The 287,647-nt window shown below is 43.3% G+C and overlaps 9 protein-coding genes across 17 annotated transcripts in view; 3 read left to right on the top strand and 6 right to left on the bottom strand.

The window, feature by feature from the left end:
- Positions 1-46,663: 46,663 nt before the first annotated feature.
- On the bottom strand, positions 46,664-74,872 carry CDH17 (cadherin 17). The gene is made up of 18 exons (XM_083747695.1): positions 74,738-74,872; positions 72,798-72,883; positions 66,704-66,805; positions 66,471-66,608; positions 65,168-65,306; positions 63,655-63,813; positions 62,298-62,497; positions 61,785-61,919; positions 59,854-60,007; positions 59,179-59,394; positions 57,792-57,868; positions 56,966-57,157; positions 55,706-55,950; positions 54,488-54,618; positions 53,116-53,346; positions 51,629-51,745; positions 51,423-51,539; positions 46,664-49,249 (listed from the first exon to the last, which is right to left on the bottom strand). The coding sequence occupies exons 2-18, from the start codon at positions 72,864-72,866 to the stop codon at positions 49,140-49,142; spliced, it is 2,532 nt and encodes an 843-aa protein (XP_083603821.1). The 5' UTR covers positions 72,867-72,883; positions 74,738-74,872; the 3' UTR covers positions 46,664-49,139.
- Positions 74,873-88,127: 13,255 nt separating this feature from the next.
- GEM (GTP binding protein overexpressed in skeletal muscle) lies at positions 88,128-110,017 on the bottom strand. 3 transcript variants are annotated; one of them, XM_083749519.1, is made up of 6 exons: positions 109,408-110,017; positions 105,100-105,334; positions 103,185-103,529; positions 96,412-96,488; positions 91,515-91,719; positions 88,128-89,651 (listed from the first exon to the last, which is right to left on the bottom strand). In XM_083749519.1, the coding sequence occupies exons 3-6, from the start codon at positions 103,513-103,515 to the stop codon at positions 89,374-89,376; spliced, it is 891 nt and encodes a 296-aa protein (XP_083605645.1). In that variant the 5' UTR covers positions 103,516-103,529; positions 105,100-105,334; positions 109,408-110,017; the 3' UTR covers positions 88,128-89,373. The 3 variants fall into 3 exon arrangements, with proteins under 3 accessions (XP_083605645.1, XP_083605644.1, XP_083605646.1); XM_083749518.1 differs by having other exon boundaries at positions 96,412-96,485; positions 109,408-109,496; XM_083749520.1 differs by lacking the exon at positions 96,412-96,488 and having other exon boundaries at positions 109,408-109,496.
- Positions 110,018-120,860: 10,843 nt separating this feature from the next.
- RAD54B (RAD54 homolog B) lies at positions 120,861-139,898 on the bottom strand. Its single transcript, XM_083747750.1, has 14 exons — positions 139,881-139,898; positions 139,205-139,396; positions 138,095-138,379; positions 136,548-136,710; positions 135,218-135,443; positions 132,390-132,597; positions 131,954-132,093; positions 128,986-129,276; positions 127,079-127,153; positions 126,576-126,751; positions 124,780-125,041; positions 123,016-123,082; positions 122,657-122,857; positions 120,861-121,290 (listed from the first exon to the last, which is right to left on the bottom strand). Exons 3-14 carry the CDS (start codon positions 138,324-138,326, stop codon positions 121,094-121,096), a joined length of 2,238 nt encoding a protein of 745 aa, XP_083603876.1. The 5' UTR covers positions 138,327-138,379; positions 139,205-139,396; positions 139,881-139,898; the 3' UTR covers positions 120,861-121,093.
- Positions 139,899-144,215: 4,317 nt separating this feature from the next.
- On the bottom strand, positions 144,216-159,034 carry FSBP (fibrinogen silencer binding protein). Its single transcript, XM_083748042.1, has 5 exons — positions 158,945-159,034; positions 157,907-158,045; positions 156,343-156,514; positions 152,153-152,587; positions 144,216-145,130 (listed from the first exon to the last, which is right to left on the bottom strand). Exons 4-5 carry the CDS (start codon positions 152,521-152,523, stop codon positions 144,602-144,604), a joined length of 900 nt encoding a protein of 299 aa, XP_083604168.1. The 5' UTR covers positions 152,524-152,587; positions 156,343-156,514; positions 157,907-158,045; positions 158,945-159,034; the 3' UTR covers positions 144,216-144,601.
- Positions 159,035-159,270: 236 nt separating this feature from the next.
- Positions 159,271-170,578, top strand: LOC310848662 (RING finger protein 151-like). 5 transcript variants are annotated; one of them, XM_083748063.1, is made up of 6 exons: positions 159,271-159,410; positions 164,256-164,483; positions 166,301-166,440; positions 167,099-167,261; positions 168,307-168,427; positions 169,510-170,578. In XM_083748063.1, exons 2-6 carry the CDS (start codon positions 164,278-164,280, stop codon positions 169,714-169,716), a joined length of 837 nt encoding a protein of 278 aa, XP_083604189.1. In that variant the 5' UTR covers positions 159,271-159,410; positions 164,256-164,277; the 3' UTR covers positions 169,717-170,578. The 5 variants fall into 5 exon arrangements, with proteins under 5 accessions (XP_083604189.1, XP_083604192.1, XP_083604190.1 ...); XM_083748066.1 differs by having other exon boundaries at positions 159,281-159,410; positions 164,259-164,483; XM_083748064.1 differs by lacking the exon at positions 159,271-159,410 and adding an exon at positions 160,093-160,237 and having other exon boundaries at positions 164,259-164,483.
- A 497-nt stretch (positions 170,579-171,075) lies between these two features.
- Positions 171,076-199,397, bottom strand: VIRMA (vir like m6A methyltransferase associated). Of its 2 annotated transcripts, none has more exons than XM_083747520.1 (24): positions 199,291-199,397; positions 196,210-196,325; positions 194,606-194,692; positions 194,273-194,321; positions 193,111-193,279; positions 192,699-192,821; positions 191,958-192,257; positions 189,223-190,372; positions 188,180-188,671; positions 186,841-186,995; positions 185,156-185,238; positions 184,067-184,160; positions 183,177-183,721; positions 182,457-182,692; positions 181,161-181,413; positions 179,583-179,800; positions 178,727-178,859; positions 178,002-178,154; positions 177,149-177,309; positions 176,123-176,219; positions 175,722-175,888; positions 173,498-173,829; positions 172,439-172,582; positions 171,076-171,432 (listed from the first exon to the last, which is right to left on the bottom strand). In XM_083747520.1, exons 1-24 carry the CDS (start codon positions 199,351-199,353, stop codon positions 171,275-171,277), a joined length of 5,478 nt encoding a protein of 1,825 aa, XP_083603646.1. In that variant the 5' UTR covers positions 199,354-199,397; the 3' UTR covers positions 171,076-171,274. The 2 variants fall into 2 exon arrangements, with proteins under 2 accessions (XP_083603646.1, XP_083603645.1); XM_083747519.1 differs by having other exon boundaries at positions 186,841-187,010; positions 199,291-199,392.
- Positions 199,398-205,280: 5,883 nt separating this feature from the next.
- ESRP1 (epithelial splicing regulatory protein 1) lies at positions 205,281-242,927 on the top strand. Of its 2 annotated transcripts, none has more exons than XM_083749792.1 (15): positions 205,281-205,796; positions 206,688-206,816; positions 210,552-210,665; positions 214,230-214,344; positions 220,009-220,107; positions 221,202-221,256; positions 222,083-222,193; positions 223,685-223,817; positions 223,907-223,949; positions 227,589-227,890; positions 230,034-230,252; positions 231,886-232,084; positions 237,943-238,111; positions 240,048-240,153; positions 241,679-242,927. In XM_083749792.1, exons 1-14 carry the CDS (start codon positions 205,665-205,667, stop codon positions 240,136-240,138), a joined length of 1,911 nt encoding a protein of 636 aa, XP_083605918.1. In that variant the 5' UTR covers positions 205,281-205,664; the 3' UTR covers positions 240,139-240,153; positions 241,679-242,927. The 2 variants fall into 2 exon arrangements, with proteins under 2 accessions (XP_083605918.1, XP_083605919.1); XM_083749793.1 differs by having other exon boundaries at positions 205,304-205,796; positions 231,886-232,072.
- A 14,804-nt stretch (positions 242,928-257,731) lies between these two features.
- On the bottom strand, positions 257,732-260,292 carry LOC310849365 (GSK-3-binding protein-like). The gene has a single exon (XM_083749517.1). The coding sequence runs from the start codon at positions 260,032-260,034 to the stop codon at positions 259,330-259,332; it is 705 nt and encodes a 234-aa protein (XP_083605643.1). The 5' UTR covers positions 260,035-260,292; the 3' UTR covers positions 257,732-259,329.
- A 15,662-nt stretch (positions 260,293-275,954) lies between these two features.
- The window catches only part of DPY19L4 (dpy-19 like 4), a 53,939-nt gene continuing 42,246 nt past the window's right edge, over positions 275,955-287,647 (top strand). The window contains exon 1 of the mRNA XM_083749788.1: positions 275,955-276,093. Coding sequence (XP_083605914.1) covers positions 275,970-276,093 — 124 coding nt within the window. The 5' untranslated portion in view covers positions 275,955-275,969. The remainder of the gene's footprint in view (positions 276,094-287,647) is intronic.

Below are 287,647 nucleotides of genomic sequence, written 5' to 3'. Positions count from 1 at the left end.
ATTAGCCAATCATGTGCAGCCCATTGTGTAAATAATGTATATAAAGCAGATACTTTGAGGGGACATTCATTCATTCCTCCTCACCACTATGAGCTGAATAAAGAGCATGAAATCACTTTGCGACTCTGAGTATATTTCAGGGAGCCTGGCCAGTCTTTTGTAATGATAAGGCTCACACCCTTATTCAAACACAGATTAAGACAGGATTTGTGAAGGAAGAGACAATGGGGAGGCTTTTCCATTTTGACCATGCAGAGAAACATTTGCTCAGTTTAGGAATCAAAATGGTTCCAGGTTGGCTTTCCTGTGCTGATCTATGTACGTGTGGCTATGAACGTTGCCATATATCTAAGACCATAAAATTCCTATCACAAAGCAAAGTTCTTAACCTGAAGCACTGTTTCTGGGTTAGCGGAGTCTGTAACCTGAAGTGTATGTAACCTGAAGCGTATGTAACCCAAGGGATGTAACCCCAGCATATGTAACCCAAGCATATGTAACCCAAGGTACCACTGTACATAAAAAAAAAGTCACCATATCCCCTCCAGCTAATGCAGAAGAAGCACTTGCTTATCTGGTGCTGGTTCATACTGTCCTGTGGTTTATGGTGGGTACAAACCCATAATCTGATAGTTGGTGACAAGTTGTACAGCTCACCTTTCTGCATTTCCTGACTGCGTTCTCCAGTGCTGTTTCTTTCAAAGCGCCCTCTCCGCAATTTGACAGAATGGAACCCTGCAGCTCGAAGTAGATTTTCCACATGGTGGACCCGTAAACCTTCAGCCTAAGCTAGGTGGGCTTCACACAGTGGTAAGGGATGATAGGTTCTGACAGTTGATGGATGATAGGTGCTAACCACTTTTTCAGATGCTGGGACTGGGCCCTCCATTCCCCCAGGCAGCAGGGATGAGGAACCATGTTGCTGGATCACAACTCTCATCTTCCCTGGCCATTGGCCATGCTGGCTGGGATTGATAGGAGTTGGCCTGCTACTGTCTGCATAGCCGCATCTCTTTAATAATTGAGATCTGGACCCACATCCCACTGACAAACGCCCCCTGTACCTGCCCCTTTGCCTTACCATCACAACCTGCTTGGTTGCCTGGAAAGCAACTACAAACAATGGTATGACAAAATTGGAGCAGCAGGTGATGCTGGCAGTAAAGGAGCTAGGCTTGCTGAGGGATCCCTTGTCCAAGGGCCCTGGAGCAGGCACTGTGAGTGACACACAGTTGACAGATGTTTTGAGCTTCTTCCCCCATCCCATCAGGGGCTCTTTTTCATGGATCCTGGCCGGGAGCTGACTGACACTTTCCTTTTTTTGTAGTTCCCTCACTCTTAACACCTCAGAATTGTCAGAGGCTCATCCCAGTCATTTCATAAAATTGCTCTGGCGGTTGTTTGTCTTTGGTCTTTTGTGGTCTGTGCCTTCGTATTTTTTTCCCCTGCACATCTACAGCATTCATGATTTAATTCAAACCCTGAATTAAATTTGCATCAGTCTTAAAATTGTGTCCATGCACAACCTTGCCAGTTCAGATGTAGGCAGTTACTGCCAATTATACAATTGCTCTTCTTTTTTAAAAAATAATATTCATGTGCTGTTTCTGGAAACAAGGATTTGGGACACAAATAAACTAACTACCCCCAGCTTGGTAACTCTGTTGCCTTAGAAAGTATAAAGGCTCCTTTGATCTACAATGATATGATGATCCTGGTGGAACAGATCACCAGTAACAAGCAATCTGCCTACAGTTTTCCAGTGAAGAACGAAGTTATTAATGAGCAGATGAAACCCAGAGATTAAAGCTGACACTTTGTATTTCCAGAAGAAGAGCTTTTATAACAAATACAGCAGAGTCTTGTGACACCGTAAAAACCAGCAAATTTATGGTGGCATAAACGTTTATGGGCTGCAGTCCACTTAAGCTGATTCACTAAGTGTTATCTTCAGTTGCACATAGGCATATGGCTTGGGAGATTGTAAAAAGTGAGTGAAATGAAATGCTGAAGGGTTTTGTGAGTTACCATTGTTAAGTACATAATTATCACTGTGTTTTTCTGTATTTTGTTTCCCTATGACCTCTTTTTCTTTTTACAGTTCCCCCCCATCCAACCATGTGTATATCTTTCTTCAACTCAGAATAACGCTTTGTGTGCCTGATGAAGTAGGATATAGTCCATGAAATCTTAAGGTAAATGTAAAGGGATCCCTGACCATTAGGTCCAATTGTGGCCAACTGGGGTCGCGGTGCTCATCTCGCTTTATTGGCCAAGGGAGCCGGCGTACAGCTTCCGGGTCATGTGACCAGCATGACAAAGCTGCTTCTGGCGAACCAGAGCAGCGCACGAAAACACCATTTCCCTTCCTGCCGGAGCAGTACCTATCTACTTACAGTTTGACGTGCTTTCGAACTGCTAGGTTGGCAGGAGCAGGGACTGAGCAATGGGAGCTCACCCCGTTGCGGGGATTCGAACTGCCGACCTTCTGATCGGCAAGTCCTAGGCTCTGTGGTTTAACCCACAGCGCCACCCACGTCCCTTTCCCATTAAATCTTAGACATACCGTAAAAAATTTGTTAGTCTTAAGGTGGTTTTTAAAAAAAGATATTGACATAAACCCAGATTCAGGGTGGGCCCATCCATTAGGCAAGCTGAGGCGACCATAGGATCTACAGGAGCTGCAAATCCAGCCTCTAAGGAATGCATCACCTGCTGCTGCTGCTGTCGTGGTGGCAGAAACATCTGTGTTGTGCTCCTTAGAGGCTGGATCTGCCATCTTCTCAGCAGACCCCTCCCCTGTGTCGCCTCTAAAGCAGCCTATTGGCAAAAACAAGGTGCTGCTGGTCTCCTCCCACCCTTGTTTGTGACGTAGACCTTCACTCACCCCTTCTTCCCTAGCCCAGAGGCAGCAGAGCCATTTCATGGTTCACCTCAGGTGCCAGAATGTATTGGGCTGGCCCTGCCCAGGTTCAAAGAAAGGCTATGCACATTTGGGACTAAAACACTTAGCAAAGTTCCTGCTGCTGAATAGACAGTCTGCTTGTTCAACTGGATGGTGGCTTCCCAGAAGTGGCATCTTTCAGGATGTAAACAGCATGCAAATCTGCAGCTCTAAGCATGGCACTTCTACGGCATACCTTCTATGGATGCTCTGTAGATATGTGAAAGGAGGACATTAAGGGTAAGAGCCCATAGCTCAGAGGTAGAACATCTGCTTTGTATGCAAAGGTCCCTGGTTCAGTTCCTGGCATGTCCCAGTAGGGTTGCTAGAGTCTCCTGCCCGACATTCTGGAGGCAATAATGCACAAGGTAGATGAATGGTCAGTATAAGGCAGATTTCTATGTTCTTAAAAGGGAAGACTGTATGTAGATCAGTGATAGACCAGATGCAAAAGCTCCTGAATTCAATCCCTGACATCTCTCCAGGCAGAGTGAAGAAAGACTCTTGCCTGAAATCCTGGAGGAGCACTGGGCCAGCTTTCCCCAATCTGGTGTCCTCCAGATGTGTTGGACAGCAGCTTTCATCAGCCTCAGCCAACATGGCCAATGGTCAAGGATGATAGTCCAAAACATGTGAAGGGCACCAGGTTGGTAGGTCCCAGCATTCCTGTATAACCTCAAAGGCCAGGTACAGAAAAGGTGATAGATATTTTACAGATTGATTTCATACACATACAGAGTCTGTGGGTATTAATTGTGGGATGGCTGCTCCACATGCATGCAGGTTTTCCTCCACAGTATCCACACAATATTGTGGGCACCAACACCATTTGATCTTGATTTACCTTTTCTGGGGGAAATCTGAGAAGTTTTTTTGTTTTACCAAAGACCCATCTGACAGTGTTGAGCCACCATCTGGAGGCTCCATATTTCAGCTTTAAAAGCATAACCCTTTTACCTGGTGGACACTTGATATTCAAGTTGGCTATCTTTCAGCAAACAACAAAATCAGAATAGCAAACAAACACCATGTCCTAGTAATTTTCCTGGGCAGTAAGTTTCCAGAATCTGGCAGAATGGACAATGGGTGTAGAATTTAGGGTATCTCAGCTTTACTAAAAGTAAGTTTTTAAAAATGCAGGTAACTTCTATAGAGTGTTTCAGCATTTGAGGGATGGAGTGTGTATATTTTCTGTGTCTATAGCCCAGCTTCATCAAGAATGCCTTCCAGTCATTTCCCCCTTACACATAAAAGCTTTATTTTGCTTGAAAGTTGTTCTTCCTATTCCTCCTGCAGTAACTTCAGTTTAGGACATCTGAGATTTATGCACAGGACCAGGACAAAAGGGTTAGAGCTAGTGTTCTTCAGTCAGTAGCAATTTGGTGTAATTAAGGTTTCCCTTCTAAATCAGTTTTGATTTAAGTTTTAGTCATTAGATTAAAAGGTGACCTCTCTTTCCCGGCACAGAGGCACAAACAAATATTTAATCCTGGCACTTATCTGACACAGGCAAGTTTTCATTATGTGAGAGAGTCTCCTTTTGGATCTGTGTGGCATATTAATATATATATTTGTTCATCAGAGACACAGAGCACGGAGCCTCTGCTTGCGCTGATGATGTCATTGGAGGCCAAGGTTTGTGATGAACATGGTGTAGATTAACAGTGCAAGTGAACCAGATGGTTAACAGGTCTTGTTGCTCCCAGTTAGGCAAGGCTATTGTGTAAGTATCTGGAGACCTCATGTACCCAAAGCAGCTGCCCTTGAAATAGCATAAATAAGGAATCTATGCAAAAACTGATGGCGTATCTAGTGCATATAAATTTTTCTATAAGTTTTGTAGGCCTTTAAAATGGCTGAGGAGACATAAACCACAAAACAACTGTCATTTTACCATTTTGCCAAGATTCAGCCCAAATCCTGCCTGTGATCCAGTAGTGGCACCAGAATAAATATTTGGGGTGGGAGTTGGGAGCCAAGAAGGGGCATGATTCATTTTTTTTGCATGGGGAGGAGGTAAATTTTGCTCCGCATGTTAGTGCTCTGAAAGTGAAATAACAAAATATGTCACATTTCACATCCCCATCCCTAAATATTTTATCCATATTTATTTAACAGTATTTCTAAACTGCTCAGTATTTTAAGCATTACTAAGTGGTGTACAACAGTATAAAACATAAAAAACACACTACAGTATAAGAAACAGAGATAAAATGTTGGCTTTGACGTCATTGGCTAAGTAAGCGTGCTGGGAAACACAGTAAACTGCCTTATATACTGAGCCTGACCATTGGTCTATCTAGCTTAGTCTTGTCTGCACTGATTGGCTAGCCAGGATTTCAGGAAGTGTGATGCTGTGAATTGAACCTGGAAGCTAATTTTGCCTGCAAAACAGATTCTCTCCCATTCAGCTATCCAAGTTCCCTGGCATCTCCAAGTGGGGCAGGAAATGTCCCCTGCCTGAAACCCTGGAGAGCGGCTGCCAGTCAGTGTAGGCAGTCTTGAGTTAGACAGCCATATTTTTGTTTGCAGTTTTGTTACAGTTTTAATTTCCTGCTGCTGGAAAAATTCCACTTCCCTCCTGATTAACAAATAAAAAACCTATTTCATTTGCCCTGCAGTAGCAGGCATGTAAACAGGCTTGTTGCTTCTCATTTCCTGTTGTCTTTGGCTGTTGTGTGACATTGTCAGTTGCTTGGAAGGGAGCCCATCTGCTTCCTTCCAGCTCCAAAGTTATATCCCCGCCCCCCAGCTCTGTTACCAACAAACAGAAGTGAGCCCCTGGGAAGCTCATGTATTTTGACTGATGATAATAAAAAAAAGGCACTCCAAGGATGTGGAAACTGCCTGTCAAGTCAACTCGCCACAGGGGTCTAGCAATGGCGGAACTGCTGCCGGGGTTCTTGTCTGGAAGAGGAGCTTGTCCCCGCACCCTCTGGCATTGAATAGGCTGTGCTCAGTCCAAAAAATATTTGATGTAATTACCGTATTTTTCGCTCCATAAGACACACTTTTTCCCTCCTAAAAAGTAAGGGGGGATGTGTGTGCGTCTTATGGAGCGAATGCAGGGGGGAGGCAGGGAGGAAAAGCTCCCAGAGCTGCACACAAGCTCCGAGCAGCTCTTGCGGGCTTTTCCACAGGAGGGAGAAGGGACTGACACGGCCAGTCAGTCCCTTCTCCCTCCTCTTAGAAAAGCCCGCAGGATGCACGCTCCTTAAAGGATGCGCGGCTCCTGTGGGCTTTTGCGGGAGAATTGCCATAGCCACGCGCAGCCTCTCCTGGCCAGAGAGGTGGCACGCGGCTAAAGAGGAAGCCAAGACAGCCAGCGGGATGGATCCCGCTCACTGTCTTGGCTTCTTTGCTCTTTGGGGCTGGGAGGGGGGAAACCTGGGCTTCATCCGGCAGCCCCGAGAAGCTCTGGGAGAAGCAGACAGGCTCCCCCCCTTGATTTCCCCCTCTAAATCTAGGTACGCCTTATGGTCCGGTGCGACTTATGGAGCGAAAAATACGGTATAAAGAAGGGCTCCCCTGAGCATGTACAATGTGCTCTTCCATCAGTGAACTCAACCATTTCACAATCTGGGATTAGATGATATGTGTTCATTAAGGCTAGAACCAGATTCACATTTAAAGCCCTACTAAGCCATGATGCTCACTGAGCAATTTGGGCTAATTACTATCTCTCAGGCCTACCTTTTCTCACAGGGTTGTTGTAAAGGTAAAATGGATATCCGTGCACACTGCCCAGAGCTCCTTGGAGGAATCCAGAGTATAAAAATAATACATGCATAAATCAGTTGGGGTTGGCTTCCATGGCACAGGAAATGAAGGTGGTGAGCTGTTGTAGCCTTGACTGGCTCTTCACAGCCCTCATCGAGATGCATAAAAGGAAAGGGGGATGCCAACCAATGGTGTCAGGACCAATGGGTCCTCTTGGCCTTGGCATTTGCACAGCCCTGTTGGCAGGGCGCTGATACTGGGCCTGCTGGCAAGCTCAAAGGACAGAACCTCTCCTTGACGTTCGTAATTCGAATACAGCACTTCACTGGGTGTGGTGTTCAGATGCAAAGGACTGCAAAAGGCTTTTTCACCTTTCATGGAGAACCAGTGTGGTGTAGTAGTTACAGCAATGGTTCTGAAACTTGTTTTCTCTGGGTCACACTTTCAGAATAAAAATTTGCTCATGCCACATGAAATGATTTATTGATAAGAAATACATTGGAAAGAAAAAATCAACAGCTCCTAGCAGTGCTTGATTTAGAACACAGAACACAACTGCTTTGTAATATAATCATGGGACCCCCAGAAAGCATAAAATAATGCAGCCACATACGAACATAAATCATAATATAATGATAAACAAGCCTCTTCCATATACAGTCACACCTTAGAAGTCAAATGCGAGTCAAACATTTTGGCCCCCGAACACCGCAAACACGGAAGTGAGTGTTCCGGTTTGCTAATATTCTTTGGAACCCGAATGTCTGACACAACTTCCGATTAGCTGCAGGAGCTTCCTGCAGCGAATTGGAAGCCGTGCCTTGGTTTTCAAACATTTTCAGAAGTCGAACGGATTTTTGGAACAGATTCCGTTCAACTTCCAACGTACAACTGTATAGCTTAAAGTATGTATACAAACTTAATGAGAGGGCCTCACTTGCTTTTGTCAAGTAATCTCATTTATTTTAGGTCTGAGTCAAACTCTCATCTCCTTATCAACACAAAGAAGCCTTTCTCTTTTCTGACCTTTCATATTTGTCAGAAGTGAAAATCCCTGTTGTGGAGAGCTGTAGAATACTGTAATAGCCAATGCCCTTGAAGAGAGGTGTGGGTACTCTTTCTGGTTGTATATCCAAAATAAATTATTTTCATACTATACTATGCTATGGTTTAAATGTTGCTTTGACTGTCCTTGAATATTCTCAGCTTATTTGTGATCCTCTCCTTCCACACCAGTATGACATGCCCACACCCTTTAAGAACCACTGGGTTAGAGTGGTGGACTAAGACCTGGGAGGCGATGGGTTCAAATCCCCACTCAGCCATGAAGCTCACCGGTTGATCTTGGGCCAGCCACTGTCTCTCAACCTAACCTACCTCACAGGAATGATGTGGGGTGGGGGTGGGGTGGTGAATGAGGTGGGGGGCAACCATGTGCCCCCACTTCCAGCTCTTCATCGAAAAACGTATTCTAGAAATGCAATAAAAAAAGCTAAAACTTAACAAGCTCTGAAAATAGCAGGGATTGGGAGAAAGTGCTTCTCTCCCTCTGAGGGGAAAATAATTGTACATTGCAGTACATACCAGAGAGGGCAAGTGGGTTCAGTGGCAGAAAGCAAACCCCTCAGAAGAAGCAAAACCCGTTTTGTGACCAGAGCGGAGCAAATGTGAGCCCTCAAGGTGACAACAATATAGGGAGCAAAACAAAAAGAGGCCAAACTTCTCTTAGCTGGCTGGCACGTTTGCAGGGCTCATTACGAAATGTCCACTATGTTGGTGGGAAAAACAATCTTTGCTACACAGTGTTATTGGGAAAACACCAGTGGTAATTACTTCCTGGGGAAATATTTCCTTCATTTTTACAATGCAAATCAATCTAGACTGGTGAATGTAGTCATCTACTGCTGATATATCTATCCAGGTTACCCTGAAGCAAACCCCTCTGGCAGAGACAATGGTCGTGGCTGCTTACTTGCCGAAGTTTTGCTCTGAGGAAGTAACCTAGCTTGATAGAGTCCTGTTCCATAAGGAACTATCAGCACTTTCGCACAAACTCTTCCAAATAAATAATGTCAACAGTTTATTCAGCACTCATCCTGCTTTCCTCCTACAAAGCCTCCAAAACTATGGGTCCCTCCTGACGATATCGCTTGCAATACGTTTTGCACCTGCAAATGTTTTAGGGAGGATGTACTGCTTTGTTTTCAATATGTGCACGCCCTGTAGAATTTTCACTCTGCTTTTATGATGATGATGATGAGCATTCATCCCAATTTGCTTGCAGGGCGTTTGTTAAGGGTTCTGAGAGTTGTTAAAGAGACTCCTTTTCCCCTCACAGAGCTACAGTCCCCAGAGTTCCCTGAGAAGAGGGACTGATTTTTAAACTACTCTGGAAATTGTAGCTCTGTGAGGGGAGAAGGGGTCTCATAACAACTCTCAGTGCCCTGAAGGAACTACAGTTCCCAGGATTCTCTGGGGGAAGCCACAATTATTTAAAGTGGTTTCATGCTGCTTTAAATGCATAGTGCAGATGGCGCCTTATGCACATTTAAAAAAGGTAAAGGTACCCCTGCCCGTACGGGCCAGTCTTGCCAGACTCTGGGGTTGTGCGCCCATCTCACTCAAGAGGCCAGGGGCCAGCGCTGTCCGGAGACACTTCCGGGTCACGTGGCCAGCGTGACATCGCTGCTCTGGCGAGCCAGAGCCGCACACGGAAACGCCGTTTACCTTCCCGCTGGTAAGCGGTCCCTATTTATCTACTTGTACCCGGAGGTGCTTTCGAACTGCTAGGTTGGCAGGCGCTGGGACCGAGCAGCGGGAGTGCACCCCGCCGCAGGGATTCGAACCACCGACCTTTCGATCGGCAAGTCCTAGGTGCTGAGGCTTTAACCCACAGCGCCACCTGCGTCCACAGCGCCACCTGCGTCCTGAGTAAATGCACATTTACTCAGAAGCAAATCCTGCTAAATTCAATGGGGTTTACTCCTGAGTGAGCATGCCTAAGAGTGCAGTTGTGCAGTGCAATGCTATGTATGTTTATTGGGAAGTAAATCCCACTTTGCTTAACAGGACTTAATTCCAGGTAACTGCGTGTGAAGGGCTGCAAAGCAAGTATTGAAATTTAGAGGGATTATGATGTATTTATACTAGGGCCTACTGCACAGAGGAAAGGGCGGTTAGACTTTAAAGGTTTTCTAACTGATCTCTGCTGGTCTCCTTCAGTGTTTATGCTGCAGCAACAAGAAGAGCCAAACACAGCTAATTTCATATTGATTTCTGGCCAATGTCAGCAAATGTGATAGGCAAAACAGTTAATTGAGTTGAAGAGGAAGACCAGGCAGGCAATATTATAATAATTGCCTTGCTTAATTTGCTGGTTTCTTCATTTCATTTTGATTCTTGATCAAAGCTGGTTCGGCTTTGATGCCCCCTTCTCCAATGTGCTTATTTCTGCTCATAAAACATCTGTTCTCCACATAATTAGAAAATTGAGATAATGTAAGGAAGAAAAACATCTTTAGAAAACAAAGGATTTAGCTGGTTTAAAAATAACAACAACTCAGGCAGCACAATGGCAATTTATTCATGTGCATTCTGATAAATACGAGTGGGATCTGCAACAGACTGTCACAGTGTTCGTAGTTTGAGCCAACCAGCCAGCCAAACCTTTTTCCACGATACGCCATTACATTACATTACATTCCACTCAGTGGCGTAGCGTGGGTTGTCAGCACCCGGGGCAAGGCAAGTAATTTGCGCCCCCTAACCCCTAACCTGCCGCCGCTGCCAGCTTCTTCTTGCTGCTGCTTGGGCTGGTCTGGTGTGGTTCTCTCCCGCGCTCAGCGCTACGCTGGGCGGCCGCTGCACTGTCCCTCCCCCAGATAGTCCCTCGCTCTCTCTCCGCACCGCACGCCTGGCACCCACCCCCTCCACAGTGGACGGCGACCCGGCGGCTCAGATCGGATTCGCACAGCCAGCACTGCAGTGAGAGAGAGTGAGCCAGGTAGGGGCAGAGAGCTGCGAGTGCGAGCGCCCCCCAGATGTTGTGCCCGGTGCGGCCGGGCCCCCCCTGCACCCCCACGCTACGCCACTGATTCCACTCCCCCTGCCCCCTTTTCCATGCTTCCTTGCCTCAAAACAGTCCACATTCCAGGACGACTGAGTACACTCAGTTCTACTGAATTGTGGGGAGTTTTTTGGGGGACAGGGCCCCTCCCTCCTTTGAATGGATAGCAGCATTCTGGCTATGTAAGGATCCACGCTTAGAGAATGTGTGTTTGCTGTAATTAAGAGCACTTCCAAACTGTCACTATTTTCAGGTGGAATTCAGGCAGGTATGGGCAAATTCAGGCTGCGTGATTACGTGTGATTGGGAGGCCTTGCACAACAAACCTGCTTCCCTGAAAGGCTGGACTTCTTGTGCTAAGGAAAGTAATGGGGAGATGCAGTGGAAAAGGTGGGGTGGTGCTTCCTTTGATGCAACATTATTTAGCATTCTAACCTCTCCGAAAACAAATCAGACTGGATGCTCATTAAAAAGTCCACCTCATCTAATCTCCTTGCAAACAAATCAGGATGCAGGCTCAGTGCACAGATCATCCTAAATAGGATGGTACCATTGAAAACAATACTGATTTCTTTATTCATTTTGCATATATGGCTCCCTCTGGTGGAAAAAAGTGGTTAGAGAAAGAGTATCAAGGGGGAAATGAGAGCATAATGTTGAGGGCCAGTTTAAACATGGATACTGACCACCACTTTGTGGTCTCTCGTCTCCACTATTCCTGCCAGAATTGTGTGGACGAAGCACTGACACTGAGAGAGCCAGTTTGTTCGCCATGTTTGCTGCAACTATGCAAGTGGCTTAAGCCTGTATTTCCTGCCAGAGGTTTCCACTCCAGCATAACATTCCTGCTGCTTCCCTGTTCATGAGGCACACAGAGCTCATCCCCCAGCCTGTAGCAGTGCCGCCATTTATCCCCTTTGTGCCATGAGGTTTCATATTTATTTTGGGGTGACTTCTTAAACTTCTTGCCTTTCGCTTTCATGACTAGATGCTAAAGCATATGCTTTGCAGGCAAAAGGTCCCCGGTTCTATCCTGCAGCAAAAGGTCCCCGGTTCTATCCTGCAGCAGTTCTATCCTGGGAGAGACACTTGTCTGAAATCCTGGATGGCAGAGCTGGCAATACTGTTATGAAGGTTGCACGCCAATCTCTGCCAAGCGATGCATGAACTTCTAGCGGGTTCCAAGCATTTTTCAGGGTTGTATTTCCATTGGGAAGATCAAGTCACAGCAGGAGCTAGTGTCTTTAAGAAATAGGTTTATTAACGCATACAGTGGTACCTCGGGTTAAGAACTTATTTCGTTCTGGAGGTCTGTTCTTAACCTGAAACTGTTCTTAACCTGAAGCACCACTTTAGCTAATGGGGCCTCCTGCTGCTGCTGCGCCGCCTCCACGAGATTTCTGTTCTCATCCTGAAGCAAAGTTCTTAACCCGAGGTACTATTTCTGGGTTAGTGGAGTCTGTAACCTGAAGCGTCTGTAACCCGAGGTACCACTGTATTTACACCTGGAAGTCTGTAATGGATAGGGTGCAGAACATTATACCCCAATAGTGTCTCTCATTGCCCCTCCCATAGCTCCAGCAAACTTGGGGCCAAAGCAGCAGTCAGTCATGGCTCCCGATCTCTCAGGGCAGCCTCCTCCAGCCAATGCCAAAATGGTGTTATGCCCACCCTTTCCAAACTGTGTTTATAAAATGCCACAATTTTTCCTTCAGACCATGTCACCACCCACTGCCCATCGGGAACTCCCCCTCTCAGCTTACATCCTAGACTGAACACTGAAATCCTAAACCTGGCGTTATACAAAACATCACAACTGAGTGCACACTAATGTTGGAAGAGACCTGTGCCGGATTTACATATAAGCTAAACAAACTATAGCTTAGGGCCCCACTCTCTTGTCCCGCCCCCAAATTTAAAGGGAAAAAAACCCTGATGTACATTTCCAAAATACAAGATAAAAAACAAATAAAATAAAACCTACATACAGCAACAGTATTTTGAGTTGTGTAGGCTCCTATGATGTAAGTAATGGAGCCTGCTAACCTGCTCCCTAAAATATCACGGATTTGCTCCTTTCTATATCTAGGGTGCCTACATTCTGCATGGACTGGTGGCATGGCAACATGTGCAAATGGCTTTAGATACCTATTAGGCCCATAAATTACCATATAGCATATATTCAACACAAAAAACAGCAACAATTTTTTTGTTGACAAAGGACTGCTGGACATATAAAGGGTCCCATTACCTTCAGTAACTTAGGGCCTCATCAAACCTAAATCCGGTCCTGGAAGAGACCCAATGCTAGAAGAAGCTGCATTTGCTAAAGAAGAGAGATTTCTGCTGCAGACGCTCAATGCAAAATAAAATGGAATCTGGTGATAAGACTGCAACGTTTTATATTCTTCCAGATAAATTGGTACCATCGGCGTAGGTGGCACCTGCCATTTGACAGCAGTTGAAAAGAGTAGGCGAGGGCAGCAAATTTCAAAGAGAGGCAATCTGGGGACATCGTCACACTTGTGTGTTCAATATGTTGCTTTATTTCATTAATGTCATGTTTTCCCCTATACTGGAAGTATGGAATGAAGCACACCTTGCTCTTGCGAACGGGTGTCTGGATACCATGTCACTGAAAAGCACACTTGTGGGTTCTTACTGAAGCAAACAGTGAAAACAAGCCCCCTAAGTGCATGTATGAACCACCTTCTTCCCCAGCAAGCCAGGAACATGAGTGAGGTGTCTCAGTGCCGCCTAGCAACATCACCATAGAAACAGACATGAGCAAATAAACCTGCCGGCTTTTTGGATTATTGCTCTCCTTGCATTGGCATGAATGTTATAAGACATGAATGATACAAGTGCCTAAAATAGTCATTCCAAATATTGTCAGTCTGTGGAGGAATGTGTTAATACATCAAACACCCTTTGTGTCAGATTATGTATTGACAATGTTTAAAGAGCGGAGGAGAAAGAGGTCTCTTGGCGGTTCCTCGCACAGCTCTAGAATTCGCTTGAGCATTTGGAGACTCCATGGAAACAACCCAGCCCTTAAATTTATTGTATTTAGGAGATAACATAAATCACAGGGTTAAAGGTGACCAAAAGTCCAGAGGTAGCATTATTATCAATTTATGACGGGGTGGAAGGTTGACAGGCTATGAAGGACTTGCTCACAAATTTATTGACAGCTGCACGAATTATTATAGCTAGGAAGTGGAAGGGGCAACCAGAATGTAAAATGGAAGAATGGTCTAAAGAGGTGTGAGGTACAGCAATTAATGATAAATTAACATGTGCCATTAAGGCAAGACAGAATATGCAGGAGAAATGATTTTGAGGAGATATGGAGGGTGTTTGTAAAATTTGTACTGTTAAAATGGAAAAGAGTCAAACTATCGCAAGAAGTGTTGAAATTTTGGGAGATTGGATAGTTACAATGGAATGGTCTTGGTGGTGGGGTGCACATTTTTATTCTTATTTATGATAATTACTTTGTGGGATTTTTTTTTAAAATGTATAAACTGTAAATAAATGTATAAGATATAAATAAAAGAATGAATAAAAAAGGGGGGACTATTGTATTTATTTATAACTTTATTTTGTATTAGGATGGTGAACTTGTGGCCTTCCAGATGATGCTGAATTGTAACTCCCATCACTCCTGATTTACTGTAGAAGGCAGAAAGCTAGGAATCACAAGTAGGCAGAGGCCTGTTGAGCCCAGGTCTCACTCGCCGGCTTCCCCTTGGCATCTGATTGACCACTGTGAGACAAGGATGCTGGACTAGATGAGCCTTTGGCCTGATCTACGGGGGGGGGGGGGCTCTTCAGGGCAGGACTTTGGGGCAGAGGTCCTTAAACCTACTTATCAAAATGAGCAAATGCAGCAGTACCAGATTAACCACATCTTGTTTGTTAGTGTTGTTTCTAACATTTCATTTCATCAACTGGTCCCAGGGTGGTAATCCAAAAGAAGCTGACTGAAAACTACATCTAATAGATCACAAAGCATTCTTAAAATACCTAAGGTCAACCAGCAACAGGAGACAAATTTGAACTGAGGTAGTTATGACAGTTCTCAAACATACAAATCCACACACACAAACCCATGGCCTTGGGCAAAGAGATGCAAGTGACAAGAAGTCAACAAGGTTGGTATTAGATGCCTCTCCATCTAGTTGGGTCGGTTTAGCCTGGAAAAGAGGAGACTGAGAAGCGATATGATAGCCATCTGCAAATCTCTGAAGGGCTGCCACACAGAAGATGCAGCAAGCTTGTTTTCTCCTGCTCCGGAGGCTAGGACCCGAATAATAATAATAATAATAATAATTTATTTATACCCCGCCCATCTGGCTGGGTTTCCCCCAGCCACTCTGGGCGGCTCCCAACACAATATTATGCATCAAACATTAAAAGCTTCCCTAAACCAATGGCTTCAAGTTACGCGAAAGTGAATTCCAATCAAACTTCAGGAAGAACTTTCTGACAGTAAGTGCTCTTCAACAGTGGAACGGGACTCCCTCTGAATGTGGTGGACTCGCCTTCCTTGGATGCATCACAGGGGGTTGGACTAGATGACCCTTGGGGTCCCTTCCAACTCTACAATTCTATGATTCTATTTATTATTCCCTTGTTAGGCATATTAATGTAAAGGTAGATTATTTGCAACTCCAAAATGTTTGTAGACCTTAAAGTTCATTTTCTTTCCAAATCCTCCTGTTTCTCACTCATCCAGTTTTCCATTTCCACCCTTCTGGATGTTCATAGCTTGTGACTCTCTGGATCAATTGATTTCTAGGACTGTATCATTGGAATAGCAGATTACAGTGGTACCTCGGGTTACATACGCTTCAGGTGACACACTCCGCTAACCCAGAAATATTACCTCGGGTGAAGAACTTTGCTTCAGGATGAGAACAGAAATTGTGCAGCAGCGGTGCAGCAGCAGGAGGAGGCCCTGTTAGCTAAAATGGTGGTTCAGATTAAGAACAGTTTCAGGTTAAGAACAGACCTCGAGAACGAATTAAGTTCTTAACCCGAGGTACCACTGTACTGTACTGTATAAACAACCATTTGTCATTTATTCAATAAGCCAGCAGGTGGAGCTGAACTTCCAGGTACCTAAGCTCAATAGACCAAGCCATCCCTTGCTTTGAAATGAGCTCTTGCACAAAGTAAAGAAAAGCGCAGGGATGCCAACGTCATTGGCAAAGAACAGTGAACGCTGATGTAAGGGCATTGGGTGACAGCACAAAGGGTAACTGTGGGATAGAGTGACTTTTTAATGTCTCAGGGTTTTATGTGCTGGGGTGGGAGTCATAACTGTTCATTAAAAAATAATAATTGTGGGAGGACAAAACCTATTTTAAAAACAACTAAACAGCCATGAATTACCAAGTGTTTGAACCCCCAAAACTCATTTTAACATTTAGCTTGAAGAAGAGTTTGGGTGAACACAAAAGCTGGCTCACTACTTGTGATTTAGCACTGATCATAATAAAGCTACTTCCTGCTTTTTTCTATTAAAAACAGATCAGCTAACTGCATTCTTCTTACAGATAGGTAGCCGTGTTGGTCTGCCATAGTCAAAACAAAAAAATTCCTTCCAGTAGCACCTTAAAGACCAACTAAGTCAGTTCTTGGTATGAGCTTTCGTGTGCATGCACACTTCTTCAGATACTTCTTTCGTGTGCATGCACACTTCTTCTTCTTGCATTCTTCTGTTTAATTCAGGCACATGAAAACTCGGCTCTCCAGATGTTTTGGGACTACAACTCCCATCATCCCTGACAACTGGTCCTGTTAGCTAGGGATGATGGGAGTTGCAGTCCCAAAACATCTGGAGGGCCAAGTTTGCCTATGCCTGGTGTAATTAGTTGCATATTGCAGCGAAATGCCTTTCCAAGGAACTCAGTGGTGTTAAACCAACAGACATTGTAGGTTGTTGGTTCATTTCCAGAATTCTTTCTTTGGGAGAAATGGCTGAATTATTCACAGACCGGTAGAAGAGGCAACATTTTCATCAAACCGCCAGCTTTTGGCTTTTTGGTCTAAAATAAGGGCCACACTTTAGCTGTTCCATTTTAGCAGGAGGCATGAAATAATCAAACATGTGCATGTGTGTTTTTAAATGCATATATTATGCGTTTACACAGGCTGGGAGACCATGAGGAGAGGTTTCCCCTATGTGTACACTACATCTGTTGTGAAATAATCCTACAAACAGCAACAACAAAAGCACCTTGAATCAGGAGCGGAAAAACAGGTAGAGGGCAGCATGTGACCAGCCAGAGAGAAGAAACTCAGCAGCTTTGCTGTTGAGAAGATGCAGGCGAGAGGCATAATCTGATCAGCAAACAATTTCATTTGAAGTGCAGAACAATTAATAATGAGTTTGTCGGTGGCAGGACGTTTATTTATACCAGATAGGATGGCCCATTGAGCTCTGTAAACATGATTAGTTCCTTTCAGCTTGCTATGTCGAGCAATTAATGACCTACTGAGCTGCATGCAGCCCACCAAGCATGTTTGGTGGCCTCCTAGAAGACCAGTCAACCAGTTTTTGCTTCTTGGAACTGTAAAGATGAGGTGGGCTCATCAAGCTACTGGCAGGCCACCCTCCCTGGCTGCTGGGCTACGTTTATCTTGGGGATCACAAGCGGTGTAGGCCTGTCACAAAGGAAAATAAAATAAAATATCACATAAGCCGGCAGAGGGCAAAAGCCAAACAAATGCATAAGCAGTATGACTAGTTCCACAGCGGTGGTTACAACTTCAGATGCTCTGTAATCAATCATGTTCTAAGGCCCGGAGACAGTTGTTTCGGAGAGCTGATGATGGTATAAAACAGGCTTCCTCCACAGTGTATACACACTCATCCCACGGTCATCAGGGTTTCACAGACGAAAACAAGGCCCTCCGTTTTCACAGCTCACTGCCAGCTCACACGAACACACAACTGTCCCACTATTATGCATTAACTAACACTTTTCTCTGCCCGCTGTTCACTCTATTTAGTCCACACTTGTGTTACCTACCCTTATTCACCGTAAATGCAAAGAAGGTGCCTGGGTTAGAGACACACTAGAAAAACAGCATCGTCCTATAAACCGTTAACCAGCTCAAAATAGGAACATTGGAAGCTGTCTTAAACTACGTCGGACCAGACACTGACTGGCAGCAGCTCTCCCCTGTGAAGAGACAGTTCTTTCCCAGCCCTTACTGGAGACCTTCTTTGTGCGTAGCATGAGATCTGCTGCTCAGTTATAGCTCCTCTATATTAAAACTCACAGCAGTATATGAAAGGACTGCCTGGCTACTAAATGGCATGTACTGTAAATGTTTATACGCATGCGCTGACGTATGTGTGTACTAGAGGCAAGATGTACCCACTTCTTCCTCCATCCAGATATTACTTCACGAGTCCCTTGTTTCAAAACACCTAGAAGCCCCTGGAAAGCGGCTCACAGTTAAAGAATGACAACCCCAGCAACACACAACGGCAGTATTTTAAAAGGAGTCTCCTTCTCCATCTAGAGATTTTAGGCCCAAGGTGGTTCACTTTACCAAATAATTTGAGTGCTGATCTGGTGCGATTGCTTTCAAACATAGCATGTTGTATTGCCTGCTTTGTCTCAATCACAATTTTTCTTTCTTCCTGGTTTTACTCTCCCTGCCGCTAGAAATTTGCTACTCTTCTTCAGTGGCGTAGCGTGGGGGGTGCAGGGGGGGCCGGCCGCACCGGGCGCAACATCTGGGGGTTAGGGTTAGGGGGCGCAAATCCACGGGTTAGGGGGCGCAAATTACTTGCCTTGCCCCCGGTGCTGACAACCCACGCTACACCACTGCTCTTCTTTTATATGGACCTTAACCTTGAATCTAATCAGAATTAAGTCCCTGAGTCTAACTTCAGTGAGACTCCCAGTAGAATGGTTGTTTGCCTGCAAGAGATACACATACTCATACCAGCTCTTTCTGCATGGCTTGTTCAAAGTGTTGCTTAGTTGCTGGCCTGGAATGTAGCCAATCTAAGCATTTTTCTGCAGTGTAAGAAAAATCAAAGAACTGCCTCTGCCCCAGAGATTAATTTGTTCCATTTTATCCTGGCCTGCCATCTGTCTGGAGCTGTTACCCTGTTTATGTTTGCCAAGCCTTCTTCCTGAATCTTTCCAAATTGAAAAATAATGATGGGGGGTTAGGGGGTCTTCTCTCTTTGTTCATTGATTAAGTCCATAGCAAAAAGTTATGAACAGAGAGTTGGATATATGGACTGGGGAAATGCTTGGTTCAAATCCAAACTTGGCCATGAAGCTCATTAGATAGCTTTGGAAAGTCACCAGGGTTGCTTCTATGGCAGCCCTTTTCTCTGGAATGGATATATTTTGCTCACTTTTCAAGGCATGTGCAGAGGATATTGTCCCATCATTGCAATTCGCCACTTTTTGGTTGGCCTGCACTGAGATGGAGACTATGAGGATATGATACACAAGACCCCCATTGAAGGAATGGCAAAAATGGGCAGTCAGCAAGCACAATTAATGATTGTACAATAGAATATGAACTAGAATATCTACTTGGCTTCTGCTGAGTGGACAAGGGAGGGGTGTTTACATTTCCTCTTTGTATGCTCTCATTTTGTGTTCACTTAATGTATATTATTGCAAAATCAATAAAAAATATTACAGTGGTACCTCGGGTTACAAACATCTGGGGTTACAAACACTTCGGGCAGATCCCACTAACCCGGAAGTTGTACCTTGGGTTAAAAACTTTACCTCAGGATGAGAACAGAAATCGTGTGGTGGCGGAAGGCCCCATTAGTTAAAGTGGTTAAGAACAGTTTCAGGTTAAGAACGGACCTCCAGAATGAATTAAGTTCATAACCAGAGGTACCACTGTATATTAAAAGAAAGAAAGAAAGAAAGAAAGAAAGAAAGAAAGAAAGAAAGAAAGAAAGAAAGAAAGAAAGATCAGATTCCTCTGGCCATGTGAACCCTGCAATCTAGGCTGAGAACAAAACGAAAACCAGCTGTATGCTGAGTGGCGATGAGACTCAGCCCTAAGACAGGGGAAAGGACTGCTTTGAAAGTAAACCCTCTTCTTCAAAGAATTTGTTGGCATCCACCATCGCACCCAGAGTGTTTGCGAAGTCCTGTCACAACATGTGTTTGGAGTTTTTCCCACTGCTTTTCTCCTTGGGGTCTAGCTTTGATTGGTGTATGCTTTATGTTTATAGCAGGGAAACTACCCTGAGTTAAAATAATAATAAATAATGATAACATTTTAAAAACCAGGAGAAAAGCGACTGGCTAAGGATTGCTAACTGGGGAACATGTCATCTCTTAGCAATGCAGCTTGCCTGAATGCATACTTGAGGGCTGTGGTGGTCCTTGCTGGTCTGTAATATATAGGTTTCGGTGTTTTATTGCAATGAGATCACTGCCTCCTAATACTTGAAACGTAAACTTCAGAATAATGAATAATGGCTGGCTTTTGTGTACTAAAGACAGGAACGCCACTGTCTTGGGGTGAAGTTTAAGAATGGAGCTCTGCAGAAACCCAACCCCAAGTGTTGAAAGAACATTTGGGGGCACACAGACTATCCCTGCCCCCATCCCTCATTACTGACATAAGCCAAGACCACTTCACGCTACCACCAGTGCCCACAACAGAAATGTTTATTTACTATCTGTGCATTTGCCCTGTTGTAAGTGAGGGCAGACTCTGTACGAGGAAATCAACCAAATCTGTTGCTTTGTTAAGGTAATATTTTGTAAGGTAGAAGAACAATAGCCAGAGCTGTGTGTGCAAGTTTGGCTGATGCTGGAAGCTGGAGACACAGAGGCTTATCTTGTTCTGTGCTGAACCCAAATCACTGGCTTTAATAATAATGATAATAATGATAATAATAATGATGATGATGATGATGATGATTATTATTTATTTATTATTTATACCCTGCCCATCTGGCTAGGTTTCCCCAGCCACTCTGGGAGGCTTCCAACAAAATATCAAAATACAATGGTCTGTTAAACATTAAAAGCTTCTCTAAACAGGGCTGCCTTCAGATGCCTTCCATGGACACCTAATGGGGAAGCAAGATCTATTGGAGTGTTGATGGTGTGAGGCTCTCCATCTTATGCTCAGGGTGTATATCCTCATAGGCGCCGACTCCATGGGGCCTGAGGGGGCCCGAGCCCAATAATCTAAGAAAATTACTGCCCCCCCAATAATCTAAGAAAATTATTACCGTAAATTTCGCTCTATAACACGCAGATTATTTTCTCCTAAAAAGTAAGGGGAAATGTCTGTGCGTGTTATTGAGTGAATGTGTGGTCCCTGGAGCTGACTCGCCGGAGCGCAGGAGCAAAAATAGGCAAAAATCAGGCAAAAATAAGATCGGGCGGGCGGGCAGAGGGAAGGCGGAAGCTGCTGCTTTCCTGCATTCTGCCTCAGGGTCTTACTGCCCACCCCCTTCTGTTGCTGCGTTTGCTCAAACTCAACAAAGAGCAGGGAATCCCCTGCCCTCTTGGCAAGCAGAGGGTTAAGGAAAGGATCGATTCCTTCCTTCTAATTCTTTCCTAGTCACACTGTGTGCAGGCTCCAGCCCACCACCTCCTCCTCTCCGTGCTCTAGGGATGCAGGTGGGAGAGAGAGAGAGAGGGCTGGCTTGGGGGGGGGGACTTTTGCCTTCCTTTCCTCCCCCCCACCCCGTTAAACTCCTCCCCTGCATTCTTAGCCAGCTGCTTCTCCGCACACCTCTCTTGTGCTTCTTGTCCCTTCTGTGTTTTTCCTTCCCTCCCCATTTAAAACGTGGTGACAAAGCACGGATCCACATGGATCCTCAGGATTTTTGCATTGGGTCACTCCAAATTCACCATCAGATCACATTACATGTCCATGGCTACATCTTGCACCAAAAAAATCACGCACCCACTGTTGCCTGGGGCTGCAATGGTGCAAAAACGTGGTTACAAAGCACGGATCCACATGGATCCTCAGGATTTTTGCATTGGGTCACCCCAAATTCACCATCAGATCACATAGCATGTTCATGGCTACATCTTGCACCAAAGAAATCACGCACCCACTGTTGCCTAGGGTCACAGTGGTGCAAAAACGTGGTTACAAAGCACGGATCCACATGGATCCTCAGGATTTTTGCATTGGGCTACTCCAAACTCACTGTCAGATATTAAAAATCTTTATAAAATAGAGAATTAAATACAGAATGTTAAATTTTCAGTTTCGAAATATTAGTACTAGTTTAGTATTGTATTTCTATATATTACTATAGTACTGTATTAGTTATTTTCAAATACTTAAATATTTTTAGGGTGTAAGACCCAATTAAAGCCCGTTATTTACATACAGTATTACAGTATTTACATACAGTATTAGGCATACTGTATTAACTTTATTAACTGTATTAAAGCATTAACTTTGAGATATTATTTTTATTTAATGAACCCTCAGCCTTATTCAAAGTAAGCTTAAATTAGCTATTTCACTTATTAATCAAAGTGCTATTACTGTGCGACAGCAATATTTTATGTTTTATTCTTTTAATGATAGTTTAGGATTTATTTAAATATCATTTCAGTCTTTTCAGAGCTATATATAGTCTATAAGCATAATTGTTACTGCAAATTAAATTAGCTTTTTACGAAAATACTGTGTGTGTTTATGTTTTGTTTCTTTTTTCAAAGCCAAAAAGTGTTTCAGGCTTGTCGAGTTTCCCGGAGTGTGGAGTTATAGAGAGTCAAGTTTTCGGGGTTCTAATGTTGATCATATGACTCTAAAATACTTTTTAAAAACTTTGAGACTCACTAATTTTCATCTAAAATTTAGAAAACTTCCCGGGGCAGGACCCCGGTATGGGCCCCCCCAATATTTTTTATAAGTTGGCGCCCCTGTATATCCTCCATATATTCTGAAGACACCGCAGTCTCCACTGACCTTAATTCCAAGGAAATTGAACCCTAGATATGTGCTGGAACACACACACACACGTCTCTTGCCACTCAGAGATTGGGGTACATGCAGAAATACTGATGTACACATGTAGAGCTCTTTTACGCCTGTAGATCCCTTTCTTACATCAGGTGAGGAAGTGGTTGGTGAGGAAGTGTTTCCATTGTGGGCTCTGGCAGCAGGGCAATGTGGTCTGAGAGTGCATTTCTGTTTGCATTTATTTACAGATATATAGGTTGATCATAGATGGAGGTGCATGGCTTAAACCAGGCGTAGGCAACCTAAGGCCTGTGGGACAGATGCAGCCCAAACGCCTTCTCAATCCGGCCCGCAGACGGTCCAGGAATCAGTGTGTTTTACATGAGTAGAAGGTGTCCTTTTATTTAAAATGCATCTCTGGGTTATTTGTGGGGCATAGGAATTCGTTCTTTTTTCCCTTCAGAATATAGTCCAGTCCACCACATGGTCTGAGGGACGGTGGACCGGCCCACGGCTGAAAAAGGTTGCTGACTCCTGTCTTAAACACTCCCAGCAGACAATCAACAAGGCAATGCTCCTAGATCTCTAGGGAAATAGCCAGTACTTTAAAATACTGCCCGATTGCAGAGTACAAAACCTCAGCTCTCTGTGTCTCTTCATCTCTCTCATGACTTTCTGTTGCTTTACACACAGACATTTGGATGGGCTTTTGGGGGGGGGGGTGAAGGCCTGCCTCAAACTCAGTGGGTGGCTCTTCCTGTTCAGAATATTTACCCATAAAGGAACCTGTCTCCAGAAGCAATGATTTTTATTATTATTTACTTATAATAAGTACTAGCAGGCAGCATCTGGGAGGCTGGCAAATTAGAGATCCCTACTCTTCCACAGAGCTATCCAACCAGGTCAGGATCCTTATCTTTTGTTCTTATTTATTAAATTTATACCCTGCCCTTCCTCTTGAAGGACCCATGGGGATCTCCCATTCCTCTCCACCTGCCATATATACATATCAGGGGCCATAGCTAGGGTTGCCATATTGTTGAGCTTTTTGGGGAAACCCTCCCCCCAGAATAGTGGAGCTGTTTCCGTTCAGTGGATAACAAATGCTTTACACCCACAAGGCTGAGTTTCAACCCCTGTGACATTCAGTTAAAGAACAGTAGGGCTCAGAATTGTGCTGTTGACTGTGTGTTCCTGGTAACACCAGCATCACTTGATGGAATAATGGTTTTTCATCTCTAACAGCTTTTAGAATGTTTTCAAGCATCATTATTTTCAGAAGGTTTTAACTCTTACTGAATGCTCTTGTCTTATTTTTAAATTGCTGGAGTCCTCCAAGTGGTGCAGTGGTGATAAAACTGCAAACATATTTATGGTTTCATAATTAGATGGGGGACTGGTGTTGAGATCTGAAGCTGTTAAGTTGTGGGTGAACATACCAGACGACACAGCGATTCTTCAAACAGTTTATTCATAGGCCAGGACAGAACTGAACTGAAGGGTTCAGTCAGCCTGCTTATATAGAGCTCCAATACAGCGTAACTGTAACAACTTTCTTAAACTATCTAATCACTGAACGTCACTTTCGATCCCTTATTTGCATAACTATCTACAGTATCCCCCTGCTGGCCCAGGGTGAGAACTTCAGTACATAACAGAAGTGGTTTGAACTAGATGACCATTGGGGTCCTTTCCAGCCCCACAATTCTATTGTTCTATGTTTGTTGCCCTAGGCTGCTTCAGGAAGAAGGATGGATATAAATTCAATAAATAATAATGGTAATATTATGAATGGGATTGATCAGTGGATTCCAGTATAAGCCAACTTCATAAAGTTACCAAAGGTTATTAAAGAAAGTTATCTTTCTTGCTTATGTATTATTCTTATTCTTATTAATTACCCATCCTTCCCTATAAGGTACCAGGACAGGTTACAACATGAAAACTGTTTAAAACTGTTTTAAACAACTTACAAGTGGACTGTCTTTGCAGACACAGAAACAATTAATTGTTATAAATAAATACATGTTTTAGCTCTGGTAAGAAGCATGCAGCCTCAGATGTCAGAGCCCCTAAGGCTGCAATTCCAAGCCCATGCACCTAGGGATAAACGCCACAGGATTCAATGGGGCTTACTTCTGTTCCAAGTAAACATGCTTAAGAGTGTGGCGTTAAGGAAGTAAAAGTACCCATATCTAATAGAAGCAGGAGATTTTTTGGCAAGGGAGGCATTGTTTAGACTCCACAGGATGCTGCGGGTTGTTTTTTTCAACTAGCTCATAACAGTTTTAAAGTGGACAAGCCACTAAATCAAAAGCGACTTACTTGCCAATGCCCTTTTAAGTAAGTGCCTTGGAGCTTGTTGCATGATGGACCTTCTGCCATTGGGTGTTATTATGAGAAATGATCAAATGCATAAACTCCGCGGAGCTGGGTTATTTGTTACCTTATAGTAAAATCTAGTTGGAAAATCCAGCCTTTCTTTTCCCAAGCCTGAAAGTTGCATTTATGAGCTGGTAGAGGCAGTGTGGCTCAGTGTTTAGAGCAGGGATGGGGAAAGCCTGCTATAGTAACAGCTGTAGACTCCCAATCTCTGGGGTCGGGGGGAGGCAGGAGATTGTTTGTTTGTTTGTTTGTTTGTTTGTTTGTTTGTTTGTTAAATTTGGGTACCAGCCTGCACCCATAGATCTCAGGGCAGTTCACAACATAAAATAATAAAATATTTTTTAAAAAAACACAAAATAAAAATAAGAACAAAGACAAACCAATAATCCTCCCTTCTGTAACACATTTAAAAGATAGATAGATGACAGACAGATAGATAGATGATAGATAGATAGATGATAAATAGATAATGATGATGAAGATAATAATAATTTTATTATTTATACCCTGCGCATCTTGCTGTGAAGATGAAAATGGGGAGAAGCATGTATGCCATCTTCAGCTCCTTGGAAGAAAGTTGGGGAGCAAATGTAATAATTAATCAAATAAATTACCTCTCTTCTGTATGTAGTCCCACCTGATGAGCATTCACGGAAACAGCACAAGATGCTTCTCAGAGTCATGTATGAAAATTTCATTAATTTTATTACACCCTTATATATTACACCCAGAGATACATTTTAAATAAAAGCACACATTATACTCATGTAAAAACACCAGGCAGGCCCCACAAATGACCCAGAGATGCATTTTAAATAAAAAGACATATTCTACTCATGTAAAAACACGCTGGTTCCTGGACCGTCCAAGGGCAGGATTTAGAAGGCAGTAGGGCCGGATCCGGCCCCCGGGCCTTAGTTTGCCTACCCATGGTCTAGCACCCGCCCCCACTGTGTCAACAAAACTGTTACCAAGTTGATGTTGTGTTTCCAGAACATGGAAGAAATATATTTGGTGAGCCTTTGTGAATAAACAAGAAGACTGTGAGGGCTTTGTTTGTTTTGCTTTGGGTTCAAGCAGGGAGAGAGGTCTATGCGCTTAAAGCTGTACTAGGGCGTGCAGATGTGTGTGTGCAAATTTAGAAAATATTTCTATAATTTAAATAGAAATAAAACACGTATCACCATATTGGGGGAAGACTGGGGCTGTTGTACACCCTGCCGTCAGGAGGGAAAGCCTTACATCTCACAAATAACCACAGTCTATGAAAGGCCATCAGAAAACTCTCTGTTACTAGTAAGAACTGCTTCTCTTGTAATCTCTTCAGAAGAATCAGTGCTTTCCTAACAAGACTTCTATGTGCCAGACAGATTCTAGGAATTTTACTATCATTAAAAGAAAGAGAATCCCCTCAGATACTGGCTTCTCCAAGCAATAACATATTTATCTTCAAAAAGATAATGTGATTTAAACACTAAATTTAGCCCATTACCCATAAAGTTGATATATTGCTGTCACAAAAGTTAATAATATGCCGACAAGTTTTCCTGTTGTAATAGAATGAGGAAGTGTTAGGGGTGGAGTGGGGAGCAGTTATCTTCCTCAGTCTAAAATTGACTGTAAATCTGTTGTCAAAAATATCATGGGGGGAAATGTGTTTTTTTTACCATTACAGGTAAAAGCCTAGCAACTTGTGATTTTAACTATTCTAATCTTCTTAGAGTAATCCCCAAAGTGTTCTGTTCATTGCATCCTTATCTGAAACATATTGCTCTGAGGTCAATGTTGGAATTACAACTGCATTCCAATGGTTCATATTTTCCATGGCAAGTTATTGCCTTCTGAGGCGAAATTGAAAGCCAGTGCAAGATTACAGAAATCATGCCGTCTTGCTTTTATGTATCAAGAGGTAGTTGGGTTTGGGTTTTGCATTTTTATTTTAGCTATCTTATTTTGTTGGTACAGCATTGATTAAATTTCCCTTTATAATTCCATTTTTGAGAGCGGCAAATTCTACCCATTTTAACATAAAGGGAGCATTGATTTATATGCTTGAGTTGGATTCAAATAACTAGCTGTGATCAAGGCTTTGGGAGCATAGTAAAAGGGTATTTTGATCTCCTCCCCAAACCTTTTCTCTTAACACAAACTGCTTTTATTTATGTGTTTTATTTTTGCATTTATTTATTACATTGCATATCAGAGCTGGTTCTTGTGTCCACAGACTGTTAGCTTATTACATATGACTGAGGTGAAGAGATGCTACCTAATTAAACCTGTCAGTGGAACATTGCAGTGGGCCAGGCCACATATTTGGCGAGCCCATGCGCTAACCCCCCAGCCTGGGAGCCAGCCCATAAATAACACGACAACAATGTATGGGATTAAAATAGGCCACAACCTTTTTGATTTCAGATGTAGGAAACCTTGGCTTAGCCATTGGATGGCATTCCTCTCAGCCTCATTTTGGTCTGAGGATATGCAGGGCAGACAGGTGTTGTGAGGAGACTGCAAAATGTGAATTTACACAGCAGGCCCCCCACTTCACCAATGTTGGGAGTTTGACCTTACGCCACCGCTCAGGGCCAGTGACTCAACCCTTTAACGGGCCCTGCAAACACCACCAAATAGGGGTGCATAATAATGCTACCCCCCCATTCTGAAGAGAAACTATAGGATACCATCCAACACCTAAAACCGCCAAAGTTGTGACAATTGCTACGGGGAAGGCAAAACCTGCAGAGCAGGGGAAACTCCTTCCCAGCTCTGGGAAACATCAACCATTATGTGACTATAGCAACGCCCGCGACCTAGGAAGGAAAGGTTAGCCTACAGGAAAACCACATTAAAGTTAGAGGGAGGGATGGTTGGTGACACTCCAAAGACTGACTGGAGAGAGGTCAGCTGGAGCCTGCCCTACCTGACCCTTGTTCCGCCCCCCCCCCAGCCAGCAGTCGATTGGCTAGCTGGGGAGGGGGCGGGGCAATGGCCAGCAAGCCAAAGGGGGTGTCATCCAGACTCGGGAAGCCCGCACCGGGTTGCAAACCCTGCCCACCGCTTCGATGGGTGAGTGGTAATTGGTAGCTGTCGTGTCTCCTGTGCACTAGCTGCCTGCAGGGGCAACATGGAAATAGAGTATAAATGTTAATTTCGTGCCAAGCCAAAACAAACCAACAAACCCTCAAGAGATTATTTCTGCTTTGGAAGGAGTTGGGTGGTTGGAGAACTAAATAAACCCAACAGAAAGAAGATAAAAGTATATTAAAAAGTAGTAGTATAAACTGAAAGGTCTAATGCTAAAAAGAAAAAAGAATGAGGGGAACAAACACTGGCTCAAAACTGCTTTTCAAAATGTCTCCAGTAATGAATCGTAGTCAGTTCTAGCAGAAAAATAAGCCAACATATATCCACTGCTTTTGCTCATGTGAATATGAAATACAGTGTTTACAGAGTGAAGCGAGAAGCTGCAAAATAACACATATTCAAAATATGATTGCAGTTGGATTTAGAATAATAAATATAATTAGTCTTGAAACATGGAGTATGGACAATGGTTTTAGCATCTGAGGAGTTTAATGGGTAGCATGACAGGATGCTTGCAACTCCTATAGAAGTCATTGCCTAGAATCTCAGGATTTAATGGGTTCTCATTCTGCACTTGGGTTCCAAAGCATATGAGTCTTATGCTGAAATTCACATGCTAAGTGTCGTGAGTTGTGGGGCTGGGGATAGGCTGAATGCCTCGGCCCCATTCTAATTCTTGAAATAGCCCAGCTAGCTTCTCCGTGAGGTGATGGGGCATTAAGGGGAACAAAGGAAGTGGATCTGTGCGAGACGGCAAATGGGTGTCTCTCCCTCAACTCGCAGGTAGTTAGAAAGACAAAAGGCCAGAATAAATAGTTATGTGAGCTAGATGCTGGAAGCAAAAGCTACAGGTTGGACAGGCAGAGAGAGAGACAGAGAGACACAGAGACAGAGAGACAGACAGAGAGAGAGAGAGAGAGAGAGAGAGAGAGAGAGAGAGAGAGAGAGAGAGAGCCATGCCTAATTTCTGCTGGCATCAAGGGTTGTGGCTATAGGAGAAGCAAGACCGTCTTGTTAATGCTGTGACCCCCTCCATTGCTGGCTCAGGTTGTCTATGTTTGTGTAAATAAGCCATATATCATAAAGACACCACAGTTGCCACTGTGTCTCATTCCAAAAGGAAACATGAACCCTGGGTGAGCGCCTGGAACCCCTGGAATCTTGCACCGGTCAGAGATTGGGGTGGCGTGCGACATAATTTTGGCAGCAACTGCCGATTTAGTAGATCAGTAGTAAGGTGGAAATGAGCACACACATTTCAAAGTCCATTTCAATTTCAGAATTCACTTCTGTTGTAGGTCTTTGTTTCGGATTAAACTGAAAAGAAACACTTTGTAGCCTGATCACCAGCTGCTCTGCTTTGCATGTAACAGAATCTCCTTGCTTAAGCAGCACACCCAATTATGCTTTATAGGATGGGAATAGGTCTATCCGAGAGGGCAAGTTATTCACCCATCGTATTGTTCATTGCCTTTGTCATGTCCCTAGATCCCTCCAGCTGTGGGGAGATCTCTAGTTCTGACTGCACATGGCGACTTGCAAATGTATTTGTACATATAAAGCATCAACACTTGCTTTTAATGATGCTTGGGTCTTTGCCAGTGTGCAATAAAAAAGTGGTTAGGGAGGACAACATGCCAAAGTGTTTGTGCCTTCAGCCTCAATTTAATGCCGCTGTCTACCAATGCTATGGTTTCCATCTAGGAATCCTGTCTCAACACTGGCGTGCATCTGGTGTTTTTAAGGTTTAATGTCAAATTAACTGGCCTGGTTGAAGCCAGACCCTTGCGGTCTCCAGGCAACAGTTCCAAAACAATGGTTAACAAGAGATTTCAGTGTGTGAAATTGTGTGCAGCAGAAGGCAAGATGCAACCAAAGACATGCTTTTATCTTCCCAGACCTGCCTCAGCAAGGTCATGCGTTCCTGTGCACCTTGAGAAACTTGTCTGCTCATCTTTTGAACTGCAGCTCATCGTACCACTCTGTGCTTTCTGTCTGCTGATTTATGCACAACCAGGCAGCTCTTGAGGGGCCTGACTTAACATACATCAAGGCCAGAATCAGAAGCCAAGACATTGTTGTCTTCTACTCCTCTCCCTACCCAGCACATGTTGTTTCCAAAGGGCCCAACAGCTTTCATCCAAAATAGTTCATAGGTGAGCACATAGGTGCCAACTCTATGGGTCCCTTCAGCTCCCAATAAAATATTAAGGGGGACAGCCCCCCCCCAATATTTTCTGTAAGTTGGGGCCTCCCTCCCTCCTTCTCTTGGGCAGCCACCTCCCTACCAACCTTGCACAGCCCTCTGTTCCCAGCTTTCCTCCCGGCTTTCAGTGCCATTTCTGAGCGTGCCTGAGCCAGGGCAGCTGGGGAGAGGCAAGTGGGCAGGCAGGCGGGTAGGAGAGGTGAATACGCAAGCAGGCGGGTATGGGCAGGAGGTGGGTGAGCGGGCAGAAACTTATTGCAGGTGGCGAGAGGCAAGTGGGTGGGGGGAAGGGGAAGGCCTGTGTCCAATTGCACACAGCAGAGGAAGGTGTGCTCTGCAGAATTGTGTGAAGGGGGGAGAAGGGGGAGGGGGGCAATATGTTGTTCCGAGTTGTTCCGAGTTGGCACCTATGGGTGAACAGCCTGTTCTGCTGCAGATTAGGGTTGCCATATTTCAAAAAGTGAAAATCTGGACAGAAAAGCTTTTCTTTTGACAAAGTGGTTGAGCTTTTCTTAGTTTCAGCGGTTTCCACTGTTTCCAATGGCCGAGACTGCTGGCTGTGTCCAGGAAAATTGAGGGGAAACTGGGAGCTGTGCAGAAGCATTTGCTGACAGAAAAGCCAACAGTGAACACAGACAAAAAAATAAGGGGCTCGTTGATATCACCTGTTGTAGGGAAAGTGACCCAGTGAGCTACCTTCTCCCAAGTCAGATTGTTTCCCCATCTAGCCCAATATCACCATCTCTGAATGGGAACAGGATATAAGAAGAGCCTGGTGACCCACCTAGTCCAGGCCAATGACCCACCTAGTCCAGCATCCTATTCTCACATTGGCTTGTGGGATGCCTGCAAACAGGGCCTGAGCACAAAAGCGCTCTTCCCTTGTGCCTTCCAGCAACTGGCATTCAGAATTATTAAAAGGTAAAGGTAAAGGTACCCCTGCCCATACAGGCCAGTCTTGACAGACTCTGGGGTTGTGCGCCCATCTCACTTAAGAGGCCAGGGGCCAGCGCTGTCCGGAGACACTTCCGGGTCACGTGGCCAGCGTGACAAAGCTGCATCTGGCGAGCCAGAGCCGCACACGGAAACACCGTTTACCTTCCCGCTGGTAAGCGGTCCCTATTTATCTACTTGCACCCGGAGGTGCTTTCGAACTGCTAGGTTGGCAGGCGCTGGGACCGAGCAGCGGGAGCGCACCCCGCCGCAGGGATTCGAACCGCCGACCTTTCAATCGGCAAGTCCTAGGCGCTGAGGCTTTAACCCACAGCGCCACCTGCGTCCCTCAGAATTATTACTGCCATACAAATATGGAGGCAGAGCATAGCCATCATGGGCAGCAGGGACTGATACCGCTAATCTCCATGAATTTGTCCATTTCTTAAAAACATCCAAGTTGGTGGCCATCGCCGCTTCCTGAGGGAACAAATTCCATAGTTGAACTAAGCAATGCCCCCCAGGATCTCAGGCAGAGGGTTGTATCCAGTGCTAGGCCTACTCAGAGTAGACCCATTGAAATGACCAGACCTGGCCACCTTGGGCCATTTTACACATTGTGGTGCTTACTCCAGAGCATTCCCACCACTGGTGTTTGAGGCCTAGAACACATGACATTAGTCACGATCCATAGATATCCAACAATACCTGGAGGGCCTCAAGCTTCTTATCCCTGTCCTAAGACTATATACACACTATGATTTGATACACATTCACAGCAAGTTCTTTCCCTCAAAGAATTCTGGGCACTGCGGTTTATTAAGTGTTGCTGGGAATTGTAACTCAGTGAGGGGTAAACTACCGTGCCCAGAATTCTTTGAGGGAACGAATGACCTTTGAGTGTGCTTTAAAGGTATATAAACACAGCAAGTCTTTCCTGCTGGAGAATGGGTTCAGATTTTGCCTACACAGCTTGCGAAAACCAGGTACAGAAACACATTACAGAAGAGCGGTAATGATATTTAACAGTGTAATAGAAAACTGGCTCCAAAGGTTTGAGTGCCAGGACTTTTGTTTGTGTTCTGGAGAGAGAGTTGTCTTTGAGCCTGGCTGTGGAACTCAGACAACTGTTCGCTCAGAAGGCACCAATCCTCCATGACAGTGCCAAAAGTGCTCCAAATCCAGCACTCCTTGCTCTCCTGAACTCTCAATTGTGCTTCTTAATTCCCTTTTATAGGGCCTGGCTGTCACGAGCCACTTGGCTCCCTTTTTCTTCATCCTACGTCTGCTTCCTCCACTGACCAACCTTATTTTGGTAGGCAAGCAAGAGGAAGAGTTTGCATGGGAGCACCCCCAGGTTCACTGACAAAACCATTGCCCAGACTCTTCTAGCTGCAGACAACCAAGAGCAAATGGGAAATTTGATATGAACATCCTTTAGAAATGCTGGCATTTATTCTAGTTTACGGCCTGGTTATCGTTCCCAGCTGTGACTTCTATGCCAGAAGTCGGGTTTCCAAAACAAGCAGCTCTGTCATTCGCACTTCATTAACAACCCACAGGACTGAATTTGCCTTCTGATAACTGTTTTCGTTGACGCAGGATGCTTCTCTTTCTCCCTCATCCCTACTTCCTCTCATAAAAGTTATTGGCTAATAACTGACGGAGGTAGCAAAATGTTGGATCATACAATTTCAGGCTGAAACTGGGGTGTCCTGTTTTTGAAGATGTTTGCCATGTAAAAAGCTCCCTTTATGGACTACGCTAGTTTATCAGGGAGATGGCTTTGCTAAATCTTTCCCCCAAAGAGCTAATTTACTAGCTGCAGGGAACTATCAATAATGACTATCATTATATTAACATGAGGAGCATTCAGGTGCATATCTCCTCTCCCACAGTCTGAAGTGCAGGAAAGTATTATTTTTATTTATGTTCTCTTCTTCTTCTCTTTGGTAATCACTCATAGCTGAGTAAGATTGTCTTCCATAAACACGGTTTTAACAATGAGTCCGTAAGTGACTGTGGAGGCCAATTCTGGATCCACACGTCCTTCCACAGTGGGGACAAGAAGCAAAGATCACCAGTGTTGAAGCAACGATTCTTCAACATCAGCTTTGTTGGACTGGTCATATTGTGTGGATGCCTGATTATCGTCTTCCAAACCAACTACTCTATTCCGAACTTAAAAATGGAAAGCGTAATGCCGGTGGTCAACAAAAGAGGTTTAAAGACTGTCTCAAGGCAATTTTTTAAAAAAATGTAGTATAAACACCAACAATTGGGAAACACTTGCCTGCGAGTGCTCCAATTGTGAGGAGCGTTCAAATACATGACACCTTTTCAGCTTAGAGTCTGAAGTGCTAGTTTACTAGATGCAGGGAATGGGTTTTTTGAATTAATTAAGAGGAGGAGAATTCAAATATATGACACCTTCCCAACATACGGTCTGGAGTGGTACAATCCAGCACTCAGCCGCCTCAGGGTATGGCATTACTTCATTGATATAGAGATCACTCCTAAATTAAGAATTGCCAAGCACGAAAAGCGGTAGAAAGTCTTCACTGAAGTCAGATGAGTATCTCATTTACACTTCTCACGATTTCACAGTGAAATCCTACAAGGACTTGGTGGGAAAATTATCTGTTAATGGTGGGAGTATTGAAGCATTTCCCTGTCTTCCCACCCAAATACCATTCTGACATTGTTTGTAGCCGGGGATTGAATGAGCAGAGCCAGTGATGCAGTTGCTTGTCACCTGAGGGTCACCCAGTCAGGGTAAAGGACAACATTTAGGGGGCAAAGTGCTGCATTATTCTCAGCCTTGCAATCTTTCTAATTCTGGAAAGAGCCCCTGGCTCAGTGGCAGAGCACTGGCTTTCCTCCAAGAAGCCCCCAGTTTCTATCCCATTTTGAATACCAGTTGGTGGAAACCACTGGAACGCAGAGTGCTTGGGTGCTGTTTCTGCGCTTCTCAAAGGCATCTGACTGGCCACTGTGAGAACAGGACGCTGGTCAGGGGTCAGCAAACTTTTTCATCAGGGGGCCGGTCCACTGTCCCTCAGACCTTGCGGGGGGGGGCGGACTATATTTTGAAAATAAAGAAATAAACGAATTCCTATGCCCCACAAATAGCTCAGAGATGCATTTTAAATAAAAGCACATATTCTACTCAGGTAAAAACACCAGGCAGGCCCCACAAATAACCCAGAGATGCATTTTAAATAAAGGGACACATTCTACTCAATTAATTAATTAAAAAAAAATATTATTTACAGTATTTATACCCCGCCCATCTGGCTGGGTTTCCCCAGCCACTCTGGGTGGCTTCCAACAGAATATTAAAATACAATAATCTATTAAACATTAAAAGCTTCCCTAAACAGGGCTGTCTTCAGAAGTCTTCAAAAAGTCTGGTAGTTGTTTTTCTCTTTGACATCTGGTGGGAGGGCGTTCCACAGGGTGGGTGCCACTACCGAGAAGGCCCTCTGCCTGGTTCCCTGTAACTTGGCTTCTCGCAGTGAGGGAACCGCCAGAAGGCCCTCGGCACTGGACCTCAGTGTCCGGGCAGAACGATGGGGATGGAGACGCTCCTTCAGGTATACTGGGCCGAGGCCATTTAGGGCTTTAAAGGTCAGCACCAACACTTTGAATTGTGCTCGGAAACGTACTGGGAGCCAGTGTAGGTCTTTCAAGACCGGTGTTATGTGACTGATTCCCAGACCATCCGCAGGCCGGATTTAGAAGGCGATTGGGCCGGATCTGGCCCCTGGGCCATAGTTTGCCTATCCATGGACTAGATGAACCATTTGCCTGATTCAGAAGACTTTTCTTATGCTCTTAATCCCAAACATCTCCAAGTGGGACTGGAAAAAACCCCCATCTGAAAACCTCCAGCCAATGGCCATGAGATGGACCCATGGTTTGACTTGGTACACACCCATTTCCTATATTGCTATCCTGGATAGAAACTTGAGCAGAGTGCAGCATCAGCTCATGTGATGTGATTTGCTCCTCCAAGCCAGTGAGCGCTCCTGAGCACTGTTGCATCGGGTGCTCTTCCTGAAGGGTGTTGTGTGAGGCAACAGAGGTGGCGTGGAGGCTGTCAATTCAGCACAGTGCAGGTGTGCCTCTACTAAGAAGCTAGGAGCATCCAGCTTGGCCACAGACCATGATATGAATAACTTGAGAGCCAGTGTGGTGTAGTGGTTAAGAGCGGTAGTCTCGTAATCTGGGGAACCGGGTTCGAGTCTCCGCTCCTCCACATGCAGCTGCTGGGTGACCTTGGGCCAGTCACACCTCTCTGAAGTCTCTCAGCCTCACTCACCTCACAGAGTGTTTGTTGTGGGGGAGGAAGGGAAAGGAGAATGTTAGCCGCTTTGAGACTCCTTAGGGTAGTGATAAAGCGGGATATCAAATCCAAACTCTTCTTCTTCTTCTTGTGCTGGACCAGGCTAGCCCATTAATAGCCATGTGTCTGCATGGTGCTGAGCCTTCATGTCTCCTCCGCCATCTAATCAGTGGTGGAGCAAGATGATTGGGCGCCTGGGGCTGTGTGCGTGCCCTGCACCCAGGGGTGGGGCCAGCCGCCCCATGGGGTGGGGCAAGCTAGGAAACGATGCTCTGTGGGGCCTCCAAGGAGTCTGCCTACTTCTCCCACTCAGTCACCCTACAGCTGAGGGGGAGGCGGCGGGTGAACCGTTTGGGGCAGCGCGGAGCCTGCGGGTGCCCAAGCCACCACGTCACTCCCAGGAGAGACACGTGGCTCGGGGGTGCTTCAGGCCCTGCAGTAAGTGCTGCCCAGCATTTTTTCACCCCCTCAGTGGTGACATCCACCCCCACCACACCCCCTTCCTCTGCCCCTGCACCTAATGACCCTCTTCCATTGGGGCATCGGCACACAATCTATATGTATAATGGTGCTCAACAACAGATGCCTCCACAAGACTGTCCCATGAGCCACTGCTGCCAGAGTGGCAGGGGGAAAAGTCACTATTAGTGAAAGATGAGCGGCTCTTTTCATGTGATTCACATTACACCCGTACTTGGGGTGCATTGAGGCAAGCAGCTCAAAGCATTCCCCAGCCACTTTGTTGAGATAGTCCTTAAAGGTGACAGCATGATATCAAGAACACATGTGACAGATGGAGACAGGATGTTGCTGCATCTACCCTGGAATCCCCTTTTATGTATCCCACAAAACATTATTAATTGCATGGGAGGAGGACAGATGATGCCCTGTCTTTTTATTGCCCGCTGCTAGATTCAGGCTGAAAACTTTACTGCTGACTCTTAATTATTTTGGTCTGGTTTGTTTTTTCCATTGGTTGGTTTGGGATGAATGCTTTATTATGTTGGTCATTAAGCGGTTTTTTTATTACGGCTTTGTGAGCGGCACGTGAACCCTCCTGTGAGCTACAAGATAGATCTAAAAATGGAATAAATGAATAGAATTCGTTCACATCAGGTCAGTGCAGCAATTCACACACCTCTGTGTAAGATCCAGAAATCTTTGGGGATGAGCTGTGACAAACACTCGGAGCCAGCCCAAGACATTATGCGGCAAAATGACTCCTCTCTCCAGTGCATCTTTAAAAGCCAGCCAGACCAGAAGCTGAACCTTACTTATACACTGGGGGGGCCGTGCATACTGTATTTTTCGCTCTATAGGATGCACTTTTCCCACTCCAAAAATTAAGGGGAAATGTGTGTGCGTCCTATGGAGCGAATGCAGGCACCTTGGCTTCAGCGAAAGCAATGCGAAGCCTCCGAAGCGCAGAGGGAGAGCTCCCCCCGCGCTCCGGAGGCTTCGCGTTGCTATCGCTGAAGCCAGGAGAGTCTGGTCTTTGCCAGCCCCACAAGCTCGGGGGGCAGTGGGAAGGCGCTGTCTTTAAGCTACTAGACTCCTTTATTTAAACATTTCTCCACAGGAATTCCATAACCAGCAAAGGTTCTACCTGTACTCCTCATGGCTTCTGTCCTTAAGCAAAACCCCCATATTTTGGAGTTTTCCTACTGGTACAATTCCCAGTAACTGGTTTGAAGGAAGGTTATAAAGGAATAAAACTAAGAGATCACTTTTGGTGGAAGTTTAGCTAGTTCGGAAACAACTACTGAAAAAAAGCAGACTTGGAAGTTGGAGGACATTTTTTCACATATCGTCTAAGAGGTTAGAACATGTCAATCTTTTTTGCTTTATAGAAAATTATGGTTTTGCAACTATCCATATTTTTGCATAGAGCTGACTAAAAATTTAATAAGGGATCCTTAGATTATCAGACATACAAATGCCTGCAGAATGTATATTCAAGTCACAGCACATTTATTTTATTAATCCACTTCCATTTATCATGATGGGGGAGGGGAACAAACATCACTAGCAAAATGTTAACAAAAATATGACAAAGTGCTAGTTATATAAGAGGCAAAAATGATTTCCAAAACCCTACACAGAATGTTTTTCTTTCCAAATTATAATTTACAGTCTGAATGGATTATATATCACAAAGAGATAGTATAATCCAGAGCAGGTCTGTTTCCCCCCTGCCAAATAAAAAGCTTTCAGTTGTGGCTGAAAAGGTCATTGGTCTAGAATTGTTGTTCATACTCTACAGAAATGTGCTGTTTCTCGTCTCTTACATAATCTCTGGAATGCTTGAAAACATATTAAAATGATAGCTATTGTCTGCTTTTAAGCACAGCAGAAAGAAATAAGACTGGACCATTTCTGTTCTTAAAAGAAATCTTTTTTTTTTTTTTTTTTTTTTAAATAATATTTATTAAAGTTTTCCAATTAATTACAAATTAATAAAACATCCAATTTCAAATCTTTTTCCAATTACATCCTTTCAGGACTTCCCCTTCCCTCCCCCCCTTGTATTCCAAATCTCTCAAATAAACAGATAATCTCAACAAGTTCTTCTCCTCAATTCAAACTTGTTATCCTTAACCCAAAAAAATTTTTTTTTTTTTTTTAATAAAAAAAAAAAATTATTTTCCATTCCCCTAAAATCGGCTTAGTCCCTCCACGAGTTCCCCACTTTAGAATACCATGTGGATGTATATAACCTAAATAAAACATAGTTTACGCCCTTTGGGTTCCACATTTCCCACCCCCCCTTTTCCCGGTTGCGTTCCCAATATTCCTCAATGTCCGATATTTCCACATCTCTCTAAGTCATAGTCCTTTGCCAGTCCTCTTTAATTTCGCATGTCCAATCATGAAAGGATTCTGTCTCAAAGAAAGGCCCATTTTTTCCATCCAGATTTTTATATCCAGGAGTGAAAATCTCCAAATTATAATCCTTAAGCTTGTCAAATCTGGATGTCCCAAATGTCCCCACTTTCGACTTAGTCCAATTCTTGTTGTTTTGTTGTTCTTATTGGCCACACTCCTCTTTCTATTTCTTTCTGTCCCTGTTTTCCTGCACAAATGTCCTAATTCCAAAAGTTAGTTCCTTTGCAGAGGCTTGTTGCTCAGAAACAAAACATTACGTCAAGTTCCTTTCATTCCACAACGGATGATTCCATTGTCTTCTTCGGTATACTGGCCTCTGTAGTCATAATAATGTTCCATTTCTGCAGTTTCCCAGGAGATAAAAAATTCTGTTCAAATTTCCAACTAAAACCACTTGTGATATCCCTCGGCTCCTCTAGGTGGATTGCAAAAACTGAGTTCTCTTCCAGATCACATCCATTAGCCCTAGTAACTTTGTAATCCTTATTTAAAGCAATTTGTATCCGATTTATAACAAATATAACCTGCAAAGTCCTTGTAACATAGTCTCTATCTTGTTTTTCTGCTTTGACAGCTCTTTGACAGCTGTCAAAACTTGCCTTTCTCCTCTCCAAACACCGTCATCGATCGCTCCCGGGGTTCCAGGGGGGGGGGTGTTTTTAAGTCCAAATTCTACTTTCCTCCTCCAGCTCAATCTCATATTCTTCACTCGTGAGGTTCCAAACTTGCCAAAATGATGTTATTCCGATCTTAGTTATCAAATCCTTTGTTTTGACCCTTCTACAATGGAGGGGGTGGCTGACTTCCTTTTTTGCGCCTCCCCCGCTCGCTCCGAAATTTTTAAAATTTTGTCCCTCTTTTTAGTCCAGATTCCAATTACTTACGGGTTGTTCTTTTAGGTCCAAATTTTCAAAGGAAAAAGCCAGCGCTCTCCGCCGGATGGCATGCGGCTTCGCACGGCAGGGATGGCAGAGGACTCAAAACACCACGCTTCTCCCCGGCACCCGATCCTTAGCCTTTAAAAAGGCTCCTTCACGAGTCGGGAGGGCGCTAACGGTGCCAGCCGAGTCTCCATGTCCACGGCCCCCGTGGCCGTGGTTTTTAAGGGTCCCCGCATCGCCGGTGCGGTAGGACCCAGCCCCTGCCGTGCAGGCTCCCTCCGGAGCTCGGAGGGAGTCCGCCATTCGGCGATGGCGCCGACCCGGAAGTGTTCTTAAAAGAAATCTTACTGGCAAAAAAAAAAAAAATGAAATAAAATGTTGACTTGGAAAGTAACAACAACCCTAGTTTATCCAAAATATTGAACTGAGGTCCCATAGAAATCAGTGAGGCAAGTTAGTCATGACACTTTGGTTTCAATGGGAACTAGGTTCAGCTAACTTCCTGTCTGCATCCAAGCCATATTCAGTATATGAAATCATTTGCATATTTTTGTCATTACCAGATATAAGTTGTGTTAGACCAAATGCTGACATTTCAAATTAGCTTGAAGACAGTTCATCTGTGGATGAAGAGGTATTTTTATGTGTGTTGAAATGTCAATGTTAGACAGGTGCCATCTCTGTTGTCTTTTTGTTGCCTCCTGAAGACAAGCCCAAGTTGAGATCTTTCCCAGTCTACATCAACACCGGAAATGTATTTAAGATGTTTTTATTGTTTCATTTGTTGTTTGCCACCCTGCACTCTCTTGAGAGAAAGGGCAGGATATATATGCTAGCCTTATTATTAAGAATAAACCCAGACCATTGGACGTCTTTTGGGCATTCTGTCAGAAGACGCCCTCAGAGATTGGGGTGGGATGTAGAGAGGAACTGATGTTTGAGGTACCACCTCATTCGTCCTCCCTCAAGTTTCCCCACATACTCTGGGACCACTCACGTAGGCCGACAAACAACACCTCAAACTGTATCTAGAAAGCAGCAGGAAGCCAGTGCAGATACGGAGGCATTTGTCCCCCTGACGTTCTGCCCTTTCAAAATGTTATATTGTACTGTTTGAACAGATGATATCCTCAGACTTTATATTCCAGTAAGAGGAAGTTTGCTTACCTCGTGGGTTTATTCATATTCTCCCCCCCCTTGGGTCATACAAGATCATTCTCATTAGCATTGTTCTGATCTCAGATAATTCTGGGAATGATCCCAAGTTTTAGCTTGCTGACAAAAATTTACCAGCTCCATTTAATATCCTAGAATGTGGGCATGCTGAGCACAAGTTCTGCTCACCAAAGATTTATATGTCAGACAAGGTAAGAGTCTTGCCAGGATGCTGTCAGGCAAAGTCCTTGAGAAAGATTTCCAAGTACCATGGGGGTGGGGTGCAAATCTGGGAAATACTTAACCACTGTCTTTATTGTGAACAGCAGAAGTGGGAAACCTCAGGTTGGGATGCTGTTGGACTCCAACTTCCATCTGCCTCAATTCATTGTTCTTCTGTAGGGCAGAGAAAGGCAGTATATTATTTAGGGAGAGTTAAAGGTGGTATGAGAGATCAGTAGTTTTCAAGCTGTGCTCTGAGTTGACCAGGGGTTCCTCAGCAACTCCTAAAGGGAGGAGTCATTTTGTCTGTTAGTCATGTTGCCAACTATCACTGCAGGTACAACTGCAGAAGTTCGCTCACCCTGTTTGGTGGGTGCTGTTGAGTACCCTCCCCCTTTTTTGCCACAATGCTTTCCCCACAAAAAACCCAGTGGCATAGCATTGGGAGGCTGCAGGGGTGGTTGCCTCCAGCACAAAATGGTTTGGGGTGCAACATTTCAACCCCCGATGCTACCTTAATACACCTGTGTGCTTCTGTTGCTGGGCTCTGTTGAAAACGGCTTCTCCATGTGAACCAGGAAGTGACCTCTCTGGATGGTGGAATGACTCTTCTCTTCTTATCTCTGCAGTTGCAATCTCCTGGGTGACACGGACACCATTAGGCAGTTGAATGTGCATGCATACTCCATCCATTTCCCAAGATGGTCTTGCTTCTCCCATAGCAACATTCTTGGATCAGACAGAAATGAAAAATTACTCTCTGACCGACCTGTTGGAAAGCTAGCATAGCTGCTGCACACCCCACCTGGTGAGCCATTTCTGGTGGCTACTGGCTATGATAGTTATGTCCCATCTATAGGGTCAGGGAAAGTATGCTTCTGAATACCACTTGCTGTGATTCACAATTGGGCAGAGTGCTGTTAAGCTTCAAAGCTTCCCACATGCCTCTGGTTGGCCACTGTGAGAGCAGGATGATGGACCAAATGGGGCACTGGCTTGATCCAGCAGGAATCTAATTTTGTTCTTAATTCTGGTCATGTTTCACTGTCACACATCATGTGGCATGTATCCTTTTGACTGGCACAGCACATTTTGATCTGTGTCCATTGCTGCTGCAGCTCCGGAGAGTGAATTTTCAGTTGCCAGGAAGACAGAAAGCTGGCAAGGATATGTCCCTTGCAAATATGTGTGCTGTTATAATAAAAGTTTCATGCAGGAAAGAGGGAAGGGGGAGTCAGTGAAAATGCCCTTCATCATTTTGCGTTGGTATTCACCAGCAATAACGATTATGAAGTCCAGAAGGTTTCTTTTATATTTCAGGGAGCACAAATGAATCACTGCTGTGCATCATCCAATTCAAAACTCTTCCTGTTTTATAAGTCCTGCGTTCATTTCCTTAAGTAAATCCAGCCAGAAACAGAATATATTCAATTAGCATTCAAACGATTTCTCATTGGCTCTTGTGAGGCTCCCTTTGATGTTCCAAGAGCGACATCCAAAAGCAAGAGAAAAACAGATGTAAAGATAGAAGCATGAAGCTGTTCAAAATGTTTTTTGATGCCCAAACTTGTAAGCTCATATTGCCCTAACCAGCTGGGCAGGATTGTCCTTTGCCCATGATGTCAGCTTGTAGAATAGTGCAACTGACCACATCTGAAACACGGCTGTTTAATATGTGCAGCAGCCTTATGCTGCAGCAGACTCCTGGTCCCTCTAGTCCAGGGGTCAGCAACCTTTTTCAGCCGTGGGCCAGTCCACCATCCCTCAGACCTTGTGGGGGGCCAGACTATATATTTTTTTGGGGGGTGAACAAATTCCTATGCCCCACAAATAACCCAGAGATGCATTTTTTTAAAAAAGGACACCTTCTACTCATATGAAAACATGCTGGTTCCTAGAACGTCTGCGGGCTGGATTGAGAAGGTGACTGGGCCGGATCCGGCCCCTGGGCCTTAGGTTGGTGACCCCTGCTCTAGTCTGCTACTCTGACTGCTGGTGATAGTCTAAGCTCTCAGGTCTGAGATCTTTTCCAGGGATGAGAATGATCACAGAGCCACAATTTTCAGTGTGCCATATGAAGAGGGCTTGATGATTAAGCCACTCTGAGAATTGTGGCCCCTGGGAGGGGAATAAGGACCGCCTAAGAACTCTCAGCATCCTTAACAAACTACAGCTCCCAGAATTCTTTGGGGGAAAGCAATGGCTTCTCACAACTGTGAGAACAGAATGCCTTTGGCCTGATCTAGCGGGACTTTTCTTATGTGAGAACCCAGCCCTAAATACTGAATGTGTCAGGGATTCCTCCCCACCAGCAAATTGCTAAGGATGCTAGCTGTATTTAAATGTCCTTGCAGCATTTGCCAAGCATTTGACAGTTTGTTTTAAAAAGCAACATTTCATCAGATTTTTGCAAGCAGAAGCGTTTACATTAGAAGAGATTTTGAAAAAGCAACAGTCTCCTGTTTCCTTTGGAGTTTACAGCTTTAGCCAAACTTTAGTTTCAAAAATGGAGCTAGATATATAAACAAAGCAATCCTTCTTATCTGAGGGTGGAATGACAGAGAAGATGGGGCCATGAACGTCCTTAATTCCTCCTTATACCTCTCTCCATGAAGGCTTTATTCACGTTTTGCAGTTTGGTTTGCACATCTCAGTGTCACACCATAAATATTAACCCCAAACACACTGACAGGTTATCAATAGAATACTAGTCAATTCCCTGTTAATAGGAACCAGTCAGCATTTTGAAAAATGCTTCAAGGTGCTTTTATCCATCCAGTTAGAGACCATGGTAATGGTTGTGGGTGGATGTGCCTCAGGATTCACCGACTTTATGAAATTAAAACACTGAACAGGTTAAACAATGTGGCATCTTCAATTAAGAAATAATGTAAAAAAGAAAGTAGGAGAAAGGAAGAGGAACAGTTAAAGGCAATAATAAGTTCAGAAATGCGTTAACAATAGAAACTTTAATGAAAGATTGCCAGAGAAACTGAGGGAAGTCAAAAATTGATGAATGTGAGAGTTAATATGAGTTGATTGTATAAAAATGTTTGGGAAATGAATAAAAAATTATTATAAAAAACAACAACAATGTGGCATCTTCAGGGGAAGACTTAGAATTGTAGCTCCGTAATATAGAGGACCGTTCCTTCTTAGGGTTTATGAGCACAGAACAGAAGCTCCTTCTTCTTGAAGTTATGGCTTCCTCACAGATTTCAAGGAAGCTGGGCTTAGACTTCATTACTGTTTCGAAGACTTTCTGTAGGCTGCCTGAACAGGAAAGGAGAGACAGAGAGTACATCAGGAGTTGCTAGGGATGAAACCAGGAACTTCGATATTTGTGTGCCTTGAGAGATGATTGATTAGAACCGCAGCTTGGCGCATCTTCTTAAGAGTGAAATTCTCTTGGTTTGTGGACTGGTCCTGCCACCAAGGCTAGCCACTGAACCTCCCCCTGACCCTCACCTGGGCAGAAAGAGCTATGTTTAAAGGCTTCCTATTAGGGTTGGGACCGTGGCTTAAACAAGGTATTCTTGACTCTGCTTTTTTCCTGTGACTCCAGTTGCAGACTCTCTGCAAAACCAAATAAACAAAAATCTTATAAATCTCTGAAAATCACAAAATATGCACTCTTGATGGATTCTCTTGAAAACATAGAACCAAATAAACATAAGTCTTATAAGTCTCTGAAAGTCTTTGTAGACTATGCAAGTCTCTGAAAGAAGCAATGATTTTCAGAGATTTATAAGATTTCTGTTTATTTGGTTTTGCATTGAGTGCATATTTCGTATATTTCATACTGTTAAATGTTCTGTATAGATTATATAAAGAGTTTATATTGACATCACATTGTTGTCCTTGGTCATCGTGTTGCCTTGGATATTACTAATAATTGTTTGCAATACAGGGGTTTAATTGTTTGGTTACTTATTATCTGCCTCAACCCTGGCAGACTGTTCCTACACAAGAACAGAAAGTGGGTTATTCTAGTCCAACCACATCACTTTCTGCAGGGAAGAATTCTAAGGGAATGTCTGGGGATTCTCCTTGAGCCAGCAATATTGCTGTTGTTTAATTTATATATTCCATCCTTGCCAAGTTGACTTTGAAGCAGTTTACAAGTATAAAGTCAATTATAGAAATACAGCCATACATAATTAAAATGCACAGTAAAACAATGTAATCAAACAGATAAAAAGAAAAATAGATATGGTAAAATAAAAGGAGTATTCTCTGTGTGCCTAAATCTAGGTTTAGAGCAAGTACTCTTTGGTGAGAGAGCCCCAAATCACAAAACATGGGAGTAAAATAAAGTGTTGCTTCCAAAATTCCCCACTTCTCTCTGCATAGAAAGGGAATACACATTTGGTAGGTTAAGAATGGTTTGGTTTCATGTGCTTTTCCATACAGCAGCAAGAAAAGACAGGCAGTATAACTTAAGTTCCAAAATGGTAAATGTTTTTAAATTATTTGTGTACAAACACAAAAATGGTTTGCTTAAGCCACGTGGTCTAAGCTTAGAGTATCCAGCTTAGACCTCCTTACTGGTAGGGTTCATATGGTGGAATTGAGAGAACAATAAGTTTGATAACCCTTCCTCCCAAGGTGAGGAGTGACCTAGCTAAGCCTGGCAGGACAGCTTACTCTATGGTCTTAACCCTTTCATGCATTAATTAGACTTAAGCATGTTGGTTATATGAGGCTGATTTATCCCACGGTCTAAACAGGCATGTCTTCAAGAGCCAGCAGAATGCCAGTACTGATGGGACTTGTCATATTTCAGCAGGGAGAGCATTCCACAACACTGGAAGCCCAACTCCATGTTACCATAAGCTGATAATAATCATTTGAGTATCAGGTAATCTCGGTGACAAGGATTGCTATAACTTGTTCACAAGGTTCAACCCATTCTGAAATGGGATAACCTATCATGTTTACTCAGAAGTAAGCCTATCTGTTTAACAGATAAATCTCAACTCCTAAATAAAAGTGAATAGCCCCAGTCTTGTAGCTTTCCAACTAGGCTTTAAATTTCCTAACTTTAATTTTCTCCCTTGTTTTAATTCTCTCTGAGACAACATTCTTTTGTGTCTCCTTTGGAGTCTGCAATTCTTTGATAATATTTATATGAATAAGGGACTTTCAGGCACTTGGAAAGAACTATGGGGTTTATTTAGGGGGTGGTTTGAGTATTTTCTGGTGTTGCTCATAATTGCTGACGTGAAACAATAATGACAGCTGTGGGAAATAAAAGATATCAGGCTAGACGCTAAGACGGATCTGGCAATGAGTACAGGACAGAAAGCAGATAATTTTGTTAAGCTCCGTCTGTGACCGTGAAAACAACCAACACCTCCTGAATGGTTTAAAAGCTAGCCGAGAGATGCATTGTCATGGACCGTGAATGGCTTGCTAAAAAGAAAGAAGGAGCTTTCAGAGAAAATTGCAAGAATGGAAGTACAGTCCTCTAGAGCAGTACTTCTCCAACTATCTGATGTAAGAACATAGGAAAAACCTTTTGGACCAGGTCAAAGGCCCATCTATTCTAGCATCCTGTTCTCACAGTGGACGATCAGATGCCTGTGGGAATCCAGCAAGCAGGATTCGAGCACAGAAGCACTCTCCCCTCCTGTGATGTGGTGGACAGGCATTTATTTTCTCCAAGTGCCAGGGACTGGTACCATATTCAGGCCTTGAAGCATCCCACCCAACCAGGGCTGTGCTGGGGTTGTTGTGGACCAGCAGCCAACGGCTCACAGATCAGCACCACTGATCTGTCCATGGGCCACCACTTTTAAGTAGCACTGCTCTAGAGCAGACTGGGCAACAAGCTGCCGCAAATAAAGAAGACTATGTTAACCAATAGCAAACATATTTTTATAAAACATATTTTATTGATTTACATGAGAAAACAACAACACAGAAACAGAAGGAAAGCTTTTGAGGATATCCAAAGCGAAGAAATTGGAGTCCAAGTGGCAGAATCCACTCCACAGTTCTAGAGCTCCAAGAAGACAGATGAAAGATGAAGACCTTGTATGTATATGTCCCATAACATATTACAAAACAATAACAATTATATATTTTCATCACATGTTCACCAATGGGGATGGAGGAGAAAGTTGGCTTTATTGTGAACCTACCAAATTTGCATTTACTGAAACATGATTTGATCTAAAGCACAGCTACCAGTCTAAGTTCACACTTCCCTAAATTTTGAGACACAGCCTCCAGCCAAACAATGCGTACAAAAATGTGTATGTTAGGGGAAAGTGGGCACGAATGTGCACATTTGTGACGATAGCATACAAAAATGCATTGTATTGGGCGGAATTGCATAGAGTATGTCTGCGGAAACAACTACTACAACAAACAAACGGTTGCAGAAATGTGCAAATTGAATTTGAAAAAAACCAGAATCTTAGAGAAACCAGAAGTGACAGTTTTGTCCGTCGTATTTGCCAAATACTTGAAATGATACTTTGTATTGTATAGACGATACTGTCAAATAATGCAGGTACAGTGGTACCTCAGGTTAAGTACTTAATTCGTTCCGGAGGTCCGTTCTTAACCTGATACTGTTCTTAACCTGAAGCACCACTTTAGCTAATGGGGCCTCCTGCTGCCGCTGCACGATTTCTGTTCTCATCCTGAAGCAAAGTTCTTAACCCGAGGTACTATTTCTGGGTTAGCGGAGTCTGTAACCTGAAGCGTATGTAACCTGAACCATATGTAACCTGAGGTACCACTGTATTTCTATTGTCAGGTTCTTCAGCTGGGGGAACAACTATCAGTTATTTCTGCCCTACTTCAGAGGAAAATTGGACATTTACAGTCCATTATTTTGATTAAGAACCTTTTTTAAAAAAAAAACCTCAGGCCCGTCTTAAGTTGTTTGTTCTTGCCATTAATGTTCTTAACAGCTGGAGAGCTGCCTTCTCTCAAATGCTCCTTCCCAGGTATTTCATCCAACATATGAACCTCAGGTCCAGATTTCTCTCCCAATAAAAGGACTAGAAACATATTTTTTACAAGAGAGACAGCAAGAGATTTCCCCAAAACCTGAACTCTGTACTGGGTCATAAAGAATGAATGAACAAATCAATCTGTTTCTGGTCCATGTCACTTTTGCATGTGTGACTTACAAATCTGGTCCATCCCAATTCTTCCATTTTGGTGCAAAGATTCTAATGTTTGTTTTATTTCAGGGCAAAGTGCATACATCTCTGCCCAACTTGTTCCATCTGCGTAAGGGTGGCATGATTATTAATAGGTCACTTTTATGGTCAACATTCCACATTCTATGAATAGCAGAGATGTACTGTACTTTACTAAACCAAATACACTCATCACCACCACCCCCGCCATTTTAGCTACAGCTATGCGTTCCGCCGCCTTACAAAGTTTCATGCGAAAGCGCCTGTATATGTTTACTTCAGATTTACGATGAAGACTAATTAGTAACAGGTTAATTTGTGCATAGTTTTAGTTCTAGAAGTCATACCTAAAAGCTCAAAAGATATGAATTGCAGGGGAATTGGAACAAAGATCCTGTGTTGACTTTGTGCTTAATAAAGGAACCTTACAAGGTTTTAAGAGTCATGGGACACATTCTCAGATGATTCCATCAGTGGGTCTGTTATGTTATAATATTGTCCTTGGCAAAAAGCTTGTAACTATGCTAAATATAGAAAATAGCTAAAATTACACAATTTTTTTTAAAAAAAACAACAACTCAGAAGCATAAATGTAGGCTCCAAGGGCATGTAGTTCTTCCTATACTGAGACAAGATTTCTTAGACTTAAACCTTCCTATCACACAGCCTTTTATTTAAGCACTAGCCTAGTAGCCATTTAACATACTCTTGCGTATGTGCATGCAATTTTGGGACTGTAGTTCACAGGGAGTGGATTTAACCCTTTTCCAAGCCATAGCCACATGAAAAATACACACACACACACACACACACACACACACACACACACACACACCAAGCTGTAATTATCCTGGGGGGAGCATCCACAAACATTCTCCATTCCCTATGTGCCATGCTCCTGTTCCTATTTACAGCTAATATTCAAATAATAATAAAAATGTACTCTAAACATTTAACACACTTTTTGCATCATAGTTAAGTCTTCTGGCACCAAAATGACCTGGGGGGCTCTGATAACCTCAGTATAGGTCTGTATTTCTGGATGAAAGGGGAAGAGGGGAAGAAAGGTAACAATTGTATTTTCGGATTAGTGGAAAATACGGAATTTATTAATGGGAGCAGATAATAACAACAAAACTAGTTAAAAAAACAAAACACCCCACAAAGGAATTGTTCTTTTTGGTAAAACAATTACGTCAAGTTCCGCAATTCAGATGGGCTCACAGCATTTGCTGTCTGGGCCTTTAGCTCATACTCCTTTTTGCGTTTCAGGTTGAGAAAGACGACCCCCAAAATGATACCTGAGGGAACAAAATGGGAAATGAGATATTTATCTCACACTTTAAGCAAAATTAGCTTTTGCAAACACTTTGCAGGCAAAACAGGCCCAGGTTTTTACAGTACAACCCAAAACATTTTTACTCTTAAGGCCCTCTGTGTTCAATGGGGCTTACTTCCTATTATGTGTGTTTAAAATAACAGCGAAGGGACGCGGGTGGTGCTGTGGGTTAAACCACAGAGCCTAGGACTTGCCGATCAGAAGGTCAGCGGCTCGAATCCCCACAATGGGGTGAACTCCCATTGCTCGGTCCCTGCTCCTGCCAACCTAGCAGTTCGAAAGCACGTCAAAGTGCAAGTAGATAAATGGGTACCGCTCCAGCAGGAAGGTAAACGGCATTTCCGTGCGCTGCACTGGTTCACCAGAATTGGCTTAGTCATGCTGGTCACATGACCCGGAAGTTGTATGCCAGCTCCCTCGGCCAATAAAGCGAGATGAACACCGCAACCCCAGAGTCGGCCACAACTGGACCTAATGGTCTGGGGTCCCTTTACCTAAAATAACAGCCCAACAATGTAATCTGATGAACACTTACAGCATCAGCAGTCAGCCATGTTTGGCACTGGACAAAGTACTCCAGATGCTCAGAAAAGTCCCTCGCCAACTCAACTTGCACATGCCACTACTCACTGCCCTCTCGGTCAGGTCTGCAGGTGATGTTAGTGGTGGGCAGGCAGCAGTGCCACTTTTCAATGGGAGCCAAGCTCGGTTGCTACCTGTCATATTAATTTATCCTAAATGCAATGCCCTGACTTATAGATCTAGAAAACCTATTGATCTATAACTCTATCTATAGAGCTCATAAGTCTGTAGGCCTAGGCACTGCATCGTCTATACATTGATAGCTCTATACTGCATGAATCAGTCTAGTTCACTTTCAAAGCCATTCAAGTTGGTGGGGCTTGCACCCTAGAGATGATGTGATAGAGCAATCCCCTGCCCACATCCTTAAAGAAAGATGGTCAATGGCGATGTCCTTCAATGTGAGAGAGTTGCAACTGTTCCTAGCCATGCAAAAGTGCATAGTTGGATCTACAATTATTCCATGGTGACTGTTTCTTCCTGGCACTAAGTTGTGTACTGCAGCCTTCATTTCCAAGCTAAGTTTGCACAAAATGTGATGGGAGGGAGTGTCTCATAGAGTTTGTCCCCCTTGCAGCAAAAGTTTTGCAAATTCAGCCTGCCTTATCCAATTCATGCTTTCGAATAGCATTTCCCTATGAATCCAAATAACTGTTTATTCAATTTGCTTCCAACAGTTGACGGCTTCCAAAAATCGCAAAGACCTGTGCTCTATATATATTGCTTTTATTTGCATGTTTGAAAGCCAAATCCCCTAGTCAGTCATCTTGGCTCCTTCAGTGTTTAAATTTATTTTCAAAATTCCCCCAAGGGTTTTGTTTTGTTTTGGAAAGTGGGGGAAAAAACCCCAAAACAGTCAAGTTGTTTAAGTTCTGTCAACTGCTGCTGTCCAGTCAAGTGCAATGAGGTCCAGCATCATCTGCTTTGTTCAGAATAAAAACAATTGAACTTGCAAACTTATGCAACATTCCGTACAAAAATGTATATATTTGGGGAAATAAGCACACAGGGGCTGATGAATATTCATGAGGGCTTTCGTTTAAAAAGAAATCATAAGCTTATGCAGAAATGTGGAGAGCTGAACTTAAAACTGGGAAAAAAGAGAAACTGAAATGGAGAATTTTGCCCATTCTTACTGGCAGCCCTACTCTCACCATTAAAGGTAAAGGGTAAAGAGACCCCTGACCATTAGGTCAATTCGTGGCCGACTCTGGGGTTGCGGTGCTCATCTTGCTTTATTGGCTGAGGGAGCCAGCGTACAGCTTCCAGGACATGTGGCCAGCCTGACTGAGCCACTTCTGGAGAACCAGAGCAGCGCACGGAAACGCCATTTACCTTCCTGCTGGAGCGGTACCTATGTATCTACTTGCACTTTGACGTGCTTTCGAACTGCTAGGTTGGCAGGAGCAGGGACCGAGCAATGGGAACTCACCCCGTCACGGGGATTCAAACCACCAACCTTCTGATCGGCAAGTCCTAGGCTCTGTGGTTTAACCCACAGCACCACCCGCGTCCCACTCTCACCATTAGGCCCATTTAAAACAGCCACTTACCAATGATTAGCAGTACTCCAGCCAGAATTCCAATTGCCATCCCAACTGTCGGAAGTGAAGGTCCGTCATCAATTGCCAGGAAGCATCTATTTTCCTCTGTACATTTGCACAGTCTCACTGTGGACAAAACCACAAATTCCCAGGCATTAAGAGAAAATAGCCAAAGGGGGGGAAAGCAAAGAGCATAGACACCACTTTCACTGTACCTTTCAGAGTAACAACTCCTTCCATAGGAGGCCTTCCGTTGTCATTGATTTTCAATGGTACGTAATAGTCTTTCTCTTCAAGCTTCATATTCCTTGGGGAAATGTAGGCAAGTAAGCCTGTAAATATAAACAGTGGATGGTAAATTTTTAACAGAAAAGCAAGATGATGGTGACAACAATAATAAGAGCAAGTGTAACCTGGAACAAAATGTTGCACTGTGGAGTGTGGCATTTCACCCAGCCAGCCAGCCATGCTCTTGTCAATAGTACTCCATTCCTCCTCCCACACAGTTTTACACACACACACACACACACACACACACACACACACACACACCAATTGTCAATCAGCATTCAGTATCCACTTAGGGCCATCAGTCCTCACTGGTCTGTTTCAGGAATCCTCACCCAACAAATCAGAGTCGTCCCCCTCCTCAATATTTTTTATACTTCCATAAACCTTAGGGTTCCCCTAAGCTCGCTCATATGTCTCTTTTGGGTACTGCCATTATGGCTACGTAAGCACCAGCGCTCAGAGAACTGAGAGTGCTATTTGTCTATCTGGTAATAAATAAGTAAAAAGGAAGACCTGTAAAATGGAATTCATGGGGGGGGGGGGAGCAATCCAAGCAAATGATTGGATACTCATTGTCCCGTTGATTTAAACGGCAAATGTAAGCATGTGTTTAACTCAATGGAAATCTATGGGACTTGGGCTGGGTCAAGCCTGTTTACCTGAATCTCAGCTGCAGCTGCAGATTCATGCTCTTTCCCAGAGTTTCACCCAAGTTTCCTTACCAGATAGCCTCTACATTTTATGTGACCTCTCATATGACATAAAAGCCACCTCTAGAAAACTAGCAGAATCTAGAGGAAGTTTAGTGCACACTCCCATGTTACTTGTTTCCCGGGGGGGGGGGATGTTTACAACCCCGTCAGCCCAGAAAATCATGGCAGTTTTGCATTGTGATATCACATGATGTTTAAAAATTTAGTACGGAATGGCAGTATACTGATCAAAAAGCCACAGTTCCATAAAGGAACATTAGATTCCATGATAGAAGTGGTAGCATTATAATCGAGAAAACTAAGACAAGAATCCTTGTGCCATGAATAAGAAATGCAACTGCATTTATCGTGTCTTCGCTGGGTCTGAGTCTCTACAATAGGCAGGAATCCATACCCAAATGCATAAATATTGAACAGTTTTAAAAATAACAGATAACCTGTGAAGCAGAGATGCAGTCCTGAGGCCTTCCAGATATTGTTGGACTCCAGCTCCCATAAGCCCCAGCTTGCATGGGCTAATGTTAGGGATGATGGGAGTTGGAGTTCAACAACCCCTGGAAGATCAGAGTTTCCCCATCTCTGAAAATATATACATCATTAACTCAGAGTCCCATAAAAAGGCTATAGAGCTCCTTCCTAAAATGGATAGCTCGGTTGCACTGGGGTTGCATTTGCCATGGAACTGATCAAAAACTTACCATCAGGTTTAGAAACATTCCAGTTTTGTATTGCATCTGCACCAACAAGGGAATAAGTGAATCTCTGAACATATGAACGTTCATCCGGATCGGAAACTTCGATTTTCGTTTTCTCGTTTCCTTGGAGAGGGTGGCAGAAGAACACAGCGTTCTTGTCTAGCCTCGGAGGGTTGTCGTTCACATCTTTCAGGTTCAGTCTCAGCTGTGCTGTGGAGCTTCGAGATACTTTAGCTGTGGAGTGGAACAGAGTCGCAGAATCATAGCATAGCAGAATCATAGCACTGTAGAGTTGGAAGGGACCCTGAGGATCATCTAGTCCAACCCCCTGCAATGCAGGAATATGCAGCTGGTCCATACAGGGATCGAACCTGCAACCTTGGCGTTATCAGCACCATGGTCTAACCAACTGAGCTATCCAATATTCCACACTGATGGGCAGAGGCTCTCCAAAGTTTCAGAGACTCTCTGCCACTGAGTGGGATGGGGTGTTCAGCATGCCAACATCTGTGAAATGCCAGCAGTGGCACTTGGGAGCATCATTTGCTACGTTCGTATGTGGACGCATGACTATAGTATGTGCCAGCCTCTCTGCATTTAAAATAATGATGAACAGATTGCTAGTTGATACAGAAGAAGAAGAAGAAGAAGAAGAAGAAGAAGAAGAAGAAGAAGAAGAAGAAGAAGAAGAAGAAGAAGAAGAAGAAAATAAGTGAGGGAGAGTTAGACTCCTCCATCTTCTCCATTCTATCCAACATATTTTCTTGAAGGCATGAAGCTTCTGCATTTGGGAATTATAAACACCTAAATGTCTAAATATAAACGGCCTCGGCCGAGGTCCAGCACTGAAGGCCTTGTGGCAATTCCCTCACTGTGAGAAGCAAAGTTACAGGGAACCAGGCAGAGGGCCTTCTCAGTAGTGGCGCCCGCCCTGTGGAATGCCCTCCCATCAGATGTCAAAGAGATAAACAACTACCTGACATTTATAAGACATCTGAAGGCAGCCCTGTTCAGGGAAGTTTTTAATGTGTGACATTTTAAGGGGAAACCCAGCCAGATGGGAGGTGTACAAATAAATCATCATTATCATCATCATCATCATCATCATCATCATCATCTGTCCAGGCTATGTATGTAGCCAACTGGCACCAACATCTGCCCTTTGTACCAGAGAGCTATAAGCTATCCTTTTAAAAATCCCAGAATGCTTAACGTAGCATCAGTCCAGGGAACTGTGTGACATTTTTAATGGTGGTGCCATTGCAAGGGGAGGGGCACCAATGTAGGATGGGCTTGCCAGGGAGGGGCACTTTGTCCTGGGTCACCTCTAATTTGGGAGTCATTTCCTTCCTTCCATTTTCTTTTTTTTCCTTACTTTGCTCAGTTGCGACTATTTGCACCGTGTAGGTTTGTTGAGTTTCCCGGTCCAGCGGGGCAGCTGTATATATTGTGCCATTGAGAGGGTCAATCCGCAGCCACTTCCTGGCATCACTTTTCAGGGCGTACCTTTGCAAGAAGAAGGCCAATATATAAGAACCCAGCTTATTCATAAAGCCTGATGTGCTTTCACTGATAGCTGGTTACAGATGCAGGAATGTCCTATCAAAACAGTTGCATGGACGCTATAGCGCTGTTGACTCATTCCCCCTCTCTGTAATGCAAAGAAAGGAAGGGGAACCACACCTAATGGTCACAACTTCCTGAGTGTATATAAGTGTATGTACCTAAGCAGTAATTGACATTAAAACAGTATCACTAAAACCAAAATACAACATAAAATCAGTAAAACAGTAGTATAAAAGCATATGAAAATAAAGACTGGGTTAAGCTCAAGGTGTTACTATTCATATATTCCACAGACCTCAACGTCCCAAATTCACAAATCATTACTATTTGTATATTAAGTCCTTAACAGCTTGGGGCTGGTTTACTTGTGGGATGGCCTTACCCAGTATGTGCCACCTAATACTTGTTTCTGCTCTTGTAAGAAATTGATCTTTTAGTGCAGCAGAAACTACACTTTATAGAACTGCTGACTGACATCAACTGGGAGCCTTCACCGCGCTATTTTCAGTATCGGCTTAAAACATTTTTGTTTAGGCAAGCCTATCTGGACATGTAAAATGTCAACATGAGTTTTAATTTCCTTTTTAGCTTACTGCTGATTTTAATTAACTTTTGAATGCCTTTAAAAACCTGTTTCTGTCTTTTGTTGATAATTTAAATGTAGCTTTTTTTGTAAACCACTTCAAGGTTTTATTACAATCCTGCAGGATATAAATTTTGTTAAATAAATGAAACAATACAGAAAAAAATTAAAAAATGTATTAAGGGAATTCAAACAGATCAAAGCAGAGTCTGATCTTATGGGTCAGGGAAAGCCTGGGCAAAAAGATACACAGTTACAAGCCCTGAGTGTCCATCTTCCAGAGAAATGTTTATCTTCTTTCCCCCTGAAATCCCCTCTCCTACACAACCTTTAAAGTTGCAGGAGTCCCGCTCTCTGTTGCAGCTGGCTACCTTAATTCAACAATATGATTAACGTAAAGTCTACTTGGACCATGATTACGTTTAGAGAGAAAATCATCTTTACCTTATTGAGTCACCCTCTGGATCAAAGGCAGTAGCTGTGGTCAAAAAAGTACCCACAGTAGCATTTTCAGGTATATCCACTGTATGAGTGGTTTTGAGAAAAACTGGTGCTTCTTCCACATTAATAACTATGACTCTCAAGTAAGCAACGGAGCTTAAATTGTACTGTACCCCAGTCACAAGAGGTTCAGGATTTGTGGCTTGGATTGTGAGGTTATACACATCAGTTGTTTCAAAATCAAGAGCCTAGGAAAGCAGGGAGAGAATAATAATAATAATAATAATAATAATAATAATAATAATAATAATAATAATAATTTATTATTTATAGCCCGCCCACCCACCCATCTGGCTGAGTTTCCCCAGCCACTCTGGGAGGCTTCCAATCAAGTGTTAAAAACCCAGTTGTATCAGGAATAGCTAGGTGAACAAATAATGGATCTTGGTCACATCCACATCCTATGTTTAAATCACATGCCTGCCCCCAAAGAACCTTGGGAAGTGTAGTTTGTTAAGGATGCTGGGTATTGCAGCTCTGTGATGGGTTGCCTACAGATCCCAGGAATCTTTGGGGGAAGCCCTGTGCTTTACATGCACTTCAAATGTATATTGCGGATGAGACCATAGACCTATGGAATGAGACCACTTGGAAAACTGTAGTGATCTCCACTCCCTGAAAATTTAGCAGTCTCTCATCATTGTAGTGCTTATTATTTTATTTTATTTTTAAAGAGAGAGTTGGGGGAGCAGCCAAGCACTCTTGAAAGTCACACCTCTGCCTTGAAAGCTGTCCTCTAATCCCTATGGCTGCTCTGTATGGTGGAAATTTAGCTCTGAACATCCTCAGAAGCATTATTACTAGTGTTGTACCAGTTTTTGACATGTGGTAAAGTAGGAATGGCCCTCCAACTATTGTAGGACTCCAGCTCCCATTGGCCCCAATTGGCATGGCCAAAGGTCAGGGTGATGGGAATTGTGGTCTTGCAACATTTGGAGAACAACAGGTTCATTCCTACCAATAGATTTTTAAAAAACTGGAAGTCAGGTACAAAACTCTGAGAAGAGCATTCCATGGTCTTGCTGACAGGATAGAGAAGGCCCAGCCCTTGGTCACAGCTTGCTTAATTTCCGTAGGTGGGGTAGCCAAGAAGAGTCTCCTCCAATTACCACAATGGATGGCCAAGTTCTTAAGCCCTCCTCACTTAAATGTTAAGCTTTCCTTACTCATGATCCATCAGGGAAAGAAACAAAATTTATTCACCTTATTAATTTGAACATATCCTCTGTTTGTTTTTGGATCTGTCACTATTATAAAAGTGTTGTTGGGGTCCCCCTTATTGATTGTGTACTCAATCTGAGAGCTTCCAGTGAAGGGTTCGTCAGCATCTGTGGCCTGGATTTCCCGTATTACTGTTCCCAATGGTATGTTTTCTGGAAGAGTCATAGAGCCATACTAAAGAGAAAAGAAACAACAACAATCAGAACAGATGAAGAGAAACTTCTTAATGATAGAAATAGCTTGACGAATGGAACCAGTTACACAGGTGGACAGTGGGCTCTCCCTCATCTACAAGGGTCACATCCAAACAACGCCTGGTTTAGGGCAGTGGGGATGGGTTCCCCCACATACAAGGTGCCGAACCAATGCAAAACTATGACGTAGTACATTTGACAACATGTGCATGGAAGGCAAGAGGGGAGAGGGTGCCAAATTATGTCCTCACTCTGGGCTCCGTATTACCACAATCCGCCCAACACTATGATTTTATATCTAACTGAAACTGCATACGCAAAAACCTGCTTCTACATCAATATCACATTTTCATTGTCAGGGGGCAATCATTTATTGGATCAAGGTGGAATCTACACAAACTTTGCAAATGCTTTTTAAAAAAAAAAGTTTTGAAAAATACATTGAATTGTGCATAGCTCATTGTTGCCCTCTAGTGTCACATTTGTATACTGCACTTTGCAACACATTTAAAACATGTTTTCTGCCTCCGTGTAGATGAGTCCCAAGATCCCTGATCGACTGACAGGCGTTTTCTAGCTACTACAAAAGCAAAACCAGTTAAAAGAACACTCACGTCCAATTTTTCAAAGATTGGAATCTGATCGTTGGTATCAATGACATTGATCCGTACGTTGCACAGCGTTTGGAATACTGTTGGCAAAAGAACAGGACAGGATCAGGCCGAAGGCTGCTCTATGTAGAACAAGGGTTCTCAAACATTTCAATTGACTACTTCAAGCACGCCTCCTCCGCTGTTAGAGACCAGCCAAACTATTCTTTGTGATCATCAGAGGAGACCCAACTAGCAATACTGCAGTCAGATGAATTGCCAGCTAGAAACCTCTCAGAGATGAGCTTTTCAAGCTGTAGCACTAAGCCTCTGGAACACCCTCCCCAAAGGCCTCATCAGTTGGTTGTTTTAAGAACATTTAAGAACTCATTTATGGATACTGGCCATGATGGCTATGGTCTGCCTCCATTGCTGGGGGCAGTAAACTTTTGAATACCAGTGGAGAGACTGCTGCTGTGTTCAGAATTCCCATGGGCATATGTCTGGCCACTGTGAAAACTGGGAGCTCGGCTGGATTGGCCATTGGCCTGATCCAGTAGGTCTTTTTCTTATATTTTCATCTACTCAGGCCTATTTTGATATTTAGGAAGATTATTCTATTACTCTATTCTGTTGCTAACTGTGTTATTTTAACGATGGGAACTTTCTGGGTTGTTGTTGCTGTTTTTCATCTTTACAATGGCAAATTCCATGTGAGGGATTATTAGGAAAGGAACTGAAAATAAAACTGTCAAAATGATAATGCCGTTTTATTGGTGATGTTTAAAAACCAATAAAAAATGTTAGAAGAAGAAGAAGAAGAAGAAGAAGAAGAAGAAGAAGAAGAAGAAGAAGAAGAAGAAGAAGTAGTCAGAGTGGAAATCTATGGGTGATGGACATACTGTTGGGGCCAGGTAGGATTTTTTTCCACTTGGCAAAGTGGCACCAACCATTTGGTTTTCGTCTACCTCATAGCAATCGTCACAGCTTTGTGAGGTTAGGCATTGGGTAAGCCTTTGTTTGGATGGAGGGGAGGTTGTAGCCTCCGCCTGCCCCTCCTCATTAAGGGTATCCTGTTAAAGGGATCGCAATGTATGTGTGTGGATTCTGTCTGATGCTCAGACATGGGCTAGGGCCATGCCACAACCCTAACAGGGACCCTTGGGGTTCCCCTATTTGATGTAAGTCATAGGACTCCCCCTATTGGTGGTTTACCCTTAGATGGAGTCCCTGCAGACAGGCGGGTGTCGAGATATAGCCTGGCTTCACCCAATGCCTAAGGCAAACTGCTCACAACTCTAACCCATAAAGCTGTGGCCTATTTGAACCCATAAACCAAAATGCTCATGTCTGTGTGTTTATTATCCATTAGGAGACCGTGGGTCGCAGGGCCTTGGCACGCAATACCAACCTGAATCTGTCACCTCCACCGTCAAAGAGTAGTTAGAGACTAGCTCCTTGTTTAAGGCAGAGGTAAGTAAATTGACCGTCCCAGTTCCACGTTCGATGCGAAACATATTATCAGAAGGCACTTTGGGGCTCTGATCCACAATGCTGTAGGATAGGCGGGAGTTTAAACTGTTTTCCTGGTCTCTGTCCGAAGCATGAAAAGTTCCTATGAAATTCCCTGGTGGCGGCAAAGAAAGTCAAAATTAGTCGAGCAACAAATAAACACAAGGCAGATGAAAACAAAACATGTTGTGGTGTGAGCCTGTGTCTACCCAGAAGTAAGCCCCATTGAGATCAGTTGGGTTAACTCCCAGCTAAAGGATGTGCAGGATTACAGACTTTGCAGTGCTTGTGAAAATATTTCAGGAACCAATCCCAAGCAATAGAAAGACATTATTTTAAATAATGTAGAACAAAGAGCCTGAAATGACCCCACTATTCTCGCAGCTACTAGTAATACAAGCCTGCAGGCAAGGGACTGATGCACCGTAAAATATATCAGAGGCACAACTGTCCAAATTCAAAATGATTGTACCTTTGCTCACATTTGATTGGCACCGTGATTAAGGTTGACACTGGTTTCAGCTATCTGATTTCCAAGGGAGCTGTCTGGTAAATTTTTGTCATGTTTCCTTACCTGAAGGTTCGTTGTCCTGAACTTCAAATATAGTCAAAGCTTTGTCACACACAGGGGGATTATCATTGATGTCTTCAACTGTGACGTTAATGGTCAGTGGATAGGATAGTGCTATGTCTTCTTCTTTATCTTTTGCAACCACGTAAAAGGAATACTAAAATGGGAATATTGTGATTAGGAATTGCAACAATGGTGAATGTTTATTTTAGTCCTGCAATGGGAGATATGTAGCTCTGGATGGAAGTGGGGGGGGGGGATTGGTTCCATTTGCATCTGAATGCAAATCGACCAAATTCGTACTTTCCAAATCAATATGTGAGTCCTTGAAAATTTGCGCTGCAGTTTTTCCATGCAAGAAAAAAAAGAGTACAGAAAAAGCACACATTAGGGGAAATTGTGCACAAAAAGGCACAACAGTGAAAATAATGTGCAGAATATTAGGAAATGTATTATAGAAATTGTCAGAGCTGCCCAAGGTCCCAGCTCACAAAGGACCAACGCCAGTTCGTTGTTATATACAAAAGTCTTTATTGAAGTTCAGTTTCGATTTCAAAGCCGCGGCGTGCAGCTCTACGTCTCAAACTCTAGACCGCTGAAGCTCTGTCTGAATCTCCTCCCCCCAGACACCAGTTTAAGACTCTAGCCTTGCTCCACCTCTTCCTTTGCTCTTTCCTCCTCTGGGTCCGCCTGTCCGCTGGGGTCTTGCCCTTTCTAGACTCTTCTGACGCTGAGTCCCCTGAGTCTTCCCCCCGCCTCCGGCGGGCTTTGGGACCTGGTTCCTAATCCAGGTTTTCTGCTGTCCCGTGCGCCTGTACATTCGAACTTGGCGCGCGCGCCCAGCCGGCAACCTTTCTCCTGACCGTTACACTGCTCCTGTCACTGCTTCCTCCTTCGGGGAGGCTAGCTGGACCTGACTTCCCCTCCATTCCCTCACTCTCCAATAGGGGCGTGGTCAGCCCTGACTCATCTTCTCTCCCTGCTGGAGGAAACGCTGGCCCTGATACATGGGACTCTTCCCCCCCACTACGCTCTGGTGGGGGAACTGGTCCTGATCTCCCGCTGCTGCTTTGGGAGTCCCCGCTGGCCCCTTGCTTCTGGTGCATCCCCCCTGGGACCCCCCTTGCCCTGGCCATCGGCGCCCCCCTCTGGGAATCTTCTGAATCGCTGGAGAAGCTCATGGAATCTCTCGTGCCACTGTCATACTCCCCTACGCTGCCCTCAGATTCTTCCCCTTCGCTCTCCATTTCCTCTCTCCCCTGTGCCTCTGCTCCTGAGCCCCTGACAGAAATGCATTAGGAGAAATTGCTTGCAAAAATTTGTATGTTAGTGGAAATGCATACAAAAATGTTTACACAATTTCATAGGTTTTTTTCTGTTAAAAAATGGCAAACTGGTGCAGAAATGGATCCAATTGAAATTAAGGTTAGGGGGGACATGAAGGAAACCAAAATCGTCAGATTCATCCATCCTAACCATTGGCCCTCCAGATGTTACTGGACTACAATTCCTATCATTGCTAACCATCAGCCGTGGTGGCCAGTGGCAGATCCACACCTTGGTTTCAGAGCACCCCCAGCTCACATGTAAAGCATATGAATTCCCCAAAAGTATCCTGGGAACTGTAGTTTCCTTCACATAGCTACAATTCCTAGTGCCCATAACAAACTACAGTTTGTTCTTGGGGGGGGGGGAGTCATGTGCTTTAAATGTGTGGCATGGATCTGCCCAGAGGTTATTTGGAGTTGGAGTACAAAAATAGGTGCATGTCTACCAATTCTCCACCCCTGATTCAGTGTGCAGTCAATGCAAACAAAACAAAAAAAGAAACCAGATCAACATTGGGAGTAGCAATAGTGGCATGCCTACAATCATTTACTGTAGCTTCCTCCATCTTTAAAAGTATATTGACAGCCCTTTCCCCAAATACTTACTGCATCTTTTACTTCTCTGTCTAGTGGTTCAGTTACATAGACAGTCCCGTTCTGGGCAACCATAAATGGGAGTTTAGTGGGAGGCGTTTCCTTTTGCCGGATTTCATATTTTGCACCTGGATCATTCCACTGCACCTATCAGTGCAGAAGAGTAAAACAGCAGGTTTAAATCCTCCATATATCGATGCCTAGCAACTGCGGTCCTCAGTTGGGCACTGTTGAGAGTCCGACGTGCCCCAAAGGGGTGCTTAGCTTGTACTAAAAACTGGGCTTTTAGTGTTGCAACTCCAGCCCTTTGGAATCAAGACATGTGCCTAGTATCATGATAGCTAGGTGCCTATTGGAGACATTTTTGTTTAAAAAGGTTTTCCCTGAGATGTGACCCAGTCTTTAATTGTACGTCTGTGGTAATGGTTTTGTGGATGAATGGAGCACGTAAACATGGGAAATTGAAAATCAGACTTTGGATGGTAGATTTGATTCCTGGGCTTGTTGGCGATTGCCATATCTTACCTGAGTAATTCTCATGGGGTGGGGCTCTGTAGAATTTTCCTTGAGCTTTACTAGTGGAGGAGACTTCCAGAGGTTTTCCAACACGGTGACAATCACGTCAGCATCGCTGGGGAAGGAATTCTCTGACTGCCCTGCCATATCTTTTACTCTCACAGCAATGGTATAATTGATCCCATCTGCTGGATTTAAATACTTAGCTCCTGGAAATCAAACATAGAATAAATGAAACAATTATTGAACTGGCACCAACGTTCTCTTGACAAAAACCCTCTGCAAATGTAACTTTGCAAAGGTTGCAAATAATGACATGCATTTTTCACCCAGAGAAAATTTCCCCTCCCTTCACTTGGCAGCAGTGCTTTTTTTCTTTAAAAATATGTTTAGGGGTACTCTCATTTTCCTACTCATATTGAAATACTGCCCCTCAATGAAGCCAAACTTAGATTCACAAAATGTTTCGGAGTATGCGTACCCCTGCACCCCCCCCCCCAAAAGCACTGCTTGGCAGCCTTAACCATGACTTTCTTTTTGGCAGCTCACACAAATGTCATAATCACATTACTACTGTTGACAGGTACTGAACCCATTACTCCTGGGGAAAACACAAGTATTTTGTAGTTCTGGTTAACATGTACATCAACAGCAGTTATCATAACGTCTCCTTTAGATATCTTTCTCTAGCTCTCCCTTTGCTTTCTAGCAAAACCATGATACTCATTCCTTGAAAACCATGGTTCACCTGTCACTAAAAATTCACATGCCTCCCCCTCTTTTCTTCTCTCTAGAATGAATTCCTCCCTCATGTCCTTCATTGGTGTATACAGACTTTACAGTGGTACCTCGGTTTAAGAAGTGTCCTGTTTACGAACGATTGGGTTTATGAACTCCACAAAACCAGAAGTAGTGTCCCGGTTTGCAAACTTTACCTTGGTCTAAGAACGGAATTCAAATAGTGGAAGGGCACTGGGGGTGGGAGGCCTCATTAGGGAAACTGCGCCTCAGTTTTAGAATGGTTTCGGTTTAAGAACTGACTTCTGGAATGTCTGGGGGTATATGTCTTGTTCTGGCTTCTACCTTCATCTCAGAGAACAAAACAACTAACAAAAGTAGGATAGGATCTGATCTCACATTCACTAAAATATATAGGGTGTTTTGCTATTGGTTTGTACTAGGCATTCACTCAGAAATTCAAGGCACATTTGCAAAGCTGCTTCTTCCCCACAAATCTAAGTAGTTCAGAAATTTGGGGGGGGGGGTTGGATGTGACCATCTTATATTATTAACAATGGTTGGCCCAATTTTTCAAGTCAGACTGCTTAGTTGTTTGGAACTTGGTTCTACAAGTAGACTTGCCTACCAGCAGCAGTTGTGGAAATTGCTCCAGTGACATTGTTAATCTGGAAAAGCATCGTTTGATGAGGGTCTGGGAAATGTTTGCTAATGCTGTAGCTCAGTTGCGCATGAGGAGTGGTGGGATCATCACGATCAGTAGCAGTGACGTATGTGAAGGGCTTCCCTGTTTGGGTGTAAAAAGAAAAATAAAGACATATCAAAAGGACAAACAGAAGGTATCATTCTCCACTGAAGACGAACCACTGACAGTAATCCACACTTTCCTAGTTTAAAGGAACCGGGCAATGTTTTCAGAACAATAAACAGCAAAATTCCTGGTTTATAAAATAGAAAGATCAATAGGTCTTCTTGGCATTCTAGCACACTAGGTAAAAATATGATCGTGACCTTTCACATTGGGATTTTTAACTTTCTGGAGTTATTTATTTAGAATTTATTATTTTATTTTCACAGCTTGGAACAAGCATATCTAACAATAAATAAACATATACCACGAACAAAGACCAAAGTGGCTGATCATTTATTCTGTTAAGAGAATGACAACAGACAATCTGGTATCCACATACCAGACAGGCACAATAATAACTTGAGTCCTTAATCATGTAGATCTCTCCATAGGTTTCTGTGAGTTCAAAGTGGCTTTCTCATTTGGTCTTCATGGCACACAAAACAAATAAATGGTTGCCATGCCGCATAAAAAGATAAAGGGTTTGATTTACCTCTGGCTGATTTTACTTGACAAGCAAATTACAAAACAAAAAACAAAAAACCCCACACCTTTCTGGGCTTCATGACTACTGTGCATTTACCCTCTTATTTTATGTCATTTGAATCTCTATTTTGTCAGCTTTTGTCCCAGCCGCGGTACCCAGAGGGCAGAGAAATGTGGAAGTGGGATGGTTTGGCCAGACTCAACCATAGCCACTTGAAAAGAAGTGGGATAATATACTACTCAGCCCACAATGAGCACAGCTTTCCAGATGAGGTACCAAACACACAACTGAAACACATATGCACGCAAACTGGAGAGTCACGAGATCAGGGATCCCTTGCAATTGTATGCTTAGTGATGGTGCAAGTTGTACAGTGGTACCTCTGGATGGCAACGGGATCCATTCCAGAGCCCTGTTCACATCCAGAAGTGAACGTAAACTGCGTCCGCGCGCCTGCGTGTCCACGGGTCATGATTCGCCGCTTCTGCACATGACGTCATTTTGACCGTCGGTGCATGTGCGAGCGGCGAAACCCGAAAGTAACATGCTCTGTTACTTCCAGGTCGCTGCAGCGCTCAACCCAAACTTCAACTCGAGGTATGACTATACTTGGGAAGTGGATAACCTCTTCTGTAACGAAAGAGTGGCTTTGGTATTGTCTATGAAATTTTTAGCTCCTCTGCTTTCCCCCCTTTCTTCACCTCGGACACAGCTTAACAATCACAGTTTTAAGTTAATCTTAATGTCATATTTGTCAATCATTACAAGCCCCAAATAATGTCAAGTAAATGTTGAAATAAATACCTGGGCGGGAGTTTTGTCTCACCGCTGCAAAGTACTCTCTCTGCGAAAATTGTGGAGGGTTGTCATTGACATCGATAACATTTATTGTGATAGAATATGGGCCTTTCATTCTCTGCCCATTTTCATCCAGACCTTCCACCTAATTTGAGGCAGAAAGAAGAGATATCAAAACAAGGTCATTCAATAAGTATATCTAACAAGATTTAGGTACCACTTCATTGTAACAAAACCTTTAAGCAGTTTACAGTAAGTCACAAAGTTTTGTCGTTCCATGTTTGAGTTGAATTAGCTAGGATGGAACTGCATGTTAGGAGTGATATGGAAATACCATTGTGGTTTTCCCTCCTCTGCTTCATATCATCCTTCTCTTGATAATGATCATTCATTAGGCGATGAAAGCTCATTTGGTCCAGGATCCAGGACTGAACCTAAATTGGAATGGGTCCAAATAATCAGTATACCCAGTACTATTTTTTTAGAAAAAGAGGTGCCAGAACTCACCATGAACGTCTCCCTTGTTCTCTTATAATGGCAATGGTGCCAACCTGAAAGGTGCCGGAACAGAGTTCCTATGAGTTCCAGTTGGAAAAAAGCCCTGAGTATACCCTAAGAGTCCAATAACGCCTGCAGCTGAGTCATAGGAGCCAATTCCTAGGGCCGAGCAGTTCATAAGCATGCCAGTGCAAGTAGATAAATAGGTACCACTGTAGCAGGAAGGTAAACAGCGTTTCCGTGTGTTCTGGTTTCCGTCACGGTGTTCCGTTGCACCAGAAACAGTTTAGTCATGCTGGCCACATGACCCAGAAAGTTGTCTGTGGACAAACACTGGCTCCCTCAGCCTGAAAGCGATATGAGCACCACAATCCCATAGTTGCCTTTGATTGGACTTAACCATCCATGGGTCCTTTACCTTTTACCTTTACCTATTGGTTCTAAGGGAAAGGGCCATAGGGCAGTGGTACAGTTTCTGTCTTGCGTGCAAAGGCTCCTAGCATTTCCAGGTAGGAGTGGGAAAGAATTCTGGTCTGAAACCCTGGAGAGCCACTGCCAGCCAGTGCAGTCAGTACTGGGTAAGATGGACCAGTGATGTAACTTGGTGTCTAAGGCAGCTTCCCATGTCCCTATGGTCATTGTGATGGGTTAGTATTTTTTGAGATGGATGTTGCTTTTATGACTGGTTTTTATTCATTTTTATAGCTGTACTTAGTTATAGTGCACTTGGAAGCCAACTTGAGAGGGCTTTGACTGGGAGTATTTAAATAAAATATTAGAAAGAAACAAAAATGTCACATCTTTCTTTTACCTGTAGCTTGTAGACGTTTCTGGTTTCCCAGTCCAGAGACCCATTAACATACAGAGACCAATCTTTCGGGTAAATAGATATTTTGCCGTCTGTCACACCAGTCAGTCTCAGCTTGACAGTCGGAGGTTGCAATGTAAACTAGTACATGAGGAAAAGAAACAAATCAGAACTCCAGTTTCCCATTCTCAAATATCAAACAGTTTTGAAAGTGAAGACTTTAGACATCCGTTTACCCGATAGATATAGGTGATTCCTGTCCTTCCCTCTTGAACAGAAAAAGTCTTGTCCTCCAGGGGCCCACTTATATGTGGGTCATCTGTACCTTGGCAAATGACCTGCAGGAAAAATGAGAAAGGGTCCCAGATTATTAATATTGTCCATATTAATTAATAAAACTTTGGTCCTCCTACCAGGGTGATATAATTGTAATTTTCTGTCATTGTTGTAGCAGTGGTGACACTGCATTGGCTGAAAAAGGAAATTTCTCCTTACAACATTTGATAGATACTGTGTGATACAATAATATAGATGAATAGATAGATATTTAGCAGTAACATAGCTTCTAAGTTTTTATTTGTGAAATTTGCAGAAGTCTAAGCAATCCAGAGATGCCCACAAGAGAATTTGACTTTCAGATTTTAGAGTTCGAAAATAATCAGATATAGAATGTGAATTGGTTCATTCCTTTGCAGTTCCCCACTAGAAAATGTGAATGGTGAAAATGGAAGATTTAGCATACTGTGAGTATTTGCAAACTTATTCATGCTGCTTAGAACAATGAAGCCTGTGTAAGTAAAGATGCAATCCTACACATACTTGAAAGTTGGTCCCACTGAGCTCATGAAATGCAAGTAGCTACCTTCCGGAGCCAAACATGCATTTCGTAATAAATGCATAGTTCTTATATGCTGTTTCCACAATAGGGTCAGGGTATATTGCCTTTTGTCATAAATGCTAGGGTGACTACAGAGCATTCATGGGTGGGTGGAATGACTCAAGTTCAACAGTCCATTAAAGTGTTGCATGTGCACATGTTGTTCGAAGGTTGATTCCCCACCTAGTATCTTGCAAGAGCTCCTGTAGAGATAATAGATGCTGTAAAGCAAAGCTTTTTCCAACGCATATGCTCTATTGCCCTTCTAAACTAAAGGCACATGGGACATTTCTTTCAGACTTTCATTTGACTGATTTGACTGCGAAGGCTAAGGTGGTCTTTTTTGCCAAAGACAAACATTTGGCATGGAGTCCATTTTCTAGTGATCCCTCACCTCCCACCCCTTAATATATTTTGCTTGTACATAGAACAGCCCACAACTAACACTGTGTTCTGAGGGAATTTTTGTTCTAGTTCCATTTTTTTTTTCTTCAAAGAATGAATACTTGAAAAGGAGTATCATTCTCTGTCCTTTAATCAACTGTTTTACCTTTTCTTCTTTGCCTTTATCCTTCATTATAAATACATATACAATCATCTGTTCTACAAGTTCTTACAGCTGGGGAACCTTTGTTTTAATTTCAGAGCAATCCAAAGTTGGGTAGAGCAGAGTGGCAGATACACTGCTGCTTCTCAAGCTCTGCTAGTTCACACCTGCCAGAGCAGAAGGTGAGGCATTTCTCTCTCACTACACCAACTCAGGCTTATGTGCTCCTGCCTCCTATTCCCCTTCCATCTCACCATCTCAAGCTCCAGCTTCTTCCTTCACTTCCTGGTTTGGCCAAACCATAGTTTACTATGATGCCCAGTTCTGATAAACTAGAGATTGCTTCTAAACCAGAACTGGAACCAATGATCTGAAATGATTTTCAGATTCTGTCTTAGAGACAACCTGTTGGTTGCTTGATTGGCAGGACTAAGTTACAGAATCAGAACATGTGAGGAGAAACGGGAATATGCATGCCCTTGATGGCCAAGCCATGGTTTAGCAATTATGCATGAATGCCTCTCCATTTTAAATTGTGTGCGTGCTCCTATCCTAATTTAGGTTCTCTAGTTTATCTGTTCCACTAGTTTACATTGTGCCAAAGGCCCCAATGATGTTCATAGCATTTCCTTTCTTCGAAATGGGTGAAAGGAATACACTGAGCTCTGTATAATTAAACAAGATCTTTTATTGAGTGCAGTGTTTATAGAGGTCTGCTTTATAGGGAAATATGTCTGTTTGGAAAGAGCAAAGTCCAATTCTCTAACCGAAATCCAGGGTTCAAAGTTTAGTTCTTATATCAGTGTATAGATCCTTCCCTGTCAATTAGAAATGTTTTATGTGAGCTGTAAAATGTTGGGCTGCCTGGTGAATCATTATTTAATGAAACAGTGCGGAGGGGCACTTCCTTCTATTTCCTCGTTCCATTTACTGTTTGGCAACTGTTCCAACGCCTGCATAAAATGGCTGCAAGCAAAGGACAGTTTCAACCGTCAGTAAAATCCCTGGCAAGAAATATTAAAAATGCAGCATGATGATTCATAGGATCTCACGTCAGGTCAGAGGCAGCAGCCATAGTACAAAAATCCATGGTTCCATGTCTACAGCAGAAGAGAAAGCAGATACATTTGTTTCCTTTAGAATATGCAGGAAGCGTGGGCCATCCTTATTGTTTGTTTGGGAGGGGACTGACCATTACTGCCACTGTGGTCTAAACCACTGAGCCTCTTGGTCTTGCCGATCAGAAGGTCGGCGGTTCAAATCCCTGCAACAGGGTGAGCTCCCATTGCTCTGTCCCAGCTCCTGCCAACCTAGGAGTTCAAAAGCATGCCAGTGCAAGTAGATAAATAGGTACCACTGTGGCGGGAAGATAAATGGCTTTTCCGTGCACTCTGGTTTCCATCCAGTGGTGTCCCGTTGCGCCAGAAGCGGTTTAGTCATTCTGGCCACATGACCCAGAAAGCTGTCTGAGGACAAACATCAGCTGCCTTGGCCTGACAGTGAGATGAGCGCCACAACCCCATAGTCGCCTTTGACTGGACTTAACCGTCCAGGGGTCCTTTACCCTTTACCCTTTATATGGCCAGGGCAAGCTATACCATTAGAGATAGCTGCCTCAGGCGGCAGTGCTGGGTGGGCAGGTGTTGAAGGACAGAGCTGTGTGTGCCAAATGGCTTGTGTTGTGTGGTCTAAGGTAGCTTGCTGCTCCCTACTGCCAATGAGAATACTGTTACAGGATAGCTATTAAAGCAAGATACCACTGCCAGTCTGATTGGCTTCTGGACATGGATTTGGGAAGGTGCAAAATTGGGCCACTCCTGCCTACGGCTTGTCTGATTTGCAGAGGCAGCAGACAATCCAGATCACCTGCCTGGGGAAAAGTGTACCCCGAATCAGACACACAAAAGTCATGGGGACTTCAAGGAGATGAATATGTAGTTTGTGGGCATAATGTAGTGTGGGTCACTGATACTGGACTGTGCTGCATATGTCTGATGACAACAAACCAGTTAATTTGGTGCTGAAAAACCAATTAGGTTAAATCCAATCATGCCATATATCAAGACAGAGGTGTGAGGAAGTGTTGTTAGGTGCGTGTTCCACAATATCATTATGAAATATATCTGCTTTTTAAAATGTAAGTGGACATTTGGTTCTCAGAGACAAACAGGTATTGTGCTATTGACAAGTGGGATGTGCAACAAATTTTTGCAGAGTGGAGTATTGCTGTTTAACCAGCCACACCCTTCTCAAAAATACTCCATTCCATTCCCACTCGCTTCCCCAGCAATATGTCAGCATTCCATGGCCACTGAGTCTGCTTCAGTCTTCATGGGGCTATTTTGGGGGTTTTCTTCCCAAGGATTTTTGTACTTCTGCCAACCTCAGGGTTCCCATAAGCTTGGTGATATATTATTCCTCTCTGGCTACATAAGGATCCACATTCCCCTCTGAACTTTAGAAATAGAGGGAACAATTTAACTTAATTTGATATATATTTTAAATATTGTTTCCATAGATATCCCGCTCAAGGATGACAACATACAGCTCAATTGTAAGGCAGCTTCTGGGCAGAGGGTTTAGTTGAGTGTCAACATGCTAAAGTATTGCTTCTAATACCTCTATCCCAAAGGCACACTGATTTCTAGTTGTCCTAACAGACTGCAATCCTATGCAAAGTTAATTGGAAGTCCCATTAAATAGAGTGTGGGACGCAGGTGGCGCTGTGGGTTAAAGCCTCAGCGCCTAGGACTTGCCGATCGAAAGGTCGGCGGTTCGAATCCCTGCGGCGGGGTGCGCTCCTGCTGCTCGGTCCCAGCGCCTGCCAACCTAGCAGTTCGAAAGCACCTCCAGGTGCAGGTAGATAAATAGGGACCGCTTACCAGCGGGAAGGTAAACGGCGTTTCCGTGTGCGGCTCTGGCTCGCCAGAGCAGCGATGTCACGCTGGCCACGTGACCCGGAAGTGTCTCCGGACAGCGCTGGCCTCTTGAGTGAGATGGGCGCACAACCCCAGAGTCTGTCAAGACTGGCCCGTATGGGCAGGGGTACCTTTACCTTTACTTAAACATCTGAGTAAACATGTGTAGGTTTGCTTCCTGTGGTGTGTCAAAAGCTAATTAAATCAAGGGTAAATCTCATTTGCAAATGAGTGGGCTCCCTCCCTCAACTGAGTTTTTAAAAGCCAGTGCCAGTGTTTTCGGGGTGGGGTGTTAGGATTGCAGTTGGGAGTTAGGGTTGCACTGGAGATAGTAAGCAGCAGGATGGAGGGAGAGTCAATAAATAAGTCAATAAATGGCTGAGGTCTGCTTAAGTCCAAGGCTGCTGTGACTATGGGAGAAGCAAGAACATCTTGGAGCCTCAGTGCTGTCAGCACCTCCATCATGGGCTCAGGTTTGATACATGTGTAAACAGTGCTTTTTTCTTTAAAAAAATGTTTAGGGGGACTCTCATTTTCCTACTCATATTGAAATACTGCCCCTCAATGAGGCCAAACTTAGGTTCACAAAATGTTTAGGGGTATGTGTACCCCTGCGTCCCCTCAGAAAAAAGCACTGTGTGTAAATAAACCACATATCAAGAAGACACCACAGTCTCTGCTGTGCCTCATTGTCCGAAAGGAAACAGACCCTGGGTGAATGCAGTTGAAACTCCTGGAATCTCACACTGCTATGCAGATTTGGATGGCCTGTAACAATATGTTATTCTCAGAAGTATATGCATTTTTATTCACACGTTCCCCTAAAATACAAATCTTAAAACTTTTCTTCTTCTTCTTGGGGAACTGCATTACAAATTCCAGAGGATGGCTGTCTTTTGGTTTGTGTTCTGTTTCAGGTAGTGAAAATTAGGTTGGTTTGTCTAAAAATGTAAAGTGAAACAAATTTCTCCCCCATCCCTAGGTGGGACTCAAGAAGCACATCCCAATTTTTTCTCTCCAAAAATTTAAAATGAAAGGTTTACAAATGGGTGATGCATTGCTCTGCTGTGTAGTCTTAATGTTGTTTACTGCTTTCTCCTGTGCTAGTATTGTATACCGTATTTTTTGCTCTATAAGACTCACTTTTTCCCTCCTAAAAAGTAAGGGGAAATGTGTGTGAGTCTTATGGAGCGAATGCAGGCTGCGCAGCTATCACAGAAGCCAGAATATTTTTTTTTTCTTGTTTTCCTCCTCCAAAAACTAGGTGTGTCTTATGGTCTGGTGCGTCTTATAGAGCGAAAAATACGGTAGTTAGGAACTGAACGGCTTCCAAATTTTCTTCTTGAACTTTAATTTTAAAAATGAAAGTATTTTTTTAAAAAAAAAGTTTCCCAAAATTGTGCAGGTGTGGGAATGGCATCACTTATTGCTAGGAATGGGGAAGATATTTGACTCCTTAATTCTCACTTCCTAAAGCAATGAACAAACCAGACAGCAATTATCTTTCAAAACTCACACTTCTCTAAATTTTGCGATGCAGTTCAGTTGTACAAAAATGTGTCTTTTAGGGGAAATACACATATTCATGAAAATTACAAAAAACGCATTGCATATGGAGAAATTGCTTGCGAAGATGTATATATTGCCCAAAGAAAGCATACAAAAACTTTACATTAGGAGAAAGTCACTCTATAATGCTGATAAATTTTCACAAGCGATTTCTCCACATTCATTAACTCAAACAAGAGACGATCCCTGTCTCCTATCTATCTGTTAACTGCTGTGGGAAAAGGACATTGATTTTCCTGGCATGATCCTATGGATTAGCGCAAATTAGAAAATGTATAAATAAATAAATTAACAAACAAAGCACACAACAAAAGACTCTTCCCATTGTGATCTCTGGACCTGCCATGGCTTATGGCCAGAATAATCTGTTTCTTCTCAAATAGTTATTTAGAGAGTTCCTATGGTGTTTCTTGACTTACCAGATGAAGTATGAGGAGACACCTAAAGTGATGTGGATATATTTTAAGCATCTTGGTGAGAACTTCCATTCCAATTATTCCAATTCCTATAAAACATTCACAGAAAAGATCTCGAGTAGCTGTTATGAGCAGGTTTAACTGTTCAGGCAAGCAAGTAACTCCATTCAACTGTACTACCAGTGGAAGGGGCTAATGGAGCGCTGGCCCACCAACCTCAGTTTCCCCTCAGCCAGCCCCACGTGCCTGTTTTGTTCCTTACAACCAATTCAGGGGCTGCCACTGCCTGTCAGCTTTCTCCTTAGTGTTGCCCCTGGTAGAACTCTGCAGGGAGGAGGACAGGAATAAAACCAGCCCCTCTGGCGCCATCTACTGTTGGCCTCCCTGCCTGTCACAATGGGCAGCAGCCACCACTGCGAGCCACCATGGGGCCTCCCCAGAGAGAAAAACCCTTTCCCACGAGGATATGATTCCCCTTTGTTCATTGGGAGGTAGTAGGTATCAGATTTTCTTTTTAGATAAAAGGAAAACTCAGACAAAGCAAATCACCAGTTAAGCAAGGGGAGTTGGCAGGAAGGTAGGACAAGCACAGTTTGCAACAAGTCCCTTCTTCTACCCCACATCAAGTAGATGGGTTGGATCCAAAGGTTCCCCTCTTCAGTGAGAAGGAGGCTTCCTCCACCCGAGGAAGCTCTTTGCACCGGAGGAAAAGAACCTTTGGACCTAAAAACAATATCCTGTCTTAACTGCCCTATAATGTAAGGGAGTGAGGTTTCTCTTGGTTCTTTATAACCAAAGAAGGATAGAAAATAGACTCCAAGAGGGACGAATCAAGGCACAAACTAAGGAACTCTTTCCCCCAGAAACAGTGAGGGCTTTCAAAGAGCAGGGAACCAAGGGAACACCCAGCAGGGATGCTATTGAGAGTGCAATAATAGGGGCTCACTACTGTTATCATACAGTCCACCGTCTGCACCCTTCCTCTAGGGAAGATGCTTAGGGCAAGCTCCCCTTTTCTCTCTCTAGTTCCCTCCAGTTCTGCCTGCAGAAATATGAAATATAGATTGTGTCACCTGACATGGACAGGGACATAAGAGCATAAGAAAAGCCCTGGTGGATAAGGGCAAAGGCCCATTTCATCCTGGTTCTCACAGTGTCCAGCCAAAGGAAGGCTGGAAGCAGGACCTGGGTGCAAGAGTGCTCTCCTCACTTGTGATTCCCAGCTAAAGTGGTACCTCGGGTTACATACACTTCAGGTTACAGATTCCGCTAACCCAGAAATAGTACCTCGGGTTAAGAACTTTGCTTCAGGATGAGAACAGAAATCATGCTCCGACAGCACGGCAGCAGCAGGAGGCCCCATTAGCTAAAGTGGTGCTTCAGGTTAAGAACAGTTTCAGGTTAAGAACAGACCTCCGGAACGAATTAAGTACTTAACCTGAGGTACTATTTCTGGGTTAGCGGAAAAAAAATTCCTTCCAGTAGCACCTTAAAGACCAACTAAGTTAGTTCTTGGTATGAGCTTTCGTGTGCATGCACACTTCTTCAGATACACACTGTGCATGCACACGAAAGCTCATACCAAGAACTAACTTAGTTGGTCTTTAAGGTGCTACTGGAAGGAATTTTTTTTGACTATGGCAGACCAACACAGCTACCTATCTGTAACTGGGTTAGCGGAGTCAGAGAAACACTGCCGCCAGCAGTGCAGGTATAAGAACATACCCATTGTGGCTAATAGCCACTGGTAGCCTCGTCCTCCACAAAAGAACTTTTGGATTTTGTAACAAACAAAAGAAACTCCTAACAGAGACTGGCTCTTAACAGCAAACAGCCCTCACAAGCAGCAGGGAAGCAAATTCTCACTGACAAGAACGATCAAAAGAATCTCGTACGGTATGAAAACCTCCCCAACAAATCTTGTTTAAAAGATCACCTCTTACCTGGTGCACAAAAACCTCGATCAGTTCTGAAGGGTATTTCCACACCTGCCCAAGATGGTGGTGCCTGCCTGTGTCTCTCAGAACCCTTGGCAGTTTCTAAGCCTCTCCGCAGGGTTTTGATCAAACATTAACTTCCTTCATTGACAAGTCCCGATCTTAAACGGAAAGGTGTGGCTTGAAATGGCAACCATGGTAAATAAAATGCAAAGGAGCAGTTTGGAGCAGAGCAAATCCCTCTTTCACACACTCAAACACACCTCCAAGTCACGTATCTTTCACCCCCTGAACTTTCATGTGACTTTCTTAGTTTTTATTGACTGAATCGTAGAACTGGTTGAAAAACATACTGAGAATGAGGTTGCTTCAATACATGTAATATTTGAGCAACAATTATCAAGAATGTAAAGAAAAGATAACCCTTCACAGTCCACAGTTACAATCATTATTTTGGTTATAATGGCTATCAGCCAAGCTCAAAAAAATCAGGAATTGGTGTACCATCATAACCTATCTATGATGCTAATCAGTTAATCAGTCACATCCAAACGATAACGATAACGATTGTCATTGTCCCATGCGGAACAATGAAATTGAAAAACTACATAAAACTACATAAAAACTACATAAAACTACCACAAAACTACATAAAACTACATAAAAACTACATAAAACATTTAAAAACCCTTAAAAACTCTAAAACCCCATTTTAAAATACACTATATTATAGAGACCCCTTATGCTGCGTTTAAAACCAGAATTGCATTTGCATAGAAACTGTTTCTCAGGCAGCTAGTCCTGACCTTTATAACCCTATACCTTCTTCCAGAAGGCAGAAGCTGAAAGAGATCATTTCCGGGGTGCGTATTATCCTGTGCTATCTCTGCCGCTTTCTTATGGCACCTGGCAGCATAGATTTGATCTAAGGTGGGGAGAGTGCACCCAATTATTCTCTCTGCAGTCTTTACAACTCTGAATAGCATTGTTTTTTCCCTGGCCGTGCAGCTCCCAAACCACACACACAGACCATATGTTAGTACGCTCTCCACAGTGCAATGGTAAAATCCCATCAACAGGTCCTTTGAGAGATTGTTTTTCCGGAGGATTCTCAGAAAATATAACCTCTCCTGTGCTCTCTTCACCAGGTCTTTGCTGTTCTCTGCCCAGGTTAGGTCCATAAACCATACAGTTAAAGAACTATTATATGAAATGTTCTAGGGTTTCTCCTGACTCCTCAGAGGTGATGGGGTGGGGGCACACAGGGGGAGGAGAAAGGGGTAAAAGCCCTGTTGTGCTGACTCCTGCTAGCATATCTATTTTGTTGAATCCGGTCCAATAGGTCTACTCTTGAGTAAAACTTAGCTGAGTACCATCCCACTCATTCAAAGCACTATTATACTCCTTTTAATAGTCATGGTTCCCTCCCCAAAGAATCCTGGGAACTTAATTTGTTGAGGGCAATGAAGCTTCAGTTCTCAGAATTCCCTGGGAAGAGGGATTGATTGACAAAACACTCTAGGAATTGTAGCTCTGTGAAGCGAAAAGGGGTCTCCTAACAACTATCAGTGCCCTTAACAAATTGCACTTCTCAGGATTTTGGACCACCAGCCAAAGTTGATGGAAGGCACTCTGTACAATGAAGGGTACCTGAGCCTCAAGCAACTTCCAAGCTATGTACCCGCTCCTTCAGAGGGAGTATAACCCCATCATGAGCAGGCAACCTCTCATCCATCTGTTCTAGGGAACCACCCACTAACAGTACCTCAGTTTTATCTGGATTTAGCTTCAGTTGGTTGGCTGTCATCCAGTCCATTACCCAGGAAAGACAACAGTCCAGCACACCCACTGCCTCACCTGCAGATGTAAAGGAGAAGTAGGGCTTGACAGCGTACTCCAGACCTCTGTATAACCCCACTTAGTAGTTTCTTGTAGATGTTAAACAGCATAGAGGATAAAATCAAACTCTGAGGAACCTCCACAGAGCCGAAAAAGACTCCCCAAGCATCAGCTTCTGGAAACATCCACCCAAGTAGGACTGGAACCACCAAAAGCGGTGCCATCCACCCCCAACCTAGACAGCCACTCCATAAGTATACCATGGTTGATGGCATCAAATGAGAGGTTGAGAAGAATTAACAGGGACACATTTCTTTTGTCTCTCTCCTGACAGAGGTCATCATACAGGGTGACCAAAGCAATTTCTGTGCCCAAACCGGGTGTAAACGCTGATTGAAATGGAACTAGAAAATTAGTTTCCTTGAGGAACACCTGGATCTGGTTTGCAATCACCCGCTCAAGAACCTTGCCCAAGAAGGAGAGATTAGCAGCTGGTCGGAAGTTACAAGCAGGAAGGGATCACCCCCTCTCACAAGGAAGCATTAATCACCTCCCTGGCCCAGCCAACTGTCCCCTCCCTCCTAGTTTTTATTAGCCAAGTTGGGCAAGGGTCCAGAGCACACGTTGCCGCCTTAACTGATCAAAGCACCTTGTCTGCATCATTGTCCCTTACTAACTGAAACTCATCCAACACAACAGGACTAAATAGTGCTCTGGACACCCCTTGAGACTTATCTGCTACTACAGTGGAGTCAAGATCCTAGTGGATATAAGCAGTTTTGTCCTCGAAATGCTTTGCAAACAAGTCATAGCAAGCTACCGTCGGTTCTACCAAATCCTTCAGGCCAGATTGAAAGAAGAGGCCCTGCGCTACCCAGAAAAGTTCTCCAATGGTTGCAATGGTGACAACAAAGTACAGTGGTACCTCAGGTTACATACACTTCAGGTTACAGACTCTGCTAACCCTGAAACAGTGCTTCAGGTTAAGAACTTTGCTTCAGGATAAGAACAGAAATCGCGCGTCGGCAGCAGCAGGAGGCCCCATTAGCTAAAGTGGTACCTCAGGTTAAGAAGAGTTTCAGGTTAAGAACGGACCTCCAGAACGAATTAAGTACTTAACCCGAGGTACAACTGTATGCCTTCTTTGCTGCCTTCACTGCCACTAGGTAGGCTCAGTCATGAGCTCTCACCAGTGTTTGATTGCATTCGACCGAATCTTTTCTCCACTCGCATTCCAGCTGTCTCCCAGCTTGTTTCATTGCCCTAGGCTCCTTTCCCCTCTTACCCTCTTAGATGTTCTGCTTTCTGTTCCACTGTTCAGACGCACGACAGTCTGAGCCTTGGAAAGCTTTGTATGCTTTTTAAGGCTCTGGTCGGCAGCTTGCGTGCTGAACTGAGCTCACACATAGAACTGAAAGAGGATGTGGGAAGGACCAATGCTCTTCCTCTGGCCTTTTACATGCATTTCAGGGCTCAGGTCAGCAGCTCAGGTTCCAATCATTGTATAAGAATGAATGCAGCTTGCAATTTTTTCTTTGGCTGGAATACACCCCTTTACACATTGCTGAGAAGCCCATAAGAAATATGTCCTCTAACATCATTCCCTTAGCACAGATACATTCCCTTTGGATCAGTGGAGGTGAGAGTTTTGGTGTGCAAATGGAGCTCTCTCACTTGAAAACCCTATTCATTTCATTCATTCATTCATTCATTTCAATGGACAAAACAGAGTTGAGTTAAAATTAGGGATGTACACAGCCCACCCAATCTGATTTGAGGCATGATCTAGTGCTTCAGAGCAAACCTGATCCTTCTCAGGATGATCTGGGACCAAACCAACCCAGATCTAGGCCCATAACTGAACTGGGGGCCTTGCACAGTATTTAATTGTGCTTTCAAACCTTAATTAAACATGCCGTGGAGGGAGACAGGAATGCATGCAGGCCAGCTTCCTTCCTGCATCTCCTCCCCACCCTCAGTTCTCATCACTTGAGTGTCTCCCTTCTTTGCCAGCCCTAGACTGCCACAGATGGACCCGAACTGAGCCCAGTTGATCTGGGGTTACCTCAGCCCACTCCAGCCAAACCTCGGGCTGAGCTGAATTGGCCCGATTTAGTTTTGGAGCTGGGATTCAGCTGGAACCAACAAACAGCCCTAGTACGCTACACATGGCTTCGTCTTCCCAAATCTGCTCCCTCTGTTAATGGTACAGCTTATATTTGCAAGGCTTCCATGTGTGCAGCAGAATGGATCCAAACAACTGGGTCCTATCACGGCCAGCCCTACCATCAGACACCTTGTCTTTCCTACAGCAAAAAAAATTAAGTTATTATTGTTCTGTGTTTACTGTGTGGAAGGTTGGAATATCTTTTTGCTTCAGGCACCAGAATAACTTGACTGGCTTTCTGAGGTAATATATACCAGCAATGGGGAACCCCTGCCACACCCCTGCCACAGACACACCCCTTGCCAGTCTGCCTTGCACCCTCTTTGCCTGGTTGCTGGAATATATCTTTGCTTCTCACTTCCTAGATGGAGGTAGAGAAGTGTTGGTTTGTGTGTGGAAATTAAGCTGCTGCACAAAGGGGAAAAAATCACATTTACCGCTCTGTCTACTTTTGCCTCAGGCACCACATACCACTGCCATCTGGCCCCCAGAAAGGAATATGGGACCAACCCAACCCCTGAAACAGCTCCCACCCCCGCTCTACAACTTGAACTGTGAGGGAATGGTTTGCTGCTCCACTTCAGGCTGTAATATGTCTTAGGCTGGCCTTGTATGAAGTTTCTCTCTCTCTGTGTGTGTGTGTGTGTGTGTGTGTGTGTGTGTGTGTGTGTCCCCACCGCCCAGGACGTACATGTGACTGAGGCAGGATGGGGGTAAGATCAAAGTGTCTCAAAAATATTTCAAAGTCCAGAAGCGACTGAAGTAGCTCTTAATGGAAGTAATTCAGCAGCAAAATGTCTCTCTCTGGCAGTTTCTTTGAGTGCAAATGATGAAAAGGAACCCAAGCCTTAAGATGTTTAATGCTTGAGTCAGTTTTTCCATATACTGTACAGCTTTCCTCCCTGCTTATAATTTCCTCCACCTACCCATTTCTTGAATATTGACGTCCCTTTCCCTCGTATTCTTGCCTCATCTGATATTCCATTATCCGCTAATTTCATTCATTAAGGCTCCTAGGATGACATCACAGCTGAGCCACCCTTTTACACAGAGCTTAAAAGATCTCCAAAACAGCAGCTTCTTTCTCCAAAATAAAAACCCAAAACAAAACAAAAATTTATTCATGTTCTTTCAGAACTATCTTGTAAAACTTACAAAGACAGCTTACAAAATTTGTTGATAGGGCAGGATCCTGGTGCTGCAAGAGCAGACTTGCACTACTGCAATGGAGCTTTCACTTTTCTTCCTCCACCAGAGGTGGGTTTATTGGGAGAAATTTACACTAAAACGCCAGTGAATTTTCATGAAGGATTTTTCTGTTTAAAATAATAATAATCACAAATTGATGCAGAAATGTGATGAACTGAATTTAAGACTGGGGAAATGAGAAATTGACAGAGCTGAAATAGCATAATTTTATCGCTCATGTTGACTCTAACTTGCCCTTTTTTTCTAAACGAAAAAGTCCCCAATGCTGCAATGTTTCTTCCTAAGGGAGTCACCCCCCCCACCCCTTGATTATTTTGGTTGCCCTTTTCCAACTGTACAATATCCTTTCTGAGGTAAGGTGACCAGAAATATAAATGTGATCACACACTGGGTTTGTTTCCAATAGTATTTGGATGCTTCGTATTCTGTAATATGGGCTTATAACTCTATTTATACCCAAGGCAGATCCTAATCCTGTCCTTTATCCTCTGCTCCTCAGCACCCAAACCAGCTACCCTTCTGCTTCTCCCTCCCAAACTCACCTGCCTCTTTCCTTCACACACTCCTGTCCTAACTCCACATCCAGCCCATCATTGCACGACCCCAACATCCCATCCCTCTCTCCCTTTCCCCCTTGCACTCACACCTTAGCTTACAGCTAGCAAACATCTCTCTACAAAACATTTACCGCATATCGCTTTTACAAGTCAGTTACACCACAGTCTCCAACTCTCTGCCTAACCAGCACCACAGGGTTGTTGTAAGAATAATATGAAAGGTTTGAGTGCCAGGTATGTCACCTTGAGCTCCTTGAAGGAAATGGGTGGGGTTTCAATGTATTCATTAATTAATTGTGTTTGGGTGTAAAATGTACTTTGGCTCTCGGTTTGAACTATTTTAACCTGTAAGAGAACAATTCAGCAGGGAGTGGGGAAACAAGTCGAATCTTGCAGAACTCCATGCCTTTTTCCCTTTTATACCTTGCTTGTAAGAGTTCGTGTTTTGAAATTCTGGGGTTGGATGCCAGTTGGCCCATCCTAAGGTAAACGTGGGAGGTGGCAAACGAGGCACTGAATTACTGAAAACCCCGGTTCATTCCAAAGTCATGTAGCAGCCAACCCACACACTGTATATAAAAGTCTATCCCAGTTGTTTAGATAGTGAGTGAGTCAGCAAAGGGCTAAGAGCCACCAGTCATAGGGAGTGTTTGGAGTCTCATACTTCGCTTTTCACTCAGTGGGTTACTGCCTCAGCCTGGACAGCCTATTGTGAGTATAACTGTCCATTTGGCATTTTCTGCACGTATGCTAAGTGCAGGATGCTTGCAGGCATCCCCCTCCCAGTATCTGTGCTGGAAAGACAAATATGGCTCGGGCAGGCCAATAGCTCAGTGATAGCACCCATTTTTTTTAAGCAAGAGGTTCCCGGCTCCTCCAGGTAGGACCAGAAAATATCCCTGCATGGAACCTTGGAGAGCCACTGAATTAGTATGAGCCCAAAGGCAGGCTTCCAATGTTCTTGGAGACAACTGCTTTGCTATTCAATGTAAACCAGTGTAAACTCATGCACGTTGGGGGAAAACAAAAAAAGATTTTCACAAAATATGTTAATGGTGACTGAACTGGTGGTGACTGACCAGGAATGAGACCTTGTGGTCATAGCTCAATGAAGATGTCGACCCATTGTGTGGTGGCTGTGAAAGTGGTAAATTCCATGTGAGGGATCATCAGTAAAGGAATCAAAAATGAAACTGCCAATATAATGAAATCACAGAATCACAGAGTTGGAAGGGGCCCTGAGGATCATCTAGTCCAACCCCCTGCAATGCAGGAATATGCAGCTGTCCCATACAGGGATCGAACCGGCAACCTTGACGTTATCAGCACTCTTACAAGCAAGTTATACTGCCGTTATGCAAATAAATGAAAAAGGCATGGGTTCTGCAAGATTACAAATCTATAGTACGGCTGCATTTGGAATACTGTACAGTGTATGGTTCTGGTTGTCACATCTGAGAAAGAATATTCTCTTCTCTGTTCCTGAAGTAGAGAAACGCACATGGCCTATCTTCCCTAAGGTATGAAGATAGCATGAGGAGAGGGCAAGTTCTTTATGAAAGCCATGATGCTGGCAGGGCAAACAAAGGTGTGTGTATTTATCCATATCCAGTTCTGTATGTTTGCTTATGACCTGATTTGCGCCATCAGGGCCAAACTAGACATTATTTTATTTTGTTTATTAAAGGTATAGCTGGCTCTTCCTCCTAAAGGTGTGCAGGGCAGAAAACACGCAAGCGAACAAACAGTTAAAAGATCTTCAAAGCAATTCCAATACAGCTGCAGGTTGGGAAAGATCTTTACCTTAAAAGGCTTGTAGGAAGAGGGAGGAATTCCGTAAGGGCCAAAAAAGAGTGGCTCCTGTCTAATCTTCAGTCGGAGGGCATTCCAAGGGGTGGGTGCCACAACACTAAAGGCACAATTCCTTTACTGAATGGAATGAAACTCCTGATGCAATAGTATCTTCAAGAGGTCCTCACCTACAGAGCACAGCAATCAGTTTGGTATTTAAGTGGGTGATGAGCACCTTAACCTGTGGTTTTATTTTATTACAGACATAGGTGTCAGGATGCTGTCAGCGACTCCCGGCTAGTTGCCCAGGAAAGAATAAAGTCAAGGAAAAGTTTATTACAGTCCTTTTTTATTTCAAACTTTACAGAGAGAGGCTATATAACCCAGCCTCTTGGATAATGGTGTTGTCCCAAGTGCAGCTCCACCCCTCCCACTTCCTCAATCCTCATCATCATCACCTCCTCCTCTATGGGTGCCACTAAGTTCTCTCTGTCTTGGAGCTCTTGGCTCTCCTACTTTTAAGGCTCGCCGGGTTCTGGGAGGCGGTGGGTCTGGAATGCTTTCTAATGACAATGTGTCAGCCAGCTGCTGCTCCAGCTCTGCCTGCTCCTTCTCTCCCATTATATCCCAACTTTCCCCCTCAACTGCCTCTGAGCTGTGACCTCCCACAAACCCCTGTTGTAAATCTATACTGTCTTCCCCTTCCTCCTCCCTGGAAGGGTCAGGATGGGGAGGTGGTCTCCACCACTCATCCTCCTCTGCCCAGCCCTTGACAATAAGGGGCAGAGTTCGAGTGGGTGGGACTGCAGTGTATGGGGCAGGGAGTGTTTACTACATCCCAGTGGCGACTTTGACAACAAATGCTCCCTCCCTCACAACTATAAGGCTTAGGGGGGGGGGGAAAGCTCCCATTGGTGCTAATAGGAGCTTTCTCGCCCAAACCATACCCTCCAACATCTTGAAGCCAAAACCCAGGACACCATATTGCCAGATGCCATCTTCGCAAGAGCACAGTGGCCATTTCAGTTGCTGTGATCACAATTTTGCGCCATGGGTTCCCCTCCCCCCATAAAAAGCACTTTTGGGGGGCACACCACACTTTGGGCAGGGAGGGAAAATCCCACCGTGAAATCACATGAGGTCACAGCAACCAAAATGTCTGCCGTTCTCTTGCAATAAACAACAAGGCGTCTCAGTTTTTCCGGGACACTTGCAGGGTATGCTAAAACCACAGAGTCTTTCCTGTAGGATGGCTTCCACAGACATTTCAGCTTTGCATTAAAGCGTGTGTGCCAATAAAAACGAAACAATGGTTTGTTTTCATTGGATTCAAAGGAATCCGTCTGGGAACGGAAGGAGATTTTTGCTCACAGAATGGCAGCTCCTTTTGTTCACAGTGACAGCCTCGGGTCACACCTGTTGCACCGAAGTGTGGGTGCACAAATAAGGAGCTGCGTGTACTTATCACACATTTCCCCCAGGCAGGGACTCAAGAACACAAATTAAAACAGCGCAGATATCCCAATGACCCAGGTCAATTGCTTCAAGTGTGGAGCTGATAACACCAAGGTTACAGGTTCAATCCCCGAATGGGATAGCTGCATATTCCTACATTGCAGGGGGTTGGACTAGATGGTCCTCAGGGTCCCTCCCAACTCTATGATTCTATGATCCCACCTGGAGGCACCCAGAATTTTTCGAATGGACTTTTAGGAGCATAAGTAGCTACTTTAAACTGCATCAGATCATCTGTCTATTGAGTTCAGCTTGTTGTTGTTGTTTAGTCGTTTAGTCGTGTCCGACTCTTTGTGACCCCATGGACCAGAGCACGCCAGGCACTCCTGTCTTCCACTGCTCAAACTCATGCTGGTTGCTTCAAGAACACTGTCCAACCATCCTGTCCTCTGTCGTCCCCTTCTCCTTGTGCCCTCAATCTTTCCCAACATTAGGGTCTTTTCCAAGGAGTCTTCTCTTCTCATGAGGTGGCCAAAGTATTGGAGCCTCAGCTTCACAATCTGTCATTCCAGTGAGCACTCAGGGCTGATTTCCTTAAGAATGGAGAGGTTTGATCTTCTTGTAGTCCATGGGACTCTCAAGAGTCTTTTCCAGCACCATAATTGAAAAAAGCATCAATTCTTCGGTGATCAGCCTTCTTTATGGTCCAGCTCTCACTTCCATACATCACTACTGGGAAAACCATAGCTTTAACTATACGGACCTTTGTTGGCAAGGTGATGTCTCTGCTTTTTAAGATGTAGTCTTTAAGATGCTCAGCTTAGTTTATACTAACTGGCTGTAGCTCTCCAGCGTGACATCCAGGTGACATCCCCAGCCCTACCTGCAGGTGCTGGAGGTTGAACCTGGGGGCCATCTACATGCAAAGCAGATGCTCTAATACTGAGCTGCAGCCCTTCCCAAAAATTAATATATTCTAACTATTCTTATTTCATGTTATTAGCCTAATGGACTGTAAGTCGCTTTGGGTTGCCTTGGGCAAGATATAGCATCTGACAAGTTTAATAGATAATAATCTCTTATCCAAACAGAGTTATTATGGCAGCTCTTCTTTTCACATGATCATGGGTTTCTATGCTCCTGTTTCCTGCCTTATACAGAGGCTGCATATATTTCAGTATCACTGCCGTCATCCAGTCAGGACTATGACTCACAGATTCCACAGCCACTGCCAGATCTCTATAGATGACATTGCAATTATCTTATTAGTTTCTGTCCCAGAAACTTGATGTTTATGTCTCTCGAAGCACATTAGGCTGAGTCACTGGATCATCTGACCCAAACCCAGTTCTGCTCCTTTCCTTTTCAAATCCATTGGCTGCTTAATAAATCTCTGATCTACTTCTCCAATCTCTTTGTAGAAAACCCTTCAGAAGGGTTAACTTCCCCTCCCCTCCCCCATGCTATCAGAACGATTCTTTAAGAAACAAGGCCAAACAGATACATGGCTGGGCTTTTGAACAAAACCTTAATGTTTAAGGAAAATTCTAAGATTGAGAGGATTTCCGTTGTCAATGGTTCTTCGGAAATGGACTGCAGCAACGGGTTTTAGAGAGAGACCAGCTGCAACAGGGATGGGGAAGCCTTTTTTCCAGCCTGAGAGGAACATTCCCTTCTGGGGAGGTTTATGGGGGCCACATGCAAGTGGTTGCCGGGCCAGAGGGCAGAGCAATGAATCTGATTTTTTATTTTTTTTTTGTACAGTAGGCTAAGTTCTACAAACCATACATCCTCCCTCTTCTATCCAGGCAAGCCAGAAGCCTATCAGAGTTCAAAGACACATTCCAGCCTGCCAGGGTTAGTGAGGAGTGTGGCCTGGTAAGAGTCCCACAGGCCATACAGAGAGGACTGGAAACTCTGTTTGACTGCTGGACCTGAAGTTCCCCATCCCTGAACTACAACCTAGACTTCGTACAGCCATTGTTTTTAGCATTGAAACAGCATTGAAACAACTTTAATTGCAATGGGGAGCCAGTGTGGTGTAGTGGTTAAGAGCGGTAGATTTGTAATCTGGTGAACCGGGTTCGCGTCTCTGCTCTTCCACATGCAGCTGTTGGGTGACCTTGGGCCAGTCACACTTCTGTGAAGTCTCTCAGCCTCACTCACCTCACAGAGGGTTTGTTGTGGGGGAGGAAGGGAAAGGAGAATGTTAGCCGCTCTGAGACTCCTTTGGGTAGTGATAAAGCGGGATATCAAATCCAAACAGTTCTTCTTCCTCCTCTTTTGCCCAAAAGGCAGCATATACATATTAAAATGAATAATAACCTTAAATAAATATATTATATTTTCTAATAATCCTCCGGAAAAACAATCTCTCAAAGGACCTGTTGATGGCATTTTACCATTGTACTGCTGAGAGTGTATTAACTTATGGCCTGTGTGCGTGGTTTGTGAGCTGCACGGTCAGGGGAAAAACAATGCTGTCCAGGGTTGTAAAGACTGCGGAGAGAATAATTGGGTACACTCTTCCCACCTTGGATCAAATCCAGGCTTCCAGGTGGCATAAGAAAGCTGCGGAGATAGCGCAGGACAGTGCGCACCCCGGAAATGATCTCTTTCAGCTTCTGCCTTCTGGAAGAAGGTACAGGGTTATAAGACTAGGACTAGTTACCTATCCAAATGCGATTTTAGTTTTAAATGCAGTGTAAGGAGTCTCTATGGGAGCATATTGTATTTAAAAATGGGGTATCAGAGTTTTTAGGGGGCTAACCAGGTTGAGATAGCTGGGATAGCAGGCTTGTTGGTTTTTGAATGTCTTTTGTAGGTTTTTTTCAATTTCATTGTTCTGTATGGGACAATGACAATAAAGATCATCGTATCATAAATAGAGCCACTCCTGCAAGGAGTTTTTCACCTCACCAAGGGCATTTCCAGTCTCTAAAGTGTGTTATTAGAAAAATGGCTCAGAGGGATGGCTGTAAGGAAAGTTCTGCAGCTCAGTGGTAGATCAACTGCATTGTGTGCAGAAGGTTGCAGCTTGAATCACCTGCATTTCCAGCTAGGGCTGAGACAGATTCGTATCTGAAATCCTGATGCCAAACAGTACTGGCTAGATGGACCAATGTCATCAGCATAGGACAGCTCTGTATATTCCCATACAAGAAGTAGTGGAAGGGCCTCTAAAACACTTCTTACCTGCAACCTGATCAATACTGGTCACCTCCTGCTCTACAGCAGTTTGGTGTGGCCTATGTTGAAAATACGGGTCTTCCCACAACCATCACACATCGCTCCTTCCTTAAGAGATCACCAGCACTTGGAAGTCAGTTATCACGAGCACTTTCTTAAAACTGTATTCCAAAGCAAAATATAAATGCTGCCTAGCAAAGCAAATCTCGATATCTCACAACCTCAATATTTACTCATTGATTAAGGTGCGAATTCAAGAGGCATGCTGTCATTTTCCTAAGGTTGATACGAGCACTGGTTTCTCTCAATGACTTCCCTATTTTGTAATGCTGCAAAACTTTATTGCCTCTGGATCCTGATGTAGCTTTGCTACATGGAGGTGGGGAGGAGAGTAAGCCCCAAAAGCAATAGGGAAAATAGACATGGCAGTGGCTGCACCGATCCAGTCTAGCATGCCTCTTAGCTGTGGGAAGTGAGTGGTGCTATGGTCTAAACCACTGAGCCTCTTGGGCTTGCCAATCAGAAGGTCGGAGGTTTGAATCCCCGCAATGCTGCTGCGTCCCAGCTCCTGCCAACCTAGCGGTTCGAAAGTACTTCCCAGTGGGAAGGTAAACAGTGTTTCCCTTTGGTCTGGTACTCATCACGGTGTTCCATTGTGCCAGAAGCGGTTTAGTCATGCTGTCTGTCTGAGGACAAACGCCGGTTCCCTCGACCTGAAAGCGAGATGAGTGTCACAACCCCATAGTCGCCCTTGACTGGACTTGACCATCCAGGGGTCCTTTACCTTTACCTTGCCTCCTAGCTGTGCTAGTAAGGGGAGTTTAAGGGGAAACAAAAAGTAACACATAAGTAATGGAAGCCAATTTCAGTCCCCAATAAAATGCAATTTTATAATGCATTTCCTAATATGCTCATGTTATTTTCACTAATATATACGTTTTTGCATGCCCCTTTCCCCATTGTTCCCTTTTTAAATGCATTTTTTTCCCATTGGGAAGCAGCAATGCAAAATCTGAAGTGTGACTTTTACAGAATATCTGTTTTTCAATTCATGCATTGATTTGTGAATGAGGCTGTTTCGCATCAAAATGTGAACCTATCTAATTTCTCTTCCCATTCTCACAAGTAACACCAAATCAGCAACTTTTCTTGTATGAGCTAAGCTTCGATCAAGTTTGAGATTTCTTGCTAGGTTCAAAGGCAGTGAAACCTTTTATTGATTTATTACAAGGCATGTAAATAGTCCAAAAGACATCATATAGAAAACAGTAATAAAATCGTTTTTCTTAAGAAATCACTTAATAAATACATTTCAACACTATGTCTCCCCCTTCCCTCCCACTCCTAACAGTTCACCCATTAAAAATAGTTGAAAGACAATAAATAGAAAGTTACAATGGCATAATACAAACGTGAGATTTCAGCACAAAATCTCTTTGTGGTTTATTAGAAAAGGAGATTTTCTTTCCCAAAACTTGGCATTTTGCACTTGATTTTATGTTTTACGTTTCCTACTTATTCTATCAATATAAACAATTTTGTGTTACAACACAACAGAAAGTTGTATTACAATTTTCTCCTATACCTATGTTTTTTAAGAGAATCAAATGGCTCCAGATGCATCAAGGAAACACTTCAACACTTATTATACAGTTACCGTGAAACCCTGCATGTGCCTACACAGTAGTAAGCCTCACTGAGCTTACTAGGACTTACACCTAGGTAAGTGGTTTTTAGGGCTACAGCCATTAGCAGTTAATATCGCCAATATTCTAACTACAAGTATCCATTTAGTGAAATTCACATTCATCTCCCATAGTGTTCTGTGGCAATGTAACCCACTGTAAATAATGCTCCCATTTAACCAAACACTAGAATATCTGACTGCAGTTGATATCTTTCTATTCATTGGGATAAATGATATCAAACCAACAAAGATTTTCAGCTGCGGGCACTTAAGAAAGTCAACTGGTTGATTAGGGAGAAGGCATATCTCGTGGGAACCCTTTTTCATTGGCTTACAGAATTAGTAAGAAAGAATAACAAAAAGATGGCATCCGTTTTATAAATGATGCTTTCCGATTTCTTATACTATTATTTAAAAGGCAACAAGGGAAACAGTTTTCTCCCCCCTTGGACACATCTCATTGTAAGTTTGGAATGTTATTGTTTATAAGACAAAAGTTCTGTCCCGCCCCAACACAAACACACTCACACACTTAAACTATAAACTGGAAAGTATAAATGGCATTTCTTCATCCTTGCATGCATTAGGCTGTCCTTATTGCTGGCACATTTCATCAGAATAATCACAACTGTGAGTCCAAGTCAGATTTGTGTTTCTTGTTGACCAATCTAATATAGATTGGTTTATTGTTCAGAAGAGAGCTGAAGAAGGTCCAGGAAAGAGAGTGCTCGGGATGATCCAATGTTCCTTAAAGGACAGAGAGATCGTGGCAAGACTTGGACTTAAGTTTGAAGGCCATGTTCTTGTTCTTCTTGGCTACGATTTTGCCCCAGAATCGCCTGGCTTTCTTGGGGATGCTCTCCCTCCGCTTCTGATATGCCAGCCTCCTTTCGTTCTTCTCTTTGCTGTCTCTCCTGAGCCGCACTTGACGCACAATGCCTTCAAACAGCTCCTTCACATTGTGCTGGACAGCCGCCGAGGTCTCAATGAACTTGCAGTCAAACACAACAGCACAGGCCCTGCCCTCTGCAAAACATTTGAAGGAGATTTGTCATTGTACTAGCTGGAGAGCTCAGGTGACTGCACATTATTTTAAACAATGGACAAAGAGCCAATGAGCTGGGGTAGATTCATAGAAACAAGAGCTGGTGTTGACAACAACCCAGAGTATCACCCACTCCAATCCTTTGCCTTAAGACGACGTATCATATACTGTATTTTTTGCTCTATAAGACTCACTTTTTCCCTCCTAAAAAGTAAGGAGAAATGTGTGTGCGTCTCATGGGGCGAATGCAGGCTGCGCAGCTATCCCAGAAGCCAGAACAGCAAAAGGGATTGCTGCTTTCACTGCGCAGTGATCCCTCTTGCTGTTCTGGCTTCCGAGATTCAGAATATTTTTTTCTTGTTTTCCTCCTCCAAAAACTTGGTGCGTCTTGTGGTCTGGTGCGTCTTATAGAGTGAAAAATACGGTAATCAGGGCTACATTGGTTGCTGTGCTAAAAGTTATCAAAGTTCTACCCCAGCATATTCACATTCTATGACAGGAAAAGCTGAATTCAGAGCCAAGCATAAATTATGCAAATATAGCAAATTTAAATATTTTTTCTTGTCCGCTTCCGCCATCCATGGTGGCTCTGAATTCCACCATCTAAATAATGGAACTCCTTTTCAGCCACCACACTTTGGGCTTCTGAGATTTCAAATTTTGCTAGAAATTTTGCTAGAGATTTGCCTTTTGCCTTTGAAGAAGAGAGCTGAATGAACAACAGAAAATCCCAGGCACCCAGCGTGTCTCCACCACTTTCGTGAAAGCTTCCAATCATGGGGATTCTACAACTGCCTTAGACAGCCCATTCCATGGCTAATTTTTGGTAATAATTATATTCCAACCCCTGCTTCAGTGTTTACTCATTGTCCAACCCCACGAGTATTTATGTTGTACCTATGAACAGGGCTTATCTTAATTCAGTTAGCCGCCATGAAATTTCCCCAAGAAACCTTTAGGGCAAGGATGGGGAACCTGTGGCCCTCCCGATGTTCCTAGACTACAACTCCCATTATCCTTGACTATGCTGGCTGGAGCTGATGGGCACTGGAGCCCATCAATATCTGAAGGGCCACAGGTTCCCATCCCTGCCTTATGGCTATAGGTTTTGTGAGACCGTTGACATTTGAGAAGATCCACACCATACCTTTAAAGCACCTCCAACACATGTGGAAAGCAGGTGACTTCCCCCAAAGCATCCTGAGAACTATCATGTCTTAAAAGGTAAAGGTACCCCTGACTGTTAGGTCCAGTCACGGACGACTCTGGGGTTGCAGCGCTCATCTTGCTCTACGGACTGAGGGAGCCGGCGTTTGTCCAGAGACAGCTTTCGGGTCATGTGGCCAGCATGACTAAGCTGCTTCTGGCGAACCAGAGCAGCACACGGAAACACCGTTTACCTTCCCGCCAGAGCGGTTCCTATTTATCTACTTGCATTTTGATGTGCTTTCGAACTGCTAGGTGGGCAGGAGCTAGGACCGAACAACGGGAGCTCACCCTGTCGCAGGGATTCGAACAGCTGACCTTCTGATCAGCAAGCCCTAGGCTCAGTGGTTTAGACCACAGCGCCACAGTACATGTCTTAAGGGTACTGCAAATTGTAGCTCTGTGGTTCCCAGGATCCATGGGGTTTTAAGTGTGTGCGTTGGGTGTGTTCTAAACATATGGTGTGGCTGTGCCCTTGTCCCATCTCCCATGCAGAACGAAATTTTACAAGGTTTCTCGGGAGAAATACACAGCTGAACATGTTGTCATTTGTAGCGTAGGCATATCTAATATTACAAACCCTCTGAGCAGGGTTAGTGTCAAAACAGCACTACCAATTGACATCTAGTAGCTCCTACCTGAAACAGAGACTTCCCGACACCTAACAAGATCACTTTTGTTGCCCACTAAAATAATGGGAATGTCTTCTGTCTGGCGTGCCCTGCGGAGCTGTATCCTGAGCTCAGATGCTCTCTCAAAGCTTGCACGATCCGTGATGGAATAGACAATCAAATATGCATCCCCAACCTGCATGCAGTGATCTTGGAGCCATCCGTTTTCACCCTGTTTAAATAAGTAAAATACAAAATTGTATTGCGGGTCAACAAATACTGGGTGTCTTAACTGGAAGACCTGTGTCTCTACAGGAAACAAACAAAATATTGACACCACATGCTTTCATTACTTTTGTTAGGTTGCTTAGGGTTACAGAATGAGTGCTGCATTATGTGATCATTGGTTAACTTGTGGCTGAAGCCTGTATCTAAATTCTGCGTTTGACCTTCAATATATGCTTTGAGAGATGGAGGAGGGATCCATTACAAATCATCAGACTGTCTCTTGCAGCATCAAGTGCCCAATTATGTCTAAGCTGCTCTCGCATTTGTCAATATACGATTGACTAATTAGATGCAAAATGAGATGCAAATCCTCCATATATTTATACACTGAATATGTATAAAAAAGTAAAATCCTCTGTGCTACTATATTGCTGCAGCATAAGTTTATAAGTATTAATACATAAGTATTTTATATGTTATATGCACTGTTGGGTGTGTTTATGTGCTGTTACTTTAGGAAACGTGGGGTGCATATAATATACATATGTGTAATGTGTGGAAATGCTTTGTATTTTCATAGGAACTGGTAAAAAAACCCCAATTTGCTTCCCTTTGAGATCAAGGAGAGAGAAGGGACCTAACAAAATGGAATATCAACATCAAGGCTTTTTTAAAAAAAATCAATTCTTGCTCCCTTTTCTCTGCTTCCAAACATACAGTAGCTGGATGTGTTTATGCAGAGATATAGCAAAAAACACTTTGCACCTCATGGGGAGACCAGATGCAAAGGAAGGCATGGCACCTGGGTTGGGTAGAAGGAGAAATTCAGAATGTACATCTTCTCTGCTATCTTCTTGGTTTATTGTATTTATTTATTATATTTATACTCTGCTCGTCTCTCAAAGCAGTTTACAAAGGTAATCCATCAAAAGATGCAACAGAAGTAAATGGGTGTCCATGGGGTACGTTTGCAAAAGGCCATTGCCCAGTGGTTGAGCTTCTGCCTTGCATGCAGAAAATCTCATGTGCAATCTCACACATCTCCAGGCAAGGCTAGTTAAGATGTTTGGTTGACCCCCTGGAGAGTCACTGCTAATACTGAGCTAAATAAATCAATGGTTATCATGTGGTTTATCATATGACTCAGTATAAAGCAGGTTCCGATGGTGTGTGTGTGTAGTAATGTGTGCTTTTTCTACACGATGAAAGAATAGTCACCAAATAGAACTGCATCAGTCAGGGCCTGAGAAACTGGTGCTGCCTGTTTATGGAGATTATGGGGAGAAGCATCATAGATTTTTGTTTTTTAATTTTTTATTAATTTAGCATGTTTTATCCACAGCTCATACCACCAACTTTTCAGCTGCTGATGGCTACATCTACCAATCATGGCTGGGTAGACCAATGATCCAACTAATTCAGTACAAATGTAGTTCCTACTTTGCTGACTCAAGATGCGCCATTTTAAAAATTAACATTGTCCCATTAACTTTCATTCCAGGATGTCATCAGGCCATTTATTTTCGTCCATAAACTTACTTGGAACTAGGCCTGATTACAACAGGGCTAAAATGTTTCAAAATGTTTTAAACGGTTCTAATTTTGGTTCCACTGTTTGGCTTTTGTCAGGTTGATGTTGATTAAATGTTTAGTTGCGGTTGGCGGTTATTTTAATTTGGATATAACTGTAAAATCTTTATTATTGCTATTATTGTTATTAAAACCTAGGTCATGAATCTTTCCTCGACCACTGGCACTATTTCCATAAGTGCACCGTTAACAACGCCTATTAAGTGTTAGGATATTTCCGTTCCACCTTAAAAGGGAGCAGGCTTGTGAGTCACAGAGTCTGCGTATTTCCTGTTCACAGGATGTTTATGTTTTTGCTATTGCTTTCGTTTTCTCTCTCTGCGCCAGAACACGCTAGCAGGCAGTCACGTTTGTTCTTTGTTCTGACCAACGCTGAATAAACATTCTAAATGATACCCTCCTGAGTGCAACTTTTGCTGAGTGAATTCCGCTGACAGAGTGCTGACAGAGTGTGCAATCTCTTTCTGAGGCTCAGTGTCGCTAATTGCTGATACTGCACGTCTACAGGAGATCGATGGACGTCCGGAGTCTGGCTGGAGGCAGTGATGGCCTTTATCTCCCTGGCAGTATCCCAACATTAAGTTCTAGCAATGCATGGCTGTCAGAAAAACGGTGCATTATATCTTCATTGAGATTTAAGACCCATTCAGAGAGGGCCTCTCCTCCTTCCAGAGGGAAGGTGTTGTGGACGGGAGACAATTCCTGCGTCACGCAGGGGGCGTTACGCCCTCTGCCCCACTCATATGGCTGGCGCGCCATGCCCCCGGTTGGGCACCCAATCGGGCGGCTTGGTGGGGGCGTGGTTTGCTGCTCAAGATGCAGCCGCACCAGCCATTTGCTCACCTTTTCTTTGCGAGTCACCCACCGACCACTCCCTTAGGGCTTAGGGCTTAGTTTTTCTCTTGACCTTGCTATGGACCTATGGTTGGTTGCCCAGGGGGCCTGGTAGGATTTTTTTCTAACTGGCAAATTGGCACCGGCCTTTTGGTTTTTTTCGCCTACCTCGTAGCAATCGTCACAGCTTTCTCGGTATTTAGCGGTTAGGCATTGGAATGTGTTGTTGGTGTGTGGAAGGGCAAGGTGTGGCCATCGCCTACCCCTTCAAATTTGGGTATTCCATTAAAGGAATCTGGCGGTCATGGATCCTGTCCGATGCCTGTGTGGCAGGGGCCATGGCACGACCCTCGGTGACATCAGGGGAGAGCTTATAGTTGTATTAGCAACAACAGCCTCCCCCTACTGGTGGTTAACCCCTCTTCAGACTCACCCCTCTCTGAATGGGTGGAGTCAAATCTTCCATGGTCCAATGCCTAATCCAATACCTTCTCATTTGCTGTAATCAATAAAGTTGTGGCCTTTTCTTGCCCATTAACCTTACATACTATGTCCACGTGTCTTTATTCCTCCATGGGTCCTCGAACCACAATCCTTAGATTTAAGTAAATTTAGGGCCAGTTCAGGCAACCATTAGGAATGTGCCAGCCCCTTAAAAAAACCCACAAGTGCTGGCTGATGGTGTGGAACTGCCACCCTGTGCAAGATTAGATCTTTGAAAGTCCAGATTTGCAGAAGTGGATGAAATATGTAACATTCAGTGGTGGTTAGTTCAAATGCCCACGAACAGTGGCCCCATGGAACTCAACCTTTAGTTGTTTATTAGTTATATACCATTTTTCTATTAAAACAGAAATAACCACACTGCAATAAAACAAATAAGAACAAAGTAATGCTCCACAAAATTGCAATATAATAAAAGAACAGTAAAATGTTGCTCAATTTAAAGAAAACAACCATAAAACAGAGGACAAGTGGGACCTATTCAATAGGTGTGCACTCGGTATGACTTACTTAGATATCAACGGTACTAAAATGTGATAAAGAACACATCATTAAATGCAGGTTACTGAAAGCTACCCTTAAACAACAATGTCAGTTTACTATTAAATATAAGAAGAGAGGGAGCCTGGCTAATCTCCCCAAGAGAACGTTCCATAGTCCTTATACCACCACCAAAAAGGCCCTGTCTCTTTTCCACCATCCGCCTGATCTCATATATGGATGGAACAGACTGATGGGACTCTGAGGCTGATCCCAAAGTCAGGCTAGGTTCACATGGGAGCACCAGGCAAATATGATTGATCCAGCCCACCAGCTGCTGTTATTCAGCCTTTCCCTGCACAAAGTAAGAGCTCATCTCAGAGACCTCTAATCATCACAAAGGCCCCTTGAAACTTTTTCAAGTTTTGCTTCTCAATATTGGAGAACATCTTGGCTGTGAGTCTTGGAAAACCTGCTCCCTGCCTTGCAGGCCTTTTCCTACCTGGCTGGGAGGGTGGGGCGCTGACTGACTCCAGCTACAAAAGCTGAGGCTGCTGAAGAGGCCAGAGATCATCTTTGCTGTCTCATAGTGCAGACGCAAGTCATTGAGCCTGAGCTGCCGCCTCCATTGGCAGGATTGGTAGCAACAGCAACACAGATGTTCTATGCTTATGAGAAAATTTAAGTTTCTTGATAATTTTATGTGCCTTATATCTGACTTCCTTTAGTAATGTTTTCTTTTGAAATGTTTCAAATAGGTTTGGGTTTTGTTTTTTGCTGTATTAAATGTTCATTCTGTAATTGACCTCCTTTGTAATGTTTTATTTTGAAATCTTTTAAGAGAATGTTTTAGTTTTAGATTAGATTTTAATTTTGAAATCTTTAAGATAATGTTTCAGTTTCCTGTTAATTATGCTGCTTTGAATATACACTTTATAGTTGACGTTCTTCTGTAATGTTTTATTCTGGATTGTGTTATTTGATGTTTTCATGTAGGCTGTAAATTGCTTTGAGATTTTTTCCTTAAAGAATTAAAGCAGTATAGAAATGATGATGATGTTGATAGTAATCATAATATATTCCCAAGCATAGCAGTTGTTGAATTTATAAGCTTAAAAATGAAATAAAGATAGAGAACAAACCTATTGAATATGATTCATCTCTTTGCCTTACAATTTAGCAATGCTTAACATTTGGATGTTTGTTTGTTTTTTATGATCCCTTAAAATCAAATTTCCAAAGCAATGTTTGAAAAATTCAGCATGGCAAAATGAATATTTCATCCTACCTTGTTCTCCCACATGTCAATTAGTATGATAGTTGCACTTTCACCATCTACCAGCAAGGTTCGTTCATAGGTATCTTCTAGAAGAAAAACAACACAGTGTCATTTTTTAAAAAAATGTTCTTGAAAGTTGGAGAGAAAGCTGTTGGAAATGTCATAGGCTGTTATAAAGAAGATTCCTATTTAGGATCTCCCAGCAATCCTACAACTGTATAAAACAAATTAAACTGGTGTAAGAGTGTGCAGGCTTTGGGGTTGCAGAGATCTCTTCATCAGACAAACCATACCTGTCCACACAACGTAATGGAAAGCATTCTCTGAAACTCAACAGTTGAGATATTTTTGAGCCAACATAATTTTGCTCTGACAACAAGTTATTATTTTGGATCTCCTGTGATTCTATTGCAATGATGAAAAATATATCAGGATTTGTTTGTTTCCATCTGGGAACCAAATTCAGCCTTCGTATAAGGTCAGATAAAAATCCATTGCTTTGCAGCTTCTGTGTGGATAGCAATCTATTAGGGGTGCTCTAGCAGTAGATTTCCTGCATCAGCAGGGATTTGGACTAGACCTTGAAGGTTTTTACCAAATCTGTGATTCTATTTATACCAACAATGCAGTACTGCTGACCAAAAATGTTTTTATTAACTTTGTTCCTTCTGCTGCATCTTCTAAGACTTGCAAATAGCTGTGTGTTGGGGGGGTGTATATAGTTCTTTCAGTTCTGATGCAAATCTTCCAACAATTTGTCATTGAAATAACAATTTCTGGCATAGATCTTATAGTTTCCATGAGCTACATGGACATAGAATTTCCTTGGTAGACATCATGAAGCTGGTAAGACAAACGATTACATTCACTCTTCTGAAGTTATCTTTATCCAAAGGAGAGTAATAAGAGCAGGAAGAAGACCCACTGGAAGAAATAAGCCAAATACTGAACGTTTGACCCCATGGGAGCTTCAGACAGACGCAAAGGCTCCAACTAGGCTTAGTAATGGAAAATATTTGTTTTCACTCAGTTTATGGGTGAACAGGCATTGCCGCTGCGAGCAGCTTTCGCCTGGGGCAAAAGTGTGTGGAAAGCAAAGGGACGCTGGCCTTTTTTTCCAAAAAGAGACAAGCAGTTCCCATGTAGGATGTTCAATCGGCAATAACTCTTCCTTACATTAGTGCTTCTTGCTAAATATGATGAATGTGCGAAAACGCCAGACACAGCAATGTATTTCCTGCAAGTTTCTTTCATCTGTGATCCATGTCCGACTATCTTTAGGGCAAGGATTATGTACTAAAGCCAACCTATAATTCAGAGAATTTTAGAGGCCCCAGGGTTGGTCTATAGAAGCTCCCCAGACAATATGATAAATTGATTCCCTGCCCCCATCTCTGCAATCTTAATTCCTTTTTCTTCGTGTGTTTTTTTTCCTTTCAAAAGTTGGAGCCCCATCTGCACTGTATATTTAAAATGGCATCAAAACAGCCATGGCTTCCCCAAAGAATCATGGGAACTGCAGTTTGCTAAGGGTGCTGATTCCAAGTCCCCTTAACAAACTACAGTTCCCAGGATACTTTGGGGGAAGTCGTGTATTTTAAATGCATGGTGTGTACGCAACCAGTGTTGGTACTCAATGGTCACTGAGCCTTCGACTGTTTTCATGTTCCCTTCACCCCCTAGGAGTCTATCACAATTCCCCCACCCCCCATTTTTGTCCACCTTCCTTCAAGCTGTTGATGAGACCCTCTTGAGTTTTGCTTATGTAAGCAACAGTAGTCTAGGAACATAGGAAGCTATCTTATACTGAGTCAGACCATATCAGTTGTGTGCCTTGTTTCTCAATTTGATCATTTTACATGATTTAGAATGTTTGGTGGTATTTTATGCATTGTGATTTGCTGGGGGTTTTTTAATTGAATATAGATTAGTAATTTTTTTATTGTGGTTGATAAGTGCAAACTGTTTCATTATTATTTGCCTGTGTTTGATTTTGCTGTTTGCTATTAGATTCTGACGGATTCTTGCATGTTTCTTTGTTTGATATAAGTTGCTTATTTTAAAGTTATTGTGACTTTTTATATTGGATCAGATTGTTACTATTAGCGGCTGGTGTTTTTATATGCATTGGAACCCACCTAGAGTGGCTGGGGTGGAGTATAAATAAATTTTAAAAATATTATTATTATATTATGGGTCCATCTTGCTCCATATGGCCTACACTGATGAGCAGTGGCTCTCTAGGGCTTCAGGGAAGAGTCCCTCCTAGGCCTAACTGGAGAGGCTGGGGATTGAACTTGTGACCTTCTGCATGGAAGGCAGATGCTCTACCACTGAGCTACTAGAGCCCTCTCCCACTGAAGACTGGAATTAGTATATATGAGGACAACAGAATGCACCCAGTAAATCCTTCACAATACCACCGCAACATGGAGAATCACCTTCAAGTAGAGGATCCTGGTGTTGTGTGTGTATCTCTCCATCTTCCCCTTCCAGTCTCCCCTCCTGCCTCATAGTAAACAAAAGCAGCCCAATGCCTATTAGCTCAAAGAATAACTAATATCCGAGGCTCTCCTTTTAATCACACAGTAAGACCTGCTGAGGAAAGCCTCTGGCAAAGAGCAACCAAGCTCTCTCACCATGGTGTGACTCGTACAAGAGGATTTCCAGCCTTTATCTCCTGTTAGCTTGTCAGTGAAAGCAGCAGCAAACCCTGCCAATGCTTCATGGGAACAATCCACTTGCTGGAGCCGATGTGTAATGTTCTCTTGTTTCTTTATTACGTATACAGTGGTACCTGTATACAGTGGTAGCTTCAGGTTACTGTTAGGTTGTGGGTGAACATATCAGACAACACAGCGATTCTTCAAACAGCTCTTGTTTATTCACAGGCCAGAACAGAACTGAACTGAAGGGTTCAGCCAGCCTGCTTATATAGAGCTCCACTACAACGCAACAGTAACCACTTTCTGTAACTATCCAATCACTGAACGTCACTTTCAATCCCTTATTTGCATATGTGGACCTGAGTGAAAACTATCTACAGTATCCCCCTGCTGGCTCAGGGTGAGAACTTCAGTACATAACAGTTACATACGCTTCAGGTTACAGACTCCGCTAACCCAGAAATATTACCTCAGGTTAAGAACTCTGCTTCAGGGTGAGAACAGAAATCGTGCAGCAGCAGGAGGCCCCATTAGCTAAAGTGGTGCTTCAGGTTAAGAACAGTTTCAGGTTAAGAACGGACCTCCGGAACAAATTAAGTACTTAACCCAAGGTACCACTGTATAAATATGATGCCACACAAGCCTTGTTGAAAGGCAGAATCTCAGTGGCAATTAACTGAAACAAGTCCAGCAGGCAAAATAAAATTATTTAAGCAAGTGTTTGGTCACTAATGGCTCATCTGCCTCTTGTAGATGGTGCAACAAATGTAAATTTCACCTTTGTGCAGTGGGCTACATTTTACACACACACACACACACACACACACACACACAGCCCCTTCTATCCTCCATCCAGAGAAGCAATAGAGAGGGCGTTGTTAAGAGTTCAGGGACCAATTCCAGCCAGGCAAAAATGCTCAAAGAGAGTGAGAAGAAGAGCCGGTTCAGAACGCATTTGTTGGTGGTGGGTGGCCTGAGGGCAAACAGAGAGGCTTGGAGAACCAGGTCTGAGGTTCCCCCACCACGCTCCTCTAAGAAAGGCAACAGCATCAGGTGAAATAAAGTAGAAGAGGGGAAAGGGAAAGAAAAGCCTGAAAGAAGCCTGAGGAGGTGAAGGGAAGGTGAGGAGAAGAGTGAGCAGAGAGGAAAAGACAGCAGGCAGACAAGTGGCAATAGAGAGGGATGTGAAAGAAGGCAATAGAAAGGAAAGTGGCCACGAAGCCCGTTAAGTTGTGGGTGAACATATCAGACAACACAGCGATTCTTCAAACAGCTCTTGTTTATTCACAGGCCAGAACAGAACTGAACTGAAGGGTTCAGCCAGCTTGCTTATCTAGAGCTCCACTACAATGTGTGATGGCCTGGGATTCCGATTCAGAGGCTGAACCAGAGGAATCCCAGCTTGCACAGGAGTCCCCGCCTCCAGGGCCGGCTGAACTGGGGCAAGGCCTAGATTCTGAGGAGCCTGCACCTGTGTCAGATCCTCAGGAGCAGGCACCAGGTGAAACCATTCTGGCCCCAGAGGTGCTTGAGGACTCAGTGTCTACAGGTGAGCCTCCTCCAGGGCCCAGTAACCCTTCGGCCTCTCCTGAACTGCAGAGGCTTAGGGCAGAGAGGCGAAGGGAACTGGTTGCTCCCAGGAGGAGTGCTTGCCTTAAGGCCAGGGGAGGCGGGGCTCCTGGGGGCCAGGACCGCCCCTGGCCTTAGAAGAAGATAAAGGTCAGTCAGCCCGGACCCAGGTTGTGGGAGCAACGTCGTCGTTGGCTTCAGACCTTCCAGTGTTCCTGTTCCCTGCCCGGCCTCCTGCTCCTGACCTTCCAGTGTTCCTGTTCCCTGCCCGGCCTCCTGCTTCTGACCTTCCAGCATTCCTGTTCCCGCCCGGCTCCCAGCTTCGGACCTTCCAGTGTTCCTGTTCCCTGCCCGGCCTCCTGCTTCTGACCTTCCAGTGTTCCTGTTCCCCGCCCGGCTCCCTGTTTCGGACCTCGCCTCTCATCTTGTGAACTCTGTCTACGGTAACGGTACCTTCCCCCCGGGACCAGCACACAATGCAACAGTAACCACTTTCTGTAACTATCCAATCACTGAACATCACTTTCAATCCCTTATTTGCATATGTGGACCTGAGTGAAAACTATCTACAGTATTCCCTTGCTGGCCCAGGGTGAGAATTTCAGTACATAACAAAGCCCACAGCGGCCACCCTGCCAAATGCTGCTGAGTAATAGAGAGACGATAAAAAGAAACTCCCTATGAGTTCCTAGCAATGCTATATCATTGCTCCCAAGTGCCTGCTACTACAAATATCATTACTACTAAATGCTCTTTGAATTCAACATTTTGGGATTAATCATGTGTGTTATTAGTACTGTCCAGGCATAATAAATGGTGGGACTCACCTAGCACCTGCCCCATCAGCAGAAGCCCTGTACAAGGACTGTTTGTTATTTGCCTCCACTCCTCCCCCTGTGATATTGGCTGGGGGGGCATTCAGAGAGCCCCCAGCACAATGTGCAGGAGGGAGGAGAGTGGGGAATCATTCCACGTAGCAAGCTGCGATGCTTGTGCAGATGAAACAACAACAACAACAACAACAACAACAATAATAATAATAATAATAATAATAATAATAATAATAATAATACGTTATTATTTATACCCCGCCCATCTGGCTGAGTTTCCCCAGCCACTCTGGGCGGCTCCCAATCGAGTGTTAAAAACAATACTGTACAGCATTAAATATTAAAAACGTCCCTAAACAGTGCCATGTTTAATTCCACCCCGAAGAGCAGTACTGTAGTCAAGTTTTGCAGGCCCGGTGAAAGTAATGAACATAACTAAGTTAGGTGTATTCATTTCAGTGGGTCTACTCTGAATAATATTTAGTTGAAAACCACTCAGAAAATAAAAATGTTTGAGTGGGCTCCATGTTGCAAGGTGGGAATGAAAGCTATAGGATTCCGTTGTTAGTCTCTTGAACTTCAAACTTCTCTTCATGCAACCTCTTTATTTTGCTAATTTTCTAACTCTGTTGTCATATCAGTAGGAATATTGCAATAGGATTGTTAATTTAGATCAAGACCAGTACTAATCCCGTAAAGCTACGTTTATTTTCTCATTTCCTCTTTCTACTTTATTTCTTGTCGGATCAACTGTGACTTATAGGAACTTTACTTCTGCCCTAAGAATACATTTCTTAAGCTTGTAGCTGTTGTGTTTCTGTATGTGACAATCCTACTTTGCATATCAGTCTAATCTGTAGCATGTAAACTATGTTAAAGTCAATGGTCACTTAAGTCAGTCTGGTTTGTAATTGAGAATATTTGAGAAGAAGGCACACACTGATTCGAAACAGGGAGCACTCGCACAACCAAAGGCCCAGTGATAAATGGACTCCAGAGCCACCACTATTGGGAGAAGCTGCCCTGAGTATCTTGTGGAAATGATAGGATTTTTTGTTTTAAAAATAAATAAATATGTGGAAGATTTGATTTCTGTTGTGGTGTAATAAACCCTATCTCCTTTCCTTTATGCAGACAGTGGGGAACCTCAGGAACAGGGGCCAATGAAGTCCTTCAAGTATCTCTATCTGGCCCTTCAAACTCTCCCTGCCCACCCCATCCCTCCAGGCCACCCCTCTCAAAACCTGCTTTGCATCTTCCATAGGTGTTTTCCCTGTCTCTTTGAATTCTGATAGTGGCTTGCTTCTTGCCTGGATGGTCGGACAGAGAGGGCTGTGTGCAAAAACCAGCCTACTACTGCATAAAAGTGTTCCTCCTCCCATTCTTGTCTCTGGTGCCCCACCCACCTGTCCCACTGCAGCCCATGGGAAGCTGCCCAAAAGCAGAAGCAGCCCTTCCATGGGGAAAAGGTTCCCCACTCTGCTTCATGTGCACTTGGCCAGATTTAAAGCACTGACAACAGAGAATCTCCTTCCACTATCTCCACCGTAATCTCCACCCTACATCACTGGGCACCCAACGTGCCAAAATCGTCTTGGAGGCTAAGAGCCAAGGGAATCACGGCCTCAATATTAGGAGCTCCAAGTTCTCAGAGCTAATCACCGCTTACACAAGAGGCTTTAAATAAACCTCCGCAGCGTGGAACGTAATGACTTACCTCCGAGCACCTCGCAGTCACTGTCCATGCTGTCGTGCACACCTGCAAAGATGTTGGCAATGGTTGTCTTGCCAACTCCTTGCTCCCCAATGAGTACCACTCGGTAGTAGGTGTTTCCTGACTCGGAGGAGATGACAGAGTCAGAAGACTCCGACGACCAGCTTCTTCGGTAATACTCTTCAGGGTTGACGGTGTACCTTTTGTGTCGGTTGCACTCATGGGGGTCTTTCTGGACCACCAGGTTTCTCCCGTCCGCTGGGATGCTCCAGCGTTGCTGCTGCGATTGTAAGGTGTTGCTGCTGTGACGCATTGTGACATTGTTCAGAGTCATGGCTTTTCCCAGCCCTGGTTAAAAAAGCAACAACAGTAAAATCACAAGTGTTATATGTACCGTTGAATTTCTGCGTACCATATCTCAACAGGTGAGTTCTCGAGATCTGCAAATATTTGACACCTGGAAGTGTCAATGGTGCTGCTAGGAGTGATGATAATAGGAAGCACCTCTTGAGATTATTTCTTAATCTGAGATCTTTTTGCTGTTTGCACATGACAACAGCACTCTCCCCCTTTGCAAACCTTGCACATTCATATGGACTAGCAGCAATCTAAAAAGTGGACATGTGGTCCATGTGTGATTGATGCTCTGACTCAGTGCATTGGTCACCTCTCATGGTACTACAGCATCTGGGGGGGGGCACCCAAAGCAACCAAGAAACTTGGTTTTACACCATACAAAAGAATGACTTCAGGGTATTTCTTCATAGATGTGTCAGAGGCTAGGGTGTTAGTTACATCATTGGGTCTCCCCCCTGCTTTGGTTTTCCTAAATACCTAAATTCCTTTTTTTCTGCCCCTTAAAGGGTCAGTTAGGAGGAGGAAACACTACAAATAAGTAACCATAGTTTACTGCCCAAGAAGTCCAGTCAAACTGGGGAGCCCCTAACTCATCTCTGGAGCAGTGAGCTGGGTGCTCTCCCCTTGTCTAAAGATGGCTTTTAATTACACTTTGCAGGAAGGACTGTTGAGTGTTGGTGGGCGGTACAATGCAGCGAGTTAATTCCTGATGGCCACTCTCATTTGCAGCTACCATTTTTAGGAAAGTTGCTTTGATGCTCACCAGCTCCCAACATGACAGCTAGTTAGACATTTTGCTTATTCAAGCTTATGCTTGAGTTTTCTCAGTTCACATCACTTCTCTCCAGCTAACAAACAGAGCACTTGCCCAAAAGGTTGTTGAAGGCCATTTCCAAAATTTAGATGCTGAAGCATTCACAAGTTCAACTCTTTTTCAAGCAATGCACTTGTTTTGCCATTCAGACAAGCTCCGTGAGAACTTCCTCAGGAGGCTTCCAAACAATTTAAAAACAGAAATATGCAGCAAAGAAGGAAACTCCACTCCATGACATTTCAGGTGCACACATTTTCATGCATTTTGCAGCAACCTGCAAAGCTATTATATCTGGCCTTGCCTGTTGTTTGGGTTGAGAGATGCAAAGGAATGCTGGTCAGAAAGAGAAACAGCATCCAATGCAAATTTAGACTATTCCTTTTCTCCCTTACTGACTAGTCACTTCAACTTTTTCAGCCAAAGATGATAGTGAACAGATATCAAGCTCATCTCTGTATATGTGACATATGAACACATTTACTACTATTCTGTGGCTCTAATTAACACTGTGCTCTCTAAAAAGGGATAGAATAAGACGCCTTTCCTTTCCTTTGATGCATTTAGAGCAGTCTCGTTGCAATGTGCAGCTAACTATGCTGTTACTTTAATAGTCTAACAAAGAAATAAAGTTTGGTCTGACGCAAATTCTGAACACTCTTTCAACTTGCACATTTTTGTCTATCTACTCACATGCCAGCAGTGCTAAAGCAATGCATTCGAATCAATGCTCATTAAAGTCAACACTACCTTGTTGCTGTTTTTACTCTCTGTTCCAACCACAGGCGTCTCCGTTAATCTCACTCCCTAGTTCTCAGGAGAGTGTTGAACACCGATCCACTCTCCCACTGGAAATCCTTCTTCTGTCCAAGGGCTGCCTCTCTAATTCTTTCTCAGCAAACCTGGTTTATATTAAGCCCATCTGATCAGAGACAGGGCTTTTCCGTGACGTCGTTGGCCTGTCCGCCCGACAGCCAGCCCCCAGCTGGACGGAAGCAGGCATGCAGGAGAGAGAGAGAAAGAGAGTTACTATTGCTAACAAAACAATTTATTTGCAGGCATACAGTCACTTATTCTGTATGTGCACATAATGCCGGTGGTGCAAGTACAGAACCTTTTTCACAAGAGCAAAGCAAAAAAAAGTGGGGGGAAGACATCCACAAGTTCCTTCTTGCTCTGCTCTAAAATGCTGGTGATACCACCGATTCTCAAAAATCACTTTGGACGCATTAACACAGGAATGTCGCAAATGTCTTAACTGACCTAAAGGCCATGCTAGACTGAAAATCACTCTTTTTCTACAATGTTATTTTAGTCTTTCCCCCTTAGATGAATAGAAGAATTCAACCTCCTCCTTCAACAAGAGAATAAATTTCACAGAATATCCCATTTTTTACCAGCATTGGTGCCTGCAAGTTACAAAGGAAAACGCTACCAAGGTGGCTTCCGGACAACCTGTTTAATAAGCATTCATCCTGATTTGTTTACACAAAGTTTGCACGGAGATTTGACAGTAGCGGCTCTTTATTTGGCCTGCATTCTGATTTGTTGACAGGTAGGCTATACAATGTAATGTCAGGCAGTTGTTATCCCAAACTTTCTAAAGCATTTCCCCATCACTTCCTTTATAGCAAAAAGTCCAATTTGGGGTGAGGGTGGGTGGGAGTGGGTCAGGTGGGCAAGAACACCCAACCAACTTTAATTCTACAACCTTCATTTGCTAGTATGTGTTTGTCACTATTTCTGGGTGGGAATCAATCTGGAAGGTCCTTAATTGAGGGTATATGTACACCAGGGGTTTAAACCATTCCCTGTTACTTTATGAGCATGGCTTGGGATCTCTAGTCAGGTATTCCTAGCACCCCCATCAAACTACAGTTCCCAGGATTCTTTGGGGGAAGCCATAATCTGACATGAAACTTATGTAACTTTGTCATGCCAATTTACTGAGAGAGTTAAAAGCAACTACGGCTGCAATGGAAGGACAGATCCCGAAGCTGAGGCTCCAATACTTTGGCCACCTCATGAGAAGAGAAGACTCCCTGGAAAAGGCCCTGATATTGGGAAAGATGGAGGGCACAAGGAGAAGGGGACGACAGAGGACGAGATGGTTGGACAGTGTTCTCGAAGATACCAGCATGAGTCTGACCAAACTGCGGGAGGCAGTGGAAGACAGAAGTGCCTGGCGTGCTCTGGTCCATGGGGTCACAAAGTGTTGGACACGACTAAATGACTAAACAACAACAACAAAGGCTGCAACACCTACTACCTGAATTGCAGGTAAACACCACCTGAGTGGGGCTTACTTCTGAGAACACATGCATAGGATTGCATTATTAAGCACCTAGCCCAAATGCCATTGGGGAGAAAAGACAGTGCATTCACCTGCCACCAGAGGATCAACTAAAGCAATTCAAATCACAAAGAACAGATGTGCTGGAGAAAAATGCTTGCAGACAGCAAGGAAAAGTTAAATCTGAACATCAGTTTCCTAGTTCCGTATCCCAAATGGTTTCCACAGCTGTATATTGGCAGGCACAACAAACAGGCCACAACTCTAGCACCCTGATTTTGAAATGTTCATTTGATTAAAATGGCATCATTTTACTTATTGCAAATATAGGTTTGCTGCAGACCCACTTGCTTTGTTTAAACAGCGCTGCTCATTTGCTTTCGAAAATCCCAGCTGATTTGTTTCTGCCGTGCTTAGAGACAGTGCTGAGATGGGATGTTACTGAAAGTACACTGGGTTCTTTGGCTGACTGTGCAGTCGGCGTCACTTCCAGCTTTGCAGGTGATTGGTTGCTCCATTGCCTGCAGACCACATGGCTGACTGGGTGGTTGGAATACCTTGATCTGGAGTTTGTGTTTCTTTGGCTATCGTTTAAGTGTACCCAGTTTCTAAGTCTTCAGAAGAAGTGCAGCCTGCCCTTTTCATCAGAAGAGCCGAGATGATCACGCATGTTGCATCTGTGCATTTAAAGCACTCTTATACTACTTTAGTTACAGATAGGTGGCCGTGTTGGTCTGCCATAGTCAAAACAAAATAAAAAAAATTCCTTCCAGTAGCACCTTAAAGACCAACTAAGTTAGTTCTTGGTATGAGCTTTTGTGTGCATGCACACTTCTTCAGATACACTGAAACAGAAGTCACCAGACCCTTCTATATAGTGAGAAGGTGGGGAGGGGTATTACTCAGAAGGGTGGTGGGAATGGGTGATTGGCAGATAGCTGTGATGAGCCTGTTATGAGCTATAAAACAGCGGCAAATATTTTCCCCGGAATAGATAGTAAACTGATGGGGTGATAGTTCCTAGGGATGTTTGGCTGGCCGCCTTTGAAAATCGGAACTATTGTAGCTTCTCTCCAGGAGTCGGGGATGTCTAGGGTGAAGAAGATAGCGGTGAATACAGGAGTCAGCTGTTCACTCCACCAAAGAGGATCAGTCAGGAAAAGGTCCAACAGGACGATGTCTGGGCCGGGGGCCTTATTCCTTCGCATGGACATTATGATGTTGAAGATGCGGGTTGAGGTAAAATTTACTGAGGAGGTGGAACTAGGAGAACAGGAACAGAGGTCCAACGGGGATTGAAGGTGATCTGTAAGATGATTTGGAGAAGCGAAACTGGCTGAATAATAGGCGATCCATTCGTCAGCGGAAATCAGGGTAGCTGAATTGAATGGTGCCGAAGGCCTAACTAAGCGCCAGAAGGAGCGGGAGTCATGCCTCTCTACAGCCGAACGAAGAGTGGACCAAGCCTCAAGGATGTGTTGCTGTTTTTTTCCAATGAATCGTGTTTCTGTATGTCCTTTTAATATCTAGAAGCTCTGCACAGGTTTGGGGGTCGTTGGAAAATTTGATGATTCTGACCATTTTCCTAATTCGCCTTCTTAGGACTTTACATTCCTTGTCAAACCAAGGTGATTCAGAGAAGAAGCGTTGGTGGGTAGGCGAGGTGGTGGGTATGTAAGTTGTTGAGAAAGCATCAATTAATTTCCGGTATTGGTCAGCGGGCAAAATTGAGTCAGAAAGAACTGCAGGCATATCAAATGATTTTTGTATGTCCAGGGCAAGAGAGGAGCTGAGGCTTCATGCTGCAACATTTTATTACAAGCCCCACTTGTAGAACACAAACGTTCTAAAGAATGGTTCCAGAATTTTGATTGCTGGCTGGCAGACTATTGGGTGCCTTTATTTAAAATGTCCATTGGTAGAATTATCAAAGACCTTGTTAGAATCCCACATATACATCATGAAATCCAGGAACCACTTTTCCCGAACAAGGGGTGAACACAGCCAGTACTTTAATGAAGGACGCGATCAATAAATGCCAGCAGCTCCAGCACTCTTGGCTTCGTTCCTACTCAGTTACGCCAAAGGAGCCAGGAATGAGTGGCACAGCAAAGAACAGCGAGAGCAACAATTGCACATAGCAAGAGACGCACACACAGCCCACTCTCTTGAGTAACAAGTCAAATGATCTCAGAAATGCATAGCGACAAAAGAAAGAAACAGAACCCAAGACTCGGGCCTCGTGAATAATAATAAAAATTCCCCTATAGAGTTCTCCTAGTGCCACCTCAGATGGGGAAACCAAAGGTTTTATAAGCTTATTAAAAATGATTTACAAGAGTAAAAGTTCATCTGGTATGTCAGCCTCCTGTCTGGCTCAGAGAGTGTGTAGTACAGTATTTTATCTTGCATAAGACAGAGGACACCGAAAGGGAGGTGGGCTGGCTGTGCTGAGCTGAGCTATCAATTCCACATGGCCAAGGTATTAATGTGTGAAGGAGACCAAAGGCATTGTTAAGCTTACTAACATAACCACCTGATATATTTTGCAATTTTTCTAAAGCAGAGGAGCTCAGAACTGATCTGATTTTGAGGCAAATCTCAAGCTTTAAGCTTTGGGCAATCTTGTTAGTTTAAAGCAAAAGTTGGAGAAGATAACATCACTCCCATAACGGCAAACGCTTTGGAAAAACTGCCTGATTCATTTTAAACGACTCTTGTCAAGATTACAAAAGTAAAAAAACAAAAACAAAAAACAAGCTTACCGCAGACATGGCCCAGAGAGGGTAATCTACCCTTGCAATCAAACTGGAGATAATGCCCTCAAAAACGCCACCACTTGTAGACCGACCCTGTTTCAGACAGGAAGGAAAATATTTGGTCTCCTAGTTACAACCACATGCCCATAACTTCTGACACCAGACTGCTACTATTCGTAACCCCAAACTATATTATTCTCTTCCTGCCAGATCACAAGTAGCTGTTTCCTGAGAGTCATTTTCTAAGCTGGAATTTTTTAAAGAAATACATCAATGAATATACCTAGTACATCTTCCAAGGAGCTCCCAGTGGCTTATAAAAGCTGCAGCTCCTGATAAGGATTTGCCTCTGCCAGTGAGCCCTGGCAATCGGAAATGGCACTGGTGTCTAGAAGCAACAATAGCCATGTTCCAAACAGAGCCAGACCACTGTGTTTAGCTCTTCTCATTTGAAAGTCATATCTTTCAAACTTCTCATTTCTTTTTTCCCTTCATTATTTAATATAGCAGCCTTCAAACTTATTCACTGCTATTATCACTATCTTCCTGTCCTATTCCTAGAGCAGCAAAGGTGGAGACTGTGATGTCTGTGTTCTCCTGAGCTTCAGCCTGGACTGAGGATTCTGATTCGATACACAATATCCAATCACGTAGCATTATCAGGATTTGGGCTATTGGCATTGGTTCCTAAGCTCTGAGTTACGATTTGAAGCTCGGGGTTTTAGGCAGCCAATCACGTTGAGAGTGGGAGTGGCCCAGACCTTCAGAAATGTATATAAGCAGCTGCTTTGCCCTGGTTGTCCTGTTCTCTGTTAGCTCAATAAAGTCTCTTGCTGTTAACGCTGTGTGTTGCTTTGTAGAGACCCACGTATACAGTGGTACCTCGGTTTAAGAACAGTCCTGTTTACAAACAATTCTGTTTACGAACTCTGCTAAACCGGAAGTAGTGTCCCGGTTTGCAAACTTTACCTCGGTCTAAGAATGGAATCCGAATGGTGGAAGGGCACTGATGGCGGGAGGCCTCATTAGGGACAGCGTGCCTTGATTTAAGGGCATTTTCAGTGGGGACGGTCCTGACAGCTGGGAAGAGGGGAATTATTATTTTTCTCCCCAGTTATGACTACACCCCCCACAGCTGTTTGGTTTGGGGGGGAAACTACCATATGTTTCAAGGCTAATTTCAGGGGTGGGGCATTAGAGAACACCCTGTGGGTATCAGAGAACAGTTCTGTAGGCACCCAGGCAGCTGTGGGCACTATTCTGGTGACCCATGCCTTAATAATGAAGCCATCACGAGATCAAAAGTTTATTGAGGACTGGGGAAAATTGGTGGATTATTGGGAAGGTATAAGTGATAGAGAAATAACGTTAGTGGCATTTAAAGAAGCTCTGTAAAAGTCGAAGAAATATTGCAAAAAAGAAAAACAGGATTAAAAGGTATATTAAAAGGCAATAGTGAATTTAAGAAATGTGTATATTTAAAAATTAAATTCGGATGATTATCAGAGAGGTTGAAGGAAGTCCAATGTGAAAAGTTTGTTAAAGCTGAGTGTGAAGTGTTATGTATTTTTATGTGGAAATTAATAAAAAAATATTATAAAAAAATAATAATAATGAAGCCATCACAACTGGCTTTTAAAGTCCTGCACACTGTAGCTTGAAAGAAGCCCACTATATACAGATATTTTATTCTTACTCAATTTTTATTTATTTTATTAGCATCACCTGCCAATATGTCTCTGCATACAAACTAGACTTAATAGTAATCCTTCTGGCTAGTGGCTGAAAAGAAACACCCAAGCTATTTATAATCAGGGACATCCCCAAGTAAGCTGAGAAAATACCTTGACCTAGATGAGCAATTGAGTAGTGGCTGTAATTAATGCCATAAAGCATTTCCACACAATCCAATCACCACGAGGAATTGGTGAACTTTGCACACAGCACAATGTACAGCATTTTTTTAAAAAAAAATATGCTTTGTAATTCTATTTAGTGATCAATTTTTATCTTATGTAAATTAATATACTGTTGTTCATCACTTGTGTGTTTTATATTGAGCAGTTTATACATTCTTTAAATAAAAAGTAAAAATTGTGCTTAGGATTGCGCTTTTACATAGATTTGATACACTGTATCTATTGTTTTTCACTGTAGATTTTTTTTAATTAAAAAACTAATTACATGCGCCTGTGCTTCCCAGTACATGTATTTTTAAAAGTTCAGCTTGTTTAAACAGTTTGCCGTGCACTCCATCACTGTCTGTTCCCTTTGAAAAAGCTGCTATGTCATTTGTGCATGATGTGAACAAGAAGAAAAAAGATACCGGTACATGTTACTGGGAAAGCTGAGTTGCCTCAAACACAAAACTATGATGCAGATTTACTTTAACCAATTGTAAAACAAACAAACAAAAACAGCATATACAAAGATTCCTATACAGGTACAGTTTTACTGTGAAGGGTCTTATTTCTGAAGAATTACTCTCGGTATTTGTAGATTCAGGTAGGTAGCCGTGTTCGTCTGACGCAGTCGAAAGAAATTAAAAAATTGTCCAGTAGCACCTTAGAGACCAACGAAGTTTGTTCTGGGTATAAGCTTTCGTGTGCATGCACACTTCTTCATGTACACTGAAACAGAAGTCACCAGACCCTTATACATAGTGGGAAGGTGGGGTGGGGTTTTTCTCAGAAAGAGATTGGGAGATTGACTCAATGGGTGTGGTAAAGTTTTTGCTTTTATTTTTTAACGTATAAAGGTATTTATATAGGTGAATGTAACGTTTACCTGTCTGTAAACTATTGCGAATTCCTGCTGAAAGCTGTGGAGGTACAGCAGGAAACACAGGGACAGAGGAAGGGGATGCAGTGGGGGCAAACTGACCAGTCTCTTTGCTGGGGGGGTGACATTTGGCGCACCACCCGTCCATGACTCCCAAGCCTACCCTGAGCCGTCAGGGGAAGAGGGGAGCTGTGCTGCTTTGCCAGCAGCAATCCCCCTTCCCCCTTCATTTTGACAGCTTGGGGCAGGATTGGGAGTCGCGGGCACACGGTGCGCCGAATGTCCGCCATGGGTGGCTTGCTCTGCCCCAAGCTGCAGGGCATGCGCACCACTCCAGGCACCCGAGCACCTATCATGCACCTGGGAGGGCACCCTCCGTGCCACGCACCCACACTGGGCAGCACGGGCATATGCCCTGCCACTGAGGAGAGACTCCTGAGGGAAGAGGTTGTGGACCTGGTGGAAGACTGCAAGCATAGTAGTCCTCGGTGCCTAGTTGAGGAGTGCTAACTGGGAAGAGGTGGTATAAAGAAGTTGGCTTTAGGTTTAAATAGAACTGAGGTTTGCGCTACCATCATTTCAAAGGGACAGGAACCCTATACAGTGGTACCTCGGGTTACAGATGCTTCAGGTTACAGACTCCGCTAACCCAGAAATAGTACCTCGGGTTAAGAACTTTGCTTCAGGATGAGAACAGAAATTGTGTAGCGGCAGCGGGTGGCCCCATTAGCTAAAGTGGTACCTCAGGTTAAGAACAGTTTCAGGTTAAGAACGGACCTCCAGAACGAATTAAGTTCTTAACCCGAGGTACCACTGTATAACAACTGTAACAAAGCAAAGTTAGCCATTTGGTTTATAAACCATACATATGAACACCACCGGGTTTTATATTAATAACTATTGTACATAAAATCTTGTTTTCACTTTTATTTTATATCCAATCTGGTGGAACGCTCTGTCACAAGAGACTAGGGCCCTGCGGGACCTGACATCGTTCCGCAGGGCCTGCAAGACAGAGCTGTTCCAACAGGCCTTTGGTCAGGGCGCAGCCTGACCCCCTCCTCTGGCAATCTGCACAGAATTTTGCTTAATGGTTGCCATCAATTTGATTTTAATTAATTTTATAATGAATGTTTTTAGAATGCTGAATTATTTTGATTGTTGTTAGCCACCCTGAGCCCAGCTTCGGCTGGGGAGGGCGGGATATAAATAAAAGTTGTTGTTGTTGTTGTTGTTATTTGGATCACTGTGCTATTTTAGCCAATTCTTAACCGTAGTTACTGTTCGATAAACTGAGGCAGACGATAAATTGTATTGAGATACATGGTGGTAATGGTAACAGCTTGACCCAGCCATACAGGAAGTTGCGCAAGGCACTCTTTTGAGGAAAATGCTTTAAGCACCCAATTTAAATTTTAGCTGGTCACTTTTTTAATGTAATTACAACTGTGAGGTATAAGCAGGCTTGCACTGTGCTTTAAATGGGTGGACACCTTTCCTCTTATTGCTTTAGCTCCCACCAGGCTCAAAAACTCCAAAGGAAGCAAAGGTATTTTGACAGCAGCAATTCACCTTCCTTTTCTGGAAGTGTATGGGGGAAATCCAGCTCCAGATTTACTGTAGCTACAGAATAGGGTCACTTTGGCTGCTATCTTGCAGGAGTGTTTATTTCACTAATCCTGTGAGCCGTAAATATTGGACGGTTGGCATCATAGGCTGGAAAAACAACATGAAACATGAGCCTTGATTTAAGATTTTAATGCTCCTCCTGAACCACTAACAATTTTGGGAAGATCCGATGTGTCCCTGAGCAGGCAACGCTGAATTGCAGGAGCTTCTTCTTTCTCCCACATTCTGCCCAGACAGCTTTGCCTACTTCTGCATGCTTAAACCCTCAAGAATGTAGGAATATATAAGAGCCCTGCTAGAACAAAGGTTTATCTAGTTCCCACAGTGGGCAGCAGAACTTCAGGGCAATCACTCTTTTTCGGTGTTGATCCCCATTGCAGGATGTTCAGTGGCAGACTATAATGGAGATTCCATATCGCTATCATGACTCATGACAAATAAAGGTAAAGGTAAAGGACCCCTGGCAGTTAAGTCCAGTTGCAGACGACTCTGGGGTTGCAGTGCTCATCTCGCTTTACAGGTTGAGGGAGTCAGCGTTTGTCCACAGACAGTTTTTCCGGGTCATGTGGCCAGCATGACTAAACTGCTTCTGGCGCAATGGAACACCAAAACCAGAGCAGCGCATGGAAACGCCATTCCCACTGGAGCAGTACCTATTTATCTACTTGCACTTTGACATGCTTTTGAACTGCTAGGTTGAAAGGGCAGGGACTGAGCATGAGCACCCCTGTGAGGATTCGTACTGCCAACCTTCTGATCGGCAAGCCCAAGAGGCTCAGTGGTTTAGACCACAGCGACACCCACGTCCTGACAAATAATCCCGACAAATAGTCATGACAAATAGCAAGTGGTAAATCTATCCTCAGTGACTATGTCTACTAATCCCCTTGCTTCTTCCAACAAAGCACTTTCCATATTCTTTATGTCATTGAAATTATACACAATATTGACCCAGAGCAGATTCCAATGTATAGTTAGCAGAGTAAAAACTTAAATATGTTGCAGGATTCCCAAAAAATAGACCAGAGGCATTTCATCTAGCAGAGCTTTACTGCAACTGAAGGCAAATGAGTATAATGGTCACAAATCCAATACATTCAGGATTGGTACTGTCCATAAGAAATCAAGTTGCAGCAGACTTAACTTCAACTTACAAACTTATAATGAGACTAAACCTTAACACTACATACAGAACACCAGAAAGAAAAAGAGACAGAAAGAGAGAGTGAGCCTAGGCTTCTTCCGGCCTCCAATATTATAGTCAGCATGATCTTGACTGAAAGAGATAACAGAACCAGTTTAAACCAGCTGTACTCAGCTTCTCTGAAGGAATAACCCAAACATCATGAAGTTTATTTCACGCAGAGAAACTTCCAGAACCCTCTTGAATTAATCAGAATAGGAAAGATCTCCTACACATCAGATCAATACTTTCTGTACTAAGAAATGCAAACTGACACTTTACTGAATATTCCAGCAGACTGAATACAGTTTTGCAGTTTTAACAACCCAAAGCAATGGCACACATAAAAGGTAAAGGTAAAGGTACCCCTGCCAGTACAGGCCAGTCGTGTCCGACTCTGGGGTTGTGCGCCCATCTCACTTAAGAGGCCGGGGGCCAGCGCTGTCCGAAGACACTTCCGGGTCACGTGGCCAGTGTGACAAGCTGCATCTGGCGAGCTTGTCCCACCACCACCACACATACCAATGCTATAAAGTGAATTATGCCAGGAGCGTACCCTGCAAGTGTTCCAGAAAAACTGGGACATTCCGTTTTTTATCGCAAGAGAACCATTTTGGTTGCCACTATTTCACAGCACAATTCCCCCTCCCAAAAAAGCACTTTTGTGGAATCTCACACGTGCTTTTGAAAGCTGTGCCTGGAAATAAAGCAAAATCACAGCAACCCAAGGGGCCACCATGCTCTTGCCGTAAAAAATGGGAAGATGACATCCAGGAAGCTGGCGTCCAAGATTTTGGCTTCAAAATGTTGGAGGGCATGCAGGAGTTAGTGGCTGGTCCATGGTCACCAGTGAGCTTTGTGGACAAATAGGATTTTAAGCGCACATCTGCCCACTCCTACTCTAAACATCTAACCATTACATCACACTAGGTCTCATACAGGTAAATTGGTGTTTAGGTGAAAGCACTATACACTGGCATTTTTATACTTATTTTATTGTGGAGTCTCAAAAGACAGCCCCAAGTGTGTTCTGCAATGGTAGCCAAGATTTCTGCTTGGAATTCCCCACATTGTACCGGCAGCCAGTAGAGAGCATCACAGCCTCATTTACTACCTAGCAAATGGGTTGTTTGGGGGGATACCTCTCAGGGAGTCAAATCTTTTGTTGGAAGCCACCCAGGGTGGCTGGGGAGATCCAGCCAGATGGGCGGGGTATAAATAATAAATTTTTTATTATTATTATTATTATTATTATTATTATTATTATTATTATTATTATTATTTTAATGAATGTACATATTGATTACATCTAGCAACACAGTCACACTAACCCTGCTTTTAAGAGCACAGGTGGGTTGAAAGGAAACATTATTCACCCAGATGCACTGCCATGACTGTTCTTCTTAAGCAGCAATATTAAGCAGCTTCCTGACTGGATATTACCAGCCATGTAGATGCCTTGGAATGAACTGACCATCTCTGGTGGTGGAAAAACACTCTTGTTACCAGACCCTCCAGTTCTTCCCAAAAGGGTGCATCCTTGGTCAATACCTTAACAGCAAACAGCAATGACATTATTTGCAATTACTTGCTTTGAAGCAAGTAAAATTGTGTTTATCTAGTGGTGACTATTGGTAAGCGAATGGTGCCTATGTACACAGTTTAGATTTAAGTATTCACAGTCTCTCTTCTCTCCATTAGAGAGGGAAGGTTTTCTAAACAAAAGTGAACTATTAATGCGCAAAGTTTCATGTTCCCAGCCTGCATGGAAATTATTAGAACTTAGATATAGCACGTAATTCCTCAGGCGCAATGGATATACAATTAGAAAAAGAGGTCTGAGGAAACAAATAGGTTTAGGAGAAACATTCTATTTGGAGAAACAGAGGTGGCCATATTGGGTGCCGTACTCTGTGTGTGTGTGTAATTTTATTAGAGGTTTTTTAACATATTAAGCAATAAAATCCAAACTCTTCTATAGAAAGATAATAAAAGGCAAAGTATCAAAAGAAATAATATAGAAAAAATATAATACACAATATTCATGATCCTCATAAAACACAATTATATATATAAATCTATAGCCCTTTATCACCATTTTATCTCAATCTCCCATCTGCATACTGAGAGCTGAATCTCTCCCATCTCCAACCTGGGAGGTCCACCCCATTCCTCAGCCTCACACCCGAAGAAAAACCACTCTGTCTCCCACACAGATGTTGGGTGCTGTAAACTCACAGCACCCAAAAACATGTGGCTGGGGTTTGCAGGCCTGAAAAAAAGTTTTTCCCCCAGGGGAAATCGCATTGCAAATTGCGCAAGTTCAGGGCACCCAAAATGGCTTTCATTTGGATATTCAGCAGCCGATTTCAAGATTAAAACACACAGTAGGAATCAGCTAGGAGCAGAGGAAGCTGCCTTATGCAAACTTTGATTGGTCCATCTAGCTCACTACTGACTACACTGACACTGATATCCTGGACATTACTGGAATTTCAAAGGCAGAAGCAATGTTCGGGGCAGAGATTTGTCCTGAAGATTCAGTATGTACAGTGGTACCTTGGTTCTCAAATGCCTTGGTACTCAAACAACTTGGAACCCAAATGCTGAAAACCCAGAAGTGTTCCAGTTTGCGAACATTTTTTCAGAAGCCAAACGTGCTCCATTTTGAATGTTATGCTTCTGATCTGAGTGTTACACTTCCGACCGAGTGCCACACTTCCGTTTTGAGTGTTGTCTGTCTGAGGTCTGTCTGTTTTTGCTATTTATTTTGCATTTTTGTTTTTGCTTCTCTTTTGCTTTTGTGACTGTGTGGAACCCAGTTCAGCTACTGATGGATTGATTGTGTGACTGCAGTACATTGTTTATTGCTTTCATTTTAGGGATCAATGGTCTCGTTAGATAGCAAAATCCATGTTAAATTGTTGCTTTAGGGGTTGTTTTTAAAAGTCTGGAACGGATTAATCCATTTTGCATTACTCTCTATGGGAAAGCGCACCTTGGTTTTGGAACGCTTTGGTTTTAGAACGGACTTACAGAACGGATTAAGTTTGAGAACCAAGGTACCACTGTAATCCGAGAAATCATGGGGTGTGGGTTTTTTTTGAGTTTTCGGATTTTTACTTCTTGAAATATGGCGGCCCTAACACTGACTGGGAGTGCCTTGCCAGTATTTCAGACATACCTAGAGATGCAGGATTGAACCTGTGTCATTCTGCATGCAAAGCTACCACTGAGCCACAGCCCTTCTCAAAAATTCAGAGGCATATTCATTGCATTAGAAAGGCAAGGCATGCTTTGATTTGCAGAACAATTCTAAAAATTAAATGGCCACCGAGGGGGCCTGGCAATTTTCAAATGGTCCAAGATGGGCGGAAGAGGTTGAGAACTTCTGAAGTAGACAATGCAGCGTTGAATATAAATTTAACTCCGAGTAAAACCTGGAAGGTTTTGTACTTCTGTTATGCAGTCTTCAGTAAGCCCATATGATATACTATGATCTTCTGCTGCCACCATCAGGTCACTTGGAAGGAAGCGGAATAAAACCGTTTCAGGTCTGGAAATGAATATACAAAAGGCACCTCAACTGACAGCAACCTCCTTTTACATATTGGCAATGCTGTGCCAAAATTATTTGACTGCACCATCCATGCATGTTTATTCATAAGTAAAATCCCACTGTGTTCAGTAGGGACTGATCTCAAGTAAGTATAGCTAGGGTTGCAGCTTCACTTTTAAGCATTTTCACAAAGAAATAGCTAAAACTGATATAAACTAGGCAGATTTAAATATCTGCACATGAAACACATCCCCATTTTTATCTTTTATGGCAGAACCATAGAATGGTAGAGATGGAAGGGACAATGAGGATCATCTACTTCAGCCTCCTGTAGTATAGGAATCTTTTGCCCAATGTTGGGCTTGAACCCACAAACCTGAGATTAAGAGTCTCATGCTGTACTGATTGAAGCAGTGATTCTTTCCAAGTGGACCCATTAGGTTTAGATTATATGTGCAGTGACTTGAGCATGTACTTTTAATGTTGTGGCACCAGTTCTCTGGAATTCTCATCCATTGGAAGAAGTTTGTTGAAAACATTTTTTTCCTCTGCAGTTTTTAATTCTTGTTTTTTTATTTCTTAATACTGCTTTTATCATCTGTTTTAAGTTTATGTTCTGTTTCTGTAGTCTATTGTTTATGCTAGTTTATTGTTCTTCTTTATAACATAGTTTAAAGACAAAAATGAATAAAAGCTAACGTGGTTGCACTGATATACATCTTTGTTTAAATAACAGCATATGACATACAACAATTACATAATAATAAAAATAGAACAACAAACGCTCAAATAATTTTTTCCAGATATATTAAAGTTGTGCCGAGCTGGTTTATTGTTCTCAAGATGCATTCTTACTTCGTTGTCAGGAAGAGTTGGTTTTTACTGGAGATTGTTGTCCACTTTGTGGAGAAAATTCCTCCAACAGCAGGCTATACATTTCAAAATAAATTAAGAAGTGTGCATGTGTGGAGTAATATGTCCTTTAATTTATAGTATTCATTCTGTTTGCATTTATAGGGCTTGCCGATCGAAAGGTCGGTGGTTCGAATCCCCGCTGCAGGGTGCGCTCCCGTTGCTCGGTCCCAGCGCCTGCCAACCTAGCAGTTCGAAAGCACCCCCGGGTGCAAGTAGATAAATAGGGACCGCTTACTGGCGGGAAGGTAAACGGCATTTCCGTGTGCAGCTCTGGCTCGCCAGAGCAGCGATGTCACGCTGGCCACGTGACCCGGAAGTGTCTTCGGACAGCGCTGGCCCCTGGCCTCTTGAGTGAGATGGGCACACAACCCCAGAGTCTGTCAAGACTGGCCCGTACGGGCAGGGGTACCTTTACCTTTACCTTATAGGATATAATTGAATAAAACCAAGAGGTTAGATAAACATGCACAGAATTATTGTTGGAAATTGGTCAGATGTTATATGAAATAATATGAAATTGGAATACAAAAGCTGTAGCAAGTGTTCTGGGCAGTTTTATGTTTCAACACAAACACTGCCTAGCATTTGGTGAAAACATTGCGCTTGGTAGATATGTCTGCTCACTGTATCAAAGTGATAGCACAGAACATCCTGGGATGGAAAATATTATTAGAGGATATTTTTCATCTTGCTGATGCGACGTACCTGAGGCCTCAGAAATTATGGCAGGTCCGTCTCATCCATCACTGTCTACTAACATAAGTGACTTGCCAAAGTCCTTCCCACCACTGCTTCTTACTGGGAATTGAACCTAAAACCTTCTGCATGCAAAGCAGAGGCTTTTCCACTGAGCTGTGGTCTTCTCCTTTAAACATTTCTTTAAAATACATGAAAGTCAGGGAAGAAGGTGGGATTTCAGCCGGCAGCCCCAAGGACACAAGCTGAGGGGAAATGATCATAACTAATAACTACACCCCAGGAGTGGGACCAATGAATGCAAATGGTAGATCATTTGATAGTAACTCACTAAGTGCTGTAGAAAAGCACACTTTAATAATATTTTTCCCCGCCCCCCCCAAAGTCCTCGCACAGCTGGTGTTATGTCATTTGTCAATAACTGCATCAAAGGGACTATCCAAAAGAGGCTCATGACATGTATAGAACATTCCTATGGTGATTCCATTAGTAATAAGTTATAAGAGAAGTATTTGCCCAAGTACATAAGAGTGTGCTCAGCCCTTGGAATACGCAACGGTAGCACAGCCTTGTGAAGACATGGAAACTGTGAGCAACAAATGAAGGCTTACTGCTACAGAAATAATAGCCATGATAATAGGAAGGTCTCTTCTACGTATGACATAAAGGAAACCCTTGGGCTGGGTTAGCTCCAAGTAAAATATTACAAAATAATTTTATTTATGACAAAAAATCAGAAAAAGTAATAGTAAACACGATGTCTTCCCCAACCATAATTTATTCTTAAATCTTTCCCCAATATAAACCTTATTACATGCTCTTTATAATTCCCCAACAATTCCATTAGTTTGCTTTGCTTGTAAAAGATAAGGCACAAACGTCCACTGTGACTAAGGGAGAAACTAATGTCCCTGTTTAGATGGCATCATTTAGTTGGTCATATTTTGGAAAACGAATGTAATGTTCTCTTTTATTCTTCTAAGAAAGGGATCGGGAAGATTTTCCTGATTCCCAGAATAGTGTTTCCATTGCATCAACTGTGACATAGAGAGAGGCTTTTTTGAGTCAGGTTTCACATTGCTTTGGCCAAGCTGGCAATCTTGTAGAGAAAGGTTTTCCGAGGGACCTGAAAGAAATGGCATTTTTAGAGATGCAGGGAAGAACATCAAATGCCAAATCTGTTATTTTTGACAAAGAACAGTATGAAAATTATGAAACGGATACAAGATCATGGGAACAAGTCCTTAATTTGTCCCTGTTTAAGCTGTTTAAGCATGTGTAGGTGTGTGTGTGACTGTGTGACTGAAAGGCCTATCTAGTCCAGCATCCTCATTCCCAAAGGGGTCAACCAGATTCTATGTAACTGGAAGCGCACAAGCAGTTCAAGAAAGCACTATTTGTCCTCTGCTTTTTCTCCTCAGCAAGTGGTAATTGAGAGGCATGTAGTCTCTGATCCTGGAGATAATACGTACACAGCCATCCTCACTAATAGCCAGTGATAACATTCTCCATGAATTTGTGTAAAGTGGTACCTCAGGTTAAGAACTTAATTCGTTCTGGAGGTCCGTTCTTAACCTGAAACTGTTCTTAACCTAAGGTACCACTTTAGCTAATGGGGCCTCCCACTGCCGCTGCACGATTTCTGTTCTCATCCTGAAGCAAAGTTCTTAACCGAAGTTAGCGGAGTCTGTAACCCGAGGTACCACTGTAATGCCCCTTTAAAAGATATCTAAGATAGTGGGTGTCACCAGATCTTGTGGCAGTGGATTTCGTAGGTTAACTCTGTACTGTGAGAAGAAGTCCTCCCTTTCATCTGTCCCCAATCTACCACCTATGATTATGATTCAACATGGGTCAAATTATTGCACAAAAGGCATAGTTTGGATCACAAACTGGGAAACTTGCACACCCACAATCTGCTGTTGGCCTGGATAGCTCAGTTGGTTAGAGCGTGGTGCTGATAACGCCAAGGTTGCAAGTTTGATCCCTGTATGGGAGAGCTGCAAAGCAGGGGATTGGGCTAGAATTCAGGCTTCCTCAATCTCGGCCCTCCAGATGTTTTTGTGACTACAATTCCCATCATCCCTGACCACTGGCCCTGCTAGCTAGGGATCATGGGAGTTGTAGGCCAAAAACATCTGGAGGGCCGAGGTTAAGGAAGCCTGGGGTAGATGATCCTCAGGGTCGCTTCAAATCCCACAATTCTATTAATCTATTCTGTTACAGCTCCCATCACCTCTAACTATTGGCGATTGGCCATGCTGGATGTTAGTCATCAGGAGGGCAAGAGCAGGTTCTCCATCCCTGATTTAGAGGTTCCACAAAGAGGCAATTTGTTATTCACATAAAAGCAATTACCACTGAAAGCTACCAATCCCTATTTTTGCAATTTATAAAGACATTAAGGGAATGCTGGGAACCAAATTGTATACCGAGTTGGAGAGGAGCCAGTGGCCAATGGAGAGGAGGAATGAAAGCAAAACAAAACTCACCTAGGTTACCTTCCTTTTCTGTACATTTACACTCCAGCAAATCGTGGGTAAGGCAGCTAGACTCTTCATGCAGGGTGAACAGATCTCTAAGCTCTTCAACAGAAAAACGGATGTGTTCGGATCCCTTGGAAAAGTCGACAACTGCCCCAGAGAGCCCTTGCTTACTGATCTGTCTCTGATAGATTTTCTCTTCTATTGTGCCTGCATTGAAAAAAGCAGAGACACTGGTTTTATATCTGGAAATGAGGGCCTGAAATAAAAGCCAACAGAAAATGCTGTATAATTCTTAAGAGCGGATACATCTAGAGATGTTTCCTGTGAACCAAACTCAAACAAGAGTTTGCAAATATGCGGCGGACCTGTAGTAAGCAGTCTGTAAATATGCACTGTATGTCTCTGCCCATCTCTCCAAACTCTGGCCATTGCCTAAAAGGGAAGGAGAAGGGAAATATGACTGAGCACACTATTCTGTATTATGTGGCTGGCAAGAGCATTTCACCTTATTTAAATTTACCCGCTTCTCTAACATTTGGTTGTCAGTTCTTTTTCGGACCCAAACTATCAGGTCCTGGAATTTATAAGGAAAACCAAGTGCAACATAATCCTATATATGTTTATTAAAATGTGGATTCCACCGGCCAAAACTACATGTGAAGGAGAACCATAACTGAGGCTGCCAACATCTCTTCCCTGTCTTATAAACAGCTGTGGGTGACGTGTATTTGGACTGAGACATGGCAGGAGGGGAGTGCAAGCCTGAACCTCCACCTGCCAATTGCGTAACAAAAATCAGCACCTCTCCCTATAGCCACTATTAGCTACGGAGAGGAAAACACACAGGCCTTCCACAGCTAATAGAAGCTTCTGGCATGAGGGATTATCAATCAGAGACTCAGCACAATGGTAAAGGGTTAAAATCCCATTCCCCGGCTCTGCAGTGCCACTCCAAATCAGGCCTCCCTGAGGCTGTGGCAGCACCAGTCACAGAACAACTCATATTAACTATGGCCTTAAGATGACTCCATTAAAACCAACAGAATGTGTATCATCAATTTCAAGAGCAAAGCATCCATTGGCCATGACCAACCAAACTGAATTGTCAAAACTACACAGGCTCCTCCCCGCTTTATTATGATTACAGCATCTCTATCATCCCTAACCCTTTCCCAACAAATTAAGGTAATGTACGACTCCACTGGGTGAAAGCCCGTTTCCTCCATACACATCTAATTTTAAAAGTAATTTAGTATTAAAAACAGCAGCCATCTCTACAATTTCTTTACCCTGTGTGTGTGTGTGTGTGTGTGTGTGTGTGCATAATGTGCAAAACAATGGTTAAGATCCAAAGAACAACTTTAGGTGTGCAAGGCCTTTGGCAAGCCCAGCGACTTTTTTTTAAAACTTCTTTGAGCAACAGGCCTCCATGTCAGATCACAAATTTTCTTTTTAACCTTCCTCGGTTTCAAGATCAGTGAGCTACATGAGGAACTAGTGCTTTTTTTGGGGGGAGGGGGTTTATTGGGTTACTGCTTTTGGTTTGATTTTATATGTTGTGGTCTTATCGTGAACCGCCCTGAGACCTCCAGGAATAGGGCAATGTATATGTTGAATAAATTAATAATAATAATTAATAATAATAATAATAATAATAATAATAATAATAATAATAATATAATGGCAATGGCTTACTTCAAAGCGTGGTTCAGACAACAAATGCAAGGGGAATTATTCAGCACTTTAGATATTTTAACCATCCTGCATAAATCAGTTATCGCATTTTCATTCCTTGCAGCTGAGCTCAAAATAATGAGACCCCTATGCAACTAGCTATTCTCAAAGTAACTACCATATAGCCCTCGGAAAGGAGAAGTTTGCCTATTTGAATTGGGCTTTGAGCATCCTGTTTGAAATTTCCTGTGAGAAAGTGAGTTAAACTTCTGCAATGGAAAATATTAATTCCACCTGCATCCATCTTTGGTAAGTATGCTCAGCAGCCCCAGGGCACAGGCCTGCATACAAAATGGTATCAATCTGAATGTTTCTTTGAACAAAAATGTGTGCCATTAAACAGCTGCTGCTAATGATGCCTGGTGTAAAAGGCTTTTCAGACATTCACAACAAACCTGAATATCCGTGGCTGGATTCCAATCGATATCATATAAGATTAAATGGGAGGCCCCAACAAGGTTCAGGCCCACGCCACCAGCCTTTGAACTCAGCAGGAAGATAAAAGATGGGCAGAATTTACTATTAAAACCATCAACGATCTGCTGTCTCTGGGAGACGGGAGTGTTGCCGTCAAGCCTTGCATAGGAATATCCATGGCGTTTGCACACCTCTTGCAATATGTTCAGGGTCTGTGTGTAATTGGATACCACCACGACTCTGTCAATCCAGAATACAGTAGATCTGTTACTGGCTAATACAGTTCCTTCATGTTCATTGCATTTAAATCTCCAAAACGTATATATCGTTAGCGTGTGTACCAAGGGCAGGGTACATAATTTGCATGCAAAAAGGTCCAGGGTTCAAATCCTTGGAACCTCTAGGTATAGAGTCGAGAAAGGCTCCTTTTAGCACAGAACAGGTCCAGGTAAGTGCCAGGCCACAAGCCACATGCGGTCTGCAGCACTTTTGGATCTGGCCTGCAGCATCCCCTCTTCAGCACTGCCCCCCCCCCCCAATAAAGTTTTCATTCACACAAATGAGAGATATTTTCTTAATTCCTGCCCGGGTTGCGGCAGGGTGAATTAGAGGTAAGCAGCTGGGAAGGGGAGGGTAACACTCCCCTGCAGTAACTAGTTTTTTAAAAAGGTCCCATACGCTATGTGAAAGAGGTTATTTTGTGGGGGGGGGCATCATAGCAGCTGAGGGCTGTAGACAATATTGAGCTAGATTGGACCAATCATCTGTCTCAATACTAGCCTGCTTCCCAGGCTACAGCTTTGCTAAAACTCAGTGAATGCCAGGTTATCAGATGAACAACATTATAGAGACCTAGCCTTCTTCCTTCAAAGAGCACAGGGTGACAAATAGCCATGGGGCAGAGGTTGAGCAAGAGTGTTTTAGCCAGATGCCACCTGCATGGTTCTAAGAAGTGCATTCAGGAGGGAGGGGGTTTGCCTTGTTTTTACTCCTGCCCATGCAAAATGGGCTCCACCTGGTATGCAGGCTGAGACCCTACCTGCCCGCGGACTGTCTCACCAGAGTGGTGCATGCTCTAGTTATCTCCCACTTGGACTACTGCAATGCGCTCTACGTGGGGCTACCTTTGAAGGTGACCCAGAAACTACAACTAATTCAGAATGCGGCAGCTAGACTGGTGACTGGAGGCGGCCACTGAGACCACATAACACTGGTCTTTCAAGACCTACATTGGCTCCCAGTAAGTTTCTGAGCACAATTCAAAGTGTTGGTGTCGACCTTTAAAGCCCTAAACAGCCTTGACCCAGTATACCTGAAGGAGCGTCTCCACGTCCATCGTTCTGCTCGGACACTGAGATCCAGCGCCGAGGGCCTTCTGGCAGTTCCCTTACTGCGAGAAGCAAAGTTACAGGGAACCAGGCAGAGGGCCTTCTCGGTAGTGGCGCCCGCCCTGTGGAACGCCCTCCCATCAGATGTCAGAGAGATAAACAACTACCTGACATTCAGAAGACATCAGAAGGCAGCCCTATTCAGGGAAGTTTTTAATGTGTGACATTTTAGTGTATTTTTGGTCTTTGTTGGAAGCCGCCCAGAGTGGCTGGGGAAACCCAGCCAGATGGGCAGGGTACAAATAAATTATTATTATTATTATTATAACATTGATTGTTAGGATCATCTGTTCTAGGTGTATGTCATCTGAGAGAAATCAGATTAAATCAAAAGATTCAACTACACTAAAAAAAAAAGAGAGAAGCTGACCAAACCAATTTCCTACCTTTCTGCAGGGCTCAGTTCCCGAATTGCTGCCAGCAACTGCGTCAGCACGTTTAACTTCCCCGAGTCAGTCTCAGAGAAATAGGTTGGGGTATGTTCTTGAGAAACAATATCAAGCAAAGCCTCATGGAGGTTCTGTTTCTCTTGTACATCACAACTGGGATCACATCCTTTGTCCTAGAAAAAGAACAGTTCATTAAAAGTTGGGTGGCTTTTATTGTTAACATGACATATTATTTTTAAAGCATCAAGCACCACACTTCAGACAAGTTTACTCTGGATCCTGGAAGGGTGCAGTTAATCACTAAAGCTGTTTTTTTTTTCCTTCAGGGACAAACAAAAGTTATTAAAGCCTTACAGCAAAACATTTCTGCTTCTTCCTTCTTCAGCTGCTCTGAAGTGAATAAAAGGATGCTGTAGCCAAAGTGGGTGTTATAAAGCATTGAGGACAGAATATCCCAAAATGTTGAACACGTAGATAATACTGCAAGTATTAATTCTTACTTTTCCTTTGACAGAGCTCCCACTCCATGCCAGCAGTTTAAATGACAACGCTTCTTTGTAGGATTGTGTGTGTTTCTAATTAAAGGCAAAAAGTTGCGTGGCTTGAAAAAACTCTTGTTAAAGCTCAGTAAGGTTTACAAGTCTAAACTATGCAATCAGCACCACTTAGCTCCATGGAGCTTACTCCCATGAAACTATATACAGGACTGCAATTATTCCAGTACTAATAAATTGGGTATCACGCTATGGACCGTGGCTTTTTTGCACACACACAGCATCATGATGGAACAAGAGAGCTGCCTGTAAAATTTACTATGACACATCCTGCCTCCGCCTGTGGGCCTGATCCACTATGTGCGTGTGTTGGGGAAGGCAGAGGAAATGACTACGTTGTGTGTGTGTGTGTGTGTGTGTGTGTGTGTGTGTGTGTGTGTACACACACACACACACACACACACACACACACACAAATATAGATAAATATAATGTATTTCCAAGCAGAAGGTTCAAAGTTGCCACTAAAGGAAATAAAGAAGCATCTTAGGCAGGGGATGCTTGGCAGGTCCTTGGCAGGAAAATCAGCATGGAAAAGATTCCATAAAGGTAGCATAATAGATTTGTAGGGATTTGGAAGGGACCTCGAGGGTCATCTAGTCCAACCCCCTGGAATGCAGGAACCTCAAGGAGATCATACATTTTTAAAAGATTGCCCTGAAGGAATCATGGCTGCTACTGGCAATATAATACAACAGAAGCAATAGGCATTGCTTTCTAAAAGGACAAGATAAAATACGCTGGCATCTCTTGACATCTTTTATTAACTAGTTTGAGAGGGAGTTGGGGAGACGGGATAAGAAAAGCCCAATTAATAATGAGTGCAGAAGCCAGCTAAGAGAATAAAGACTGTAAGAAATGGAACTGATAAAGGTTAGCATTTCATTTTCACACTTTCCAGGCTTGAGGTTTTTGAAGAAATCAAAAGGTCCGGCTACTTTCTGAAGTACATAATTTCTCAAGGGATTTTTGCTGATCTGCTGGTAGCAGCAGCAGCAGCAGCAGCAGCTGGCACTGCTGTAGTAAGTAACAAACAGGGCAGCCTCGAGGCAAAGGGAAAGGGAGACAAAGAAAATTCATTTGTCCTGTAACAGCAGCCAGAACATCTGAAGGGCTGGAAAAGAATTTGATCCTTGCCTCCAATGCCTTCAACTGCAGCTGCATCTGCCGCTGCTGATACTAACAACCCTCTAGAGCTGTTCCATGTGCTCAGGTGAGAAAGTAGAAACCGAGAGAAAAGGGGGGGCATATATCTGCAGCAGTATCTGGGAGGGAAGCATCTTTCCCAAAAGTGCCATGGGCAGGTCACTCCCAAAGGGTAAACATCAAAGGGCATTAGGGCTGTGTTAGAGGGAGTAATGATCTGAACCCCAGGTGAGAGATGGGGGTGGGGCTACAAGGGAAGCTCAGATAAAAGCTGGGAGGTGAACTGCCCGAAATAAGAGATGTGCCTGCCACACAATGTAGGCATGTAATTTGTTTCTTCCTCTCACTGCCCACTCAGATCTGTTGACTCTGCAAGCACCATAGTTATTCACAACTTTCAAGGTTTGCTCCTACTTCCAGATGGTTTGTTAGAAAGTATAGAAGCAGCACCTTTCTTAACAAGATTATCATGTTGCTGAATCAGGTTTTTTAGGTGAATTAATATAATTGGTAATAGTCTCACTGTATTTTTGTGATAAACACGTTTTGAATTACCGTAATTTGTGAATTTATTGATATGCTTATGTGGTTTTTGATACTTGCTGGTCTTTATGTTGACTGAAATGCTGTCCACTGTGTTTTTCTTGGCACCGATAATGTGAGATGCTTTGTAAACAATGTGTTTAAACAAAGCACAATATACAAACCTTTATTGCTTTGAAGAGAAGGCAGGGGTGGTTGCAAAGCTTTTTCAGAGCTCCAATGCATATTAAATGGGAGCTGTTTTCCAGACTACCCTGAAGGCAAGATCTAACAAACGGAGAGCTCAGTAGACTTCGATAGAGATCGAGCTGCAGTGCTGTTGGGCGGCAGAAAAGTATGCTCTCCAGTTTAGGAGGGAGGAATTTGTTTATGACATCTTGGGTTCTTCTCAGAATGAAGAGTCCAGTGAGGCGAGTCAGTTCTGCTGCTCTTCTCTCTCCCAGTTCAATTTCTTCCTAAGTAAATGAAAAGGACAGTCAATCTGGCTCATACAAGCAATCTCAGCTTAATAGTAATGGTCTATAGATATAGAGTGAAGGGACGCGAGTGGCGCTGTGGGTAAAACCTCAGCGCCTAGGGCTTGCCGATTGCATGGTCGGAGGTTCGAATCCCAGCGGCGGGGTGAGCCTCCGTCTTTCGGTCCCAGCTCCTGCCCACCTAGCAGTTCGAAAGCACCCCTAAGTGCAAGTAGATAAATAGGTACCGCTTTATAGTGGGAAGGTAAACGGCGTTTCCATGTGCTGCGCTGGTGCTGGCTCGCCAGAGCAGCTTCGTCACACTGGCCATGTGACCCGGAAGTGTCTCCGGACAGCGCTGGCCCCCGGCCTCTTAAGTGAGATGAGTGCACAACCCTAGAGTCGGACACGACTGGCCCGTACGGGCAGGGGTACCTTTATAGATATAGAGACCTGCAATGTTGTATTGAGGAGTGTTCCTCTTCGAGTCAGGCACACACGCCCCCCTCCAGGATACTCCATTCCATCCACCCCCTCCCCAGTCAGTCAGTACAGAACATGTGCAGTTCTGATACATCCCCCTACTGTGGGTGGGTGGTGACATCTTGGCTACACAAAGCAATGGCACCCACACCTGAATTTCAGAAATAGAGGGAATGATAAATCCAGTTCTCAAGTTCGCATACCACTCTACCTTGGCTAAGAAATGCAATCTGGAGCAGAGTTAATACAATATGGTTTCCGTGAGGAAGAAGCAGACTTAGCCACTGTTAACATACACCCCTTAACTTTCTCCTGCATAAGTTAATAGTTGTCATTTCACTCCTATAGGGAAGAGTAAAGTACTGTGCCTGAGGACAACTGTTGCAATGAACACCAAACTTGCCACCCAGCCCTGATACTGGGTGACTCATCCAATACCAGTAGGGATCCTCAAAATATGAGCATATTATGAGCATATGAAGTTCCTTTGTAACAGATGGGACCATTAGTCCAGCTACTACTGTATCGTTTATGGGGACTGGCTCTCTAGGATTTCAGGCAAGGATCTTTTCCTTTTTTTTTTTTTGCCTTTAATATTTTTTATTCTGAGTGAGGAAGTTGTAAAAAAATAAGAGAGGTTCTGTGAGGTCACCATCACTTCCACAGAGGACCCTAAGAAAAAGATACAACTTCACCTACTTGTTATCTTTAGGATTTGGGGGTGGGGGCGAGGGGAATACAGCAGCCATAACCTGTGTTTGAAAAAGTTTGGGATATGTATACGGAATTTAAAGCACATACCCCTAATGAATTCGGGGATGGTGTATATGCAGTTGACTATCCCCACCCAGAAGATCTAGAACCAGATCACTGTAGATTTCTCCCGATTCTCAATCCGGCTATAGAACTGCGTTTGGAAGCCCACCAAAAAGCGGAGGTTGGCTGCTCTTTTCACCCTCACCGCCACCCTCAAAGAACAGCCGCACACGAGTGCGGCCATTAAGATTTTCTTAATACAATAGAAAAAAAACAAACAAAATAACATATAACTTTACAATAGCCATATTTTCTTCGCTTCTTTGGACTTCCTCGCATCTCTCGTTCCTGCGTTCCAAGTTTATCAAACTTTACCCAGCAATTTATCACCTTGTTTCAATTCTTATTTTATAATTATCCAATATTGTGTCCCTAATTTTAGATATTTTTACCCAAACCTTAAAAGCTTAATTTTGACATAATATTTATCCAAAATTTATCTTTTCTTATATTTTCACTAATCTTCATATTCCTTTCAACTAACTTAATGGTGCCATATTGTTTATAATCTTACATCTTTCTTAACACTGATACAATTTACAATATTTTTGTAAATAGTCCTTAAATTTCTTCCAGTCCTCCTCCACAGCCTCTTCTCCCAGGTCTCGGATTCGGCCAGTCATTTCTGCTAGTTCCATATAGTCTATCAGTTGCATCTGCCATTCTTCCAGTGTGGGCAAATCTTGGGTTTTCCAGTGCTTAGCGACAAGTATCCTTGCTGCTGTTGTTGCATACATAAAAAATGTTCGGTCCTTCTTTAACACCCTCTGGCCGACGATGCCTAAAAGAAAGGCCTCTGGTTTCTTAGGGAAGGTATACTTAATACCTTTTTCAACTCATTATATATCATTTCCCAGAAAGCCTTAACTCTAGGGCAGGTCCACCAGAGGTGAAAGAACGTTCCTTCAGTTTCTTTACATTTCCAACATTTATCATCAGACAAATGGTATATCTTTTCCAACCCCTTTTGAACTAGAGACCTTCTGCATGCAAAACATGGGCTCTGCTTCTAGGTTATGGCCCCTTCCCACTCATCATGCCAAATATGTTGTGCCTCTGTATACTGATGTGCTCTGTGCACACCCCACTCAGCAAAAGTTATGAGCATTTTGCCAGTTTTCAATAGTATTCAGCAATGGAAGCCACTATAGGGAGCTAAGACCAAATGGAGCCATTTGTGTTGTACAATAAATTCTGAAAATCCTACTCAGGTTTTAGAAGTATGAACACATGTAACACTGCAAGGGTAAAGTTAAGTAATGCCTTTCTGTACAATCTCATCCAAAAGAACGGTTCATTCCTCATATTGACAAGAAGCACCAGGTGCCCCTTAATTTTAAATCACACTGTTCAATTCCAGATTTTGATGATAATGTACCTTTGTTGCTGAAGGCTCTCGGGATCTGAGAATAGGTTCCTCATATACTTTTTTGTATGTAGACAAAGGACCAAGTATTCCAGGATTTACATACTCTATTAATGCATAAAATTCTTGCAGATCATTTTGTACTGGAGTACCTTGGAAGAGAAAAGGAATGCATTTACACCTTCAGAAGGGCTGCCCCCCCCCCGCCCGAGCTGATTACGCTTTATTCATCTTTTGCATTACAATGTAAATTTATCTTTTTTACTGTATGGCAAACAGTGCTTCCAGCTACCGGGGTGTGATCTCAACATCTTGTTTGCACACAAATAACTCTTCATGTAGTATCCTGAGAAGTGTTCCCTCTCCAGCTACATTCATAAATGTGGCAAACACTTATTTTATCCCCATGCTAGTCCGTTTGGTGGCAACAGGATGATTAAGTACTCACCAGTCAGAATAATTCTCCTCTCACAAGACAGACTGGCAAGTGCAGTCGTCGTCTTAATAGCAGCATTTTTCAAGCGATGTCCCTCATCGCAAATGACAAGGCCAAACTGCGCCTTCTGTATTTGGTCCAGGGAGCGTAGAAACATCTCATAACTAATGATCAAGACTGAATAAAGTGGGGAATTGATGAACTCTTCTACTTTGTGATCCTGCATATCGTAGAGAGAATTATAATGCTTTGTGGGTCAGGCAAGTTGACAGTTTAAAGAAACAAAAACACCTGTGTGTTTACTTCCTCACACAGCGGTTAGTTAATCTGTGTATGTCACTGCCATAAGACATGGGCATAGTTGCTAGTTTAGATGGTTCTCAAAGGTGATTACTCCAATTCACACGGGAGAAAGCTATCCGTGGCCAATAGTCATGATGGCTGTACACTACCTGTTGGATGACAGGCACCATGCCCCTGAACACCAGCCACTGGGGAAGAAGAGCAAGAGAGGGCTATTGCTTTCATGTGGGAAGCCCTGCTAGATGAGGGCAGTGGTTTGTCAAGCCCAGCATCTTGTTTCTCACACTGACCATGATGTGGGCTTCTTATGCATGCATGTGCATATAAACATCCTAATTCACATGCACACTCTCCAATCAGAAAATGTTGCACCTTCTGTTAATTGCAAAGCAGAATAATGGCTCTGGTGAGGGGGAGGCACCCTAGTGTTCTGGGGGTTTTTGCCCTTTTTCATATCAATTGTTACATTTGTTCTAACAGCAGAGGAGAAAGGTGGAATGACAGATCACGGTAGGCCCATAACAGGAAATGCTATCCTCCTCCTGGCAATACTGATTGGAAAAAGAAAGAAAGAAAGAAAGAAAGAAAGAAAGAAAGAAAGAAAGCTCCTCATTATTCACAAATGGTGAGGTGCTTCTACTCAGTTGTGTTGCAAGTCCTTGGGTGGCTCCATTGACAACACCACACAGCATGTCAATGTAGAGTTGTAAAGTTACATCTAGATTTTATTGCCCCCCCCCCAATTGGGGAAGCAGCAAAAAGCAACACTCACAATGATTTTTCAACTGTTTTTTACAATAGGAATACAAATGCTAACAAGGCGCAGTGTAAACATTCTCAAACCAGCTAACAGGCTCCGCAAGAGTAAAAATAGAACTGAGGTCTATCCAAACACCAAGGAAAGTACCTAGCATTGTTACAGGGGACAGGTGAACATTGTTCCTGGTTCGCACATCATGTTAAACAATGGTTTAAAGAAATCTTAGTTAATAAGCCATGGCTTAGCGTTACATACTAACCCAGCAAAATGCCTTAACTATGCCTTGTTTGTGAAAACAAACCATGGTTTGTTGTTGCTTTACTGACCTTAACTATGGCTTAGTATTACATGTGAATGTAAGTACCTCCCTAATGATGGTTTGTGTGTTTTGTTTTGTTTTGCTGCCCTGCCCAAATTGCCCACCAGGTTACTGCAACTTTAAGCAAGAGAAGCCAATCTTAGCATTCAGCAACTCTCACTAGAAAATTTCCTGAAGTTCACGTTGCTGCTAACTCTGACTAATAACAGGATCCTTTTCCCCATCCAACTCTGCCTTTCCCCACCCCCATCCCTGCCCCACTTCAATTCACAGCTGCAGCTCAAGCTGGAGTTGAAAACTTAAAGGGAATTTCTTTGACATATCGCTTTGAGCTCTACCTACTTTATCCAAGTAGGTACAGCTCACAGTAGCAGCAACTTTATGCCTGAATAGCAAAGCACAGAAATAGAAGAGAGAATGCCAAGTAAGTGCCAAGTAAGTGGAAGGAATTCAAGAAAGGTTCTATTCCTGTTGATGATTACAAATGAAACAGATGAAAATACTTAAGTGTGCATTATTGAAAGCAGTCTTTTAACCATCCAGGAGCAGATGGGGAGGGGAGATGGGGGATGGCTCCAACACAGGTAAGGTTTAAAGGTAAAGGGATCCCTGAACATTAGGTCCAGTCGTGGCCGATTCTGGGGTTGCAGCGCTCATCTTGTTTTATTGGCTGAGGGAGCCAGCGTACAGCTTCCGGGTCATGTGGCCAGCATGACTAAGCCGCTTCTGCGAACCAGAGCAGCGCACGGAAACGCCGTTTACCTTCCCGCCGGAGCAGTACCTATTTATCTACTTGCACTTGGACGTGCTTTCAAACTGCTAGGTTGGCAGGAGCAGGGACCGAGCAATGGGAACTCACCCTGTCGCGGGGATTCAAACCCCCGACCTTCTGATCAGCAAGTTTACTGAGCTCAAATTTATGGTAATGGGTCAATTGTCAAGGACCCAGTGGGTAGACCAGAGGAGTGGAAGAAAAGGATTTCTAAAAAACACATGCTGCAAAGGAGTATGGGCATTTCTTTATTGGGAGAATGTAAGGAGAACACTGCAGGTTGATTAAAGTTGCTAAAGACTGCTAAGATTCCCACACCCTCGCTCTTGGAGCTGACCAATGGAAAGGGAAATGGTGACATGATGAGGCAATGATAGCAGCTGGGCACTGCAAAGCCTTAAGGGAAGTCAGGAAGAGGGGCAGCTCAGGGCGAGAAGTAGGCCGCGTGGAAAGAAGATAGTGTATGACAAAACAGTTAAAGCGTGGTGCTGATAATGCCAAGGTTGCAGGTTCAATCCCCACAAGGGACAGCTGCATATTCCTGCATTGCAGAGGGTTGGACTAGATGATCCGCAGGGTCCCTTCCAGCTCTAGGATTCTATCTGCAGAACATTCTTTGGCATTTTTCAATTAACAGTGGTTTAAGAATGGTTTAACATGATGTACAAACCAGACTATTATCTCACCTGATCCACTAAGAACACCTTGATTCTCTCACTTCCCAGCCATTTTTGAAATTCTTTCCCCCAGTTCTTCACCAGACTCCCAGGAGTGACTATCAGTGCCTGTTTTATTACAGGTTTGCATCCATATGGCCCTTGACGCAGGAGAGTCCAGAGGACTGAAATGCACTGCAGAGTTTTTCCTAAACCCATTTCATCTGCAAGAATGGCTCCAAATCTACAGCTTACTCTGAAAAAAGACAATTGCATGGTTGATACTTTATTCTTCTTCTTCTTTTAAAGCTTGGCAATTCTCTGCAAACCATTCTTAGGAAAATCCATATTGTTAAGCTATGCAAGTCCTTTTTTCTTTTTCACAAAAATATGTATTGAGGCCTGGCCTTAGATTTTTATTTCATTTACTTACTATTTGTATGTGTTGGTTCAGTCACACACTTTCAATAATATGACAATGCTGTTACAAGGTGCATATCAAATAATTCAATTTAGTGCAAAACCAGAAAGGGTAAAAACCCCACAAGGGTAAAAACATTAATATACAGAAAAGGCTACAAAAATGAATAACAAAATAACATTTATGTTTATTAGCTTATCTAGTATTTTTGCTTAGAATAAGTAAAAGTTTCTTCTAAGTTTCTGAGGCTGTTTTCTTATACAACCTGAATCAAATTTGTAGAAAGCTCCTAACTTTGGCAAAAGCTTTCTCAACTTACTCTGATAAGGGAATGAGATTGGAACAGTTTTACTGAATGAACAGGAATCAATATCCCAACTTTCTCCTTTCATTGTGGCCTTCTCCTTTGTTGTTATTCAGAAGTCCAATGAGGCTTACACTCAGGTAAGTGGGTATAGGATTGAAGTTTAAAATCCCTACTTCAAATTACAGAGTTTATATTAAGCAAATGGCATAGCAATTTCAACAATGAGCTTTCTCCCTAACTTCTCTGTTAATATGTAACGTGTCAAGTGTATCTCGAATGAGTGCCCTGCTTCTCTGAGGGTGGAATTTGCTAGGAGAGAATTGGTTGCATTATTCATTAATAGAAACCTCCTGCTGTAGCTGGTCCAAATGCAATTCAACCGAATTAACCACCAGGGCTATGCCATTTCCTACCACTACAGCATACCCAAGACATATAGGCCAATTCTCAATAAGCTTCGGAGATACCAGCCTGCCCCCCACCCCATACCAAAGTTCTAAAAAGACCGATGAAATCAGAAAGCAGAAAGAAAGTTTGCCCACCTGTGTGATTTACTGCAGATGACTGAAAGGCCATACTTCAGCTTTTGTTCACGCAATTTAAAAAGAAGTACAAAATGATTATCCTCTTACCTCATTCCCATCATACATTCATAAAGAAATGTGATCCCTTCCCGTTGGTGCGGTCGAAGATGGTTTACAATGTGGGGGTCCACAACAACATCCACCACAGGCAAGCCCAACTTGTTGAACAACCGCTGGTGATTTGGGGATGGGCGCAGCATAACTAAGCAATCTTAAATTTGAAGCACAGGAATCATGAAAGCAACATTACTGTTTATTCAGTAAAAGCTACTGGTTGGGGGAGAATCGACAGCTGGCAAACACAGTTATGTTTTTAATTATCAGATTAAGTAAAGCAGCAGAACAGCAAGTGATTGTCAATGTTACCTAAATAGATTTTACTCTTGTTTTGATTTAAATGCATGGTGTGGATATGCCCTCAAGGTATGAAGGAATATTTGACTAGCCACTGCTGCCTTCCCCAACCTGGTACCCACGAGCTGCTGTTGGACTCCAACTCCCATCAGCACCAGCCAGCAAGCCCAACAGTTAGCGCTGATGTGAGTTATAATGTTATAAGAATGTTAAAGTCATATATATATTATAAATGTTCATAAATGTACCAAGCAAGCACATACATAAACGTATAAACCACATATCTGAAACCCCACCGAAAAAAAGTCCTGAAATCATTTTGTCTCTCCCAAACGACCTCAAATATTTCTCTACAAGGTCAAAGGAAATGGGGAGCCTCCCTATTGTCTCTATGCTCACAAATCCTGTCTCAAGGGCACATTTAAGAAATGAATAGGGTGAGCCTGTGACCTGGATTCAGGAATTGAGTAGTTATCATAACAAAAGAGTGGTCAGGATACCCAGGTAATCCAATCAGGTAACCTGGCAGACAGGATAAAAACAATGCACTCAGACTTCTGTTGTAGGCCACCCCTTCTCTGATGTATGGATGATGTACTAGGGGGTGGTCTTGGGCTACACCCCTTCTCTGATGTATGATGTATGGAGGGGTGGTCTTGGGCTCCAGGGTGGGCAGTTCAAAAGTCTATATAAGGGCTTGAGCGCATGGTTCGGAGTCCCTCCTGTCTCTTGCATGTGACAGTGAGCACCCTGTTGCAATAGTTAATAAAGATCAGGCTTACTAGCTGCTTTGCTCCTCAATATTCTCTGGTTGGCCTCTGTTATTTTCTCCTACCAATAGAGAACCTACAAAAGGACTCTATATGGGCTCCTGGGTACCCCATAAAGGAAAAGGAGCAGTTTTTTCTTATAACAATAAGAAGAAACAATTGGAGGGCCCCTGGCTGGGAAAGGTTAGGCTGCTGCAGAAAAGAAAGCGTCCTCTCCAAATTAATCAGATGGGGGGGCATTAATTGCAGATTGCCCATTTAAATGTATTATTGCCTGTTACTAGCAACGCCTGCACATCTCATGTAGATTCGAAATTTATTTAAAAAAATATTCACCCCCAATATATTGGAGCAGAGGAGGCAAAAAAAAAAAAAAAACAGGGCCTAATCCTGCCAGTCTATTCAAATTCAGAAGAGGATAAAACAGAGGTTAAAAACAGATTAAAGCAGGTGAACCATAAAAATCCTCACTTGGTGCGCATGGATCATGACGTGGGTTATAGTTCTGGGAGCCTTTGGGAGGATTTCCTTCAGTGTTAGTTTTGGATACATTTTTGAAAGGGTTGCAGAATGGTTTTGCAGCAGCTTGCGAGACGTTCCAAATCTCCTCGGCAGTCTTCACACCAGACTGAAAACACTTGCCGCTTTTGAAGTCCTCTTCTGCAATTATGCCCATCACTTCAATTTCTTTGCCTCCAACCATCAGAGTCTGGCCTTGGTCAAAATTCTCCAGGTCTTTGACTTTGTATCCAGCACCTAAGAAAGGCCGCAAAATGTTTAGCTGAGATGAACAGAAAATTAAAATAATAGTAATAATAAAGCTGTCAGGTAAAAGTTAGACGAAGACTTTGGCCACATTAGGTTGGATCCAGAGTGCTCTGTCCATGAACGGAAAGGCTCCAAGATCCAATGGAGACTCCTTGCTGAAAGAAGGGAAGGAGAAGGCAAAACCAAAATGGCGGGGTGCATTAAACATGAGCCTTCAGGGGCCTTCAGACTGAGATTTGTCTGCTTATTTCAAATAAGAGGCAGGTCTCTGTCTCTGAAGCTCTTGGTCACATGCATCTTTTCCTAACTACCCTCTTCTCTCCCAGTTCTCTTCTCAGACTCCTCCCTGTCCTTCCCCACATTCCACTAGATCTTTTCCTAACTACCCTCTTCTCTCTCCCAGTTCTCTTCTCAGACTCCTCCCTGTCCTTCCCCACATTCCACCAGATCTTTCTCAAGCACCAATACTCATACACTAAGTCCCTCTGTTCCTTCTGACCTACTTCCTTCTCAAGCCCCTCTGCCTCTTTTACTCTTCATTTCCCAATCCCATGCACCTGCCTGGCCCTTCTCTCTTGGATCTGAGCCCATAACCAATAGCAAGCAGCCAGAGACAATTCTGGCTTCCCTACTTCTCTGTGACACAAGAACAGTTCAGCCAATCACCGACAAAGACTGCGCCACTGCCAAATTTCCTACTGCATTGTAATGCCAACCATACAAGCAAATGTTTTCATTTTATTCAAGCACACATTCCTTTGGGGGCAGTGCAAAACTTCTACACATCAGAGTTGCACTCTAATTTGGCATTACCTCTTCCAATGTCTCTGCCTTCTGTATCTTTCAGGGTCACCGACTTCCCTCTCACAATAAGAATGGCATCACCTTCCCACTTCTTGTGTTTTTTCTTGGAGGCCTTGCACCACACTACGCTGAAGTATTTTGTGAGGCAGCCAGGCTCCTCCTGGTGCCTCACTGTTGCTGTTGTCACTGGGCATGCTGGACCTGTAGAGGCGAAGACACACAAAAAAGGGGAAAGATAGGGAGAGTGCTTGTAACACGTCCCTCAGGCTGAGCCCAGGGAGGCAAATGAAATGACAGCTGTGAGTGCTAGCTCAGCTGTCAGTCTTTCCCTTTCTTCGTGCTTTTAGATGGGCTATATGCCTTTCTTTTTTTAAGAAAAAAAATTGAAACTTGCACACTAAATTTGAAATTCCCATAACTTCAAAAGAAAAGGGGAAAGGTTTACTAGAACCAATGCTGAGCCTATTTAAATATAACCCAGACAGGTCATTAATACCATCTAGTATCTCTTGTCCACATTGTAGCATAATTCTTTTTATTTTATTTTTTTTAAATGACCATACTGTATACTGAAAAATGCAATTCAAGCAATAAAATTTCAAGTACACTGGTTTCAGTGGGTCTACTCTGATAATAATCATGCTTTCTACAGTGAAGCAGAAACATGGTTTATTCTAGTACTCACTAGCTACATAATTTGAACATCCTTGCCTGTGTGGAATGTGTGGGATTACCTTGGAAGAAGTCAGAAAGATTATTCATTTTTTAAGCATTTTAATATGCTATGCAGAAGCAATTCCATATAGACAAGCCAAAGACATTCTTGGAAGGGGAAGGCATAATCTTTCCAAACCACATTACATAAACCCGATTTACATAAATGTAATTCATTCAATAATTTAAACAGGAAACTAATAGTAGCGACCAATTTTAATAAGGGTTATTCAAAGGTAGTCATGTGTATCTAAATATTCATGTTCTGCCCATCCTGTCTACCAACTTCCTTTAGTGTAAATTAAAAAAGCAAAATTTCTAGAATTTAGTAATCTGGAGTCTAACTAAGCACACAAATGTTCCTTGATTTCCTAAAATCCCATTAACCTTATCATTTTGCACTAAAGTAGTTAGTAAGATCCCTGAGCAAGTGCTATCCATATCAGTATATTTTTCTAACTCCAAAATATTTCAATATTTTTTTGCAGCACAGGGAAGGAAAGAAAGAATGGGATACTTGTGAACTTTATCTCTGGACTGCATCAGATATTTTATCCTATTCTAGTCCTGAGGTGCCACCCACAGAGCAAGGCAGGTTGATTGCTGCAGCACCATGGAGAGCTCCTAATGAACAACGTGCTTGACAAGGGTTGGAGGTGAGACTTTGCCTCCAAGTCCATCTTTCTGATCCTCCACCTCTTTTATTGGAGCACTAGAGGCTCTTAAAGGGACAGCCCTTTGAGCTGAAGATAGGCACTTCTCCTTTGCTCCAGGTGTCCCATGCACTGTCAGACTGGTGGGGTAGCATAGGAGACACTCAGTTTCTCAGGCCAGAACTAGCTGCCTGTGAGGGTCTCAGTTCTAGTTCTATGGCCCTGGTCCATGGGATCCAGTTTAGTGACTTCCTGCCAGTCAGCCTCATGATCAGTGAACCCCCTGATCCCAAACATGAGACCTGAGGCTCTGAAGCTAGGAATCTGGTCTAGCTTCTCAGACAGTGGCAGTATAGCCTTTGACTCGTTGTCCTGGTCACTGCCGGACTTCAGGATTATGACAAGTTTTGTGTTCCACTTACCTCTCTAGGCACACTGTGTTCCAGAGACAAATATTTACATTATTCAGGCAGCATAAAATGTTTTGAAAAAGTTGAAGTCCCTTGCTCTTACTTGATCTACCAGGCTTTTATTTTCTCCAGCCCTATCTTCCAGTTGGTCGAGACCCTTATAATGGTGGCAATTAAAATCAAACACAGTCTTTGATAAACTTGCTGAGAATATCTTTACTCTGCCTGACCCTTTCCTGATTTTCAATCCCTGTCCTCTCTTGCCTACTCATGAACCTCTGCTTTCACTTGAATGACTATTGAACAAACACTCAACATCAAAAAAGATTCCACCCACGCGACCTGTCAGCCTCTTCACCAGTTGTCCAGGCTTTCAACACAACCACTGTTGAGGATATGTGTAAAATAATGGATTTTGGAGGCAGGCTTCTGGAGATGCCATTACCATTCCTTCACTGTCATCTCTGGTCAGTCCAATTCCACAAACTATTTTGTTAAAAACCTCTTCAGAAATTGTTCTTGGGGAAAAGTGAACATTGGTACTTACTGTTGTCACTACCCACCTCTCCACTGGCAGGAGGTCAAACTTTTGATAGAGTACACATGGTGGGCAGGGCAACCCCCTCATCAGTTCAATTTGTGCTTAAGCAGGTAACCTTATAGCCAAAAAATAAACAGGTGAAGAAGAGAAGATGACCCTAGTATGAGCTAAAGAGTAAGAGGAGAACAGGGGTGGGGGAGAGACAAGTGGAGGAACAGAGCAAGTGTGGAAAGAGGAGCCAGGAAAAGCAAGCCAAAGAAGAACAAAGGGAAGTCCGGAACCATAGCTAGTCCAAGTAATATAAACACTGAAGCGCCTAATCAAATTCAACATGCTTTAAAGCATGTTATCAAACAGAAGGCAACCAAGCCAAGAGCAGGTCCAAGTAAAAGGACTGAGGGCCATAATTCCAGCCATGAATCTGAAAGTCTGGGGTTTCTGCTTCAAAGCTTGCCTGAAGTTCCATTTATACTTGCTTAATTGTCCTAGCAGCTAAGAGACAGCTGGAGCTCAGATGTTAAAACAATGAGGCTGAGTACGATCCAGGCAATGGATCCCTGCCCCTGCCTCTTCCCACACACCCTCCCCAAATTGGCTGCAGAGGGTTGAGGGAAACTCCAGAACAGATTTAGTGGGCACATCAGTGCTTTCTTCAGGGGGTACTCAAGAGTACGCAGTCCCAGCACTTCTTTTTTTGGTTGTTAATAAGTGTAGCACTTACTGTAACAACTTCATGGTAAGTATCGGCACTTATTTTTCTGGCGGAGGGGGGGGAGCACTGGGCACAGGGATACCAAGGGAGTGGGAAGAAAAATTCCTGTGCTCATTTTAATAATGCAGTGGTTGTGGTTATTTGTTCATTTATTATGTCAGCTATGTATATATTGCTTAACACCAGAGTTCTAAGCAATCAAGTTACAAAAGATAAAATCAGTTAAAATTAACCATAAAATCAGAAAATTTCTGATCTATAAAGATGTTAATTGCCATAAGTAAGGAGTGGTGAAACACAATAATCTTTTAAATAAATATTTGCACTCTAAAGGGTTTTGAAGTTTATGGGAGTAGGGGGATACATATTTTGTCACCAAGTAGCTAGACTTATATATGCTACTGATCAAGATTACGGCAACTTCTCCAAAATAGTTAATCAGTTAGGAGTTAATCACTCCTAAACTGTTTACAAGCTTTATTAAGGCCAATTTATTTCCAGGAATAAAGAGCTCATGAAAACAAAACAAAAAACCCAGAAACACAGATTGGGGGTGGCAGCAGGGAGACTGAGAGTATTCAAGCAATGCTCCCTAAGTGTAGGTAAAGAAGGATAAAGGATGAAAGGACTAAACCAAACAAGATTACGTGGAAGTAATCTCTTTCCCTGCCTCTTATTTTACAGGGCGATATCCTTTGCACATATCAGAAATAGAAGAAGCTTTATCTAGGTGGCGGAGGGCCCCCTGAAAGGAAGCCAAAATTCAAGAGTGTGTGTGTGCAGGAAACTGGTTCAACTGGAACTGTTAGGCAAGTAGAAGCTAGCAGCTTCAGAAACAGACAAATAATTAAATATTTCACACCTAAAACTCAGAAACATTTAAAAAAGCAGGGGAAGCTGCCTTCTATTGAGCTCTACCATTGGGCTATGGTACTTCTCCTTCAAAAGTCTACTCTCACTATTGTACTTTTATAATTACATTTTAATATGTTCTGGCCCAGTTTGCATGTCCTAAGTAAGGGCTTGTCCTTACCTTTCCTCCGCTCATTCCAGACACGTTCTGCAATTTAAAACTCAGTGTCTGAGCATCTTTCCCCTGCCCCCTGGAGCTTTCCCTGCAAAAACCTGCTCTTCAAAGCTCAGTCAGAGGAACCGTCAATACGTGGAAAACCCAAATTGATTTTTGCTCCAATTCAACTTTAAAGAGCAGGTTTCCATGAGGAAATCTTGGGGCAAAAACAAAACCCTAAAACCGCTTGGGCACAGAGCATTAAAGTGCAAACCTTTGATTGGAAGAGCAAGACAATAGGCAAGTATGGATAAGCCCTAAACCAGTGACAAGGAACTTTTGGTCTGCAAGCCTAATTAGGACTGCTAGGACTTCCCATTTGGCCCTTGTGGCTATTTTAGCTAAGCCATGCTCAACTGCCCTACGCTTGACATCTTATGTGACTCTGGAAGGGGAGGCAGGATAGGTAAAGATGCATCTGGGCCAAAAGGCTTTGCTGATCGACTATTAGAAGTACCGCAGTGCTGCAATAAACCATAGTTACCATGAATATTGTGCATGCTTCACTTCTCCTTTATACCCAAGTAGGAGCAACTAATTGTAATCCTTGGCGAAGAATTATTTGCGAACCTGGAGTCATAGCTTCTTTTGCTCAAAACAAACCACAGTAGGTAAGCCAAGAACAAAAGTTGCTTTAACAGTGTGGTGTGTCTGAAATGAAGATTCCTAGTTCAGATTTAACACTGATCCAGAGATCATGATTTGTTGCTTCTGTAGTCTAGAGGAGTGAAGGAGGAGCCCCCTGCAGAGCACACTCAAAAGTTACCTATGGCTTATTGTGATGTACGAATGGCACCATTATATCCATCCTTGTTCAGGTCAAATTAGAAAGGAATTGCTGGTGAGATATTTCCATGATAAATACTTCATTTGAACTACAGCCATTTCCACAAGTTTTATGAAAGGAGGAAACAAAGATAGTATTTTTCTCCATTTTGCATATGTTTATTGACTCACAGATAAATGAGTATTTCAAAGGACAGATAAGAACTGATTCACCAAAAAATGAAAAAGAATAAGATCAGCATATTTTACAACAGCTGTATAAGTTATCATTTGCTTTTGCTAACAGTCATGTGGTCATAAGATTTCAAATGGGGTTTTTTTTAGTCTTAGATCTGGTTCTACTTTAAATCAGAAAACCTGGGAAGACCAGTGAGAAATGGCTTTTTTTTTTGCAAATTTGCATGAGAAACAAAATGGAAAAACATGCATACCCCTACCCCCAAAACTTGGGTAAATACTTCTTTTCTAGATCAAAAAGAATTGTGAAATAACCCTGGTTTTTAAGCAGAATTGCTAAATATTCAAAGATTGTTGAATTCAGGAAGATCCCTACGTAGTCGTATCGCCTTTAACTTTTCTACTTTAATTTTTGCTCTCAATAGCTCTTCTTCCAGCTGCTGCCTTCTTTTCAAGCCATCCCTTTTTTCTTGGATATAGAGCCCAATTTTCCTTTGATTTTCCAAAATGATGTGGTGCTCTTCTTTCAGCATTTGCAACATCTGGGGATCATATCCCCCACATGCCGGTCTAAATCGTTCTCCAGTTTCAAGCCTGAAAAATTCATCTCTTCTGGGGATGGGAGATGGAGACAACATTCTTATATCCACAGAAGACAGGGAAGTTGAAGGAGATCTCTCCATTGCATGGACCAAATGTTCTTCATCTCTTTGCTCTAAGCTCTCCTGTGTTTGTAACTCTACAATCAACGATGCAGGTGGTTTGACATCTTCCTCATCTTCATCCAGCTCCAGTGTGATAGCAGCAGGTTGGTGCTCTATCATTGACTGTGGTGAGCTGGTAGTAGCAACTATTTTTTTATCCGGTGTAGCACTAAAAACAGAGAAATAATATTTTAATCATTAACAGAAAAGAAAAAGGATCTTCTTAGTCCACAAAAAAGGCAAAAACTCAACTTCTAAGGCAGCCTTCCCAACCTGGTGGCCTCTAGATGCTTTGGACTACAACTTTCATCAGCCCCAGCCAGCACATCTGGCAGCTACCAGGTTGGGAAGGCTGTCCTAAACCACTTGTGAATTAACATTTGATAAAAGACACTACCATTGTTCACATGTAGATTTGTCACTGAGAGGGGTACACATAGAGCATAAGGCTACCTGACTTTGTCATATGGTGAATAATAAAATCTAATTGAAAAAGTGAGGAAAGAAATACAGAGAAAAGGAGGAGTGTAGATTATTTTAAACATCAACATCATATTGACTGAATGAAAGGAGCAATAAAATCTCAAACCATTCCTGCCAGTATAGCTCTAAGGGCTTTGTATGGCTTCCTTTCCCGAGGGCCTGAATAATATTTTATCTCAAAGCATTTCTTTCTCCATCTATATTCCACACATCCTGCAGCATTCCTTATTCAAAGTAAGCATCTCAGCACTTGAGTTCTGGGGGTCACAAGTGCTACCTGGCTTTAATAGTCAGTGATTATTTGTGGCTACTCCAACTCTTCCCTTCTCAGGTTGTCTAGGGGGGTGGGGAGGGCAAGAGTAACCTGGTTACTTGGCACTGGGATGGGAAGCACTTGGAAGTGGTAAGAGAATTTCTAGCTGCTTCCAAATGTTCCCCAGTACAGTGCAAGGTAAGTGAATGATCCTGCCCTTCAGAGGACCTGTGAGGTGGGCTCGAGATCAGCTTCTCAGCTTACTCCAGATTAGGTGAAATCCTGAAAGAGCAACATTCTCTCACTTCCACCTTTCCAGAGGGCCTTGAAAGTATGAAGGAAGGTAAGGGAGAGACTACTGAAGATCATAGGATCATTGAACTGTGGAGCTGGAAGTGACCCCAAGGGTCATTTAGTCCAACCCTCTACAATGCAGGGATCTCAACTAAAGCATCTATGATAGCTGGCCATCCAACCTCTGCTTAAAAACCTCCAATAAAGGAGAGGACTTTCCTTTCCTTCTCCCTTCCACCAAATTACATATCTTCCCCTGCGCCCAAGTAGATCGTAGTATGGATTGGAGAGCCTAGCTTCACCAGAACCAGAGAGGATAGAAACTGTTGTGACTCAAGCCTGGGGATGGGGAATCTGTGAATGTCCACATGTTGTAGGACTCCCCTCCTTTATCAGACACAGCCAGCATGGCCAATGGTAAGGAAAGATGGGAGCTGTAGTCTAACATCTGGAGGCTTTCTGTCCATGCAAAAGTCCTTTAACAGGACAGCAAGCTGCTAAGCAGCTATAAAAGACATTGGACAGTCTGGTGAAGCACCAGGACCAACTTACCTATTTATCATTGTTTCTTAAATATTTCTAAAACATCTATGAAAAACAAGATACAATACAATACAGAGTAATGTTGGGGTGAACAGTCCGACCAAAATTCTGAAAGCTGGAAATATAATTTACTACATTGAGATGAAGATCGGGCTGGAAATCTGCATTAATATTCTCACAAAATGCCTTCAGTGTGTGCTAACTGGCTATCTTACAAAAACTGGCTTATATCAAAGATTCACATTTATATTATAAACTTAAGAAGAATGCAAGTTTTCATCTACTAGTGTGGGGAGACCTCTATTTCTTAATTAAGAGAGACAGTTACCATGGTGGAATTGGTATTCAGAATCCGTCAGGCATCTGTTTAGTATGAGTCAGTTATGTCAGTTTTAACAAAGCTTGGAATTGGTCATCAAATGCCAAATTAGATTCCTAACTCTGCACTGCCTCCAAACAAATCATATGCTGATCCACCCAGACTAAATCTGCTGTTACTAGTTTCATAAGGAAGTGACCGTCTTCAACAAGGTTATTGGGTAACAGCAGAATTCAATGGTGTGTTTCACTAGGGTGGCCCAACCCTATTTTATTAGTCAGCTACCTGCAGAGCATGGGTGTTCGGTCAAAACAGAGCATAGGTACTTGATTACTGTGCAAGTCCAGGGATGGAGCTGAAATCTGCTTTGGTAGGGGCAATGCAAGGAGTCTTAAGTATTAAAAGCATAAGAACCCTAGTAGTCCAGGACCAAAGGTCTATCTAAACCAGCATCCTCTTTCCCATAGTGGCAAACCAGGTACCTACAGGAAGCTCGCAAGAAGGATGTCAGCACAAGCATGCTAGTTCACAAACATGTGGCCTCTGATTCTGGGGCCATCATGACTAGTAGTCATTGACATCAATGTGTCTAGAGTTCTCTTTAAAGTCATCTAAGTTGGTGGCTGCTACCAAATCTTGTGCAAACCAATAAATTCCATAGTTTAATTATGCACTGTGTGAAGAAGTATTCTGTTTACTCTGTCTTGGATCTCCCACCTTCCAGTTCACTGGATGACCCCTCCCTAGTATTCAGAGAGAGAAGATTCTCCCTATCCACCTTCCCTACACCATGTGTAACTTTATATACCTCCTTAATGTCTCCCTTTTGCTAAACAAAATAGCTCCAAATACTGGAACCTTTCTTCATGGTAGATTTACTCTCCAAGGCCTGCATACTTATTTACCTTTTGGGAGAGAACCATTTGATACCCACTGTTTTTTTAAGGGGCTAACTGCATTTAACAGGCAGTTGGAAATTAGCCAGGAGCCAGGAGCGTTTTTGACTGGCCCAGGTCCAACTGCAGCCATGTGGAGATTCCTGGATGCAAGGTTGGCAACTGGGGAAAGCAAAATATCGCTTAGGAAAGGCTCTGGAGTATTTTCCTCAAAGCTTGAATTCATTTTATTCTGGATAGTTTTATTTGATGTTTTAATGTGTTGTAAACTGCTTTGAGACTTGCCATTTAAAATATAAATAAGAATAAAAATATAATTAATAAATATAATAAACCCCATTGCAAAAGATGGTGCCTGGACAGTCCATTGTGATGACCGTAACCTAAGTTTAAGGTGCCATTTGGCGATTAGATTATATATCTGAGTTTCTAACACTTGACTACTGGTAAACAAAGGCCTGATGCTGGACTATGCAAGAAAAACAGCTGGGCTGGGGTTTGAAAGACATTGCACCAGGAAGGTGCCTACCGCATTCCTCATCTGCCAGTTTAGGGCACCAAAGTGAATCCACCCCATGGCTTCCCTGGACCACAGGGTTCACATCATTAATAAACATGCATTATTAATAAACAGGCAGCAGAGAGCATTGTTAGCATTGTTGGCTGCCCACTCTCCACCTTAGAGCAGATTTATGCCACAAGGTGCCATAGGAAGGCACTGGACATAGTAAAAGATCCATCGCATCCTGGTCACTGTCTCTTCGAGCTCCTGCCGTCGGGACGGAGATACCGGACGATGATGACAAGAACGAGCCGTCTCAAGAACAGCTTCTTCTCCAGAGCGATCTCGGCCCTGAATGGGAAACCTGGACTTTGAAGTCATCTAATCTTCCTTGCTGTATTATATTATATTGTTTTAATTAGTGTTTTTATAGTTGTTTTGATTTTAAATGGAGTGCCCTATCTGGGTGGATGGAGCAGCCAAGTAATTTCGTTGTCCCTGAGAGGGGGCAATGACAATAAAGATATTATTATTATTATTATTATTTTGAAGCTCACGGGATGGAGATTAGGAGCACAGAAACAATGAACAAGTAAAGGTTTGCACACACCCTTTTGTCTTTCAGCCAAATCTTAGAGAGCACAAGGCCCAATACCTTTTGCCCCTTAAGCTAACTGGCCTCAAAAAGGCCGCCCTGGGCTTTCTAACTACTTGGCAAGAGGTAACAAAACAATTCTAATAAATTTTCAAACACCTTTCAATTGAATTAAGCTATAATGATTTATGGTAATTTTAACTGCAGTTCCGAATACACAAAATGAAAAGAAAAAAAAACCACAAAAGCACCGCTCAGGGTCATAACAGGCAACAGAGAATGGCAATGTCAGTCAAATGACACTGCATGATAGGCCAGCCCGTGGATATAGGAAAAATATGAGTCATTGGCTGCTTACGAACTGAACTCTTGTTATAAGCAATGTGAGCTTGGGGGGGGGGGTAAATATATTAATTGGTAATATTATGAATCTCCTTTTGCATGTGCCTCAAGGCAATTTACCAACAGCTCAAATTAGTTTTAAAAACAGTAAAAAGGAACACCTAAGGCTGCGACCTTTTCAACCTGCTGGAAAAAACAAAAAATGCTGCTTGTCAAAACAAAAAATGTCTTCCATTATTTCTGGAAAGTACAGGTAGTGGGTGGGCACCTCTGGTATCTCAATAGAGATACTTATTCCACAAAACAGTGGCGGCCGCACTGAAGGCCCTGCTTCAACTTACTGTGAAGCAGGCTTTTGATATTTGGGGGACTTTGAGAAGAAAGTCTCCTGTAGAACGCAGGGAGTTACCAGGTACATAAGGGTTATGAAGGTTTCGCAAGCAACCAGATCCTGAGCCGAATAGGGCTCTATAAGTTAGTACCAGAACACTGAACTTGGCTTGGTAGCAGACTAGCAACCAGTGAAAATGCAGTGGATAAGGTGTTAAATACTGGCAGTTGTTTGCTCTCACAAGCAACTGAGTTGCCACGTCCTACACTGGTTGAAGCCTCCAACACAACCTCAAATGTGCAGAGGACATTGCAGTACTCCAACCCTGAGGTTACCAATGCATGAGTGGTCATAGCTGTTAAAAGGTCCTCCTAGCCACTGAGGACACCTGCACCTCCAGTGACACCCTGGATGGCGCACCTGCTCCTTCAACGACTCCAGTTTCCTGGACTCACACACAGAGCCTCTATCATGCTATGATTTCAGACTCAGTTTATTACTCTCATCCAACCCACCACTTCATCCAGCCACTGGAGCATTTTAGAGAGATGAGGCAGAGCAGATTGTGTTTCTACTTCTCAATTGTGACTTTTGATTGGGAACTGGAAATTTGGAGCTATGCATCATTTTTATCTATCCCTGTTGGCCAACCCCATTCCATGACTCAATGGTCCTACGTATCAGGTTTCTGTTAATCAAATGGGAGGAAGAAATTAATGGTTTCCAGACAGCAGAGACTGACACGGAAACAATAGTCATGGGAAGCGGTGGAGAGATGAAGAGGCAGAACCTCGGTTGGTTGGGAGGATGGCCAATTTGGTCCAAAAATTCTCTCTTGAAAAAAAGGAATATATTATGTATAAAAAGGATTTAGAAAAGCTTTTCACTTAGATCCCAAACAACTACAGGGAAGTCAGTGTCATTCAGATTAATGAAACTTACTCCAACATAATATGGTCAGGATCAGGGGATTGTTTCTCCAACTGTAAGTGAACTGATGCTTTTGGAAAACATTTATTATTGAATAAAAAAACAACTCTTTCAGATTTCAATGGTCTTTAAGGTGCAAGCTATTAATGTTTTCAAAACATTTGTGTGCCACATTTGTGCTGCTCACACAACACCCAAAATGGCTTACAAGACAAAAATAAAATACAGCTAATTACAAATCCACCCATTTCCACTACTACAAAATTATTAAGCTACAAAAGAAACCTGCTGTATTGGCTAAGGGGTTAAGGGAAGAGTATATGACCACCCAAAAAGTGGCCCCATACTTCTGGCTTATGCTGACCATTTCAATCTACATCAGTATTGGGGAAATTATATACACACACCCTTCTAACATGCTATTACAGATTTATACATACAGTACTTAGATGGGAGTATGCCTGAGTGAACTCAACAGGGGCTTACTTCTGAGTAGAAAGATAAAGGATTGTGCTGTAAAAGTCCATTTTGATTACACCTTATTTACCCTAGGCAATACAGAATTATTTCACCAAAAGGCCCACCACCACGTTATTTTTACAGCATCTGCCATGGTGGGATTTAGACGACTGTTACCATTCAGAGCAACCAGAGGCAGTACAAATCAAGGACTGGCCAGTGTGCACAAACATGCCAGTTTTCCCGGAAACTCAGATTAACATATTTGTTTTGCACAGTAAGTGACATGAATTTAAATGGCTTGCCACAGGAGTAAGGAAGAGAGCTGCTCGACTCCCCCTGGTTTTTAAAATGTCTGCATCCAGGCACAGGACAAATCTGGTCTGAGAAGCTTTTGAGCAGCCGTGTTTTGCAAGTCAGTTGTAGAGGGGAGGGCGGCATAAGCAAAGGCCCTGCAAGAAACCTTGAAGACAGCCTGCCTGCTCTACGTCTCGCTCAAATCTAGAGAGGATCCGATTTGATTCTACACTAAAAGGCTGCTGGAAAATATGAAGACTTTTGTGTGACTGCAGTGTTCCGATCTGTCTGCGCACGACCCCTGTAAATGTGCTCCATACCCTCTTTTTTGCAGTTTATTTTGGAGCATTAATTTGCATACTGGCCTCCGAGAATGTGATTGTTTAAAACAATCCATCTGCATTGTTTAAAAAGGCATGGTAGCATGCGAAGTAAAATCATTTAAAAGGTCTAAATTCAGTCAAAATGTATTCCACCCTGAGAGATTAACATAATCCTTGACTGGGCACACTGTACTGAGAGAGGCTCCTTTGTTCTCCTGCTCGACTTTATGTAGATAGATATTATCCAAAACAGGCATCAGCTTCCGTATGCAGAGGCAAGTTGACCGCAGTACTACCTTAAATGTAGAACAGCCTTTTGCTTGGTCAGTGTTTGAATGCTATGCCTATTAAAAGGGGAGGGGTAAAAGTTGGAGCTCCTATTTCCCTTGGATTCTTTCTTAACCCTCACTTGCCAAGGGTCTGACAATAAGATCTTTTGAAATGCGGCTGGAAGTTGAACAGAAAAGTCAGTCACTGTTTAAAAATTAAAGAAGTAAAAAATAACAATAATCACAAGGTTCTAACTTTTCCCAAAGGCTAAGGCATGTAGCTCAAAAGGGGATGGCCAGAGAAGACAGGAGGCGCTATAGCGGCCATCCAGGCGCAATGTAAAAGTCAACTTACCATGGCAGATTGCTCCTCTCCCTCAAACACACGCTGGAAATCTGGGGGATCATCTCCACAACTTTCTTGGTCGGTTCAGAGATGTAGCTTTTATAATCAGAAAGGCTCTCTTTTTGCTGCAGTAGCTCCTGCTTGGCGTATTCCTTGAGCCTCTTGTACAAGGTGCGCAGGCCCTGCGCGGTGCGAGGAGGGCGGTCAGCTCCAATGGCATTGTAGTTATCGGCTATGATGTCCCAGCATTTGTTTTTCTCCACTATGACCGAGTGCTTGTTGGTGTGCTCTTCGAGAATCTTAACATACGGCTTGACAAGTTTCAGCAAATCGAGCTTTTCAGACAAGGTAAAATTCGAGGACCTGGCCTTCCCAACCATCGTTCTCTCCAGCTTGAAGAAGCAGTTCCTGAAACCACCACGCAGATCCAAGCTCTGCTCGGCTCTTTTTCACAAACAGAAAAAGATCAGGCTTAACTAGGCTTGTCTCATTTAGGCCCACGCCTACATGGGAGGGTTTATTAAAATTCCTTCAGCTTAAGCTGACGCAGGTTCAGGAAATCTGCTTAAGCCAAGCCTGACCTACATAAGGCTTCAGATTGAAGGAGACAAGGAGAAGCAGGAAAACACACACTTTTGTGTCAAGAGACCCATACATACACTGGATTGAAAACATAAAAGGTTTAAAGATTAGCACGTTACCCTGCTAAATATTACCCAATTCATCCTGAGTTAACAAGCTCACGCACATCTCTTTGAGCTGACAAGAAACTGAAACTGCACAGAGGATTGGATTTATTCATGCCCAAGAAAGCAACAACTTTTTTTTTTTTTTGGTCATTTATTGATTGTTAAGCCGAACCACCACAGCAAAAGGAGAAATGAAAACAACAAACAGGGGGATTTAGGAGCGGGCGTGTGTAGAGAGATCCCTAACAGAGCCCCTGATCACGGCTCCCTAGCTGCTGTTCTCTCTGGCAGTATTTGCATAATGCTAGTCCTGCTGTCAATCAGGAATTGCATATCGCCTAGCTAGTTAGGTTTCACTCAGGCTCAGGCTTCACAGTAAAGCTAAGCTTCCCCAGCACTTTGCAGCTTGCCTCGGCTTCCCACGCACGCACACACTTTTTAAAGAGGCAGTCGCTCAAAAGAAGGAGTGCCATGAACAAAAGAGCTGGGGGGGGGGGGAATGTTAACATCAAGTTCTTTTCATATTCTGCCACCCCTTGCAGCTGTGCCGTTCCGTAATCTACCCATCTCACAGCATCCATGGTCACGATTCAGCAGGGTTGTGGCTAAAAAATAGCTCTCGGGAGTCAAGTAATAAGCACAACATTCAATCAGGGTTCTGGATTCATTGTACTGTGTGGGCTTTTCATAACTTCCACCAAAAAGCTATTATTATGTTAAGAAACCCAACCATTGCAAAAATGGAAAACATCAATTTTTAACTATTGTTTGCCCAAATCACACAGGTATTCACACACAGTATTTTTTTCTCTCAGAAAATATATAGTACTGTAAAAGGAAGTAGGAGAGACTGTTGGATTTGGACTTGGAAAACCCACTCCATGAAGGTCACTCTCTAGCGTCAAAGCACCACATCTTGGCCTGGCCTCCTCCCTTCACCGGGTTGTTGTGAGGATAAAGTATGACATCCTGTAAGACAGCCATTCAGAATTCTTTCCTGCCCAAGGCAATATTTAAAGCCAAGGAAACTGAAAGAGACACACATCTAACAAATGAAAATATCCCTATTTTAAAGCATCTTTATTCCTGTTCTCTATCTAACAAGTGTGTTTTGCTTAAGACTTGAGACAGATTGGGGAGACATCTGGCTTTTACATTTTCAAAAACAGGAGATCAGCCATTGTGCGGTTCTTTGTCCTTGGTGCAACCTGAAACCGGCATAGCACCTCCTAGCCTAATCCAATTAAGTTTGCCATCTCCTCCTGCACTTCCATCTTAAAACAATGACCAAATCCAGACTGCCTGGCAACGACATCATCAGCCAAATTCCCTCCATTTCCCCCCCCCCCCATTTTGCTTTACGTCCAGCCTGATGAAGATTTCTTGGAAGTTTGTTAACTAATGGACATTTTGCCCAAGTGTAAATTCTGAAATATTTCATATGGATAAGCATGGGACTTTCATGATTTATTTATAAAATGCAAATTGCCGAAGAAGTGTGGAGAACTGAATTGAAGATGGGGGGGGTGCTAAGAGAACCCAAATGGACAGATCATTACATTTGTAATTAGGATTTGGAAATCTTTACCCTGTATCAAGTCTGAGAAGATCTGAGGGAAGATTTAATCCAATTGCTACTTTAGCCCTAATAATTACATGAGGGAAGCCAAACAATAAACATTTTTTTAAAAGTTAGCCATTTGGCGTGGGCAACTTCAAGCAAGGTTCACCCACAATTTGCCTGTTAATTATGTTTATACCTATATTCATTGGCAATTTTATTGACTCATAGCTCAAGTAGAACACCATGACCTCAGCTCTGAGCTCTCTGGAGCAGGGGTAGGCAACCTAAGGCCCGGGGGCTGGATGCGGCCCAATCGCCTTCTCAATCCAGCCCACAGACAGTCCGGGAATCAGCGTGTTTTTACATGAGTAGAATGTGTCATTTTATTTAAAATGCATCTCTGGGTTATTTGTGGGGCATAAGAATTTGTTCATATTTTTTTTCAAAATATAGTCTGGCCCACCACATGGTCTGAGGGATGATGGACCGGCCCGTGGCTGGAAAAGGTTGCTGATCCCTGAGGAAGGGCAATATAAAAATATAATGAGAGCAAATAAAATAACATGTGTATGAGTAAGGCGAATGTTCCATCCCCCACCTTTCATATATTATAGAATAGGGCAAAGGTAAAGAATCTCAGGCTGGGGGGGGGGGACAATCCAGACCTGCCCCCATCATACACCCTTTCCCAGACTACACCTCTTACTAACCCTGTTTCACAACCTCCTCAAATGTTTTTGTCTGGCTAGAGAGTCCCTGAAGTCTGGTAATTCCTGGCTGGAGAACAGAGAGGGTGGTATGGATGCAGAAGCAAGCCTATTGTATCCATTGATATTGCCCTGCCCACCAATGGCATGTGTCACCTGAAAGGTTGCCAATAGTTAATGTAGCCCTTGGGCTGGAAAAAACGGTTTCCACCTCTGAAATAGGGGAACCTCCTGTAGACTAGGAAGATACAACGATGTTTTATACATGTCTCTTCTTAGGTCAGTCCTATTCAATCAGGTAGAACTTCTAACCAGGTAAGTGGAAGTACAACTGTGTCACAAACCATTCAAAGCAGCCAACTTAAAAACAGGGTCAGAAAAACAAATGTAACAATCCAACAAAAAGAGTGCCAGAGAAGCTATTAAAAGAACCACAAAACCAAATGGAAGCAGAAAACCAGAACCAAGCATCATGCAGGTCAGAAACGTGCCTTAACAACAACAAAAAGGATCCTTCAAACAAAGTACAATTTGTCAAAAGCAGCACGAACACCAAGCATCATAAAATTGGGCAAGTGGATAAACAAATCTGAAAGGGTATAATAAGGCAAGTGTGGGATCTGACAGGTTTTTAATTTATTCAAACGCATACCACCCTACTATGAAAAAATACAGAAATCATTATGTCACAGTCTACAGTTAGTAGATATAGATTTATTTTTGATGGAGTTATTTAACCTTCATTTATTGTTTACAGTTCTCAGAACTCATGTTCCCAAGTCCTAAAAAACGGGCCTTCCTCCTCCCCCAAAAAAGCTCAACGAAAAGGGGGTAGATCACTGCCAGTTTTTAACTCTGAGTAGATCACAGTCTCTTGAGAGTTGGCCATCCCTGCTAGTGGCTTTACTTCACCCCCAGAGGTGCACTCCATTGTCTTTTGAGACAGATGAGTGTCAGTAGTATCATATAAACACCTATATACTGTGTCCCTCTTCAAGTGCCTGTCAGACTCTTTGGTCCCTTGAAAGTGGCTGCTATTTGTTTTCGTCTATTCATTTTTGCTCTTTCCTCATTTTGAGAACCTGAAACACTGAAAGCATCATTGTTGAGAAACAAACTCATCCTCAGTCAGATGCTCCCAAGCTCCTGACAGCTTTCCTTCATAAGCAATCTTTAATACTGCTGTGCTTTATATTAAAACAGTCTACTAGGATAACATTCAAATGTTTGTTTTCTTACCTATTTTAGTTCTATATGGTGATTTCACTCCAGTTACAAAATGGCAGTCGTTATTATTATTTTTAGAGCAAAATTCTCCTTGATCAGATTTCACAGCCAGTGTAGAACTTAAGTCACAAGTTGCAGAACAGATGTTTACAGATGTTGAGCCATTCAGTTGTCCCTCATGTACCTACAATACATTGAAACAGTTTAGATTGTACACAACTTTTCATGCAACAGTATCAAAATAAGTGTGTACATTTTTCTTATTTAAATACAAGCTGAAGCCTGAAAGAAGTCGAAGTTCATATGATGGAGATAGCTCCAAGGAGGGAAGGAGGCACCGTGAGAAGCCTAGCTTGAACTATGCTCTCTCCACAATTTCCAAGCCAGTGGAGAGTGGTTTGTGTGCATTCCCTGGCCTTACCATTCTAAGAGAAGGTCAAAACATAAGGATGAGGCTATCCTAGAAGTGCCCAATGGAGAACTTCTGGGACTGGGGCAGAGTTACTGGGAGCAGATATTTTTCACTAGCCATCCTTAAGAGAACTTTGGGGAAAGAACACATATGAAAACTGAAGTAGTGAGAGAAAGGCTTCTCTAGGACAGGAAGGCTAACATCGACCTTCTGCACATATGTACTTTGAAATAACATATGAATCTATTATTTGTGGCTCTATTCAGTACCAAGCATTGTGTTCACACAGCATCCCTAAGTTCCATATTAATATAAAGATACTGTACAAACCATGGAACAATCTTAACACACATGTAAAAGAACCAAGGCATGGTCTGTGTGTTCTAGTATGCCAAAGGTAATAGTTTACCATGCACAAAGTGATCACTTCCACTTTGTTCATCCACTTGGGGAAAGTGGGTGCAGCAAACCGAAATCCCTGGCTTACCATTACATCCAAACTGGGAGTCATTGTTTATTTCGCTGGTAAACCTAGAAACTTTGGCTTCACATCGTGGTTTGCTTTGAATGAAACAAATCACAATCCCTAGTTTGAATGTAACAGTAAGCCAGGGATTGTGTTTTTTTCTTCTACTGGCTAGAAGGGAGGAATGAAGTGGGAGACTTCTGCACGTTGACAGTAAACCATCAACTATTGTGACATGCAAACACTGCCATTGCATGAACCAGTTTCCACCGATGCCACTGATGTTTAGCTTTGGAGTCATTTTTCAGACAATTTGTCTATAGTTTTGCTTTCAGGACCCTTTTGCACATGGACTAACAGAGCAGAATGCAAAATTACAAGTAAACATGCATCTGGGCTGGACAGCTTCAGGTTGCAAGTGGCAGCACTCCCCCACCGAAAAATAAATAAATCCCTGCATACAGAAAGTTAAGTATCAGAGTGGAAGTGATACTGGCACTCCCTGACAGCTTATCTTCTATATGGAAGAATTTGTGAGTGAAGCATCTGACTCTGTAAGCCCCTTATAGCCTAGGCCAGAAAAACATATTGCCCCAGTGAGAATTAAGATTCCATGGATTTTTGACATAGATTCTTCAAGTTCAGTTTTCATTCAGTAATAATATTACACTTGCTTTCTTCCTCCCTTTTAATATTACCTCTGAGCCTGAGTGTTCAGATTCTTTTTTCAGAGATAACATATGGGTTTTTCCTGGAGGTATAAACCTTGGCTTTTTGACTGAATTTCCCATCAGTTGACTAGGAGCTGCTGATCGTCTCATGTTCAGTTCTGTTTGTCTGAAAAACAGCAAAAAAAAGAAGTTTGCTTTAAAAAGCAAGCCCTAGAGAAAGAAACTCTTAAATACTTCCCAGAACATATCCTATTCCTGTTCTCACACCAGGGAGAAAATACCCAAAAAACTAGGAAGTATGGTTCCTCTTGTTTCTCCTCCAGGTGTACCAGCCTTATTAGGTGGGTGGTAGGAAGAGGGCAGTGTGGTCAAGCCATTCTCAGTATTCCTTGGAGTCCTGAGGGAGGCTAACTTGGTACCCACCACTATTTTGGTGCCAGGTGAAGACTTTTATGTTCTCAGGTTAAGTTGAAAGTTTTAATCATGATTTCTTAAGCACCAGACTACCCATGGGAGCACCTTTTTTTTTTGTATCAACCTGCCCAATCACTACATTCAACCCACTACATTCATCTCCTGGCTCTGCCACAGTCCGAAGAGATTCATTTCATAGCAACTTTTCATTTCTGGTGGCAACCCTCTCCTCACCTCCACTGTGAGCCAAGGCAAATGCCAGCAATGATGTTGTCCTGGTGCTTGCTAAAAAAAAAAAAAGCCATAAAGCCCTCTATTTCTTCAGGCCCCTGCTGGCCATTTGTGTCAGTTGTTTATATTTATTAATTTCATACATGCAGGAACAAAACTACTCTTCAGGTTCTTACAGCGAGCACCAGAAGCAAATATCTGTCCACCGAAGGAAAGAAAACACGGTCTTGTTAAAACTGAACCGAGGGAGCAAGAGCTTCTGAGCATGTACAGAGTACCTTTCGTGTTTGTGGAAACGGAAACCTGAAAAGTAGAAGCGCACTGGGTGCAGCCAGCCCAGTTATTGAGTTCCCCACCCTATGCCTCTGAGGAAGGACTGCCTTAGCCCCCCTCACAGTCTTAACACGACGCCGCACTTACTTTGCAATTTAACCGTCCCGCCAAGACAGCACCGTCGCCCTATCGTTCGCCAAACGGCGCATGCGCAGCCGATCGCCCCAGGCCGCTCTCAATTTATCGCGCCCTCCGTTCGCCCCACTGCGCATGACCAGCATTCATGCGCGGCGCTCGCCTCCGCCTCGCCTCTCTTGAGGGCTGCCAGGAGGTACGAAGGAAACCCTACTGCGCATGCTCCGCTGGTGCTTTTGCCGCGCTCGACATGGCGGGCCGCCGGGTACGCTTACGCTTTGGCCATCAAGCGTATTTGTCGCAAAGTGCCTTCCTCTCCTTCCCCCGTTGCCTAGGTTACTCGTTTTCGCAGGAAAATACGGCACTGGCAGAGGAGGGCGTTAACCAATTCGCGAGGCTGAAGAGGATGAATTGCCAAGTGTCATAGAGATAAAAAATATAGAGCAACTCACTCCAACACAGATTTGGAACTCATAGGGTATATTTTTCTCCTTTTCTTCCCCGCTCAGAGCTACCCATAGAAGACAACGGGCAAAGCCAGGATAGTAGCGTAAGTTGTGACTGGGGTGCGGGGAGTGTCCTAGGGCGGTCCTGCAGTGTAGCCCATCGTTCAAACTGCTGATCAGATGGTGGCGCTGAGGTTTAATGTGGATTTACAGGCAACGCCTTTCCCTGCCAAACGCCTCTTATTAGCCTAGCCTCTCCCAACCTGCGCCCTCCCGGGTTAAGTTCTAGCGTTGCCACCTTTGTTCTGCCAAAATCCAGGATAGGGCAGAGGCGTTGTGGCGATTTTCTTTTCCACCCGGTGCTGAAATGACTTCAAAAACAATCCATTGCGATCCATTGAAATTTGAAACATTCCCCCCACCCCACACTGCAATAAATAAGATCCGAGTTGGAAAGAGGAAGGGCTCCTGCTTTCTTTTGCTTTAGCAGAACGCGCCCTGCCTGCCTGCCAAAAAAAAAAAAAAAGCTGCTCTAAAATCCTAAAGCATCACGAAAAACTCGGATGTTGCAAAGCACGTGCGGCTCTAGTTATATTCTAAGTCTATTCCGAAGAAAGGGGCCAGCTGAGCGGTCGCTTGCGAAGAAGGCGGGGCCAGACCAGCCCCTTACTCCTCTTATTGGCGGGGGTGCAGCGCGTAGGGACTGGACGGTGGCCTGTGCGGAGCATTTATGTTGCGGAAGCGCGCTTTCGCGAAGCGGCTGAGGCGAAGAAGAGCCGTTTCTGGGCTTTCGCTTGGAGGGCGGGAAGGAGGAGAGGAATCGCCACCCTGAAACCTGCCTTGGGAGGGAAGCTTTGAGGCAGGTGGCTCCCCTTGTTTTCTGATAGCGCTTTTGCCTATGCTTTTAAAAAGTAACCCTCCCCCCCCAAAAAAGAGAGAAAAGACTAAAAAACCAATTTGCAAGGGTGCTCAGCTTTTATTGTTTTTTTCAAGAGACTTAACAATAGGTTGCAGTGTGAACTTCGGGGAACCAGCAGCCCACTTTTGTCAAAAGCACCTTGGGTACCATTCTGCGATTCTGTACCAGTGGTTCCCAACCCGTTTTTGGCCATGCCCCACCTAAGCATCTTTAAAATCCTGATGCGCCCCCCTCCTACTTGACATATAATTCTTATTATTCAAAAAGTGAGCTATTCCCGTGGAGGAAGCCTAAAAGACCATGAACTGTTAATAACTCATTCTCGAATTGCCCCCCTTAAAAATCAAATTGCCCCCCTGTGGGGCATGTACCCCACGTTGGGAACTACGGTTCTAAACCAAGTTGCTGACATCCTGAATCTGGAGCAGCTGCCTTAGTCTGTTTTTGCTGACAGTTGTTATAGCATAAGATGGAGGAATCGTGGCTTTCTGTAAAACCACTTTTAGGGGTTTGTTTTTTCTTCTACACTCAAGCGGCCTATAAATTCTGTGAAATAAAGTAAAATAAAATACGACTCTCCAGTGCCGTAGCTGAGGGGTAAGAGCATCTGCTTGCCTGGCCCCTCCAGCATCTCCAGATAGAATGTCCCCTAGCCTAGTTCCCATCCCCAGCTGTACCTATTATTCTCATTTTATTTATGTCCTACCTTTCCTCCAAGGAGCTCAAGGTGGCATACATAGTTCTCTCCTGTGAGGTAACTGGCCCAAGGTTACCCAGTGAGCTACATGAGGATTCCAGGTCCTAGTTCAACACTCTAACCACTACACCACACTGGCTCATTTGCCCTCCAAATGTTTTGACCAACTGTGCTGGCTTGAACTCTAGAGCATAGATGTGCAAAATAGGGTTGGAAAGGCTGGCCCTAAGCCCCTTTGACCAAAACAGTCATATGCTGCTTCCCATCTGCTTTCTTCCCCTTTCCTCTGTTGTTTCCTGCTGTCAAAATTTAGAATATGTTTTCTGTAGCTGTGTGAAAAGTAGAGGCGGTAGCTAATTGCGACCAGTGGGTTGAGTGCAGGCATCATTTACTTAGGAAGCTTAACAAATAAACGTGTTTTCCATGTTCTTGGAAAGAGGCGCGATAAAGCAGAGTGAGACAATTAAAAATCACCGTTTGTACAGAGCCATTTTTATAACAATCTTTATAGGGAACACAGCAGGCTATACTGATAGGAAAATGTAAAAATTTGCTTACTTTATGTTCTGTAACAGGGATGTCAACACACCTCTTCACACCCAAAAAGAACTCACTAATGTCACCAAAATAAAACTTTGCCACACCAAGTTCAGATACCTAGGGGTACAAATAACCAGAAACCTCAATAAATTGTACCTCCACAACTACAAGCCCTTGTGGCGACAAATTAACAAAGCTCTAAAGAGATAGAACAACATGAATTTCACTCTCTCAGACAAAATAGCCATGATCAAAATCATCACCCTCCCAAAACTAACCTGCCTATTCCAAACCCTCCCAATCTTGATTCCCCCAACCCAACTCTGCAGATGGCAGAGAAAACTACACTCTTTTATCTTCTCACATAAAAAACCAAGAATAAGCCCCAAATACCTGCACCTCCCCACCTCAGAAGGAGGATGGGGAATCCCCAACATAGAAGCATATTACATTGCCAACCAAAAACGCCAAATAATCCCATATATTACTAGAAGATGCGACAAAACACTGGATACACCTAGAGAGGGACACAATTGAAAATACCTGCACCACAGCATACCCACTCCTCCCAAACAAAGGAAAATTCCCACAACACTTAACAGGTACACACAGACCATGCTCAAAGCATGGAAAACAGAAATAGGCAAACTATCCCCAACCCCATCCCCACTAATTCCCCTGGCGTACCACTCATTATTCCACCATGCAGCACAAAACCTTCAGATAAAAACCTGGAAAACCTAAGCCTTATATCGCCTGATAGACTTCTATAAAAATAACAAACCTTTGTCAACACAAGAAATACAGGACAAACTAGAAGACACCCAAATGCCCTGGTTAGCACAACACCAATTGCATGCCCTCTTAAACAACCCAGCAGTAAAATCAGCAGCAACTAGGCCCCTGACAACCTTCAAAAACCTCCTCCTAACAACAAAGGGACACGGTAAAAGGATGGTATCTGCAATATACAAAATACTACTCCAAAATCCCACGAACCCCCTAGACACAATCAAAAACAATGGAAGGATAACATAGGCTATGATATTAACCCCACTTAATGGACCAAAATGTGGTCTAAACCCCTCCCCCCTTTAAATCCATATAAACGAAAAGAAAAGAACTCACTCTGAAACTCACCTACAGGTGATACCTAACATCAAGAAAACTAGCGCTAATACACCCAGGAACCTCACCAAATGCTGGAGAGGATGCACCTCCACAGGCACATACCTCCATATGTGGTGGGAGTGCCCCAGAATTCAACTATTCTGGACAACAGCTATACAAGAAATATGTAAAATAACTAAGCAAGTATTAGAAATCACCCCAGAATTGGCCCTACTAAACATCTTCCAAGACAATAATGCTCGTGCAATCCACCAACCCCACTCATACTCCTCCTCTCTCCAATGACAATGGGTAGATCACTGCCAGTTTTTTTATGTTGTTTTTGTTTAGTCGTTTAGTCGTGTCCGACTCTTTGTGACCCCATGGACCAGAGCACACCAGGCACTCCTGTCTTCCACTGCCTCCCGCAGTTTGGTCAAACTCATGCTGGTAGCTTTGAGAACACTGTCCAACCATCTCGTCCTCTGTCGTCCCCTTCTCCTTGTGCCCTCCATCTTTTCTAACATCAGGGTCTTTTCCAGGGAGTCTTCTCTTCTCCTGAGGTGGCCAAAGTATTGGAGTCTCAGCTTCAGGATCTGTCCTTCCAGTGAGCACTCAGGGCTGATTTCCTTAAGAATGGAGAGGTTTGATCTTCTTGCAGTCCATGGGACTCTCAAGAGTCTCCTCCAGCACCAGAATTCAAAAGCATCAATTCTTCGGTGATCAGCCTTCTTTATGGTCCAGCTCCCACTTCCATACATCATTACTGGGAAAACCATGGCTTTAACTATATGGACCTTTGTTGGCAAGTTTTTTTATACTGGGAGTAAATTGCAGTCTCTTGGGAGTTGGACATGCCTGTTCTATAACATTATGCTTTACCAAATATATATATATTTTCCAGCAGAAAGTATCAGAATGTTCCATATTAAAAAAGAAAAATAGCCTCACCATTAAAAATATGGAACTGTGTTATTACAGAGTGAGTACATTCTGTTCAACAGTTTTTGAGCATCTCAAAACACATGCACAGTTTACATTATAAACACTTTGTAAAGTCAGTGTTTAGAACCCATTCCAGATGCCACTTAATCCAGAGACTCTTTCTAGAATGACACCTGAGAAAGAAGCAGGTGGCCCTTAGTTGCTTTTATCAGGTGCTCTGGCTGCTTTACGTGCTTAATGGAGAAAGAAGCATTAATCCTCCTAAATCTAATTAGGGTTTCTCCGAGAAGAAACTGAATACAGTACTGAAAAGGCAATGTATTATTTTTTGAGGGGCTGTGACATGTTGCAAAGAAGCTTGAAATCAATGCCTGCATGCATTTTTCTATAAAAAAAAGGGCCCTCTTGAGGGCTGAGATGCAACTAAATGAACAAAAAAGTGTAAGTTTGCTCTTGTCTATGCTATGGCTTTGCATGCTTGGGGAAAGGTTGCAAATTGGAATTGCATCCAGATTCTGACGGTCCACGGCATAAAACTCGCAAGCCACTTCACTCCCTCTGCATCATAACTCTTCAGATCTTAAGGTGCAAGGGTGATAATGTGCTCACTTGACTTTCAAAGGTAATGTGGCCGCAGTTACTAATTCTGTGCTTTCACTTCCATAGCAGGCTAGAGGTCGTTGAGAAAATGGGATATGATATTGAGCGCTTCGTAGGCTACGTGAATGAAGGTCTCCTGTGCTGCATCTGTCGAGATGTGTTGGAAGATCCCTTGCAGGCTCCTTGCGAACATGCTTTCTGCACTTCCTGCATACACGGGTGGCTTGTTCATCACAGCAACTGCCCAGAAGATCGTCAGCCACTTGATCTGTCTGTCCTTCGACCGCTTTACAGGTGCGTAATTATTTCTGAGTCCAAATTGCCACTATCATGAAATCTAATCCTACACTAGTAGATTGAGCAAATGTGCAAATGTAAGGCTGAGGGATGGAGCATCCTGTTTGATTGGTTTTCCTTACTAAAGTTACTACCCCATATGTCATGCAAATTAATAAAATTGACTAGGCTTAGTAAGCCTAGATTTGGTCTATTTCACTCTAAAGAGAAAATGTCCTACAAGGAAATAGATGTACAGTGTGCACAGGATCCATTCCAGAGCTCCAGTCGGATCCTGAGGAATTCGCAACCAGAGGTGCCTGTTCTGTGCGCAGCGCAGTAGAGCGCTTCTGCACATGCGCACGCGGCAAAACTCAGAAAAATACTTCCGGGTTTGCCACGTTCGTATCCTGAGGGATACGCAGCCAGAGGGATGCATATCCAGAGGTACCACTGTATAAGAAAAGAGTGAGGCAGCAGGATGTGCTGCAGACACATTAATTATTTGGGGGTTCACTGTCTAGCCTTTTCCAAATTCGAATAATGAGGGAACGGCTTTTATAGAAATAAAGGATAGACAAGAATGTTCTGTCCCACAGGATCCAATGCCAAGTTCCAGTTATCAAAAAGATCTCTATATTGTCCTCTTCTTGTACATGGAAACATAATCCTATTACATAGGTCCAGAGTAAGTAGCAAAGTCCAGATTGCTTGCATCACAAAGTTTCGGTTTGATCTGAATTCACACCTCTGATTGCACTCTTTTTAACCTTGCTGCTTTGCACAGAAGAACCACATGCACGCGTGCACACACACACACACACACAAATAATTTCTGCTAAGACATCTGTGCAGTTGCTAGGAAAATTTTTGGTTTGACCAATCTCCTTTTCTCAAGGTTGGAGCAAACTGCTTCAAGCTTCATTAACCTACTAACAGCTAAGGTTTTAAAAACACAACTTTTGAAAAACAAAAGGATAGGACAGCATAAGTAGTAATACCCACGATACATGTTTTTAAAGTATTGTATGTAATAAAGAATGACCACATCTTAAACATACATGTCACAAACAAGTGTTGACTTACTGTGTTGCCAAATAACACAAGTTGGCCATGGTGCTTCTACTTCATTAGGGTTGCCAACTTTCTGGAAACGTGCATTTTAATTGTGACAGGGGGGTGTTGCCTTCCAGGGGCAACATGCCAGTGGTGAGCAGGGCCAGTGAGGGGTATAGCAGGGAAGAAATCCTGACAGCCAGGTAGGTCTGAAGGGTCACATTCAGTGATCAGACCTGTGATTTCCCACCCCTGCCTTAAAGCGATGGCTGATCATAGTCTTAAGTTTTGAGGAAAGGATGTTATGGTTAATGGCTCACAGTGGCCAGGGGATGTCTTTGTATGGGATCTAATTGTTAGAAGATGTCTTCTTGATACAGATATTTCTCCAGAACGTTAGGAGTAAGGAGGGTGACAGCACAGCCAAGCTGAAGTGGATGGCCGGTGTAATGTATGGAAGTTAGTGCAGCAGTTTTAGGGGATAGACAGGCAGAAGGTAGAGTGTGGAAGCTCTTAACATAAAGGCTAGAAATGCCTTGTGGTGCAAGTTGCCTTTCTGGGGATCTGCTGTTTAGCTTTGCCTGTGCTCTGCCTGTATACTTTCAAGAAAACCAAATATTACGCAGTCATGGTTAATCTGCCATGTGGCCTCATTCAAAGAAAACTGAAGCAGTTAGCACTGACTCTGGAATGTCTTACCACTCGGAGAACTGGGGAGCATGTGATATATCTTAGCAAGCAGTATTGCAAGAATAAAAATAATTAACTTCTGTACCCAGATACATGAAGAATGATCTCAATCGACTCCAGATTCACTGCAGGAACAGAGAGTGTGGCTGTGAAATGGTGTGTTCACTGGAATCCATTGACCGACATGAACGCGAGTGTGAATGCAGCCGGGTCCCCTGTTCAAATAGCGGTAGGTAGAATGCAGAGATGGTTATCTTTCAAACAGATGGTAGATCTCCGTTTTCACCTGAATTCAGTCCCACGGTTCTGGAATGTAGACTAAAGGGAATTCAGAGTTAGTGGCTGTTGCAGAGTGGGCCTTCTCAGTTTCTTTTCCTGTGGGAACACCCCTTCCTGTTCCATTTCTACCTGTTGCCAACACTAGCCAAAGCAAATTATGGATTCAGTGTTGGTGTTTGGGGAACTGAAAGGCAGCTGATGGTGCCAGTGCCCCCTTGGAGAATCCTTGTACCTGCGCACAGTAGGAAAAACTAACCTAGATTCCTCAAGAGTGGTGGTGCTGTTGTTAGCATCCTTCTGTCTTGAGAGACAATGGAGTGCGCCTCCAGGGGTAAGTCAAACTGCTGGAGAATCACAGGGACTGCAGAAACCAGTAGCTTGTCACTGCTGCCTTCCACATTGTTTTTGCTGCATTAGCAGCACTGAAGTGAGCTCTCTGGGGCACAGTCTATTGTTGTCAGAAGATTATGGGGAAAATGAAATAATTCTCTCTTTCTCTGGGGATGTGAGGGCGATCTGGCTGCGACATCTGTCACCCCATTGATCGCCAGGGTTGATCCAATCTCTTTCTCTGGTGCATTTCCTCCAATCTTCTGCTTTCCAATCAGGTTGCCCAGCTCGGGTTGAAAGACGTAACCTAGACAGCCACTTGGCAGTGTGCGAATACAGGAGCCGCGAGTGCCCCAAAGGTTGTGGGTATGCTATCCTCAGTGCTGACGATGCGCAACATAACTGTGTGGCAGAGCTGAGAACGGAACTTGAACTGCTCAGGTAAAGCTATTCTTCCCCTTACCTTGGCTGCTCATGGATTGACTTGGCCCTCCAGATGTTTGCGGACTACAATTCCCATCATCCCTGACCACTGGTCCTGTTAGCTAGGGATGATGGGAGTTGTGGTCCCAAAACATCTGGAGGGCCAAGTGTGGCCATGCCTAAAGCATGAACTGACACTTAAATATTTTGCCCATCTCTCTAAAACATACACAAGGGGGCTGTTCTTCAATATTGCTGCAATTTCCTGGGTGCTCAGGAAACCAATTTGGTAACTTGGCAAATTGCTTCTATTGCCATCCCCATCTCTTCCTCCTATCTTCCCACCTGAGTTACACCTGGTATTCTATCATCCTGATTTGATTGAAATAACAGATTTGTTGACATCTTTTTTGTGTAACATAAGCTTGTGCGCTGCTTGGTGGTAACCTGAAACCTAAGTTAATCATAAATGAATAGCTTCTTTGCCAGTACTAGCTTATGGGATCTGCCCATGTGAGTGAAGCTGGGGCTGTTAAAATGAGATGTTTATCTTGGGCCAAAGGAAGATGCAGATATGGCATTAAACAGATGGAGGATTAAAAAAACAGATATTGTTTGTGACTTACAGAATTATTAGTGCAAAACTGATGGATTAAACACTACTTCCTGTTAATTAGTGGCCCTGTATAATGGTAAGTCCCAATCTAAAACAAACCATCTCTTTTTGTGAATGATCACTTTGCTGGTCCACACTGTTCGGCTGCAGCAGCTGCCCTCCTCCCAAGCGGAAACAAATCAGCGTATTAACTTAGCTTACATACGAACAGGTGCATGTTGTTTGTTTCAGTCCAAGCAATCCTTTTCAGAATTAAAGCAGGATGAACAGTAAGATAAGACAATGACGGGAGGGATTGCCACAGTCTTTTTTCCCCAGACATTCGCCCCCTTTTAAAAATAATAATTGCCAAGCGCATAAAACTGAATGCGCGGACGTTTCAAGTTTCCTGTGTATTCAGATTAAAGACAGATAGGCTGAGTAATGAAAAGTCTTTTGTTTTTTAAGGTCAGAGATGATCTGCCGGATGGAAGAGGCAAAACATGAGATGGAATCTCGACTAGATTCTCAAAGGAAGCATATGGTGCAAAAGGAGAGTTTTTTGCAAAATCAGATTGAAGAGCTAAAGGTAAACAGATTGTATTGCCATTAGCTACAAGGTCATCTCCCTCCCTTGAAACGTTGCCTCTGGTGAATTGGTATTCCTGACAGCTTTATTCTATGCTGTACTCTTTTTCAGTTTCCAGAGGGCAGCCACAGTCCTCAAGCACCTGACACCTACCTTCCCAACCTTGTGTTATCCGGGTAATTTGGACTACAATTCCCATCACTCACTGGCCAAGCCAGCTGGGACTGATGGGAGTTGAAGTCCAACAACAGCTGGGGAGCATCAAATTGGGGAAGTCTCACCTACAGCATCTATCTTAGAACCAATGGTTTCAGCAGCAGGTATTTTAACTACAATTCGCATAAGCAAGGAAGCATTGCTATTGGTGACTGGCAAACTTCCTCCAGTCCCATTAATATTATATTAATTTGGAGATGGACCATTAATAAAAATCAGACTACTAAGTTGGCCTAGAAGAGTCTTCCCTACCACACATCCCCCACCTGCTGAGTTATCTTTCCCCAAATTTACTGGGATAACAGGGAGAGCATAGTCATTGCAATAGCCCTCAGAATGCCCATGCACATTTTGCTTTACCCTCGAAAGCACGTCAAAGCGCAAGTAGATAATAGGTACCGCTCTGGTGGGAAGGTAAAGGACATTTCTGTGCGCTGCTCTGGTTTGCCAGAAGCGGCTTTGTCATGCTGGCCACATGATCCGGAAGCTGTACGTTGGCTCCCTCGGCCAATAAAGCGAGATGAGCGCCGCAACCCGAGTCGGTCACAACTGGACCTAACGGTCAGGGGTCCCTTTACCTTTAAACTCTGGGTACAGAAGCATTTGGGTCTGGGCCCAAGTCATTCCAGGACAATGCAGCCTCTTTCCCTTGCCTTGGAGAGTGGGCAGAAACAGATCTGTTTTGCAGCAGTCTGGATACCTGAAAGGGGCAGATCCATGAAATCTAGGCTCTGTTATCTGTATGCTACCCTCAGGTCCTTGGAGGAAGGGGAAGAAACAAATGTAATAGATAGGAAATTGTGAGCATCTAACTGTTAACAGGCAGTCCCAATGCAACACTTGAAAAACTCTCTTACACTTTTCAGAGCCAGATGTCCAGGATGTCGTCTGACATGCGTACCCTGCTGGCAACAGAGAGGCAGCATCACCAAGAACTGGAGCAGGCACAGCTTGAAAAGCTAGAATTACTGGAGTTAGTGAAGACTCTCCAGGAAGACTGTCGGTTGACTAGGGATGGAAGCAAGAAAGCAACACATGTTCGACCTCTGACCCGACTGGAAAGCATGAAGTGAAAGCCATAGGTGGCTGTTTTTTAAGATTAGATTACTGCAGTCTGATTTATGTGGTGCTTCCTTTTGCTGGATCTGGCAACTGACAATTAGTGCAGAATGCTGCAGTCCACCTGCTGGCAGCAATGCAATTCTGTCAGCAGATAACACCTCCACTCAGAGATCTGCACTGATTGCAGGTTTGTTACAGTACCAACTTCAAGCTGTTAGCATTAGTATATTAAGCCCTTAACAGTTAGAAACAGTTTACTTCAGGAATTGCCTTACCCCATATATTCAGTCAATTCGATTTGCAGCACTGGCACTATTACAGGCGCACCACACTTGTAAAAAAAAGCTCTTTTTGTATGGCAGCACCCACACTTGGAACTCCATGACTATTGACATCAGGCAAGCACCTTCACTGCACTTTTTCCAGTGTCTGCTAAAACATTTTTGTTCAGACAAGTTTTTCCAGACATGAAGGAGTTAACATTTTGATCTGTTTTTAGCTAAGCTGTTTATTTCAGTTATTTTTGAGTTACTAAATTCCTGTCTTATGGTTTTACTATTTTTTAGTTTTACTCTTAGGAATAATAATAATAAAAAGATCTGAAGGGGGTGGGGAGAGAACAAAGTTCTGTGTACTCAGGAGAAGAAACAAAAAAGAAGCAAATAGAAAAATGAAGGAATCTAATGAAACTTGGCTTAAGCCAGGAGAGCCAAGGAGGAACGTACTGCTATCAGGCAGGAAAAAAACCTGAGAGAAATGAACCAACTTCCCACAAGCCTTTGCTCCTGCTTGTGTCAGCTGACAAGAGATGGCCCATACCATTGGCTATGGTGTCCTACAAAATGAATTGACCTAATAAAACTAATATAACATATGGTGTTGTGTGTGGGTGTATGTATATATAGAAGTGAAAGCTTACAGATTATGTATTCTTGAAGTTAAGGACTCAGATATTTGGTAAGAGTGCACACTATACGCAAAGATGGAAAATACATGCAAAGGAAAACAACTGTTTCTCAGGCAGCTACATGCATGGCTCCACTATTAAACATTTTCATAGAAGCAAGCAGAAGTCACATGTGACTTCTCCCTCTTCAGTGACTGTTGATTTTAATCATTTTTTAACAAATGCTTTTAAATACCTGTTTTTCAAAAATTGTTTTACTTTATATTTTTGTCAACAGCTTAGAGGTGGTTGTTTTACGATCAAGTGGGATATAAACTGTTAAATAAAACATTATTGCCTTGGAATGGCTGGTTCTACTTACCCCAAATGAAGGCTATGTTGCAAGACTGTTAAAACCAAATCTAAGCTTGTACTTCTGGCGTAAGTACCATAAAAGCATAAGCAACTATAAACACACACACACTAACACAAAAAAAACAGTTTTATTGAAACCTCAGATCTTGTACCAAACAAAATGGGATTTTTTTCCAAACCAAAAAAAAAGGTCTCTTTTCTGCCCCCCCCCCCCCCGATACCAGTAAGTCTAGCGTTGGTCCTCAAGCACTTAAGCAATTTGCCATCATGTTGAAAGGTTCACAGTCAGAATGTTCTCAATGGTGTGTTTATCGAGTAAAAGAGCGGACGTGACGCCCTCTTCCGCTGCCTCCGCCAACAAACTTTCCTCTTGAGCCACCACTACTGCCACTATTTGTGCTTGCCCAAGATGGCCCAATTCCACCACGACCTCTGGAAGCACGATCACGAGGACTTGGCCGGTAGCCTTAAAAAAAGAGATAACTGGTAACAGTACAGTGATGATTCCTACAATAAGGGCCAAATTATGCATTGCAACTATACTGAAGCCTTTAGAAACAGCCTCCAACCTATAATATTAATACAGAACAACTCAATATACATTTAACCAACAATGTATAGCCATCATAATGGCCAGGTTTTTTGCCTACTATACAACAGACACCGAGGCAAACTTATTAATACTAGAATCCTAAGCACACCTAGTTTCACTTAAGCTTCATTAATTAAAGCTTACTACTAAGCAAGCCCCATTAAAGTGGGATGACCATCTGTCATGGACACTTTAGCTGAGATTCCTGCATAGATGACCCTCAGGTTCCCTTCCATCTCTGATTCTATTATAAAATCAGGCTGGAAATATGTGATATATTTAATCTTGCTAAGACTGCAGATCATAGATCAAAATGAACAGCACAACCTTTTGGTATTCTTCATCATACATGTACGCTTATTTACAATGCAATAGTTTCAACCATTGACAAGTAAAACATGAAAATTATCCTTCAGTGGATCAACCCCAGAATCAAAAGCCCATGCAAAGCAGATCAGGTCATTAGCTCATGAAGGGACATCAGCAGCCTGAAACTCTCTCCCCACCCCACCCCCAAAAAAATCTATATTTTGAACTGTTTATTTTGCTTTCAGTTGTAATCCATGCTTGGCAAACAAAGTATATAAATGCAATAAAGCAGGAACAGGGAACCTGTGGCCCTCTAAATATTGCTACAACTCCCATCATTGTTGACGAACTTTTTAAAGTGACATTTTTGTCTGAGGATCCAGTCTCTATTAGAGTTTGCATTTAGCTATTTTATTATTTTTGACTTAATTTTTAAGGTGTCTTTTGGTGCTTTATGTAAAACAGAAAGGAAGGAAGTGCCATAAATCAAAACTGAAGAAAAATACCACTGGTTGAACTGATTGTGCATATAATTTCAACGAAGTATTGTGAGGGGAGGGAAACCACAAACCTGCTGAACTTAACGGCCTTAGAGGTGGAAGTGGGCCCCTGTTGAAGTTGCTTTGGCCGCCTCTGCTTTCATTGTAGGTGCCTCGCGGAGAACTCTGTGCACTCCAGCTTGATCCTCTAGCTCCTTCACGGCGACTGTAATTTCCTAAATGAAAAAGCACAACAAATAAGCCATTTGTGAATTGCCTTTGTTTCTAAATATTCAGCTCCACAATCTGAGTTGAAAGGCTTCATATACAGTGGTACCTCGCAAGACGAATGCCTCGTAAGACGAAAAACTTGCAAGACAAAATAGTTTTTCGTTTTTTGAGTTGCTTCGCAGGACGAATTTCCCTATGGGCTTGCTTCGCAAGACGAAAACGTCTTGCAAATTTGTTTCCTTTTTCTTTTTCAATGCATTCCTATGGGAATCCATGCTTCGCAAGACGAAAAATTCGCAAGACGAAAAAACTCGCAGAACGAATTAATTTCGTCTTGCGAGGTACCACTGTATGCTGGATGGAAGGTAACACCTAGCTTAGCCAGGCAGCCAGATTACAGGACGCTAATTTGGGAGGCCCAAGTTCTAAATTTATCATGGACACACTGAGCAGTCTTGAACAAGCCATTCCTTCTACCTCTCAATTCCCCATCTGTAAAACGGGGACAGCAACAGGTCTGTTTGGAGAATCAAAGAACGTCAAACTTTTTTTTACAACATCTCAGTTTGTAGGGGGCTGCGGCTAGAAGGCCAAAGCCTGAGATTGCATCCTTTGTGGACAAAGTTTACTGCAAAGATAGCTCAGCTGGGTGGATGGTGCTGATAACGCCAAGGTTTCAGGTTCAATCCCTGTAAAGGACAGCTGCATATTCCTGTATTGCAAGGGATTGGACTAGATGATCCTCAAGATCCCTTCCAACTCTACAATTGCATGACTCCAAACCCCCAAAAAGATAGCTGCAATGGTGAATAGTAGCAGAAGTGCTACAACTAACTTCGCTTTAAGGAACATGCTGAACCTCAAATCTGTCCTCCAGAAGGCATAAAGCTCACATATTTCAGGTGGACCAGAAAGCCTACCTTTCGAAGCAGGTGGCGTGAAGAATCTGTTTGGACTGTGAAAGGCTCCTCGCCCTCCTCGATTCCCTGAGAACCCGCCCCGTGAAGAAATCTTCTGTGAAACTTTAGGCAGTCTCTTGGGAGGCTGTATCCCATCTGGTGGAACCACTTCCTTGCTCTCGGCAGCCACAAAGTCGTCAACGTGCATAGAGGGCGGCCTGCTTGTGTTCTGCTTCCTCTGACGGAAGATATCGTGGGGCCGAATGCCTTGGCCGAATGCTCCCCTGCCTCTTCCTCTCGGAGGAGGCACAATATGGGCCCTCTTGGCAGGTTCGATGTATTCAGACTTCCCACTGTTAAGGCCCAGAAGTTTCACATGGTAAATTCATTAACAAGAGGTATTTTGTTTAGCAGGACACAGGTATTAACATATACAGGAGAATGTGAACCTTTTCCAATTCTTCACAAGCTAGAAGAACCATACAGACGTGCGGTTTGCAAATACATCTCTTTCTCCTATCCTTTCTAAGCCCTTATCCTGTCTCTCGCTATTCATCTGCATTAGTGTTAGTTGTTCAGTCAAAATTTTTAGTGGCAATTAATCCAAACGACATGGTGGTTGCTGGAGCTTGAACCAATGATAGGCACAGCCAAAGACAAAAACGTTCTGGATTAAATAATTTGGAATAAAGACATCCCTTCTTCAATTTTCAATTTTTGAATTTTCAGATTCGAGGTAGCCAAATTAGATTTGAGAGTTGCTCTCATATTAGTATATAGAGGATGTTTTTAGTACAGCATGACTCTTCTGGAAATTAAAAGTAATTTATTTGTGAATAACCTCCCTTTCTGATCTAGTTCACACATAAGGCTAAGCCGAACTATGGCTTAGTGCAGGTATCTTCAACCTTTTCAAACCCAGGACGCATTTTGCACCCAAACATGCACTTGGGGACACATTTCTTAATTATTCACCATGTATTTATCTGCATGGTGGCAATGCACCTGTTGCAATCCACCTTGGAACAGGTCTTGTGACCTACTAGTAGGTTCTGACCCACCAGCTGAAGACCAGTGGCTTAGTGCAATCGCACAAGTGTCAAACTTGAGAAAGAAAAGATCACAGCCAATATGCACCTCCCCTTGTCCTGCTGCAAGCAAAGCCATGGTTGGGCTAGTTTCTTCTCCAAACCCAGGTTTGTGGTTTGTCTGGAGCTAGACAAACCGAGAAACCGGGTTCAGACAACATGCTGAGCCAAATCACATCACAGCAGCAGAAAGAAGAGGACCTCAGAGGCCATAACCTCCTCTGTAGAAAACCAATATTAAGCTAAGGTATAGTTTGGCATGGTGTTCCATGCTAACCCACTCTCTCCCATATACATATACGGCAGAAGCCTAACAGTTTGTTCTCAGGCAGCTGGGAGGGAAACTATTCTTTTCCCCAAGCCATACCAACCATGAAATAAGTCAAAAACAATTTTTAATCAAATACAATTCTGCCCCTTTTCCAATTGCTCGGAAACTACATAGGAATGAGGATAGACCACTTAAAAATCCATGGGTAAAAAGGACAAAATAAAAGGAAGTAACTGTGATGGGACGGGGAAAGGGGGCAGTTTCAAGAGGTTCAAGGACCTCATGTGGCACCTGAGCTGAAGGTTGCCCATTTGTTACTTAAGAATTTAGTTTTGATGCCCTCATCCCTTGGCTCCAGGAGTTAAGTTACTTAAGTCACTTTCTAGGATGAAGGCAGGCTTCTGAGAAGAAGAGATCCCTTCCTTTATGTGTACTACCTTATTATATGGCACAATATGCAAAAAGGTGTTGCCTTCTAAGGTTCCTATCACAGTCAATTTTCTTGTTTTTGCTCGGGCACACCTGTCTGCAGCATTTTAGAGGATGTAAGATGCTTTTTTCCAACCCAGGCTCTTTTAAGTTTCTTCTGGGTAGAACTGGATTCTGCCTTTTATAACCCATGTTAGTTCTATTGTTCACAGAAGCCATTCCTCCTCCACTCCCTTCCCTTGCACCAGCAAAATCTGTTCATGTAAAATGTGTTTTTTTAAAAAAATTTGGTTTTCAAAGAGAGTGCTGCAGCAGAACAACTTGTAGGCGGGACCCTTTCAAGTGACTCAAATCTACTCGGATCCCACTATGCCGTGATTACAAATACATCACCAATGCAGTGGCAAAATCAAAATCCACCTTTAGGTACACAGTCACAATCAAAACCACTGGTTACCTGGAAGTTATAAACGTCTCGTGCTTGTGTTTGCCAAGTTTAAAGCCTTTTGTGGTTTTTGTCCGACCCGGAGAAGTAGGCTCTGTCAAAAACGACCTCTCCAGCTCCGCCTGCAGGTCGAAGTCGCTGCATCCTTTTTCTGACAGTTCAATTAAGTCAACCTTTACCTGTAAGAGGGAGAAATTCATTCCACTTTAATCATTCCCCCAGACAACTGTCAGCATCCCCAAACAGGAAACACTCTTAGAAGGCTGCTGCTAAATGAGTAGCCCATTTTATCTGTCTACATTCCTAACATTGTTGCTTACACTATGAATGGGGTCTCAAAAATACTGCTGACAATTAAGCTATAAATGCTCCAGTTCCCACCCATTCAAGTATTAAAAACTCAAGACTTTTACCATGTCAGGGTCAGTTTCAATTTCTTCAGCCTGGAATGGCGAGAACCACATAGATTTCAGCTGGTCATCCATGACATCTGCCAAGATGTATGCAGTCCTGTAATATCAAATGTATTTTTAAAAAAATAGCGGTCAGTGTTCGCTGTCTCCATATGAAATAAATGTTACCCACTGGTATTCATCATCCACTCCTCCAATAAAACATTTCCTAAAGGGCCATGGCTTCACCACCTCCTTCTTCAAGAACACAATCCCACTTGGAGCATCCTAATGCCCAATGGAGAACATGGCTTGAACCTCTGCTGTGACCAGGTGCTCTTGTCTCCTATTCTTTGCAATGCTATCAAGCACTTTACTTTCCTGTGTCATCAAAAACAGCCTGACAGCCTTCTAGGACAGGGACCGTATCACGTCTGTATTTTGTATAGCAATTGGTACACTATCTATTTTGTTATTTTAAAAACATACGCCCTGTCCTTCTATCTGTCCAGGGACACTGTCCACAATCAACACTGTGATAAACCAATACTGTGATAAGTAATGGTGCATAAGGCGAAAACAATTTTATGTATGTTTAAAACAAGACAAACGAAAAGGACACATTGAGTCTATGCTTTGTTCAAGAAAGACACTGATCAATGATAAAAGGAAAGCTGGACTACTCAAGGCCTATTATTTCCAAATAAAGAAGGATCAGAAAAAGGATTAGCAATGTTGACAGAAAGAAGGGGAGAGATCACAATTGACAAAGAAGCACATCCATCATACTTGTGCAATACTTGTGTCACAAGATCTTGAAAGAATTGGGCAACTCTCAGAACCTCAACCTATCATTTGCGGGGGGGGGGGGGAAGGAGGTGTGGTGATGGACTGAGACAAGAGAACTGGGTAGTCTCTGTTGTAATGCATACAGCCCATAAAGATAAATGCATGAAGTTAAACACGGTCCCAAATATACCACCACACAGACCTGGTTTTCAGATATTCTAGTTCTTCACAGACACAGATGCACATTCAGCACTTTACCTATTATTAAAAAGATGCTGGAGAGATTCTGGTACAGGAAGGATTGGCTCTACATCTTGATCACTCAGTGGACAAGGATCGCCAGCAGATTCCAGCATCTGCCGAAGTCCAACAACATTGTCCAATAAAGATTCCAGACTGTCATCTTCTTTTGAGCGCTCCTGTGTAAGAAACACTGCAATCACTAACAGCTCAGGCAAAATGTAAGTATTTTTGCCACCTGATAAGATGCAGCAAACTAGCAGCAACTCTTTCAATAAATACATGTTCAATTGACATCATGGACATATGACATCATGGACATAAAGTCAGTCATACTGAAATCAATGGACTGATTTCAATAGGTCTACTCAGATTTATTATAGTGTACATTTTTGTGGACTAGGCCCCAGTCGATCAGGTGCATGAAGTGTTATCCAGTATGTGTACAGGGCTACTGAGAAACAAATTGTACGCGGTGGAGACAATTGGCCATGGGAGGAAGGGCAGGAAAAATGTAATAAATAAGTTCAAGGGGTATAGCCTGATAATTTTATGTAAAGCTAAGCTTAATATGCATAACTAATAACCACAGTGATCATTCCTAACAGTACTAAACAATGGCAACACAATCATCCTAACTTTATCACTAGTTACAAATTATAATTATTATTAATATTTGTAGCCTGACATCTAGTTAAGATACATGGGCAGTGTTCAAAAACACTGCATAAAAATGAATACATACACAAATGTTTAAAAAGACATATAAAATGCATTACAATCAAATAAGAACAGTAGCAATGAGAAACCATCAGACTCCTAACTCTCAAACATCTGGCACCAACACCAAAAAATATGAACATTACATTACCAAAACTAGCTTTTCCAGCTCGAGGAGAAGATTTTCAGGAGTTTCTTCTTTGTTTTGTAATTGGTATTTTAATTCTGCAGTGGTAAGACCCAAAGTTCTGGCAGGATGGGCTCCATCAACTTCTGCAAGACTTCCGTCATCCCCACAACATCCCTAAGGAAGATTAAGTACACTACGTGAGTACAAAAGCAGTAACACCACAGCACTATAATGCAGTTAACTAATGACATCTTTTTTTGACAGCTCCCTGTCCTTCCAACCTTCCAACGTTTCTTGCTAGAACTCTCTCTGTCTCTCTCATGGCTTTTCACTACTCTATTAAGGCATTTTTATCCCTGCCAGCACATAACCTACCAGGTTGAATGGTTTTCACGTTTCCTTCGTTTTCACCTGCTGCAAACTATATTCTGTTTTTACTGATTTAATGTTTACTTATTTGTTGTTTCGAGTTTGTGTGTGTGTCTGTGTGTGTACATTTTTAAAATGATGTAAGCCACCTTAAGTATTATTATTGTAACAGTAAAGTAGGAAATAAATCCCCTTGAATAATAAATAAATAAAATTGGCCCTTTGGGATTCTGTTAGATAACCATAATTTGGAAGTATGATGGAAGTATTACAGCTGTATGCTTTAAAGAAAACTGCAGCTACTTTTCCTGAGCTGAAATGCAACAGAATGCAATGAAGGCAAAGCTTCAGAAAGCCCTCTGTACACATTTACTCACCAGTGTATCAGAATTCAGTATCTGCCTCAGGAAATCCAGAAATGAAGACGCAAGTTCTCCAGGGTCCTTATTAAAGCTGCTCACTACTCGCTTCAATCCAGTGTGCAGAGCCCCACAGTGTTTTCTTAGAGAGCTGTTTTCGTTTCAAAGAAAAAGGTTGTTAACAATCCAGTTTTTGACACAGCATATAAAAAAATATGATTAATAGATCTAAAGCACTTAAAACATAGGCAGTTTCAGAAACACAACTGAATGAACTTATATGTATTTCAATGTTTCAGTTAATTAAAAGGATGTCCTTGATTAATTAAACAGCATTTAAATATGTTTTAAATCCCCAAAAAAAAGCTTAGAAGAAGCAATTCCTCCTCTCACATATAGGAGGAAATACATCTTCTAGGATAATACCTTTTACGTCATATCAGACACTACCTAAAATAAAAAAAGGACGCTTTGTTCAGAATTGTGGCTCAATTACATGCACATTAAAGCAAATCTGATGACTTAATGAAACCCATGTGATGAACTGACTAAGGTTTCTTTAATCAGCCAACAGCCCTAATTAACATCTTCACAAAAGTATTTGTACTATACAAGAGCACTGCCAGATCATTTTTTAAAAGGAATTTGCAAACTGAGTGTTTTATTATACAGTTAGCTTTGAACAATTCTTTCCAAGAGAAAGAGAAGATTAATAGCACACAAAAAATGCCACACTGGTATGTTCTTGCTGTTACCATTGCCTGTGAAATTTGACATTACATTAAGCACAATCTTCTGCTTTGTAAGCCCCACTGGGGGGGAAGGTGAGCTGAACTAAACATTTCTGCGGTGTGAGTATGTTTGTGGAATGTACCTCTTCAGGTGATAGAATCCATAATCATGCTCAGTAAGGAACATCATTGTCCTGATACAAGTCAGTAAACAGTTATAGCTGCTTTCAGCATTAGAAAATGTCTCCATCAGGCAGTCACAGATGGAAGCCATGAGTTCCTTGCTTGGCAACGAATTTGAAAGCTGCTCCAATTCAGAGAGAGTGCTCTCCGTGGAACTGGGCAAGACCAATGCAATGTCCTGCAAAGAGAAATCACAGTATCACAAAAGGCAGAAAGGCACACAGGCATCCCTTGGGGCCATGGCAAAAGCCACTTTAGAGCTTGCACCAACCGAGTGGGGTTTTTCAAAAAGCAAAGCTCTACTATCACACACCACAGGACTTCACAGTTACAAGACTGTCCACAGCTGCAATGTCTGCCATGCAGCACAGGGAGTGCTGTTCACAACCTGTTAAGCCATGGGTAGGCAAATTAAGGCCCGGGGGCCGGATCCGGATCCGGCCCAATCATCTTCTAAATCCAGCCCATGGACGGTCCGGGAATGAGCGTGTTTTTACATGAGTAGAATGTGTCCTTTTATTTGAAAAGCATCTCTGGGTTATTTGTGGGCCATAGGAATTCGTTCAATTTTCCCCAAAAAATATAGTCTGGCTCTGGCTCCCCACAAGGTCTGAGGGACAGTAGACCGGCCCCCTGTTGAAAAAGCTTGCTGACCCCTGTTAAGCAAAAGATCTCTTGAGCACTAATTTCTGATTCCTGGCCAACATTATTTAAAAGCATTTAGCTTTGCAAAGAAACATGAAGTGTCACTCAACAGCCGTTTCATTAAGCTCTATAAAGCGGAACTTGAAACGGCCTGCTCTTGAGTGCAGCTACTAAAAGAATTGGGAATCTGAGGCCCTTTGGTGACAATGAACTCCCACCAGCCTCAGCGAGAATAGATAGGGATATACTATATAGCTGTGCAAATATATGCCTATATGCAATTAGTTCGCAAACGGAGAGGTAGATTTATGGTAGGAGTTGATGGCAGCAACAATCCTTCTCTGCCAGAAACCAAACGGTTTCAAGGTTCTTCTTCCTGGCTCAGGAAATAGGTATGGCATAGTCTTATAAGACTTAGGAATGCAATTAAAGGAAGAGGGACTCAATCTTGGTGCAACTCGTGAATTCCTGAAAGAAGATTCAGCCTTGGTACAATTTGTGAATTAATGAAGAACAGGTTTTTAATGAATACAGTTGTTCAGGGGTTGTGACCAGAGAGAACCAATTGGAATGTGTCTTGAGTTTTGAAATGAGCGGAGATTTATATCTGGGAAACAAACAAAGTGTTTATACACACATACACACAACTTTTAGCTTACATTGGTTTGCCTCCATGTATATTTTTCTCCTTCCTTGAAGGCATGCTGGCTAGCTGTTATGGGGAGATGGAGAGTAGGGACATCCTTTTTGTATTTTCTTGGACAAGCCTGACTTGTTTGCTAAGGGGAGCCTTGCTCTCCTTCCAGGACAGCCCCACCCCCACTGCCCACATGCATGTGCACAATCAATACAGAATGAAATTAAGGGTTCTTTAGATTTTCATTTTTAAATACCTGATCGCAGAGAGACTGCAAAATAGAAGCCAAGAACTCCGCACACTGCTGGTGAATAATGTTGTCCCCTGCAGCTCGCATTAAAGACAAAAGCTCTGGGAAAAGTTCAGCATACTTCTCATCCCCTTTCACAGTTCCATTAATCAAGTGCAAAATAGCCAGTTTACAGGCTTTGTGTGAAGCCAGGGCATCGAGTAACGCAAGCAAGCGGGTAGTCTGGCCAGTGTATTGCTTCTCTTTGTCTTCTGGGTTGCTGAAGTGACACCAATGCTCTTATTAGAAAAGACAAATATACTGCATGTATGACAAAACAAACTTCAGATCTGAAATTTCCATTAAAATATTCATATACGTGTGTGCGTGTGTATGTGTGTGTGTATTTATATATAATATAATATAATATAATATAATATAATATAATATAATATAATATAATATAATATAATATAATATAATATAATATAATATAATATAATATAATATAATACAATCTGTCTATCTATCTATCTGCATTTGTTGCAAATGAGCTTATTACCATTACAGTGGTACCTCAGGTTAGAGACACTTCAGGTTACAAACTCCGCTAACCAGGAAGTGGTTGCTCCTGGTTAAGAACTTTGCCCCATGATAAGAATGACAATCGCCAGCGGCGCAGCAGCAACAGGAGGCCCCATTAGTGAAAGCATGCCTCAGGTTAAGAACCATTTCAGAACGCACCTCTGGAACTAATTAAGTTCTTAACCCGAGGTACCACTGTAATTTGATTGTTTTCAGGTTGTGGTCATTAATTAACTGTGTATCTAGTTGCCAGCAAAGATGAGATAACCACTACAGTTTTGACTTTGGTATCCGAAGCCAGTAAGCCTAACAAAGTATTGAAAAGAAATGCTATGTTTCAGCCCTCTCCATGTGTGGAGGCATCTCTTATCACCAACTGTATGAAGCCCACCTCTCCATGTCATATTCATGCCATACATACAGCAATTTACTGCAGCCCTCAGGATTTCCCAGCTGAAGGAGCCATCACACAGCTCCATCCTTCAAGAGCCATCACCATGCATGGAGAGAAACAGAAGGCCTAAATCCAAGGCAGCCACTGCCAATTCATGAATGAGATAGGAGAGGCATAGCCCATTTTCCAGCCTCAACATGCAAAGGTTCTACAGAAGCCTTCAACAAAACTCCTATCATCCTTAATCTGCACAGCTATGGTGAGAGTCGTAGACCAAAACTTCTGAAGGGCACCAGGTTAGCACTGCTACTTAAAGACCCATAGGACAAAGTATAAAAACGTACCTTTGCAAATCTTCTACAAGCAGATCCAAAACAGTCCTCATAATAAGGAGAGCAGTTGGCGAAGCCAAGTCACACAACTGAACACAAATGCGTCTCAGCATGTGCTGAATAGGCAGGCAGGTGGAGCCAGAGAAGGACCGTACTATTTCTTGCAGCAATTTTGCTTGAACGTGAAGATGCATGCTCCACAGTTTCCTAGTGTTGAGAGCCACCGATATGTCATGCGGTTCAATGACCTGTCAGAAAAGCAAAATTAACTCTATGAGAGTGCCAAAACGTAGAGTTCTTCTCCAACACCACATGCAAGGCACACTACCTGGTGCTCTTTAGGCACTCATAAAAACCCTTGTAGCCAATATATGTGCTCCAATATATAGAGTTATTGCCTCCCAGCTAAGGAGAAATATCCCCACTCAGCATCCAGCATCAAAAGGACGAATCCCCTCTATCAGCCCTTTAAATGAGAGATGGGGAGCCTGCATCTCTCCACATGTGGCTGGACTACGATTCCCATCATCCCTGACCATTCACTATGCTGTCTGGGGCTGATGGGAGTCCAATGACACTGGAGGTCACCAGGTTGAGGGAGGTCGGTATACAATCCATCAAATGGATAGATCCACTGCACAACTCTTTATCAGTCAGTTCTTACCTACCCATCCTCTTCATCAGTCTTTTAATTTTCTTGCCTTTTACAAATAATTGATAGTTTTTACATACCTGAGTGGTTTGCATGGGAAGCGGCAGAGGCAGCAACTCAGAAAGCAGTATAAGACCAGAGAAAAACCCTTCAGGAATTCTCAGAACAGAAGTGAGGACCTCTTTTAGCATGAGCGACCAAGTGTTATTGGCCAGAGTTTCCTCCGAGATGGTTAGCTTCTCATTAACCCCCTGGGTAAAAGTCAACAAAATGTCGACAATGTCATTCTGGATTTTTTGTTCATCGCTGTCTAAACGTCCAGAGAGGGGAATAGAACACAGGAGCATGTGTAAAGAAATAAGTGCGGAAGGAATACGCATATCTTTGAACTCAAAGGACCCTCCACGCAGCAGTTCGGTCAACATGGTCTTTAAGAGGGTGAGGGTGCACCGGGCCATGGAAATCGTAGTGACTCTGTGGAGGGTAGTCCCCATGTTGACATGGAGTCTCCAGGGCTGAATAAGGATGCTGTTTAGCTTTTGCAGAACACGAATAAAAGTGTCCATTCCTTCAGAAGAGAACATCTGTATGACTGCAAGGTTCCATTTCAGGTCCTTCTGCTGACCTTTAGGAGGAAATGGGGAATGGAGATGGGGAGGAAAGAGAAAAACCATGTTGTGCCTTTATCTCAGTCATTAGGAAAATATAGATCAGGTGCAATGGTTCCTTTTTATGAGACTTCTGTCCATGACCAAGAGCATACATTTTTACATGACACCAAATTTATCATGGGGCACAGAATCCTTACATTTTACTCTTAACTTTCCCATCCAAAAATTCTACGTGCTCTGTCAGCAACAGAAAATGGTCCAAAGAAACAATTTACTTCAATATGGCTAAAGGAGGTGGTGATTAAATCTGATGTACTCTTATAAAGGAAATGGAACAATGTTAAAAGCAAGTATTATACCTTCAACAGGTGGTGGAGGGCATGCAATATGGCACAGGACACGAAGTGCAGTAGGAAGACCAACTCCTTCCTGGGTCATCAAGCTATCAATATTCTTTAAAATAAAATTTGAAAAATAAGACTCATGTTATTAAAAATCAACAAAAATGGGTGCAATAGAGAAATTTATCTTGCTTCTGAGCAACAAATGGTAGGCCGACTTCAAACTTGAGTGCTAGGGCCATTAGGGTTCTTTTTACTAGAATCCCTTTACTGACTTATTCAACACAGAACTTTTTTTTAATAGCTAAGGAATAACTAATCTAGGCTAAGTTATTCTGATTGTGCACTCTTTTACTTGTTGCATCAGACCAATGTCTGTCTTTGGTCCAATCTACTTGCCAGTATTTAGGTGGTTCATCAGAAGTAGGGCACTGGTCTACAAAACTTCTTCCCACCCTTTCTATACGAGGCATCCAAGTAAAAGTAACACAAGGATGGAAAATTCTAATGGAAGGTCACCACAAAACACACAACACCTTAGAGCCAAACTAGATAATTACACAAATGTTTTAAGTAAATACCAACCAGGAAGGAAGCAATCTTGATTGGAGCCATAAGGGAGAAGTGGAGCTATACTCTCTTTCCACAGCTATAGTTTCAATCCAGTAGAAATCCCAATGTGAATAAAAACCAGCTAATAACTTGATCTTTCACCCTCCCCATGGCTGCAATTTACTTCTAAAAAACTGCATTGAATTAGCAGTTCCATTAATAAGGTCACATCTAGTTTTGCTCTTCAAAAAGGACACTATTAGAAACAGAGAACCAACAATTCCTTCTTGAAATGCGTTGACTACTTAAAAAAAAATATTATTATGAGGATTATACTAAAAACACCACGCAAAATGGTCCAATATAGAATGTACTTGTAACAAAACATTTCTGGATAAAGGAGTACCAAGCAAACTTTATGATAACCCTATGCCATCAGAACTGTGGAAACAAAGAATTTTGCCTCCTGTATATACAACTGCAAAAGATCAACAAATGAAAAACTAGGCGTGGATTTTTAAGAAAATGCAGGCATTGAGAATGGTTTTTACTAACCTGCTTAATGTATTCAATGAGATTTGGGATGCAATTAATTTCGAACCGAAGTGTTTTCAAGGGTTCCAGCCATTTGCCAAGTTCTAAAACAAACAAGGAAACCTGAAGAATGTTGCATTATGTAAAATGATGCATTCCAAAAATACAGTGACAAGCATTAGAGCTACAGGCCTTTGTATATAAATCAAGTTAACTTTTAATACAACATTAAAACTGCTTTTAATTCAAAGAATAAAGACTCACTGCATACATATGAGCCAAATTTTTATTTGGTCTGAAATTATTCTTTATTATACCACATTTCAGTTGATTTCTTCAGCTGAAAGCACCAAGGACACTGCTGAAGATCTATTTCTATAGGTCCAGGGATGTATTTATCAAAAGTTAGCTTATTTGCATTAAAACAATCAAAAAGGTTCACTTCCATTCAGCAGTGGGGGGAAATCAGTATGACTTGGGCTACTATCCTATGTGGTAATAAATCCCTATGATTTCAATTCAACTTACTGCAACGTATGTGGTTGCAGCTTTATGAGGCTTACAAGGATTTTGAAAATGTTTTAATATTGGATTCGATGCCATAAAAAGTATCTGAGCCATGACAATCTATTTGTCCCAAAAGGTAATTTTGCCCAGCATAATTCAAACATTTAATCTCCTGAATATTCAATATTAAACCCCATCTTAGCTACAAAGGCCTCCTGTGTGCATATTCTAAAATGAAAGTTTTTCCCTCAGCTCGGAATAACTTGAATTTCTTAGTCTTTATTGTATGCAAGCCAAGGCTATCTTGTCTCTCAAAAACAAAAACAGACTGAAAATTCAATGGAAGTACTGGCAGGAGGAAAACCAAAACAGAGCTTTAAAAACACAGAATCAGCACAGCATTTTAAAACAGCACAATTCGTGATAAAAATCAAGATTCTAATAAAGGTTCACTTTTGTAATGTTGCCTTTATCACCAGGCTAAAAGCAGGTCATGAAAGAGTGAGGCACACCTATTGAGAGGCCTTTACAAATCTTCAGCACTATAGCCGAAAAGGCTCTCTCTCCTACCTCCTATTTGCCTTGTTTCAGATGCAGGACTGACAGAGATCCTTGAAGTGGAATGAAGGTCCCAGGCAGGCTAACATGGGCAGGTGGGGTTCCCTAGTTATTCTGACCCAAGGCTGCTTGGGACTTTAAAAAGCCATGTATAATAAAACAGTCCGTGCAATGTAAAAGTCTGCACACAAAGGGGTCTCCTTTCATCAGTCATTGTCTTGAAGTGGGCATGACAAGATTACAACAGCTCCAATTTGAGAAACACACTTACAGTGGAAGCTCTCAGGTCATCATCAGTGTCCAGTGACTTTTTTTAGTTTGTTCTTTGAACAGGAGCCCCCTACGTTGCTTCCTTAGAAGATTTCAAACCCTGAATATTTTTCTGCAGTTACTGAATGACTCCCACCAATGAACAGTACGCTACACAAACAAGAGAACTTTCTGTGTTCCAAAGCCTCTTTGACACTAGGAAAAAAGCTACACAGTTTTTCAATGAGCCTTTCTAATAATCTGTATTCACCAAAGGAATCTCATTCCTCGCATTATCAAAAACCAGAAGGTCAGGAGAACCTTAGCAGACACCAAAAAGATTTCTCCTGAACTACTTCCAGCAACTGCCCCATTAACAGCACATACTGTACCTTGTAGTTTGGTGTTATTTTCATCAGCTTTGCAAAGCTTCAACAGGGGTGCTGAATACTGCTCAAGCATTTGGACATCACTGGAGGACTGAACCACCAGCAGAATAAGGATGCAAGCATAATTATAGGCAACTGACTTCTTTGACTTGGAATCGCTGAAACAGATTTTTCTGAAAATTATGACACACTTCACATTTGAATCCTTACACGTATACTTACAGAATACTATTCAGATTTTCATTTACAAAACGATTATTTTGTATGGAGAAGAAAAAAGTTCATACTACAAGTGGGAGTTTGCAAATGATTGATTGACTCAGCCTTTTCTCCTAGTTTCTCATAATCTTTTCAGAACTCAAAACAGAAACGTCAATTATATTGATCAGAATATAGCAGTAACCTACAGGAGGGATAAAGAATGGCTCTGATTTCAAATGCATACAAGCCATGCCACAGGCAAACATTCACCTCCTTAGCACAAGCTAATGTTGTGTATGCCACTTTGATCCGAAAACCCCACTCTTTCGATTGTGAATCTAACTCCAGCATCTAAGATATGTTTATCTAAATTATGCTCTTGATCTGTGTAGCCAGTTTCAAACAAGCATGAAATGCTCTCATAACAACATGAAGGAATCAGAAAACAGCCATGCAGCTTACACTTCCTGTTCCACCACATTTCTGTCACATGCAACATAGCACTTCTGTGCAGATAACCCGCAAATCTCCACAATTGTGGATATGCAAAAGATCAATCTTACAGGACATTAAGATGAGGAGGAAGCACAACGTGCTCGCTCCTCCCTTTGTTCCTTGGTTTAAAAACGTTTGGCTTTGCTTTTAGCTATTCTTTCATGTCATCCACAGTGTTTTTATGTGGTTTTTTTCAGAGGAAATAGCACAGCTTCATATGCTGTAGAGATATATTTTCAGACCTAGTTATCCTGAGCCCACCTATTTAAAAGCAGGGATTGGAGAGTGGGGGTGAGAAATCTGTTCTCAATAATTTCCTGTCTGCAATTAGAGCCAAATCACCAAGCTTTGACTGGGATGAAGAGGTTACTAACTCATGGGCCAGCCCATACATATCCTCAGACTATGCTGAGGAATAAGCGTGTACCACCCCAGAACAAGGAAAGCCTGGTTCACTTCTTTAAAGGGAAGGCTTCGTAAAAGGAGAAAAATGAGGAGGGTAAGAAGTTGGATTCTGTACTGCAGCAAAGTTCCATAACAAGGAACAAACCCAAATTTAAAGTTTGTGAAACCCACATCAACCTGCAAACATCCATTTAAAAGCATAAAACCTAAAGCAAGGTTAAAAAAAAAATAGGATAATTACCCTAATGCTTCTTTGGAATAGAACTCCATTAAAGTAATAAGACTCTGGAGATTCTTCTCAAGGCTGAAGACATGGGCGACAGCAGCTCTTCCCACAGGGTTAAAAGTGATCAGGTAAAGGTTATGAAGCGTTCCCAGGAGATCTGAATGGTCAGTTTCATCAGTGGCTGTGCAGCGCTGGAAATGGCAGAATAGTTCTGAAATGCACTGCAGCGTCTGTGTTGAATGAAGAAGCCATGGGGGAAAGGCTTCATCGCTTGCCCCATCAGTCTGGAGACCTTCCTCTTGATCAGGGTCAGAGAAATGGCAAAAGGCTCGAACCAGCAAGTTTGTGGCTTCATACTCAGAGAGGAAGAAAAGAAGGCCCTTCTGGGACTGTGCCAAAAATCTCAGTATATCCCTGGTGGACTGCAGCACCCCAGGGTGCACATTCGTTATTGGATTGGATAACAGCAACGTAACAGATTCCAAGAAATTGTGGTTATGAAGGTACCTGGAAATATGTAAGAAGAAGCAGGCTCAATTCCACTTCAAAATATAGTACATTGGCAAAAAATTTTACTTTCAATGCAATGGTATGTGAAATAGCTGCAGAAGTGTACAACTGTGGGTGGGATTCAATAAAGTTTTACTCAGAACAGACCCAGTGGAATTAATGAACACTGCAATAGAAGCTGAGAAATTGTGATGTGCCCACAAGCACTCACTAATCTTCAAACGTGAGCAGGAATTTGAATCCAGATCTTCTCAGTTCAAGTCTGACACTGTTCTCCACCACCTCACTGACTTAAAGGATTAGAGTGAAGAGACTTGATGAAGGCAGTGGAGGAGTTTTGTTTAGTTATGAGATGGCATGACAGAAGACACACGGTGGGAAAGGGGGAAAAGAGATAACAGTCTAGGCTGGAACATCTCCCAACATTGAAAGACCCTTATTAAGCAGCACACATGACATGCATGACAAGTACTCATGTCAACAACCAAGTGGCAGAAAGTAAATAAACAGGTATCCCTTTGAAACATAAAAAAACTAAGGCCACTCACCTAAAGAGCACTGGGAAAGGGTCGTCCCTTTCTGGTGGCCCTGTAATACGTGCTGTTGTTGGGAAAGATTTCACCGGTGGCTGGATCATAGTGTGAGGGGCAGTCTCCATCAAATGCAAGATCTCATCCAAAAGGTTAATGAGTTTCTCCACTTCTCCTTCACTCATACTGGAGGACTCCAGAAGGCTGTCCATATCCATTGGAGTGTCCACATCATTTTCATATTCCTGGTTACCCCTTTCAAGTCCAGTGTCCGTATCCTGCTCAGGCTCAGTGTGATTAGGAAGAGATGGAGGATATTCCGCTAACTGGTCAGCAAACTTTTTGACCTCGGACAAAACCTCATAGAAGTGGCATTTCTGCAGAATTGCAGAGCAGGCAGTGACGACCCTTACTGTCTGATCCAGCAGAATGAGCTCTAGTAGTCTCTGGTAACCACTTTTTTCATGCACCTCTGAGCCGCTCCTCAAAAATGCCTCCATTCCTTCAGTCATGCTAACAACGCTATCCAAAGCTTTGAAAGCATTGAGTTTAAGAGAAGAAGAGACATGATCCGCAAACAGCAATTCAAATAGAGAATTAATTACTCCTGCTTGCAACAGGCCCATTATCCCTCGAGTTCCACATTCTGCCAGCGAGGAGACAAGTTTTGTCCCAGCTTTAAGCTGACGGACATTCAAGGCGATCGGCTGTCTCAGGGCTACCTGTAGGTTTAATGACTGCATTGTCCAGTCAACCAACTGGCTTATATAATCCTGATTCGGGTCCTTTAACTGCAAGTAGCTTAGCCCTTTGACTATTAAACTTGGAATTTCTTCCAGAGCAGTGACCCACTTTGCACCCCTCTCCTCCTGATATAATTCTAGGAGTTCGGTCAATTTAGTAGAGGTCTCAACTGCCCCTGAATTTTCCTTGTCTGGATCTATATCTTTCATCTTAGCAACTTCGGTTTCAAAAGTTGTCTTGTAGGGACAGCTAAAGTACAGAAGAGGCCCAAGTTCCCTATCAAAAGGATCATAGGTCACAGGTGGCACTCTGGCTAGATCCTCAGCAGTGTACTCAATGTCAAAGCTCGGGTACTTAAACGTCTCACGTTCCAAGTCAGCAATTCCATCTTCATCACTTGAAATCTGCTCATAACCATCATCCCCTGAAAAGAAAAGTTTTATAATTACCTTGTTGAATCAATTGAACCAAAATAAGCAACAAATAACACCCATCCATTAATTACAGTTTTGAAAAATAAACCATCTTCTCCCCTTTTGCCCATAAACATGGGAGCCCCAGCAGTTAAAACATTTGCAGGATGCTTTGCCAACCCATCAGCTACACACTCACACGCAGGACCAAAAGGTATCAACTAACAGGAGAAATATATAATTGTACCATATAATTAGATTATCTCCACAAGGAGAATTCTTAACCTTGGTTTTTATTTATTTCAAGACCACCCTCTATCTCGTAGGATCTTGAAGTGGTGAATACCACAATACAGCCAGACTAAAATACAAGGAAACCACTCAATCCGGTCTGCAGCAACATTCAAACCACCATATCCAGCTTGCAGACCTCACCCAAAGGACTGTATGAAAAGATTATTTGTAGTATTTGTTAGTCACTTTAAACAAAAAAAGTATTAAAGCAACGTAAGATAAAATATGAATAATTTAAATCAATTAAAAGTCAAACTGAAAAACAATGTACAATACAAAACTCTTAAAATGCTCATCCAAGGACTAGCCCTACTGTACCCCACTAAAAGATGAGCAGCACAACAGAGACTAACTGACGTCTAGCAAACAGAAGCATCTATCACCCAAAAGCTGATGATACCAGGAAAGTTTCCCTAGGGCAGTGTTTCCCAACCTTGGGCCTCCAGCTGTTTTTGAACTACAATTCCCATCATCCCTGACCACTGGTCTTGCTAGCTAGGGATGATGGGAGTTGTAGTCCAAAAACAGCTGGAGGCCCAAGGTTGGGAAACACTGCCCTAGGGAGAGTATTTCAAAAGGGGGCCCACCACTGAAAAACTCTCCTCTTGTGTAGCCACCCTCTGCACCTCCCTCATATGGAGAAGTATTTAAATTGATGTCTAAAACTCATGAGTAAAGGAGGCAGTCATATCTCCTAATGAAGGGGAGTTCCATAATCAGGGCACCACCACTGAGAAGGTTCTCTCTTGTGTCAATGTATGTCAGACCATGCCCATCAACACAGGACCGCAAACATAAAAAGACAATGACTCACAACTGCAGTTATAGCACAAATAATATTTTGACAGAAAAGGTAGAAAACCTATATGCCACAAAACCTTCAAAATCTCTTCCCTAGTGTCCTCTGAAGTGCTTGGCTTCCCCCCCAAAATACTACATATATTCCACTGTCTCAGGACCAGATCACACACACCCACACCCCACTTATCATTATTAGCTTCTAGAGACAACTAGTGTGAACTGACTAACTCAGGTTAAGTAACACAGAACGTTTGCATGCCCCACAGTCAAATCAAACAATGGGTGATTTTACTCAAGGTAAACCAACTGAAATTAATGAACATGACATTAGGTGCATTAATTTCAATAGATCTGTTATCAATAAAGCTTGAACACTACTCAATATTTTTCATTAGGGACAGTTCACACATTCAGCTGAAAATCAACTGTTCTGTGATGAAGTGATGGAAGAACACATATGCACGTGCAACTCAGTCCTCAGCAGTTTCTGTATTTCCCTACCTTCACCCTCCTCCTCTTCTTCAACATCCTCTTCTTCTTCATCCTCCTCCTCCTCCTCCTCTTCATCCTCTTCTTCATCTTCTGGAATACTCTCTACTGTTTGACCATCGTCATCCTCTTCATCTTCCTCCTCCTCCTCAACATCCACCCCCTCTTCATCATCCACTTCTTCGGGCTGGTCTTCTTCCACTTCTGCTTCATCAGAATATGGACCCTCCTGGTGAACGGACGTCCGATCAGGAGAAATGGGCTCAAAGTAATCCTCTCTGTGATCAACATCGTCATCTTTCTCCCCAACCACTGGAAATAATGGAATCCACAGCAAAATTAATTTAAACAACTGTCATTTTCAAAAAGAAAGAGAAAGCAGACAACAACAAAAACAAAACAACAAATACCCATAGTGTAATTTAATACTCTGCTAAGAGAATTCTGTATTTTCCATAAAATTTAAATCTTCAAGCTAGGATGCTAATAAACTGCTGCTTTGGTTTTGTAGTTTTAAGGCAAGGTTAGCCTCCATGGACCAATACAGATGTTTGCCAATTCTCCCGTATGGAACAGCCTAATAGATGCATCATATCTCCTATCACAACTGCCACTTCCCAGGGGTGAATTCAGTTGCAGCTGGAAAATATACCTACTGCTAGAAAAACAGCAACACTTTCTCCTCACTTAAATTATGCATGCATGTGGACACAAGTGAGAAAGAAATGGAAAGAAAGTTACGTTCCAAAGTACCTGATACGGGCATTGGCTCATCTTCATCATCATCAGGAGGAGGGGGGCCTGGTGGAGTTCTTGGGCCTCTAGGCTGTGGTCGTGGAGGACTGCCATTAAACTGATCCTCTTTCTCTCCATCAGCTGTAAAAAAAAAGGCATATAAATGAGCTTATAAATAAAGATAAATAAATTCATGGAACGCCTGTGGCATCACTTGGGAAGCTGCTGAAAATGAACCACTCAGTAAAAAACTGTAGTGGTGCATGCATTAACTTACAGATCACAAAAACTTCAGCTGAAAGAAGTAATGAGACACAAACGTTTTAGACGGAGATGATTTAACTTCTATGGGGGGGAATCACTTACTTCTATTTACATTTCTTTTAAAAGAAAAAAAGAATTTTAGCTGGATTAGTTTTGGAATGCTTACCAGGTTTCGGAGTTCTTTTCAAAGCTGCTTGTTGCTGAGGAGGGGGTGGCGGCGGGGGCGGCGGAGGGGGAGAGTCCCTATCATGGCTTATTACTCTGTCAACAGAGCCATATATTGCAAGCGTCAAGCAGTTGTACCAGCCTCTCAGAACTAATCCGTCAGTGTTGACCTGGATTTTAAAGGAGGAGAGAGAACATAAAAGAAACAATGATAAACCTTTAACTTGCTGCACCTACACTACAAGCTCAGTACCAGTATATATTTGCAATGAAATATCGTTCCAGCTATGTCATTCTTAGATTTCACTTACATGTTACAGTAGGATATAAATGCACTTTGCAAATACATGAGACACAGAATCCTGTAATAGTTTTGAAAGCCTCAGCTTTTTTTTTTATAAAAAAGACAGGTGAGCTGTGATGTGAGGGGCATGGGTTGGGCAGAGGGATGTGACTTGATGAGAGTCCCATGGGTCAGATAGAGAGGACTCAAAGGTCACCTTCTGCTTGTGAGCCAGAGGTTCTCCATGGCTGGCCTACATGCACAGGTTTTCGCGCACACACTTGAGACAGCATCTGGCTGCATAATGCTGGTCCCCCTACCATGTGCACTTGGCCCACTTAGATCAAATGTTTCTAATGGGCTTCAGATGGCCTGCACTGCATCACACAATGGACTAAAGCTAATCATGTCTCCCCCTAGAGCATTTCTTAGATGACACTTTGTTTTTAATAAAGAGTGGGAACCAGGGGAGCACCTCTGGGGAAGGGCATTCCAAATGTAATCCTCCAAGACTGAGAAGGCACTTGCTCTGCTCATCACCTCCTTATTTAAAATGATTGTGGGACTGATGAAGATCAAAGTATTGAGGCAGGCTCATGAGGTAGATGGCAGTGCTTCAGATAGGTAACAACCAGCACTCTGAACTGCTCTTGGAAACAGACTAGCCACTGGTATGCATGTTTAAGAACTGTTGAAAGATGCTCTCTATAGTTGGCCCTAGTGAAAAACCTAGCAACTGTGTTTTGCACTAATGAAACGTTCTGAGAAGAAAGTACCTCAAGAACATCCCAACACAGCCCAGTGTAGAGGTTACCAGCCTCTCTCTGTACAGGAGCTGTCACTAGAAGGGTCAATCTCAGAATTTACAAGTGATCATTACCTTGGCATTAGGTCTGAAAATTATTGAAGAGTTCTCATCATACTCCAGGCTGTTAAAACAGAAATATGTGTTAAAGGTCAAAGAAACTGCACCAACATCTTTTACAACCAGATTCACAATGGTACTTTTTTCAAGCAATATCTAATGAGAATGATAATTATCTATTTTTATATTTAATAGTAGAATAGAGAAACTCAAAGCCTACATTTTCATTTACTTCAACTGTTTTCTTCATAAACAAGAAACAAGGAAACTAGTAGCCAGGCTTACATGGCTTGCCTTAGCCCTGCTTAAGTCTTACAATGGCACCAAGATTATGAAATAATCGCTTACCTTCCTAGCCTGTCAAATACAGGGGCACTTGGTTTGCTGACATTGTTGAAAAACAGGTCTAACTGAAATGTGTGAGGAGATGTTTCACTGAGAAGAAAGCCAAAGGGTAAAAAATTATTTTACAGGACCATAATAAACAAGATAATCAAGCCTTAAAATACCAATTATCATATAGCCACAATCTGCAAGAAGTAAAGAAGTGGGGAGCTTTTTAATAGTATTTGACTATAAAATTGATAAGCCACAACTCAAGGGGAGGTGGAGAAGGGTAGTGAGGAAGCACACAGCTCATTCTCAATCCAATACCTTACAGTTTATCATGACATCTCATCAGGCCATTATCTAATAAACCTAGCATTGTTGGATCCAAAGGTAAATCATACATTGTTATACATTTAATTTTTTTTCACTATCTTAACCATCACATTTGTAATTTTAGGCAAGCTCATCACTTATGTAAGAGGCCTGCAGATCTGTGACTGCACCTCCACCACACATGTGGTATTTGACACTGCACAGATTTGATAAATGATCATAAATGCTGAGGGTCAATAAAGACCCTGATTTCCAGAAACCCCCACTGCAAAACCACATCCCCTTTCACCACGCTAAATACCATTCTAAAGGGATTCCCCAAACTTTGGAAGTAATTTTTGGGAAAGACAGACAGAAAACTGCCACCAGGAGGAAGATGTGGGTGATCACACTTCTTACTTCCCTTTCCTGATTTGTTCTAATCCTACTTTGACATAATACCCCAATAGGGCAAATAAGTGTTGGAGCTAACCAAAACTGTCTCCAAGCTATGGTTGGTCAATTCCCTTCAAACTAAACGAACTTTCCAGCTCTGTGCTAGCCTTGTATTAGGATTGCACAAATCCACTCACCAGTTCATCAGGGTCAAATGACCCTGGCATTCTGGCTATGGCCACTGTCTTGACACAATCTAGATCCCTCTCTGAGTTCTCATATTGTCCTAAGCTTTGGAAAAGGATGATTTCAGGGGATAGTGCTGGATGGATCTAGGAGACCCAAGTTCAAGTCTTTCCGTCATTGTGTGGCCAAGGGCAAGTTTCTTCCACATCTCTATAATGGGAGCTACAAGGTTGTTGGCAAGGAGAACATAACAAAACACTTTCCAAATTTAAAATGCTGTTCAAATAACCACTGGTAGGTAGCTGCTAACTTCCAGAAAAGGAAGAATACTGTAGTTTCACTATGTGCTGAGCAAGTTCCAGCCCAGCTGCTCAGCCCAACTCCCTTGCCTCAGATGAAGCTATTACTTGGCAAATGGGAATTGCCAACAAAGGAAGGCTTGCCTTCATCATAGGACTCAGTGAGATACAAATCACCTCCTTGCTTCAGATGACATTGGGGGAGCGACTGCCTGGTATGACACCACAGAAGAACAAGAATGAGAGCCTGAATACTCCGGTCCCCATATTTACACCATGTAGGTAATTTTTGTTCCTGTACCACATTTGAGTTTGACTTTGAGAATCTTCTGTAAGCCTTTGTTTAATTTGCTTTGAGAGGAACTAGGTGCTAGAAAGCAGGATGTCTATATTCTAAATAAAGAATTCAATTAATCAACTTGCACTTACCCATAAGCTCTGTTTTCAGGTAAGTTAGAATGAGCTCTTACTCCTGGAGGGATGACACGTACTTCATTGATGTAAACCACACATGGAAAGCGAACCACATCTACATTACTACTTTGCTATCAAAAACAAAAACAAAGTGAACAAAATTCATGAAGGTTAAAATATATGGCACAGCACCCAGAAATTGTCTAAAAGGCCAGCAATGATATGACAGCTGTATCCACCCATTTTTCCTGACAAGTGCCACTCACACTAGGCTGCTTACCATTTGCAGCAGGCAAGGACATAAAAAATAAAATTCAGAGGTGACATTCAGCCGCTGAGTGCAGCTTTTGAAGAGTACAAATTAATTTTGCTTTTGTTATATTAATAGTTGCCTACCTTTTTAATGAGTAATTTAATGGCATGCATCCCATACTGAGATGCATTGCAATATTCTTTTTATATACAGTAAGTCTCTAAACTATCTTTCACTCACTTCACACAACCACAGCCTAAGGCATTATCTGGGCTGCTGTGATGTCATGGAATATTCACAACTACTATAGAAAGGGCTGGTCAAACATTGCTGTTAAAAAATGAATGTTCGATGTTCTCAAAGAGACAGAAAAAGCTATATTCTGACATCAGGTAACTGATCAAGAAGATGACTGGATGAACAGAAATAATAGACAATGATCCATCAGGGAACTGAGGAACACAGAAAAAGTTTGCAATGTACTACAGTGAAGAGGAGAAAGCAAAACAAAAGGTGTATATGCTGAAAACCTAGTACAGTACTTGGCCAAAACAAAAGGAAAGCTGAATGATATTAGTGTGAAACACGGTAGTAAAAGAACAAGAAAAGCATGAAGATTTAAAGCTTCACACAATGACTCAGTCACCTATCAGTTTTTAATGTAAATTTAATGGCCATAGCATGCCTTTATAAAGTTACATCTTGCTACAGATGATGCAGTTAAAAAGTAACCACTAATGTTACCAGAGGAAGCCTTTCACCAATTCCTTAGGCTGCCATCCTAAAAAATACAGCTGGCTGTTAAGCAAATTGTTTTAATGTTTTAAAAGGTAAGTAATTTTAAGAATGGAATAAAAAAAGTCTACAACTTCTGCTGGTTTTTTGTTTGTTTTGCTCTTCTATTATTGTAATGTACACCATACAGAGGAATTGTACTGAAGGGAAGCACAGAATATTTTTTCTAAATTAATACATTTGTGGCCTATGAAGTCAAACACAACCTACTAGTGACTCTCTAACCTTCTTGTTTCCTACTTGCCCGAAAAATGGCATATTATTGATTTTAGGTGCCTTGAGCACTATTTGGTGGGAAGGCATAATACAAATGTAACGAACAAATAATATACTGAACTGTCAGTATATACTGAAGTGTTGTCAACATCTGATAGATATGTGTATCTGATAAGATACATGGCAAGCAAGCTGTATTCAGCTTGGAGGGTAAAAAGGAATGCCTCCACTATATGTAAGCATACTCTATATATACCCCCAGCCTTCCCCAAGGCCAGATGTTGCCTGGCTTCAGCTCCCATTTAACAGTCAGCATTTTCACAAGCATCCTCCATCCGATCTTCATAAGTCTAAGAACACTACAGTCCATCTAATGAATATTTCACTATAAGCACAAGTAGCAACTTCACATGCTCCACATTTGTTGAGTAAGCAAGTGTCTTAGTCTGTGAAGGTCAAGAGGCAAAGTTTAATATAAACAATTGCAGCATAAATCTGGTTATACTTGCATGATGAAATGTACTGAGATCCAAATAAATGTTCCTAACCCAACATATGGGTCATTTGGCATGCATAGACTCCCCTTTTTCCAAAAAAATAGGCATGCATACGTGTACCAGATATGTATGAGAAAATATTTGAAAATGGTTTCCAGCAGTTCACAGGCAACCAAATTTGACAAATTAATGCTAGTGTTTGTGTAGTTAGCTGCAACAGCACAAACGATAATTTGACAATATTGCTAGAACTCAGTACACCTCACCTGTATTATCATTTTCACAGACACAAATGATATCTCACACAGGGAACAGAAGGGACTCTACCTGCTCCCTATATCTCAGCAAGCCATATAACAGACTGCATTGCTTACTTGTGCTTTTGGCAGATTAGAGTAGAGAAAGAGAAAGACAGTAGATGCATTCTACTTTTCACACTATCTCACAACTTAAGGGACTCAAAAGATTTGTTTTACCCAACCTACTAGTGCAGGAGAAAAGAGTGCCAGGCCAGATTCCTATGTCAAGACAGGGGGCATCAGAAGCACAGCTACAGCAACATGCAGATAATTCAGCTGCTTGGAAAGCACGTAGTACTGGACTTTGATGGCTTTATACATTAAGAGTTTTTAACCTCTCTCATCAATAATCTCCTCTACATAATAACATACAAATAGGGCAATACAAATTGTCAGTAAGGCTGCACATACTTAAGATCTCCAATTAGTCTATGATTGTTTTGACTTAAACTATTCTTGTTACTCCCACTTCATCTGGCTTTTTCTATCCCAGGGGTGGGGAAATATGGCCCTCCTGATGCTGCCGAACTGCAACTCCCATATCCTCCCACTACTGGCTACATCGGTTGGGCTGGCATAACTTGGAATCCAACAATATTCAGAGTGTGTTATCATGGGTTACCATCTATGTTTGTAATTGCCACAGAGTAGCAGTTATTTCAGATCAAACAACACCAAGACAATTGACAGGCTTTTTATTTTTATTAAAGGTAAGGCATCTCATTCCTATGGTCGAAACCTCCCCCCCAAAAAAAGAAATATATGAAAAAGAAAAATGTTTACACTTGTACATGCGTGTGAACCTCTATACAAGACGCAGATGCACCTACTAAAGAAGGAAACGGGTCAGTGCTGTCACCAGTTTCCTTTGTGGGGCTCGAGAGAGGAAAGGGGCTCTAGCCCCGCCCCGAGGGTCCGACCTCTCCGCATAAAATCAACCCTCGTCCCTGGAGCAAAAAAGACTAAAACTCCGCTACGCCCGTCCTCTTTGGGCGCCCGTCAAGCAGAAGGAAACGGCCCTCGCCTCCCCCGTTACCTCTGTGCTCTGGTGCTTGAAAGTGTCTAAAAACAGAAGCTCCGTTGTTGTGTCCGCCGCCATTTTCCTTCGGCGGAAGCACCTCGCCTGACACTAGAAGCACTTCCGGAGTCAAGGAGGAATGGCAGGTGGGAGAGCGCATGCGTACTAAGCTTCTTTCCAGCCGTTCGAAAAATAGATCCTTCTCAGCTGCTGCTTTTCCTCCTAAATCTGCCGCTTGGCTAAAAGCAGAACAACGTGCCTATATATCGTTGGAGAAGCAAAGGCAGCGTAGTTGTGGGGGGTGCGGTTAAGGCATGCTCTGCAATGTGCCCTTGCTTGGGAATAATCCCCATTAATCAAGTGCGTTGTTTCAGAGTCATCTTTCTACGTGGGATCGGGTTTAGACCTCTGCAGCCTTACTTGAGAGTAAGAAGCATTTGGTACAGGGAGAGCGCCTTCGGAGTAAACAGGGCGTCCAGCTGCGGAAGTTGGGTGAAGAGGAACAAAACTCCTGCACCTTTAATAATTGTGTGTTAGAGGGGATTTCAGTAGGTATGGCTTGTTATGCTGCTACACCTGCTGAAATTCCCTCTTTCACACAATTATTAAAGGCGCAGCACTACCCTACAAATTTGTTTATTGGTTTCATAAAATGTATATACCACTTAATTGCGGGGGTGGGTCTCAAAATGAAGTTGCATAGAATCCGCTCCTGGGAGTGAGCTCCTTTAAACTGTGAGAATTGCATTCGCTGAACCTGCATAGGATCAAACAACGCTCCTGTGCATACTTGTGTCTGAGCGATACGTGCTTCTAAATGTCCGTAGACTTGCTGAAAGTAATTATTAATTCTATAATCCTCAAATCATTGAACGTTGACAATAACAAGAGCGCCACATCGCAGGCAAACTATGATGTGTTAAACATTTATTTACAACCATACTGCTTATAAGTCAGCCTGTACTTGTTAGAGGATCTGGTAAAAGTCAGATCCAGGATTTTAAAAATGTGTCCTCTTGAATTCACATTATTATTATTATTATTATCATCATCATCATTATTATTTACAAATTATCATACCATCCACCACCACCCCTAAAAACCTACCATTAAATCACAGACCACATCAGTCTCGAAGGACTGAGCGGTATAAATCACAGGTCTTGTGCTTTCGGGGGCAGAAACATGGATCCAAAACCATACTCAGTCATGCCTGACCTTGCCCATGTCGGCGGAAGCTGATGGGAGTTGGGAGCACTATAACATCAGAATGGAGAGAAATGCCCTAACTATTGCTACATCGGGATTCTCCCTAACTCCCAGAGGCCCAACAGGGATACCTGTTAGATAAGATTGCTCTGTGACTCTCTTCCCCGCAGCCACCCCCTTTTGGCACGGCGACTCTGGCCAGAGGCTTAAGAAGGAGCTCTTCGAATCCGAAGCAAGCTCCCACGCGCAACAATCTCGCAGGCGAGCGAGCTGCAGCGCAGTGCGCAGACTCAAAATGTTCCATTGAGAAGAGATGTTGGTAATTTTTTTTATGAATGGCAGTCGGTGCAGAGACAGTTCGCCCATAGCCGCTGTGTGCAGACAGCCAAGAATTGCCAGCCTGGAATGACTGACGATATTCCCCCTCCGTGTGTTAGTGTGTGTCTCCGATTGTTGCTTACGGTGCGAAATCCTTTGCCCTGAAAAAGAGGGCGGGGAGTGCTGGAAACACTGAGCAAGTTAATTCCAAGCGCAGCGGCTCCTTCCTCCCAAACCTGATCGCCCAGTCCGGCGGCGCCACAAATCTCCTGCTCGGGCACTGCTTCCTGCAGGCAGCTGCCCGCCCGGAATTGCGCGCACAGCTTTGCAGCAGCTGCTTCTCCAACCTTTTTTTGCAGAGAGCGGGAGGGCGGCAGGATGGAGCTGAAAAAGGCTAAAAAGTAGAATCGGACTAGGATGGGATAGGCATGGAAGGCGGGTGGTCGCGACTCGCGGCTCCTTTCTTCTGGAAATCGCATAAGCAAGTAGGAGAGCCACCAAAGAGCTCCAAAATAAAGAGCACACTGTGAGATTCTATGAAAATGGCATCTGTCTGAAATCAGTGGCCAAAGCACGCACCACCACCACCACCCCTTCAAAAAAAGGGGGACAGTGTGCTCCGTATTAACTTGTAAAGGAAATATATATAAGCCAGCAACCCTGTCTTGAAAAAGGCAACAAAGGGCAAGACTATTCCCACGCAAAATACTCCCCTCTCCGCCCTTGTATGTTCCTGGTTTTGTTTTGCGCTCTGCTGGTGAGTCTGCAGCGCGCAAATCTCAGGCACTCAGCAAAAAAATAAATTTTAAAAATGCTCTTGTGCCATCAACAAGTGGAAAGAGACCTAGCACGCCAAGTTGGTTGTCTAACTTGTCTCCGCCTTGCCATTCCCTAGAAACAAAAAAAGCAGCCTTATTCCGAGTCAGAGCAATGGATCGATCTAGAGATGCGCCCAGACTAGCAGGGTTTCTCCACGGTTTCTCCAGATCTACTTGGGGATGTTGGGAATTGAACCTGGGGAACCTCCTGCATGTGACCCTTCTCCACTGTTTCCGAATAAGCGGCTGGAACTATTATTAATATTACATTTATTGAGTCGCCACGGAGAGTTGGAAGAAGAGTTGGAAGGGACCCCAAGGGTCATCTAGTCCAACCCCCTGCAATGCAGGAATCGCAAGTGGATCATACATGACAGAAGGCGCCAGCCATCTGTTTTAGGGCACTGTGTGTTCTCAATTTATGTTTTGTCATTTTATGCTTCATTAAGCCGCCCAGAGAACAGTGTTACTGTCCAGCCTTCTATAAAAATAAGAAACCACGCTTAATTCGGAAGTAGCTCCCAATGGTGTGAACATAAGGCTCTTGTAGTGGGGTCGGAGAATTGGAACCTTGGAGACCAGGGTTCAAATCTGCAGGTAGCCATGAATGTCAATGTGTGACTTGGGAATAGTTGATGTGAGGAGTAGAGGAGAATATTGTACGCCACCTTGAGCTTTTTGGAGGAAATAGGGATTTAACTGTAATAATAATAATAATAATCACTTCATTGCTCAGAAGTCAGTGCCGCTGCTATCAATGGAGTTTCCTTTCTTTAGGAAATGTGCGAAGAAATGCCTCCCGATTCCATGCGTGTTCCTGGAAAATCAGTCACAGGGCACTTCAGTCTTAGTGAAGAGCGCAGCTTATTGAGACTTACTTCCTGGTAAGTATGCTATAGATTTGCTCAGTCCATCAGTCCCAGACGATTCGATTTCTCACCCCCATGGTCACCATCCTCTCTGTCTAGCAGATTCGGAATGAAATGTCTCGGCAACAGTTGTTTTGAACTGTATTCTTTTGACCTCAAGCACTCAGGAAAAAACCTGTCAAGATCTTTCTATCATTTCTAGTTTTAGTTAAGTATTCTTATTTATCTGCTTGATTTGGGAATGCAGCTGCGCCCATGGCGGACTCTTCAAACTGCTAGCAGCCTGTCAAATCGCTCCACAGGAAATCAACGCTACCCACGGGACAGCTGTTCATCTCCAATCTTTTATTCCGCAGCTTCGGGCCCAGTGGGCGTTTTCTTGGGCTGCAAGGGCTGCCACAGAGGAACTATTTCCAGCTTCTTTAAAATCTATACAGGCTTCTAGGAAGTCCTTTTGGGTCCCCAGCTGTTGTTGGACGACTCCCATCAAGCCTGCCCGCTGGTATTGCTAGCTAGGGAGCGTGGGAGTTGCAGCCCAACACTAGCCAGGGACCCGGGGTTGAGAAACACTAGGGCGGCAGCGAGCTATAGTATCCACCGAGCGAGGGAGCGCGCGATCCAAATTCTAGAGATCTTGCGCGCACAGGGCCAGATGATCCTGAAAGGAGCTGCTGGTTTCCCCGCTGCACCCAGGAATGGATCCTTTCCCCACCGCTGATGCCAGGAGACGAACCGGTCTTTCCATAACCCGGAGCACATGGCATCTTAAGGGCAGAGTTAAAAGAACCACAGAATTCCAGAGTTGTAAGGAACCTCGTGGGTCATCAAATCTAACCCCCTGCAATGCAATATTCTCCTCCCCATAAACTTTTTTTCAAAGGAGGGGGGAGTAGTAGCAGGTGGGAGGGGACAGATCCTATCCTTCAAGGTTATGAAAACCAAGCCTTACGTGGAGCTCTGAGAGGAGAGATAATAGCCATTTGCAAACATCTTCAGGAGGGTAGGACTGGAACCCATGGCTTCAGGTTTCAAGAAAGGAAATTCCGACTGAACATACGGGAGGGAAAACACTTTCTGGGAGTAAGCTGTTTAAACAGTGGAACATTCTCCCTCGGGAGGTTGTAGACTCTCCGTCTTTGGAGGTTTTTAAGCAGAGGTTGGATAAGCCATATGTCATGGATGCTCCAGCTGAGATTTCTGCATTGCAAAGGGTTGGACTAGAGATGACTCTCGGGTCCCTTCCAACTCTACGATTCTACGAAGATGAAACCTGGATTGGTCAGATCAATGAGTCTAATCGTGGGAAGGAGGAATATTTATGTCTAAACGGATAGATCCGTACATATCTTTTTGTTGTTGTTGGGGTGGGTGGAGGGGGAACCATAGCCGCGGAGGACGCAGAGCACATCCTTTGTGTGCAGAAGGTCCCCAGTATCGCGGGGTAGGACTGGGAAATGTCCCCTGTCGGGACTCCAGTTGAGATGCTGCCCGTCAGTGTCAACGCGACTGGGCTCGGTATAAGGCAGCTTCCTGCGTCCTTAAAACGGCTGTGGAGCAACAGGGAACTAGCCTCTGCTCCAACTTTTTTGCACGACAGCCCTTCATATATTTGGAGGCAGTTCTCCTTTAACGTTACTTGACTATATTGTTTCCCGGATCCTCACCAATCTGGGCGGTCGCCTCTTCTCTGTCTGGCCGATCTCTGCCATCCTTTCAGATTTTTTTACACTACTCCGTATGTTCCGTTCTGCGTGTCCTTCCGTTATCCTTGGCACCCAAACAAGACGCCTGACCTTGTGCCTGTTTACTTGGAAGTAAGCCTCACTGGGCTCCTTTCCAAATGAGTGAACATAGCACTGCAGCCAAATAACCTTTATTAGTAGGCTAGTCATAGACAGTTAGTGGCTGGTGCATTTGTTAAAGGGAAGTCCCTGGTTCAAGTGTTACTTCTGCCATGAGCTCACCGGGTGGGTCCTAAACAAGGCCGCCGCCCCAGCCTTCAAACACTCTCATCCTCTATACGAGGAAGAACGCTGACCTACCTGTCAGGGTTGTTGGAAGGAACACAACCAGGTAACGCACGTGAAATGCTTTGAATAATGCCCATAATTGATTACTGTTGTTATTGTTTTGCTAATTATTACTACTACTACTTGCATTTATATCCCACCGTTCCTCCAAGGAGCTCAAGGCGGCATAGTTCTCCACCCCAATCTATTTTCACAACAACCCTGAGAGGTCGGTTAGGCTGAGAGTGACTGGTCCAAGATGACCCAGTGACCTTCATGCCCTTTTGTTTCCCAGGTCCTATTAATAATATTTTTTAATTCATCAGAAGAAGATCCCAGGCCGGTTCACAAAAGGGAAACACAAATTGAGAACCCGGAATACACAATAAAGCAAACCAAACCAATAACCCCTCTAGTCCTAGCCCAACACTCTTACCACTACACCACACTCTCAGCTTTGTAAAATACATAAAACCAACACAGCACTTTATTGCTTTATTTTGCAGCTCCATACAAAGAAAGAATAAAAAGGCTCCGCTGTGGAGGTGAGCCGGCCAGCCTTTTCCGGGACTTCCAAACTCACGATCGCGTGCGCCTTCGTCTCAGGCAGGTGTCCCCTGGCGCCTCTCCGGGGCGCAATCTCCGTCCCTGGGTTAAAGCCCCTCGGCCTGCTCCCCTGACCCGCCCTCGCCTCCTCCCCCCGCCCGGTTGCCACGTCCCTTGCGGGGAGAGAAGCCAATGGGCGGCCTCCCTCAGGTGTGTCTCTCTCACCTGCACCACGTGGGGCGGAGGAAGGGGCAGGTACAGCCACATCCCCAAACAGCCCCGGCCCGCAGCCATTTGCGCGCCTCGCAGGGGTGTAGCCCGCCCTGCGCTGCGGAATTGGCTCCTGTTGCAATTAAGCTACAAAAAGAGGCCGCGTGGGGCAGGCGCCTCCCCCCACGCCCCCGCTCTCCTAAATGCAGGTGCGGGGCAGGGACTGAGGGAGAGCTGAGGTGGCTGGAGGTGTAGGGTTGGGAAGGGGGTAGTATTGCTCCCCTGCACAGGAGAGGAGGAGGAGGGCGGCTTGGGGGGTGGCTGGGTTGGGGGCTGGCTGGGCTGGTTTTGCCAAAAGTTTGGTGAAGGTCCTTCTTCCCGCCCCTCCCTCTGTGGGGCTCATCCCCGTCGGCATGACGACGTCTCCGGGCTACCTGGTCATCTTGTTCGGGACCACCGCCGGAGCCAACGGGGCTCGGCTGGGCTCCGATGAGAGAGAGTTGATCCAGCTGCTGTGGAAGGTGGTGGATCTGAGCAATAAGAAGGTACTCCGCTTTCTTTTTTTCTTTTCTACGCTAAGAAGTGTGAGCAGGAACTTTTGTGCCCTCGGCAAAACCGAGGTGGGTCGGAATTAAGGTTGTGTACACCATCTATTTAATACCCCCCCAAATCCCATTGGGAATTGCAGTTCACCTCTCACCCAGCTACAATTCTCAGCATCCTTAAACTTCTGTTCCAGGACTCCTTTTTTGGTGTGAGGGGGTGCTTTAAATGTGTGAACGCAGCCCAGCTCCCATCCAGTGCACGGTTATCTGGGAGTAAATCCAATTAGATTCCGTGGGATTTACCTCTTGAGTTGTTAGTGGGGTGTTCTATTTTTTAAAAAATAATAAATATATCCATGGATGTTGACCGTAAAGGTGTTTGAAAAGAAACTAGACTGCCCCCAATAAACTCTTCCGGCTTAAGGGGAGTGCTCGAGGGGTTGTTCAGGCCCGGAGTGGTGCTGCTGGAGCCAGCCTGGCGTCAGAACGCTGCGAGCCCCGACTTCGGATCTCGGCCGGGCCGCGTGTAAACGCTCCGCGTGGTCCCAGTGACTGCCAAGGAGATTGAAAGCAAGGCTCGATTTGTGTCCCGCGCGTCTTAGAAATCCGACGGGACCGGCCTGCACGTGTCTACTCGGAAGTAAACCCTTCCTTACTCTCCCAGATAAGCGACCGCAGTGTAAACAAACGCTCGAAGAAACGAGGGCCTTGACTTCCAGAGGCTTAGGCCTACATGGGTCAAAGAGCCTGGCGCTGGATCCGGCTTACCAGCAACCAGCTTGGTCTGTCTTATCTGGGAATGCCTGCAGGGGAGATCTTGGGTTGGAAGGATTTATCTCTGCCTTTTGCCTTCCCCCTCTTCTCCCCGACCCCTCCCTTAATTCCGTGGAGTTGGGAAATCTGCATGAGGAATTGATCGGGCCCGATCACTTGGAGCTGACAGAGGAGTGCAAAGAAGAAACCGGCCTCGCCGAGGACCGCCTGGCGCTCGCCCCGCAGCTGGAGCAAGCTCTGAGACAGGTAAGCTAGGCTGGGTCGTGGGAATCGGGTGCATGCAGGTTAAAAGGGGCAAAAGTGCTAAGAAGACGCTCCATTTCTCTTCAGGGATGGGTTGGGCTTGTTTTGGGAGGGGAGGGAAAGCTGAGTCACCGCAGAAGGAGCAGGAAAAAGTCGACCTTCCTCGCCCACGTGTGCCTAAGGAAGGCAGGAGATGGCTTCAGACTTTTTTTCTGGTGTTTCAAAGCTCCATGGCCTTGACATTTGTGTGTGCGCTTGCAAGTAAAGCCAGGAGGATGGCTGTTGCTGCTGTAGAGGCATCACTTCAAAATAGGAACACAGTAATCTGCCTTGCTCTGAGCCAAAACATGTGTCCATTTTGCTCAGTATTGTCTACTCAGACTGGCAGCAGCTCTCCAGATTTTCAGGTAGCAGCTTTTCTCCAGCCCTGCCTAGGGGCATCAGGGATTGAACCTGGGACTTCCTGCATGCAAGGCAGATGCTCTGTCACTGAGCGGTGGTCCGTCCCCAACTACCCCAGAGTGACTCTTACTCCCAGATAAGTGTTGCTAGAAATGGCAGCCTTGAAAGGAAGGTGGACCCTGTGATTTCCCTACTGCTGGTCCAGAAAAAAACCCAATTCAGAGTTGGCACACTTCCTTTCCACCTTGTTTACTCAATTCTGTCATTCCACAAGTCTGTGGTTTGTATTTGGAGTTGAGTAGAGGAAAGACCTGAAGAGTGGGTGCAGTAAATTAGGTCTCTCTAAAGTTGCTGGTCACTACTAGTCACTTCCACACAAACTGGTGGAGGCCACAACTGACTAGCAAATATATTAAACATCCCCCCCCCCCAGATAGCTAACTGATAATTGAGCAATTGCACCTTTCTCTAGGGACGCGGGTGGCACTGTGGTCTAAACCACAGAGCTTAGGGCTTGCCGATCAGAAGGTGGCACTGGGTTAAACCACTGAGCCTAGGGGTTGCTGATCAGAAGGACGGAGGTTCGAATCCCTGCAACGGGGTGAGCTCCCATTGCTCTGTCGCAGCTCTTGCCAACCTAGCAGTTCGAAAGCACGTCAAAGTGCAAATAGATAAATAGGTACCGCTCCAGCGGGAAGGTAAACGGCGTTTCCGTGTGCTGCTCTGGTTTCGCCAGAAGCAAGTTAGTCATGCTGGCCACATGACCCAGAAAAGCTGTCTGCAGACAAACGCTGGCTCCCTCGGCCAGTAAAGCAAGATGAGTGCCGCAACTCCAGAGTCGTTCGCAATTGGACTTAACTTTCAGAGGTCCTTTTACCTTTACCTTTTTACCTTCTTCTAATGAGGAGGGAACTGCAAGCATACAACTGCTTACAAGGTCTTTCCAAAACAGATAAGAGGTTAAATAATAACTCAAGTTACTAAACAAACTGATATACCCTCATGTGGAACAATGGGCACATTTTCCTTTATTGGTGGATTTTAAGAAGAGTTTGGGTCTGTAGTGAATCATAAGAATACATGATGTGCAAGTATTGTAAGGAAATAAGTGGCTGTGGAGCCAAGCCCTTAGCTTGCCATGTTAGGGGCAATATTGTGCTGCTTGTACAAAAAGTTAAAGAACCTTTTTTAAAAATCGTGTTGTTAGAGAGTTATGAAACCCTACTGATGGGCTAATCCTACCATGAGGCAGAGTGAGGCAGTTACCTCGAAACAATTGCTGGGGATGCAGGGAGTGGCCATTCTTTTTGAGCCAGCTGGGATAGCTCAGTTGGTAGACCACTGAGACTCTTTAAGAGTTATGGGTTCGAAGCCCACATTGGGAAAAAGATTCTTGCATTGCAGAGGGTTGGACGAGACGACACTTGTGGTCCCTTCCAATTCTATGATTTTATGATTAAGCAGCTATTTGCAAACTTCTGAGCTGGCAGCAATAGCTGTACAGGTTGAATATGCTTCATGTTGAGCACGTTCGAGTTGCGCTCTGCGGCAACCCGGAAGGAACGGAGCACATTACTTCCGGGTTTCGCCGCTCGCGCATGCGCAGACTCTCAAAATGACGCCTCGTGCATGCGGGGGCTCGTGCATGCGGGGCTCCGGAACCGATCCTGTTTGCATCCCGAGGTATTGCATCACTGTACTCTCTTTCCACTGTTAGAGGCAATATGTCTCTGAATACCGGTTGTTGGGAACTGCAGGTGGGCAGAGTGCTGCTGTGCTCATGTCCTGCTTGCAGGCCTCCCACAGAGATGCGGTTGGCCACTGTGATGACAGGATGCTGGAGTAGATGGGCCATTGGCCTGATCCAGTGGTGGTGGTTCTTACGTTCAGTGCTTGCGTGTTATTGATCGGATCTGGCTGTCTCACTTAATTGCCTTCTTCCAAGATGTCACACACATGCTGATTTTCCTTTGGGGAAAATCCCTGACCAAGCAAGCAGGACGAAAGGCCCCCTGCCTAGCCCACACCTTGCAGCTTTCTTCATGTGATGCATATGGGTGCCACTGCACTGATGCATTGCATTACAGTGGTACCACTGGTTGCAGCGGTGCATCTGCGCATGTGTGGGTTGCAATTCGTCGCTTCTGCTCATGCACGTGACATCATTTTGCGATTCTGCGCGTGCGCGGGTGGCGAAACCCAGAAGTAACCCTTTCCGGTTCTTTTGGGTCACCGCAGGACATAACCTGAAAGAACGTAACATGAAGCAAACGTAACATGAGGCATGACTGTACATCAGCTGTCTTGAATAAGCATCAGATTGGTGTCAATTGGACAGTGAGTGAGGGGCACTGAGGTGTTGGAGAACTGAGTGTGTGTGAAACATGTGGTCTACCTTGTACTGGGTCACCTTAGTCCAACCCCCTGCAATGGAGTGGAGCATTTTGTCCAAATGCCAGATTGAACCAAGATCCAGTGGTTAAGCTGGTCAGATTCTGTTTTGGGGATGACGTGAGGTTCATATTCACCTCAGGAAGCAAAGTAACTTGGGCCAACCCTGTGTAAAGATTTGCTGAAGGTTGCTCATATTTAATTGTGTATGATCAAACGCTATAAAAAAAAATCCTGCCTCTCCAGTAGAAATTGTGCGTGTGGTTTGTATTAATGGAGTTATTAGCTATTCAGACATAAAGCTCACTGCTTGACTTTGGCCAGTCACATACGCTTGCTTATCCTACATCACAGGCTATTATGAGGGTAAAAAGGAGCAACGCTGTGTTCTGCTCAGAGTTCTTTGGAGGAAGGGCAACTAAATCCACAGTGCAAAAAAAAATCTTAACAACATCTGTCTAACTTGCAGCCTTGAAATACACCTAAATCTGCTGAAGTTCAAATATTCTTTATTAATTTTGCTGTACCTACACTATCTCTTGCATGATTGTTTGCTGTTGTGCATTTTTGTGATTCCTCTTGCATTTGTTAACATGTTTTTAACAGAAGCCTATTTTGGCATTAAGTGGTATAAAAATTAATATGTATTAAAGTTTTGTTGATAATTTTACTGTTTCATGTAAACCATTTAGAGGTTTTAATGCAATCAAGAGATATATACGTTTCATTAAATAAATAAAAATAATATTTTGGTTTGAAAGCCACTTCTGGGACTTTGTGATTGAAAAGCAGGATACAAAGTAACGTAAGCAGCACTCTGATTTGGGCAGGTAGTGAATCCTACTGAAAGCATAACTGATAAAAAATATTTATCTAGTATTGCAAAATGTACTTTCAGGTTGTAAGTGGATTTTTCTTTTTCTTTTTGTGTCTTGTAACTTTTAGTTTAACCAGTCTGTGAGCAATGAACTAAATATTGGTGTAGGTACTTCGTTCTGTCTCTGCACAGATGGGCAGCTTCATCTCAGGCAAGTTCTTCATCCTGAAGCTTCCAAAAAGGTAAGAAGACTAAGATTTACTTAATTCTGACCCCTTCTGACAATCAGAATATGCATGTATCTATTGCACATAGTTTTGCTTAAAATGAAGTATTTCTCGTCACATTGCCCGTTTTCTGAAATCACTGATGTACGGGGATGTGTAAAAGAAGAGAATGGTTTGTTTTTCACAGTACAGTCTTGTTCTTTTTTGAAAGAAAAAAAAATACAGGACTAAATATTCATTCTTTACATATTTCTGTTACATACTAACTGCAGTTCTTGCCTGTAATTTCTATTGAGTAGTATAATGACGCAACATGAATTTTAATGTTGAGCACAATTGCATTTTCAAAGCAAAATTGATTGTTAGATAGTATGGTTGCAAGTGTTCCCAGATCTTGCTGCCATAAACAGTATTTAAATCCTAAATGCACTTAACCTATGTACACTTAACTTTGATTAAGACTCATTGCATTCAGTGGGATTTACATCTGAATAAAGTATGCATAGGATCAGGTTGCATATAACAATATTCATTTTGGCTTGGACCTAATCTTTGGTTGGAAATCCCGCCAAGTTTTATCTGGCCGTGATCATCTACTCTGGTAGGATCATGTTTGCAAACATGCAGTGTACTCTACTTGGCTCTTCCTCTGGAAATGGTTTGCATGTTTCATTTAAGTTATAGCTGGCATTGCAGACTTAGAATCATAGAATCATAGAGTTGGAAGAGACCACAAGGGCCATTGAGTCCAACCCCTTGCCAAGCAGGAAACACCATCAGAGCACTCCTGACATATGGTTGTCAAGCCTCTGCTTAAAGACCTCCAAAGAAGGAGACTCCACCACACTCCTTGGCAGCAAATTCCACTGTCGAACAGCTCTTATTGTCAGGAAGTTCTTCCTAATGTTTAGGTGGAATCTTCTTTCTTGTAGTTTGGATCCATTGCTCCGTGTCCACTTCTCTGGAGCAGCAGAAAATAACTTTTCTCCCTCCTCTTGGATCATATATTGCCAGTCTTAAAAACAACTACACTTTGCTGCCTAGTGTTTGCTTCCAGGCCCATTGCAGAGAACCTTTAAAGTACCGAACAACTTGGGACTCATGTGCTTGATGATGCCTACTCCAAATCAGCCTGCCTACATATTAAGTTCATTTTCTGATGCCCTTCTTCAAATGCTACTTTTATCACAGGGGAGAATTGCTTCAACAAGGGAGGTGGCCTTTTTTTGGTACCCCAGTTGGTACCTTTCCAGGGGGGGTATGTCGGGTCCCAACCTTGTTTTCTTGTAGGCGCCAGACAAAAACATTTTATTTCTGATGACTTAAATATTTTAAAACATGACAACTACTGCCTGCCTATATCTACTGCTTGATTCCTTATATTGTCTATTTTGTTTTGCTTTGTGTCTACCTTTTTGTAAATTACCTTGAAATCCGTTGAGATAAAACGTGTATAAATATTACCAATAATGCAGTGGTCAATTTTCCTTCCCAAGCAATGCTTGCTTGGAATTTATGCTGCTTCTGTATAAGAAATCTATGTATGCAGCGTTGCATATGTACCACATCGCAGGTACACTACATGTAGATTTCCAGCGCATGTGACAGCAATGCCAGTAAAAATCACATGTGAAGCAATTTTTACTTTGGCTGTAGCTGATGCATTTTGCTGCTTAATCTATCAGTCATCTTTTCATAGAGATTAAATCTGTGCTCCGCACCTTTCAGATCACGTTGTTGTAGATCTTGAAATTCTGGTCATGAGCAATCTGTGCTTTCCAAGGGTTCCTATTGCCACTAATGTTACAGTAGCAAAAATACATGTGCGTTTTGAGTCTTGTTGGGTTTTTCGTTGTTGCTTTCAAAAATAAGGAAGAACACCAGTAAACTCATCTTTCAACCCATTATAAAGAGAATACATATTCTCTTAGTAGTTGGGTGGGCAGTCTGCAGTTTAGCACCACCTGGAGAGCCCCACAGTTTTCATCAGCTGTGAGGCTTGAAGCAGAGGCAAAACAGAAATCAATCTGCCACAGAAGTATGCCTCTTTTTTTTTTTTTTTTACTTTTCACTTCAGCCCACCCTCTGCTATGTAAATCAGTGCCTGAGGCGTATTGCCCTATAATAGAATCACATTGCTCTAGTGATGCGCCAACAGAGCGGGGGAGGGAATGAAGCTTTTTAGCCATGCCCAAGGTTCTAAACCATGTCGACTGCAGCTAAAATATTAATAACCCCATTCATAAATATAAAGTGGTGCAATGCATTTGTCCTTTCTCAAAAGCCTTTGGGGTTGAGTTGATATGAAGCATAGCAATATACAGTACATACGTGTGTGAGAGAGAGATAGACGATACTATTTATTTGATCCTTAGAGCAGTCTTTAAACTTCTATAAAATAACAGAATAATGGGTGCGTGTGAAATCTGGCGTTCATTTGGGATGAGCTGCGTAGCTCATCCATAGTTCTTCTCGTGAGCATTGCAGGCTCTTCCAATCTTGCTTCTTCCAAAATATGCACAGGTACAAAAAATGCTGTGTGGAAGAGACTTCTCTATGTCTCTCTGCTATACAGCCAGGCCAAGCCCAGGGTTCAGGGAGCTCAAGCCTGCATATAAATGAGAGACGAGGTTTTAAGTTGGGAGTGTTCTTTATGGAAATGTTTCTCGTAGTATGAGCTTATTGGAAAAGATGGGGAGTTTCTTGCAAGAACGGGGATCCTTTGATCCTCCAGATCTTGCTGGCCTCAAACTTCAGCATGATCAGCTGTTGAGGCTAATGGGAAAACAGCAACATCTGGAAAGCCACAGGTTCCTCATACCTGGCTTACAAAACTGAAGGAATGTGTGAGTGGTGGTTTTTTCTTCTTTTGCACTTTCTTTTGCGCAAGACTATAAATGTGGCCTGGAAGGACTATGGGAGGAATCCAGCATAATGCAATGGCAATTGTTCCATCAATGTGCAAGCTTTTCAGCTTGCCATGTGGAACAATACCCCCTCTTCCTCCTTCGCATGCTAGTCTGGGGGTTCTCCTAATCCCCTCATCAATTTTGGGAGTGTTGGGTGTGTACGGAGGGAGGCAAGAAGCCCCACTCTATTAGCAGAGACCCTTGCGCTGGCTTCTGCTAGTGGGGCTTGTTAGTTGAATCCTGCCCTTAGTCTGAGATGATGTGTTTCCCTTTTCAAATGGGTTCTGCAAAACCTTTCTTGGCTCTAGTTACAGATAGGTAGCCGTGTTGGTCTGCCATAGTCAAAACAAAAAAAATTCCTTCCAGTAGCACCTTAAAGACCAACTAAGTTAGTTCTTGGTATGAGCTTTCGTGTGCATGCACACTTCTTCAGATACTTTCTTGGCTCTGTTAGTCTTTATGTGAGTAATTGTGAATGGGGCACAATTTCTTATTAAACGACACTGAGGGTGAGCTCTCACGAGGGGAAACTTAGATACCCGTAAGTGAAAAAAAGTTGACTTGCAGCTTACAAAACGGTTTCCTGTAAGGCTAACTGAGCATGCTTTCAACCTGATAGTGTACAAGCTATACACCTTGACTTACTAGAACTAACATGTCATTTTTGCAGAACATCTTGTTGTCTGAATGTTTCTACTCATTTTTTGATCTGCGGAAGGAATTCAAGAAATGTTGTCCTGGCTCACCTGAAATCGACAAATTAGATGCTAAAGCCATGGCGGAATGTATCCTTTTAAAATGAATGAAGTGTTAAGAGCAGTGCAAGTTTAATCTTTAGAGTGTCTGGAAGAATTGTGTTTCAGTTCACTTTGCCTTTGAAGCTCCTTTCTTCAAGGTTCTCCTCTTTAAGACCAGTCAGAGTGTCCTTGGAGGCAGAAACACTCTCTGGTTCTTGAATGTTGCAATTTCTAATGTTAGATTTTTGCTAGAAGACCACATCGTGTTTGCTACAACAGACTTGGCACAGGTACCCCTCTACTCTATCATTTCCAAGGTTTACCCTTGGAAGTCAGATCAGATTCTCTCTCCCAGCTTTTGTGTTATTTGCACACAATTCTGCCTGGCAGGGTGTATTGTGATTAGTTGCAGAGCTTAATCAGACCCCTATCAACCATTGGGGCTGGGGCTGAGGGGAAAAAGGGGGACTGTTCTTGGGTTTCTCCATAATATTGTTCTTAATTACACCACTATTGCAAGCACAACGTTATGCTGCTTGGTTGCTCTGTAGACTTCTCTACCTGAGTCCAGCAACATCTAGAGGGCCACAGGTTGACTACCCCTGCCCTGTGCAGATTGGTTCTTTAGGTTCCACTGCTCTGGGGATTTGGAAACTCTGAATTTCATCACCAGCGAGCATGAGCTGGGGATAAGGGATCATGCTATTGTTAAATCTATTTTGGTGACCTCACTGTGAAATTTTGACTGTAAAGGGGGGAAGCAAATGAGGAGAGCACATTTTGAGCAGGAAAAAAATCAGAGGGGGATTTTTCAGTTTCTGATTCAGCCACCTGCAGCTGCTTTTCATTTTTTCTTTTAAAAAAGGAAAGGTTGGGAAATAGTTAACATGCGCCAGCCATGGGACATCTAATCCAACCCTCCAAGGTCTCTCTTGCTTTGCCATCTGCCGTTTCTTTTGAGTGGGAGCAGTGGCGTAGTGTGGGTTGTCAGACCTGGGGCAAGGCAAGTAATTTGCGCCCCCTAACCCATGGATTTGCGCCCCCTAACCCTAACCCCCAGATGTTGCGCCCGGTGCGGCCGGCCCTCCCTGCACCCCCCACGCTACGCCACTGAGTGGGAGGCATAACTAGCCTTTCTGTCAGACTCATGCAGAGGTTTGGTATCATGCGCACCACACAACCCAAACTGAAGCTTTTTAAGCGGTTGTAAAAGTAACTTAACGAAGGGGCCAGTGGCAGGTGGCGGTTTGGGGAGGCAGTGGTCACCTGCTGGTGCTGCTTACCAGGAGGCAGGGGCAAGGTGGTGGGAAGGTCAGTGTGGTGCCTATGCTGTGGCAGAGCCAGTCAGCTGGTGGGAGGTCAGGTACACTGCTGCTGCACCACCATCGCCAGGCCATCTACTACTGAATGAGGCCCATGTATCCGAGCCACTGCAGTGTAGTGGTTAGAGTGCTGGACTAGGACTTGGGAGATCAGGGTTCAAATCCCCACTCAGCCATGAAGCCCACTTGGTTGACTTTGGACCAGTTACTATCTCTCTGCCTCTTTTCTCACCTCAAGCTCCTTTGAGAAAAGGTGGGATATAAATTTAATAAAACATTAGCCTTAAATGTTATTCGACAATAGTTACTACAAGCACCTTACTGTTGCGTCTGAAGCCACAGATTTCTCACCTTGTGGCGGTCTTCTCTGAAGCCTTCCATAACTTACTTACTTTTATTTATCAATTTTATACAGTATCCTGGCCTTCCTTCCAAAGGAGCATAAATACAGGATTTCAAACAAGATCTAACTAACATCGAGTCATTTTCCTTTCTAGTGTATTGAGCAATGCTCCTGTTAAGATACGACATTGGCTTTTTGTGCTGCAGCGTCACCTTGCTGACTCAAGTTCCCTTGGTCCACTACAACTCAAGTGCCAGCCTTAGTTGCCCATCATGTTATATAGCCATAAATGATAAGGCACCGACTTGTGGGTTTATCAGCCTAGTTCTTCGGTGTGAGATCTTCCCACCACTCTGACCAACGAGTTAGGGAACTGACTGTTCCAACTTGGATCCTAAAGTGGCCCTGTGTTTTACAGCTTTCTGCTTGCATTCCCTGCCCCTGCTTCAGTTCATCGCCATTCTCCACTTGCAAAGCTCGCTCAGCTAGTTTCTGGTTGCAGGTGCCTCAAGGGTGGAGTGAATCAAGTTTGCATGGCTGCCCATAAATCATGTGCCTTCGGAGGATACATTCTGCTGTTCCCTTAACAGTCAGACATGCAGAAATCATTACATGGCCAATATGAGTATACTTGCAACTAGAAATGCCCACATGACTTGTTTGGGTCAAGGCTTTTGAAATTCCATTCAAATGTTTGAAGGAAATACAGTTTCGTCGTCCTAGCACTGTGCCACTTAGGATACAGGCTGGGGACAGTAGCCTTTAGTTGCAATGTAAAATTATACAAGATTATACACCCATCCGACTGGGTTGCCCCAGTCACTCTGGGCAGCTTCCAACAGATCTAAAAACTTCCCTATACAGTGGTACCTTGGTTTACAACCATAATCCATTCCGGAGGTCCGTTTGTAAACCAAAACAGGTTGTAACCCAAGGCGCGCTTTCGCCAATGGGGCCTCCCCCCCAAAATTGTTTGTAATCCCCCCAAAAAGGGTTGTGATCCAAAAAAAGGTTGCAAACTGGGACACACACTTCTGGGTTTGACATGTTTGTAATCCAAAACGTATGCAAACCAAGATACCACTGTACAGGACAACTATTTGATTATTTATTTATTGCATTTATATCTCACTGACTTTCCAAGGAGCTCAAGGTAGTATAGATGGTTCATCCCCCTCATCAACCATCATAATCTTCCCCTCATAATTCCCACAACAACCTCTGTGAGGCAAATGAGGCTGAGAGGCAGTGACTGAGCCAAGGCCACCCAGTGAGCCTCATAGTTTGGCAAGATCCTAAGTACTATAACATGCTGGCTCTCAAGTTATCAGAATGGTGTTCTGAAAAGCAATTTGAAGTAGCTATGGGAGGTGAACCAGCACTTGTGCTACATGATGTGTAGGCTTGAACACAGGAAGGCAGAAGTGTAGAGAGACTGGGGAATGTGCATCGCACCGAATCCTAATTTTGCCAGGTGCATCTTGCATTCTCCTAACCTTTGCATATTTAGTCTTATGAAGGTTCCCGATTGCAAGGAAGGCTGGAGGTACAGCACACCCCACCACTGTTGGGAGTGGGACTGACAAACACCCCGCTCTTCCTCTAGTCATTTTTGCCTCTGCTATTCAGTATGCTGCTCTGCAGTACAAACATCTTGTGCATGAATAGCTAGTGCATCAGGTAAAAGCCCAGGCAGAAGTCTCTCTCTCTCTCTCAAGAGATGCTTCTCTTCCATTTGCAAAGAGGTTCTCTCTCATGGGGAGCATTCAGGGAGATGCCTCCTCTTGCCTTCTGAAGTGGTACAGCCCTAGGAGGCAGTCTTGGAAATGGACATGAAAGCTAGGAGCTAAATGTCACCTTAAACCTAGTTTATGGACGTAGCGATGGACTGTCTAGGCACACTTTTTTATAAGAAGAATACAAAGCTGAAAATGAATGAACTGCCCCTAAAATAATATGTTCATTTTTCACATGGTGTAGTCCTTCCCCTGCCCAACCCCCTAATACAGTGGACCCTCTGGTTACATACCACTCTGGATACGTAACTTTCAAGTTACGAGCGTGGCAAACCCAGAAGTATATTCTTCCGGGTTTCGCCACATGCACAGGAGCGGCGCCTCTGGTTATGGACCACCCCAGAACAAATTAAATCCATAACCAGAGGGTTCAGTGTATTCTTAATAGAGTCTCTTCTCCAGTCTTCAGAGAGTAGCTGGAAGTGGGGAGGCAGAAAAATGTTCTCCCTTCCTTCTACTCTGCAGTTTTAATCTGAAATCTTAGGCGCAGTACTGCACCCAGAGCTCAGAAACTGCTTGCACTAATGAAATTCCCTGTCACCAGATGCACCTAGAACAATGGGAGTTTTGAACACTGCTAGGAGGATTGTGTTGGGTTCTCCCCCCACCCTCACCCCGAACATTTTTCATTGGCTTTGAGATGTTAATGGTTTGTGGGAAAGGATAAATGCTAGTCGTAGATCTGCTAAGAGTCTAGACTCTGACTTCATCAAGCATGTCTGATTCTATTTCAACCAATGTTACACTGACAATTTGAGGGATCGTATAAAATGGAAGAAATGCTGTGGTTGGTAATCTACAGGAGCAGGAGGGGGCTACTGTAAAAACAAAATGCTAATCTGTCGGAGTATCAAAGAGGAAAAAGTCTAATAACGATGTGCAGATCAATGGCCAGAACTAATAATGCAGCATGGCAATGGCAGAGCCATTAATTGTGAATAACTGGGAACGAAACCATTTTATGTAGGAAAAGAAATATTTCTCATGCAAATGCTTTCATGCAGAGGTTTGCAGTGCTGCAGAAGCAAAGAGTCTCATTTTGTGTTTGACAATCTGTTTTATAAAAATAAATCTGAAGCATAAGGAATGTAATGGATGTACTTAGTTCCAATATATACGATCATATACAAAAATTACTTTTCATATTTTTGTGTGTGTGATATATAAATAGAGAGATACATGGATTACAATGACTAATGAAGCAGTAGGGACGCGGGTGGTGCTTTGTCTAAACCACTGAGCCTCTTGGGCTTGCTGATCAGAAGGTCAGCAGTTTGATTCCCTGTGATTCCCAGCTCCGGCCAGCCTAGCAATTCGAAAGCATGCCAATGCAAGTAGATAAATAGGTACCACTGCAGTGGAAAGGTAAGCGGCGTTTCCGTGCGCTCTGGTTTCTGTCACAGTGTTCCGTTGCGCCCAAATTGGTTTAGTCATACTGGCCACATGACCTGGAAAAGCTGTCTGTGGACAAAGGCCAGCTCCCTCGGCCTGAAAGTGAGATGAGCGCTGCATCCTAAAGACATCTTTGACTGGATCTAACCATCCAGGGGTCCTTTACCTTTTACCTTTAATGAAGTAGTTCTTCACACAGCACATAGTCAAACTATGGAATCCCCCCCCCCAGGAGGTAATGATGGCCACCGAATTGGATGACTTCAAAAGAGGATTAAACAAATTTGAGGAGCACAGGGCAATCAATGGCTACTAGCCAGGATAGCTGTGCTCTAACCTCCACAGCTGGAGACATCAGTGCTCCTAAATACCAGTTGCTGGAAACCAGGTGAGGGGAGAGTGCATTTGTGCTCACGTTCTCCTCACTGGTTTTCCACACACATTGGTTGGCCACTGAGAACAGGATGCTGGACTAGATTAGCCATTAGCCTGATCTAGCAGGCTTTTTCTTATGTTAAGCATAATACCTGTTTCATTACTGTAATAGATTTATGGCTTCAGTGATTAACTTCATCATTCCAAGATCAAAGGAAACACGTTTGAAGCTTTAAAATTTTATATTGTGCGTCAGATCTCATCAAGATTGCGAATATTTTCCTTTTGTACATTTCCAGCTCTTACATTTCTAATTACTCTTTTAATAGTATGGTGGGTGGGCAGATATCTAGATGTGGAGGATATGAGAGAACAGGCCTAGGGACAAACACCACAGTGAATCAAAACAGGTTGATAGCTAGCCCGGAAGCATAATCTATTTAAATTGCCGCTTTAAGATTCTTGACTTAACAGCAATGCTCAGATCTGAATCTTGACAAGAGCAGTTCGCAACAGAATTTTGGAGCGTCTCAAGTGGAAGACATGGGAAACATCATTTTAACACTCATCTCAGAACCATACAGTAAGCTGTTTCTGTTTTTCCGGTTGCCTGTTCCTGGTAAATCTGTCATCACTTTGTCCTTTGCGTCTGATTGACAGGGATGACTTGTTTTTTTAAAAAGAAATTTAGGATATTCAGGTGTGCCATAATTTCCTCCCTTCCCCACTGACTATCCAGGTACTAAAGGCTGCTGAGCCAGTTCTGTTGCAAGATTAAATGTTTTGAACTAGACTACCAGAAAGCCAGCTTAGGAACTTAGAAATCAGCAGAATGAAAAGGAAATTGTGGTGCAGTGACAGGAAATATGTGGCTCTCAAGATGCTGGTGGACTCCAGCTCTCATCAGCCCCAGCCGGTGTGGCCAGTGGATGGGCATGATGGGAGCTAGAGTCCAGCAATATCTGGAGGGCCACACAGCTCCTAGATTCTGCTATAGCGCTCTTTCCTCATATGATAGTACAACACAGAGGCAAAGAGGCTGTGGGGATCACAGGCTCAGCCTGAGAGTTATAAATCACATGAGGAACCTACACAGAAATAATAAGACTTCCTGCCATGGTCATTCATGGTGGGTGGACCATAATCTCCAGTTTCTCAGCTTCCTTTCTTTTTAAAATAGATTCCACAACATGCTAGAAACTTACCCCTAACAGATAAGACAAAATATGCAGACACGATTCCCATTTTTGTGAGAACAAGTCTGCTCATCATATTTTAGTGTTTTACTCTTCACCCCAGAGAAAACTTCCTGCGGGTACACATGCTCCCTGCTTTAAATATTCTCATGTGAGGGACTGAGAGGAGCTGCACAACTTTGGAGGCAGAGACTAAACATAGAGCCCTGTAACCCCGCTGTTGCCTTTTTGCACAAGTGACACTCCATTTACTAAAAACACACCAGCTTCAGAAGCAGCTCCAGGCTTAGTATGGTTGGCAGAGAAGAGGCCCCATCAGTGTGTAATTGTTGGGTTGACTTGAGGAATCATGCAGCAGTTCTTGATACAAGAACTGCTTTTTCGAGGTGTACAATTGTCCCCTTCTTTGGCAACATGTTGGAAGGTATATCTTACTCTGGGTCTAGACATTTCGCTAACTTCATTCTGCTGTGTTTTGTAGATCACACATTTTCGGATCCAGAAAGGGTGAACTACAAATTTGAAAGTGGGACCTGGTAAGTGCATGCTCTTTTTGTAACGGAAAGCAACAGATTCTTTCCATTTTGAATCTGGCCTGCTGTTTTCCTTAGAATACTGTAACTTTAGGGGCAGGGGAATGGATCCATACCTCCACTGCCAGGCATCTTGCTTGTGAACTGACCTGTGGTGTCTGGGTGACTATGGCTAAGAGCTAAAACGTTGTGCTAGGTGGACTAATGTTCTGACCCAGCATTTTTTTTAAAAAAAAATATCATTACAATTAAACTCAACTCTCCTTCCAAGGAGCAAAGGATAGCATACTTTGTTCTATTCCTGTATTATCCTTGCAACCACCCTGTGAGGTAGATTACGACTTAAGCGATAGTGACTAGCGAAGCAGGTCAGTTGAAATTAAGGGACATAAATGAGGCATGGTCGCTAACTTTAGTGGGTCTACTCTGAGTAAATGTGAGTTTACTACAACCCAGAGCCTTAAATACATTTCACTACCTGCAAGGAGCTTACAATATAAAAATTACATACTAGGAAAATGACAAAGCAGCAAGACTGCCACAGATAGCCTATTCAAAACATCTGCAGCCTAGTGGTGACAACATTGGCTCTAGGTTTTTTCCCTCTATTTTTGAAGATTACAGCATATTGGAGGACAGGCCCATAATTTCAAAACTGGCTGAGATTCTCTTTCTTTGCGGTAGTGGTGGGGATAAGTCTCTCCCTGACTTATTGCGAAAGCATTTTGAAAAATGTGGAATGTGAGCCTATAGAAGATATCCCTGGCTCTAGCCATGGTTCATGATGATAGGCAAGTTTTAAATATATATCCTTTTGCTTGATCTGCAGCAGCAAGATGGAACTTGTAGATGATAACACCATAATCCGAGCAAGAGGCTTACCATGGCAATCATCGGACCAGGACATTGCTAGGTTCTTCAAAGGCCTTAATATTGCCAAGTTAGTTCTCTCATTTAGTCACGTTTGTTATTTTCAGCCATGTTCTCAAGCTGTTTCCTGGAGTTGACGTATTGGCTGCCCTTGGCCACCAACTGAAATTTGTATTTGGCATGACCCTGCTAAATACAATGAAGGCTAAATGCAACTGTTGTAGGGGTGAGACCCTGCTCCCCAGCTCATGGCTAAGAAAGAGGGCTGGGAATTTACCTCCCTTGCCCTAAGCCTTAGACTAAGTGTGGGGACTGGACATGCGTGCTGAGGTTAATGGGAGTTGTAGTTCAGCAACATCTGGCAGGCAAAAGCTTCTGCACACCTGCCTTTGGCACTCAGGAAGCAGTGGGAAAACTCATGGCTTTTGAAATGTCTCCAAGGCTCAGTGAAGGAACAGAGCCTCCCTGGGCCTAGGTGAAAGGCAGGGGCTCTCCTTCATCCCATGTTCTTGCCAGAAGAAAAGAGGCACTTGCCAGTGGCAAGCTAGTGAGTGCATTTGTGGATCCTTTATCTTACTTTTTTTTCATTTCCTGAGTTGCCCAGCACCTGAGCTAAAAATCAGGTAAAATACAATCACAATGCAGGAAACCCACAGCTAAAATAGTTTTCTTTCTGTTTGAAAAAAATGGACTTTAATGTCTTTTTCTGGACTTTCTGAAATTGGAGTGGATGCAAAGGTGGTCAGCTTATGGCCCCCCAGATGTTGGCGGACTATTACTCCCACAGAACCTGTGGCCCAACTGTTGCCAGTCACCTGATTCTGTCATAACAACAGATGACAACTTCAGATGGGCTTGCTGTCATCTGATTGGCACGGACAGCAAGCCCTGCTTTGCCTTTTCGCAAGTGTGGTTTGCATTCGGACAACAACTGTGAGCAAAGCTGTGAGCAAAGTTATGTGCAGAGAGGGAAAATGTCTGTTTCAGAGCCAATTTGAATGAACAGTACTTTAGCCTCCTGTTTGTTCTTTTGCAAAGACCTCTTTACCTGACATCTGGTGTGGGGCTGGCAGGAATGTTTGGCGGACCTTTCTCAGACATCCTCTTTTCATATTCCCATGTTTCATATGCATGAATAAAAAATATCCTTGTCTGTACTTCCTTGAATTAATTATTTTTTTAAAACTCTGCAGTAAGAGAACCCCTATTCTATAGCAGGAGTGAGTGGCTGAATTCTTAGTCTGTGTACAATTATGCAATCTTTTTGCTTTTTAGGGTAGGGTTTTTTTAAAGCGCACACTATTGATTAAAAAGGTGCTTTAAAAAATAAATACTGAGTATTTTTAAAATGCCAGTAGTGGGAACATTTCAGAAGTGAAGGACTTTGCTGCTGAGGTTCACATGCAAGTAGCTACTCCTGCTTTCAAAAGAGAGGTGTGAATGCACCTAAGAACATCCAGTGCTGCTTGCCTTTGATTTATGTAAGTGCTGGTTTTGCAAGGTGAGACATAATGCTTTGTGTGCCTTACGGCTGCCTCTGTTTGCTGCCTTAACTCTTTAGAGGAGGGGCCGCACTTTGCCTCAACGCACAAGGCAGGAGGAACGGAGAAGCTCTTGTCAGGTTTGTCAATGAGGAGCACCGAGATCTGGCGTTGCAAAGACACAAGCATCACATGGGGAACCGGTACATTGAGGTATGTTGCTCAAGCTCCAAAATCGATGTTTGGATTAAATGGTACGGAGGGCTTCTCCAGGCATAATCGTTTCCCTTTCCCTTTCTCAGGTGTACAAAGCGACTGGGGAGGACTTCTTGAAAATTGCTGGAGGTAATTGTTCTTTAATCTGGTGATGGGTGTTTTTTATGGTAGGGTTTTAAAGTATGAATTTACTATTCTGTACACTACTTTGACATTTTTTGATATAAAGCAGTATATAAATGTTTTTTGCTTTGCTTATTTATTGCATTTATATCCCACCTTTTCTTCCAAGGAGCTCCAGGTGACATACATGGTTGTCCCCCTCCTTGTCATCCTCACACTGACCCTGTGAGGTCTGTTAGGCTGAGAGGCTGTGACTGGCTCAAGGTGTGAGCTGCATGGCTGAGTAGGAATTTGAACCCTGGTCTCCCTGGTCTTACACTCCCAACTGCTATGTCACACGGGCTATCTAGCACTGTCCTATGGAGCTGAACGTTTTGTCTATCCAGCCAAATTCCTCTGCAATTAAGCTTCCAGGGTGATCTGAGGGACAGCCTCCCTGCCCCCTCAGATCAGGTATTCTCTCTTTGGAGATGCAAGGAGGTGCATTTTATATAACCTGGCACTGATCCAGAGGGCACCAGACATATTTTGAGAATGTGCAGTAAGTTAATGTTCCAGGGCTGCAGAGGCACTGTGGTCTAAACCACCAAGCCTCTTGGGCTTGCCGATTGTAAGGTCAGTGGTTCGAATCCGCATGACAAGGTGAGCTCCCGTCGCTCTGTCCCAGTTCCTGCCAATCTAGCAATTCAAAAGCATACCAGCGTGAGTAGATAAATAGGTACCTCTGCGACAGGAAGGTAAATGGCGTTTCCATGTACTCTGGTTTCCATCATGGTGTTCCATTGCGCCAGAAGCAGTTTAGTCATGCTGGCCACATGACCTGGAAAGCTGTCTGTGGACAAAGGCCGGCTCCCTCGGCCTGAAAGCAAGATGAGCACTGCAACCCCATAGTCGTCTTTGACTGACTTAACCGTCCAGGGGTCCTTTACCTATAGTAATGTGGCTTCAAAAAAATGGGACACTTTTGGCACACTAGCCAATGTAATACAGTGGTACCTCGGATTGCAAACGCTTTGGGTTACAAACACTTTGGGTTACGAGCTCCGCTAACCCAGAAGTAGTACCTCGGGTTGAGAACTTTGCCCCAGGATGAGAACGGAAATCACGCGCCGGTGGCAGCGGGAGGCCCCATTAACAAAAGTGCACCTTAGGTGAAGAACGGTTGCGGGTTAACAACGGACCTCCGGAACGAATTAAGTTTGTAACTTGAGGTACCACTGTTTCTGTGTGGGTTTATGGGGGGTTGTTGTTGTGGGGAATTATTGCTTGTTTGTTGTTTTGTTTACATGCTGTAAACCGCTCTTTGATCTTCAGATGAAGGGCGGTATATTATTATTATTTATTAAAAATAATAATAGACTGGCATAAAATTGGGTGTGGAGAGAGCAGCCACGAAGGTCTCAGCTATTCAGACGCTACCAATGCAGTGTAGATGGGACTTGGATTGTACAACATTAATGTATGAACTGGGCTTTAATGCAGAACTATTCAGTTGAAAGTATGAAGCGGCTGCCATTGTCATGCAACTCTGACTCTACTTTTTCTAGGCTCCCTGCGTAATTTGGAACCCTGATCACCCAGGGAGCGCACATGGGTGCAGCAGGTTCCCCATTGCAGATGCTTTTAATGAATGTTGAAGCCAGAAGGAGCCACGAGAGAATAGGGAGTCAGTTAAAAGTGTGGCCCTGCAGACCCTCACGTGGCAGGCCTATATTTGCCATGACCTTGCAGCTGTTTGGATATTGGGGGAAGGCAAAGTGAAGGATCTGATAATACTGAGCTTCCCACATCTTCAGAGTTTACAGAAATTGCTTCACTATGGAGTTAGGTGCAATAAGCTTTTAGGTGCCGCTGAATGCTGCTTGGATATGGCTTGTGCAGTAGCGTGATTTACGAGAAAAAGGTCTGCTTCCTGCTGTTGAGAGAAAGTACTGGTGCAGGCCCAGTTTTGCAAGATTTTATCTGGGTGTGATCATGCTATTATAGCCTTTGATGATGTCACTATAGCTTTATGTCTTTGTAGATGAAGGGCTGTGCCAAGACAGGCTATTGGCTCATCTGTTGCGTAGAGCGGGGATGTGGAGCCTGTGGCCCTACAGATGTTGCTGGACTACAGCTCCCCTCATCTTTGACCTTTGGCCATCCTGGGGGTTGCGTTGTACCTAGAGATTTGACTGAAGACCTTCTGTCTGCAGATTGCGTGCTCTGCCCCTGATCTATGGTGCATTCTCAAAGCACCTTGGCAGGAATAGTTAGCATTTTTAAAAGTAATAAGATTTCCACCCCACCTCCCACTGTTGGGGGAGGCAGGAGGGACTAGCTGCCATTCAGAATGCTGACTAATTATAGAAAAAATACCATAACTGCAACAATCTTTATGGGAAACTCCCCTCCTGATCTGCTACATATTTCAAAAAGTTGCTTGTTTGACTTTGGAAACCTTTGAAGATACCGCAACCGAATTTTGTGGGATGGTTCCTGAGATCAAGGAGCAGGTTTTCATCCACACTTGGATGCAACGGGACACCGTTCCACGTTGCAGTGGCTGAACAAACTTTTCAAAACAGCACCGATTCTAGCCACCTGATTTCAAAATGGCACTGGGTTGTTTCTTCTTCTTCTTCAAATTCCCAAGCAGCCTTGTACCTGGCATTGCTAATAGGCCAAAAAAAAAAAAAAAAAAGGGATTGTAGACTCTTTGGGGCAAAGGCCAGTCCCCTTGCATTTATAAGGCACTCCGTACACTGATAGGGCCATAAAAATAGCTTCTAGATTTGGAAGCTTAGCATTTCAAAAGCACTAGTTGCGTGCAGGCTCCGAAAAACTAAACAAATCCCACACGTTGCCTCAGGTAAGGGTGGACCTCGCAAACAGCTAAAGGAATTTCATTGCCAGACTTGTCGGGGTGTGTCTCTTGTGGTGGTATTTCTGGCTCTTGTATAGAAGTAAATAAACTGAAGGGCACCCTTCTCCCAGTCGTAGAGAATGCTAGGAACTGTTCCCTCACAGAGCTACAGTTCCCAGCACCTTTACAACCTACAGTTCTCATGATTCTCCCTGACAGGTAAAGTGGCACTGGAGTGCTTTAAATGTATGTTGTAAATGTGAGTCTTCTTAAAATGAGCACAGGCCACACAGGGAGAGGAGTTGCTACATTACATTTCATTATTGATTGATTTAATTTATATACCGCCCTATACCCAGAGGTCTAAGGGAAGTTCACAGAAAAGATCACAATATATAAAATCAAAATAAAAACAATAACCCAAATAACACCCCCCCAAGAGCCACATTTTACAAGGGTATAGGATGTCCATCAGGTCAACCAAAGGCCTGGTTAAAAAGGAGTGTTTTTGCCTGGCGCCTAAAGGTGTATAATGAAGGCACCAGGCGAACCTCCCTGGGGAGAGCATTCCACTGATGAGGAGCCACCACAGAGAAGGCCCGTTCTCGTGTAGCCACCCTCCAGACCTCTCGAGAAGGAGGAACACGAAGGAGGGCCTCAGAAGAGGATCTCAGGGTCTGGGTAGGTTCATATGGAACAAGGCGGTCCTTGAGGTATTGCGGTCTTGAGCCCATTTTACTCTGTCCTATCTGTGGGAAACAAACAACTATCTCAACTTCTAACTTCCTTGGTTCTTCAAGGCACGTCCAATGAAGTGGCTCAGTTCCTTTCGAAAGAGAACCAAGTGATCCTTCGTATGCGCGGCCTCCCGTTCAACGTCACCACCGATGAAGTGTTGGCATTCTTTGGTCAGCACTGTCCCGTGACGGGTGGAAAAGAAGGGATCCTTTTCGTGACGTATCCTGACAGTAGGCCGACAGGGGATGCATTTGTGTTGTTTGCCTGTGAGGAATATGCACAGAATGCGCTAAAGAAACACAAGGACTTGTTGGGCAAAAGGTACATAGAGCTCTTCAGGAGTACAGCTGCTGAGGTCCAGCAGGTGAGTTAAGGACTTGATTTAATGTCATAAAAGGAATCTGTTGTGAAACAGAAGTTTTGTGGGACAGAGGAAGTTATAGCAGGAGTCCATTCAGTGTTGGGTCCAGGGCCAATACAAGATTATTTACTGTTTTATTTCATAAAATTTCTACATTGTTTGATTGTATAACAACTTGGGTATTTCTGAGCTTCCAACTGTCAAGAGGTATTCAGGAGATGAGTAACTATATAGCCTGCAGAAGACATCTGAAGGCAGGGAAGCTTTCTAATGTTTAATGTTTTATTTATATATAATATGTTGGAAGCTGCCCAGGGTGGTTGGGGCAACCCAGTTAGATGGACAGGGTACAAATAATAAATGACAATGTCAGCTTTTAAGTCTTGCTCAGAATTGCGCATTCAGATCCCGGCTGCAACATCTCTGAGCAATGGGCTGTAGCTTGAGAGAAGAAGCATGATACAAGAATGTAGAATTACAAAATGATTGGGATGATTGGGAAATGTGTTTGTAGCCATTCCTCTTTTACAGTTTAAAATCTTTAAAAGGTCTGGTGGTGCTGGTGAGCCTGGAGAATGCTTGCCTGATGGTTCACCAAGCCCAGTCCCTCCTTGCCACCCTTCCTTGGTCCCTTTTGGGGTCCACCACCCTCACAAGCACCCTTGGCAGGGTTGCAGGGGAGGGCCTTCTCAGTGCTGCTCCTCGACTTTGGAACTCCTTCCCTAGAGAAGTTAGGCTGGCTCTTTCCTTGTTGCCCTTCAGCCAGCAGGTGAGGACCGTCTTATTCCTAAGGCTTTTGGGAGCAGACGGCTTTTAATGAAAGGGCTGGTGCTGTGCAGCTTCTATTGTTATTATCTGTATGTTTTTTATAGATTTTTAAAATATGGTTTTAATTATATTAATGTGTAATTGGTTTTTATTTATTTCCCCATAATGTTGCTGTCAGTGGGAAAAGTCAGGGTACAAACACACACACACACACACACACACACACACACACACACACACCCAGCCATATTATTTATGAATAATAAAATGGTTGTTGTTATTCTTATATGGGCCTCATGCTGGAAGGATGAGGCAGATCATTATTGCGTGCAAATGTATAGTTTGCCCTTCCGCCCTAAAGGGAGCCCAGGGCGGTTCACACCAATAAAATCACATGAACACAAATTAAAACGCTCATCTACTAGTACTACAGTAGGCAGTTTAAAAGCAGCAGTATAAAACCTTCGCCAGGCTACTGTCTCAAATGGCAGGCCTAACTCGGGTGGGCTGAGAGTGATGCCTCTGTGCTGCTCTCTGCTGTCAGCATTTGGGGATGCAGCATGAGACGTTCAGCCTTTACCTCCTGCCGGTTCATGAATGGAAGAGTCCTTTCATAATCATAATTTATTATTTACACCCCACCCATCTGGCTGGGTTTCCCCAGCCGCTCTGGACGGCTCTCAACAGAATATTAAAAACACGATAAAACACCAAACATTTAAAACTTCCCTAAACAGGGCTGCCTTCGGATGTCTGCTAAAAGTCAGATAGTTGTTTATTTCCTTGACATCTGATGGGAGGGCATTCCACAGGGCGGGGCCACTACCGAGAAGGCCCTCTGCCTGGTTCCCTGTAAGCTCACTTCTCACAGGGAGGGAACCGCCAGAAGGCCCTTGGCGCTGGACCTCAGTGTCCGGGCTGAACAACAGGGGTGGAGTCGCTCCTTCTGATATACTGGGCCAAGGCCATTTAGGGCTTTCAAGGTCAGCACCAACACTTTGAATTGTGCTCAGAAATGTACTTGGAGCCCAATGTAGGTCTTTCAGGACTGGTGTTATATGATCTCGGTGGCCATTCCAGTCACCAGTCTAGCGGCTGCATTCAAGAGTACAGGATCTTCTGGTGTGCCTTGGGATTCCTCCTGCCAGTAAGAAGCCACCTCTTCTTTTTTCTCTTGGCCTCTTTGTACCCCATACACCAGCTGCATACTCAGAGGAGTGATCAGGCATGAGCTGTCTTACTTTGCTTTTTGTTAAATGGGAACTTAACAATGCTAACAAAATACGATGTGATGGTGCAGGCTATAGTCCGAAACACAGGGAAGCCACTTGGCTGTTAAGGTTTTTATTTTATTTTATTTTATTTTATTTTATTGCAGGTACTGAACAGATACTCATCTGTGCCTCTCATTCCTCTCCCCGCTCCGCCCATCCTCCCTGTACTACCTCAGCAATTTGTACCTCCCACCAATGTCAGAGACTGCATACGGCTGCGGGGGCTTCCGTATGCCGCCACTATAGAAGACATTCTGGGTTTCCTAGGGGAGTTCTCTGGAGATATCAGGACTCATGGGGTTCACATGGTATTAAATCACCAGGTAAGTGGAGAGGGCAATCCCATTTTTCTCACAAGGGCGCAGTAGCAGTGGGGAGCCTCTAGCCTAACCAGGCCCGCCAGGCCTCTCCACTTGGTGCTCTCTGAGGCCATTTCAGCCAAGCCACTCTCACCTCCCTATGCCTATAAGTTTGGAAGATGTGTGACCGAGCCAAATAGGGGTTTTTTCAGATGCTGATGATCAGCTGATGTGGGGGGCTTGCAAAGCACTGTGCACTGAGGCTTCCAGTTCCCCACTGCTGCTGTATAGAACCCCCTTCCTGTGTGTTCTTGGTTTTTATAAAGGGCTGTCCTCAGAGAACTATATGGTGGTGAACTCTGCCGTGGCTCGCGGCTCCTATGTATTATTATTATTATTATTATTTATTTATTGAACTAAAAAGGAACATTTTTGCCTGGCACTTAAAGGTGTATAATGAAGGTGCCAGGCGAAACTCCCTGGGGAGAGCATTTCACAGACGGGGAGCCACTGCAGAGAAGGCCCGTTCTCTTCCAATTTTTTTTATTGATTTTAACAGATAAAACATACAAAAGAAAATACATTACAATACTACAAGAAAGAAAAAACAAAAATAGAAACACATATTCTTTCAAAAGTTCATTTTAAATTTCATTGTTAACTGACTTCCTCAAATCCCCTCCTCCAAAATCATCTTACTACTGCAATTAACTCCTTCAATTCACTATCTTCATCTCTTTTCTTATAGACTTAGCTCCATATTAATATACAACATTCTTATACTAATCCTCGGCCTGTTTGGTACTTTCAAGTATTTTCTACTTATCTTATATTACAATATTTAACTAAATAGTCTTTAAATTTCTTCCAGTCTGCTTGGTATTCCTCTTCTTTCTGATCGCGGATTCTTCCAGTCAGGTCTGCCATCTCCAAAAATTCCAACATCTTCATCTGCCATTCTTGTACCGTTGTTATTTCTTGAGATTTCCAATTTTTAGCTAATAGCCGCTGTGAGAAGGCCCGTTCTCATGTTGCCACCCCCTGAACCTCTTGAGGAGGGGGCACACGAAGGAGGGCCTCAGAAGATGACCTCAGGGTCCTGGTAGGTTCATATGGAAAGAGGCAGTCCTTGAGGCAGGATTCACAGCACGTCAGAATTTGTACCTCCCACCTCATTATGATGCTAACTGGGCACTATTCCTGCAGCTCCTGGTTGTGCCACAGCTGTTATTCACTGGTTGCATGATTATGGGATGGAGTTGTACAGTTAACTTGCTTTCTCAGGTGCCTAGCAACAGCCAGTGATATTTCCCGGATACTGCTTCTCAATGTAGAAATGAGTTTGGGTGTCACACTGACTACAAGCCTGGCTCGGAAAGATGTCCTGCAATTATTTATCCTAGGATGTAACATGAACTGTTTTAATCTGTGCTCTTCAAAATAACTTCCTGGTACATAGGAACTCTGTCGGACTGTTGCCCAACAGGCATATTCTGCTTTACAGCAAGGAATAAAAGTTAGACTTTCCCCCCACTATTGAAACATAACGGCTGCTAGGTAAAACTTAGAAGAGCTATCATCACAGATTTTTTTTCTTTTAAAAATTGAGTAAATCCTTTTGTCTTGATGCTGCAGCCTCTCACCTTTCTCCTTTTAGGGTCGTCCCTCCGGAGACGCTTTTATCCAGATGAAATCTTCAGACCGAGCATTTATGGCTGCTCAGAAGTGCCATAAGAAAACCATGAAGGACAGATACGTTGAAGTCTTTCAGTGTTCTGCAGAGGAGATGAACTTTGTATTAATGGGGGGCACTTTAAATCGAAATGGCTTATCCCCACCACCATGTAAGTTACCATGTAAGTTTAGCTTGGGTCTTGGCGCTACTTTCTGCTGTACGCTGGTAGGTGTCGGAGCTTCTTTCACCCATTCTGTTTTTGTGTTCCTCTCTTGGAAGGGATCAGCGTGTCTGTGGGGTCTGGAATGCAAAGCTTTTCCCATCTGAAATCGGTAGCAGCCTTTGATTTTTGTTCTCCCTTTTGGCTGTGGACTACTGTGATTTGGATAGTGATTGGCTTCTTTACTCTCGCTTTTCTGCTGACCCACACCTTCCTACCCCCACACCTTCTGGAGTTTAATTTGCACTGGGCAAGTGTTGATTTCGAGCACTTCAGCTCAGAATTGCAGGATCATGTTTTAAACCAGGGGTGCCCAACCTGTGGCTCATGGGCCGGAAGTGGCTCACGGAGGCCTTTCAACCAGCGCCGAGCCGCCCCTGAACTGAGCCGCCCACTCGGCGAGTCCACATTTGCTGTGCTAAATCAGTGCGGTGCGGGGACTCTCTTTCGTAGCCCTGGAAAGTGTGTCTGCACATGTCTGTGGCACTGGAAATCGCTTGTGCACATGCCCAGACGCACAAAAATCGTTTCTGCGCAGGCGCAATTTTCAGCTTCTGGGCATGCGCAGATGCGATTTCCGGCATCATGCTGCTCTTGTCAGGCCCACAGAGGATCTCTGCGGGAGCGATCCGGCGCATGCCTGGTAAGCCTTGCCGAAACCCTGTTTTAAACTGACTGGCAGCAGAAGCCAATATCAAATATGGGTGCCTGGAAATGCAGAGGAGCATGTACAGGGCATTTCGTTACACCAAAGTTAGCCAAAATTAATGATGGGTTGTTAGGGAACAAAGAGCTTTTAGCTCAGATGGGTGTTTTCTGGCTGACATAGTAAAATACTACAAGTATGTATATTTCAGTATATTTATGCTTAAGAACCTCAGAAGGTATAGGTGACTATTTTCAATAGTCACAGCCTGGGTGAGAGAGGTAGTTAATTTAACATGGAGTCCAGGAGTGCTTCCTAATGACATGGGTGATTTGCCAGTAGTCACATCTGATCATAACTGTTCTACGTCAGGCTGAAAGTGGAATAGCATCTTAACTTCCAGAATCCAAATGGTACCCAAGTGGGCAGTTCCGCAGTCCCAAATGACTTTCAAGTGTGGTGACTTTCATTGGGACCACTGAGTACAGGGGGCGGGAAGAGAGAAATCCTCCCTTCTCTCTGCACTCCGGATCCGGCCCAATCACCTTCTAAATCCAGCCCGCAGAGGGTATGGGAATGAGCGTGTTTTTACATGAGTAGAATGTGTCTTTTTATTTAAAATGCATCTCTGGGTTATCTGTGGGGCATAGGAATTCCTTCACCCCCCCCAATATAGTTAGGCCCCCAACAAGGTCTGATGGACAGTGGATCAGCCCCCTGCTGAAAAAGTTTGCTGACCCCTGTTCTAATCACTATGTCGATTAGATGCCCCATTCAGAAATGAGTGAACAAAGCCTGGTTATTCCACTATCAATGGCCAGTGAGAAGCTTCCAAGTTGAGTTCAGTCCAATATTTCTCCCTCTGTTCACATTCACAGAGTAGTTGCACCTGGTAAAAGTCTCCCAGGTGTATTGATCGGTTGATCTTGGACTAGCTTCTGTTTGCTCTGCAAAGTAAAACATAAAGCGAAAAAGGTGTGTCATAAGAAATCCAGATTTGGAACCTGGCTAAATCCAGCAATACTGGGTCTATTTGCTTGTTTTGCTTAATTCCCATTTGACCAGCTCGTGATCGTCACTAGGGAGTTACTTGGTGAGGAGATGGACTCCAAATGCCCTGGGCCTGATCCAGCCCTCAGTAAATCTGTTGCCCCTGTGCAGGCTTCTTCCTTCCTGTTTGATTTTATTACCTGAAAGCCTTCTGTACCCTTAACTCCTAACCATCAGTAGTGAGAGAAAGAAGCTGAGTGGGACTCTGGGAAGCAGGAAGGGCCCCTTCCTCCTTGTGCAGTGTCTCCTCCACCCCTTCTCCACTGAGGATGCAAACTGCCAAGAGAGCGAGGGCACAGGTGTCATCACAAAAACTGATACCAGAAAGATATGCCACAGATCCTCTAGGGATTTGGGGTCTGGGCAGGGGGAGAAATTTGCACAGGACAAACTCTTTTCTCCGCTAGCAAGGAAATGCCAGTTAAGTTGAATAAAAACTAGTATTTACAGCAGGGATGGCAAACATGGTGTCTTACAGATGTTGATGGAGCACAACTCCCATTGCCCCAGGCAATCTGACCAATGAAGAAGAGTTTGGATTTGATATCCCGCTTTATCACTACCCGAAGGAGAGTCTCAAAGTGGCTAACATTCTCCTTTCCCTTCCTCCCCCACAACAAACAGTTTGTGAGGTGAGTGGGGCTGAGAGACTTCAAAGAAGTGTGACTAGTCCAAGGTCACCCAGCAGCTGCATGTGGAGGAGCGGAGACGCGAACCCGATTCACCAGATTACAAGTCTACCACTCTTAAGCACTACACCACACTGGCTCTCCAATGGTCAGGGAATGATGGGAGTTGTATTTCAGCAACATCTGGAGGGGATACCATGTTTGCTACCCCTGCTGTACAGTATACAGTTGTACCTTGAAGTCGAACGAAATCCATTCTGGAAATCTATTTGACTTCCAAAATGTTCGGAAACCAAAGTACGGCTTCTGATTGGCTGCAGAAGCCAGTCGGAAGCCAGGTTGGATGTTCGGCTTCCAAAAATAGTTCACAAACAGGAACACTCACTTCTGGGTTTGTGACATTCGGGAGCTAAGCTGTTCGAAAACCAAGGTATGAGTGTATTGTTATGCCTGCCTGCTCAGATGTAAGCCCTACTGAGCTCAATGAGGCTTACTCTTGCCAATAACGTAGCATCTGCAGGGTGAAATATGCCCAGTTTGTTTCTTTGTTCCCCTCCCCCCCCCCCCCCCCGCTTTGGCCAGAGTGAAGTTGAGTGTCACCTGCTTGGGGAGGGGGGAGGCTCTCTGCTGGAACTGAGAGTGCAGAATGTCTTTAAAGGCAGGAAAGAAGCTTGCACAGGTTAAGTGTGTGTGGATTGTGAAATGATTTGTCAGGTGACTTCAGTGGGTGACTAGGATTACCTGGTAGTTCTGGGAGGAAGACTGGCCAAATTTGTAATGGCCTAAGCTTTTGTGGACTCAAGCCCACTTCATCAGATGCATCTTTGATTTGTTTTTGCTGTAAGAAGCTAACGCAGCTACAGCTCCACAAATTATTTTGCATTTCAAAAGCCATCTTGAGGGGCAGCATTCTCTTGTCCATCTGTTCTCAGGATTCTTGTCCAAGGGAAGCTTATCAGCTTGTGCTGTCTTAGTTTTCAGGAGGTCAGTTAAGACTTGGCTCTTTTATAAAGTAATTGGAGTAGCTGGTTGTGTTGGCATGGAAAGGTTGTAGCTCAGTGGTGGAACACCTGCTTGGTGTGCAGAAGGCCTCAGGTTCAATCCCTGGCATATCCAGGTAGGCCTGGGAGAGACATCTGCCTGAAACCTTGGAAAGTCACTGGCTGTCAGTGTTGACAGCCAGTAATAATAATAATAATAATAATTTTTTATTTATACCCCGCCCTCCCCAGCCAAGGCCGGGCTCAGAGCGGCTTACAAGCAATAATAAAAACAAGATGAATGATTACAAACTTAAAAACAAAAATAAAACACAACAATTAAAATAATGGAACATTAAAATATTAAAATGTAGCCTCATCGCAGGAGGAGAAGGAAAAGAAGGGGGAAAAAGAGAGAGGGGGGGGAAGGGAGGGAATCAAACTGGCTCCAAGCCAAAGGCCAGGCGGAACAACTCTGTCTTACAGGCCCTGCGGAAAGAAATCAGATCCTGCAGGGCCCTGATCTCATGAGGCAGAGCGTTCCACCAGGCCGGAGCCAGAGTTGAAAAGGCCCTGGCTCTGGTCGAAGCCAATCTAACTTCCTTAGGGCCCGGGACCACTAGGGTGTTGTTATTTATGGACCTTGAGGCTCTCCGTGGGGCATACCAGGAGAGGCGGTCCCGGAGGTACGAGGGTCCTAGGCCGTGAGTACTAGATGTACTCAGTACTCAGCTAGATGTAGCTAATGGTTTGACTCAATATAAGGCAGCTTCCTATGTTTGTTGGATACTGGTGAATTGTGCAGTGCTTCCATTTTTATTGGGTTGTATTGGTTTGGCTTTATTATTATGGGTTTTAATGTTATATATGGAATTTTAATTTCTATAAGCTGCCTTGGGGGTTCTGCCAAGGCCATAAAACAGAGTGTAAACTGTAATAGCAGGGCGGAGAGCTTTGAAAACACATTCTTCCTCGAAAGGCTTTGATCCTGGCTTCTTCCTTTTAGAAGTTAAACACTCCCATACTTCAGTATCTGCAGTCTCAAAAACAAGGAAGGCATTAAGTCTGGAAGAGGATGGAGGAACACATTTTTCATCCTCATTGTTGAGAATAGGACTATAATATGGAGACAGAGCTCCTTTTTCTGTATTGTGTACTACTAATCCTGCAGCTTGACACGAGATAACATCCACTTCAAATGGGTGTAGTTTGGGTCAGTGTTTGGTCCCAAATTCCCAACATGTCAGCTACTTAGGTTTGTGTCTGATTTAGGAATAGCCCAAACTAAACTTGCAATAAGATCTTGGAGGCAGACCAGTGTTCAGACAGAAGAACTCTTTGAGTAATCTTTCTTTATGTATAAAGTTGGCGTTCACAGGGGCTAGTTTGGTTGTAATGCTAAACCGTGGTTCAGCACTATGAGAACAAACCTACCACTCCTTGGGCTTCCATGCTCTCCCCTCAACTCGCATAGCCACAGGGGGGAAGTCTGGAAGATCTCGCTTCCATTTTACCAACCACAGCCTGCCTTGCCATCTGGTTAAACTTAACTGGTTAGTAGAAATAAATCTCCAAACCATAGTTTGTGAAACTGGCTAGTTTTTGCTAACCATGGTTTTAAGTTTAGGGTTCATGCAGCATTCTAAACTAATCTAATCTAAAATAGCCCCAACCACCATTACTACTAGCGGTCAGATGATGGGAGTTTATAATCCAAAACATTTGGAAGGAAACCTGCACTAAATGATCAGGCAGGATTCTCCCTAGGCCACACCTCTCACCACCTCTGCGCCTTCTTTGAGTGTGTGATTGGTTAAATTGGTTTTTTAGATTTTTGGATCTGAATACTTCTTTCCAATGAAGGCCGCAATGTGACTCAACAGATTAAGAACAGTGGTCAGCAAGAAGTATGGCCTTTTTGTGTATGTGTCAATTAGTGCATCTTTTCCTAGAAGTGTAGTAGGATGTTTGTGGCGCTGTGGTCTAAACCACTGAGCCTCTTGGGCTTGCCGATCAGAAGGTCAGTGGTTCAAATCCCCGCAACGGAGTGAGCTCCCGTTGCTCTGTCCCAGCTTCTGCCAACCTAGCAGTTTGAAAGCATGCCAGTGCAAGTAGATAAATAGGTACCGCTGCAGCGGGAAGGTAAACGGCGTTTCCATGCACTCTGGTTTCCGTCACGGTATCCCGTTGCACCAGAAGTGGTTCAGTCATGCCAGCCACATGACCCGGAAAGCTGTCTGTGGACCAACACTGGCTCCCTCGGCCTGAAAGCGAGATGAGCGCCGCAACCCCATAGTCTCCTTTGACTGGACTTAACCGTCTAGGGGTCCTTTACCTTTACCTCCTAGAAGTGTGAGGGCAAAATATAGCTTGTGGTATAATTGCATCTTTCTGCTGTGAAATGACCACCTGGATCGGGAGTGTAGCCTGGCCTTAATCATGCTTTGTGCTTTTAAAAAAGGTTGCGCGCAGAAGCACTGACTTTCTTCATCTCTGTCTTGTTCTGTCGTTTAGGCATGTCTCCTCCTTCCTACTCCTTCCCTGCTCCTGCGGCAGTTATCCCGACGGATGCAGCACTCTACCAACCCTCCGTGCTCCTCAACCCACGGACACTTCAACCTTCTACAGCATATTATCCAGCTGGCACTCAGCTCTTTATGAATTACACAGCATATTACCCTAGGTAAGCAAAACGCCAAAAAAGAGGGAGTGGGGGCAGACTTCTTTTGTAGCGGAATATAGCAAGCTATGAACATGCGATGTTGCAGCAAAACCAGCTGCTGCTTATCACTGATCAGGATGCATTACGGATTGATGCTGTTGTGTTATGGGTAGGGAGAGTGAGTTTGGACTTGTCACCTGTGTGAAATGTTTTGCCGGTTGGAAAGGATGTTGACCTGTCTTAAAATAACGCTGACTTGGATCCTAAGTGGCTTTCTTGTTCGTGCAAGGAAAGGGTGTGTGTGGGTGTGTGTGATTTCTGTCAACTCCCTTCTTGATCTGCTGCATCTCCTCACAATACCCCCAAAGGGCTGCTCAATCCTTAAGAGCAGGTTTTCAGGGGGCTACAAAAGGAAGCAGGGGAGAATTCTGCTCTATGGACTCTCTTCATTCATGGAAGGGAAGTTGGGATCCAAGCTAATGTCTTGAGAGATGTCCTGGTTTATAGGAGCCAGAGCTGGAAGCGCGTCTCTTTCAATGAGGCAAAGTTAGTAAATGATCTCCAGAAATTAGTTGACACTTTTGGGGCGGGGGAGACTAAGGTTGCAATCTTGTGCACTGGCATTTCCTAAAACTATGGGTCTCCAGATGTTGTTGGCCCCACATCATAACAACCAGCCACAGCCCTATGGTCGAGGATGAGGGAAGCTGTAGTCCCTTAACATCTGGGAACCTAAGTTTGGAGAAAGATTGCTGTACACGCACACTTACCTGGGCGTATGTCCCAGATAACTCAATCAGACATACATAAGAGTACAGTGCACCTGTAATTGGTCAGAAATTATGTGCAAGGGTAGCCAGTATGGTCCTCCAGATGTTCTATTCTGTAACTCCCATCAACCCTGACTACTGACCATGCTCAGTAAAGCTGATGCAGTGAATCCCACTGTTTCCCAAACTTGGGTCTCCAGCTGGTTTTGGACTACAGCTCCCATCATTCCTAGCTAGCAAGGACCACTGGTCAGGGATGATGGGAATTGTAGTCCAAAACACTACAATTGGGAAACACTGGACTACCCCCATACTATTTAGTAAATGAACTTTTGGAAGCACCTAGTGGGGAATATTTGAATATTTACTCTGTGTGTTGGCAGCCAGTCTAGCAGTGACGGGGGGGGGGGGCATGTGCCGTAGGCATTCCCCTTGGAAATTTAATGTAGCCTAGCAGGGTTAGAGGGGACGAGCCCCAGCGAGCAGCATTCAGGAAAAGGAAGTCCAGAAGCTCAGCATATTGGAGGAATGGAGGCTCATATGATGGTGGAGTTGTAGTAGTTCTTGAGCACTGGGAAAGGAGCTGGTTTGTGATCCTGGAAAATGTTCTGGCTGAGACAAGGATGAGGACAGAAGAAGGTATTGAAATGGAAGCCAAACCAAACCCAAAGTCTTTTGGGGAATATTCCAGTACCCAGTTAGGCTGCAACTCTTGAGGTCCTGAACTTCCTCATGAAGTTGTATTTTTAAGTTCAAATTCGGTATAGGCTGTTCACTAAAACTCTGCTTGCTTTCCTTGCCCCAAGTGCATATCCTGAGAGCCTGACCTGAGTAACCAAGCACATCTGGAAAAGATTGCTATCTAATCAATCTTCTCTACAATAATCGTGATTAATAGAAATCCATGTGTACCTTGGGGTCTTTATTCAAGCCCACCGGATGCAGGGGGGTAAAACTGTGAACATTTGATAGCAATTGCCATTTTGTGATTGCTGAAAGCCTTCTCTGGAATCCAACTTTTACTTAACTGTAAATGTTAAACAGACACTTGGAATCAAGTAATAGTGCTAGAAGACAATAGACGCACCTTATGCTCTTTATGGAATGAGGCTGGGATGATGTTACAAGCTAAGCTTTGTGTTAACAACTGTTCCCTTTGCAACACATGTTAATTGTAATTTTTATAGTATGCAGCAGAGAATGGATCTGTACACACAGATGAATCGGCCAGGTCAGTGCCCAAAGAACGGATTTGTCTTCAAAGGTCCAAGCAGTTAGATTTTCCTAACAAAGGTAAGGTTCAGCAACCTCCCAAATGCACAATGTACACACTGAACTTTGGGAGTAGCTATTGGGGAGTGGGTGCTTACAATTACCCCCAGATCTTTTTCCTTCCTCCTTCCCTTCCTTCCCCTCCATGTCCTTCCAAGCCTTTTGAAGCCAGGATTGGCAGCTTAAATAATCCTACATTGCCATTTCCAAATGTTGAGGGGTGGCACAGTGCTTTAGTAGATGACTGTCCTTGTGTGCATGCCAACTTGTGGTTGCATGTTTGGCATATTATATTTAAGGCTGCATCTGTGTTCATGCTCAGCTTATTGTGTTTAAGGGTAGCTGTTGCCTGAATCCATCTATTGAGGGACAGCCCTCACATGGTAATGAACTGATAGATTGGGGCCGGCAGGGTGGAGTCTGTTTAAGACTATAAGCAAAATGAATTTCAGCACTAGTTTACAGAACTCTCAGAGCTTGCAGCCACAGCAAAGGTGGCATTTTTCCCTCTCCGCCGTATTAAGCAGTTGGACCCTTACCTTTTTCGCCCTGATCCTGGCCACAGTGATCCATGTGACGGTCACCTCCAGGCTTGATTATTGTAACTCGCTCTATGCAGAGCTGCCCTTGAAGCTGACCCAGAAACTCCAGCGGGTGCAGAATGCCGCGGCGAGGCTCCTTACGGGGTCCTTGCCACGGGATCACATTCATCTAGTGCTTTACCAACTGCACTGGCTCCCAGTGGAGTACAGGGTCAGGTTTAAGGTGCTAGTTTTGACCTTTAAAGCCCTATGCGGCCTAGGACCCTCTCTTGGTATGCCCCGTGGAGGACCTTAAGGTCCACAAATGACAACACTTTGGAGGTCCCAAGTCGCAAGGTGGTTAGATTGGTCTAAACTAGGGCCAGGGCCATTTCGGTACTGGCCCCGACATGGTGGAACACACTGTCACAAGAGACTAGGGCCCTGCAGGACCTGACATCTTTCTGCAGGGCCTGCAAGACAGAGCTGTTCCACCTGGTCTTTGGTTTAGACTCAATCTGACCCTTATGTTTCCCTCCCCTTATGGTTTTCATCTATGGGCTACTATTAAAATGAGACTGCGTTTTTAATTACTGTATTTTTTGCTCTATAAGACTCACTTTTTCCCTCCTAAAAATTAAGGGGAAATGTGTGTGTGTGTTATGGAGCAAATGCAGGCTGCACAGATATCCCAGAAGCCAGAACAGCAAGAGGGATTGCTGCTTTCACTGCGCAGAGATCCCTCTTGCTGTTCTGGCTTCTGAGATTCAGAATATTTTTTTCTTGTTTTCCTCCTCTAAAAACCAGGTGCATCTTGTGGTCTGGTGCGTCTTATACAGCAAAAAATACGGTATATTTTAACCCGTATTTTAAATTGGTCTCCCCTCCCATTATGTTTTTATTGTAATTTTACTGGTGTTAGCAGCCCTGAGCCTGGCTCTGGCCGGGGAGAGCTGGGTATAAATACAAATTTATTATTATTATTATTATTATTATTATTATTATTATTAGCCTGTTTCTTTTAGGCTCCACTTAAACTTCCTGCACAACTTCAGCCAACCAAATGCCGGTCCCTCTGACTTCACTCCTAATTCTACAGTGGCTGAACCCTTCTAGCACATGGGAAGTTTCCATTGTCTTGGATATCTACCTGTCATTTTGTGTTTTCGTGGTGTTTTCTAATTATTATTTGGAAACAAAAACTAGGCATATGCACAGTTGGCCATAGGGATGCTTCTCTCCCTCCGCACACCCCGGGTGCAAGCTTGCCATTTAAAGTTTCTGGGACATTCACTACTTTGATAGCACAGTTGCCAAATTCACAGGGGAGGGATATTGCCGGATGTTTTCTTTGCCCTGGCATTCAAAGTGTTAAATTCACCTATCACACAAAGGGTCCTCCTTGAGATTAAATCACTACAAAAACAAAACAAAAACCCAAATGGTTAGAAAAACATATGACAAAACCAACCTTTCATTTTTATTTGCACACAAAATTATTATTTTTATATATCCATAAAATAAAGGCTTCTTAAGACCTAGGGATTGTGCCTTTTGGGGTTTTTTTTATATATATAAAGAATTGTTTGCTTTGTGTTTGTATATATTTATTTGTTTAAAAAACTGGATTCTAGCCAGGCTTACTTGACAGTCTAGATTTGGTTAAGAATGTGAAATGCAATACTTTGAGGGAGAAAATGCTGTAACATTTTTGTAAAATAGATTATATATTATTATATGCATATAAAGTATAAAATGTAATGTTCTAAACTTGTATATTGCACATTTGGACTACTGTATATTTAAGTTACTGTCCCAGGATTATTTTAATGTGGGGGAATGAGGGTATTGTAACAATACACAAACCCTTCCATTCTTCTCTCATAAGATACAGAATTTAGAATTACTGGTATGATAATAAAATCTGACACTTGGAAATAATGGGAACACAATACTTGCTCACAGTGGTCTTGACTACGGAGGCAGTAATTAGATTGGATGGTATTGGAGGTTTATCGGAGATTATTGGGAGAATTGTAACCCAGAAACTCTCCTTTTAACTTTTATTACCTGCCCCGTCTCCTGAGTTAAAAGAATGAATTGTTACCGAAAGCATTAAAAAAAAAATTAAAAACAGACCATATCACTGTTGTAGAAGTGCGTTTTTTGAGCTGCTCTACATGGATTTTGTACCACCCTGCTATGTGGACGTTTTGCTCCTTGACTTACTTTGCATTTGCATCTTCTACAAGTATTAAAACTGTTTTAAATCCATTTGTGGACCCCTTGAGTTGCATTCTGTACACACACCATTATTGCTTGATTATTACTGAATGTTGGTCACCTGCTCTCCCAGCAGAGCAGAATTGGCATTCTTCAATGGGGCTGGTTCTTGTAAAACAGCTGCAATCCCGAGCTGTGTGGAAATACCGTATTTTTCGCTCCATAAGATGCACCTGACCATAGGATGCAACTAGTTTTTAGAGGAGGAAAACAAGAAAAAAAAATATTCGGAACGAAACAGTGGATGTATGATTTTTGTGGTTCATGCTGTGGCCACAGACATGTGATTTGATGGTGAGTTTGGGGTAGCCCAATAGAAAAATCCTGAGAATCCATGTGGATCCATGCTTTGTAACCACGTTTTTGCGCCATTGCATGATATGAGCAATTCTGCCCCAGGGACCATGCATTCACTCCATAAGACGCATAGACATTTCCCCTTACTTTTCAGGAAGAAAAAAGTGTGTCTTATGGAGCGAAAAATACGGTAGTTTCCCAAAGATCATTGCTCAATCCGGACCTTTTCTGCAAGATTTCCTGGCTGGCACATGCCATCTTCATAACATATGCATCAGATCCTTCTAATGCAAGGTTCTGTATAATCAGTGTTATGCTAAAGTGCCGAGGGGTTGCTGCGTGTCCATTTGTTAAGGAAATATCACTTTAAAACATACAGCTTCCTGCCACCCCCCCTCCCTTCTGGGAGGAAGAGAGAACACAACTGCCATGAATGAGACCAAATCACTTCTTCATAAACCTCTGTCTGAGGAGGGAGGGAAGTTGGGATAAAAGTGCAAGTTGGCCCTCTCCTTCCCCATCTATGTTCAAAACCTGACCAGAGTGACAGCTGACACTTAAACACTAGCAGTTGGGACAGCGTCCTCCACTCCACCTGAGAACAGCAGGCTGGTTTGGGGGATGAAGAGGGGCAGCATTTGCACAGCTCTGTCCTCCAACAGCAATGGCCGGCCCTGTTAGCAGCAGCAGTCTCAGCTGCTGTAAGGTAACAATACAGTGGTACCTTGGGTTAAGTACTTAATTTGTTCCCCAGATCCGTTCTTAACCTGAAACTGTTCTTAACCTGAAGCACCACTTTAGCTAATGGGGCCTCCCACTGCTGCCGTGCCGCCAGAGCACAATTTCTGTTCTCATCCTGAAGCAAAGTTCTTAACCTGAGGTACTATTTCTGGGTTAGCGGAGTCTATAAACTGAAGCGTGTGTAACCTGAAGCGTATGTAACCCGAGGTACCACTGTATTCCAAATTGCAACTGAAGATTCTTCCCCACCCTTTCCTTTCAGTTTACTGCTGTAATAAACACCTTTTTGTTGTTGTTTAAAAAAAAAATGTGTTTAAGTTTTCAAAAACCTGCAGACAAGACAAAGAAATGAAAATGGGGGTCTCTGTGGAGCACATTACTGCAGTTGGGGGGGGGGGAATGAACAGACAGTTCAGTATACTTTTGCAGGCTTTGTAATACAGTAGAATATGCAAAGGGGCATTTTGGAAGCAAGAGTCCCATATTGATATGGAGTAGCCTTGCCGTATAGGGCCTATTCAAAGCACTATCTTTATAAAGCATGTAATTGGAGACCATACAGTATCAAAATGGTCTTGTTTTGTAACCCCTCTTAAAGACCTCTTCTGATTGGCTAAACACATAGACATGGCAATGCCCCACACCTCCTTGGACCATCCCTTTCTAGGGGTATCTGATGCAAATGTCTGTCAAGTTCAAGTCTGGCATAGAGCATTCTACTGTGTACAGAAGATGTGCCAGAGGGAACAAGAAGTCTGGCCTCACCACCCTCTTCAGTGCTGGAGAGCACATGTACCCCATTTTTAGAGGGGGGGTATTGATGAGCAGGAAGTACAGTGATTTCCCCCTTGCAGTAAGTCTGCCATTGTTTCCTACCCATGAGATTGCAATAGGAATTTATTTCTGGGCTGTGGCTAGTATAATACGTAAGGTAGGTGAGTGGGAGGGAGGGAAGGGAGAACTGGCTCTTTTAAAACATCTGGTGGAAGGCGCTTTTGCAAAAGCTGTCTGAAATAGGAAACATCTGCATTCAAAACATGAAGGCCTTGCGTACGATATTTCCACCTTGATTTGTTCAACTCTGCAACCTAGTAATAGTGGGGAAAGCCACTTCAAAAGCACCATCCGCATTAGATTCTCCAACATTTTCTTAAAAGCTCATGTGGTGCAAAGGTGTGTAGAGAAGTAGCTTTTCCTTTCATCTGGCTTAGCTGCTTCATGGTGCCATTTCATCTCATTAGCAAATAGTGTGCTTTACTGGCCCAGCTTAGTGGTTTAAAATTTGCTGCCAGTAGTTAAAAGTACAGAGAGATTTCCACACACACACTCTTCATCTAAGAAAAGGTGCTCTCAGCAAAAGAGTGAAATGGTTGCCCAGGTGACCATGTGTCCAGCTTTATAGAAGACAGCTCTCTGTTGAAGGGCAGTCTATTTCAAGACCATTTTAAAGATAAAGAACCATAAGAAGGCAGAGCAGGTACCTTGAAGTTGTCCTGAGCATCTGGGCACAGATGATCAATCACCTGATTAGGCACACAGGTCACCTGATCGGTCTTGCCCACTATGGTGAGATGAATTCTGCAAACCTTCATCATTTTTGGTTATACCGTTAGGCCACCCTTACAGTCGCATGCATAACTTACATAAGTCATCTGTCTGAGTATAAAACGAACAGAACTAGAGATAATTTAGATTTGAGTATTCTTTCTCTCTCTCTGCTACATTAGCACTTATCAAAACTGCCATGAAGATTTGCCCATACTTTCTAAACAAACTGACACCAGCGAGCATCAAGCTCCACAAAACGACAAATTACTAATTTTCTCGGCAATATAGTACACACTGCTGTTCTGAGCCATTCCAGAAGAGGGAGCAGGAAATCAAACTGCTAACCTGCTATTTCTTCCTTCTATATCTGCATAAGCAAAAACTTTCTAATAGCAACAGCTGCAGACAGTGGAACAGACAGCCTCTGGAGGTAGTGATGTCTCCTTCACGGGCAGTATTTAAGCATAGGCTAAATGGTCATCTGCCAGGGGAGCTACAAATTTGTGCATTGGGCATAGAATTTACACCAGATTATCTTCCACATCCCGTGATTCTGTGATTCTACAGCCAGCATGAAAATGCAAGCTGCTAGCCTCTTGAGCTTAACATGACTTCTATCCAGAGAATTGGTGGAACAGGGGTAGGCTTTTCTTCCTCTGTGGTCATCACAGAAACCAAGTAGATGAGTGGAGGCAGAAGAATATTTGTTCCCTCCCCACCTGTATTGGAGTTCCTTGCTGCCAATGGATGCTAGCTGAGTTGTTAAATACAAGGCTGATTAAAATGGTTTGGGCTTTCTGTGGTGGAAGTTAAAGGCACAGACAAGTTCTCTTGCACAAGCTTTATTGAAATGGAGGGAAGTTGATCTACCCTGAAAAGGGTGTCCCTTAAAAAAAATAAATCCCTCTTGATTGCTTTCTTCCCTACTTGTCAGTATGGGGGAAAAAGATTTCCAAACTGGCTAACAACAACAATCTACTGAAACATGTAACAGAAATGTAACGCCAGTGTAAAGGTCAATCATAAAACAATAAGCAATTTAAAAATACCATAATGAAAGAATAAGAGCAACATGAAAATATTGCCCATTAAGCCACAGTGCCAGGGCAGGGCTTGGCTCAGCTTGGCCAGTTTGAGTCAGAGGCAAATGATATGGTCCAGACGGGACTGGTTGGGTTCTGAGTCAGGCAGATGTTGATCCAATATGTGCCAGAAGTGGAGGACGTGATCTGGGATCCAGATCAGTTAAACAAGAACCTATAGATACACTCTGGCCAAGAGTTGCCCTAGTGGTGCCTGGGCCCTGCACAATTTGAGATCCCTGGTGCCTTATACAATGTAGGCTATAGTGAGTGTTTTCTCAAAAGAGCATTCCACAGGGCCTTCTCTGTGGTGGCCCCCCCAATCCTCAGCTGCCAGTCACAAAATCTCCAAAGTCTTCCAATACAGCTCTTAGGGTATGGGCAGGTTCTTATGCGAGTCGTGTTAATTAGAAAGGAGGAGAGCATTTGGACTTCCTCAGGTTTGTAATATCTTCAGACAGCTCTGATCTCTCTGTGTGCTTCTAAGCAAGCACTATTTGAAAACACCAAGGGGGACAAAGAACAATGTGCCATGGGGGAGATGGAGATATATGGATTTGAATCTAATTCTGCAACAGTCTTTGCCCATCCATGTCTAAGTGTCGTATCTTTGGGGAGCAAACATTGGCAATGCTCATGGAGCGCAAAAGCACCAAGTTATGTCTATTCCTTTCCTCCCTCCTCCCCCTTTATCAAATGCCATGCTGAGACTCCGTCGCTCCACACACATCAAATTGTTAGAACTTAGCATGAAAGCAAGCAAGGAGCTCAAGAGCTGGTGCCGTCTGATAAATATTAATGATCTGAAACGGGGAATACGGGAAAATGAAGTACCCTTAAAAAGCTCTGGAGTTGAAAATTGTCAGCACTATTATGGCTTTCTCCTTCAAATAATAAATGATTCAACAACTGTACGGTTGCCATGGGGACAGCTTCTCATTGAGCCTAAAATTACCAAGCTGCTGACAAGCCCCTATTTTTAGTACCACCAGATGTGCCTCGAATTCGTAATTATAAATTTCAACGCAAGGGAGATCACAGTGGAAGGGACAAGGGGGCATATTGGTAAGGAAACCAATGCAGAATATGTCCCATCGCCATCTTCAGCAAGGGCCAAAAACAGCATGCCGTGGAAGATCTCTGTGTACCCCAACTTTTTAAAGTACAAAGTAGTCACAGGGAGGCTCCTGCTTCAAAAGGAGCATCATCAGTAGTGGGATGAAGGACGATGCTTAACCCTTTTCCCCTGCACTGTTTCCTCAGTCTTAAAATTGTGTCTTTGTGCTTTCCTCAGGTGCTATTAACCTTACATTTTTGCTGGGGGAGAGTGGAAATAATACAGGCCACAAATACCTCCATGTAAATTGAGGTTCATTGATCAAATAATTCTTGGAGAAATGTTGATTTAAAAAAAGAGAGAAGTAAATGAAGGGGCAGAATTTACCAGAATGAAGCTGAACGAAGCAGAGGATTGTCTATGATTAGAACTAGATGGTCTGCTGTAGTAATAAGAGCGTTGCATTGTCAGTATAAATTACGTCAGCTGCTGGGTTTTCTGTTGCAATCGTCGCATATACTCGTCGGAGATATCCTAACTTGACACACCTTTTGATCTGTCAAGTCCCGTGACATGTAATTTACACAAAATGGAACTAAAGCTATTATTGATTCTGGCCATTATTTCACACACCAGCCTTACCTGTTCTTTCAGCGGGTTATCAGTCCAAGATTTCTCTGGGGCAGGCAAGGAAACCCATGCATTAAGACTTTGGAAGGCATTCTAAGAGTATTTAACTGGCGGGTGTGTTTATTTATTTTATGTATTTATTAGATTTATGCTCTGCACCTTCCCCCAAAGGAACCCAGGGAGGTTTGGTTAAACATACGGAAAAATAAACATATGGGGTTGGTGTCACGTGTACCTTTATTCCTTGGTTGTGCATACAAATTGTACAATAGGCCTGACACTCAACCAAGTCTGTGGGTATTGTGTTTTTGCTAATAAAGAGCTAACTTAGTCTTTGAACTGTGCGATTACTAACCAACACACTCCTGATGCCTGATCTAGGAGGGCTTTTCTTATGTTCTTAAGCTGAATTGGTTTGGGGTTTTCTGAATGGGAGTCGAATGTCTGGAGATGAAATTATTTCCAAGGTAAACTGGTGTCAGGGCTTCAGATTCCACAACTACCCGTATTTTTCGCTCTATAACACGCACCAGACCATAACACGCACGTAGTTTTTAGAGGAGGAAAACAAGAAAAAAAATATTCTAAACGAAATAGTGGATATATGATTTTTGTGGTTCATGCTGTGGCCACAGACATGTGATCTGACAGTGAGTTTGGAGTAGCCCAATGCAAAAATCCTGAGGATCCATGTGGATCCATGCTTTGTAACCACGGAGGAGGGAAGGAAGGGGAACCATGGATCCTCTGCTCACGACTGCAGCAGATCCCCCCGCCACCCGCAGGCATTCGCTCCATAACACGCACAGACATTTCCCCTTACTTTCTAGGAGGAAAAAAGTGAGTGTTATGGTGCAAAAAATACGGTACCTTATATTTAATTTTGTGGCTGCTTCTTGTCTTCAACCGCACTCCTAGAAAAGCAGCAAAGCAGCATCCGAGAGGCTCTCTCCCTGATATGATAGTTGTCAACAGGAAGGAAGCGTCTCCCCTGCCCCCAGCTGTGGGGGAGTTTTCAAAGACGCAGCTGAAAGTGATAAGAGCCTGGCCAGAACTGTAACTCTCTTGATCTCTCTGTCCATAACATAAATAAGATTGGTTAGCAAGAAACCCGTACTTAAGAAAGCTTGTGCCACGCTAACCGTTGGGGAGTCGATGATGTAACATTTTGCAAGACCAGGCTAACAACAGCTGCCCTGGAATTCAGGTCTGTATTCTCTTTGGAAAAACAACAACAAAGCACTTTACAGTTCTGATCACCTGGATCAGATTAATTCCAGGGTAGCTGTTTTAGCTGCTGAGACTTACAGAAAGGAAAAACGGTGGCATTGCATCATCTAGACCAATAGCTGTCACACTTCAGAGGGAAGGAAGCCGCGATGCCAAAAATGTTAACTCCCTGCCTCATTCAAAAATGACTCAGGAAGAGAAAGGGAGGGAAGGTTAAGAGAGATAACTGGCAAAATATACTGAAGCCCTGTGTGGATTTCAACCTCGTGAAGAAGGAGCAAGGCTTCATCTTTTGCTTCTCCTGTTCGCACTAACAGTCCGAAGGCTCTCAAGCAGTTTTGCACTCAAAACACTTTTCTGTATGGGCACCATCTAATCACAGTTGCTAAACTTCTGCGGTTAGTGATATACACCCTTGGATTAATTACTTTAATTAAAAAACAAAACCCTAGTCATCCAGCAAGATATTCAAGATGCAAGGTGTTTTCTTCAGGTGTTTGTTTACTAACAATATTTATATGCTGCCCAATGACAAAGCTGGGATATAACAGAGAGGCCACAAAACAGTAAACTATTGGCTATTGTGGGAAGTAGTAATTGGTCATTCTAAGTGAAGCTTTGGCCTGATCTAACAGGCCTCTTTCTTTCTTTCTTTCTTTCTTTCTTTCTTTCTTTCTTTCTTTCTTTCTTTCTTTCTTTCTCCTCCCAGCTTTGATGATGCCTACTATTCTAAATGGTCCACTGAGTAATGCTTTAACAGCTAAACTGGTTTCTCTATCAGTTATTTCAGTCTGACTCATAGAAGCCCAAATAAATTTAATACATAAGAAACCACATACATTTTTCACAATCCAGCACAGAGTAAGGCACATGTAAGCCTGTTGATATCAGAGTGACTTGTATGTGTTAAACTCCCTGCCTCATTTGTTAACATTTTATGAGAAGGATCTCACTGTTTCATTTATAATACTATTTCATTTGTTTCATCCTGCTCTCTGTCCTTCCCATATGGGATGTCAGGCATAGCAATACAAGAGACAGGGTCTTGGTGGTGGTGGTGCACTGATTGTGGAATTCCTTCCCAGCAGAAATTCACTCAAGTTCCCCTAATCCCCTTCTTATGGTGGATAGTAAAGACTTTTAAAAATCAAGCCAGCTTCTAAATCAGTGACCTGCTATGTGTGTTAATAAAGTGTTCATACTGTTGCCTCTCATTGTTTTAATTATTGCAGGCAGTGTGCATTTATTTATTTATAAAATCATTTATATATTGGTTTGCAGCCCTCAAGGCAGTTTACAACATGGTTGCATTGATATTTTTATTTTTGAATTCATAAGTTTCTGCCTATGACTTGGATCTCAAGCAAAAGGGGAGGGAAGCACAAGGGGAAACAGGCACTGTTTTAAAAGCTTCTTCACCTCTTAAAGCAGATATTCAGGAGCAAGAAAGGGATGCAGGGGGAGAAGGAGACTTAGTTAAAGTTGCCTCCATCTTCTTCTGCTGGTGGGAGCGTTCTGTGAGCAAACCTCTGCTCGGGCAGCATTCCTTCCAATGGGCATAAACTCAGGGTCCCAGCTATTACCCTGTTATTCTGAATTTTATTTACTGTAAATTGATTTGGCTATCATCTTAATTGATAAGTAGTGTACAAATATTAAATAGACTAATCCAAGTAGCCCAGCAAATAAAATACAAGCTGCCTTCCTGGCCTGCCTGTGGGCTTTGCAGAAGAGTCTAGTTGACCTCTTTGCGAAACAGTATGTTGGGCTTCAGCAGGGACGCGGGTGGCGCTGTGGGTTAAACCACAGAGCCTAGGACTTGCCGATCAGAAGGTTGGCGGTTTGAATCCCCGTGACGGGGTGAGCTCCTGTTGCTTGGTCCCTGCTCCTGCCAACCTAGCTGTTTGAAAGCACGTCAAAGTGCAAGTAGACAAATAGGTACCACTCTGGTGGGAAGGTAAACGGTGTTTCCGTGCGCTGCTCTGGTTCGCCAGAAGCAGCTTCGCCATGCTGGCCACATGACCCGGAAGCTGTACGCCGGCTCCCTTGGCCAGTAAAGTGAGATGAGTGCCGCAACCCCAGAGTCGGTCACGCCTGGACCTAATGGTCAGGGTTCCCTTTACCTATGTTGGGCTTGATAGACTCCTGGCTCTGGTGCGTGGGTCAGTCGCTCTGCTGAAACTATTTATGCAAGTAGATAAATAGGTACTGCTGTAACAGGAAGGTAAACGCCGTTTCCATGCGCTCTGGCACTCGTCATGGTGTCCCATTGTGGCAGAAGCGGTTTAGTCATGCTGTCTGCCTGTGGACAAACACCAGCGAGATGAGTGCCACACCCCATAGTGGCCTTTGACTTGACTTAACTGTCCAGGGGTCCTTTACCTTTACCTTTCACCTATTTTAGAATGAAGAATTGATCCGCTACACTAGTTCTTCCTTTTTGCCAACTTTTTTTTTTTGGCCTGTTTTTGTAACTGTTGGGAAAGGCCACGTCACCCTGAGCCAGCCAACATACTATTTTAATTAGTAAACAAGGTTGCAATTTGCAAAACGAGCAGGACAAACCTATGCACGTTTGCTTAGAAGCAAGTATCATTGTGCCTATGGGGTTAACTCCCTATTTACTTGTGTGCTTGGGCTTATAGCCCAAGTTAGAAAGAAAAATTTAAAAATAAGGCTTAAATTAAAAGGCATATAATTCTCAGTGACACAGAGGACTGGTTACGAAAGCATTTGTCTATCCCTTTTGCAGCTAGGCTTTTTTGTATCTGAGGAATACAAAATCTTTACATTAATGTGCAGTGAACATCCACATTTTTATTTTATCTGATGAAGAGGTCTGTGCTTCTCACATACCTATATATTCCTTTAGTGAGAAAATGTTGCCATAATAAAAGGGATGTGGCAGATGCATAAAGAGATATTAAAAAGACAGAAGGTTTCTGGGAATTGGGTAGGACAAGTGACAGGGTGAGCTCCCGTCTTTCGGTCCCTGCTCCTGCCCACCTAGCAGTTCGAAAGCACCTCAAAGTGCGAGTAGATAAATAGGGACTGCTCTCCAGCGGGAAGGTAAATGGCGTTTCCGTGTGCTGCGCTGGTGCTGGCTCACCAGCTGCGGCTTAGTCACGCTGGCCACGTGACCCGGAAGCTGTCTTCGGGCAGGCGCCGGCTCCCGGCCTCTTGAGCGAGATGAGCGCGCAACCCCAGAGTCGGTCACGACTGGACCTGTTGGTCAGGGGTACCTTTACCTTTAAGTGACTGAATTAAGCTTAGATTTTCAAATTTTGAAAAGCTTCACTATAAGGGGGTGGGAGGGAAATAAGCTTGCTACATGACAGTGTTGATTTTGGAAACACCTAAGCTTTCTGTTTGTTTTACCTTTGCTATTCTTGGCTTGAACAATCCCTGAATAACATTGACTCTCATGTTGCTGTAGAGCAGGGGTGGGGGCTAAATGCAGCCCCCTATGGCTGAAGGTTCCCCACCCATGCTATACAGAATACAAGCAGGAAACAAACAAACAAACAAACAAACAAACAAACAAACAAAAAAGGCTTTTACCATGAAAGCTTGTTCAATAGATGCTGTATATTGCAACTGTTTCCCTTCCACATTCACCCCAAACAGCAGTTGTGAACCAAACTTGTCCATTAGCGTAAAGAGTTATGAAACTCTATTTCAAGATCAATTTGCCTAGAGCACATGTAAGGAATACATAATTACTCAGTGATACAATTTCAAACATCTGCTTTATATGAAGCAATGACAAAATGAGTTACGTAAGTGCTGAGCTAGATGGGACTGAAACAGATTTAAGTATTTAAACACTAATCTGCCCAAGTCATGTAGGTTCCCTGATTCCATTCATTGTTGAAAAAGGGGGTAGGAGCCTATGCACAAGAGAAAGAGGGGCACAGGACCCCCATGTTCCATTTCTCTAGGCACTTTTCTCCTTAGCCAAACCCTAATATTGAAAGTGTGCTTGGTTGGAAGAAACACGCTGGGGGTAGGGGGAAGGTGCAGCAAAGTGAAATGGTCTACACTCCTTACTTCTTGGGACTACAATAGACTCTTACTCTCCAATTCTGGTGCGATTAGAGGACACCAAATTGGTGTTTGCACAGATCGGAGCGAAACAATATAAACTTAAAGCTTTTGCAGATGACCTTGTTTTGACATTGCAAGAGCCAGAATCTAGTACAAAAAGAGTGTTACAATTGATTCAGGACTTTGGTCGGGTAGCGGGCTTTAAACTAAACAAACAGAAAACTAAGGTGTTGGGAAAAAACTTGACAGATGCAGAGTCAGAACGGTTTCAGAGAGAAACAGAACTAACTGTGGTTAAAAAAGTAAAGTACCTAGGGGTAAACATAACAGCAAAAAATCTGAGTCTATTTAAGGATAATTATGAAAAATGTTGGTCTGAAATCAAGAGAGACTTGGACAGTTGGTCAAAATTGAAGCTTTCTTTGTTAGGCCGAATTGCTGCTATTAAGATGAATGTATTGCCTAAGATGTTGTTTTTGTTTCAAACATTGCAAATTGTGGATAAGACGGAGTGCTTCAGGAAGTGGCAGAGAGATATTTCTAAATTTGTCTGGCAGGGCAAAAAGCCCAGAATTAAGTTTAAGATATTAACTGATGCGAAAGAAAGAGGGGGCTTTGCCCTGCCAGACTTAAGGTTGTACTACGAAGCCGCAGCTTTCTGCTGGCTAAAAGACTGGCTACTTCTAGAGGACACTGACGTGTTAGACTTAGAAGGTTTTAACAATGCATTTGGCTGGCATGCATACTTATGGTATGACAAAGTTAAGATCAATAAGGCCTTTAAGAACCATATTGTCAGGAAAGCAGTGTTTAATGTCTGGACAAAATACAAAGACCTATTGGAAAATAAAACTCCAAGATGGCTATCACCTCTGGAGGCTAAGGCCCGAAAAAGACCCAATATGGAGGCCAAATGGCCGAAATATTGGGAAATAATAGAGAAAGAGGGCAACAATTGGAAATTGCAGAGTTTGGAAAAAATGAAAGACAAAGTGCGAGACTGGTTACATTACGCTCAGATTCAAGAAATTTTTAAAAAGGATAAAAAGTTAGGATTCCAGGTGGAGAAATCGAAGTTGGAAACAGAATTGTTAGAACCTAAGACTAAAGTACTCTCAAGAATGTATAACTTGCTGTTGAAATGGAATACACAAGATGAAATGGTTAAGTCGGCCATGATAAAGTGGGCACAGGATATTGGGCATAATATTATGTTTGAGGATTGGGAAAGGTTGTGGACCACGGGGATGAACTTCACGGCATGTAATGCTCTGAAGGAAAATGTAATGAAAATGATATATAGGTGGTACATGACCCCAGTTAAACTAGCCAAAATATGCCATGTGCCAGACAACAAATGTTGGAAATGTAAGGAAAATGAAGGAACATTCTTTCACCTCTGGTGGACTTGTCCCAGGGTGAAGGTCTTCTGGGAAATGATATATAATGAGCTGAAAAAGGTATTTAAGTATACCTTCCTTAAGAAACCAGAGGCCTTCCTCCTGGGCATTGTCGGCCAGATGGTGCCAAAGAAGGACCGAACATTCTTTTTGTACGCAACAGCAGCAGCAAGGATACTTATCGCCAAGAAGTGGAAAACTCAAGATCTACCCACTCTGGAAGAATGGCAGATGCAGCTGATGGACTATATGCAACTGGCTGAGATGACTGGCAGAATTCGAGACCTGGGAGAAGAGAGGGTTGAAGAAGATTGGAGGAAATTTAAGACTTATTTACAAAAATATTGTGACTTGGTGGAAAGTTAAGTAGGATGTTTGATCATAAATAATTGGCCACCACAAAATCGGATTGAAATGGGATGTAAAGTGAGATTAAGAGAAATTAATTTACAGAGGATTATATTTAAATAAGTGGTTATAAAATTTGCAAATTAGATGATAAATTGCTGGGAAAAATTTATGATGATGAAAATGGCAGCGGGAGATGTGAGGAAGTCCAAAGAAGTTATGAAACTCTGTTGAGATAAAAGAAAGGTTGTTTATCTTTGTACTTTATTTTGTAAAAACCCCTAATAAAAATTTATTAAAAAAAAAAACAAATTGGTGTTTGCAATTAAATCTGTGTTCACATCCATCTGACCATTATGTTTAGTTTGACCCCAAGTCTATACAACTAATTCCTTCCAAGCTGCAACATTTCCTTATAATGCAGCAGAATTTGTACATGGGTTTAAAGAAGAGCCACCCCAAGTGCGCTGAAGCAGAATCCCCCCCCCCATGTAGGTTATGTTTTGCAATTCAAACTTAATTGAACACCTTATCAAGCTTTGCCAGTCCTTTAAGAAAAAGCATTTGCTGGCACCTTTTGTAAAGAGAGAGAAAATTACACAAGGATGCATTTATTTATTTTACCCATTTACCGTATTTTTCGCTCTATAAGACGCACCAAACCACAAGACTTTTTGTGTTTAGTTTTTGGAGGAGGAAAACAAGAAGAAAAAAAATCTGAATATCAGAAGCCAGAACAGCAAGGGGGATCACTACACAGTGAAAGCAGCAATCCCTCTTGCTGTTCTGGCTTTTGGGATAGCTGTGCAGCCTGCATTCACTCCATAAGACGCACACACATTTCCCTTTACTTTTTAGGAGGGAAAAAGTGAGTCTTATAGAGCAAAAAATACGGTACCTTCAGATGAGACCATATTGACAAGGTACCCATCAAAGTCAGATTTGTCCAGAATTGTAGTGGTAAAGGCCTGGCAATCCTGTTGAACCATCAAATCTACATTTGTTACTAGAATTTTATAAGTCATGGGTTCACACTAGTTTACTACCTGGCTGGCTAAAAAAATAATTGGCAAAAAATAGCGAGGTAAATATAATGTGTCCTATGTTTAATACTCTATTTATTTAGTAGTAGCAGCCATTACATATGACTTTTTGTATAATTATTACTCATTTGTTGGGTAGGATCCAATCATCTTCTCTCCCTCATCTTCTGCAAAGGGAAGGGCTATCACATTTTTGCAGCATCTACCAATCATTTGTGCGCACAGATAGTTCTAGTAGCAAGTAAGCTATTCCTGTCGTTGCTTCCATTTTCTTTTCTAAAACTCTAAGAAGTAGTAATATTAACATAGCCCTTCTTTTATTGCAAAGCATTAGAGCATGAGGCAAGTACATTTTCATAGCTTTATTGCCTTCCATTTTCTTCTCGACACAATCACCATCTACTACAAAGAAGCAGATTTTGTTTGCAATTGTGACACAGAGGCAAGAGGTGGAATAGCATGCTTTAGTTCATTTGTACCTTGATGCAGAATAATCCAGGACAAATGCCTTAATGTGAGAAGTGTTCTGAGGACATTTGATTTAATTGGCATCTAGGGAAGGCCATTCTTATCTCACTAACACGAATGAGCAGCCTCCTCCTGATGGCAGTGGATCTGGATTGGGTCCAAGATTCCTGCATCTCAATATTAATCAAGAAAAGAACTGCTGCAATGAGAACTACGGTACATCATCCTTTCTGTTCTTACCACAAAAGTGGGCAGGGGAGGGAGATGGGGTGAGAATAAGGGGTTGCAAACACAAACACACACCCTTTATAGTATTCTGTGCTGTCCCCTCTTTCGGCTGGTCTGGAACCCCAGCAAGGTGAATGTGTGGGACTCTACCTATCCGACGCTGACCAAAGGGTAACGGCGGGGATAGCCGAGTTTTTGGTAGCAGTCCTCCAAGGAGCAGGTTAACAAGGAAAACCACTGATTCTAGACGTATATATATATATATGTATGTAGCCAACTGCAGCCTTTTTATATATATTTCAAGGCTTTTATATCTTATTTTCTCTTTTATGGTTTTATTTGTATAATGCCTAATAAAGGTTTGATAAGTAAGTAAGTAAGTATTCTAAATTTTCAGTGGTTGCATCAAATAAACTAGAATGTGCACATTCCAAGAACAAAACTACAAAATGCACAAGAGGATTTCCGAGCCTGGAAGAATGTTGCTGGCAAACAAAGGGACTGAGTTGCATTCAAAGACTTTGTAACCAGCTCTTTGCATTGCCCAGGTTTAGTCCCAACCCCCATACTCCCTCACCCACCTCGTGAAGGCTTCACAGAAGAGGAAACAATTGATCATATATACAGCAAGTGGGAACACTAAACCACTCTAGTGCAAAGATGACAGAACACAGAATTTCTTTTTCATATAAAAGTCTACCACGTTTATTCAATACAGACATATTAAAGACAAGTCCTGAAAACCAGGAACACAACTCCAACACTCCGTTACGAAGTGTATATATATTTATATTTTGTCAACAGCCGCTTCTGCTGATTGAGCCATTGAGGTTCTGTGTGTATTTATTCATTTTTATTTTTTTGCTTTTAATTTAAAAAGCTCATTTTTAGCTACCTTCTGTGAACAATGTGCCTCTTTGCCCTCAGCCTCTCACTGCATGTTAGCCAACCACTTTCCAGCATGAATATTCACATTTTTAAACGGCTACATGCAGCTGCAAAACAGATTTATGTAAAAGATAAAAATGGTGAAAACCCCGAGAGTCTCCAAAAAGAGAATTTACACATAATGCAAATGGTTCCAGTTGAGACAATCCAAAACAAGAGGCAACGTTTCTTTTCTCTCTTTTTTGTACGTGGATTGACTCACAAGGGAGATTTGGGGATCATAGACGGTGTAAAAGAGGCAAACCAAATACCCTTGGCTGGGCAGAGCCCCAGAGATTTGCTTATGACTGGCGGGGAGGGGGGGATATTTCTTAGAAAGACGGCTGTAACATGACCTCCTTTCTCAGAATCCAGTTTGTAGGGAGAGGAGGAGCTTTTAGAGAGAGAGAGAGAAAAAGGGGGGGGAGAGAAAAGCACAACAACTCGGATGGCAACGTGTGCGTCCTCAGGAGACTCCCAGCCGTTACAAAACACACAGGGTTCGCCCACAGCCCAGTCAAAACAAGCTCGGATAGGATTACGATCTCCAACTGCCTGGGGAACGCAACATGAACAAACAGAGCCTGGACGGGAAAGGCAGAAAGGGGTGACCTTGGCAGAAAAGGGTGGGGGGCGCAGTTCTTCAAACCAATTCATATTTGCATTCAATAGTGTACTGGCTCCACCCTCCCTTTCCAATAGAAAACATCTGACATGCCTTTACTGTTCAGCACCCCTCGCCCGCCCCCCTCAAGCAACACACCGGCGTGTGCGTAAAAATGATTCCACACTAAATAATGCCATGCGGGATGGTCCCTTTTTTTTTTGCTCGCCCCCCCCACCTCCCAAAAAGAGCAGGCTACTGCGGCGGTGGGGCACTAGCGTTCAGACGGAAAGCACAAATCCTGGCGCAGGAGGCAGATTCGGGTCATCTTGGCTGGCTCTTAGCTAGTCGACGGGAAAGGCTGCGAGGGCAACCGTCCAGGGCTGCATAGCACCACAATTTTCTTAATAAAGAGAGAACAGTGAGTCAGTAGCAGCCGTGGCTCCGTCCATAACGACGAGCTACAAAGAATAATAATCGTTCAGTGTCTCGTAGCAAATAGACAAGTCTGCTTCAAGTATATACGGCGCTGCCTCGATAATCCGCGTCTGGGGATTTGCAGTCGCACCTCGTCGCCGTCGCGTTTGCCCGCCCCCCCCCCCGCCATAAATCCCTAACTGTGTGTAGCGGAGAGGGAAAAGGTGCAAAGCCCCTTCCCATAGTCTGCCCCCTCGTGAAAGAGAGGGGGGTCTGTCGGCGATCGGGAGGGCACGGCTGCATCCCGGACGGGCAGGGTGGGGGCGTCAGGGCCGGGGCTGCAAAGCGGAGACGCCGTACGCCGAGGCTGCCGCCGAGTCTCCTTCTCCGCTGCTGCTGTGGCAGCAGCAGCTGCCGGTGGACGAAGCCGAGCCGGGGGATGCGGTGGCGGAGGAGGCCTCGGCCGGCGCCGTCGAAGGTGCCGTGGCCGCCAGCTGCAGTCGCCGGACGGCTTCTTTGATGAGGTTGCCGGACAGGATGAGTTCTTGGAGGAGGCGGTGCGGGTCGTCGTCCTCGTCGTCGTCGTCCTCGTCGCCCGCCGACAGCCGAGAGTGGTGCTGGCGCTGCTTCTTCCCGGCGCTCCGCAGCCAGCCCCGTCCGCACAGCTGCTTGGCCACCCGAGGGCTGCCCTCGCGATCGGCGGCGCTGGGCGGGGACGGAGGCAGCAGCAGCAGCGAGGCCGGCGACAGCGCGTGGGGCGGCCGCGGATGGTGGTGGTGCAGCGAGGCTAAGAAGCCGAGCCCCCTCGGGGACGAGTAGGGGGCCGCCCGGTCGCGGCCCTGGCGCTTGGGGGGCAGGCGAGGGGCCGGCGGCGCGCGGCGCTGGGCGCTGAGCTGCAGCACCTCGCCCAGCTTGGCCACCAGCGCGTCCACTTCCTTGGAGCCGCTGCTTGCCCCGACGGCGCCGCCCGGCAGCGACACGGCGTGCTCCAGCAGCAGGAAGCGCTCTGCGCCCGCCCGCCGGCAAGGCATGGCAGCAGCCGGCTCCGCTTTCCTTTCCTCCGCTTGGCGCGCACGCTGCCGCCGCCTCCGCTGCTCGTTCCGCAGCTACCAATGAGGCGCCCTCTCCGCTCGCTCGCTCTCAAAACGCTGTTGTTGCTGCTGCGGTTGGTTTGTAAACAATGGGTGACGCGGCCTCGGGCGCGTCCAACTGCTACAGAAGCGAGGGGGGGAAGCTCCGGCCCTGTTTGCCCACCTCGGCGGCCGTCGCTTCGCAGCCCGGACGGTACTGGGGGGGGGGGCAGACTAGTCGCAGCAAGGGCAGGCAGGCACGAAGGTGTCCTAAAATGAAGAAAGAAGAAAATGAAGTGCGGCAGCGTGTGGTTTTATTACCCCCTCAGACACACCCCTGTACTGAGTGCGCTCAGGTGGACTCGCCCGCTTTTTCAAACGCCGGCCTGTACAGTAGGGAGGCAGGGAGGAGGCGGGGCTGGCGTGACCGCCGCGGAGTCAGTGAGGTCAGAGCTCGACATGGCAACAAACCAGGCGGCGCGCGTACGCGCACGCGCAGAGCCGGCCACGCGCTCGAGACCTGCGGCGGCCCCGGGGTTGGGGGAAACGCGCTGCGTGGAGTTTAAAGCGGGAGGCCGTTGGGTGAGATGCCTCAGTGGCCGCGCTCGCCCAGCGCCCTGGTCTCGCTTGGTGTCCCTTCCAACTCTACAGTTCTGCTGTTCTGCAGCCCTTCCTAATCCAGCACAAGGCATGCTTTTTCGGGGTGGGGAATGCGGAGTACAGTGTACGTAAAGCACATTTGATTCATATCCCACCCACCACACGAAGAATCCTGGAAATAGTTCACTAAGGGTGCTGGGGATTGTAGCTCTGCGAGGTATCCCCATAATTTTAAAGCACATGACAACCCCTCCCCCCCACAAGAATCCTGGGAACTGTAGTTTCCCCTCTCAGAGCTACAATTTCCAGCACCCTTGCAGCTCCCATAAGTCTTCGGGGTGGGGGTGGCATGTGTTTTAAATTTATGGTGTGTACTCAACCTAGATCAGATGACATGGTCCTTAAGCCGTGTAATTTGCTGCATGTGGTTTAGGCCTTCCTTATCAAGACTTTTCTGTTCTGGGCTGCTTTTGTCTTTTATCAGACTGATCATGTTTTTATGTGGCAAACTTTGTTATTTTTTACTGTTTATGGGCCATGTTTCTATTTTATACTTGTGTGTTTTATATGTCTGTTTTATTATGAGATCATGGTGATATTTCCCATTATTTGAAGCCACCCAGAGTAAATGCTTATGAATTAAAGGGCATGATATAAATTCTTGAATTAAAAAAAATATATAACTGAATGAGGCTGGTGGTTTCTGATTAATGTGCTGTCAGTCCTAGGAAGGAGGAGAGAAACCTCAGGAAACACATGAGTGTGGCAGCAATTTCCCCTCCTGTTTGCAAGGAGGATATTGGCTGGGTCAAAATGCTTCTTGCAGTCCTTAACACAGTAGTTGTGGTTGACCATAAGTGATTGTTGGTAGACCTGGATAGAACTGAAAAATTCTTCTCAGTTGTCCAGGACATTTATCCTGGGTATGGGAAGTATATAATCTTATACTTTTCAGGCTTGTTGAATACTTTCTGTGTCCCTATTCAGGACCAGGGAGTCCTCCACACCAGCCTGCCCCCTGTCCCCCAAAAACAGTACTTCTGTCTTGTCAGGATTCAAGTAAGAGATTTCCTATGCAGCAGGGTCATTGCATGCACAGTGTTCATGCAGCAAGATCTTATACATGTTTACTCTGAAACAAATCAGACTGAACTCAGTGAAACCCACTTCTGAGTTAGGTCTCCATAGGTCTTTAATGATAAAGACCAGATAAGACCTCCTTTTATTTGCGAAAATGGAGATTGCTTTGGAAAATGAGTTTAAAACTAGTGTTGCAGATCTAAGTACATTTTCTAGGAAGTAAGACAATGGAGTAACCTCTGAGTAAACATGGATAAATTCATGCTGCAGCTGACTCTTAGGACATGAGTTTTCACATGCAATATGTTGCTTCAACAGATAGATTGGGACCAACTATTGGGTTGCAGGCTGACCTAAGATGGGTTGGGTTACAAGAGCAGCTCCATTAATATTCAAATGTATGGTTAAAAAAAGGGGTGGATTTCCAACTGCATGTTTTGAGTAAACACTTATCCAAGGTATATTCATGAAGTTGTCTGAAAAAGTGGGAGGTATCTACAGCCATAAGTAGATGTGGAGGGGGAAGAGCATGTGTGAAGCCCTATTTGTCTCTCATATCACTTTCCAAGAAACAAATACTGAGAACAAGTTTCCATCCTGCTTGGAATGGGTGCCATAGTTGGACCAGTCCCCCAAATGAGCTTGCTTGTGGCTCTGTAATACCTGCCGTGTTCCTAACTTCAATACATTATACAACTCAGTGATATAGGCAGATGTGACTGTCTATCACATCAGGATTATGGTGATGATATTTATTGCCAACCCTTCACTAGTAGTTTCCAGAGTAAGTTACAACAAATTGAAATTAAAAACAGCAGATTTCAGTCACAGGAATAGGGTGAGCCTTGCAACCACTCATCTCAGGTGTTAAAGGCCAAGGAAAGAGGTGCATCTTGAGGATTTGCCAAAAGCTGCATAGTGAAGAAGCCAGATGCACCTCTGTGGGGAGGGAATTCCACAACTTTGGGGAGAATGTCCTCTCCCTTTCGACTCTTTGTCACTACCACTTTTGGATCAAAGGAAAGTAGAAATGCCATAGCGATAGCCAGTGAAGGGCCCATCTGTCTTCCTATAAAACATACTGTTCCACGCCACCCCAATCTCTGATTCCATGGGTTCCAGGGACTTACTCAGGGTTCATGTTTCCTTTTGGAAATGAGGCACAGTGGAGACTGTGGTGTCTTTATGATATATGATTTATTCAACCTGAGCTTGCAATTGGGGTTGGGGGGAGGTTCACAACACCAACTCCCTAAAAGGATCTTGTTTCTCCCATAGCCACAACCTTGGATTCAGGAAGAGATCCAGCATAGTTCTCTCCCTGTCTGTTTGCTTCTTTGCTTCTAGGTCACATCACTGCATACCCATCTCTATCAGTCTTTGTCCTTCTAACTAACCACAAGCTGGGAGAAGGGCCCCACCCATTTGCTATCTCACACACAACCTCTTTCCTTTGTTTACTTTAATGCCCTATCACCCAGGCTATCATCTCAACACAGGAAACTGATGTGGCTTATATTTTAACACTTTCTGGATCAATGTTAGAAGGATCTTGCATGCAGCCTACTCCCTCCCTCCTCAAACTCATAACAATACAAAAGGAACAGTTCCTACAGATATAGTCAATGGGACTATATCAGCAAGTCCATATAATCTATGCATAGATTACAAGCCATGCACAGAGTTGGTCACAGCTCTCTGTTAGTTCATTCTGGAAGAATCTGGGCAATTATCCCATGGTGCCCCTACTAATGGTGTGAGGAAAATAAGACAAGCCTGTTTTTCATAGCCTGCCATGGCCTTTGGAGTGTCTCAGAGATGTGGGAAGTAGGATGAGGCAATCTGTTTACATAGGCCTGGAGTCCAGTCGTTAGAAGTTTCAATGCTCTGTTCAATACTGTAAATTTAGAGGAAATGTTTACATTTTTTCCTGCATATATGCTCTAGTGAAGTCTTGCCTTCAAGAGTGCCCTGACATGTTTGCAATTCCCTTTATGGCAATCTTCTGCAGGCTTCCATCTCCATTTTATTTATATTTCTGTTGCCAGATAATTCATAGTTTTCAATTCTATGGTGATATTTCTTGTCTTCTGTATGCACAAACTGTCTTTCCATCCAGCAGTGCATTGATTTGCAATTTCCCCCTCCTTTGAGAACATAGCCTGCATTATCAGAATTAGCAAAAGTGACTCAACCAGACAAGTTCACTGCCTGTACAGATTATTTTTGAGAAGTCTATAATAGAGGACAAGAACGATGCGAGGTGGGGTGGGGTGGTGTAATTGGAATGGCATCTCTTCAGGACACAAATACAAAACCAAGTAAACAAAAAAATTGAATTAACAACAACAACCAAAAGCTGATTAAATTCAAGCAGTGTGTGATGAATTCATAAAATCAATTTAGTGGTATGAGTTAGCCACACTGGGCATATTTTAAACTGTCTTGTTTATTCAATAATAGGTAGAATACTTTCAGATATATGTTAAAGTTATGTTATATATGGATTGGTTATCATTTATCTAGATGTCTATGTGTGGCTGCAGTTAGAGCCTCTGATCAATATTGCATTCAATTTTTTTAAAAGCATATTCTCTGTTGTCCCCTATTTATAAAATGTTAAATTCTGGGATCACGCAGGGATAGAGAGCAACAAGGTTATTGTATAGGGTGGCTGTTAGTTACCTGTGTGCAGAACAATGGCTTAATAGGGGGTGGCCCCTAATGAAAATCACATTCTGTTCTTCTTCCTGCCTTGTGATTCTACAATATCACAGTCTGAGAAGAAAAAGGGAAAGGAATGTGGCAGAATGCAAAATGAAACAGAAGCTTGCAACAATTTGTACTGTAAACATCAACTTTGCCAAGGCACTTAAGGTTGCTAAGTGATAATAAAGCACTCTCCAATCACAGAGGTGCAGAATCCAAGCACACCATGATAAGGAACTTGTTTTTAACATTTTCCCCACTAAACAAATATGTGGGTGTTCAGTGGTATGCATCTGTTTGGGTGCTTCGCTTGAGAAATTTTAGGGAGGGACTGGCTTCATGGCTTGGCAAACATCTTCATTAGACCATCTAGAAACAAAAATATTTGTTTGTTTTGTCCCTGCATGTGCCTGAATTTGCAAGTTAATACTGGGTGCCGCCTGCCAAGCACCTCTTTCATTTCAGCACAGCCTCGTGCAGAATCCTTGCACAAACCTCGTAGGATCAATAGGATTGTGCAGAATCAGAGCTGGCAGATTGGGAATGGTGAGGGCACAGGACAGGCGCTCAGGAATTGTTTCCTCTCCCGCTGGGTTGCCAACTGACTGGGATGGGGACACACTTGGTCTGGCTTGGCATCGTGCCTTTAACAGCAGCTTGGGGGGCTTTTCATGGCATGGAGTAAAGCACTGCCACCTAATCAAGGTTGGCACATCAGGTTCCTGTTCAAGGCAGTAAGGCACTAGAGCAGATGCTGACAGAACAGTTGGCAACCCTGCTTGGAACATATTGCAGCCCATCAGGTCTGTGTATCTGTCTGCTTACGTGGTGTGAAGAAGAGAAAAATAGAGAAGGAACAGGAAATATTTTTGCTTCTTCCCTCCCAGGAGAGGAGGGGAAAGGACATCACACAGGGCCTTCTCTACCAAATACAGTACATTTTTGTGGTCACAGTCGGCATATCAGCAATACGGCTCTATGGTCTTAACCCTTACACATTCTAACTAGGAAGAATATGCATTGTTAGATTTGACTGTATATCTCCCACAAATGTCTCCATTTTTCACATCCAGCTTGTGAAATATTGGTGCGTGAGAGAGAAATTAGATATACAATCAAAAGAGGAAAATGAAACCCTGTTTTTAATACAATATAAACCTACAGGTTTCAGATTTATGTATATCACTTAGTTTTTTGCCCCCCTTTAAAAAACAAAAACAAAAAACCTACCACTAAACCTAACTTCAGTGGAGAAATTACCATGTGAAGGGGTGGAGGCAAGTGGGACTGAGTATACTGACGCTTGCCCAATCCACCCCTGTTTTCATCACCTTTTGCAGGTTGGAAGGAAAATGTTTGGAGTGGGGGAGGAGGCTCTGTGGAGGCTCCTTGTATTTTTTGGAACCCCTTTCTCTGGTATCTAATTGCCCCTCATTGCTAAAATATGAAATATGCATCAACTGAAAGAGAGACGGATTTACATATTCTAAAGTAAACAGGCAACTCCACACTCGTGTGCATTTGAGTCACATATGACTATGCACATGCTCACATTGAAGTAGGACCTGGGAGACCAGGGTTCAAATCCCCACTCAGCCACGAGTCTCAGTGGGTGACCTTGGGTCAGTCACTTGCTCTCGGTTTAATCTACCTCACAGGGTTGTTGTGGGGATTAATTGAGGAGGGGGAGAACCATATACACCATCTTGAACTCCTTATGGGGAAGGGGAAAGGTGGGATATAAATTCAAATAAATAATCTGCCTAAGACTGACCAGCCCTTCAGATAAAGGAGTTCTTCAAAGAGATGACTGTTCTCTGACTGCTCTTCAAAATAGAGGACTGTCCTCTGTAAAGTGGAAGGCTCTGCAGATAGAAAGATAACATCTGTAGGCATTTAGATTCACACAGTGGGACATTAATACTAAATGGTGTTAAGCCTTTCTCTGTTGTGTCAGGCCCTTATAGGTATGTATGTCTATTTTCTTTAATGTTTTATCATTACAGTTTTTCCCCTTCACATGCTGAGATAAAAAATCAGTTAGTGCTGCTTCTTTTTTTAAAAAAAAAATCAGTTAGTGCTTCTCAGATGTTTCCCTTGATGATCTGTTAAGCAACCTGAATTATAATAAATCCTTAAAGTCGGCAATCAATAAACAAGTTAATAATGATGAATCACAGTATGTTGCTTGTGTGGTATTTAGGTTACAAGCTTAGAGATGAAAGAGACTTGCTTTGCGTGTGTTTCAAGACGGTTGTGTGCATTGAAGCACTCATTCCGCACAATAATGTATCTTGTTACCTTGGATCTTAAACTTTGTAAACACAAACTTGCATATATTAATAAAAAATTACATTCAAAAAATTCATTCTGTGTGTAAACAGAAGCCCAGGGAGTGGGGGAGAAGACATGCATTGTTGACTTTCATTCTCTTATGTATACTTTTAAAATTTTAGTTTTAAAAAAGCAGCAAGTACAATCACTTCACTAAGGTTGTCATCTCCCCTCTCCTGCAACTGGGCTCACATGTGCTTAATAATTAAATTCAATAGCTAAAGCCTTCCTAAGAAGAATATTCCCTTGCAGAAAAAACACTGTACCAGCTACATTTTCTGCCCCCAGATGTTGGATTACAACTCCCGTTATCCCTGATCATTAGCCTTCCTGGCTCGGGCTGAATGTGAGTTGTACTTCAACCACAGCTAGAGGGCATCACATTGGGCATCCCTGAAGTCTAGTTGTATTGGGGGAGGGGCAACATCTCAGTGGTTGAGCACATGCTTTCATGCAAAAAGTGCATAACCCCTCCATATCCATGTAGAGATGGAAAAGACCATTGCCTGAAACCCTAGAGTGTGTTGTCTATCAGTAGATGATACTGAGCTGGATGGACTATGTTCTGACTCAGTAGACCGCAACTTCCCAGCTTCCTAATCATACGTTACAGTTCAGAAATGAAACGTCAGTGACTTGTAATTCAAAGATGCTACGCATTTGTTGTCATTCTGAACATGTTGCTACCATTAAGTAACAAACAATAAATTAATTGCTCATGTCACCTTTCCAATGCTGACTGACTGTGTTCTAATTCCATCTAGGTGGAGATGAAAAAGAAGATTGCTTTGTTCTTGAAGGCAGCTGCAGCTACTCACCTCCCAAAGGTCCAAGTGGGGAAGAAAAACTCTGATGTAAACAATCAAGACAAACAGAGGTTGGTGATTACATTTTCTGCTGCCCAGGTGAAAGATGTGTAGGGTCCTTTGTGCTATTGGGAGGAATTCAGTTGGAAAGAGGTCAATCAGCACAATAAGAACCCTCATGCAGTTGATAGTTTGATTATGCACAAACCTGCAATCACAAAGCAGTGACTGATGTTTGACATTCTTCAGTGGCTGCTCCTTCAGCAATTTGCCATAAGGCATTTTCACTCAAACAAGGCAGATTCAAAGTTTCAAAATACCAGTGAGCAAGGAACACCTGGAGGCAGAACCAGGTAGGTTTCCTTTATGTTGCAACTGGGCATAATCTAGCTTCTCTTAGTAACTGAGAGAACTGTTTGCATCCCAGGAGATAATCAGACTGAATTCTTACAGCTGCTTAGATGCACTTATTCTTTTGACTGGTGAAAGGGGGACAGATTGACATTGCAGCTTTTAATATACTAACCTGTTCTCTCTCAAAAAAAGTTCTTTTGCCATTATTTTAAAGTTCAACCTTATCTTACAAAACTAAACTTAAATCCCCATGCAACCACTTTTCTCAACCTCTTTCTCTGCAGGTGGGGGCCCCATGCCCAGTATTCTCTAGTGACTCTGATATATGATCTCTTATGGTCCCCTGCATTTGTTCCCACCTGCAATTCTTACGTTTTGATAATTCAACGGTAAATTACACATGTCAAAAAGTAAAGGAAGATACTCATAAGTTAATATTGCATACATTATTTGTATACAAAAATAGTTTTAAATAACTTAATCGACTAAACAAATAAAAATAATTGACTAAAAGTTGATAAATATATATGTAAAGTTAAAGTAACATTTCACTATGTTTTCTATGCTGTGTGTGGCAGGGGTATTGTTTTCATTTGGTACTATGTTATATGTTTTGTGAAATTGTATTGTAAACTGCCCCGTGATCCTCTGATGAAGAGTGGTATAAAAATTTAATTAACAACAACAACAACAATTTAATAATAAAGGAAAATTGTAATTGGTAGACCTGGGTGGAGCTTTGTCCAGAAACAGTTGTTTCAGTAGAAAAATAAGGAAACATTTTGAATATGTGAAAGAAAATTTAAAAAATCCTTCCAGTAGCACCTTAGAGACCAAATACGTTTGTTATTGGTATGAGCTTTCGTGTACATGCACACTTCTTCAGATACCATATGCGTTGAATATGCGTTGGTCCAATCATGGTATTCAGAATGTAATAGGACCTAAATCAGATCTCCACTGAGTCCAGCATTCTATTTATAGCCAACCAGATGCCTCTTGAGCAGTCCACAGGTAGGGCATAAAGACGATATCCAGCAACTAGTGTACAGTACTGCCAGAGAAGATGGAGGCTACATATCACCATCATGGCAAATAATAATTGATAGATCCATCCTTCATGAAATTGTCTAATCCCCCCTTTAAGACTAGTGGCTCTCAAGATCTTTGACTCTCCAGATGTCGTTGGTCTACAGCTCCCATCTTTCCTGACCATTGACCATGCTCAGTAGGGCTGATGGGAGTTGGGAGTCCAACATTATCTGGAGGGTCACATCCTCCCCATTCTTGCCATAGCACATTGGTAGCTCATGAAAAAAGTTCCAGGTTTTGCCATTGGCATATTCTGTTAAAAAGTATCAGGTAACTGTATAAAAGACCCTTAAATCTAGTCAGCCAGTGTCGGAAGCAGAGTGTTCAACTAATCCGGCCCACAGAGGGATCTCCGCTGGAATGAACCGGCCCAAGCAAGGTAAACCTTGCTGACTCCTGGACTAGATAGAGCAAAGCTCTTCTTCTTATGTCAAGTTACCTATACTGTTACCTATATCTACTTTCTCCACACCTTGATTAAAAAAAAAAAAAATTCATCCAACCCCCCACTCTTTGTTCACTCTGGCTACCTCAACCTGCATCAGGTTTTACTAAATTTTTGCTAGTGACCCAACTCTCTGCCGCCTGACGTTTAAGAAGGATGTCTGTATCTTACGACTGGGGAACTGAATAAAGCACCAATCTGTTGTTTATGCCAGAACAATATATTACCATATGAAACTGCCGCTTATCTATTCCAAAGGCAACAAAGGAGGCAGCCATAATGAAAGACTGTCTTCAGGTGAAATCGGGAGACTCTTATATAATTGCACAAAAAAAGGGATGGTAAAAAATAGCAGCCACCTCATACATATTCAGCAAAATCAGTGAATCGTATTCATAGCCGTGCATAAATAACATAGGTTTCCTCTGTAGCATTTCAGAGTCATTGCATTATGTAGTCTTGATGTGAGTAATTTTATCCTTTAGATTCTCTGTGTAATTGCGTAGATATTTAATAGTCTTAAAAAGTAATGTTTGATGACTAGCTGAATACCGTTAATTCGACTTGCCACCCACAGTATGTCAGTCAGATCCACTCTCTCACAACATTCAAGAGAACTTTCCCCTCTGCTAATAGCTTTTAGCAAGGGAGACCATCCACCAAGCCTTTTGGCAGAATATCTTGCGAGTGGTTTAAGTAATACTAGGTGGTGGTGGTCATATCTCAAGGAAAAGTCAAGGCCAGCCCGAGGTGGGAGGGGAACATCAGCTTCTCCCCCCAAAGACAGGTTTATTACTGGTGGCATGCAACAGAAGCACCAGCACTGAGGGTCATCTGCCATTACCCAAAATGCCCCAATGTAGCATTGCTCCAGGGCATCGTCATGGACTAGTTGGATGCCAAGGAGCGGTGGGAGGCACCAGCTGCAGAAGCCCTCAGGGAACTCCCAAGAGAAGAAAGCTCAGAGCCAGGGGATTGGTGGTGGGACAACGAGGAGTGGTTACAGATTGGAAGGAGAAGGTGGCAGGGTTAAGTGAACGGGAAGAGGCTGCAGCAGAGCACAGTTCAGACTGCGAGGCAGAAGCAGGGGCTGGTTAGGAGTGGGGTTTGGGACAGGCGGCTGCTGAAGAAGGCAGGGAGTCTCCCTCTTCTGATGCCCCGAAAACATGAATGTGCATCTGTGGATGGGGAACTGTAGTGTGGACAGAAGCACTGCCCACAATCATCCCAATCATAGGAGCCAACTCTTAGGGGCTGAGGTCTCCCCATAAAATATTTGAGGAAGCCACCCCTAAAATTTGGTGAGCATTGCCATTCAAATGGTTTGTGTGCACCACATCTGCAGGGCAGAGTTTAACTTGCCCCCCATATTTTATTCAAGTTGGCAGCCTTGCCCCCATTGTACCCCCTGCATGTAGTCCCACTCTAATCTCACAGCTTTCCCTTGTGTTGAGTGTGGAAGGCCTGCAACTTTTACTCAAGGTCACTTGAGCATGTGTACAGCCCTCTGCGTGACTGTGGACCCTGATAAAGCAGGGAGTCCTTTCCTGATTGCACAAGGCATTCTTCTCAAATTTAAGTAAATGTGGTGAGTAAACATTCGCTGCAAAGCTTCCCCTCTCAACACAAGGAAAATTGTGGACTGAGATGGTGGGAAAACATGCACAAGGATGTCAGGGTGGAGCTTGTATGCACTTATCACACCCTTGTCCCCCACCCACAGTTTTGTTCAGACAAATTGCTAGATACACCTGCTGACATGACAGAAAGAAAGGAAATTATTAACTGTCAAAAGAACACCAAAATGCACCCACTCGTGTTGTTATTATTTCCCCAATCACCCTATTAGGAGTTCCTCTGTTGGAGGGCTCAGTTCCAGGCATAAAGAGGGAATAATCCTGGGGATTGTGTGTCAGGCAGCTCCAGTTTAGATAGTGAGAGCATGAAATCATTGCCCGTTCCATGCCCTTTCAGTAGCAAAGGATGCTGGATTTAACATATCCATTGGAACCAGCCAGCCACTTCCTCATCTGCAGGCATCAATCTTGTCATATTCAGTCATCAGTTCTTGACTCTCTGTTGGAGGGTGTGTGTGGATTGATGGTCCTGCCTCATCTTGTTCTCTTATTGCCAACTAGGGTGACTGTGTGTCCTACTTTACAGGCCTCTGTCTGAAATGCTCTCTAAGTCACTGCCCGGTTTAAAGGTAAAGAACAGTCAATAGACAGATCAGGGGCCTTGAGCGTGCCCTTTGAAAGTAAGCTCCTGAACAGCACTATTTAAATATGTCTATTTAAATTAAAATGCTCATCCAAAAACACACAAAGGAGGACAAGTCTTACTCCACCCCACTTAAAGGATTAGCACCACAGTAGAGGGTAGCTTTACTACCAAAGGACTGGATTAATAAAAATGTCTTAGGCTGGCACCTAAAAACTGGCAGTGATAGTGCCAGGTGTGTTTTGCTTGGAAACACATTCCACTAACAGGCTACAGATCAAGTTGATGCCATTTCTTTCTTAAGCAGCACATGGCTCATTAACCTATTTTATTATTGAAAGGGTTTTTTATTTTTAAAAATGGGTATTAGTATTTTTTCCTCTGTGCTGCTTGCCATGCTTTTTTCCTATATCAAGAATGAGCTGCTAAGGTATGTATGTATGTATGTATGTATGTATGTATGTATGTATGTATTTTTTTTACCCCTGCTGCCCACTATATAGTGTTCAAGGCATCTTAAATATATATATCAAATTCATTAGTAACTAAAAATGAATAAAACACAAATTAAAAACAAACAAACATTGCTTCTAGCTGTGTGCTCTGTCAGTAAAATGTTTTCTTATGCAGCTGTGTGCATGAAAAACAGTTTTCGGTTGATGCCTAGATGTTCTGTGCACCATTCACTGTTTCTAGAAACGAATTACAGATGAAGTTCAAAACTAAGTGGGTTAAAAAAAGAAGAAGTTTCTGTGAGGCTTTGATTCCTCCCATTGACCCATTGATCCTTCACAAATCCCACAATGCCAAGCACTCAGATCTAGTTTCCTCTTTTGAAGCCACCAGAGCATGTTTATAGTTGTTCCCAAAAAAAGTATTAATGTCCTTGCAGTTATTTATGCTGCTTAATTTAGCAAGGACATATACAGTATGCAGAACCAGGCCAGCACACATTCATCTCTTATTATGTCACCAGGAGAGGAACTGCTTTCTGCCCATCACATTTCTCTGCTTAGTGTAAAATGATCTGGGCTTGAATGGATCATATTATGATGGCTTGCCAAGATAACAGGCATCCTTGATGGTTTTTCTCTCTCTCACCACCAGTACTTATTCCACAGAATCCCTGTGTTTGGTTTTTCCACTTCCTCGTACTTTTACATAAGCATTTAAAGCTGCTGTTGCTTCTAGCAAAAGGTCTCCTGGCCAAGGATGGCTTATACGGCCAGTGAGAAGAAAGTAGGCACTAGAAAACTGGACATGTACCGGAATATCTGAGTCCTTTTGTAGAAGGCAGGATCTAGACTCAATCTAACTTGAAAGCAGTATATTGAGGACAAGCACGGATGATTCTGGACTGAGAAAAAAATGACATTTTTGTGCTATAAACGCGTACACAGCCTTAGAATAATGAATTGTGTGCTCAAAACCAGATTCTATGCCTATGCAGTGGCATGACCGAGGAACTGTGGAATACATACTACCAAGCTCAGGGCTGCGTATGGAGAGATCCATAAAAGAATTTGTGCTCACATTCGGCAACAGCCACACAGATACTGTTAGCCCAGAGATTGAAAGAAGAAATAACCCCAACCAGAGAAGAATGGCAAACCAAGTTGATGGGCTATGCTGAAATGGCAAAATTAGCTGGGAAGCTCAGAAATCAAGAGGACAAAAACTTTTTAAAAGAATGGGAAAAGTTCACAAGACCAGTAAGCAGGTTAAAACATTAGCAGGATTTTAACCACACTTGTAAAATAACAGAAAGTATGGATAATGTGGAAGGATAAAAATTTGGACAAGTGTTGATATGCAGTTGTAAATATTATCATTAGGACCCATGGAAGGGTTGGGGGGAAGTCAGGCAGTTCAGAGCAATCTCGATATTTGGATATTGAATTGTTTTTTGATGTATGCTTATATTTTTTGAAAATCAAATAAAAAAATTATATATACAGTGATACCTTGGGTTAAGTACTTAGTTCATTCCGGAGGTCTGTTCTTAACCTAAAACTGTTCTTAACCTGAAGCAGCACTTTAGCTAATGGGGCCTCCTGCTGCTGTCGTGCCGCCGGAGCACAATTTCTGTTCTCATCCTGAAGCAAAGTTCTTAACCCGAGGTACTATTTCTGGGTTAGCTGAGTCTGTAACCTGAAGCGTATGTAACCTGAAGCATATGTAACGCAAGGTTCCACTGTATATAAAAAGAATTTGTGCTCTCACTAAGTGGATCCTGGAACATATAGATCTGTATTCTAGCTCTGGTACAGTTGCCACGACATAAGAGAACCAGGCATTCCACACACCTGGTGCCCTCCAGATGTTTTAGACTATAACTCCCAACTTCGCTGACTGTTGACCATGCTGGGAAGGCACTAAGTTGTTGAAGGCTGCAATAGATTAATTAAAGCCTGCATACTTTCCGCCCAGAAATCTAGAAGAATATGTCCGTATTGCCTTTGCCTCGTGCTTTTCCAACTGGGACAAGCAGTATCATCACCCAAGGTGGCATACTTCAGTGACATAACTCACCTTAGAGAGAACTGGACTTTTAACCGTTGATGGTTGGCGTTACATCATATCCCGTGATGCCATTGCTCCTGCTCATCAAGGCTTCCCTTAAATTATGTAACCCTTTTTTCTGTGTGATCACTCATCTCATAATACATCACACTGGTACATCTCTAAACTTCCTCCTTCCCATCTCTCCCCTGCCTCCGTATTTCACAATGACAATAAAGGATCAAACCAGATTATGGGACGTAAACTAAGAAGAAGAAGAGTTTGGATTTGATATCCCGCTTTATCACTACCCAAAGGAGTCTCTAAGTGGCTAACATTCTCCTTTCCCTTCCTCCCCCACAACAAACACTCTGTAAGGTGAGTGGGGCTGAGAGGCTTCAGAGAAGTGTGACTAGCCCAAGGTCACCCAGCAGCTACATGTGAAGAAGTGGAGACGCGAACCCAGTTCACCATATTACGAGACTACCGCTCTTAACCACTACACCACACCACACTAAGGATGTGTCTCTCCTATGCTACTAACTACTGTATAGCTAAGCTAACCCCATACATTGGGGATCAGGTTATTATTATCAGAGTAGACATTTTAACTAGATAAAGGCAGGTTTAACCCCAGCACCTTTCTCTCTTGCTCTTAAGTGAACAGAACCTGGCAGTTTTACCTAACCTTAAGTGTTCCCGGCTCATTATGATGTGATGTGAAAAGCCAGCAAGTTCCAGTGATTATGCAATTTGGGAAGGGATTGCATATATTCCCCCCGCTTGATGTTTGGAGGATTTGAGGAAGCATCTGGTCTTTCTTGTTTACTGCAGCTACATTCCCCAGGAAGTTAGATTGAAGAGCTCCTAGGAACATATTTTTAAGGAAATTCCCTTTACTTCCTGAAAATATCCAATTCAGTAACAAACATTTTGAGACTAATGTGTCATCTGCAACTAATTATTTCTGTTATGTGCTTCAGCCTGGGACACAGGAATATATAGCTATTGGGAAAACATGAGGGCCAAGGACTGTTTTCAGGTAAAGACCTGTTCCTGAGCTTCATCAAACTCATACTGTGCTCACATCCTCACGTTGCACTCAAAAGTATTATACTGCGGTCAGAACTTCACAGGAAAACTCAGCACAGCACAGAACGGAGTTAGTAAAGGGCAGAGACGATGCTTTCAGTCTTTCATATCTGATGTTAGGCACCTAGATCATAGAGACATAAATAAAACAGGAGAGGGGGAAATAAGGCCTTTAAATATGGCTCAAGGTACCTAAAAGGCAGCTAGTGTTAACTTACAGGTATTATTTATGGTCTGGTATGTGCTTGAATAAGTGTCAGCAGTTGCTCAAGCAAGTAGTTCAACAGCATGTTTAAAATGAGCATATTACAAGCAGACCATGTTTTTAAAAAGCATATTCCCCCCCCCCCCAAGTCTGCTTTCCCACCCTAAAGGTATGCAGCTGAACTGCCTGCCATTGGCAATTGTTAAGTTACAGCTGGGGAAAAGTTGCAGAACTTGTCCTGATTTATGAAAAGCAGTTGGCTTTGCAAATGTCAGGATTCCTTATGGGAGCAAACAACAGCGGCACTCTTTACAGATTGGGAAGTTACTCCCACGTTCTGGGTGCCACTCCTGTGATAACACAGCCGCTGGTTTTCCCAAACATCCTCCCATTGTTAGAGATTTTATCATATTTGTAAGGAATGCATTTTTTAAAACCCTCAGTATCTCTTTTCAAAATGTTAATAATATCAGAAGACTGTAGATATCCATCATACCAAAACTCTTGCAGTTATGAAGTCTGGCTGCAGGTGTGCAAATGGGACAGAAAAAGGGAAGAGAAAACTATCTCTCAACAAACAGGTAGGTCAGCTATTTCAGGTCCTTTGTGGGGGCACAGAGGGTCTTTGTTAGCCTTTTAAGTCTGGTACTCGGAGCAATTGGTTCTGCTTCCTTGTTTGATGTCACAGCTTTAATACTACAGAGCACCACATAGCTTGCTTCTATGAAGCAATGGGGAAAACATTGGTCCTGCATTCCAAGGCCCCTAGAAACTCACTAATTAAATGGTCAAAACTTGGATAAACATATCAGGGGTGAAGGTTCAGCAAGAGGTTCTATTTTACTGTGAAGAAGAAAAAGGATGCCTCTGAGCATGTGCAGTATGCCTTTCTCTTACCATGGACTGTCTACCACTATGTATCTTTCATGGGTGGGGGGGGGACTTCTAGGTTAAATGATATGGCTTGTGGCCAGACTTGGTTTCTGCTTCCTTAAAAATTATATCATCTCCCTTGCCCTCCAATCCTGTTCAGAATTCACATATTATATATTAATTGTCCTAGATATTCCCATGCTGGGCCAGATTTGGAGTACAATTTATAACATCTCAAATCCTCACATTTTATAACTTCCTGTCCATTCACTGATACCCTGATTGAGTGATTTAACACAGCTAAAGGAACTGGAATGTCTTGTGTTCAGTATCAAATGTAAGGGCAGCTTGATCTATAAATAAACTTAAGATGAGGGAGAAAGAAATATTTATTTGAGAAATCAGTTTGTCCTAGTTTTGTGTAAGTGCCCCACTCTGTTTTGTTATTAAGTGACTGGTGTTTTTTCTTAATGAATGAAAATAAACTGAAAAAGTAATGACCTCTAACCAATGCAGTGCAGCACAGATGGCTCTATTTGGAACACAATGTGTTGGAAAAACAGTACAGACAACTATTACGCCACCAGCAGAAACAATGAGTCAGCTCTGCCAAGGTTGTTATGTTGGATGATAAACACAACTGACTATAGATCCAGATGTAAACAGAATTAAGTCAGAAGGCTTGTTATATCACAGACAAGGAAATGTAACATGTTGGCTCTGAGAATTACTCAGGATTGCAAACACTTTGTAAACATCTGATTATGTGGCCCCAGGTTTACTCCTATCTTCTATGTATGCAGAGTACTGAATTAATTAACATGAAAGGAGACCCAAGCTTAGCCATATTCTGTGACCCACATCACTGACCCATAAACCATGCTCTTTCCTATAGGTAGATTTCATAGATATACAGATGAGTGCTTTGCCAACATAATATCATATGAAATTTCTCCATTGCATGGAAGAAACAGATATTTAACTTGTAATGCTGAGTGGCCCACAAGTATTTTTATCTGCACAGCTCTAAGGGCAGCTACGATCCACTAAGGCGGCAATCCTAATCTCACTTTCCTTGAAGTAAGCCCTAGTGAATTCAGTAGGACTTACTCTGAGTAGGCATGGTTAGGACTGCAGCCTAAGTTTTTGACCACACAAAATGGGCAGAGGCCAGTAAAATTATGTGACATCATTGCCTAATACAATAATTTTGTATTTTCTTATTCTTCCATGGCCAAACTCCTCCTAGGTTTTTTTAGGTGTTATATGGAACTGATGGAGATAATGGATTAACCCAGAAAATCTGAAAAACCAGACAGTTTAGGGTGGGGAGAGATGGAAATACAGATAAAGGTAACTTGGTAAAGGCTATGAAATCAATGAGAAAGATCACGACACTGATTTTGTGTCTGTAAGAATTTAGCCTCATCTGTGCACAGAATCCTAAGCAGCTTCCACGCAACTGAATGCTGCTGGGTCAAGGATTCATGAAATTAATGAGCACTTACTTATTATTTTTGCTGGAAATGATCTGACCTATAGGGGGAAACAAGGCTTTCCCAGCAATTTTAAGTGGAATGTGGATCAAAAGGGGACATATCTACTGCATTTGCTGCACTTACAGTGTTGTATAGGCAAGCTTTTTTTTAAAACATCTATACACTGAACTACTTGATCACTTTGAAAGAGGCATTGTTTTCTCAAACTTCTAGCCAATATTAGAGATTATTACTGTATTGGCAGATGGCAACAGCCTAAAACGCCATGCTTGATAGTGGGACCACAAATTCAGGTTTCGTCAAGATTAATATTATTATTTATTACAATTTGTATGTTACTCTTCATTCATAGATCTCAGGGCGTTCCACAGCATATGACGATCAGTCATTATGGGGAATCCAGAACAATTTATTAGACAAAAATAAACTTTCACTGAAACTTTAAGGACTAACCTTTCTTTTTCTTTGCTTGGTATTGACATGTTTTCATACCTTTCAGTACAGCATTTCAGTAGGCTTTGCAATATTTATTTACAGCCTTTTCCTTGAATTTGTAGCAGACGTCTAGCCAAAAAGTAAAAATAAGTTTTTCATAATAAATTTCAGCCGTGCAAACTCCATAGCATGTGAAACTCATTATGAGATCCCCCACTCCGCCCCCTCATGTGTTTTCAGTGCCATCTCACAATTCTGTTTAAAATGTAGGAAACAAAATAGAAACCATATTTCCGCCTTTTAGCCTCTCCTGTGATATTTATGTGCATTTTTGAGTGACTCTAATTCAGTTTCGAATGCACAGAAACCCAGGTTTTAAACCGACTGAGGTTGATGAAAAGGAAACTGTTAGGCATGGCAGTTAAGTGGATGCTCCATATACAGAGAAACAAGATACCGCTAGGTCAGAGGTAGGCAACCTAAGGCCCAGGGGCCGGATGCAGCCCAATCGCCTTCTCAATCCGGCCTGCGGACTGTCTGGGAATCAGCGTGTTTTTACATGAGTAGAATGTGTGCTTTTATTTAAAATGCATCTCTGGGTTATTTGTGGGGCATAGGAATTCGTTCTCCCCCCCGCCAAAAAAATTAAAATATAGTCCAGTACCCCACAAGGTCTGAGGGACAGTGGACCGACCAATGGCTGAAAAAGGTTGCTGACCCCTGCTCTAAGTATAAGTTGCTAGAAACAAATAGGAACAACATCACCTCAGCCCCTTGCATCCGAGCACCAAAAGTTATGCAGCTGACCACTGTTGGAAACAATGGAGTAGGGATTGGGCTTTTATTTGATCCAGCAAAGGAATTTCTACGCATGTAAATGCATATTTATATTTACATGTCAGCCTTTACGTGCTTTATATTGATGAATGAACCAATGTGCTCAGCCTAATGAATGGTTAGTTATCCATTCAGCACAATTACATATTTGTATGCTTCCCAGATTACACAACTGGAAGAGTGTTCTCTCCTACATAAGCTAATGTTGGGTGGGGTGACTGTTACAGTGGGAGAAACCTCTCATGCGAAGGGAAGTCAAGCTGCAGCAGTAGTGATGTCAAACATTCAAGAATACTAATCAAAGCAGTTTTGAAGACACAAGACATATCTTGGCCTGCCCTTCAAAACAGGTTGAGGGAGGAATTCCCTTACATATGAACATATGGAACAAAACCTCAAAGTCTTCTGATATTAGGGCAACACTGTTTCTGAAGGGGGCAGTTTGGAGGAGAGGGGCAGTGGAAAGAAAGGGGACTCCCTTGCTACCTTATTCGGTGTTTTTCTCCACATGGTTCCAGGTGTACGTGTGTTACTCTGATGACAGGAACATGGAGAGTCAGACAGGCAGACCTGCACATAGTTCATTTGAAGGGCCAAAGAAGAGTATTGTTATGAATTTGAGTGGGGGTAGGCTGTATGCCGAGACCCTTCTAACCTCTGAATCCAGCAAGTGTTAAAATATAAGCCTGGATAGGTTCCTGATGAGGTGATCACTTGGGTGATGGGCCATTAAGGAGAAGGGGCTCTGTGTGAGACAGCACATGGGTGGGGGATGCAAGATGGCAAATTCGTGGGACCGCTTCCTCAACTTGCGGATAGTTAGAAAGAAAAAGTCAAGGCTGAGGGCAGAGAGTTTGGGGCAGTGGTGCAGGCTAGAAGAAAAAGCTGCAAGCTGGAGAGAGAACAATGCTTGGTTTCTGTTTGAATCCAAGGCTGCAACTATGGGAGATGAAAGCCCTCCATCCTAGGCTCAGGTTGTATATATGTGTAAATAAGCCATACACACACACACACACACACACACACATATATGCCACAATCTCTGCTGTGTCTCGTTCCAAAGGAAACATGAGCCCTGGGTAAATGCCTGGAATATTGCACTGCTTGGAAATTGAGGTGGTGTGCAACAGTATGTAGTTCAGGTCAACCTGAAGTCAAGGTCCAAAGTAGCAAACCAAGATCAGAGAACCCACAGACAGATCTGCAGGTGGGGAGCGTGCTCTTGCACTCAGCTTCCACTTGTGAGCTTCCCCTGGGCATCTCGTTGACCACTGTGAGAACAGAGTGCTAGATAGGCCTTTCGCTTGAACTTTTTATGTTCTGGAATTCAAGTCAAGTTCCAAAAAGGGCAAGGTAAGGTGTAGGAATCTCAAGAGCAACTGTTGCAGTTGACAAACTCCACAGAATGAGGAACCAGGCCTGAGGCAACAGTTGTTGCTAAAAAATGGAAAAAGGAGGTCAAAAAGGGGCACATATTTGCATAAAAACTGCCTTTGCTAATTTACATGAATAGATGCAAAAATGTAGCAACTATTTTTTCAGGGTGGGGGAAACCTGTACAGTACTATAAAAACCTGTACAGTGGTACCTTGGTTTGAGAACAGCCTAGTTTATGAACAACGTAGATTAAGCACACTGCAAACCTGGAAGTAGGTGTTTTGGTTTGTGAACTTTGTCTTGGAATAAGAACATGTTTTATTCCTGTTGAGTGTGTTCCATTTGTAAATTGAGTCCCCCGCTGCTATGGGAAAGCATGCCTTGGTTTAAGAACAATTTGGTTTAAGAACAGACTTCAGGAATGGATTAGGTTTGTAAACCAAGGTACCACTGCAATGCACTTTCTGTAATAAGAGGGGCTTGTCCTGATGTCCTTGGCCAAAAATATCTCCTTCCCTTATTTGTGTGAACTACCAGGATATGCCAGCTGGATGCTGAGTTCCATTCCAGAGATGGTGACACTTTCGTGTTTATATATAAAGTTCATAGAATGATTAACAGCACAGTCCTATAAATGTCTAAGAAATAAGTGCAACTGAGTTGAATGGGCCTTATTCCCAGGTAAGTGGGTGTAAGTCTGCAGCCTTAGGACCCAGCAGGATAAAAATGTGCTCTTTAAATGGTTCTCTTTAACTCGTATTGTTTGTGGTAGGGAGAAGGCACAGTCTTGAATGAAGGCTGGTTCACGCTTCATCCTGCTTCCAGAGATCACAAGAGTTTTCTCAAGACATTTCTAAATATATCCTAGCGCTAATTAGATTTATGGCTGAACTGTAGAATTGCAATATTTTAAACATACCAAGTAGGTTTCTAGATCTTTTAGATTTTAAGCCTTGGGTTCATCCCCCACCCAATCTCTCTTTCTTTCAAATGTCCCCCCCCCCCGGTTTATTTAATGTTGGGTCAAAATTTATAGGTAATTTTTTTAAAGGAATGTCCTGTAATTATGATATTGACTTCTTCATTCCCAGACTTAAACCAAATACTTCTAGCAAATGAAAGACTGCAATATGCCTGCCACTTCCAGAAGTATATCTGGCACCTTTGAATTCCATGGTGTGATGTACCGGTGTGTGTTTGTTGGGGTGAATTTGTTATCAACTGGTCTGTTTTGAATTGGAAAACATGTCAGGCTACAGGTGCTTAAATTGGGTTGTCATGTGCTCTACTTTACCAAAGACAGTCCTCTGTTTGAAGGCACCCTTTCTTTCAAAGAGTGCCCAAAGTTCATCTTAAGAATAAAAATTAATAAGGACCAGATGCCTGGCAGGTGCCCACCAACTGAGTTAGCACAGGTCACCTGCTCTGGCTTCCCCACCTTGGTGAGATGGATTTATATTCAAATTATAGTATTTACTTCTAAATTTGCACATTTGCTCACATGATTAGCCACTAGGCTATACTAGGACCAGTTTCCTTGGCTACTGAGCAAAATTGGTCACAATAACACCCACCCAGCTCAAGCCATATCCTGCAATAATAAACTTGTTTATTTATTTACCAGATTTTTATCCCATCTTTTCATCAAAAAGCTCAAATTGGCAGACATAGTTTCCTCTGAGGAGATTTCACCCCTCCCATATCCAAGAATCTGCTGGTGTTCTCTGCTGATTCTCCAGAGAGGAGGGGGCGGTTTCTGCTCTCTACTTATTCCGCTCCAGCCTCACATCAGAGAGAGAGAGAGAGAGAGAGAGAGACTGAGTATTAGAGAGAGATCGTGTGTATAGATAAGGTTGCTGCTAAGAGCAGCTGCAGACACTCAGTGCAGTTCAGCATTTTCGTTTAAACTCCATTTAGCTCTGTAAATAGTTGTGTATTATAGCTGTAGATAGAATAAAATAAGATATTCTACAGAGCTGCTCTCCGAGTCGTTTATGCTCTGCTATACTCTGCTGTACTCTGCTGTGCGACGACTGTCTTCTTCTTGGAGTGAATCCGGTGCTCACAACTCTAAGCTGTGAGTCCACAGCACTTTGACCTGTTCCTGTGCAGAAGGTGGTCTCTGGAAGTGCTACCCAGCTCGCCTAGCCCAGTCGGGGCTGAAGTGGATGAGTCCAGTTGGTGGCACTGGCTCAAGGACGATGCTGACATCCTCTTCCCAGTTTTATTCTCACAACAACCCTATGAGGCATGTTAGGCTGAGTAGCTCCAGGTCACCAAGATAACTTTGTGGCTGAGTGAGGATTTGAACTGTGGTCCCCCAGGCTGTAGTCCAATACTAACCACTTAGTTGTTTTCTGCTGCTCCAGAGAAGCGGACACGGAGCAATGGATCCAAACTACAAGAAAGAAGATTCCACCTAAACATTAGGAAGAACTTCCTGACAGTAAGAGCTGTTCGACAGTGGAATTTGCTGCCAAGGAGTGTGGTGGAGTCTCCTTCTTTGGAGGTCTTTAAGCAGAGGCTTGACAACCATGTGTCAGGAGTGCTCTGATGGTGTTTCCTGCTTGGCAGGGGGTTGGACTCGATGGCCCTTGTGGTCTCTTCCAACTCTATGATTCTATGATTCTATTCTATGATTCACTTACCACACTGACTTTCTAAAATGCAAAATATGAAGGCTGGGGCACTGGAATATGCCATTCATTATAACAAAGACTGTTATATGCTGATCTGGTAATTGCCCATTGTTGGAAGCATGAATCAGAAGTGCGGTCCACAACTGCTGATGGTTGCACTAGCGAAAGGTTGCCCTTATGCTCCAAAAGTTTAACCCTGACATTTACATTTAATAAAAATCGGAAGAATACAGTAAACTGCCCCTGGGACATGGACTTAATCCCAACATTACTAATGAGAAGGATGGGACACCTTTGCAGCTCATTAACACAGAATCACAGTTTCATTCCTGGAATCAAGTCCAAACTGCAGCATAGTTGGCCATAAAACTATATGACACAGAAGCTCCTGAGGGTTTTGTGCTCAATGAACTCAGGATGCACAGTTCAGAAGCCACTTGTTCAGGCCTGCTCTCTTATTTGTTTAACAAGCCAGAGAATGTGACTATTTCAGATCTTTTAACATTAATTCTACCCTTGGCTGGTCCTGTGAAAACGGTTTTATGACTGTGCAGCACAGCCTAAGCTAGATGTAAGGTAGGAGATCTGTGATGCCCAAAGCATTTTTCTCTATTAATTGAAGATCAAGGAAGCGGCACTCTTGAGAGAAAGTGCTTAACCCTTTCCTCCTGAACCCCTTGTTCTCCCCTCTCCCTTGAAGCTATTGTTAGATTCACAGAGATGGGGTGGGTGGGAGACAAACAGAAGCAGGGATCTGGTATGGTGTAGTGGTTAAAGTGTTGGGCTAGGACCTGGGAGACCAGGGTTCAAATCTCCACTCATCTCACTGGGTGACCTTGGGCCAGTCACTGCCTCTCAGAATGACCTGCTTTACAAAGTTGCTGTGAGTATTAAATGAGAAGGGGGAGAACCTTGAGCTTATTGGAGGGAAGGTAGGATATGAATGCCAATAATAAATAAGTAGGTAGGTAGATAGATAGATAGATAAATAAATAAATAAATAAATAAATAAATAGTAGCAGCACACTGCTAAAAGGAAGGTGGGCTTCATTTTAGTAGTGCATTGCTGCCTGCAAGGTTCTTTGAAGACCTGACTTTGAGATTTCAAAGTGTGATGTCATTTGTGATGTCACTTGATTGACAGGTGGGAGGTCCCACTCACATGTCAAATTTGGCCTGCAGAGCCAAAATGGTTCCTCACCCCACCAAAGGCAGGGCTAATGTGTGGTGTGAGCAACGGCTAAGTTTAGATCAGCATAGCTGCCTGCATTTTTGGCCTCGTCTTGAGGAGTTTGGGGCCCAAACCAGTAGTCCGGAGTCTGGACTGAATTACAAACCAGGAGGCAGGATCAAGAACCAAGCCGGAAGCTGGGCCCTAAGGATACAGGAACACAAAGGCTTACCTGGAACAAGGGTGGTCTGTGATAGTCCCTCCTGTCTAGGTGAATCCAGCCTGAGTGGGCAGGATTAGTGCAGGGCCTAGGCAGACATTGTGTCATACAGTCCAGTGGTTCACTGATCAGGGCTGCTGCACACAGACGCAGAGTTCCCAGTTCAAGCCCTGACACCACTGTGCCACCATAGATTCTCAACAGTATGGGCCCATAAGAACATAAGAATAGCCTTGCTTGATCAGACCAAGGCCCTCTCTAGTCCATCATCCAGTTTCCACTACCAGTCAGCCAGATCCTCCTGACGGTGTCACACCAGGACCAGAGCTAGCTAAACTCTGAACTAGGGAGAGATGCAGTTTTAATTGCGTTGACGAGAGAACCTCACCTACTGAGACAGGATTGGGCATTACAATAATTACACTGCTTTAATAAAACGGAGTGAAGTGTCAGCTTCACTGACACACTGAAAGGCGTTAATGGAATCCTATCATAACAAATAAGGGTCTTTATTGCATTATGCAATGGCACATCGCAAAATGGTAGCACTTCTTCATGGGGAGCATGACATTCTAAGTGAAAAGTGGGAACAGCGCCAGATGTAGATGTTTTTCATGTAGCTGGCATGAGGATGACAGATTTCCTTTTAAATTCACCTTGTTCTTCCTTCCAAAGGACTCATTTCAGTTAGCCACCCTCCCTCACGCCAGTGCTATTGTGAAAAGAGTGGCATTCTGATTCTTAGAAACTTAGGCCCTAAACATCCTGGAATGGCTTGTTACCATGGTATCCTTGGTCTTGATAACTCTTACAAGGTCAGGCAAAACAAACAAACATAACAGCTATGTCTAATTTTTCTCTTCTGTGTTAGCTGGACGTGTACCAAACTGCCTGTGTGTTGTCGTTGGTTACAGAAGAAGTTCTGAAACATCCCCCTCCCCTACGACAACTTGAAATTTGCTGGGAGAATTGGTGGACCCATTAATGATTTTGCTATGTAGCATAGAATGTTTTAGCATACATTGTGATGCACTGTGCTATATGCTGTGTGACTTTTAATTGCATTTAATTGCTTCATATATGTATGTGTTTGTATATATACACACACATTTTTGTATTCCATAAAGTACAAATGTTAATACAATAAAATACAAGCCAGTGCGGTTCAGCAGTTGGAGTGTTGGACCCTAGGAGGCCAGGGTTCAAATTACCACTCAGCAATGAAGCTCACGTGGTGACCTTGGGCCAGGCACTGCCTCTCGTCCTAACCAACCTCATAAGGTTGTTCTGAGGATAAAACTGGAAGTGAGGAACGCATGTACACCACCTTGAGTATCTTGGAGCAAAAGGTGGTATATAAATGAGGTTAATAAATAAATAAATAAATTCAATCTAAGGTATTAGGGAGTGGATACACATTATTGTATCACCATAGGCTGTGAACCAGGACACATGGTGTTTTTAAAAATGTGACAACAGTCCTCCTGGATGGCTGCAGGGGTGTAGCTAGATATTTAAAAGACTTGGCACACAAGTCAGAGATTTGCCTCTGAGCAAATTAAGTTAGCAGGTAGCTGTGGTCTCAGTGGTGCTACCCAGTCACCCTGTAAGCACAGCTTTTTCAAAAATTTAAGGGACAATTTTTAGGCATTACCAGGTCTGGGCTTCCCATTGGCATTTGGTTAGCTACTATGAGAACAAGATGCTAGACCAGGGGTCAGCAAACTTTTTCAGCAGGGGGCTGGTCCACTGTCCCTCAGACCTTGCGGGGGGCTGGACTATATTTTGAAGGGGGGGGAATGAACGAATTCCTATGCCCCACAAATAACCCAGAGATGCATTTTAAATAAATAAATGTGTTTTAAACACATTCTACTCTTGTAAAAACATGCTGATTCCCAGACCGTCCATGGGCCGGAATGAGAAGGCGATTGGGCTGCATCTGGCTCCTGGGCCTTAGTTTGCCTACTACTACTACTACTACTACTACTACTAATATTTTTTCTTTATATCCCGCCCTCCCCAGCCAAGGCCGGGCTCAGGGCAGCTAACAAGCAATAATAAAAACAAGTTGAATGAATACAACCATGTGCTAGACTACCATATTTACTCAAATCTAACACTCACTTTTTTGGCCAAATTACGTTGCGAAAATTAAGGTGTGCATTAGATTAAATGGCACATTTACATTCGCCAGTGAATACTTTTTTTGGTTTCAAGGTTCTGAAAATTGAGGTGCACATTAGATTTGATGGCACATTATTCAAGTAAATATGGTAGATGTTACTATGCTTCTTTGGGGGTGGGGATCAAGAGAGTACTTCTGTTATACCTGTTTTATACAGAATGGGGTTGTTTGTTTCTTTTTAAAACCCCAGGCCCAAAGCTTTCTGCTACTGACTTAAACAGATTCTTATTTTTCAAAAAAGAAAAGAAACTGAAAAAGTGACCTTTATCAAAACAGATAAGTACTGCAAATGGAAGCAATATATTACAGTATGAAGAGTGCTGTCACCATTCAGGAATATGAGATAAATCAGAGCTCTTATATAACACAAAATGGAACAATAAACACTTCAACAGATTTATTGTATGTAGATGCTCCAATAAAAGGATTGTTGAAAGTTGTAAAAGGACTAAACATTAATGGGAAAGATATCTTAAATAATGTTATTGCACAGAGGCAAAGAATACTAACTATGAGAGAGGGCACTCCTTATTATTTGCCATCCTTTTACAACACCAGGAGGATCATGGGGTTGATTTTCTAGGAAACACACAATATATGTTCAGTCATCACCAAAACTGCTTCATATGTCAGGTTTGGTGCTCATGGAATTGCTTTTTGCAAGGTACAGTGCTGATTCGTGGTGTGATGACCTGCTAGTGTACGACTGTCTTCTAGGCACATTAACCCAAGTCTGGGGTTCTATTTTGAACCCCAAACCATCTTGGAATGCAAACAAAGTGATGTTCAGCTTGTAAGAAGAAAAGCAATAAAAAATAAATCAGAAACAACAACAAAAAGGAATGCACAAGAAATTGGCTCCTCGAGGATGCAGCTTTGACACATCCTTCTCTGCT

The sequence above is a fragment of the Podarcis gaigeae genome (genome assembly GCF_964106915.1).
Source record: "Podarcis gaigeae genome assembly, chromosome: 7".
Taxonomy (NCBI): domain Eukaryota; kingdom Metazoa; phylum Chordata; class Lepidosauria; order Squamata; family Lacertidae; genus Podarcis; species Podarcis gaigeae.
This window is presented reverse-complemented; position numbering and strand designations above follow the sequence as displayed.

What these genes read in the sequence shown, in the direction of transcription:
- FSBP (XM_083748042.1), bottom strand. Translation starts at nt 152,523, where the DNA reads ATGGTTGGGAAGGCCAGGTCCTCGAATTTTACCTTGTCTGAAAAGCTC. An exon ending in GAGAGGAGCAATCTGCCATG is followed by an intron (nt 145,131 to 152,152) that starts GTAAGTTGACTT and finishes CTCTGTTTTTAG; the next exon opens with TGCTACACCGGATAAAAAAA.
- CDH17 (XM_083747695.1), bottom strand. Translation starts at nt 72,866, where the DNA reads ATGGAAGTTCTCACCAAGATGCTTAAAATATATCCACATCACTTTAGG. An exon ending in ACAGAGAAGTAAAAGATGCA is followed by an intron (nt 60,008 to 61,784) that starts GTAAGTATTTGG and finishes TTCCCATTTTAG; the next exon opens with TATTCCTTTTACGTGGTTGC. An exon ending in AATAGTCGCAACTGAGCAAA is followed by an intron (nt 53,347 to 54,487) that starts GTAAGGAAAAAA and finishes TCCACTCCACAG; the next exon opens with CTAAAGTATCTCGAAGCTCC.
- LOC310848662 (XM_083748063.1), top strand. Translation starts at nt 164,278, where the DNA reads ATGGGATATGATATTGAGCGCTTCGTAGGCTACGTGAATGAAGGTCTC. An exon ending in GGTCCCCTGTTCAAATAGCG is followed by an intron (nt 166,441 to 167,098) that starts GTAGGTAGAATG and finishes CTTTCCAATCAG; the next exon opens with GTTGCCCAGCTCGGGTTGAA. An exon ending in ACGGAACTTGAACTGCTCAG is followed by an intron (nt 167,262 to 168,306) that starts GTAAAGCTATTC and finishes TTGTTTTTTAAG; the next exon opens with GTCAGAGATGATCTGCCGGA.
- ESRP1 (XM_083749792.1), top strand. Translation starts at nt 205,665, where the DNA reads ATGACGACGTCTCCGGGCTACCTGGTCATCTTGTTCGGGACCACCGCC. An exon ending in TGGAGCAAGCTCTGAGACAG is followed by an intron (nt 206,817 to 210,551) that starts GTAAGCTAGGCT and finishes TGTAACTTTTAG; the next exon opens with TTTAACCAGTCTGTGAGCAA. An exon ending in CTTCTTGAAAATTGCTGGAG is followed by an intron (nt 223,950 to 227,588) that starts GTAATTGTTCTT and finishes TGGTTCTTCAAG; the next exon opens with GCACGTCCAATGAAGTGGCT.
- LOC310849365 (XM_083749517.1), bottom strand. Translation starts at nt 260,034, where the DNA reads ATGCCTTGCCGGCGGGCGGGCGCAGAGCGCTTCCTGCTGCTGGAGCAC.
- RAD54B (XM_083747750.1), bottom strand. Translation starts at nt 138,326, where the DNA reads ATGGTTGGAGGCAAAGAAATTGAAGTGATGGGCATAATTGCAGAAGAG. An exon ending in GAACTGAGCCCTGCAGAAAG is followed by an intron (nt 125,042 to 126,575) that starts GTAGGAAATTGG and finishes CTGGATTGACAG; the next exon opens with AGTCGTGGTGGTATCCAATT. An exon ending in ATCCAGCCACGGATATTCAG is followed by an intron (nt 123,083 to 124,779) that starts GTTTGTTGTGAA and finishes CTTCCCTTTTAG; the next exon opens with GCAATGGCCAGAGTTTGGAG.
- GEM (XM_083749519.1), bottom strand. Translation starts at nt 103,515, where the DNA reads ATGACTCTGAACAATGTCACAATGCGTCACAGCAGCAACACCTTACAA. An exon ending in TGACTGCGAGGTGCTCGGAG is followed by an intron (nt 96,489 to 103,184) that starts GTAAGTCATTAC and finishes TTTTTCTTCTAG; the next exon opens with AAGATACCTATGAACGAACC. An exon ending in TCGGGAAGTCTCTGTTTCAG is followed by an intron (nt 89,652 to 91,514) that starts GTAGGAGCTACT and finishes AATGTTTTGCAG; the next exon opens with AGGGCAGGGCCTGTGCTGTT.
- VIRMA (XM_083747519.1), bottom strand. Translation starts at nt 199,353, where the DNA reads ATGGCGGCGGACACAACAACGGAGCTTCTGTTTTTAGACACTTTCAAG. An exon ending in AGAAGAGGAGGAGGGTGAAG is followed by an intron (nt 190,373 to 191,957) that starts GTAGGGAAATAC and finishes TTTTCTTTTCAG; the next exon opens with GGGATGATGGTTATGAGCAG. An exon ending in AAGGCCGTTAAGTTCAGCAG is followed by an intron (nt 171,433 to 172,438) that starts GTTTGTGGTTTC and finishes TCTTTTTTTAAG; the next exon opens with GCTACCGGCCAAGTCCTCGT.